The 277216-nt window shown below is 49.7% G+C and overlaps 13 protein-coding genes across 24 annotated transcripts in view; 2 read left to right on the top strand and 11 right to left on the bottom strand.

Moving 5' to 3' along the window:
* QSOX2 (quiescin sulfhydryl oxidase 2) overlaps window positions 1–20882 on the bottom strand; it is a 25031-nt gene extending 4149 nt beyond the window's left edge. Inside the window, exons 1-12 of the mRNA XM_054516986.1 lie at window positions 20863–20882; window positions 20116–20546; window positions 15144–15244; window positions 13922–13970; window positions 12723–12831; window positions 12426–12516; window positions 10967–11112; window positions 10300–10443; window positions 8417–8546; window positions 6436–6558; window positions 5221–5371; window positions 1555–1743 (exon numbers count right to left, since the gene is read on the bottom strand). Of these exons, the coding sequence (XP_054372961.1) occupies window positions 1555–1743; window positions 5221–5371; window positions 6436–6558; window positions 8417–8546; window positions 10300–10443; window positions 10967–11112; window positions 12426–12516; window positions 12723–12831; window positions 13922–13970; window positions 15144–15244; window positions 20116–20546; window positions 20863–20882 (1684 nt within the window). The remainder of the gene's footprint in view (window positions 1–1554; window positions 1744–5220; window positions 5372–6435; window positions 6559–8416; window positions 8547–10299; window positions 10444–10966; window positions 11113–12425; window positions 12517–12722; window positions 12832–13921; window positions 13971–15143; window positions 15245–20115; window positions 20547–20862) is intronic.
* A 1894-nt stretch (window positions 20883–22776) lies between these two features.
* Window positions 22777–28139, bottom strand: LOC118693263 (centrosome-associated protein 350-like). Its single transcript, XM_036393661.1, has 5 exons — window positions 25710–28139; window positions 25004–25345; window positions 24521–24664; window positions 23988–24113; window positions 22777–23701 (listed from the first exon to the last, which is right to left on the bottom strand). Exons 1-5 carry the CDS (start codon window positions 27165–27167, stop codon window positions 23516–23518), a joined length of 2256 nt encoding a protein of 751 aa, XP_036249554.1. The 5' UTR covers window positions 27168–28139; the 3' UTR covers window positions 22777–23515.
* A 442-nt stretch (window positions 28140–28581) lies between these two features.
* LOC118693264 (centrosome-associated protein 350-like) lies at window positions 28582–32496 on the bottom strand. The gene is made up of 5 exons (XM_036393662.1): window positions 32419–32496; window positions 31397–31484; window positions 30445–30659; window positions 29120–29303; window positions 28582–28933 (listed from the first exon to the last, which is right to left on the bottom strand). The coding sequence occupies exons 2-5, from the start codon at window positions 31442–31444 to the stop codon at window positions 28652–28654; spliced, it is 729 nt and encodes a 242-aa protein (XP_036249555.1). The 5' UTR covers window positions 31445–31484; window positions 32419–32496; the 3' UTR covers window positions 28582–28651.
* Window positions 32497–49905: 17409 nt separating this feature from the next.
* Window positions 49906–53625, bottom strand: LOC129046902 (uncharacterized). The gene is made up of 4 exons (XM_054516985.1): window positions 53515–53625; window positions 52811–52880; window positions 51779–52281; window positions 49906–50033 (listed from the first exon to the last, which is right to left on the bottom strand). The coding sequence occupies exons 1-4, from the start codon at window positions 53573–53575 to the stop codon at window positions 49906–49908; spliced, it is 762 nt and encodes a 253-aa protein (XP_054372960.1). The 5' UTR covers window positions 53576–53625.
* A 13928-nt stretch (window positions 53626–67553) lies between these two features.
* GPSM1 (G protein signaling modulator 1) lies at window positions 67554–134475 on the top strand. Of its 6 annotated transcripts, none has more exons than XM_036393929.1 (14): window positions 67554–67642; window positions 87240–87461; window positions 87895–88030; window positions 88727–88869; window positions 89980–90103; window positions 91627–91742; window positions 92555–92710; window positions 94926–95034; window positions 97448–97574; window positions 109290–109360; window positions 112080–112244; window positions 129901–130060; window positions 132216–132424; window positions 132517–134475. In XM_036393929.1, exons 1-14 carry the CDS (start codon window positions 67584–67586, stop codon window positions 132703–132705), a joined length of 1986 nt encoding a protein of 661 aa, XP_036249822.1. In that variant the 5' UTR covers window positions 67554–67583; the 3' UTR covers window positions 132706–134475. The 6 variants fall into 6 exon arrangements, with proteins under 6 accessions (XP_036249822.1, XP_036249821.1, XP_036249823.1 ...); XM_036393928.1 differs by having other exon boundaries at window positions 112074–112244; XM_036393930.2 differs by lacking the exon at window positions 67554–67642 and adding an exon at window positions 84628–84650 and having other exon boundaries at window positions 112074–112244.
* A 3037-nt stretch (window positions 134476–137512) lies between these two features.
* Window positions 137513–139446, bottom strand: DNLZ (DNL-type zinc finger). Its single transcript, XM_036393934.2, is given in 3 exon segments — window positions 137513–137833; window positions 138521–138660; window positions 139069–139446. Coding segments are annotated over 3 exon segments (690 nt in total). The 3' UTR covers window positions 137513–137661.
* Window positions 139447–139537: 91 nt separating this feature from the next.
* CARD9 (caspase recruitment domain family member 9) lies at window positions 139538–146063 on the bottom strand. Its single transcript, XM_036394014.1, has 13 exons — window positions 145754–146063; window positions 145253–145475; window positions 144771–144908; window positions 144107–144432; window positions 143557–143736; window positions 143240–143389; window positions 142837–142962; window positions 142558–142749; window positions 141989–142030; window positions 141357–141402; window positions 140666–140736; window positions 140082–140158; window positions 139538–139851 (listed from the first exon to the last, which is right to left on the bottom strand). Exons 2-13 carry the CDS (start codon window positions 145434–145436, stop codon window positions 139755–139757), a joined length of 1629 nt encoding a protein of 542 aa, XP_036249907.1. The 5' UTR covers window positions 145437–145475; window positions 145754–146063; the 3' UTR covers window positions 139538–139754.
* Window positions 146064–147633: 1570 nt separating this feature from the next.
* Window positions 147634–161067, bottom strand: SNAPC4 (small nuclear RNA activating complex polypeptide 4). Of its 2 annotated transcripts, none has more exons than XM_036394053.1 (23): window positions 160902–161067; window positions 160092–160138; window positions 159646–159813; window positions 159154–159279; window positions 158398–158476; window positions 157805–157886; window positions 157184–157288; window positions 156639–156711; window positions 156206–156370; window positions 155839–155986; window positions 155451–155557; window positions 155104–155198; window positions 154863–154957; window positions 154509–154594; window positions 153651–154049; window positions 153170–153259; window positions 152721–152952; window positions 152561–152631; window positions 152135–152233; window positions 151873–151900; window positions 149373–151444; window positions 148761–148890; window positions 147634–148126 (listed from the first exon to the last, which is right to left on the bottom strand). In XM_036394053.1, the coding sequence occupies exons 1-23, from the start codon at window positions 161065–161067 to the stop codon at window positions 148113–148115; spliced, it is 4677 nt and encodes a 1558-aa protein (XP_036249946.1). In that variant the 3' UTR covers window positions 147634–148112. The 2 variants fall into 2 exon arrangements, with proteins under 2 accessions (XP_036249946.1, XP_036249947.1); XM_036394054.1 differs by having other exon boundaries at window positions 153651–154046.
* A 574-nt stretch (window positions 161068–161641) lies between these two features.
* Window positions 161642–164612, bottom strand: ENTR1 (endosome associated trafficking regulator 1). 2 transcript variants are annotated; one of them, XM_036394276.1, is made up of 7 exons: window positions 164474–164612; window positions 164206–164397; window positions 163672–163745; window positions 163430–163541; window positions 162803–162865; window positions 162089–162316; window positions 161642–161803 (listed from the first exon to the last, which is right to left on the bottom strand). In XM_036394276.1, exons 1-7 carry the CDS (start codon window positions 164600–164602, stop codon window positions 161762–161764), a joined length of 840 nt encoding a protein of 279 aa, XP_036250169.1. In that variant the 5' UTR covers window positions 164603–164612; the 3' UTR covers window positions 161642–161761. The 2 variants fall into 2 exon arrangements, with proteins under 2 accessions (XP_036250169.1, XP_036250170.1); XM_036394277.1 differs by having other exon boundaries at window positions 162089–162225.
* Window positions 164613–164731: 119 nt separating this feature from the next.
* PMPCA (peptidase, mitochondrial processing subunit alpha) lies at window positions 164732–170534 on the top strand. The gene is made up of 13 exons (XM_036393895.1): window positions 164732–164784; window positions 164949–165151; window positions 165270–165349; window positions 165670–165752; window positions 165914–166008; window positions 166154–166254; window positions 166600–166863; window positions 167068–167160; window positions 167428–167546; window positions 167987–168077; window positions 168188–168250; window positions 168623–168767; window positions 169050–170534. Exons 1-13 carry the CDS (start codon window positions 164732–164734, stop codon window positions 169217–169219), a joined length of 1560 nt encoding a protein of 519 aa, XP_036249788.1. The 3' UTR covers window positions 169220–170534.
* Window positions 170535–170694: 160 nt separating this feature from the next.
* INPP5E (inositol polyphosphate-5-phosphatase E) lies at window positions 170695–180400 on the bottom strand. Its single transcript, XM_036393896.1, has 11 exons — window positions 180300–180400; window positions 178559–179614; window positions 176777–176900; window positions 176470–176567; window positions 175828–175952; window positions 175589–175708; window positions 175110–175217; window positions 174181–174342; window positions 173524–173639; window positions 173039–173175; window positions 170695–172060 (listed from the first exon to the last, which is right to left on the bottom strand). Exons 2-11 carry the CDS (start codon window positions 179401–179403, stop codon window positions 171928–171930), a joined length of 1968 nt encoding a protein of 655 aa, XP_036249789.1. The 5' UTR covers window positions 179404–179614; window positions 180300–180400; the 3' UTR covers window positions 170695–171927.
* A 552-nt stretch (window positions 180401–180952) lies between these two features.
* SEC16A (SEC16 homolog A, endoplasmic reticulum export factor) lies at window positions 180953–216899 on the bottom strand. 4 transcript variants are annotated; one of them, XM_036393695.2, is made up of 32 exons: window positions 216811–216899; window positions 209066–212829; window positions 208281–208423; window positions 205870–205955; window positions 205054–205183; window positions 203498–203696; window positions 202303–202468; window positions 201761–201903; window positions 201269–201330; window positions 200914–201052; window positions 200413–200655; window positions 200085–200182; window positions 199532–199613; window positions 199261–199378; window positions 198927–199038; window positions 198597–198702; window positions 198007–198147; window positions 197798–197911; window positions 197012–197213; window positions 196568–196807; window positions 195813–195901; window positions 195360–195421; window positions 186599–186695; window positions 186270–186347; window positions 185990–186046; window positions 185707–185818; window positions 185266–185403; window positions 185089–185189; window positions 184650–184724; window positions 183978–184037; window positions 183014–183088; window positions 180953–182612 (listed from the first exon to the last, which is right to left on the bottom strand). In XM_036393695.2, the coding sequence occupies exons 2-32, from the start codon at window positions 212756–212758 to the stop codon at window positions 182544–182546; spliced, it is 7230 nt and encodes a 2409-aa protein (XP_036249588.1). In that variant the 5' UTR covers window positions 212759–212829; window positions 216811–216899; the 3' UTR covers window positions 180953–182543. The 4 variants fall into 4 exon arrangements, with proteins under 4 accessions (XP_036249588.1, XP_036249590.1, XP_036249589.1 ...); XM_036393697.2 differs by having other exon boundaries at window positions 202303–202414; XM_036393696.2 differs by having other exon boundaries at window positions 209066–212832; window positions 216811–216895.
* A 4833-nt stretch (window positions 216900–221732) lies between these two features.
* NOTCH1 (notch receptor 1) lies at window positions 221733–264401 on the bottom strand. 2 transcript variants are annotated; one of them, XM_036394055.2, is made up of 34 exons: window positions 264308–264401; window positions 262546–262627; window positions 246124–246386; window positions 245256–245594; window positions 242270–242392; window positions 241907–242140; window positions 241649–241804; window positions 241374–241559; window positions 240847–240960; window positions 240097–240210; window positions 238894–239127; window positions 238429–238539; window positions 237576–237768; window positions 237198–237343; window positions 236562–236675; window positions 235567–235686; window positions 235162–235314; window positions 234527–234755; window positions 234209–234410; window positions 233953–234106; window positions 233527–233711; window positions 233221–233353; window positions 232657–232914; window positions 232444–232556; window positions 231261–231832; window positions 230119–230547; window positions 229174–229322; window positions 228322–228538; window positions 227917–228007; window positions 227532–227697; window positions 226546–226841; window positions 225695–225842; window positions 225475–225572; window positions 221733–225068 (listed from the first exon to the last, which is right to left on the bottom strand). In XM_036394055.2, exons 1-34 carry the CDS (start codon window positions 264363–264365, stop codon window positions 223593–223595), a joined length of 7656 nt encoding a protein of 2551 aa, XP_036249948.1. In that variant the 5' UTR covers window positions 264366–264401; the 3' UTR covers window positions 221733–223592. The 2 variants fall into 2 exon arrangements, with proteins under 2 accessions (XP_036249948.1, XP_054372933.1); XM_054516958.1 differs by having other exon boundaries at window positions 232657–232776.
* Between the last annotated feature and the right edge of the window lie 12815 nt (window positions 264402–277216).

Here is a 277216-nt window from a genome sequence, read left to right as displayed (position 1 = left end):
CCATGTTCATGTTTAAGATGTATTTTTCAGCTAAAAACCAAGTCTTTACATATGTAACACTGTCTTGAATTAGAGCTGATTTTAACATTTCAGATGCTCACAGCTCTGGCCACGTTTCTGAGCTGAACACTGCAGCTGGCCTCACACTTTGCTCTAAAAACCAATATTTTAAAATGTGAATGGAGAGAATTTTTAGAAAAAAAATCTCCACCTGGGAAAACCCCTGATTTATTAACCTGATTAATACACTAGCACTTAAAATATTTTAGAAATAATAATTTTGCACTTTATTCTCATTTTATTTTTTTATTCTTTTTAAAAGCAGGAAACTTCCCCGTGATTTTGGGTAAAATAGGGATTTAAAAGACATTTAAAATATGTGTCTCCTTGATATTTAAGAGCAAAAGAGCAAATTGGCTTTTTTATCCTAAAGATCACTCAGCAATCAATTTGTTTCAATAAAAAATGCAGAAACAAAATGTGTTACAGCAAGGTTACAAACAGAAAGCTCCCTGTACTTTGTGTTTTCCTGCCAAAGAGGGAAATGCTGTAAATCCTGTGCATTCCAAAGGAACAGGGAATAATTCAATAGGGCAGAGCCATACCCAGGCACCTCCTGACCCCCACCCCAAGGTGCTTTCATTGACCAAACATCATTTCTCACTCAGCACCACAAATACAGATGCAGCTTTTAAGGGTGAAAATACATCACTGTCCCACAGAGAAATTTTAGCAAACTGAAAAAGCATAATTTAACATTATTATTTATTCCAGTGTGTTTATAGTTCTTACTAAAAGGGTATTTTAGCCGGCTGCTGCATCACCTAAATCAATATCCATGTGAGTTTTCCAATACCTTAATGTTCTAAATAAGTGCATTGCTCCACCACTTGGCAACTCCAAGTCCACAGGAGTTGCCTGTTATAGGAACCAAAATTAGAGGATGCTTTTATTTAATCTCTTATTATTTACCTTTTTCCTCCTCAGAGAAAGGAGGCAAACTGTTTGTACTCACAACAGTATTTAATTCTTCATAAATCTTGGGAATGCAGCAGGAGTATAATATGAACACAATGTAGCATATTGAAATTGTAACTAATGCTGCATTACCCAGATCCATAACAGCAGACAGGGATTTAGTGCAAAGAGAAACCAATTTTCTTTAGTGCTTTAGTTACTTGATACCTCCATAACAGAATGGATTAAACACAACCAGTATTTTAACAGCACTTTCAAGTGAAAACACTGGGATCTGGAGGGGGCACAGGTTTCCTTTATACAGTGATTTTATTTTATTCAGCTACTGATCTGCCAAGAGTTGAGGCTCTTTTATCCTGAGGAAGCCTCTTCTTCAACTGCCATCATTTCCCAAACCAAAACAAAGGCTGCTTTTAACCCTAAACTGGTACAGAAAGAAATGCAATTTTTTTTTTTTTTTATCCACTGCTAAGCAGCTGAATTGCTCCTTTGATTTGGAAAGAGCCTCACCAAGCAACAGGTGGAACCTCAGAAGAAACCAGCTCTGAGAATGATGGTTTTCATTCTCTCCCCTACCTGCCAGCCTGTTGTTGACCACGTTGTGCCTCTCCCAGAGCCACAGAACAGCCTGCTCCAAGCTTTTCACAGAATCCATGGATTCTCTGGCCATCTCCTCAAAGTGCTGAGCACAAGCCTTGCACCCAAAGAAGTGCTGGATGTATCTCCTCATCACCTGCAGCACAATTTGGGGGTTGTCCTCAAGGCCTGCAAGACAAGGGACAGACACAGCTCCAGCAGCAGGGAAGTGAAGGGGGGAGAGATGGAAAGGAAAATTTGCTCCGTTGTTATTCAATAGAATTGACACCTGAGCTGAAATAAATCACTTTTGCAATTTAAAGTGGCTGTTTGTACCAACACCTACACACATTCAGCCTGTACAAATGAGCTCAAAGCTACCCTGAACACCACAACCAAATAAAAGTCAAGTGGTCTCTACAGAGGAATTTCTCCTTTCAGAGTATCTTGGGAGATATTTTAATTACAAAATTTCAGGGAAAAACCAAACTTAGTTAATGAAAACCAGACATTTTTATCAGAGAACCTTGTGAAATTGCTAAAATATGCAAAATTCCCACTTTCTGTATGTCACAACTCCTGTGGAATTGGAGACTTTCTCCAAGCTCTTGCCCAATATGTAAATTTAATAGAAATGTTTATATTATGCATTCACCTCTATATTCATGGCCAGGCACTGAAGTTATGGTGACTTTGCTACTGAAAAAATCAAGAGTCCAAGCCCCTCTGTGAGTCCTGCACAAGGTGCCTGTGAGGGCTGTTTGTTACTCCTCAGTTCTGAGGAATTAGAGAGCTCCACAATCTCATTAGAATTATTAATTCCATGGCTTTTTTGGCAGGCTCTGAATGCACAGAGCAGCTGCTGAGCAACACTTGGGAGAATAAATCAGGAATTCCTCCTAAAATAAACACAAACACGTGATTTTTGTAACATTTACACTTTCACACTAAAGATAATGCAAAAGAATCATGAATTCAGCAGGAAGATGAGGCCTGCACAGGCTGAGAACTTTGTGGCCTTTCTTGTGTCAGCAGGCAGCTCCTCACATCCCTAAGAGCCTTGAAAACCTGATATAATTTGTTGAAATCCTAATGGTTTCATCTCTGTCACACAGAATTTCTGATTCATGCTTAATTGACCCAGTAAATTATGTCAAAATGTATTTAAAAATGTCCTGTGTGTTACCACGAGCACACACTTGTCAAATTAAACACATTTTATGGTGCAGATTGATCAAATTACAGATTCCTGCTGCTGAGCACCACGAGTAATTTACTATTGCTTTGTTTTCTTGGGGGAAAAAAAAAAATCAACAAAACCTGCTCAAACTATCAGAGCACTCATCTGTTACAGATATGGGGAATATATAAAGATTGTCATCAACACCTTTATTTAGAACAACAACGGGATATTCTTAAACACAGCAGCAAAAAGAAGTCTTTAAAGAAATCCTAAAAAAAACCCCTGATTTCTCCTCAGCCATTCAATATCTGTGATTGAACAGACATGTATAAATAAAAGCTATGAGATTAAAGCAGATTAAATTACTGCATTAAAAGAAAGGCTGGAAAATTATTTTGGAAGTTAAAACAAATTTTGGCAGAACAGTTTTACCATTTATATTGAAATATGTATTTAGGAAAAACAATAAACACAACCAGAAAATTATCTCTTTGTGGAGAAACAAGAGATTCATCCACAAATTTAATTTCATCTGTTCTCCTGTGCAATGGTACACCCTTGAAAATTAATTTTGTGGAGAAATCTGTCAAATTTAGCACTAGATTTAAAAATGCCAGATCATTTATTATAAAATCCACAAGCCTGTCTTATTCACACCAAGACATCCTGTTACCTAAAACCACATTTCTTGCAACGAAGTGAGCTCAGGAAATGATTTCTACAATGATTTTACACATTCTTGGCTGTGAGCAGCTCTGTCCTGAGTCCCTTTGGATCCCTCCTGCTTCTCCCACTGCAGGTTCAGATTTCCCCACTCAGTATTATTAAAATGTATCAAACAGAACCAAGTAAAATAATTTTATCAAGAAAGCCAGAGGAGTTCACCCAGAGTGCCAGGCCCTCGAGCAGAGGGGACGATCAGGAGAAATCCATCTGCTTCAGAAAGCAAACAATTGCAAAATGGCTCATTTTGGTTGTTTTTCTTTTATCAGCCCCGAGATGAATCTTCTATTAACATCTGCCATGTATCATTGTGTAATCCTCCTTTTCTCTTTCCTCCCAAACTACTGCAATTCAGGGTAACCCTAATCTTTAAAGTGGACAAGAAGCATAAAACCCTACCTGTGGTGGGAAGGATTAGGGAGTACATCATGCTTTTTAGTAGATGGGATTTAAACAAGCAATAAGGAGAGGAAAACCTCCCAAGACATAATCCCACAGTCTCAGACTGACCCAATTCTTTCACCATAAGAAGTGATCATCACATATCTGGCCCGATTTACAGCCAGGGTTAACTGTGCCAAAGAGTTCTCAGGTCCTGCAATGTATTTTTAACTTCAGGCTCGTGCCTGAAACACACAATTTGAGGGGCAATTTTGTGTTGTTAAATATTAAGAATGAATAGATTTAATCAGAACACTTTGGGACTAAAAAGGGGAAATTTAAGTTATGCAGGATCCTGCTGAACAGCTCAAAATCATCCAGCACAAACCTCTCAAACTCACTGCACTAAATTGAAGAAATTCAATCTACTGCCCCATGAAAAAGAAACAAAAACAGAAACAAAAATCAACAACAGAATGATTTGCTATCAAAAAATGCCTGTTCTGCAGGAGAATTAGTCAGATTTGAAGGATTTTCACTCTGATGCAAATAGTGCTGGACAAATGTATGGATCTATAATGTGAAATAACAAAATCCTTTTTAACATACAATGAACAGCTGATAAATTGAAAAATTCTGAGTTTTATGATGTCCATGTAGAATTCTCATATTCCTTGGAAAAGACATTTAAAAGGCTTTAAAGGAAAACTAAATAGAATTGTAACCAAACAAAGCACTGTCCTGGCAATAATAAAAATCAAACTTTTAGAATTAGTGATTCTATTTTCATTGGGTGAGGAGAATAGATTTTAGAACCAGCATGTTTCTTAAACAGGAACCATCACCAGAATATTAACACTCAGCCTCACAAGATGCTGCAAGTCTAAAAATGAGCAATTTTACAGAGTGCTGGCAAAGTAGTAAATCACTGCAGGGATTAATGACAGGTACATTCAGCTGGAAAAAAAAAATAAACCAAAAAGTTGTAACATGCAGTATTTAAGAAATAATTTAAGAAATAACATTACAGAAGGATCAGCTAATGGCTGTACATCTTTTATAGCTACTAAACTGGATGGTAAAACCTCATTTTCCTCAAATTTCATTCTCAGTGCAACCTCAGGTAACCTGAATAATTTTCATCCCTTTTCAGGGAGCTCAACATTTATTTGTTTGAAATTCTCTTTTTCTTTTTTTTTTTTTTTTCCCTTTTTCTGCTTTATTACTCCCAGCTTTAGGGCCACACACTTTATTTAGCACATTTCCAAAGCTTCCTGCTGCAGCCAAGCTCTGACCCCTGCTGGTGCAGCCCTGCAGCCACTCTCCTCCACAAACTGATTCCTTGAGGATTTAAACACCAAAAACGATTTGCTGCTCACCTGTGTTTAGCAAAGCTTTTGGTCTCAGTGCAGCCTGAACAGTGAGGGTGTGGAACAGCTTCCAGAGGGAGCAGCTGTAGCCCCTGAGCTCTGGTCTGCTGCCCTGGCAGCCAACCCACTGCACTTTCCTGGGCAGAAATATGCCAGAAATCTGCAAAAAATAAAAGAGATTTATTTATTTAGGGGCCTAAATGTACCACTGAGTGTGGCAGCACTGCTGATCCCACATGGGATTGAGGTGATCCAGGGTAAAGAACAATAAATGACTTTCTGCACTTGATAATCAGTTCATGCTGCAGGCAAACAAAAATCCTCATGTCTCAGATACTCTGAAGCATCATCATAAAACTCATCCCTTTTGGACAAGATACAAATTGTTCAGTCATTGACATTAAACCTACTAAAATCAGTCTGACAGAGCACACAAAGTAGTTCAGCCTGTGAAGATTATTTTTTTTTGAGAACACAACACATGAAAATATTCCACGACACTGCCAGAGCTCCCCTGGGCACATCCAAAATCTAAAATTCCCTATTAGTCCACAAAGTTTACATGATTTACAGTGTAAAGCTTCACTGGCTGTAAAATTCCATATTATTTCTTCGTGGAACAAACCCACTCCTTATTCATTGCACCTGAAATGTAGCACAACATTTTAATTTCTGAGACTTTTCTCTCCTCTTCCTAAAACACACAGGAGGCTTTCAAATTTCAGACAGAAATAGGGAGGACATTGTGAAGTTCTGTGCAAAGACAACCCTGTGACAGGGCTTTGCCAAAGTGGGATGGAATTCCAGCAGGGAAATTGGAGAGTATTTGGGGAAACTCTTCAGGAATAATGCACATTTCAGTGGGTAAATTTCCCATCACTTAAACTCTGACCTTCAAGAGAATCCTGCTGACAGCAGGCACAGCAAAGTCAGAAATATCCTCTGGGAATCTTGCATCCCTGGGGATGACATTAGGGAACAAGTATTGCTTGCTCATTATAAAACCCGGCCAGGATTGGATATTTCAATTCTCTCATTTCAATTTCTTTGTGTGGATGTGGGTTGGTTTTTTTTTTTTTTTCTGTTAATGATTTCACTTTATATTCATTTTAACCTTCTTATAACTCCATTATGAGTGGGGGAGCAGCAGTAAATGATGTCTTTGATACAGAATCTTATCCTTTCCTAATGCCCTGTTTGATGCTGGGACTGGGAAGAGCTTACCCGCATTTTGTTGTTGACCAGATCCAGGATAGCATCATAAGGGATTTTGTCTAATGGAAGGCTCACCAGCCACTCCTGCAAGGTCTCTAACAACTTCACCACAGGCTGACGGCCAGGAAAAAGCTGAGAAAAATAAATAAAACCAAGAAGAAAACGTTTTCAAGCACAAATCTCATTAGCAACGAGCTTTTGGTTTTATCCAAGTGTTTTTGTCGTCTGTGAAATGCTTCATTTCGTTTTCTGATGAGCAAATTAATTACTTGTTCTGCTTGCAGTAAAAAGCCATCTCACACCAGCTTTTGCTCACAAAATTCAGCAAGTTTTTTTGTGCAAAATGTTAAAAATGTTTAAAATTTTAAAATTCTTAGCAGGCAGGAATGCTACAGAACAACTTGACATTATCTAGGATTTCACATTAAGGTAATTCAGTTCAGAATGTTGCTCAAAACAGAGTAAGACACCTCAGTGAAACAGAGAGGCTGAAATCCTTCGAATTTTTGGAAGACCAATCACAAAATTAGTTATTTTTAGTAAGATTTCTGTGAGTTTAGGAGTTGTTATCCAGAAGAACATTTTCATTTCATGTGTAACAGTGATTTCCAAAGTGATCTGGAACCAGGGACTTCCTTAACTCAGAACTTAGAGAGCCACAGCCTGGCAGAGGAGTGTGAGGACCTGAAAATCAGTGGTAAGGCCATTATTTTACAGCAGAAAGGCTATTTTGCTTTAATGAGGGTTGGAATTATTACAGAATTAAGTCAAGTATCTGCCATTCTTTAGGACCCTTCCAGAGGGAGCAGAATTTCAGTCATAAAAACTCCCCAGGCAGGGAATCAGAGATTTCTGTGCCTTTGGATTGACCATCACTATAAACAGGAGAAGAATATTAAAAAATTCCTAACAGAAACACCTGAAAATATGAACAAGAGAAACGAGGAAAGGGTTACATGGCAAAAAAAAGAGCAAATACAGGATAGCAACCCCTGGTGGGACAGGGCAGGGGGAGATGAGCAGGCACCTAAAAGAGAACATTCCCCATTCATCACAACAGCCAGGGAACCAAATGACATCAGCTGGCCATGGGGAAGAGCAGAGGGGATAATATGATGGAAAGATTACCACCACACTTTCTTAAAGAAATGAGGCCAGCTGCAGATTTCTGACCTCTGATGGCTGCAGGGGGGAGCTGGCTGGGTAAGGAACTGTCTGTCTGATTTTCAGATAAACCCAGATATTTGGAAGTGGTTCACATAGGACTTATTATTCCCTTAAGAGTTATTGATTCACTTGTTAAAAATAAAACATAGTGTTAGCTACACAGGGAGTAAAAATAAAGATATATTGGTCATTTCAGGAAGCTGGCATTGTAAAGCAAAATGATTTTAAGTTTTTTCAAGTCATATTGCATTAGGTTTTATGTATTTTCTTTTTATGCAAATGTAACACATAAGCATTTTTAATTTTTAAATACTCAATTATATTCAATAGCTCAGTTATTTTTGAATATCTATTTAATCAAAATCAGTACCTCAATTATATTCAAAATCCAGATAGAAGCTACTAACATCTCTAAATAGAACAGCATTTGCCAAGTATGCATTAATGAAATTCAAAAGTCAAGAATGAAAAACAAAGGTTGGTTTAATCCCACTGAGCAACAATAGCCACTTATCCTGAAAATCTGATAAATGGACTATATTTACAGTGTTTGTTCAATATGCTGCAGACTACTTAAGCTTTATTTAATTTTGAGCCCCCTAAGGTGAAATTAAATTGCATTTTAACCCTGTAAGTATGTCAGAACAGCAAACAATACCTCAAAAATAGTCTTTAAATAAACCCACCAGACTGCGTTTGAAGCTGCTGAGGATGCACACACTCCAACACTGAGCAAGACATTTTGAGAGACTTATGCCCCACAATAAATTTTCTGCTGGGGTCACTTCATCTTCACAAATAATCAGAGCCCAGAAGTGCCTACCTTGGCAGAGATGGTGACAAAGTCCTTGAAGGTTTTTAGCTCAGCTCCCTCGAGTGCCTTGTGCGTGGCCAGCTCCACCCGGAGCAGGAAATGCAATCCTGACTCAAGGTCAGCCATGTAGAGCCTGGACCTGGAACACACATCAATAATCCTCTTAATAATAAAAATAAATAAATAAATAAAAATAAAAATAATCCTGCAGGCTCTGGCAGCCTCCTGCACCCCTTCCCTCACCACTCACCAGGTTAATTGATGACAGGAGGTGTCATTAAAGCCCTCAGAGGCACAAGCAGAGTTTGGAAAATTGAGGCACAACCACACATGAGAAAGTTTTTTTTTAGATTTGACTGAACTTTTTGCTTCCCAGCCAGCTTTACCTTGAAATGAAATTACAGCCCTGGTGTAAGGAAATTACAGCTTCTCTGCCGGGCTGACCACAAACAGAAACAGGACATGCCCTGAACAACAGGGGATCCCACACAGGGCAGGGGTGCAAACAAGACTGGAAATGTCAGTGTTGGGAAGGACTCAATTAGAAATCCTCTCCCAAATGCAGCAGTTTTACTGCAGGTCTTTTACCTCCCAGTTAAAACACAGCAGCTCTAAAGACAAGAGTTCTGACAGGTGCAAGTAAACCATATAAACCAAATGAAACATTTTCCAAGGTCCTTCTCATAACCAAGTATCTTCATAACTAAACCTGGTTTACAAAGTACAAATGCAGCAGGCACACAGCCCCAGCTTTCAAAGCTTTTCAGGCAGTTTGAGACAGAGCAAAGGAACTGAACAAACAGAAGTTCAAGAGCTCACACTTCTTGAGGAGCTCAGCAGCACTGCTGTTGCTAAAATAACAGAATTAAAAAACAAGCATTGAAAAAACTGGCTGCTCCCACCTCCTAAATAACATGCAGGAAAGAACATATTAAAAGACAGAATCATCTACTATCATATATACTACATCTATAATTTAATTTAAGCCACAGACTTATTCTGAATTTATCTCCTTAATTAATAAAGTACTCACTTAAGTTATAAAACCCAGCAAAATTCTGCTTCAAGTTTCTTAAATAAAGAGACATCCACATGAATGCAGGAGGCTCTCCAAAAGGATCCTATTTAGAAGATACTTGGAGTGGAGATTCATGTCAAAAAGATTTTGCCTTGCTGGAAAGCAGCTCAATTTAACTAAGTTGTTTTGCTAACTGAATGTTCCATATAAAGTATTTTATAATAGTCACTGAAAGAAGATGACACGAATAGTGTCCATGAAAGGAAAATAAGTATTATATTAAAGCACTCAGCCCCACATCTTTTCCATCTAAAGATGCTGAGGGATTATCTCTCTGCACAGGCTTTGCATCCTTCTCTCAAAGAGGGAAAGAGGGTGAAGATAAACCTCAGGGGATTTGGGGTGATAAACATCTTTTACAGTGACTTTAGCATTTTCTATTGTACTTGCATTTGACAAGGCCTTTCCAGTGGCACTGTTTCACTACTGCACACACAGAGAATCTCCTACAGGAATGTTACAGCTTGGCATTTTACCATGAATTTTTTCAGGGTCACTGTTCACTTCTTTCAGGTAGTGGGTGATAAGTCCTTGGCATTTTCAAGGCAATTGAATATTTCACAACACTTCTGGTAAAAACATTCCTTCCAGAGCAGTGCAGACATTTGCTGCTAAAACCAGAATACCTCAGTAATTTCACCTGTGAATTGTTTGAAAAGTTGCTCACAATTGAACTGAAAGGAGTGAAAAGAAGTAAACTATGGAATTGCTCTAGGATTTTATAATAAATTACAGCACAGCTTCCCATATAGTAGGAAAAAGCTGCAGGTAATTTTTAATAACCAAATTTATAAAAATCAATGGCATCACTTACTTATCAAACTCTTTCCACACCTTGATTTCTGTGCTCTCCTCTTTATTTTCTGGAGCAGGCAGCTGCAGTGGCAAAAGGAGTTTTTTCCTTACACCTGGCAGTGACTTTAAATATGAAGAAAAGAAAGACCGTAGAGGCTTCAAACTGCAAAAGGACAAAGAGAGGTAATTTTAATCTCAGACTAAGTGAATGCCCAAAGCTAATAACTGCATTTATAAAATAAGCTATTCACTTTGATATATGTTTTACAGTCCTAGTGCAGCATGGCCTGTTTTGATACAAAATGAAAAGAAATAATGTTTAATTTATGAATAACAAATCACTTGGATTAGGAGTGTGAAATTCTGTTCAAAATAAGAACAAATAATGTTTATCCAAATGTCAGCTCACATTACACAAGAAATGGGTTTTCTTAAGAATTTTGATGCTTTATTTATTTTTTCCACTTTTATTCCAAAGATTTTTTTTTCATTTCAGAAGTATCACAGTAATAAATTGAAGCTCTAAATAGGCAACAGTGGTAATAAAGCAGTATTAGGTCTTTTATTGATAATATAGGGAACACACAAGTTCAGGCAGTGCAATGTATTGATGAGGTGTCAGAACATCAAATCCTGACATTTTTATAAGTTAAGTGAACATCCCCTTCTGACAGATAATTACTTACTTGCTAATTAATCCATGGCTGCCATTGGGCTGTATCAGGTAGCACGAGGGGACTGAGGTGACCCCCAGCTTCTCCAGGAAAGGTTTATCAAAATTCAGGGCTCTCCTCACCACGATGTTTTCATACTGGATCAAGTCTAAGATGACCTGGGGAATGAGAGGATGCCATGAATTATACATTGTTCAAGGAATAGCCAATCTTGCAGGACAAGACACATAAACAGGTGAAGTGCATCATCCTTTAAGGGCATCATTAAGCTGTTTGCAGGAAGTGCAGCTGTGGCTGCTCCATGCACATGAACAATTTCACTTAAAGAAGATTTACTCTTCTCTAGAAATTATTACTCCTATTTTGCTTTTTTTAATTTTATTTTTTCTTGGTCTGTTCTGTTCTTTTCCTCCTTCCTTCCATCAGTGATGACACATGGCCTCCTTTTCTTCAGCAGTATGGGAAGGTTTGTCCATTTTGTCTTGTGTTGTAAACATGAAAACAATGCCATTTTCTATTTCATTAAACTATTTTATAAAGCTCAAATACTACATAACACTAACAAACATTTTTTATCCTGCAAGCAGACTCCAATTTGTGTTAACCAAACGACTCTGTCTTCCCCTCTAACTGTAGATAATAAAAACAGTGTGATAAAAAGCTGAGGAACTTCATAACCTTCACACTTCTTCAGTAATGCCCACAGCAGCTCCCAGAGAACAAATGCCTGGAATCAGCCTGGTCCCAAAGTGATTCCCACTCTTGGCAGCACAACCTCCTCCACTCATGACACTGGGCCACCTCAGCATCAAATCTAATTAGAAACATTTTGCAGACACTGGATGTTTCCACACAGATTATGCTTGGGTAATTATGCAATTGTTTTTCTTCACTCATCCTTACCAGGAAGAGAAAAGTAGCAGTTGTCTGAGCTAACAACAGGCTCCTTAAGTGGGGAAATGGTGCCCAATCAAATATTTTATTGGGAAGCAGAACCTAAAGACTTCCACTTCCTCTGTGTTTCTGAACTGCTTTATGCTACCATCTTAATTTCCCCAAATTTATATGTGAAGAAAGGGAACTAGAGAGTTTAGATTATTACAAACAGTTGTCCAAAAGAATGAGTACTAAAAATGGTTCTCTAGTAGTAACAAAACAATAATGTAATCTGGCAATATTTTTGTTGTGTTCTTTCAAATTCTTGAAAGAAAATTGTGCTGAGAATGAAACTGATAAATTAACCTTCTACTGAAATAAGAATGGAAGAAGTTAACATGACATCACATTCTTCTGTAAGCAAGTTCCTCTGTGGGAGTGAACACTGCAGCCCTATAAAATCCCTGGGTTTTATGATGCCCCAAACACTGGTGCCCTGCTCTAGTGCTGCATTCAGGGAGCTGTTGCTCAAGTCCAGCTGGTTTATGGTGACCTCCATCCACAGACACTCAGTCCCTCACAGGTCCCACGTTACCTCTCGGCCCACGTAGGAGCTGTTGCTCTCAAACACAATGGCTGTGTAGTGGTGGCTGCTCTTGTCAAAAAGAGATGGGAGATCACTGGACCTTTGAGGAAAAGAAAAGCAATTTAGCACAGAATGCAATACACCCACTGTTACTCATGGAATTTCCTTTTACAATCTCATAGCACAACTGGTATTAAAAAAAAAAAAAAACAAAACAACAACTTTTAAAATATTTTTAATCTTCTACAGTTTATTTAATTGACTGAGTGAACAGAGAGCAGCTACATTTGAAAACAAGGAACTTACAGCACTGGATCCAGTGGTGGGCAAGCAGGAGGCCTCAGCTCCTGGGAATGGTTCTGCAGGAAGTCAATCATCATCTGACGCAGCGTCTGCAGCTCTCGATCTGCTCCTGCTGAGAACAGGTCCCAAAAAACCACACAACCCTTCAGAAAACTGGGAAAAAATGACTCCCATGAAGGTTTGCTATGCATGTGGCTTCTCATGCTTTTCTGGGTCAGGTTTTTGTTTTAAATTCAGACTTAAAACTCAGCATACTATTTGGCTGAAGAAAAGGATTTGGTTGTAGGATTTCATTTTAATGTTGCTGTGGGATCATATTTAAAAGCTGTCATCCCATCCTAAAATAAATAAAACCTCAAGACTTTTCCAAATGTATCCATCTGCCTGCCTTGCTGATTTTCTCTTCAAACAATTCTTGATTCTCAATGTGAACATTTACACAGTAGTTGCTGTGGGCAACTTCAGCAGGATAATAACCACAAATTAAAATCTGCCAAAATGTATCTTTCCTACCATTGGAGAGGCCACAAAGCCATGGCACAAGAGGAGGAAATAACTGAAGTGTGAGAGTATTTTATTTGCTTTAAAAGAACTACACTAAAAAGCAGAAAATACTTCAAATGCCCAAGAGGTAAAACCAAAGTTCCCTTGTACAGGAAGGGTTAATGGTGCAGGTGGTCTCTCCTCTGACCTCTGGCCTCTTAAATGTTCATCCATGGAAAGGGACAACATTACTTTTGTCCCAGACAAACCACCTCAAGCTGTGATCCTGACAAACCCTGGGCTAAGCCTATTTTCAGGGAGTCACCATCTGAATAGGGGCTCTCCCAGTGCAGCCCAGGATGCCTGGAAAATGGCTGAGGGATCAAAAGTCAGGATTGAGCAAATTGGATCTCATGCTGATGAGGAGTGTGGTGGGGAAAAAAGGGATTAGAAAAATTAACAAGCCATTTGTGGAAATTAAGAGCTACACTAAAAAAAAAAAAGAAATGTGATTCCTAAATTTCTTGGAGAAATATTTTGCCTGCCTAAAATTCTGATTAACACTTCATAGAGTACTTGAAATATTCTGTCTTAGAGAGCTATTTAGTGTCCACCCCATCCCTGCCCAAAGGAACTGACAGGATTTTGCTTGTTGTGTGACACAGCCCTGGCTGACAGGAAAACTGCTCTGGGAATTTCTCACAGTAAAATGTTCTTACCGTGGTAATTTTCTCCAGTTGTGAACTGCTTTGTAAATGCTTTGAAGTACTGTGTGGGAGAAAAGAAAAGTCACTGTATCAGACAAAAAAGCCCAGTTTAGGAATAAAAACTGCTTTCAAGAGTTTTTACTTTTACAGCTCTAACTGCAAAACATTTTTATTTATCTGCTCAGGAGACAGTGTTCCCTCTTAGCCTGTGAGTTCCAAAAACCTGAGAGCAAGAGGAAAAATCCCTTAATGCATAATTCAATGGTGTGTATTGATCCTGCACTGCAAACTTTAACCCAAACACAAATGAACTGATCACCAAATCTGTGCTACCAACTGTGTGTGTGCGCTTGGAACACTGTTCACATTTTTCCAACTCCCTCCAGTGGTTAAACAGGAGATCTAAGGGAGCTTGGCTGCCTTCTGCTACAAAAAAATAAAATGGAAAAGACTCCAGGTTTAATAAAGAGGATATCACAATTTACACCTAAAAATTTGGAGAGTAAAAGAAAAGAAAAATTGGTTTTACTATCAGGGTAAAAGATCACAAATCCTACACTGAAACGTCTCCTGTTCCCTCTCCTGTCATCACAAACAGTTTATTCAACCCTCTCCATCCACCACAATCTGCTCATACTTAATAATGTGATTAATTCAGACTGACTGAGAAGGTAAAAATTGCATAAAAATGAACAATGGCAGTTACTCTTGGCTAATGTGGGCATCCTCTTTAAAAGGCAGTTTAAGCATTTTATTATGAAAAATATGATTAAACTAATCACAAAAACAGTGAAGGATCTATCAAGAGTAAATTTTTAATTGGTCATGCAATAAGCTGTTTTCATGAGGCAATTTCAATGTGTTCCCTTTATTTTCACACACCAAAACTAAAAACATTATTAATAATCCTGTAACAGCTGAATTTGAAAAATATTTATACAAATGGTTATTATCTAATAAATCTATTGAAACTAGGGGTTATATACATGTGATAACATGATACTTTACAGAATCATACCTTCTGTCAATAAGAATTTTTCAGATTCAGAACTCAATTACTGCTCAAAACAGCTGCATCAGCTCTTGCATTCAGCAAAACCCCCTCAAATTAATCTTTTATCAGCTCTGCAGTTTTCTCAGCAAAGCAAAACTCCAGCTACAGAACAACGAGTTACCCAGTTTAATTACTAGAAAACATGCATAATTTGCCTAAGGCAGGATGTTCTGCACTTACCCTGAGGGTTGGGTAATAGTGAATCCCATATTCTTTGCACGTCTCATAGTTCCCTTCTTCCCCACAGTCCAGCACTCCAACTCTAATTGCAGATTCCCAGTCTGCAAACAAAGATATCTTTCAATTTTCAGCAGGAGTGACCATGGGTCCCAGCTGATGAATTACCTTGCTTCCCATGGAAACCAGCAACAGGACTCAGAGATTCCAGAGGCATAAAAATCCAGCCCTGGGTCGATTCTCATTCGCCATTCATTTCCATCCCCCAGTGTAATACAATCTACTGATTTTTAAAATAACTAAAACCTCCCTGTTTTTCTTGGCTGCATCAGTGCTTTCCATGCACCTGAACAAGAGGAATCCCAGCACACAATGCAGCAGCTCCAGGAGTGAATCCAGGAAGATGAAATCAGGGCCAGTCCAACACTTGCAAGGACCTGGATTGAATTCCTCAGCTTTTCCCATTAGCTGTGTTCATAAAATAGAGCATGCAGAATGAATATAACTGAATAAAATTCATCCAACAGTAACTCATCCACATGGCTGTCAATTCCAAACCCATAAATTTGATGCAACTTGTATTAGGGCTTTTTTAACAAGCTGCTTTTTCTCCAACTTACAGTTTTCTCAGAGGTCTCAGAATTACACACAATCCCAGCTCATGTAGTGTCTGCTGAAAGCTGCATTTATCTGGCAGTATTGTTCAGAAATACATTAGTTATACCCTCGAAAATACCTGAGTTTTAAGCAGAGTGTTCAATAGTTGAGTTTGAGCATCACTCTGACTTTATAGCAACAACCACGAGAGTTCAAGGATTTCCATAAATATGCTTATATAACTTCAATAAAAGCTTTCAACTAACTTACAGCTTTTTCCTTCTCTTTTTGCTGGGAATTTATCTTTTTGAGCCAGCCTCTGCTACAGCAATCACTTTAAGGAAGAACCACTCCAAGAGAATCCTTAGCTGCTTTTGAAAGTAAAGTTAAATCAAACCAGCCGTGGGCAGAATTTGAAGGTCCCCCATGATTCCCAATAAAATTTAAAAAGCACTAAAATTAAAGCTGCTTTTATGGCAAAGAGCATGAAAGCTTCATCAAGTTCAAGAGCTGATGGACAGTTCTGGTCTGTGAAATTTAGCTTGACCTTTGCTTGTGTTTGGAGGAGGCCAGGGCAGCTGATGGAGAGGTTTGTGCTGAACATGCCAAGAGCTGAGCGGGCACCAGGAGAGCAGATGGGCACCCATTCACAGCAGCACAAAGGACACAACAGCCCATTTCATCAAATAAAATGCAAAACACAAAAGAAAAGTTTGGCTTCTGGTTATCTCCTTCATTCAACTTTCACCACTCCTCCTCTTTTTTCCACCTGTCTGGATCCTCCTCCTCGCCATGAATGGGAGCTCTCTGAACTCAATGCAAATAACCCCGCACAACAAAGCAGCCCCACCCCAGCTGAACACCCGGGTTAAAGAGCACCAGCTGGGATGTGCTGCTTAACATTCCTGCTGCTGCTGAAAACGGAGCTTCTGCTTTCCAAGGGGTGCCAGAGCTGCTGGAGTGCACAGCTGACACTCTGGAGTTACTGCAGCGCTGTAGCCTGGGCTGGCTTTTCTCAAAATGCTGATTAATTTGAAATTAGCATTAGTGGTTGTGAAATACTCACTCACAAGCGATGGGAAAGAGGCAGATGAGGGATGCATTAACCAACACAATCTCTGTTTATGCTAAACAAGCTCCAGTGAATGACAGGGGTGCGTTGGACAAACTGGAATCCTGCAGGTGGGTTAAACCTGCCATGTGAGAAATGCCACAGAGCATCGACCAGAGAATGACAAGGAATTCACTTCCTTCCCATAAAGCTGGCTGGTTTCCAGCAGGAAGTTTCAGCCAGGGGGGTAAAAGCCTGATCACAGGCAGCTCTCTCTCACAGCTACTTGAGAGCTGCCCATTTTGACACTTGGCTGTTTCCTGAACAAGGTGACTGCAGCTCCCCACCAAATGTGTTCAAAGAACAGTTTCTAGCAGGAAATCATTATTATGGATTTGAAACAAAACCTGCTAAATTTAGACAGTTACCCCAAATCCTGAGGATTGGAAAACTGAGAATTGATTCTATGTCTAATGCATAAGTTGTCCTATGTGTGATTTCCAAGGGTTTGTTACTACACATAATTCCAGCCTGTATATATTTTGCTGATTAAACTTAATCATTTTTTAGACAGAAAAAGGATAATTAACTCTAATGGCCACTTTGGCCAATGCTGTAATAAAATGAAATGTGTGATTAGGAAAGCAGCAGCACTGACTGAGCTTAAAGCCTGTTCTGAGAGGGAGTATCAAAATAAAAACATTAATTACACAAAAGCAAGCACTGATCCTATTTTTCAGGAGGATTATGTTCTGTTGTGAAGTCTGCAATGGTAGTATTGCCAAGATTTAACAAATGAGAAACAAAATTAAAATTAGGTCTATTAGCACAGGCCTTTTTTTGGACAAAGCTGTTGCACCAATTTAACTGGATTTTGTTTGGACACCAAATAAGCAAACATAACCCCAGTGATCTAGGAGTTCTGCATCCTCGAGGATATCCTTTAATATCCTGGCAGATGAGTAAATATCTTTGAAAAAGAAATGCTGAGACAGATTAAGTGGGCAAAATGTTTTGGATTTGGTTTCTTTGATGAAGCTACCAATGAAAAGTGTGACTGTTCTCAGTCTCCTAAAATCCATTCATCCAGCTTGAAAATGGAAATATTTGGCAGACAAGTAACACCAAAAGCCAATAGCATTTGCTGGTTGTGCCAATGTCCACAAAAATTCAAAATCCACTTCCTAAATAAAAAGTTTTCATAAAATTCAATGGATTAACGGAGAGAGGCCTTTAATTGATTTCAGTGATACAAGTACATGACAGCATCTGCAGTTACCATGTCTGCTGGTGAGGAAGAAAATATGTATTTTAGGAAGTCTTTACAAGTTACAAAGGTATCACACTGCTGTAATCCTGTCTAAATCCCTGTCTTATTTTGACCAAACCTCTGGCCAGTTTGGGCTCTTCATGCTCTCCACTGCTGTGCTCAAAGACCTCCTTGTTACTTCAAAGAAGGAGAAAATCTAATATTATTTTGGCCACAAGCAGATTAAAGCAGGAGAGAGAATGTTACATAAACTTATGCAAATTAAACAGAAGAAAGTTGCTGGTTTACAAACAAACCCTTCATGCAAGTAAGGAGCATTTGAAGTGCTCTGAAAACCACGACAGTTCTGTGTTTCTCTGCTTTTGAGTTTTTGCTCACCACTCACAATTCCTCAGTGTGTGATACACCTATTTTAGGGTGGGTTTCCATGTCCAGAGATCTAAATGCACACCTAATACTTCACCCACATTTTGTGTGAGCTGTTAACGCTTTTCAGAGTGTCACAGAACAGCCAGAGCTCTTCAGTTCCTCTCAAAGTGAAACCATGATGCATTAAAAACTGCTGAATCCATCCTGGAAACCTCTCCTGGGTGAAATGTGAATTAAGAGTAGTTTAAAAGCCTTTTACACTGCTGTATTAAGCATAACATTTCCTACAAATCTGATCACACGTTTCCTCCCCAGCAGAAGTACTGAACTTTAATTGATACCTCAGGGGCCTGTTTCTTTCCTTACATCTACAAATAGAGTAAAACTCTTCAGCACCTGTCAAAAAAACTGAGCAGGCTGAGAGACAGCAAGGCAGGTCCCTCAGCATAAGCTGTAGATGCCACCATTACTTTTAAAGTCACTAATCGAGAAATCTGAAAACCTGGTTCTCACTTTGCTTGATTTTTGTGTTATTTTCTGGTGGTCCTTTCCCCTCTTTGAGCCCATCCACACTACATTGAATATGCCAGATATAAATCAAGTGTGTACACAGCCTCTCCAGTACCACAGTATTTTTTGCTTATCCTCTGAAACAAGCTGCTCTCTTGAGAAAACATTTAGAAGATAAACATCGTGCCTTCAAGAGTTCAGTGTAAACAAACCTTGGCTTCACAGGGACACTTACATGCAAACCACACTGCTGTGTGCATGCAAGGTAATGGTTTATGCCTGGATTCCTTCAAAACCTTTAATTTGGAGGTGTGCTTCCACCATGCACCCCTTGCTCTGTCCTATGTGCTATTTTGGCTGTGTGGCAGCACCTGAGGAGGGGATGAGGGTGATGCTTACACGCCAGAGCAGGGGATGAAGGTGATGTTTACACGCCAGAGCAGGGGATGAGGGTGATGCTCATATGCCAGAGCAGGGAATGAGGGTGATGCTCACACACCAGAGCAGGGGATGAAGATGATGCTCATACGCCAGAGCAGGGGATGAGGGTGATGCTCACACACCAGAGCAGGGGATGAGGGTGATGCTCACACGCCAGAGCAGGGGATGAGGGTGATGCTCACACACCAGAGCAGGGGATGAGGGTGATGCTCACACACCAGAGCAGGGGATGAGGGTGATGCTCATGTGCCAGAGCAGGGGATGAAGGTGATGCTCACACGCCAGAGCAGGGGATGAGGCTGATGCTCACACACCAGAGCAGGGGATGAAGGTGATGCTCACACGCCAGAGCAGGGGATGAGGGTGATGCTCACACACCAGAGCAGGGGATGAGGGTGATGCTCACACACCAGAGCAGGGGATGAAGGTGATGCTCACACACCAGAGAAGGGGATGAGGGTGATGCTCGCACACCAGAGCAGGGGATGAGGGTGATGCTCACACGCCAGAGCAGGGGATGAGGCTGATGCTCACACACCCCCAGGCACACGTGCCATGGCCCGCCGGTGACACAGTGACCGAGGCCCCGCGGTCCCCCAGCCCAGCGCGCCCCCGGGGCACCGCCAGGCACCGCCGCGGCCCTGCACCGGCTCCGGGCACCGCGGGAGGCCGCGAAGGGCCGCGGGACAGCGGCCGGGCCGGCGGGGCCGTGTGCGGTGACCCGGTCCGAGCCTCACCTTTGACGTCCCCCGCCAGCGCTCGCCAGGTGGGCGCGAAGGCGATGCAGTGGCCGCAGGACGAGCTGTAGAACTGCACCACCCAGGCGGCCGAGGAGTTGAGCAGCGCCGGCCGCACGGAGCTGGCCGTCAGCACGGTCAGCGGGTCGTGCCCGGGCCGGTACAGCCGCGCCGTGGCGGCGGCCGCCAGCAGCACCAGGAAGAGCGCCGGGAACGGCACCGCGAGCGGGACCGGGAGCGGGAGCAGCGCCCGCCGGCCCCCGCCCGCCGCCGCCATGTTGGGACGCGCGGAGAGGGGCGGGGCGGGGCCGCGCCATAGCAACGCGCCGGCCGTGGCGGCAGGGGCTGGGGGCAGCGCGGTCTGTCCCGCGTCTCTGAGGGGAACGGCGAGCGTCCCGTGTTCCTTGGAGGAGCCGGGATTGTCCGTGTTCCTGAGGGGACCGTCGCGTGTCCCCTGAGGGGATCGGGAATTGTCCCATGTCCCCTGAGGGGAGCGGGGACTGTCCGTGTCCCCCAGGGAAGCAGGAACCCCCCGGTACCCCCGAGGGGAGCAAGGACTCTCCGTGTCCCCTGAGCGCTACAAAATACGGAATTTATATTTTTTTATGAAAAAAGAATGTTCTTTGATGTTAGATTCAATCAGCGAAACAGAGAGCAACGAAGAAGCTCCAGGCGTTAGAGAAGCGCTCGTCACCGGTGGCCACGCACAGGAGCAGGTTGCCCAGGAGGGTTTGGAGTCTCCCTCACCAGAGATGTTCCAGAGCCATCGGGACACGATCCTGGCTCTGGGATAACCCTGCTGGGCCAGGAGCTCGCACTGCCGGACCCACTGTGGCCTTCTGAGATCACTCGGTGGCCAAATTTATGTGATAATTTATATAGAAAGAAAAGTTTGAGCTTCACGAGTCTTCTCGCTGAGCAGAGATGAAAGCAGGGCAGCCTGTGGGTCGAGAGCTCTTTCATCCCTAAGCACTTCTCTCGGCAGGGAAGAGCCTCTCCTCAGACTGAAGCTCTGATAAAAGGCTGTGTGTAGGTGGTTTGATAGAAGCTCTGTTCTTTCCATAAATTCAGGATGAGCACTAGTCATGGATTTTAGCACCTTTTCACTCTGGCCCACTATGGAAGTCTCCTTTCATTTCTAAATACAGGCTCAAGAATTTTCATTACCTTAATGAGAAGCAGAAACCCAACAACGTCCCCAGAGAAGCGTTTCAGAGGATTTTAAAACTCAGATAATGAAAGACTGAGGTCTCTGAAAAGATAATTCTTGCTTCTGTTGCTCACAAACACTTCTTTTAATCCTTGAAGAACAAGTAGGGAACAAAGGGGTTTAAATTCTTAATTCAGGCCCACTGGGGGAGTTCAGGGTTAGAACTTAATTAATCATTGTTTGTGGCCAACAACCCACAAACAGTACAAGAGTAAAATTCTGCTACTTCTGCTTTTTCCTGACCCTTTATTTTATTTGACCATTAAATCTAAAATGGTTCAAACACATCTTATGGTCCATATCCACAGCTACAACCTAAATGATTCTCATATCACAGCCCAGCTTTAGGCTTTTCTCTATTTTTTCTGGGTACAACAAGCAACAAAATAGATGGTTACAATAGCAGAACTACAACGGCTTCCAAGAATTGAAAAACCTTGTAGCAGCTGCTAATTAGGATTTTAAAAATCTGCAGTGCCTAAGATATTTTAGAGCACTTTTTATTTAGAAGAATTGTTTAATGTATGAAGATGAAAGAGATGGATTACAGGAGAATTAAATGTAGGGTTTAACTGAGAAATAATCATTTTCTATGAAAGATAATGACTCCTCTTGAGGCTAGTATCAAGATTTATTGACCCAGGAGGTTAATATTGATCAAACCCAAGGCAAACAAAATATTAGACCTTGAAGGAGAGTAATCTTGATATTGAAGCCTTGCCACTGAGTGAACAGGTCAATATATCTGGGTGCCAGAATCTCAGGTTTTGAACACAGAATGGTGGAGGATATTAAACATGTCTGACATGTTCTGTGTACACACTTTTTATTCTCATCAGCAGGAGGTACTTTATAGCTGTGTCCTTCCCTGCAGAGCACCGTGTGAGGGTTCAGGCTCCACTCACAACACTCACTGCAAATCTGATGGGTCTCTGCCTCAGCTGTAACATAAGGCTAAAATCAAACAAGTCCTTCGGCTATTTATTCATATCCAAGTGATATTTTTAATAGATTTCATTCCAAACACAGGGAGCCTGCTGCTGCAAAACCAGAGTGAGAATAGAAAGTAAAGCCAGAGTGCTGCAATTTATAGATTGGTCATTGTATGCAACACTTTAGGTCCAGGAGAAAAAAAATGGAGTTAAATTCTGCTAAAAACTGACAACAAGAAAACAAGTAACTTATGTGGATTAACTAATCAATGAGGATAAAGTCAGAGACAAGGAAATGTACCACTAGAGACATGAAATAGTTTATAGGGCAAGAACATCAGTTAAGGCACTGGGGGCAGAAGTTGCCTTTTTATTTCTGTTCATATGGCAACAAGCAAAGGAGGGTTTAATGTGCCCAGCAAAAATGCACCCATTCACTGCTGAGAAAAACAGTGTGCACAAGATAATCTGCAATTGTAACTGATTTCAGTACAAATAAATAAACAAAAAAGCCACTTGTATAATATTTTATTCAGAAAACAAGTACAAAAAACAACAATTAAGTCAACACTATTCAAAAATACAAACATAAAATGCCTTTCTATTTCCCCAAGCAGATTTTAAGTATTGTATTTTTAAATCTTAAGTTTATCTATAATTTATCGTTATTGATCCTGATTTTAATTTTATTGAAAGACACTCTGAATGAGTAGGATTGGAAAAAAGCTGATCTCTTTACAATCAATTATTCAATAATAAACAATTTCTGAATTCCAGTAAGAAATATTTGCACAGCATTTATTTTAAAAAGAACTAACAAAAATTTGATTTCCTCAGTACAAAATAAGTGGGACCACAGCAATTAGCACTGTGAACAATTACCATGCTGAGGAAATACTTCTATTTCCTTGTCAAAATCCTGATTTTTCCAGTTTTACCAATACAAAAAGAGTATTGATTTCCTCTCTTTTGTCTGTTAAAGTACATTCTCAGCACCCCACATTTAGATATTATAAAATTTCAATGGGCTCCTGTGAATTGCATGATAAATAACCCAATTACAGGCACTCATCTAATTGTTAGGAATTGAAGGTGCTGATAGAAAAATCTCCAATTTAAAGTGCATCACATCAGTATTTGCCTCATTTGCATAAAATTATAGACATTTAACCTGATTGTCTGGCTCCAGGTCCTGCCATTCCCTGTGCCAGCTCTCTGAAGCCATCTCCAAGCTCCTTTTAACCAGTTCCACAGTGGATTAAGAGAGAAAAGATGGTGCACAGTCACCTTTCAAACAGGCTTTTTTCAGGTAAATCTTATTAAGAACTCTGATTGTATCAAGGATCAAGCTATCAAATATGGCTTCAGTCATCCTCATCTTCACTCTTAATTCATCATCACCATAGGAAGTCCACTGAGATTCTTCTTTGCGAAGCTCCTGGATCTAAAATATAGCATGGAAACAAATTTTTACTTCAAAAAGAAGAGTTTCACAAAAATACTGAGACACTGCACATAATCTGACAACTTTACATCTGCATGATTTAATTTTTTTAATTTAAAATCACTCACAAGAGCTAGAAATACTGGATTATTAATTCAATTTTTTAAAAGGCAGTAATTTGAAGTTCTGAAGTTAATTTCAGTAAATGTGATTCTCACAACAGGATGAGAATTTCTAGTTTAAATCTAGAGGAAATGAACAAATCCCCATTGGAAATTCTGCTTACCAGAATAAGGTCCACTCTGTCTCTCTTACAGTTTCCATACTTGGTCATATTTAGGAATTTTCTTTTCATTTCTAAGTCATTCTTTTCCAGGTTCATTATTTTAATAATTTCACCCTGAACAAACGTCTACAAAATAAAGAAGGCTGAAAAGAACTCTCCTCATAAGAATTCTGGTGCTGTGAAGGTTCCAGATGAGTGACAGGTGAAGATCCAGAAACATCCCCAAGTTTAGGGGGACTGATCTAGAGGTAGCTGATCAATACTGGCCAGCCAACACATTTTAATCATAATATTAGACACAAAATAGTCATAATTAGGAGAGTTTAAAGGCCCATTCCCATTCTTAACTCTATGCATATGGAATATTTTTACTATTCAGCTCAGTCTGTATTTATTCAGGCATTTCAGGGTAATACTGTTTCTTCTCCCATCACCTCAGTTACATTGTCATATTCCTCCCAAAATTCACATTTCTTTTTGCAATCTCTGCTCTTTTCACTCTTGTTCCTGTACTTTACATTGCCAGAACATACCTTGACATCACTGACATCTGTCCTTCTGCAGAGATGCCTGGAACAGGGAGATCCCACATTTTTTTCCATCCATGGGAACATATTTGGCTTTGCAGTCACTTGATATTCTGCACACAGCAACTCATGGCTCAAATCAAATATAACCTGTAACAAACTCAGCAGGACACTGAAGTCAGGAAAACTGGATTCCAGTCCCCAGCTTCCCATGGAACTTGGCTTTCCCTGAACAGACCCAAACAGACACTGGGGCAGGTGTCCAAGGGCGCATGGTGGAACTCTGGCAAAACTCTGAAATCTCTGCAAGGACATTTATTCTACTGGAATTATTCTGCAGCAAATTGCAACATACTCCTGGTGGTACCTTTCAGTGTTCCTTTAGTTATATTTAGTGTTAGCTACTGGAATAACATTAAATATTAGCTAATATGATGCAGCCTCCAGAACACTACAAAAATTAATTAACAGTTAGTGCTTTAAAAATACCTGATTATACATCCTCTTGCTTTCTTTTTCCAAATCATTCCCTGGGAGATCACTATATTCCCAGTACTTTGGCACATTGATATTCCTGAAATTTGATTTTATGTTCTCTGGGGTCCATAATTCTTCCACAGCATATGCAGACAAATTTTTAACGGAAGAACTGTTATGTGGTATCACAAGAGGAACTTCCACAGTTTTCTTCCAAGGAGCTGAGTGCCACTGGTCTAATTTGTACAAGTGTTGCTTTTGTGTCTGTCTCACCAGCATGTTTTGGTCAGAATTAGGCTGATCAAAATCTTCAGAGCTTCCAAAAACACCAGCATCAAGGATTTTTAAAAGGAGCTTCAAGAGAGGAAAAGAAAAGACAGATATATTCCATCTTTTCAGAGGTATTGAGATTATTAGCAACTGGTCAAGCTTACACTTAAAACCATTCTATTCATGGGCTCCAAGAAAGCTTACTGATGTATTATTGAAGAATCCAATAAAGAACTCCCATTTTCTTTGTTTGGGCCATACATGTACTATCCAATGGATACTGAATAATTCCTGAAATAAGGAATGGGTCACATGAAGTGAGCAATCTACTTCCTAACATTGATATAATTTCTCTGGATGATGAAAAACTGGGCCACACAAATTCTTGCCTCTATAGACCCAGCTTCAGCACCAGCAATTGAAATAAAAACTTTCTCACTATACTTACAGGCAAAGTGGTTGGAGAAGTCTCTGGAGATAAATGAAGTATCTTGTCTGCTTTTGATCTGTGTTTTCTTTTAATCTTCTTATATTCTTTAACTGCATCATCTATAAATTTAGTTACAATTCTGTCTGTTACTGTGTGACAACCATGAATGCAAAGCGTATCAAAATCACCCAGTGAAACATCAGAAACCTTTGCTGATGGCTCAGATAAGGCAGCAACTGAATTTTCTTTGAGGGGAAATGGTTTCTGATTGTCTTCTTGCCTCAGGCCTTTGCCATAATTCATCATGTCTTTTTCAAAGGCACTTTTATATTTGTGTTGAGCTGTTTCAGAAAATGCAATTAAAATGTCAAACAGAAGTTTTTTACTGAGCTCACTTGCAATATCATCAGCAAGTTTAATTCTTTTCTGATCCTCTACCAAGCAACAAATATTTTTGCTTGTGTTTACCTCATCTGTCTTGTTTTTCTTTGGAAGAGCATCTGCAAATATTGTTTGTTTTATTTGTGCCAGTTCTGGTTTTTCTTTATCTGATCCCAAGCACATTAAGTTCTTTTGATAGAGGAATTCATTACAGTTACACTGGTTGGAATGGGGAAATTTTTGCCCTTTTCCACACAGCAAGGCACTCTGTAAACCAGACTGGTTTTCTTTCACTTCTGAACCTCCTGCACTGTTTGTATCTTCTTTCTCCTCTGCAAACCCCACTCTCTGCTCATCATCTTCAGAATATTTGCAGTCTCCGTTGAGGGAGTCATCATCATCATGGAAGGAGTCAGAGTCTTCACTCCCCATGTAACTGGAGCTGTTTTTGTTAACCCCAAACAGGTGTGAAATCTCATCAGGTCTGACAAAGACCCCGCAGTGCTGAGCGCACTCAAAATACTTCACCCCTTCATAAGTTCCAGCATTGTCACCTTCAGCTTTGTCCAGTGCAACACCAGCCCAGTGACCACTGCCAAAATGAGTCTGGCCTTTGAACATCAGAGTTCCAGGCTGGCTTTGCTTTACCAACACTCTGTCCCCAATTTCAAATGATGATAATGGATCATCATCACTGTCCTCATCAGCACTGGGCAGCTTTTCACACATTTTGCATTGTTTCATTGGGAATTCAGGACTTTTACTTCCACCAGAAGAATCTGTATTTGACACAGGCAGTAACTCCAAATGCTGCAAAGGCATCTCTTGCTCTCCATGCTGGTTTTCTGATAAACAGCTGGAAAGAGCTGTAATAGATTGCTCTGAGAGACAACCATCCTGAGTTGAAAAAGCACCACTAGTCTCTGTACTGAGCAGGGGAGATTCTTCAGGCATGGTGTTATCAGGTAATGGGGGTAATGCATCCATTTCCAGTGATACATCTTCATCCATGCCCTGAGCAGACTCTAAGCCTGTCATTTGTTCCAGTGGAGATGTGAAATCATCCATGCTGGAGGCAGGATCATCATTTTTCATTGCATCTGCACCTAAAGGGGGAGGAGGAAGATCTCACTTGGAAATGACAAATCCTTTCTGTTAGAGGATGGCAAGTCAGCACTTCCAGAGGACAATACTTCACCCACAGGACACAGCATTTCCAACAAGGTATCCTCATCAGTTGGAGGGAGACCCTTATTGCTACTCGAGGTTGCATCAGTGCATGAAGGGCTGGCAGCTGCATCATTTCCCAGTGTTGGGATCTCCTGAGAACAGGGCTTGTTTCTGCTGCAGTCACCCAGGTGTGGCTCATCCGCTCCCTCAGAAGGGTTTTCAGACTGGGAGCAATGTGCTGAGTCAGTTCTGGAGGCATTTGCTTTGTTTGCTGGGATGAAGGAAAGCAGGTGATCAGTGCAGCCATGACCCAACACATCTCCAGGGTATTTCTGGGAGAGCGATGAAGTCTCAGCTCTGTCAGCTTCAGGCAGCTCACATTCATTGTGTTTGTCACTAGGTGATGTTTCCTTTCCATTGCTTATTGCTATTGGCATCTCTTTTGAGATATTAGCAAACACATCACCACTGTCACAGACAAACTCTTCTGGGACACTGACATCTGTGTCCTCTCCATGCTTCAGCTCTAATTCTGGGTCTGAAATGGAACTTGTTGAGAAGCTGATCCAAGCTGCAGACACTTTCTGAAATTCCAAGTGAGAAGAGTCTGATTTGGCACTTTCACATTGCAAAAAGGAGTTGTTTGACTTGAACAATGATTCGGTGGAAGTTAATCCCTCAGAAAATGCTTTTAAATTTTGTTCATCAGAAGCTTCATGAGAAATATGGTCCAAATGGTTCAAACACTGACTGGCATCCACCTGATGGACCTCAGAAGGGACAGGCAGTTCCACTTCTTTAACTGGAACATTTAAAAGAAATTTTTTAAATCACTTAAAAGAAAAATATTTTATAGAAGAGCTTGCTCATAGATCATTTAGGACACTCAAATCTATCATGCTCCTCACTATGATTATCTAGGAGTAAATCAGGAGTTGGACTTTATGATCCTTGGGGGTCCCTTCCAAATCAGGATATTCTATGAAACACAGAAAGATGGTTCATTAGAAAAATGACAGAAATAGGAAATACTGCCACAATATGTAAATGTTTATATTACAGAAATTATGCATACCCACAACTATGTAAATGATATAACTGACTCATATATAAACAGACAGTTTTATTTTTCACCTGTCCTACTGAGAGTAAGAAATATGAGCTGAGGATAAAACCTGGAAACAAAAATAACTCCAGCATGTCCTGTCCAAGTCTATCTTCAACTGATCTATGTTCTTTTAAAAAGAACAGCCTTAAATTCTTGAAAAACTGTATCAAAAGAGAGCAAATTGTTAATGACACAATCAGAGTAAGTTATGATTTTGTTCTGGGGAAGCAGTATAATCATATCTCTTAATAAACCTCTGAGAGATCCCCACCATCTTGCCCAGCAGTGATTTATACATTGGCTATAGTGAGCAAGACACTCTGGTAATAAATGAGAAGATTGTCTCTCTTTCTGTCTGGATTAAAATTTGATTGAAGTAGTTGAAACAGATTGGACATAATAGCATTAAATGTGATTGACCTGTTCCTTCAAGAGTGTTTTCCTCCTGAAGCAGGCATAAGTTACACCAAGTAGGAAGCATCTCCAGGCCTTTCACTGGGTTCTTTCTGCCATATGGATTAATATCTTCATTGTCTTGAGGAGCAGGGTTTGAAAGAAGTGCCTTTTCCTCCAGCACAGATTCCTAGAATGTAAACATTTAGGAGACAGAGTTAATATCTTAACGAAAAGGTGCACGTAACCAACACACCTATTTTGACTTCATGTTCCTAAGTGCCAAATGAGTCCTGTGCTGGTCCTATTTTAAGGCAAATATAATCTGGGGCACCCTTTCTTTAGGCAATAAGGGAATTCCAGAGGTGGTCCTTACCAGAAATACACACTTCTGGCCTTTTCTTGTAACAAGTGTGGCTATAGGTTCCACTCCAGCTGAAGGTGTAGGTTCCAGAGGTAAGAAAACATCATCCTGAGCATTAAGGGACTGCTCCAAACCTGGCAACTCCTCCACCTGTTTCTGGTGTTGTACCAGTGATTCCTTGTTCTCAGTAGAAAAGCTGTAAAGAGTTAGACATGGAATGCTTTGTTCCTGATGAGTATAAAATATGAACATACCCATGCAGGTGGATAAATAGCATCTCACCACTCTGCATCCTATACAGGACAGAGATCTATGGACAAGCAGCCAGAATTTGGGTGCATTTGATTCCACCAGCCCCTGGCTGCTCCAGACTGACACCAATTTCACTGTTCTCCTACAAGCAGCCTTATCAGTGATAAGAAGTGAAAGCACAGCCAAGAAACCTTTTAAAGATTTCTCTGACTTGTAATCAATAATACCATGAATTATAGATCAGTTCCATGCAGGGATTTATTTGAAAGCCTTCCCCTGTGGGGACTTAAGTAAATGCACAAACCTGACTCACCACCCTGCTAAAGCTTTGGGTAACACTGAATGAAAGGAGGTTTTAATTCACATTGATAAATATATGTCTTTAACTGCTTTTACTCTTCCTGAAGCAAACTAGATTTTTGTTCTGAGCAGTGTGGATGCTGTGGGGTTCTCATTCACACTACTCAGCTCCTGCAGCCCAGCAGGAAGCAGACAAGGATGCTCCTGGGGAACAGCAGGATGGGGATTTCTCAGTCGGACTAAACTCCTGAATTATAGCTCACTGTAGGATTTTACATGACGCCTCTGTGCTTCAGTTTAAGCCTAAAATTTAGCCCTGTGTATTACAAAATCCTTCTCTGGTTAAATCCTCAGTGAAGCACAGAGCAGCTCTGAGGGGCTGAGTGATACAGAGGCTGAGAGCCAGAGGGTGACAAAGGAGTGAATTGCCCCAATTAAATCAATACATTTCTACTCATTCCAGATGGGTATTGTGAAGCCTAATTAATATATAGTTGCAAAGTGTTTGGGTTTGTAGTTAAAAGCCACCATGAAAGCATGAACTATCATTAGCAGTTGGGTGGCATCATTAAAGGTGCCCTGAGGAACTCACCATTTGGGACAGAATGATAAGCAGTGATCTTGATTTATCAACTGCTTGAACACAGAAGTTGGAAAAATTTATCATTATACACTCCCTCTTTGGAGTATCTAAGCTCACACAATTATCTAGGACATACCTGTCTCCATCTACTCCACTGGATTCAGTCTTACCTTCAGTAATCACTGAGAGAGATTTTACTTACCCCTCATATTTCTTGCTCTTTTTATGCTTTAGCTGGACACAGTTGTCTTTACTCCCCGACTTCACAACCTCCTGCTCTCCAGCCAAACTGTGCAGCTTTTCCTGGAGTTGTGCTGTTGACTGTTGCTTCATTAAGATTTCTCTCTGCTGTTTTAATAAAAGCTTCCTTTCCTGATGGGCTGCCCTGTGGATGTTTTTCAGATGCTGGATTTCTGCCTACACAAAGCAGAGAAAGAAAGGAACATAACAGAGTGAGGATAATGAAGAGCTATACTTAAAAATATGTATAATGTTTCTTCACAGAGGGCACTATTAATCCCAAAATACCCTGAAAATACAATAGTTTCCTTTGTTATAAAAAATTTGCAGTTTTATTTTTCAACAGGGCTTTCACCTGTGAAAACTGATGATGGGTAAAGGGATGTTTTTATGGGGTGCCAAGGGGTGAGACCTTTAAAAATTGTCTTTAGATCATTCAAAACTACAGGGTGCTTGTGGTTTGCACTAGGAATTCCTTTACTTAAATGAGAGGCTCACACTAAGTAAGGAGCAGGACAGAAATTTTCTGACTACCAAGTGTAATTATGAACCTAGCAAAGTGGAATAACCAAGACTATAAAATTAGCTGTCAGATTAATTTAATATATTTCAACATCACAAACATAAATCAATGGAAGCCTACATTATATGACCTGTTATGGCATAAATAGAAAAATCCACAATAACAGTGAGGTAGCAGAAGAGGAAAAAAAAAGATGTGTTCTTTTATGCAAGATTTACAGACTGCTGACTTTGGCACAAAAGCCACCTCACTGTGGGTATGTAGGAAATATGCAGAATAATGGATGCAAAGTGATTTTTTTTTTTAAACACAACTCCCACTTGCTCCAGCAACTCCAGACACCTCCCTGTGGATATGAAACGAATGCCAGCTCCTCTCACTGCAGCATTACCTGCTCCCATTTCAGGTCCATCAGGACTTCATGCTGCTTTGCTGCCATGGCAGAGGCTCCTGTACTATCCTGCAGGTTTTCCAGAACACTGGAGATCACAAGGATGAGAACCAGAGTCAGATCATTAAATGCCTTGAATTTATGGATGGAATGGGAGCAAATCCCCTCTCGAAGCAGCTATAGGTATGGAAGAGTCTGCAGAAAGTTACAATGGACTCAGAAGACATCTCACCACCTTGGGGCTGTGGTGGCTGGACCTCTCCTGAAGCAAATGGAGTCTCCTGAACACTGGGGGTTCCTTACAGTGTCTCAGTGGTCAGTGCTGAGGGATGCCCCTCACTGTCCATCCCTGAGGGCTCCTCATCCTGGTCAGTGCTGAGGGACATCCCTCACTGTCCCTGAGGAATCGTTATCCTCATCAGTGCTGAGGGACACCGGTCACCATCCATCCCTAAGGGCTCTTTATCCTCATCAGTGCTGAGGGATATCCTCACTGTCCATCCCTGAGAGCTCCTCAGCCCAGTCAATGCTGAGGAACAACCTTCACTGTCCCTGAGGGCTCGTTATCCTCATTGGCACTGAGGGACGCCCCTTGCCGTCCCTCCCTGAGGGCTCCTCAGCCCGGTCAGTGCTGAGGAACGCCCTTCACTGTCCCTGAGGGCTCGTTATCCTCATTAGCACTGAGGAACACCCCTCACTGTCCATCCCTGAGGGCTCCTCAGCCCGGTCAATGCTGAGGAACACCCTTCACTGTCCCTGAGGGCTCGTTATCCTCATTAGCGCTGAGGGACACCCCTCACCATCCATCCCTGAGGGCTCCTCTTCCAGCTGGTGCATCACACCATCACAGAGGAGGCTCCAATAGAAGCTCAACTCTGCTCTGGAGACACTAAAACCATGCAGACTCCTTTCCTCTCTTAATTTTTTACTTGCTTTCTAAGATGATTTTACATTTATTTTGTTCCCGTGAAAGGAGGAAAAGCACTCCTGGCCTAGCAGGCCTCCAGCGGCAGTGCCCTCACCGTCTGCGGTGGCCCAGCCAGGCCAGCTCGGCCCTGGCCCTCTCCTGCAGGGCTTTCCTCCGGAGCTGCAGCAGCACTGCCCGGTGCCGAGCCCGCAGCTCCTCTGCCCTCAGGCACTGCTCCACCACGGCCAGGCTGGAACCACGCAAGGTGCTGGAACATCCAAAGCGTGGAATGGCTGCGCTCCGCTGGGGACAGAGCAGAGTATCGGTGTCATCAGGTGAACAGTTTGATAGAGGGACTAAAACCAAAAAACCAACCAACCCATAGAGAGAAACACTCCTCAAACTGTTTTGAGAGCTGGTGTTACCTGGCTGTTGGAGCTGGCCTGGTCACTGCTGTCCTCAGAGCTGTCCCAGGTCTCCCCATGGGGCAGATTCACCCAAGGTGACAAGAGATCCGAGGTGTGATGGCTGTGCTGTGACTGCCTGTGATCTGCTGGCAGAGACCCCAAGGCAAAGAGTTAATGTTACCAAAAATAAAATATCTGAAAGGAAAAAATACAAAAAACAACTCCCCCAGTACAAGTTAACATCCGTTTCTGAACTCAAGGTGCCTTTGGCAAATACTTGTCTGCCAAGCCCATGCACTGCCCTCAGCAGGAGCTGGAGGGGTCATCCCTCAGCTGTACACTTCCAGGAGCAAGGAATGGACATCAACCTCCCTTATAAGCAAAATCATGGCAAACAGGTAAAAATAAAAAAAAAAGGGGCCCATCAATAGGATAAATAACTCTCAGCTCCCAACAAGATTGTCTTAGAAGGGCCAGGAGTACAAAGGAACGTGGCCATAGTTTAAATATGCATAATGAACATAAATATTCAGGTCAAAATTTTCAAAATTAGTTAGAAAACTGTTTCAGACCAGGTTGAATGGGGCATTTTCCCAATACCACTAAATCCTTTAACGTCATGTTCACCTCCTTGAAGCACTGGGCAATATGAACCTCCTTCTCCTAAAGGTTTTCTTTTTCCCAATATTTTGGGATCCACTGGATTGGGATCTCTTTCTATCTTCAATGCAGAGTGTCTCAGTGAACCCATCTCTTGATTACTGAAGGTAAGAGAAAGGAAGTATTTTCTTACTGCAGTCAGAAATATTATTTCAATTCCTTACTTTCACAGCCAAGTCCTCCATGGAGATTGAATCTTTTCAAACCAGAATGCTGCTCATTTTTATGTGGTACTGAAAGTTTTACCTCTGCAAAGGTGCCTTTCTGGTAATTGCATCCATAAGACCCTGGAAGCAATTCTCAAGTCTTTATGCCACTTTAAATGAACTTTAAAAATACACATACAATATTCTCATTTATATCAATAAATTATATCAAATTTATTTATAGTAAAGCCAAATGAAGAAAATGATACTTTTTTACACACATTTCAGAGGGGTTTCTACTTTTTTAAAAGTGCAAGATCTCCCACAACATTGGAAAGGTATTAATACCGTAGTTTGGGCATAAATCAGATTTAAAAACACTATATAGCAATTACTTTAGTGCCCCAAAATATTGATATAGGCAAACCACAGGCCAAATCCTTGGAGTGCTTCACTGTATCCTACCTCCTGTAGCTGCCAGCAGCAAGGTCACCTTCCAGCCAGTGTCCCCTCTGTGTCTGCTCTGCGTGGCCAGGTCTTGTCACAGGAGGATCACTGCCTTTGGAATTCCTGCTGTCCTGCACACACACAGATTGGCACACGCCTCAGTGATCTATTTGAAAAGCAAAACATTTAAACCTTTTTTCCTCATCTTCTTTGGAAAGCTCCTGGTTGTAGATAATGCTTTTCCTATGCCAACAATTGCTGAAGAGTTGATTAATTAATGGGGTGGGAGAAAGCTCTGTGGGCATGTGAGGGTGAGGTGCTACAGCAGCTCACGAATTGCTGTGTGTTTAGAACTGCTCTCATGAGAGCTGGGGCCTAGAGGTGTTAACCCAGGGTCTGAAACCATAACTTACCTCAGAACTGAGCTGCAGCAGGCCCCTCAAAAACCTGTGGCTTTCCTCAACCTCTTGCTTTGCCTTCTCCCTCAGCACCAAAAGCCAATGTTTCTGCTGCTGCTGCTGGAGCTGTGTTAGGAAGTGACACATTACAAATGGTATCTCTAACCAGGTGACACAACACCTGAGAGCTGGGGGGCAAAGGGCAGGACAGGAGCTCCACAGCCAGCTCCTGCCACATCCTGCTGCCCTGGGCAAGCACAGCAACACCCTCTTACCCACAAGAGCTACACTGAGGTCTCCAAACACAAATGAGGGCTGGCACCTCACCTTTATAGTCCATAGGGTTTATAAACCTGACTCAGAGCAGCTGATGCCAACTGATTATGGCCCAAGCACACCTGACTCTGGGGATAGGGAGCACCTTTTCCCCTGGGACAGCAGAACTGGAATTCCCTTTTCTCATTACACAGGTTTCCCACTGACCTTCAGTTTGTGAGCCAGTAGTAAGGAGGTTTGACTCAAAATGTCCAGGTGTCTCCCGTGTTTGTCCTCCAGCTCTCTGCCACCAAAATCTCCCTCACCTGCAGAAGTTTAGGGGATCATCACAAACAAATGTGTACATTGTTCCAACTGCATTTTCCTTTTGAATCCTCCCTGGGCCTATTTTTGGAAGCCTCCCAAATCTGACATCTGCCTTTATTACTGAAATAACTTCTCTGCATACATTTACCTCTTCCACCATAACTGTAGAAAGTAAATGTCAGTACCTACATCCTGTCAAGAAATGTTTGAGCATAAAGTCCTGCAAGTACTGGGGACTGTCAGGACTTAAGGAGAGAGGAATGAGGAACAATTCCTGTTCTAAGCCTGAATTTCAGAGTGTGGCTTATTGTGACTCTTGGTCCTGCTGCTCCTTTGCTGCACCAACAGGATCAGAGTCACTGGGTACAAAAGAAAAATGTCCCAACCTTGTGACAAGGTTTCCCAAGTGAAAAAAGGTCACTTTGGGAACTCGAGCAGCATCCTGCATGTCCCCTCCATCTGCATTGGGATGGGCAGGCTGCTTCCTCTCTCTTTTGTCACAGGGGGACACAAACCCCTGGAAAAAAAATCTTCCATTTTAAAGTGGGGAAGTTTCCCCTCTTGCTCCAGGTGCACCTTTTTCACTTCCTTACTGCACTTCCCCTGCCTGTGTGTGACAGTGCAGCTGATATTTTGTTTACCAGCGAAATGTTCTTGGCTGCTTGAGCTTCTCAGATGAATTGCTCAGCTTATGCAAACAGGTTGTGTGTTTATTCTGTGCTGTGCCACTGCCACAGCAACCAGAGTCATAAATGAATGGAAGTGTGGGTCATAAATAGCAATAGGTTTGATTTGGAAAGTTGAGATAAAATCTCTGTCTCTATCCAGGTCACCTGAATCCAAATTACCCCATGGTGCAGGATAAGCCCATGACATGCAGAGTTTGTTTTTGCTTTACAGACTGAAGGGTCTGTAACACACAAGGAGCAGAGATGTGGGCTTGTTTGCATGCCAGGATGGGTTGTGGGTGTGAGTGAAATAAAATATTAAAATTTTGAGCCTGGTGCAGATTTTCTATTAGAATGCTGCTCTGTTTTTATAAACAGCTTGATTGCAGATTTCACTTTCCTCCTACAGTGGAGGAGGAGGTTTCTCCTATAAAGCTTCTCTTAAGTGTCAACAGACTGGATGGAAATCTCATCCTTTCCTTTGGTAATGGGCCTTTCCTGGTTTTGGAGGGTGGTTTGGAAAGGCAAAATCATACTAAATTATCTAGACATGCCAAATTAAGAGTTCATCTTTTTAGAAAGAATGTTCATTTTAGCCAGTCTTTCTAATTTTGAGGACTGAGTCAGACTCCTTAATGCTGATAGTTAACTGGAGATGATTTTGTGCAATGACCTATTTAGGAAAATGGAGTGGATGAAAAAGCTGGGTTTTGTACAGGGAAGTTTTATTAGTGATTTTAAGCAATGCAATAGAAAAAAAGACAAGTGAACAATTCTTCAGTGGGTCTACAAGACAGCACTTTCAAAAGCTCCTTCAATGCTAACAAATAAGGTCATTCTACAAAAAAAGTTACAAGCTATATTTATGATGCTAAGTTGTCTGAGTAGCATTTAATACTAATATCCAGTCAGAAATATGATCATCTATTAGGATATAATTTAAAACCTGACAAATATTTTCAATTTGTGCCTCAAACTGAACAATTCTCTTGTTATTCCGACCAAAGCCCAACCAGTGGTATTGACCTCAAAGTGATTAAAAAGTTTGCTCTGATCTCTTTTCCTTTCTTTTGAATGTAATTTTCCTAATTGTGGCCATTTCCAGATGCATTTCTTGTGTTGCAACATCCTGCATTAAAGAAAATACCATCTGGCTAAACTTCACATCCTTTTAGGTGATGATGAATGGCATTTACTGCCTACCCAGATAGCTTCAATGTGCATACACTCAGCCTTGTGAAAAAAAAATGCTATTTATTAAATCACTTTCCGCTGCACCTGCAGAATCTCAGCAAAGCCCTGTAGAATCTCCCTGACATATAATTAAAAAAGCCAGGCTAAAAGTCTCATTTTTCTAATCACTTGAAGCAAGGCAGAAGCATTTACTGCTGCTTTACTCAAGGACAGCTTTTTCTCTTTCTGCCCATGTCAGCAATCAGACCAAAGCAGTTATTATAAAAAGACATAGTTGCAACTTTAACTGTAAGCACAACTTTGCCTGCATTATTGCCTGGAGGTGTAGGAATATGGGGTGTAAAGTGTCCTGAAATGCTGCTGTGCAGTGGACCAGCAGATCCAGAAGGAATTTCCCCATTAGACCCCATTTGGGCAGTCCTTCCCCTCTCCAAAATTACCATGTTAGCTCAATTGCTTTATTATTTCAGGGTGCTCTCCAGGTGAAATACTGCCCAGACTTCAGCACTCTCTGTGCAGGACAGGGCCTGTAGTGATGACAGCTAAAAGGGGAGGAAGAAAAGAGGTTTGGTAACATCTGATCACAGAGGGCAGTTTGGCCTTTCACGAGACCTGGGAGCCATGAGCAATCCCCAAACAAGAGACTCTCAGTGTGAAGGCTCTGCCTGTTCCCTCAGGAAATCCATGGGCTGAGCTGCACTCTGGGGTACCTTGGAGAATCTGTATTTCCACAGCTGCTGGATCAGGCCCTTCTCTCCTCTCTGAACATGTCTGGTATCCTGCTTGGCACTGGAGAGTGGCTGCTTACCAAACAAGGGGATTAATGTGGCCTGTGCTGCTCCTGTGCTCTGCATATTTTGTATTTATGTCTAAATCCTCTGGTGTGGAGGGCTGGCCTGAGTTCAGCTCCCAGCCAGATGTTGCAGCACATGGCAGTGCCTCTCCCTGCTGCTGTCCCTTGTCACAAGGAGCTGCAGGGCATCTCTTGGCTCAGGATAGCAACAGAGCTAGGCCTGAACCTGGACCTAACCAGAATCCTGAGTTTCTGTGGAATGGTCCTTGTGCTCCTCATCAGTTATTCTAAACTCTCTCAGTCACTGACAACATCATTGCAGACAACTCCAGAGGTGCTGAAGGCAGAGCCAGAGCTCACTGGAGCTGTGGGAAATACAAAACACAGCCAGGATTTGGGAGGGAACACAAAGAGCTGCCTCAGCTCCACACTCTCCATCAGAGCACAATTAGCTGAAGCCATGCTGATACATTTCTGTGCCAATTCCACTAATTTAATAATTTCTCCCTCTTCTAAAAGCAAGAAGGCAGCTCCCTCTACTGATACAAGAAAATACGTCAATTGCATTTTAGGAGAAAGATGATACATATAAATACATTTTTCTTGTAGTTCAGGTTAAAATTCTGCATTTCAAGAACAATGGAAAACATTCCATTTGCTTTCCTAATGCAAATTATTTTAAAGCACTAGCTATGATTAATCTTCAAAGTTCTTCTTCTCTAATCTTCAATACTTTATAAAGTATTGAAGTATTAAGGTACTTTATAAACAATTAATTTCAGCTTAAATGTTGATATCTCTCAAATACAAAAAAAAAGGAAACAAAAAGTCTGCTCTGATGAAATGAGATTTCTGGCTCATTCAGTCCAATCCATCTCAAAGGCCATTCCCTAGACTGTAGGAAGGCGCATGGGAGAAATGTTGGGGTTTTAAAAAAATCATATAGCTCTCTTATTTCATAGAAATACAGAAATGTGGATAGTGTGGGCTGTATTCAGAGGACATGCTGGAGTAGCAAGGAGAGTACAGCCCATCTCCTCAGCTCCCTGTGGGACAGCCCTGGTGGCTGGGCAGGAATGACAGAAAGATTTTACATGGTAGTGCAATATGCAAAGCCTTTCCTTATCAGCTCATTGCTTATAGCAAGTTTTGTGCCTAAACTGATGAGAAATTCATGCAAGTGCAATGTGAAATACTTCCCAACACTACCTGTGGAGACAATTTTTGCTCACCACAGCATGAGCTTATAGGATTTGCAATTCTGGGTTTTATACTGGCTGTGTTTAAAAAGAAAATTCAACAATTCAGGACAAGTTCACTGTCTTACCCCAGGCAGTAAGCAAATATCTTGTGAATATCATCTTCTCTCTGTTTTAAGATCTTTGAAATGAAATTTGTTGTTTTGCCAAGTGTGTTTACTACAGAAAATCTTTCCTTGGCACAGCAGTGGGTGGTCTGGTGACGTGTGTCCCTCTGAAAGGTAAATATTGCATTTGGCAGCAGTTGTAGAATTACACCTCATTATGTTGCATGTGCACGGTGACTCCTGTGTCCCATGAAAGGACAGAGCAACTGCTGGGTGATGCCTTGAGCAGACAATGCAGCCTCGAGTCTGAATGCCCCATCCCTGCTCTGGGGGGTGACAGAGCCACTTGTGACCCATATTTCAAAGCCACTTTGTGCTGAGCACGACAGTTCTGTGCCTCCTGTGCAGCAGCATGGCCATGGTGGGAGTGCTGCCTCCAGTCCAGCCTTGGGCTGGCAGCTCCTGCAAATGCTCAGGGAAGGGGAAGGTTTCTCCTGGCACAGACACGAGGCAGCAGCTCCTATTGTTCCTGTGGTGAATAGTGGATGGCTGGGCCTTGCAGAACTGGGGCCCTCAGTTATTAATAGTAAATAAATAGGTTGTCTTTCGTTTAGGGTAAAACACTTCAGACAACAGCCTTGCTGCCCAATCTCTAAGATGCCCTCCTGGTCCCTGGGGGGGAGGGAGAAGCAGAGTAAACAATACTGGCTTCTCCACCACCCCAAAATCCAATATGATGTATAAAATGTTGTGAGGAAAACAATGAAGAATCCTTAATAAGAGCAAAGGCTTTTTGTAAGTACCCTCTTTGAGGAAAGGTTATCTGATCTTGTTCTTTTGTCTCGGAAAAGCCCTTAAAACAATGCACCATCTGCTCCTGTTTGGTGGGAGCAGGCAGAGATCTCTTCAGACAGAGCGGTCTGCACGCTACTGGTTGGCTTTTAACCCTTTCAGCCACAAACTTTCCCTGTTTCTGTGCAAACCTCTGCTCCCAGCAGAAGTGGCCATGCCCTGCACCCTGGCCAGCCCTGGGCACCCTGCAGCACATCCCTCCATTCCCCCTGCACCCTGCCCATGTCCTGTGCCCTGATGTCTCTTGCTGTCCAAGCAGGACAATATCCCACACTGCTCAGACGGGGTAATTATGAAGAGTTAATTGTAAGGCTTCCAGAGACCTTCAGATGCAGCTGGAAATGTCTCTGAGCTAAATGGGGTTTGTTCCACCTGCAGCTGTCACTGTGAGCTGAATTCACACCTATGACAGCACAGCATGGAAAAGGCAAAGAGATTCTATGCATTTTATGCAATTTTAATAGTAATTCCATATAATCCCTTAGATTGTGCGTGAATGTTGAGAGGACAATTTTTCATGCACCCCTTTTTCACCTTTTAAATCTGGAGGAGAACCATCTACTTGAAATTCCCCCTCAGCCCAGAAGATTTTTCAACCCTAGCCAGAACCATCAGCAAGAATTCTTTTGCAATGAGGAACTGTTCATTCTATTGCCACATAAGAAATACTTTGGGAGGGCACCAAGTGACCCTCTGGGAGATGCCACCTTACCCAAGTGCTGTTCAAAGCTGCCAGTGCTCAGAGTGGCAGAGGGCTGGAAGCTCAGGCTGTCCCAGATCCTCAGGCTCTCTCCAGGAGATGGGTTGGCCATTTCCTCTTGGTTCTGAACTTTCAAAACAGTCTCACGTCCACATTGATCCCTCCGTGCCATGAGCTCTCCCTGTGGGCTGCGTCAAGGTAACAACAACAATTAACTATGTTTTTGAGATGTGTATAAAGCAATCTTTGAACTTAAAAAAAAAAGGTTATTTCATTTAAACAGAACTATTACATTTTGTCAAATGGAAACAAAAGGCTCCTTGAGAAGTCATACCTGGCAACGAACAAAATCTCCTGTCTTGCACCTTGATGCTGTCAGGAAAGCTAACAACACGCATTTTTACCTACTCTAATTGCTGCTCTGAAAGAGCTGGGTATTTTTCAACCTGGTGGCAAATACAAACAACAACCTTGCAGTGTGGAAGCTTAATTTATGGGTCTGCATTGTACAATCCGTGCCATTGTTGGGACTTGGTTGCACAATCCAGCTCTGAACCTTGGCAAAGAAATCTGTTTAGAAACACAAAGTCCTGAACTCTGTTCCAGTGTTTCTGGGACTTGTGCTGAGCATGGCTGTGGCCCAACGAAGATCTGGGAGTGATACATATACTTTCATATTTCAAAACATTGTCAGCACCAAGTCCTGCAGATGAAGACCTCAGCTAACTGATTTTACTTTGTTTTGGTCTGCAACTATCTGAGCTTAACTAAAAAGATTAAGAAAGAAGGTGTGAAAATGGGCATTTATTGATCAAGCCTCAGCTGAACCACACGCAGGGACACTGAGACACTGAAATGGTGACAGATGTTTTCTTTTTTATACAGAAAAATGAACGTGGAATTTTTTTTTTTTTATCAGCAATCAGCTTAGGGAAATCTTATTTCATTTTTCTCGTTAATAAGCTTTTCTTTGTTTTTCATGACCCAGAAACTGCTAAAACGATTAGGACAGCTTCCACTAACGCGTCTTGGATGTAGTCTTCAGAAAGTGGGAGCAAAGGTGCATGAGAGAGAAAGAACAGAAGAAACAGGGATTTCTTACAAAGCAGTTCTACTATTCATTGGTTAAATGTGCTGAGTTTTGTCTCTGCTGTTGTGTTGTGGTGGTTTTTTAGGCTCTGTTCTCTCTGGCTCTTGGGAAATGCCTACTCTGTTTGGGGAGACTGATGCCAAGGTTTGTGTCCTGGGAAGGGCATCAGTGGAAATCGATGCAGATTCTACGGAAAACACTGGGTTTCCACAGGAGGGGCCAGCATTGCCTGCCCTCCCAACACAGCCAGCTCTGCATAACCCACCACAACTCCCAGATGAGGCTCTTTGGGTTTGCACTGAAGAGAAAGCATTGCTGAGTCCACAGGAGGAGGCAGAGCTGTGATCCAACAGGTGACTCTCTAGTCACCACCCTCTGTCCCAGCCCCTGAATCCACCCAGAGCGCTTTCAAATCTGAACTTACAGCAAAAACAGGATGATTTTTTTTGACTCTTGAGAGTGTAACCACTTATAGAGGCAACAGAAACAAAATAAGATGGAATTGCCCACACATTTTCTGGCAGTTTGGAGAATTCCCATCAGTGATTCATTTGCATCAGCAACAAACCTCTGCGAGCCGCCCCTGCGGACGGGGGAGCAGCCGGGCATGAAATGAGAACATTGCTTATGGAAACAGGCACCTGCAGGATTTCCTGCATGAACACGAGCTGCTGTTTTCAGAGCTATAATTAAACATGTAAACAGCAAACTGTGCTGTTGAAACTGGCTGTGGAGAAGGTCATGCTCAAGAGCTCTGGGTTTGGAGCGCTGCATGTTTTGTATTTGTGATTGAGGCCAGCACACAGTCAGTTTTAACAGGTGGCTTTGTTCAGATGAGCTATTGGAGAGACAGAACTTGGCTGTTGTAGCCAAATGTGGACTCCTAACTCTTTAGCAGTGGAAGTCAGAGCACAGACACAACTCAGCTGCTTTTACCATCACATTTTCTAACCCAGCTCTAGCTACATCAATGAGAGCTCTGTAGAAACAGGTTTACAAGGCCCAGAACACAGCATGGACTCCTTCCGTTTAGCACAGCCTGTGAAGTTTGCGTGCAAGATAAGAGACAGGCTCCCTTCACTGCCTGCTGGCACTCCCCACAGAGAGTTCATGCACTCAAAGTGCAAATGTTCCTGGAGAAGGAGAAATTACGGCCCTGCAAAGTTCCTCAGTCACCTCCTTAGAGCACACTGGTGCTCCTTTATCTGGTGGCTTTCTGTCTGATTTGATCTGTAGTGAATCAGTTGATACCAGATCAACTTCAGGAATAACTTGATCACGGGAGCCTCACTCTGTGTGCCAAAGGACTCATCCACTTTTGCTTCCTGTGAGTGTGCAGATTTCAGGAGAGGTGCAAAATCAGACTCTAAATTATATACAAATAAAAGCTGAGGGCAAAATACAGGCTTGTACTCTGAGCATTTGTATTAATTATGTACTTTACCAGTAGCTAAGGAAGGGTTAGGCATGGGGTCCTCTTTCCTTTAGATTGTCCCCTCACTGTCACTGCTGCTGCATCACAGGCAGCCCTCAGCCCACCAGGAGATGAGTCTGGAGTCCTTCACAATACAGCCACACTTTCCACTTCTAATCTCTAAATAGAGTGATATTTTATCTGCAAGTAGCTCTCCTCATCTTTTGAAGCAGCACTTGCAAGAGGGTTGTGATTTATTGTCTGAGAGGTTTTATTGGTGGTTTTTTCGGTGATGCTCTGAGGACTTCTTGACTCTGGCTGCTTTGCTTTCTCAGTAATTGCATTGTTCAGCAGAACACTGCAATCCGTCTTATTTCTCCTTGGTTTGAGGCTTGTCCCTTACAGCTGGGGGCTGTTCCCAATGGGCCCAGGGGGTCCTGCACCTACCATCGTTCCTGTGAGTTTGGGTGGTGTCAGGACAAGAGTGACGGAGCCCACGGCTGCTGGGCTGTGCTCCCCAAGGTGCCGTGCAGACACAGCTCTGACTGTCTCCACTGCACACTCGCAGTGCCTGCTGCTCATGTTTTATACATTTGCCATCTTCTGTGACAGAACAGCTCCATAATCCTTGCAACCGATCTCTCGGAGCAGAGATCAGCCCAACCTTTGCGAGTGTTGTGGTGAGAAGGTGCTGTGTGCGAGCAAGTGTTGCTCCGCATGCACACAACCTACAGAACTGCACTGCTGGGAATCCTTCACCCGCTTTTGTAGCAAAACGAGTGAAAACAATCACTAGAAATTCATTTTTTTAATTAATCCCCGCCCGAAGGAGGCCGGGGCAGCTTTACCCAGGGGCTCGCTCCGTCCCGGTCCGCGCCCGCGGCTGCGGCGCCCTCCGGTGGCGAGAGAGCGTCATGGCAGCGCGGCCGGGATCCACCGGGCCTGGGACCCACCGGAGCCACCCGGGACCCACCGGAGCCACCCGGGACCCACCGACCGGAGCCACCCGGGATCGATCGGATCTACCCGGGATCCACCGACCGGAGCCACTCGGGACCCACCAGAGCCACCCGGGATCCACCGACCGGAGCCACCCGGGATCCACCGGATCCACCCGGGATCCACTGACCGGAGTCACCCGGGATTCATGGACCGAACCTGGGGACACACCACTCCCGGGAGATCCAGCAAGCCCTGGGATCCACCGATCCCCACCAGACCCGGGGATCCACCAACCCCTCCCAAGCATCCATAGCTCCTGGGGGACCCAGTGCTCTACGGGATTCACCCCTCCTGAGGAACCCACCGAACCTGGGATCCACCAACCCCTCCCGGGGATCCACTGCTCCCAGGAGTCCCCCAGCCCCAGGAACTCAGCATCCCTGCTATTTATTTTAAGTCTGTGTGGCCCATTCAGCAGAGGATAATACACCCAGCTTTGTTATCCCCAGATTTCCAACTGCATGGGCTCGGGTTTATATTTCCTTTCTTACTTCTGGAAAAGCCCGGGCAGCAGAAGGGGAAGTGATGTGTCCAAAATCCGTGGTGAAGCCACAGATGAAATTATGAAATGTCATTTCACAGAAGCAATAAGAGGAAAGTGAAGTCTAGGAGACCACTGCCCCGAGTCTGGCTCCATGCTGAATTGGTGCTCCTTATTTTAGATACATGCAAGGCACATTAAGCAGAGAATAAAATATCCAGCTTTGTTTACCTTCTAGTGAGGAATCTGTGAGCTGGAGAGGCTGAGTTGGTTATTGGCTTTTCATGCCATAGACTTATGTCCACCTTGGAGCCCTTATTCACAGGGAAACCTTTTAAAAAGACAAATGAAGACATTTAATAAATATGCTCTTCATAGAAATGAAATGGCCCAAGCTTTGGCATCTATTCACTGCCTACTTACGTGTGAGCACTTCACTCAATACAGCTCTTCTTATCCACAGGTTTTTAACTACAGGGGCTTAGGTTTATCATTCTTTTACTTCTGGGAAAGCCTAGGCACCAGAAAGTGACATGTCCAAAATTGGTGGCAAAGCCACAGATAAATTATAAGATGTAGTTTTACAGGTGCAAGGGGAGGGGAGGAAAGTAAAACCTGGGAGAGCCACTGCTCAGGGATTTTCCAAGGCACAACATTTCCAATAAATAGCCAAGGAGAGATGAAGTTTTGTAGCTTGTAGCTTTGAAAGACCTGGGCAGTGGCACCTGAGCATCCCTGCTGTGTCATGTGGAAAGGACTTACCTTGCAAGGTGTTGCTCAGCTCTCCTGCAGAGCTGAGGTGACTCTGTCCTGCACTATGAGTGATCCAGGGCAATTCCTCCCTCTCAGCATTCCCATCAGGCAGAGGAGCTGGCATTTCCCTCTGTGTGCCCAGCAGGCCAGTCCTGCCCAGTCCATGGCATCCCCTGTGGGATGTCACACAAAGCACTTCAGGATCTGTGTCCAGAGGCATTTGTGCAGTCATTGTCCTCTCTTGCCTATCCCTGGAAGTCTCAGGTTCTGGGGCAGGAGGAGGATCACTGTGCAGGTCCAGAGCTGTCTCTGTAGATTGTTTGTCAGCAGAGGCTTTAGCCCAGCTGGCTGCACTCAGCCTCTTCCTTGCCACGTCAATCTTTTCTGCAAGTTCCCTGGACAGAGTGTGAATGGCTCTCACTTGATCCTGTTTGCTTCTCTGTGGAGAAAGTCCAACAGATGCGTCCTTGGAGGAAGGTTTTGCATCTTTCTGAGGAACAGAAAAGCTCAGAGGAGGTGAATGCAGAGCTGGGGGAGAGCAGTGCCTCAAGTCTTCACATTTCAGAGGACTGAGAAACCAGCGTTCAGATTCCAGTGGTGCTGGAGGACCTGATTCTACTCCTTTTTTAGGTGATTGAGCTGTTTCTAGGAGTTGATTCCTGTTAAAAAAAAAAACAAGAGAGAGATGTCTGCAGTGTGAGCTGAGAAAGTGGCTTTCTAGGATGCCTTTTATGTCTGAGTACCTGCCTCTGTGATCTTCTGGTGATAAAGGAGAGGATGTTTCATCCACCCAGGCCATGAAACTCCTTTCCAGTACTCCCCCACTGGTTTGCCTCTGAAAGAGAAGAGCCCAGCAGTGTAAGCACTCAATAGTTGGCAACAGAAGGGCAATGTTTAGCTTTTATTCCACCTAATAATTTGCTCATGTAACACAGCAAACCTGTTCTTTTAGCTCAGGCACTGGAGATTTCCAGGTTTTTGGCCTGAAGTCGAGGGTTCCAGCCCTACCAATGAGCCCAGCCATTTATGCCATAATTATAAGTTAATTGCTCTGCTTTTCTAGATAAAACTTTTTCTCCCTCTCAAAGCATTTGTGTGAAGTGTTTCATGTCCTACACAGTGCTGCACTGAGATTGGAAGGGTTTCATTCTGCCACTCCTTAGGACTTACTTGCTCCAATTCACTCTGAGGATTTCCTTTGGCAGAACCCATTTTCCCAAGGGGTTTGTGCATCTCATCAGGACAGGATTTCTTCCCAATAGCTTCTTTTTGTTTCCTGTACAATTCTTGCAACCTCTTCTTCTTCATCTCCACAGCCTGTGCCAAAGACTTTTTCTCTTTGAGGAGTTTTCTCTTTCTCTCTGCCTTTTTCCGATACATAAATTCCCGAACACTTTCAGGGCTGTAGGGGTGAGGTTTTTTAAGGTTTGCCCTCCTCTTTGAAGGTTGCTTAAGGTTTTCTTTCTCAGACTCTTTCTGTCTCTGAGGTGATGCACTTCTTCCTCTGCTGCAGCTTCCTGAGGTGCTGGGCTTGGCTCCATCTTTCCCCAATGCAAGTCCAGGGGAAGGAGAATGGATCCTTTGGGGCTGGTGTTTCACATCCTCTCTGGGAACCCTGATATATCTGTGTTCCTCACAGGACTGCCTTTGCAAGAGGAGGCTCCTGAGGGCTTGCTTTGTGCCCTCTGTGGGTGCACTGCTGCCACTTGCAGCCTTGCTGGGAGCCACCACAGCGCTTTGGGCTCCAGGGCTCCTCCCCACAGCTTCACTTCCCTTCACTCTGGAGCTGTTTTCCATCGCTGGCATTGTCCCAAGTCCCCGACCTCCTTCCAAAGGTTCTGTGGGGAAGGTTTGGAAACAACAGTGATGTAATTATTTCAGAGAGTAACAATTCCTGTATCTATAGTGTGCATCTCCCAGCCTGCTTCCTAATGCAGCTCTGAGGATTATTTGCATTGTCTGTTGTAAAATCTGCGATATTCAAGGGAGAAGATAAACCTGTAAAGGTGGAATTTGAAGTTGCAGTGGCCAATTGTTATTGCAAGAGCCATTAAAGAAAGGACCTGGAAAGCTTTTATTTAGATTAGGTTTAATTTGTTTCAATTAGGTTTAATAAGCCTTTTTTTTTTTCTTTTTGGGTGTGCCAAAATAACCAGTGCTGTAGAGGGACAGCTGTACCAAAGGTCTTTGCTGTGCTCTGCTCTCCAGTTCTGCTCCTCGAATGTGGAAGTGGAGGACCCAGCAGCCTTCTAGCCAACTTCTGACCTTCTCTCCATGCTGAAACTCCAGGTAGATTCACACCTGAAACAGAGAGTTTGTATTTAATTATTGAAGCCCCACATGTTCTTTGAAAAACTATTTTAACTATCTTATTCAAATCTATTTAATGGTGATTTCCAGGAATCACACTCCAGGTGTGAAGAGATCTAAAAAGTTTCAGTTAGAGAAGGTTTAAAATAAAAAAAAAAAATCGGTGCTACTTTGATAACAAAATGTTTTTAAAGCACCCAAACTTCGGAGGCTGCCAGGGTCATGAATCAGATGAGTTCAGGAGTGTAAAATGTGAAGGTTCAGTGCTTTCCTAAGGCTTTACCATCAGCAAATATATAATTTAACACTCGAAGTGTGTTCACACAGTTCTTACAAATTTTACTCAGAAATCACTGACTCCCAGAGGCCTCAAGAACACTGAGAAAAGGTCAGGACTTCCTGGGTACCAGCACATTTGAGAACTGAAGGGAAGGGGATAACAAAATTATTATTTTCCTTCCTTTGAAGTGATTACTTCAAACTCACCAGAGAAAACGAATTCATTTTTAAACTGGTGAGAATCAGCAGGATGTGGTGTGGAAGAATCAATGGAGGATACAGGATGAGGGACAATGTCTAATGCAGAAATAAACCGTGCAGAATGCAACACAAACAAATTACTCTTGCTTAATAGGTGGTGTCACATAATAGACAACATTTATCACTGTTTTACTTCATAATTTCAGATTGCATTCACAGCATGCCAATACTGGCACAATTGTGTATTTATTGCAAACCCTTCTCCAGCACAAGGTGGCTGAGCAGGTACTTAGTTGGGTTTTGCATGGAAATTCTACTCCCCCACAATCTCCCCCAATTAAAATACTCAGTGTTTTTAATAACAGGAAAGATTTTACTCTGAAATGAGCCTCAGCTTGTGTGGTTCAGTGCTCAGCCAACGGGGCAGCCCCTCAGGGTCAGGGGAGCTGCTGGACACAAAGGACTCTCCAAGGACTCCCTGCTCAGATCCCCCTGTGCTTTGGGAACAGTGCAAGGCAACCTCTCCTCCTCTGTACCACTGAGGGGTCACAGCCAACAGCTTTTATTCCTCATTTGCAGCAGCCTCTGAGATGCTCTGCAGCTCCTGTGAATCGTGTCACAGGGAGAATGATGCTTTTCAAAGGAAGAGCTGCACTCCCTGTGGGTCTGAAGTCACTTCCTACAATCCCATGGACTTCCTTTGGAAGGAATTCTCACCAGATCTGTGCATGGTGTTCACAGCAGGAACACAGAGGGAATTGTCAGAATCTGCTGGGCTCAGGAGGGCTGGGGTCCATCCATGTCTTTAAGGAAACACCTTGTTGTGTCACTTCATTTTGTGTTTAGCAGTACTAAAAATGCATTTATTTTGTACCCTGTCTTAGCTCCTCTGAATGCACCAGACAAATTATTTTGTGGATCTAACAATCTTTGCCTCACCATGTTGTTTATTTCAATTAAATCTTCTTTTTATCTGTACTGTGTTCATTAACTACAGCAACTATGATGCTAAAGTTCATGAGCAGCCTGCATTCCTGATGAGAACAGCTGATAGAAGAAACTCTTTTGATTTAAATATTCTCCTGGGTTTTTTCCCTACCTACGAACAGATGAATATTTTATAGCCGTGGTGACTTAATTTTTTGTTAACTACAGCAAATTTATAATTCATCAAATTCCTGAGTACTCTGGCTCTGACCCCTGCCCCTCATTCATCTCTTTGTAGCCCTGCCTTGGCTCTTTCAGTGACAGAAACTAATAGCCAATAAAGACACCATGACACTGGCAGTTACAATGATGAATGCTTCACGTGGCATGCTCTTATTATGACCCACTCTCAGAGGAAGAGCAAGCCATTTTTCAAACAATCCATTAAAACAAAAAAAAAAAAAAAGGGAGGGAGAAGGAAATTATTACATATTTCATGCATTTTAAATCATACTTAGGGACTACAGCACACTATGCTGATAATTCTATCTGGATTAGAGAGTTTGGATTTTTAAATTTCTGTTTCACACAAGTGACTTGGGAACTTGGCTGGTGTAAAGTACAACCCACAGCACTTCCACTTCTTCCCCACAACATTTGAATGCAACCATTTCTATGCAAAGCTATAGCATTAAATGGGTAAAATGACACCAGGAGTTCCAACCTGCCCTTAGAAATACCTGTCAAATAAAACTGAGAACCAGCAACTGAGACTTGGATAATTCATCTGACTTTTCACTGCCTGCATTCAGTCCCTGCTTGGCAGGCCAGGAAATCCCTGCCTTTGGTGGCACCCTTAATTCATTAGGGAGACAGAGCTGAATAGGTGACAGACAGCTCTTCCCACTGCGGGTGTATGACTTATTTTTCCTTTCTGATGGATTGTAATCCTGGCAGCTCTGCAATTCAACTGCTGCAGGCAGTTCTGTCCATCAGGGATTGTAATTTCTCATGGTCTTACCTTTCCCTGCCACTGCTCTCTCCAGAGCACAGGACTTGGCTGAAAGCTGCCTCTGGTGTTCTGTTTGAATTCTCCACACTGAGTTTCTCTCTCTTTGCTCTTTAATAGGAGGTGAAAATAAAACACAGAAAAGAATTAGTGTAGCTAAAATCAAACTTGCTGAACCCAACAATCCAATCCCAGCCCCATTTCCTTGGAATGCAAAACCAGGAGTCTTTTAACTGAAACTGGTCACCAAACATGCAGCACTCCTTCTTTATTTAATTTCTGTTGTGTAGATGTCCCAGCAAAGGAAGCAGTGGCCTGGATCCATCCCTGAGGCTCTATCCATGACCCTGTCCACCCATACAACACAAGGAACAGCCCTGCCCTGACTGCTGCATCCTGTGGGAGCAGTGGGACACCTCCCCTTGGTGCCTCTGGAGATCCAGGCCAACCTTTCCATGCACAGCGAACACTGAATACTTGGGGAAGTTCCCAGTTTTGATACCTCATTGCTAACCTGGGATCTCTGGGGCTTTTTTATAATCCCTTCCTTGTCCAGGGATGGTAAATCCTTCTCTGCCTGGTATTCTATGCTCTTCATCAGGCAAGGAGAGAACAGAGCTGGGTTCAGAGCACTAAAACCCAGAAAAACAAGTGTTTGAGAGCCATTAGGCTACAAGGAGCTGTGCAGATGCTGGGATTGAATAGCTGAGCTCCTGCACGTGTGAAGGGCAGCACTGGGCTCCCGGGTGTCTGCAGAGGGAACACTTGGCAAAGCAGCTGTGACACTTCTGTCAGTAGCAGGGGACAGGCAGAGCAAGGGAACAAGATGCAGCTGAACTGAGTGTCTGGAGCTGTTGATGCCCAGCCTCAGTCTGTGTGTGTCCCACAGGTGGAACAGTTTGTCTGGCAGTTCCCGTGCTCAGTTACATACAATGGTCTGGGTTACAAACAAACTGAACAAGCCTTCCCTTGGGAATGTCCCAGGGAGGCTCAGCCTGGACTGTGGCTCTGCTTCTGGCTTTAGGAGGGGTAACATCAGGCACTGGTGACAGAAAGTGCTCCTGATGCAGCTGGGAAGGGACAGAGGCTGCCACACACCTGAGGGCAGCACCACAGCATCCCTGCAAAAGGTGGCAGGGAGCAAATCCAAGGGAATCAGCCCTGGAAGCTGGCAGGGTGTGCCAGGGATGCCCAGTGAATTAACACTAATGCTATTACAGCAATGAGATTTGTGAGGTGCAGCTTTGCAGCCCGGCTCCTCTGTAATCCCCCTTGGCTGGGGCTGCCCCAGGCACTCCCGACCCCAACCTTGCTCCCAGCAATCCCAGACCCTGAACCACACTAAACTGAACTGGCAGCTGTACATGGATGGTTCTCCAGCCCCAAATTTAGCAGCAAAGCAGGATAAGAAGGTCTAATAATATTTGCTTTCAGATCCACACTAGTTCCACTGAATGAACTGTTAAATCCGCTGTAATGCCTCTGAACTACACAATTCCTGATTTAAATACCTGTGGTGCCTCTCCTCACTACTGTACTGCCTCCTGTTCCATGTTTTATAAGTGGCAAAAGGAAGGATGTGGGAGGAAAGGGGAGATTTGCAGCAAATTCTTTACTGTTTTCAGGAAATTTATGTATTTGTGTGCTGAGGAGTAAATCCAGTGGACTCAGCGAGCAGGGTGGGATGTACAGCACAGGAAGGTTTAGACCTGCAGAAATAAATGGATTTATGGGTGATGTCCCCCAGATATCACAGGGAGGGGTGGAATCTGTGCTAAGTTATTCAGCTGTGCCAAAGCCCTGCTAGGGAATACCCAGTTCCAGCCTTTCTCCAGAGATTCCAGACCACCACTTACCTCTGTGAGCTGGAGCAGGAGGAGCAGAGGCCACTCTGCAAACCTTTCTTTTCATGGCTCTCTTTGGCAGGGGGTCCTTAGCAAAAACCAGGCGCTCCTGCTCCCAGGGTGCTGCTTGCTGCTTCCTCTTCTGCTCCTGGATCCTCTTCTTGAGTTGCTCTAATTTATTTTGGGGTGATTTTCCCCACAGCTCTTCCAGCCTCTGATCTCTGGCCTTGCTGGCTGCTGCCAGGAGGGATGTGGGGAGCAGGAGAGCCGTGGGCTCGGGAGTGCTGCTGCCACACGGGACAGAGCAGGGGCTGCTCCCTGCAGGGCAGCAAGGTGAGCCATGCAGGCAGCAGGGAGATTTCTCCTTCTGTGCTGGGAATCCTCTTGAATCTCTCAGCTCCCTGAAATTGTCCCTTCTTGGGCTGTCCAGGCTCTTTGCAGGTGCCCATGTCCCAGCTGAGCCTTTTCCATGCGCTGCACAATTCCTGGCAGGGCTGCAGTGCCCTGAGGCTGCCCTGGGGGACAGAGGGGACATTCTGGATGGACCAGAGATCACAGCAGGGCTCCCAGGCAAACAGGTCTGTGAGTGAGCAGGGGAGAGAACAGCAGAGCTCTTCTCTCTTTGGAAAAAGAGAAAGAAGGGCCAGTATGTAGGGTTAAAGATTATTACATTGGTCAATACACTGACAGGAGTGACTGCTGAGTTTGTTCATGTTCTGGTGGGACCTCAGCATCACCACAGAATCAGCACTTTGCCAGCCACCAGCAGTTTGGCAGATGAGGATGATGTTAGGGAAGTGCAGTGCAAATCGTGATCTGATATGAGAAATTATGAGCATGGGCAGAGAACTGATACCAGGCTCTGCCTTCCTCCACTGCCCTGTTGGTCACAGCTCAGGGAGGAATTGTTTGGTGACTCTTTTGATCCATTTTCCCCTAATAAACAATAAGGTGCTAAACTTTTTCTGAAGTCCTGCATCCCAAACTTTAAATCCCTTCACCAGCTCACCCCCCCAAGTGCTGTACACTCAGGTTATTATTTACCTTTGGGCTGGAGCAATCTCATTGCTCTTTTTCTCACTCAAAGCTGTTTCATCTTTGTTCCTCTCGCCATCTACAGCACATTAAAACTGTGTCAATGTCAAAATCTCAAAAATATTCCTCAACCATTCAATTCAAAGAGCAACTTTGACTGGGACTCTCCCCCCAAAAAACCTGGCTCATAAATATTAAATAAATATTAAAGGCTGGCAGCTGAAACTGCTCCCAGCCAATAAACCACCTCATAAACAAATATTTACCAGATGAAAAATAACAAGAGAAGTCTGTTCGTGTCATTAATTTGTAAGAACATTCTGGAACTGGGTTAAATTTCCTGCTTTTCCCTTCTCCCACTTCATCTTTTAGAAACTATTTTAAACACATTATGTATTTCCTGCCAAAGTTAGCAAACACAACGTTGCAATTACATCAGTTTATCCCTAGGGAAGGAACCCTCAGAGGAGAAGCACAGGGAGCTTTTCTGTGCTGTAGCTGGTGGGTGTTGATGCTGCAGCTTTTGCCTGAGCTCTCCCCAGCAAGGTGTCACTTCCTGTGCATTGTGATATTTTGCTGGGAACACACAGAAAGCTGATGAAAATACACACTTGCCTCAATAAAGAGAGTTTTCACTATCTCCTGTCACCTTCCCTTCCCTCCAGCACCAAAGCAGTCCCATCTCAGCAGTTTCCCAGTAACTCAGAACTCACCAAAGCTCTTTTCGTGCCAAAGCTTTCTTCTGGCTGCCTGTGATTTGGCACAGCTCCACATCTGATGACAAAATTTGTTTTCAATCCTTTGTAGCTGTGAAAAAGCAGATTTTTCTTTTGAAGGGAGACATATGTTTTGGGTTTTTTCTGGAGACGCTTTTTGCTGGCATCCGCTGCTTCTCTGATTAGTTTTGCAGCTCCTAGTTACTGAGTAAATACTGGCTTGTCTGAGCTTGTTCCATGTGCTATTTCCTACAGTTGGAAAGAATGCTATTGACTGGGAAGATAAGAGGTGAAATCACCTCTCTCCTTTATTTACTCTTTATGTGTGTGCCTCAGATTTTTACTGATGTTTTTAAAAACAGCTTAAGCTGGAGGTGACCCCAGCCAAGAGCAACTTCTCAGGTGAAGCTTTCCCCCCTTTGTGGGTATCACTTATTTTAAGCATCGCATTTTTTTAAGTGCAAGCGTTTGAAATCTGGGCTGTGACCATCCAGGTTCTGCAGGTTTTGGGTTATCCGGAGGGAACAGTCTGATAAGCCAACAGCAGAGGGCAAACGCAGCCTGCACACGCACTGGAGCTGCAGCACTCGGCGTTTGGAGCCTCCCGGCCCCAGCTTCTGCCGCGACAGCCCAGGGGAGGGGCAGGTGTCGCCTTGGACAAGGACAGCCTGGGCTGGGAAGCAGCAGCAAAACTCTCACAACAGCAACAATTCACTTTCCTTTTAGTTTTCATTCTTTTCATGGAGCATCTGATGGACTTCAGTGGGCTCTGATGTCCTGGACTGAGTCCTGACAGTGCATTTCTTACAACCCCTGAAAATTACCTCTGCAAAGCCATAAAACACATTTCTTCTTACCCCACTTACTGCTGTTGTGGGTTGAATTTCAGTGAGTACCCCAAGAAAAGGCTCTGTATCCTCTTCTCCCACCCCACTGCAGAGCAGAGCCAGCTGTGTGCTGTTCCATCAGCATTTTGGTTTATATTGAATCTGACTCCTTTTTTTCTGGTTTATATCTCCAATTATTCATTCATTCTTTATAACTCTACAAGATTTGCTTCTAGCAGCAATGTCAGGATTGTGAGTGTTGGTTATTCCTGGAAAGCACTCAGAGGGTGAGGTGAGACATTGGCACCACCTCCTTCCATGCTCACGGATCCCTGTGGTCTCTGAGAATTCCTCCTGAAGAAACAGACTCAGCCTAATCTAATAAATGTCCCTGCTCAGAGCCTCTGCTCTGACATCCCAGAATTTCAGCTTTTCAAGCCTAACCAAACAAGGAATTCCAGACTGGAGTCACAAAGTTCCCTTTTCAAGCTGTTCCAAGCCAGTGTTCTGGCCTGATTAGAGGTTTCAGTGCTGGGAATGCAGAGCCTGCCCAAGAGGAGCCACAGCTATTCTGGGTGCACGAGTGATAAGAGCCCTAATTGCAGACTCAGGGCTCAGGGGTGGAACCTCCAAGAGGGGAGAGAACACAATGTGCAGCCTCAGCAGTGAGAGGACAACGCTCAGGGAAGATTTGGGAAGATGGGGAGCTGTGAGAGCTGCCAGGAAAGCCCAGGGCTGGTCCCAGCCTGCTGGAATGGTGGGAGAGCCAAGTGGAGCAGGAATGTGTGTGCTGTGACAGGCAGAGCTCTCTGCAGGCAGTGATTCTGGGTCCCTCAGGTCGGACTGGTGCCTATTTTGGCTCTGTATTTTCTCAGCAAGCTGTTGGAGCTGACAAGAGCCAGGAGAGTGACAGATTGCCACTGTGTTATGCTGCACATCTTGGAGTGTTAGACCACAAATCTGCTGAGAGATGAAGTGAAACCTATCACTGGGCCAAATCCCACTTCTGCAGAGTGTGAAACTCCCAAGTGAGGGAGCTGAGGGTGAGCTGAGGCAAAGAGCAGCAAATCCATTAGGATTTGTATTTTAGATCTGCAGGAGCAACATGAGCCAGTCATGTACAGTTCTGTCCTGCTGACTCCACAGCTCCTGTCTCATGGAAACAAGGAAGGAAGAGGCCCTGGGTTTTTACTCCTAAAGCATTTTAGAGGCACTAGCCCCCAAAACATTGAATTCCCCCAACTGAGATAATCCAACTACAACCTACTCATTTCAGCAAATCAGACAACAGGCTATGACCTATTCAGAGCAGGTTTTACAAAGGAATTTTAGGGTTTTTTTCTGGCAAGGATATTGCAGAGTTTCTCATCTAAGAACCTGTTGAGAGAGGTGCTGCTGACCCCCCACATGGGGTTATCCCACCAGGAGCACATGGTCTGAGTTGGAGTCTTCTTTCTCCCTACCAGCACTTCCCCCTTGCACACACGGTGCTGAATGGGGCAAGAAGTGCCCAGCTCTGCCACACTGTGGCACTCAGAGCTCCAGTGTGGATTTCTGGTGGTTTTGCAAGGCAAAGGCAAGTGGCTTTGGTATTTACTCAGCCCTGTACGAGGCTGTTTGGACTCTGAAGCTTTGTTTGATACAGACTCACCTCCCAGAGGCTTCAGTTTCTGCTGCTGTGCACTGTCACTGTTTAGGAAATATTTCACCCAGTAACCCACAAGGTCTAGCAAAATTCAGGAAGTGCAGATGTATGTGGACCAAAACCAGAAATTCCTCCTAAGTCTCAGTGTTTTGAAATTTTTGCACCCTCCAGACGTGCTCCAAGAATCCTACAAACAGCCCACAGCTCTGGCAGCCACACCCCTTTATTCTCTTGCTGATGCCTGCCTTTGTGGGAGTATTGTGAATTCCAATTCTGGGAAACACATCCAGCTAAAGGAAAGAAAATTATATTTTTTTGTTGATTTTTTACAGTGCCTGACTAAGCAATTTTCATGGCAAACCATCTTCACAGCAATTCTCAGTTAGCAAACAATCGAAGCCCAAACGTAGACTTCGATTGCAAGCTGGATGTGACATGAATTTTGGAGTGAGCATATGGAGGGAAGAGACAGCTGGTAAAAACACCAAGTGCACTGCTCTGAAGTCTGACAGCCAAGGCCCCAGTCCTGCACCCCCTGGAATCTGTGACAAAACACCCCCTGAAGTTACAAGGGACAAAGATAAAGACACTTAATAAATTGGGATTTGATTTGAACCCGCAAGGAGCTTAGGGGACCCTAAGCTTTGAAGTCATTCTTAGCAGTACTTATCATCTCTCCAATCAGCTGCATTATAAGACTGAGACAAATGGGCTGCCCCATTAATGGTGCCATGTCACAGTTGCTGAGATAAGACACAAATTTCTTCCTCCACAGGTAATGATGTGAGATATCAGTGTTCATGTAAAACACTCAGAGACAGGGGAGGAGTCTGATTTTTTGCTGGTACCACCGATAACATTTCCTCTTTTTTGTTTTTGTCCTAGCAGACAAAATTCCTAATTCCTTAGGAAAAGGAAAAAGGAGCAGATCCTTTTCCCATGGGCTGTGCCATCCCCTCAGTGGCTGAGTTGCACTGAGTGCTGAGAACAGCTTGGATGCAGGTGGGAGGCTGCCACGAGGCTGCCCAAGCTCAGGGAAGGATTTGCTGCAACACAGACACACTGCTTTGGCTTGGCTGGCAGCCAGAAACACAAGGGAATATCAAGCTCGTATTTTCCTACTGATGTCCTAAAATAACAGGAGTAATGTGTGTCAGGATGGAACTAGACCTTCAGAATATCTGAATTTTATGCTGCCTGCCAAGTGGTGTCTGGCAAAGGGCAAGTGTTCTCTTGATGTGCTAAAATACAGATCCATCATCCAGTTATTGGGGGAAAGTGTGTTAAGATAGCAAATAGCTATCCATGGCCCATTTGGGTTTTTTTCCTATCAATAGGAGACTGTGTGAATGGAATCTGAAGTGAGAAGGGGGGGCTGCCTGCACGGTGCAGTGGAATGTGAGAGAGCACAGCATTGCCATGGAAACCTGCTGTAGTAAACGGGGCTCTCCAGCTGCAGGAGAGGATTTATAGTGCCAGGCCGGGAGTGGGCAATTTAAATCACCAATCTACAGGTAAAATGGCACATTTCCTTCCACCTTGTCTCCCTGCACTGCCAAGTGAGAAAGGAAGGGTACGTGGGTGGTGGGAATTACAGCACAGAGTGATGAGGTGTCTTAAAGCCTGACCTAAAACACTCAGGAGCTGATGCAAAGATCCTGGTGGATCTTGGTGGGGGCAGGAGCAGCTCTGTGTTCCCTGTGCCCCAAACCAGAGCAGCAGGCACAATCCCTGTGTCCAACAGCCTCAGAGGGATGAGAAGCAGGGTCCATTCCCTGCTTGCATAACCCACAGATTGGAGACCCCACAGCTCAGGGATGCTCCCAATCTGTTCTTTTAGTTTGGAGCTGGGGAAGATTCCATCTGGTAAAGCTCCCAAACCAGCCTGTTACACCTAAAAGTGAGACAAAATTTGCTGTGACCCCCAAGCCCTGCTCTTGAACAAGGGATCAGATAAATGGGAATGATTTACTGTGTTCAGATGCCCCAATTTATTGGCACTCAAGCACAGTGATCTATGCTGTGCTGTGAGACAGCAACAACATTATTTTTGCAGTGCTGCCTTCATCCCCATGTATTGCCAGGTCCTGAGTGCCTGAGTCCATAATTCCCTGGATCAGACACCACACACCTGTGTGCTCCCATTCCCAGCTAAGGGCAGTGGTTAAATCTGACTTATGTGGAACCACCATGGGGCCAGGGTTTAACCAATTTGCCTTTTCGTCCTATCCTGTAAACCTCAAAGTCTCCTGATTTACCATGGCTTAGAGTGCAGGTTGCTGCACACCTGGCTATATTTGTGTCACTAAATATAAGAAGGAAAATTCCTTTTGAGCCTGGAAATTCAGAGTCCCCGGTGGCAAAGTCTCAAAGCTCTGTGCACTCTGTGAGGGTGTTTTATTGTGCTCCACTGCTTTTTCTTCACAGGTTACTTTGTTCGGCTTCAACCTTTCAACAAGGCATCAAACAGCTACCCAGAATGGCCTGTTCCTTCAGCAGGAATGATGTGTTCAAAATCCAAACAGTCCAATCAGAATCTGGGAATTGGGTCCTCCTGTAACCTCTGCTGCTGCCTGTTTTGAGTCCTGCCCACACAGCAGATGCTGCCAGCCAGAGTTCCCCTTCCTTGCTGCATTTATTCCTCTCTGGAGTGCTCTCCTTGGGCCTTCAGCCTTCAAAATCCTTCCTTCTGCCTTTCAGCTCTTTCTATCTCCTCAGCAATTTGCAGGCCATCAATCTCAGCCCTGGCATCAGAGCTGCTCTGCCCAGTCCCAGCTGGGACATCAGCATGACTAGCAGAGGTTATGAGAGCAGAGGAGCTTTATAAACCCCCCTTGCTAAGAACAGCCCCTGGGGTCGCTGACCCTCTGCTCATAAATTCACCTGATTCCCCTGGATTATATTTGTTTCACCACTTAATGCCAATCCAAAGCAGTATCAATGGAGAAGCAGCAGGCTAAGCCAACACAACAGGCCCTCTCCTGCCTTGTTATGCTCTGTCAAGTCAGGTTGCCCTCAGATTTGCTGGAGTTTCATTCCTGCTGTCCCCTGGGATGCCAGGCAGCACAGTCATTTAACCCAAGATCATTTCTGACTGACTGGAATTTGTTTGTCTGGCTTAATTTTTATTTTTTTTTTCTCTCTGTCTCTTCAGATAATCATGTAAACCAACAAAAACATTACCTTAATATTGACAAAATGAATCTATATGGAGATAAGTGCAAAGGAAAACAGGTACCAGTGCCTGCCCATCTCCAATGGAAAATAAGCCCTGCTTATGTCAAAGGCTCAATTCCCTGCTGCTGTAAAGTGCTGCAGCAACCAGAGCTCTCCCAGTTTATGTAAGCAGGGAAGCTGACCCTGAGGAGTTTCTGTTTGCTTGCAGCAAAGGGTGGGTGTAGAGAAACAGCAGATCCTGGGCACCTGGAAATGGTGGTTATTTAGGGGGCAAGGAGTGCCAGCACTATGCAAGAATTTGGTAGGAAAACGAGAGCTCGATGAATTTTTCTGCTAGGAAGGAGTTGAGTTTGTAGAGACCAAGATGAGGAGAGGATAAATGTGCTGTCCTGTCACAGCCTGGACTGGAAGGGTTCCCACATGCCCCTTTTTGGTTCCTATGCCAACATCACTTCTGGAGTGAAAGTCACCAGCAGCAGCCAGGAGGGACAGACAGATGGACACTGCTCCGAGGGGCCGCTGTGTGGTATTTGCTGGGTCCCCAGGACAAAGGAGGAAATGATGAATCTGACTCCATGTTCTTAGAAGGCTAATTTATTATTTTAAGATATTATATATTATATTAAAGAATACTATACTAAAGAATAGAGAAAGGATACAGACAGAAGGCTACAAAATGATGATGAAAACTCATGATTGCCTCTAGAGTCCTGACACAGCTGATGGTGATTGGTCATTAAGTTAAAACAATTCACATCAGACCCATCAAACAACCACCTGTTGGACAAACAATCTCCAAACCACATTCCAATGCAGCAAAACACAGGAGAAGCAAATGAGATAATACTGTTTTCATTTTTCACTGAGGCTTCTCAGCTTCCTAGGAGAAAAAATCCTGGCGAAGGGATTTCTCAGAAAATATGACAGTGACACAGTTTGCTTTTGCTTTTCAAGGAAAAGAGGGGATGGAGATGGACAGACAAATGCTGCTTTGCCAGTCTGAACCTCTCCCTCAGAACCAGGGCTGTTCTTTCCTGCAAGGGGCACCAATGTTTGATCACAGTGGGCACTCGGAGCAAACGCTCCCATCCATTTCCCCCCGGGCCATGGGGGCTGTTAATCACCCGCGGGATCGATGCACCACAAACACGGCCAGGGAAAATCTCAAATATCCGTGGATAACCTGATCAATGGGAAAAACAAGAGGAGTGTTTTCACAGCTAACAGGGCAGATTGTCTAATTAAAGATCTGGGTTAATGCAAACACTGGGTGAACGCTGCAGCAGCCCCAGAACTCGGGTTTGAACTGCAGCATTTTTAGGCACCGTTCTTCCAGACCCCACCTAATGCAGGCTGCACTCTGCTCCTGAAAAGTTAATTGTGCCACTGTTTAATTACCTACAATTAAAAATCACCTCTTATTTCCAGGCTGAATTTGCCTCACTACAAGTTCTGGGTGTGCCACTTTCTCCTGGACTAAACCACTTTTTATTCCCAGAAAATTTCTTGTCTATAAAGCTAACTCTCACCTAAGATTAAGTCAGATTTTAAATGTCACTTAAGCAAACAGAACCAATTCACCTGCAAATTTTGCATGACTCCTGTAGGTGATATTCCCAGTTTTGGCTGCAATGGTGCTTTGATAAAATGCTGGATTGATAAAAGTGTTGGATAACACTGTAGCAAGAGTAAATCCTTTTGGACACACTAGAAATTCCTTCATCAGATAATTACTTTTTGATGCATGTTACTAATTTTTCCATCCTTTTAAAATAAGCTACATTGATTTTTTTTTCTTTTTTTTTTGAGTACTATTTTTAACAGAATGTCATGCAAGATCAAGTCATTTGCTTTGCAGAAGTCTAAATATATTATGTCAGCAGAATTATCTTTATTAACTGAAATGATATGAAAGATTGCTTCTTTGATGAACAGTTTTCTGGAGCAAGGGATTGACATTCCTCAGCCTTTCTCACTGCCTCCCATATTAGCATTGCACCAGTATTGGATTAATGAGGTACTTGGGTAATCCCACTTACTTTTATTCTAAGATATGTAATAAAATCCCAGAACCACAGATTGGTTTGGGTTGGAAAGGTCCTTAAAGCTCATCCAGGGACACCTTCCACTATCCCAGGCTACTCCAAGCCCTGTCCAGCCTGGCCTTGGACACTTCCAGGAATGGGGCAGCCACAGCTTCTCTGGCAGCCTGTGCCTGGGCATCTCCACCCTCACAGGGAAGGATTTTTTTGGGCCTTTGAAACTTTCCTTGTGTTCTGTGATTTGCTCAAAAATCAGCATTAATGGTGTCTGCCAGTTACCAGTCCTAAAATGAGAATTATTGTAACTTTTATAACTGATAAATATAAATGAAAATTATTACTTTTATGCTGCTTAATGCTGCTAAAATATTATCCTAATATTCGACTGGAATGCTAAGAACAGCCTTACCTTCAAATGCATGAAATGTAGGAAAATGTGGATAAACAGAGCAGAGCTGAGCTGTACATGGTGGTATTTTTGCACTGCCTTTCATTGCTGATTAGAAACTCGATGGGTTCAGACCTGAGCCTGTGGTTTGATGCAGTTTTGGTGATAACCAGAATGTACTTCCTGCCACCACGTGCTGGTTTGGGGACTGGAGGGGCTCTGCTGCAGGGGCCTTGGTGACCTTGTGGCTGGTGACAGAGTCACTTCAGCAGCAACTTCTGCTCTGCCTGCCTCTGGTTCACTGAACTGTTGGGAGCCACACAGAAACAAGTCCCACCCTGAGTGTTTGGAAAGCACTTGCAGAAGCTTGACTAAATAATGCAATTACACTGCAAATATTGACAGTCTGTTTAAAAACAAATGCAAACATGCTTGTAATTAATGTCAGTACCAACAGTTACAACTTAAAAGGAAATAAAGCCCCCTTCAAAGGTGAAAATGTTTATTTCCCCCTCTGGGCTTCAATTCTTAGCACAATATTACTCTTCATTTCAGTCAATGCCAACAGGAGGTTTTCCCAGACTTCCAGCAGAAGAAATTGGGGTTTGTCTGTTGACTCTTGGAAATTGAAGTTGGTTAAACAAATCCACTGCCAACATTGTAAATAGAAACTGATCATGACTGAGCTCTGGCATATTTGTCTGAGCAATAGATCTTTGATAAGGGGCCTCCAAGAAGAGCTCCCTGGTACTTCCATCAAGGCTTCCAAGATCAGAAAAATCCAGAATATTTCTGGTGAGCCCCAAGAGAGCCTCCCACCACCCCTGCTGGGTTCCTGGTTGAAGCTCTCTCGGAACAGGCACCACCAGGCTGTTGAATTCTGCTGCAGGAACAGAAGAGCTGCTCCCAGGCAGCGAGAAGGGGTGGGAATTCACCAAAGAATGAGAAAGAAGCAGAAATGTTCCTCCAGCATGTCCAGCTTGCTGCAGCCATCACTGGGTGCCAGCGCGAGCTGCGCCGGTGCCCCTTAGGAAACTGCACCAGAGAGGAGATGCTGGGGCACAGAGGCAGAACTGCCCAACATCAGCTCCTGTGCTCGAACCTTACTCAAAAGCCTTCCCAGGCACTCTGCAGAGTGACTCTGCTCCGAGGCAAAGAGCAGGATTTCAGTGGAGGAGGAGCTGCGGGGAGGTGGATCCAAGGGATCCATGACATGAGCACAGAGGCATCAGGACAGTCCCTTCTGGCCCTGCCTAAAACATCCCCATCTCCCCAGCAGGCCAGAGCCAGCCCACAGGGCTCCATCTCATCAAACTCTCCACGAGGCTGGGAGCAAGGGCACTTTGAGGGGCTCTTGCTATTTATTTAATGAAGCATTTGCAGTCAGGCTTGAAGGCTGGAGGAAGCGGATGAGCTCTGTTGCTTTGTTTGTCTCCTCTGAGACCCAGAGGAGCATTAATGAAAAGGAAATTCGGGGACATCAGAGACACAGGATGTATAAATATCCACAAAGCACAGGCCAGATCCTCAGGTGCACCCAAACACGAGGGGATGGAACTGGTGAGAATCACTGAGGTCTTGATGCGTGTTTGCAATGCTGGGCCAGCAGAGAGGGCTGGGCAGGAGGGTGCGGAAGGAAAGGAAGAGCCCCCTTAGCTGTGTCCCTGCCCAGGTTCTGGGAAGGGCTTGGATCCAGCTCACCCACCCCAAACTGGGCAGCTGAGCTCTCCTGAGCCCCTCTGTGCTCAGCACTTGGGGCTGGTTCAGGAGTGCCTGCACACAGCTGAATTATTCAGAGGAGCTCGTTACTCAGAGCTTTTCCTGAATGTCTGTGCTCCAAGAGGTTTTTAAAAGAGACAATCACAGTCAGCAAAACAACTCTTCACTCTCAGATGATCCTCTTTATTTCAGGTATGAATAATATTCCTGGCTGTGAGTCTCTATTACAGGTTATCTGCAGATTGTAATAACCTTTTGTGCTTCTGCTTTGGAGATAAAATAATGGTTCCTCACTGAGTCCTTCCCTCTGATCAGAGGAGTTTTGTTGCCTTAGGATCAGACTCAGTGCAAGGAAGGATTGTAAAAGCCCTTGAAAACTGTAATTTCTTTCCAGCTCCTGAAAAAGCAGCAGTGTGGCACAGCAGTTTTATTTAGACCTGTTCAATCTTTCAGCAGCATGGAGGCTTCTGTTCCCCAAGCACAGACATTGAACCTTGTTCTTAATTTGTTGTTTCAACGAAAGGAATAGCTACGCACTCCTGCTGAAACCCACCCCTGCTCCCTCCCCACTCTGGGCTCTTCTGGGGAGGATGTTGTTGCAACTCATGTAATTATGCTTTATGAAAAGCCCAAAGCCAAGGCAAATGTTCCTGTGTGTGGCCCCGATTTGCACAGCAGCCCTCAGACCCTCCAGAGGCATTTTTATTATTCCTTTTTTCTCTCACAAAGCCAGCTCCTCTCTTACCCATCTTCACACTGCTGTCAGGCTGATTCAAGCTCCTGTGCTCACAGCTCAGTGACACATTAGAGATCTCCAGCCATTGTTCTTTCCCCAGGAGAGATGGGTAGAATTATTTTGTTATCTCCACTTTACAAACTGGCATGAGGCAGCACCAACAGTGATGTTGCACGGGAAAGCAGCCCTGGCCAAGGCTGCACATCATCCCCTCCCCTCAGCTCTGTGTGCTGGGGAAGAGCTGGATCCAGCTGAAAAATACCCACTGTGAGCCCTCATGTCCTGCACACAAAGGAAGCTACATCCACTGGGATAGTTTGTTTTTAAAAAAGGTGCAAACTTCCTCCAAGATAAGTTTATCTCCATGTAAATTCACAGCTGTGAAACTGATATAAGCCAAGACAAAGTTTCTTCAGTTGTGTGGTTCTTTTTCTAGGCTGGTTTACCCCCAGAACTTCCTTGCAGGCTGTGTTGAGAGGGATTTAGGAAATGGAATGCAGGACAATAGCAAGGTGCTTTTGGAACCTGCTAGCTTGAAAAAAACAAGACTGTGCAAAGTCTGGTGATTAATCACAGCTGTTGCCAGAAAGAGAAGACAATTACAGTGCCAGTTCTGTAGTGATTTCAGCTGGGGTCTGTCAGCTTCGGAGCCTGAATTGCAGAGCTCTTTTTGCACACAAACCCCAGCAGAGGCCCCCAGCAATCCATTCCATGAGCTGCAGGAGAGCTGCCATGCTAATTAAGACAAATCTTTGTGTTTTGGAGGGAGTGCCTGGCTCTGGTGTGTCTGGATGATGAAGACATGGAGGCAGTGGAGGGATGTTCCTGTGTCCTGGCAATCCTTAACTGATGGGCAAAATTTACTGTTGTCCTCTGTCTCTCTGTCTTCCCTTGAGCTTTCTGTGCTTTCCTGCTCTCGAGGCTGTCTCTTCCAAGTGGAAGGAAATATGGCAATACTTGGAGCTCTTTCATCTTTTGTTGTGATAGCTTTGGGTATCAACTTATAAAAGAAATGTTAAAAATTGCCCAAGAAGTCTTAAGGATCCTGCAATCCTATTGCTTAGAGCTGGGATTCTGCCTGTTGGTAAGTGAAGGTGTAGAGACACTCAGGAAATGGGAGGAACAAGATTTTGAGCTTTAAGATTGCAGAACTAAAGATGTTGGAGGTGAAGGGGTGAGTAAGGTCAAAGGAAAATGAACCCTGCATTGCCTTTGCTGGATTCTGGCCCAGCCCTGTTGTACCCTGCCCTGTTCTTCAGGATCCACTCCTCCTTTTTTCCATTCTGCAGCAGCCCTTTTAACAGCTAAAGATTCCAGCTCCACTTCTTGATCTTATCTGCACTGAACAAATCAATTCTCATGCCTTTCTCTGGTAGGTCACACTTGTCACATTCATCTGGAGCCTCTCTAATTGCTCTGGGTCCTTCCCAGCACATGTGCACACAGTTCACCAGAGGAATTAGTGGCATTTCTGAACTACTGGGGTTTCTTTCTCTCTGTACTCTTATCATTTTCCTGTTTCATTGCAGCTGAGCAATGGATCTGAGTTGTGGCTGAGGTCCAAGTGCTTGCAGGGAGCTTCTTGGCATGAACATGTAGGGTTAACCAAACCCAACCCACAGCAAAGTAATTGAATTATTTCATCTAATGAATTCAAATCTATTGTGACCTATTTGCCACTTGTAGGAGAAGAAAGAGAAGCTGAGTTTGTCAGATGATAAATGATCCATTGCAAATTCATGAGTTTGAAGGCCAGAGGGGACCATTACACTCATCTCAGCCTGACCTCCTGCACACCCCAGGCCCTGGAATGTGCCCCAGCCATTCCTGTGTCATTACTGTGGGGGTGACCCCGCTTGCCCAGAGCTCTGTGGAACACCAGAGAACTGGCTGGAGCCCAAAATGGAAGCTGGCCTCCTCCCTCCTTTCCCCTGCTCTCCTTTCCAGCATTGTTTCTCCAAAGGGCAATTCCTCTGTCTTCCCACACTCGCTGAATGCCAGCCCAGCACTGGGCCCAGCTCAGCTTGGCATCCTCAGTGCCTGGGGCTGAGGAAGGGCAGCAGCAGCAGCAACACAGGCTGGGTTTCATCTTTTGCACTCATGTCCTTGCCTGGAAGAGGGAGAGGCAAGGACAAACACCCCCTCTGAAGTGCCAAAATCTCCTAGGCTGAGCAGTCCCGTGTTTCCATGGCTTGTGAAAAGCTGCTTTGCCCCAGGATGTTTGCTGCTGTCAGTGAAACCACAAACCTGGGTGAAAACTGGCTGGTAGGAGGCACAGTGTCCCTTCCTTCCAGTGGGGGTTCTGGGGCTGCTTACTCAAGGGGCTCCTTTTGTTGGGATAGTGAGGCACTCAGGACAGCACCACACCTCCATGGGTGAGGAGACAGCTCTCAGCAGGATGCTTTCAGCTTTCTCTGCTGTGGTTTATCTGTAGAATTGAGACTATTCCTAAGCTGAGACACAGACACAGGTTTGTTTATGAGGTTTTGTTTCAAATTTAAATGCCCAATCAATTAGCTCTTGGGAAAGAGGCTTTTGTGGTTTGCTAGTGGGGTGTTATTGATGATGTTCTTTCCTGAGCAGGATCTGGGTTTACTCCTGAGAGGGGTTTTGAGCAGGTCCCCAGGGTGAAAGAGGCAGTAAACATGCATGGCTCTGGATTCCCACCACAGAGGGTTCTGTGTGTGCAGAGCAAGCTGCTGGAACCCAGGGAAAGTCACAGTTTATAGCTGTCTTTATTTAGGGGTGGGTCTGTGCTGATAATGATGTTTAATTTGCTGTTGCTGGGTAAGTGGCCCTAACTTTCAGCCAGGTTTCTGCTGAGTGACCAACTCCCTAATTTTTCCAGGAGCATCTCAAGCCTTGAAGAACACAATGAGCTGGATGCAGTGTTTGAAGATGACCTACATCCATCTCCAGGTGTCTGGGTGGAAAGAAATACTTAAGGCCTCAAGTTCCAACAGGACATAGTTAACTGAAAGAAACTGCTGTGGGCTGGAGGGAAAATCCCTTTTCCTGGGGGATTCCTCGCTGCCAAAGAGAGCAGCCAGACTTTGCTCTGTGGCTGTGGCACAGCCCTGCCAGGTCCTGCCTGGTCCCAGCTGCTCATCCTGCCTGCCTCCAGGTGCAGACACTTTCGAAGACAAAAGGGCTGTGGCCAGGCCAAACCCGAGACTCATTACGGCTTTGCAGAGCTCCAGCTGGGCAGGAATCAGCGATGTTGCTCCGCCGTGATAACGCGCAGGTGAGGTGCCCGCTCCCAGGTGAGCGCTGAGGCACTGCCGGGGATGTCCCCATGGGATGTCCCGGGGGCACAGGGGGGCTCTGCCAGCCCGGGGGATGCCGTGCCCGGGGCTGCGCTCCCCGTCCCGCGGCGGGACCCGGCGTGCCGGGCGGGCGGCCGGGAGGGAGGGAGGCAGGCCGGGTGACATCAGCCGGAGGAGGGGCCTGCCCGCGAGTTTCTTTGCTCGGTGCATCACTTCCCGGCGCTGCCATACTCCGCTGCCCGCTCCCCGCCGCGGGGCCGGCGCCCATGGCGAGCCCGCCCGGCGGGGACAGCCCCGGCTCCGCCGCACGGCGCTTCCACTGCAGGTGAGCGGGGCCGGGACAGCCCGGAGCGGGGACAGCCCGGCCCCGAGCTGCGAGCCCGCCCAGCCCCGGGGACAGCCCAGCCCCGCAGCCGTGCCCAGCCTGAGCCCCGGGGACAGCCCGGTCCCCTTGGGGACAGCCCGGCCCCCTTGGGGACAGCCGGCCCCGCAGCCGTGCCCAGCCCGAGCCCCGGGGACAGCCCGGTCCCCTTGGGGACAGCCCGGCCCCCTTGGGGACAGCCGGCCCCGCAGCCGTGCCCAGCCCCGAGCCCCGGAGCGCGGCGGAGGGACGGGAGGAGGAGGAGGAGGAGGGAGCGCTCCTGCAGCGGGAGCCCGGAGCTGTTGCACGGGTGGGGATGCGGCCGGAGCGGAGCCGGGAAGGACGCGGCGCTCCCTCCGTGGGGCAGCCCCGGCCGGATCCGTGGCACCGGCCTGCCAAGGAGGAGAGCGGCTCCTCGGCTGGGCAGGGTGATGCTCGAAGCTCCTCGGTGCTGGGCATTGGCATGGGAGGCTCCTGATCGCACTGCAGAGACTTCGAGTCTCAGCTTTAGAACTGAACTGGTCGCTACAGAAATTTACACAGGGCTGGGGGGAAGAAAAACAGCTCCAGGCTGTTTGGCGTTCGTGGCAAGGCTCATTCTCTTCATTTAGATCAAAAGTGGAAAACGTTAACCCCAAAGAAGACTAAATGAGTGACTTTGAGGCCTTACAGCATTGTTCATGCTGTTCACCATGGTGTTTTATTTCTCCTCTAGCTGCCTGAAGTGGAGGTGATGCAGTGGCTGGACTAGAGGGCTAAAAAAGCCCAAGAATGCTTCAAGTGTATGGGATACAGTAGCTTCTCACCAATTCTCTTTGCAGGCTCTGCGGTAATTAGCACAGCAGCTAGTGGGTTGTCTGCTTTAATGAGTGTTGGTTCATTAGGGTGGGCAGCAGGTGTTTCTTGGTTATGTTCTGTTGTAGAGCAACTCCAGGGAAAAGGAGGCAGCAGAGTTAATATCATTGCTCTGCTTACTCTGGGCAAGCTAGAGCTGGGGAGAAACCTGCTGGATTTTAACCAGACTTGGCCTTCGTCTTTCTTTCTCTTTGTTTTTCATGGAAACTTCTTGGGGAGTGGATTTCGGTCACTTTTGCAAAGGAAATTTTAGTGGGAGACTGCTTATCACAAATGTTTGCCTGCACACCAGCTCTGCTCCCAGCTGCTGGGGAAGAGAAATGGGAAGCATTTTCCTGTGGCTTATCTGGGTGGCTCTGGCAGGGCATGTGGTTTTACAAGTCTCTGCTGTGCCTTTTAGGCCTTGAAAGCAAGTGCTGGTGGAGCCTCTGTTCCTACTGCTCTGCAAAATAAGTGGTAACTTAGTTTCTTCCTTAATTTCACTTCTATTGCAGTGCGGAAACTTGAGGGTGGGTTCAGTGGCTCAGTCTGGTGTGATGGGTGGAACCTCAGGTGACTGGGACTAAAAATCCAGTAACTGCTACTAAAATCTTAATATGTGGGGTTTTCTTTTTTGTGGGAGCATTGAGGTGCAAGAACTGCAGAAGGTACCTGTGCAGGCAGGAGAGCTGGGGAAGGATTTTCCTTCTAGGAAAAAGGGTGAGGTGGGGTAAAACATGCCAAAAATGAAAGTGTTTATTCATTTTATGACATCCTTTAGTGGTTCCCTAAATTCAACCCCTCCTAAACAAAGGCACATGCTCTGTTGTGCTGACAGCAAATAATCCAAGCGCTGACTGGGCCAAATATCTCTATTTACAAAGACTGCAGTCAAAACTTTTGCTACAGCAGTCCTACACCACAACCCAGAGTGTTTCTGCCCCTGTGCAGCTCTGTGTCTGCATTTGCTCACCTTTCTGATGCCATTTGTTACACAGAACTGTGGAGTTTCAGGCAGGACTTGCTGGAAGTCCAGGGCTGTGGAAGTTGTGGCTCTGTGGGGGTCACTGCTGGGGCTTGTTGGAATTGTCCAGTTCTGTGATTGTGCTCCTCAGATTTGAGCTGGCCAAGTTCTGTGTGAGCCTGAGTTAGTGCTTTACCTTCCATGGGCTGGTATAAATTCAAGTGCCTTAATTCAGCTGTGTGTAACCTCTGAGGACTTTGTTGGGCACAACAGGGCTTGTAGGAGCTGTGAAATACCTGCTGGCAGCAGGTGTCCTGCTCTCCTCCACTGCTGCAGGTGCTCTAACCTGCCCTTCTGTGCTGGCTGGCTGATTTTGAAGGTGTAGGAAGCACCAAATCCATCCAATGGCTCCCCTGGACTGTGGACAGTGACAAGCTCATGCTGGGGACACGTCCACCATTGCCCAGAGAGCTCCCCTGGATTTGGGCCCTTGTTTTAAAAGGCCACTCTGGAGATTTCTGGGTGTGGGAGGGAGTCATGGACATGTCCTGGGGAAACCCTCCCTGTCCTGCACTGACATCATGGAGATGTTATTGATCCCACACAGCAAGAACATTGATAGTGCTGTAATCAGTCCAGAAATGCATTAATCTGCCCTGAGAACTCAGAGAAAAGCACACCTTTCCCTTCCCTTGCTCTCTGCTCTCCTGCCAGCCTCTGTTTTCCAAAGCACTCCTGGCTTTTGTGATGTTTACAAACTTTCCTTGATTGTGTCACAAACAGTCCCCATCTCACTCATTAGTGTCACCAGGGTGAGGACCTGACCTGAATGTGCATCGGGCAATTAGAGAGTGCTCTGAGCACCACAGAGCTCGGGGAGAGGAGGCTCCTTCCTCCTCTTCTGATGGGAAAACTGGGGTGCAGAAATTGCTGGCCTTCTGACATGGGAGGCAGTGAGAGAGGGCACAACTCAGCCTGGTGGTTGAGGCAGAGTAAACTGGGGTTTGCAAAGCAAACTGGGGAGAAAATCCACTTTTGGGGTGGATTTGTTCTTTGTTTTGTGTGTAAGGGAGAACAATACCATGAAATACTTGGTATTTTCCCCAGTTCTTGTAAACTCACACAGCTTTTGAATCTGGACTTTATACAAGGCTAACAGCTATTTTCTTTCCAAGAGATGGTATTTAATTGTATCTGCCTGAGGTGAGAATTAGCACCAGCAGCAGTGCTGGCTTTGGCAATCAGCTTCCTCTGTGGGATTGGGGAAGGACTCAGGTGCACTACCAGAAGACTGGGAATGGCCATTTGGTATCTGTTTACTCTGTCGATTAAACTTGAAATTGCTTATTACATTTCTGAATGCTGGTTCGGAGGGTTTCTGAAAGATTCTGATTTTTCTTCTGTTTTGTCCCCAAATCCTGTGCCCTGTATGGGATGTTTGTGCCAGGCAGACCAGAAAGAGAATGTTGTGCCTTGGCCACGTGTTTGTGGTTATTCCAAGTTTGCCTCTGAGTCAGCTGAAGTCAAATCAGTTTGTGACTCGGCTGTGGCCTGAGGACACCCCTCACAGCAGTTTTCTGTGAGACAAATGTTAATAATCACACCAGAGCTGGGTCTGAAGCAGCTGTGCCCCTTCCCACCTGGAATGTTGGCTGTGGGGCAGGAGGGAGCTGTGCTGCCCAGAGCTCCATGCCTTTTGCTGCCTGTTGCATTGGTCACTGGCTGCTTCTCTCCTGGGAAGGTGTCTGCAGGGGCTCGTGGCCAGCAGGACAGGAGGGACATTGCAAAGGGTTCCCGTAAGCAGGAGGTTGGTGTTGGATTGTGGGGACTGGTGCAGCAGTTTTGGTCACTCCACGACTGGTGGGTCCTGTTCTGGCTCCAGGTCCTGTCAGAGCTCTGGCTGATTCCACAGCATGAGCTGCTCATGCCACAGGAAAATCCTGTGTGTGATTAATTCCCGTTTTCCTGGAGGATGTGGCCAATTAGAGATCTGCTGCCCCTTATTTTCAAAGTTAGGGGAAGCAGTGCCTGTTACACCAAAGGATGAAAACGTGTTATGAAAGCTGAGAAATTGATTTGTTATAGAAGAGTGATTTTTAAAATCCTTTTTGGCTCTTCCTCTCTTGAGCCAAATGCAGCTGGACCATGGTGATTGGGGACAGGAACAGGCTGCACAGCTCCCTTGGCATTCCCCTCCTCCAGCTCAGGGATGAGTGTCCCAGACACTGAGTTTTTTCCTGATATATTACATAAACCACAGGGGAAAGCCTTGCCTTCGTGGTGCCTTGAGGATGAGCAAAGTCATAGCCAGAAGCAGAAAGGCTTAAAATTGGAAATGCTGGTAAAAGTCTGGGTATCAACTTCTCACTGATGCAGGCCTCAGGCTTGGAGGGAGCATCCGTGGGAGGCAGATAGGAGAGGATGTTTTTAGGGACTGACAGTGACAGAATGGCTTTGTTTGTTTAAGGAAGTTCATCAGGATGGAAGATCTTGCCTGGGTTCAGCCCTGTGGAGTGTCTGTGTGTTCCTGTTAAAGCAGGAGGGCTCAGTGTGCCCTGGGGGGTGACATTCCCACCTCTGCTTCTCTGTGCTTGGAACTAGGGTGAGGCAGGGGGGTCCCTGCAGGACCACCCTGCTGCCACCTGCCCTGAGCCTGCCCTGTGTCCTGATGCAGGCCCCTCAAATGTGGCTCCCTTCATCTGTGCTGCTTTAGCACATCCCCAGGACACAACTTTGTCACTGCTCTCTTTGCTTTGAGCTCCCCACAGAGCCGATGCTGCTGTCTCAAGCCCCATCTCCCCATCTCTCAGGCTCCTGTGTTCCCCTCTTGCCTCCTCTCCAGCAGATCAGACTTTGGTGCTGGAGAACACAAACTGTATTTCTGTTGTGCTGTGTGGATTTCTTGCTGTCTCATGATTTTGCACTTGAGGTGGTGCCCAGACTTGCCTGAAGAACAGGTTTGAACTCTGTCAGGTCTTACTCTGCAAGAAGCCACAAGTAGCAAGTTTCTGAAAGTAGAGAGAGGGATTTTACTTAACTCTTGATGCTCTTCTGCTTGAAGAGCAATTTTATCTCCAAATTGCTCTCAGGCGTGTCTGGTGCTGTGTCCCATCCCTCCCATCCCAGTCCTGCTCTCTGTGCCCCTTTGATCAGCCAGCCCAGCTTCCAGAATTCCACTTCCCTCTTATAAAATCCTTTGCCAACCAAAGCCATGAAACCCAAATTCCTGCTGGTCTGGGCACACAGGCTGAGTATCCCAACCACAAAGTGAATTCTGGGCCTGGGCTATTTATATTGTCAGTGGGAAAGCTTTTCATTGACTGGGCTGCTCCCTCCCTAAAGATACTTTTAATTAAATGTTATTTGACGGATCTGACTTTCTAATTGGCTTAGATTTAACTGGTATAAATGGGATTTTTTTCCCACTGAAAGCTGAAGAAAGTAGGAATCGTTTTTTTGGAAGGCTCTTTGCATTCAGAGTCACATCCATCTGTTGTTTAATGTAATAAGCTAATAGAATGAAAAAAAAAAAAAAAGTATAAAACCCACCCCACAACCAGAAAGTCAACATCCCTGCCAGTGCCTGGTGAGGAGAGGGTGAAAGGGACACGGCTGCCTCAGCTTTGGAGCTCTCTAAACAATGCCCAGCAATGTTATGCAACTGCCTAGGGAAGGAAGTGAAAAATTATCATTACAGTGCAGTTTCAAGGGCAATATTAAATGAGCAATTTGCAGCGCAGCTCTGTACTTAAGTCACTTAACTCACTTCTCCTGAGATAAAATTAACAGGGCTGGTTGAGGACAATGGCCATGACCTCTGTTCTCTTAGGAGAGGGGTAGGGACAGGCTCTGTTTAGAACTGAATCTGAGGCATGGGACTGAGAGCCTTCCAAGTGGGCAGCCAAGCCCAAACCAATGTCATGGCCTGACCCTGGAAGTGCCTGAGGGATCCCTGTCCCACTGGAGCCTGGCAAAGGGGGGACAAGCATCTGCTGAAGCACCTCATTGATATCTGCTCTTCCCTATTTCAGTAGAAGGGATAAGGAGACCTGCAAGGCCCTGGACACTGGAGCAGCAACAAACCCCTGAATTGATGATTTGGCAAGCAGTGCTGCTGTCTGTTCAGTACCTTCAGGGTAGGAGTAAATAGCTTAAAAATCTATTCCCAGTTTGCTTTCAGTGAGAGGATTTTGCCCGAGGATGGCAGGCGCTGGAACCACAGGTGTTTCCTTTCTGACTCTGAGATTAAACAGGATCCATCCAAAGAAGCTTCACCTTCTGCTCTGAGCCATAGCTCTGTGCAGCTGCTACCCCTGGAGGGATTTTTGGAAGAGGAATATTGGATTGTCTTGGCTCCCCTCAAGCTTTTCTGTTACCCTTTGCTCTTCCACCCTCTGGAGCAGCCAGAGGGGCTCCTCACTGGGAGTTGGGGGCTAATGCAAGAGAAAGGCCAAGAAAAAGGACTTAAATGGGGAAGGAGCTAATAACACAGCTCAGTGTAAGAGCTGTTTCATGCTCCACCTGGGAGCAGATGTTTTGTCTTGGAAGCTGCTTTTAAAAATGCATGGGCAGGGCTGGGAGCTGTCAGTTCTGTCTGCAGCTGGCTCTGAGCTGCACAGGGTGACTGCTGGAGGCTGCTCTGAGCACCCAGGGGCTCACAGGGCTCCCTTCCTGCCCTGGGCACCCTGCTCTGCTCCCCTCACACTTTCTGGGAGCCCTTTCCTGGGTGCTGTGGCTGCAGGTCCAGCTGCTGATCTGTGATGGGATTTGGGACAGATTTCCTGATCTGCAGCCTCTCCCTGGGAGGATTGGCTTCTCTTATAGGATTGCAGCAGAGGAGATCAGCTTTGCCATAGGGCAGCACAAATAATTAAAGGTTGTGCTGAGTTCCTCAGGGGAAGCCCTACCCCACTGCTGGGACAGGGGTCCCTGTGTGTGGGGGAGTTTCTGCCCGCCTTGATGAGCAGAGCTGCACCAATGTGCATTTCCAGGTAGAACAGAGGGGTTTGCTGCACCAAGTGCCCTCCCAGTTCCGTTTCCAGGACTTTCCTGACACTCCTGTGGTTTTGCAGAGCACTGGGCTGTGTTTGCTCTGGGGGGTGTCACAGCAGGTGCCATCTGAGTGTTCACCTGTACCTGGTGCTGCTTCCTTGGGCACTTTGGTGTGAATTGCTGCTTTTTCCAGTGCTCTGGAGCAGCTTCAGCCCAAATTAGTTCCTTGTGGGAGAAGTTTCTTGTGTGATGCACGCTGCAGAGTTGAGGTGGCTCTTTGTGCACTCCATCTGTGGAATATCCATTCATGCCTGAGGAGAGCTGGGAAGTGCTGATGAATACTCATCTCTCTGGGGCTATTTGTTAATTACTGTTATTCATGGGTTGTGTGATGGTGCTGAGTGGATCCTGGTAGGGTTGCATCCGTTCCAGGGCTCCAGAGTGCATGGTAAACACCAGTGTTTTATTGCAGCTTTTCTGGGAAATACTGTTCCTGTTTTCAAGGGTGGGAGATTGTATAGCCATCGGGGTGAAAGAGAACAGAGGTGGTAAAACTGGGAGCTGAATGTCCTGACTCCCACTCCTTTCCTTCAGCACTTCCTTGCCCACGTCAGAGTGAGGGTAATTGTGCTAATTGTGAATTGGAGACCTTGGCTTTGTCCTTCACTGAGCCCTGCTGGGCACTGCAGCACTGGTGTCACACAAAATTACAGTGGCTCTGCTGTTCTAACAGGGAGCAGAAAGTTTAGGAGGAAGTTAGCAGCTGGTGAAGTAAATGCCAGCCTCTGCCTGTTTGCAAGGTGTCCCTAGCAAAGGGAGCACTGCAGACCACAGGAGAAGGAGCAGCCTGGGTGGCCCTGGGCTCTCTGGTCACTGAGAAGAGCCCAGAGCCAGGGCTTGAAGGAAGCAGAGCAGCCCTGAGTGCTCAGGCACCTGTCCCTCCACAAGTTCCCTGTCTCAGGCTTTGAGAAGAGAGCAGTTAATTGAAAAAGGACAGAGGGACACAGAGCAATGTTCCCTGTCAGAAAATCCTGCAAGTCCAATTATGGGAGAGACTGGAGCTGCCCTGCCTTGGGGGTGGTTGTCTTTTGGGGTATGGTGAAAGATGGAGGGAGAAAAGCACACATCTGCAGTTCCAGTTGGGCAGGAGGGATTTGGGGTGGGCAGGAGCTGCCAGGGCTTTGAGGAGGGTCCTGTCCTTACTGTCCTTGTGCACTCACCATATCCCAGCTGGTGCTGCAGCAGCAACAGCCCCTTTTTTTAGCAGCTGTCTGCAGAGATTTGTATGGAGGAAATGCTCTGGGGATTGGATTTTGCTGCAAAACACAGAGGCCATCAGATTGAGCTTGTTTATCAGCCAAGCCTGCTGCAGCATGAAGGCAGGAATACAAACCACCAGCAACCAGCACATGGAAATACCGAGCTTCCTAAGCCACTGGTGCCTCTCTTCTTCCCCTGACAAACAAGCCCTTGTGATTTCCAGCTTGGGAAGCCCGTGGGCCAACACCTCATGGTGCTTGAATGGAGACTTACACCCATAAAAGCAGCTGAATGTCCTGGAATTGTGATCCTCCACGTGCACCTCCAGGCATTTCCTGGCCTCCGAGTTCAGCTGAGTCTCTGAGCTCCTGCACAGGTCTAAATAATAAAACATATGAGTTCACTGCCATGTGCCCAGAATTTTAAGGCTCTGCAGCCCTTGGCCAGCTCTGGTATGAATTGCTTCCATCAGGGCAGTAATCCAGGAAACCCCGAGCATGAATTCTTGGCTGATGGAAGTCTGTGGTTTGGTGCCTTCCTGGGTAAAGCCAGGGGAGAAGGGAAAGCTGCTGTTTGCTGTCTGTACATCCCTCTGGTGTGTGTGCCCTGCTGGGAGGGCAGGCAGGGGCAGTTCCAGCAGGTACCACAGGCTCTGAGGAGATACTGGTCCACAGGGAGCTTCTGCAGTGTGCTCAGGTGTCTGGGGAGTTAATAATGAAATGACTGAAAATACCCACATCTTCCTCTGCTGTTCTGAAGAAAAGAAAAACTCACTCTGCTAGATGTTCTCTTCAATAGAACCATCCTTTGGCAGCAGTGGTTTTGGCAGAAGGTTGTCACCAGCTGTGCCAGTGACTGACCACTCTGCAGAGGGGACCAGCAGCACATCTGTCATGTAAGGATGAGGAGTGAGCAGAGAAAAATGTTGTGTTGTGTTCCCTGCCCTGAGCAAAGTGATTCTCCTGTGGTGGTGGAAATCCCTTCCTGAATGGCCCTGGGTGACTCAGGAATTCCCCTCAGGTTTTCTGGGGGCTCCAGCTCTGCTCTGTGGAGCTCCAAACCCAGAGGGCAGAGCTGAGCTGCCCAGGGCAGCTGTGTGAGCAGCAGCTCAGGAGGGAAGGGAAGGCAAGGCAGGAGATGCTTTGCAGCCCTGGCTGCAGACAGAACTGAGTCATTTGTCGAGGCTGACACTCTCAGAGCTGCTTGCCTGAGGCTGGCATGGCTCAGGCAGGGGAGTGAGGATGCAGCCATCCAGATACACACAGAGGAGAGAAAAGTAACAGCTCCCAAAATGTGACTGCAATGGAAGTGAAAAAAAACCCATCCCCAATTAAAGCCATGTGTGTTGGTGGATGGAACTGCTCCTGGAAGCTTCGTGGAGGCTGCTTGTGCAGCACAAATGCAGCAGCTCTGGAATGCCCTGGATCAGAACAGGCAGGCTCCTCCAGCACGTGAAATCCCTGTGGAAACAGAGCAGCTCCCCCAGCCCACCACCCTCAGGGGTTAAGGTAAGAGCTGCCTTGTCAGCTGTCTCCTCCTCCCCGTCCCTGCTCCTGGAGCACATTTTCCATGCAGCCTGGTGCTGTGCCATGTGTTTTTTTCACTGCTGGATGATGATGATGTCTCTGTGCTGGAGCAGAGATTTTCTTTTTCTGCAGACATGCATAATTCAGTTGTCAGGATAAATGGGCTCCCTGGATTTGGGCATGTGTGTGAGCCTGATGCTGGATCCTCCCTTCTCTCACCAGTGTGAGGCAGGAGGGGAGCAGGGAATTCTCCCAGAGCTCCAGCCTGTGGTCTGTAAACTCATTGCAGTACCTGTGGGATTGCAAGAAGGATCTAAATTAAACCCAAAATAGGCCTGTGGAGAGGAGCATTCTGGCTGGATTTGGGAAGGCTTTTCAAGAAACATGATGTTGGTACAAACTCCTCCTGTGAAAGAGCAGGACCAGAGCCCACTTCACACGTAGAGGATGTGATCTACATGACAAACTCTCCTCAAAATATGTGTTTGCTGCTGTTTACACCTGTGATTGAACTGCACAAATACCACAGTGTCAGAGCCAGACTGATGTGGTGTGTGGGGAGGAGCAGGAGCTGCCTCCCTGTGCTTGATCTGCACAGAAGCATTGCCAGGGTAGATGTTTTCCATGCTGGGACACAAGTGCTGAAAATCTGGGGGGGTGTGGTGGAGAACTCAGTGCCAGGGTGCTGTGGGAGCAGCTGGGAGGGTGCTGGAGGGATCCCTGAGAGGCAGCAGACACCCAGCACAGTGCCAGACAGCGGGGCTGCTCTCTGAGGAGAGAGGCTGACTGAAATTCTCACCTTGTGTGGGACCATGTGCCTTTCTGGGACTCCTGCCATGCTTGGATTTTTGGGGGCTTCCCACCTGGTGGGATGCACAGGTTTTTCCACAGTGTGCTCTGAAGTACTTTTGGTGCTGGTCTGCTGGGTTTGGGTCTGCACTGAGGAGCTGCAGGAGCAGTTTTAGAGATGCTGGCAAGGGTTGCAGTGGACACCTGGCTGATATCTGAGCTCCTGGGGTGCCTCTTCCCTTGTTTTTCAGACAGATGTGGAATTATCTTTACAAAATCTGGAGGGATGCCCTGTGGCTGTGTAAGAGCCAGGGGGAAGGGCAGTGTCCAGTGTGAGCTCTTGTTCTCTTGGCCTTCTAAACCCATGAGTGTCTCTGGGCTGATGCCTGATTTTTGGCACCCCCGGAATTTTCAGGGAGAGCACAACAATGCTTTAAACAGCCCTCTGAGCAGGAGACAGCTGCAGAAGAACAATGTCAAATTGGTGCAATCTGCTGTGCTGCAGCTTTGCCAGCAGCAATCTGTCCTGGTGGCTGGCAGTGCTTCAGGCCTGGCAGGAGCTCTGCCCATGTGCCCTGCGTGACCTGGGGGTGCCACCTTTGTCGGTCCCTCTGCTCTGGGCACTCAGGGCTCTCATCACTGAGGGAGGGACTAGCACAGCCTCTCCCTGGCTGGGTTTCACCCTCCACACAGGCTTTACCAGATGGTCATTTGAAAAAGAAGTTGCTGCACATTTGGATTCACTGGATTTGTCTGGTTCCTGCTGTTTGCTCTTCAGAGAGCTCTGCAGGAAGAACAAGGGCCAGGTTTGTGCTGGCTCTGTCACTGAGGTCCCATCCAAGCCCCTTTCAGGTGCTGCAGAGCATCCTTAGTGTTCTCAGGTGAGCTGGGAAGGCTCAGCCCCTCCCTGGCTCCCAGGCTCAGGGTGTGAATTCTCTGCTTGATCCCAAGGGCTCCTCTCTCTCTTGGCCTGGAACCCTTGGCTTGGGGCTGGTGGAAGCAGATGAGACAGGAAGGGAGCAGAACCAGATTGGCTGTGGGCTGCTGTGGAGTCAGTGGAAAAAGCTGTGGTGTGAACTTTGCCATGGTTTCCTTTTCTGCTGCATCACAGTGACGATCCCATGGCCGTGCCCCAGCCTGGCTGTGGTTTGCAGGGGCTGTGGGGCAGGAAGGAGGCACCACGTGGGGACTGTGGGCAGCCTCCAGCTGCTGCAGGAGCTTTGGGATGAGGTGAGACCTGGGACAGGCAGAGGTGGCTCCTTTGGCTGGCTGGGCTTGGCTCTAAGGCAGTCCCTGGTGTTTCTGGGGCTTGGCAGCACCTTTTCCATACACAGTTGTTTTGCTGCTGCAGGCAGGAGCAACTGGCAGGCTGGGAGAGGAAGGAGAAGTGGGGGCTGCAGCTGGAGGGGTTTCCAGGCAGCTTGAATGGAGAATAGGCTGGGGCCTGTGAGAAAACAAGCCTTGCTTTCACTCAAGGTTGTGCAGGAGAGGAAACCTCACACAGCCTGTGCAGCTGCCCAGAACAACTGGGACCATTGTGCTGGTGGCACTGGTGGGGCTGAGCCTGACCCTGCCAGCAGCTGGGGGAGCTGGGGTGGTCTCAGTCTCTGGTGCTGAGCTGCTCCCCTGCCCTCCTCTGGGATCCATGGGGACTCACCCCTGGCTCAGGAGCCCCTTCTCCCATCCCAGGACAGCATCCAGGCTGAGCCCCCACTGGGTGTCTGGGGCAGTTTTAGAGAGGAGATGTCTGTACATCTCTCATTTATGGTTCTTCTGAATTTGGAAAGAACCCCCCAAACTTGCCCATTTTCAGTATTAAGTTTGACCTGAATGAGCTCCTCTGTACTGGTGGGTGGTAGAAGCTGAATGGCATAAATAAAATAGGTAACAAATAAATCGATTATTTTCATTGTTTGGATGTGGATAAGGCAATCACTTAATTTTTCTAATGGATCTGGTAATTGTAACATGCTGGATTCTGCAGTATGTTTGTTTAAATCACAGCATATATTTATATATTTTAGTGAGAGATGTGTTGACCCAATTGCCAAAGTAAGTTTGTCCTGAAAAGCCTCTCAGCCTGCATGTCCTCTGCTGCTCTCTGGCTTCTGGAAGTGACTGAAGGAAACAGCTCTTCACTGCTGGTGAAACCATCCCCAGAGTGCTGTTTAATGGCACTGTGATGGATTAACCTCATTAAAGGTGCTGGTGTTGTTCAGGAAAGCAAAATACTCTTGGAAAACTCAGGAAGCTCCCTTGTTTGCTGAGCTCGTTCCTCCGTGACCAAATAGAAATGTCTAAAACCCCATCCTGTTTCAGGTGCTGCTTTGCTGGTGCTCTGCAGGGCACATTTCAGGGGTCAGGAGCAGCCCAAACTGCTGGGTTTGTGTTTCTGGGGAGGAAAGAGCATCCTCAGGCATCAGCATCGTGACTCCACTTGTGTTTGGCAGGCTGGTGCTCCTGGCCTCTACATTTATTTCTGTTGTTCTCACATGGCTGCTGGTGGCTGGGTGTATGCCCTGCTGATGAGCTGTGCAAAGAAATTGTGTTCCAGGCTCATTTCATTCTCACTCTTATTGAAAGTGAGTTCTCCTGCACAGTTCTCCTTCAGAAAATTTGATCAGTTCATACATTTGGTGGATTCATAATATTTTTTTTTCCCGTTTGGGAGTCAGAACATGTTTTAATGAATTAATTTTCAAATTGATATCTCCTTAATCATCACTTCCTCAGACCCTGCAAAGTATTTGCATCTTATAATTTAAGTGCTTTGAAACTGGCTATCAAGTGAAACTGTTAACCAGGCTGAGATGAAATTCACATTTGCACCTTAATCTCGTCTGAGCATTTTCAAGTGCTGGAAGTTAATTACATCCATGGTAGTTCTTTGATACTTGACTAATTTTGGAGCACAATGACTTAAATTTCTGCTCATTGCCTGTTAGAAATTTCACTCCTCAGCTGACACAGAAAAATTTCCTTTTTGCTCTCTGTTCTTCCTGTGCGTCCAGCTGGATTTGTGGGCAGCATTTGGGTCATGGATTCAGGATAATTCTGCCAGTGTATCATTCACTGAGAGCCCAAACCTCCCAGGTGTGGGGCAGGTTTCTGCAGGTCAGGGATCTCTTCAGCTCCTGGAGTTTTGAGGGCTTTTCTTTGGTTGTTTGGTGTGTGCTGAGCTGGGAGCATCCCTGCCTGGATGGATGGGAGGTGCTGCACCTCATTCTCCTCATTCCCCTTGGGAGGGAGGGCCTGGCAGAGGCTCTGGGAGCCAGGGCTCCTTTCCCTTCCCTGCAGCTGACTCACAACAAGGCATCATTTTCCCCCAGAGCCTCAGCTGCCTTTTTGAAAAATGGGGTAATTGCTGCCCTCGCACCTCTGCAAAATATTTTGGAGTCCTTAGGTTGAAGTTTCTGCACCTACCGACTCAGAGTCATAAAAAAACCAAGCAATAACTCTGAAAACAGCAAATAACTCTGAAAACAGCAAATAACTCCCATCTGTCCCCTGCTCCCCCATCCCCACAGATCAAAGCCACAGAGGTTGTGTAAGCAGGGGAGGGCTGGATGACTTTTGCTTTCCAGCAGGCAGTGGAGAGTTTGGATTTGGATTTCTGACAATGATGCAGCTTTTTGGAGCCATTCCCCATTGAAATGGGGTCTCATTCAGCACTGCTAATGAGAGGGTAAAGGCAGCTAAATACAGCTGTCTTCCTCAGTGGCATTTGGGATTTATTAGCAAATATGCAGTGGAATTGAATCCCTTGTAAGTACTCTGCAGCTAATGGTAGATAGCAATTAGCTGAAATGACTACTGTGGAGCACCGATGCTGCATCAGTGAGGGGACAGGAAATCTGCAGCCAGCACAGACCCAGCAGCTTCCAGAGCTCCCTGGAGTTTTTCCCTCTGGATTTTCTGTTTTGTGCCTTTAGCAAAAGCCTGCAGTGAAAATCGCTGGGTCTGGGCAATCCCCGGAGCTCCAGCTTGAGCAAACACTTCCCCAGCAGCAGGGAGAGTGTGGATGTTGTTATTTTCAGCTCAGGGGTCACTGAAAGGACTCACTGCAGTGTTCCTAGCAGTGGAAGTGTGTGCAGTGGGAACCTCCTCCCCTCCAGATGTGCAGGGTCTGGCCCAGATGCTTGGAACCAGTTCAGAAGTTGGGGAGGACTGGGTGCAGCACTCCTGGTTTCATCTCTGACCTTTTCCTCTCCCAGCTCAACAGGAGGTTTTGTTTCCTTCCCCTCACTGATGGGGTGAGGGGTAGGTCAGGGTGTCCCAGGGGTTCTGCCCTTTGGCTGCAGGGGAAGCAGCTCCTGTGTGCTGTTTCCAGCTTCCAAAAGTGATTTGAACCAGGCTCATTTCCTGTAAATCTTGGTTTGTCAGGAGGGGATCAGTGCTGGGAATGTGATGTGGGTGGGAAGTGAGGGGCTGTGCTGGCCAGATCTGGATTTGGGAGAGAGATAATTGAGGATTTTCATTATTCTCCTGCCAGGTTGCTGCTGGGTGTGCTGGTGATGGAGAGGAGCAGTGTGGATAGGAGGGACTGAATGATGGATGTGCTCTGGCAAGGAGATGGTATTTGAGGGGAGGAAGATGAAATCACCTGGATTTAGGAGCAAGGAGTGGGATTTTCTTAAAGATTGGAGCTCATTGGGAGCAAATGAGAGAGAGAGAGGCAGGTGTGGATGTGCTGGACCCTGCCTGGGGCAGAGTAAACAGGGAAAACTGCCTCAAACCCTTGGGAGAGTGCCCCAGCCAGAGAAGAGCAGTGCCTGAGGCTAAATGGGTATAAATTCATGTGAATAACTCAGCCTGTGCCTCAGGAGGGTCTGGAACAGCTTTCCTCAGGTTGGGAAGCAAAGGAAAATATTCAGGCCACTCGCCATGAGTGGAGGGGACACATCCCCAAGGGTCTGAGGCCACCTGGCCCTGGTGGTTCAGAGCCATCAGCTCCCTCTCAGCTACAGGAGCCATGCAGGGCTGGCTGAGGAAATTGCTGAAGGGGAATAATTCCCAGCTTGATTGACTGGCAGCACACCCTTAGAGAAAGTCATTATTTCAGTGCATATTTAGTTTGTTAAGGCAGTGAATATGCATTTACACTGAGCACCTGGTAAATGTGATCCTTTTTTGGTTCAGAAGAAATGTTTAATTGCCAGTCAGCAGCGCTCTGGAATTAGATTTATTTTTGTACAAAACCTAATCAGATTGCAAGTAAGATGCTAAAATCTGTTGCTTCGCTAACTCAAATTAATAGAAATACTAAGGGGGATTTTTTTACTACTCTTGGTGGTTTTGATGGATTTTTTCCTGCCTTACCTTCTGTCTAAAAGCCTGGAGTTTTGAACTACACGAGGTCTGATTGGGAATGAGCTCTGCAGTCGCCCCCACTAACATGAATCAAATATCTATAAATACCTTTCCTTTTCCTTTCTCTCCTTTTTTTAAAGGCAGTTTCACCTTGCAGGCAGGAAGGGTTTCTCTTGCCCTGTGATATTTGCAATATTTAAGGCAGCAGAGAGGTGACCCTAGGCTCTGTCTGGTGCCATGATAATTTTCTGTGTGCCCTGATGGAGTTGTTATCAGCAGTGACAGGTTGCTGTGAGTAAAGCAGCCCTGAGCAGGGTGTTGGGAGCTCTGGGTGTGTGGTGTTCCCACTCTGGGGACCTCTATGATCACCCAATTATAATATCCTAATTATAGTGTTTGACAGCAGTCATGGTGATCACTGATAATGGCACTGGTGGCACCTTGTGCTGTTCCCTTTGTTCCTCACAGTGTCCTTGGCTTCCCCAGCACTCCTGGGACTGTCTCTGCCTTCTCCAAATTGCTGAAAACATTTGATATGTGAGAATCTTTCTATTTTACCTTTTCCAGAGGCACATTTTTGCAGTGGAGTCCTTTGAACAAGCCTGCAGCAGGCAAAAGGCAACCTGTGCTCCAGCTCCTCGTTAGCACTGCCTGCCTGACAGTGATGGGTGACCCTGGGAATTCTTGCTCAAGGCTGCTCCTCCCGTTTTCCTCAGCTCTTTCTGCCTTCACATCAGTTATCCTTTAAAGAAAAACTGAAGGAGGAGGGAGGGAGGCCCTGCCCATGTTGGATTGGGCAGAGGTTTCCTCCTGTCACTGCACAGGAATGAGTGTGAGCAGTGACATCCCCTCCTGGGCTCAGGGGGACCCAGCATCTGCCACCCACTCATCCCCCTGGCAGAATTCTGGGCAGATTGCTGAGGGCATCAGTGGCCAAACTCTGCATTTATGTGTGGCCCAGCCCCACTGCTTCCTCCTGCCGGTGGCTTTGGAGCTGTGGGTGTACAGAGAATAATGCACAGACAGCAGGAGAGGTAGGGCAGGGCTTGCACCCTGCTGTCATTGACTGTTTGCCCTTCACTGCCTGGTTCAGGGTTGTCCTTTCAGCTGTGTTTTGTGGCTGGTTGAGCTGTGTGGGCTTTGGAAGCTTTTTAAAGTGGAATTTTAGTGCGTTTGAGTTTGTTCCTTGACCTGTAGTTGATTCCTCTGCCCTTGGCATTGTTTTCCTGTGTGCTTTTGAGGCTGAAGTGATTGAACTGCAGCAGAGGTGCTTCCCAAAAGCAGCTCTGGAGGGCAGGTGGGTTTTACAAGTGGGTTGTGTTCCTTTTTGCAATTGCAATCCCTGTTTGTTGTCCAAGGCAGAGAAGGTTTGGCAGAGCAGGATGCAGGGAAAAGCCTCCTGTGCCTTCCCCTTGTTTGCTCAGGTCCCAGGCTGAGCAGTGATGTTAATTAGAGAAGTCAGATACTCTGCAGAGCAGCCTGTTCAAGGACAAACAGATTTTAATTACGGGCTGTGTGCACTGGAAGGTCATGTCACTGCCTTGTGCCTGGGCAGTTACTATGGGAGCACCAGGACAGCACCCACAGAGTGTGAGAGTGTCCCAAAGTGGGCTCTGGGCACAAAATCCACTTTGGCCCCACCCCTGCAATGTATACCTGGGTTTTGTTGCTGTGGGAATGGGAACCTTCAGTTCAAGCTCTTAAAATCACCCCAAAAATTCCACACAAGCTGTACAGCAATGCCATGGATTTGGGAAATTGGTCTCCACCCCAGTTTTTTGGACTGTTTACAGCTGGTGAACTCAAATGTCTCAAAGACAACCTAGATATTGGAAAGAGTTTTGTTTGGGTTGAAATTCAAGCTCAGTTTGGGTTGAAATTCAAGTTCATATTAGTTTGTTTCTGTCTCTGCCACCTTCTAACTGAATCCAACATTAACTCTGGTGGTGGTGGCTCATGGCTGCGTTTCAGGTCCTCTCCAGATTCATCCCCACTAAGCTGCCTGAAGTTAATCCTGCTGCTTTGAGTACAAGCTGTTTCTTGCCTGCCTTCAGTCCCAAAGCTCCTTTTGCTTGGGATGTATCAGCAGAGACTTGTCAATACCTGAAGATGATGCAGGATCTACAAACCGTGGATGTACCTTGGGACTGATGAAATTTTGGTGGGATCCCCGGGTAGAAACTGATTCTTACTAATTTTTGTGTGGTCTAGCATGAGGATCAGCAGAGACAAGCTAAATGTTTTTAATCCTAATATTTTTATTCCTGCTATTGAACAGAAGCTGAGGCAAGGACAAATGCTGTGCTGGCAGCACAAGCAGCTTTCTTGTGTAAATAAAATAGCCACTCAAATGTGGGCTTTGCTTTGGAATGAAATGTTTGTGTGGGAGTTTGAGGTGGGAGCTCACAGGAGCTGCTTCACCACCCCCTTCTCCCTCTTGTGGCTTTGGGGACAGATGAACAGCGAGCCAGAAGAGGCCACAAGTGTGTTTGGAGGGAGAGTTTCAAACCAAGTCTTGTGCTATTTTTCTTTAGTTTGGCCAGTCCTTGTGGTTGTCCTGCTTTGGAGGATGCCAGGTGTTGTGTGTTTGGAGCCACAGGGAGCAGGGAGATCAGCAGGGAGATTGCCAGGGAAATGGGTTTGCATTTCAGGCAGCTCCTGAGCTGCTCCTGGAGGGGCTGCCTTTGTTTCCTGGCCTGGGGCAGCAGGAGCTGTGTCCTGGGGCTGCTGTGTGCAGGGTGGGTTGTCCTTGCTCTGCAGAGCCCCTGATGGCTGGGCTGGGGCTCCTGGGTGGCTCTGGGGAAGCATCTCCCAGGGCTCAGCAGGAAACTGCTGCAGGAGGAGTCAGCTGGGCGAGTTGTGCTCTTGGGCTGGGTACCACAAGCTTCTCCAAGTGCTCAGAACAGACCAGAAACCACCTGTGGGCATTTATTATCTTCTGACAGAGCCTTGCTGTTCTGCCTCTGGACAAGGGAGCTCTGTATTTTTCTCAGCAGATGTCCACCTTTGACCTAGATAGTTTTGACTTTTCAGGATAAATTGAGCAGAAAAAGAGCAAAGAGAAGCATCAGGATGGAGGAGCAGGAACATGCTGTGTCCATCCCCCTTGGGAAGGGGCTGGCTTTGCAGCAGGCAGGACATCTCCAGTGAAAGCTTGGGATAGGCATGGTCTAACAGGGACAGCTGTGGCTTAGGGAGGGCTTGGGGCACTCAGAGGGGAGTGTTTTCTGTCTCTGGAAGCAGTGTCACTGCTCACAGTGCTCTCTCTGACAGCATGCAGTGTGCCAGAGGCGTCAGAAAAGGCAGGGGAGGAAAGCTGCCCTGGAGGGAAATGTGCTGAGTGCCTGTGGAAAACCTGACAGCAGCAGAGTTAATGGAAAGCAGACACTGAGCTAGGAGCTGCTCAGCCAAGAAAATCTGCACAGTCCAGGCTTTTCTCTGGTATCCAGGAAAAACCTGTTACTATTTGGCTTCCCTCTCTGTTACCCCAGGGAAAATGGTCCAGGTATAAATTCCTGGGTGTATAATTCTGCAGCACCTGGAGGAGAACAGGTGTTAGTGCTGAGATGATTCCATGTCTTGGAGCCAGGAGCCCTGGGCTTCTTGTCCAGATTCCTGCTGGGAGCCCAGGGGCTGCCTTTGGCTGCTTGCAGATGTGGTCTGTAAATCAGAGAATCTTAGAATGGTTTGGGTTGGAAAGGACCTTACAGACCCTCTCATCCCAAACCCCTGCCATGGGCTGGGGCACTTCCATTGGAAGCTGGAGTCTGGATGCTCCAGGGGAAAATTTAAAGGTGTGCAGTGAACAAGCCCTGTAAGCACCTCAGGGCAGAGTGGGAGCACTGCAGCCACACTCCTCTAGGAACAATTCCCTTGTTTTTGGCAGGATGGAGGCGTCCTGCCTGGAGCTGGCCCTGGAAGGAGAGCGCTTGTGCAAGGCTGGGGACTTCAAAGCTGGGGCAGCTTTCTTTGAAGCAGCAGTGCAGGTGGGGACAGAGGACCTGAAGACTCTCAGTGCCATCTACAGCCAGCTGGGCAATGCCTATTTCTACCTGAAGGAGTATTCCAAGGCCCTGCTGTACCACAAACACGACCTTACCCTGGCCAGGTGAGTGTGTCAGCTCTGCTTCATCCTCATCAGGCACAGCCCTGAGTGAGGGCAGGTTCTGTGGGGTGTAAACCCAGAAATACACATCCCAAACTGACTGGGATTGTCCTGTGGAGAACCTGGGACTCACCAAGGATGGGACAGCTGCCTTCAGAGCAGGGAGGTGGAGGAAGGGATGTGGATGTGGGGAGGGTGCCTGGAGCAAGAGCAGGGTCCACTTCTGTCCCCAGCACTCCCTACAATGACCTGCAGTCATTAGAGCAGTTCTGAAACAGCAAATTGGGAGCAAGGATCTGCCTTCAGAATTGTGGAGCCTGTGGGAAGCTCTCCAGCCAGGTGTCTGTGCGAAGCTGCAGCTTAAATCTGCCTCCAGCAGGTAATTTTTATTTGGTGAATTAAAGTCTCTGAGCTCTTTAACATCTTCATCTTGTAGAACCATTGGGGACCGAATTGGAGAAGCCAAGGCAAGTGGCAACCTTGGGAACACCCTGAAAATCCTGGGGCAGTTTGATGAAGCTGTGGTTTGCTGCCAGAGACACCTGGACATTTCTCGGGAGCAGGGGGACAAGGTGATGCTTCCAGCAGGGAATATTTCCTGCCTTTAAAAATAACCTGTCTGCAGGTCAGTAAATGTGACCTGGTGAAGGTGGGCTTTGGGAGGAGCTGCAGGGGGAAGCTCTCCCTTCTGTCTGCCATCACACACCTGCTGCTGCTGTGAGGGTGAAGATGGGAAAGGACAATGTGGGCTTGTGGATCTGAAAAATGGGAAAGGACAATGTGGGCTCATGGTTCTGAGATGGGGGAGGACAATGTGGGCTTGTGGATCTGAAAAATGGGAAAGGACAATGTGGGCTCATGGTTCTGAGATGGGGGAGGACAATGTGGGCTTGTGGATCTGAAAAATGGGAAAGGACAATGTGGGCTCATGGCTCTGAGAGATGGGGAAGGACAATGTGGGCTCATGGTTCTGAGAGATGGGGAAGGACAATGTGGGCTCGTGGTTCTGAGAGATGGGGAAGGACAATGTGGGCTCGTGGTTCTGAGAGATGGGGAAGGACAATGTGGGCTCGTGGTTCTGAGAGATGGGGAAGGACAATGTGGGCTCATGGTTCTGAGATGGGGAAGGACAATGTGGGCTCATGGTTCTGAGATGGGGAAGGACAATGTGGGCTCATGGTTCTGGCCATCTCTGCCCAGCAGTGCAGAGGTCCATGCTGGGATGTGAAGTGTGACACTTTGCTGTTTCCTGTTCTTCCTCCCTGTAGGTAGGTGAGGCCAGAGCTCTCTATAATATAGGGAATGTTTACCATGCAAAAGGAAAGCATTTATCCTGGAACACAGCCCAGGACCCGGGCTACCTGCCTCAGGAAGTCAAGGACACACTACAGAAAGCTTCAGAATATTATGAGTGAGTATCCAAGCTTGGCCAGCCCCTTCTCCTGCAGGGAACAGGGCCACTGGCTGAGAATTTGCAGGTTGTAATAGATTAGGAATATTTCTCTGTGATGCCAAGCTGTGTTGGCAAATTAGTCTCAAGGAAGGTGAGGAAAGATCTTTTATAAAATCTGAGCTGAAATTCACGCTGGCATTGGCTTCGTGAAACTCCCTGTGGGTTGAATTGTGATCATGCAATGAAGTGCAGCACTCTGCTGCTGGCCAGAGCTGGGTTGGGAAGCTGAGCTCCCAGCTCCTGTGGCCCCTGCTGCTCTCTGCTGGCCTCTGTGAGGATGGATCCCTGGGTGTCTCCATCCCCCTCACCCCAGGGAGGAGGCACTTTGGAGTCCTGGTTCTTGTGGAGGATCTGCACTTTGTCTCACCTGTCACAACCTTCCTTTTCCCAAATCATTTCAAAGATCAGTGATGTGCCACACGGGAAGGTCAGCACCAGAATTTGGGGCTTGTGTTTTCTCCCTGTGCTTCAGAGTTTTGCTTTCATGATGCAGTTTTTAAATAGGCTTTTTAAGTGAAGAGAGTGATAAGATCTTTTATCCCTTCCCTGATATCTGAGGATGTGATAGGGTGGTGAGCTGTTCTTAGGCACTTTCTCCAAGGAGTGGTGCATGTGGCATAGCCAAGGGCTGAATTTGTGCCAGTGATGAGTGCTCCACCATTCTCTGTGTGCTGTGTAAAGGGTAAAAACAAGATAAAGAAATGCCAGGAGGCTCCCAGAGCAGAGCCCTGGCATGGCACTGTGGATTTTGCCTCTCTCCCTGCAGCAGGACAGGGAAATCATCTTCCTGTGGCCCTGGTGCTGCAGTGAGGCCATTTCTGGTGTGATGTGGATGGATCAGAGCAGGTGTGTGAGCACAGGTGTGATTCTGCACAGAGCCACCCACTGCCTGAGGGGACACAGCAGCAGGACCTGCACCCCTGGCTTGGCTTGAGCTGCCAGGGCTGTCCAGCACAGGTCACCAGCCTGTCACCTGTGCCTGGGGGGGAAATGCCTTCTCCAGGGCTGCCTCTCCTTCCTTTCTGTGCAGGGCTGTGCCTCATGGATGCTCTGCCTGCTTTCTTTCAGGAGGAACCTGTCCCTGGTGAAGGAGCTGGGCGACAGAGCTGCACAGGGCCGTGCTTATGGCAACCTTGGCAACACCCAGTACCTCCTGGGCAACTTCAGTGAGGCCATTGCCTTCCACAAGGAGGTAGGAGACGCCTCTGCTCCTTCCCTGGGCCTGGCAGCAGCTTTCCTTCTCACCCCAGCCCAGCAAGCACAGGGAGAGGTTTCCCCCAGCTGTTCTCCTCCTCCTCCTGTGGGGACCCCAGGGTCTGTCCTGTTGTACCAACTCACTCTGAGCAAACTCTGCCCTCTTGTACCAACTCACTCTGAGCAAACTCTGCCCTGTTGTACCAACTCACTCTGAGCAAATCTTCCTCCAGTCCCATCAGCACCTCGTGAGCAGCTTGAGGGAAGGGTGCTGTTGGCTTGGAAACCAAAGGAGGGATCCAAGGGCAAATTGCAGCTGGGTCTAGCAAGGAGGTTTTTTTTCTGCTCTTAATTTGTCTCAGTCTAGATTTTAATAAATGCAAGCCATGAATTTAATTAAGCTGCTGAAAGAGCTGTTGATCAAGAATAAATGCTGCTTGTAGAACATAATAACTTTCTGCAAAGCTTTACAGGGAGGTGAGGTGACAAAGTCCCTGCCCCAATTCAAATGCAATTTAGCTTCTGTTGCAGAGTGTGTACCAGTTCCCATGCAGGGAAGGTGGAGATTCACTGCTCCTCTGGTTTTTAAATGCTGGGGGGGACAGCACTGGGGTACTGTATTTGCTGGGTGCCTTGTGGCAGGAAGGAATGATGAATTTGACTCCATGTTCTTAGAAGGCCAATTTATTATTTTATGATACTATATTATATTAAAAAATACTATACTAAAATATACTAAAAAACCAGAAAATGTATTTACAGAAGGTTTAAAAGATACTAATGAAAACTTGTGACTCTTTCCAGGGCCTCAACACAGCTTGGCTGTAATTGGTGAAAGCACTCACATCAAAAACCAATTAAGCAACTACCTGTTAGATAAATAATCTCTAAACACATTCTACATGAGCAAAACAGAAGAGAAGCAACTGAAATAAGAATTTGTTTTCCTTTTTCTCTGAAGCTTCTCAGCTTCCCAGGAGCAAAATCCTGGGTGAAAAGATGTTTCAGAAAATATAACTGTGACACTGGGGTGCAGCATCACTCCCACTTTTCCAAGAGCCTTTCCTGATGCTGAGCTGCAGAAGAGAGAGAGGTTTCCTGCTGCAGCCACCCTGCCAGGCAGGTTCAGCTCTGGCTGGGTGGGAGCTTTGCAGCCCTGGGAGCTGATCCCCAGGGAAGATTGTCACTGTCATATTTTCTGAAAAATCCCTTTGCCAGGATTTCTTCTCCTGGGAAGTTGAGAAGCCTCGGAGAACAATGTAAATAATAATAAACTGATTGGCTTCTCCTGTGTTTAGCAGCTTTGGAATGTGGTCTGGAGATTGTTTACCAGCAGGTGCATGTTTGATTGGTTTCACCTGAATTGTTTTAACTTAATGACCAACCACCATCAGCTGTGTCGGACTCTGAGGAGTCAGATTCTCCATTCCTCCTGGGGACCTCGCGAATCTGCCACAAGGTCAGCAGCTGTGGGGCAGAGGGGTCAGCGCTGACAGAGCTGTGTGTGCTGTGTCTCTGCAGCGCCTGGCCATCGCCAAGGAGTTTGGGGACAAGGCCGCCGAGCGCCGCGCCTACAGCAACCTGGGCAATGCCCACATCTTCCTGGGCAGGTTTGACATCTCTGCTGACTACTACAGGTGAGTGCCAGGGGCTGCTCCTGCGGATCCTGAGCTGCCACAGCCGCCCCTCAGCCCCGGGGGCTGTGACAAGGGACCTGGGGTGGCAGGGCCACTGTGGCGGCAACGCAGCGCTGTTGGGAAGGATGAAAATTTGACAAGGAAGTCTCACAGATATGTGTGCTTAGCAGAAAGATTTTTGAATGTAGAGTGTGATGAAGGAATAGAGATGGAAGCAAGTTTTGATATAGAAGAAAAGAATTGCTGAGCCAGTGTCACTGGATAACCAAGGAGGCAGAGGGTGTGTTGGTTAGAAGGGGTTTTTATGGCTTAGAGCAAAGGATAAACCCACCCCAAACAAGAAGATGTTTTTACCAAGCAGAAAGATAGCACAGGCAAACAAGGCAGCAAATGGTGCAGGTAGAAAAAAGGTCTCAGAATTTTCCACTGCAAGAAAACTGAAAAACAACTTCTAGCTTAAACTGTAATGTACTGGCTTTTAGTGATTGGAGAACAGTAACATGAATATGGCAATTATAGCAGTTATGACAGGCTATAGATAAAAGTTAAGGTATAGATTGGTCCTACTGTATTGAGATGCTCAGCAAAGAAAAGTCTATAATGCATTGTAACCAAAACCAAAGGGTCTCCAGGCCTGCCTGCAGCTGGAGCTGGCAGCTGTAGGCACAGCTCTGTCACCCACGACCCTGGACTGCTGTAACACCTTGGATACAATAAACTGCATTTTGGAGAGCTGCCTGGAGTCCCACATCTCTCATCTAGGCTCTTACACAGGCTGTTGCTCCAAGGGATGATTTCCCTGTTCCCTGCAGGAAAACGCTCCAGCTCTCCAGACAGCTCAAGGACCAAGCAGTAGAAGCCCAGGCTTGCTACAGCCTGGGGAACACGTGCACACTGCTTCAAGACTATGAGAAAGCCATTGAGTACCACCTGAGGCACCTGGTGATAGCACAGGAGCTGGGGGACAGGTAAGGGAGTGCCTCAGGTGAGGGTGGAGAGCCCTGACCCTTCTCTGACTTCTGTTCTCTCTTGCTGGGGTTGAGCACCAGTGGTGTGTGTGCTCGAGAGGCATTAGAAATCTCTGAGCAGTCAGTCCTTAGTCCAATCATCTGTCAAAAACTTGACCTGATTCACCTTTCTCGTGTCACTCAAACCTGAGATTGTGCCCTCAATGCAGTGTCTGTGTGGGCTGAGTGAGATTTCTAATGAGAGGTGCTTCAAAAATTGCATCGTGCTCAGTGCCTTGCCTGTGCTGCTGCTGTGTTGTCCCAGGAGGGCCTCTAGAGAGCTCTCTTATGTTCCCAAAAGTTGTATTTCCCTTAAAAGCTGTGTGTTTAGGGCACACAAGATGTGCCACTTTGCCCCATTGCTCTGGGTTGATGCTGGAAACCTCCATGTACAGATGATATTGCATAGAGAGCGTGCAGATGATGTATCTTGGTCTTGCTCCTCATTCTTTAGAAGGCCTGGCTTTCTAATTTTCCTTAAATTTTAATTTTTTTTTTGAGAGGTTGGTTCCTTTTTCCTGGGTGTTCTGCTCCTGAGCCCTCTGGCAGCTGCAGTGACTTTGCAGCCAGCTCGTTGAGCACGGTGCTGAATTCCCTGGGAGCCCGGGTGTCTTCCACTAGATGGAGCAGGGACATCAGGATGGGAGAGCTGTGCCACCACCCGGGCAGCCTCTGCTCGGGGCAGGCACAATCCCACCCAAGGGTGAATCATGCTGTGGGGGTGCAGGCCTGTGGGCTCCTGCGTTTCTGGGAACACACCCTGTGAGCAGAAGGTATTGAACAGGGTGACAAGAAAAACGGTGAAATGCTGATCAACCCGCCCAAACCTCTGAAAAGGGAGTTGCAGTCATGCTGAACCTCCCCCTGCGCCCCCAGGTGCTTTTTTTATCCCTTCTCCCCCCACATCTGCTCGTTTGCAGAGCTCAGGAGGCTCTGCCTGCTCCTGCAAACAGCTGCTGGAGCTCCAGAGAGCCGGGCTGGGGGTCTGGGCTGCCCAGGGCAGGCTCCACACTCCCCTGCTCTCCCTGGCTCCTGGAAACCAGCAGCAGGGCCCTGTGGCAGGCTGTGCCTGTGCTCTGCTGGGTGCAGTTTCGTGCTCTGAGTTCACCCTGGTGATGCAGTGCTGGAGCTGCTGCCTGCCTGCCTGCAGTGTTCTCTCCCTGCTGGGTCAGCTCTGGGCTGCTGATGAAGCAGAGCTGGGTGTTGCATTCAGTCCTGGTTTAGGGCAAATTTGGGAGAAAACCTCCAAAAGGGGTCCCCTCCAGAAAGCAAACCCACACTGCCCCTCCCCACTACTGGTTCGGGAAGGGTTCCTTGGAGAGAAGTGGAAAGAACCTGTTTATTTACCAGGCACAGCACCCCCAGCACACAGAATGAACAATACTGGGTGACACCACTCTGTCACTGCTCTGAAAAAGGTGACAAATTCAGAAAGTCTCTCTGGGGGTGGCCGCTCTGTTCTCAGTCCCTCCTGTGCTGGGGCAGCTGCTGCAGCCACAAGGGGCAAACTCTGGGTGCTCCCAGGTCCCAGCCTGGAGCAGGTTCGAGTTGGTCCAAAAAGGGAAAGGAGAAACAGTCCAGGGAAAATTTGGACTGTTTAGCTAAACTAGCTAATGAGCAGAAGCAAGAGCAAGCAGAAACAAGAGTGAGAGCAAAGCAAAAAGCAAAAGCAGCACCATGCACTGCCCTGTCTGTGTGTCCTGCCAGCTGTGGGGGAGCAGCTGATAACAAAACCAAAACAAAACTTTCACCCTTCAGAGCCAGTCTTGAAGGCACAGAACATGATATCCAGCATCAACAGAACTCACAAATGGGGATACAAGCATCATAACCTCACCCTAGGACACGTTCTCTCTCTGCAGCTCTGAGAGGAGCCCTGGTTGTGTGAGGTGGGAGCTGGGCAGGGGCTCTGGCTTCTCCTCTCAGGCTGGGGCTCACCAGTGAAGCCAAAGCATGCTGGCCCTTGCTTGCAGTTTGTCCTGTGGGTGCAGTCCTGCTTCCCCTGCTGTTCATCCCCAGTGTAAGAAGAGTTGACGATGTCCAGCTCTCTTCATTTTCAGTGTAGAAGCTCTGTGGAGCTGGAAGCAGAGCAGGGAGCCTGGCAGTCAGTGCTCTCCAAGAGGCCCTGCTGGCTTTGCCCAGCATTTCTGTGCTTTGACAGTTTGCTGTCCTGCAGGGTGGGAGAAGGAAGAGCCTGCTGGAGCCTGGGAAATGCCTACGTGTCCCTGGGGAGCCACGAGCAGGCTTTGCACTTTGCAAGGAAACACCTTGAAATCTCCCAAGAGGTAAGAGAGGCTGGTGCAAACCAGAGGGAGCCTGTGACCCCTGCTGAGAGCAGGGCTGTTCTATGCCAATGAGATATATTGGTGCTCTGCCTGCTCTGGAAAGCCCTTCTCTCTGTGCTGGTTCAGTTCTTGGGAACTGCAGAGCTTGGCTGGAAAACACTCTCTTGATGGGAGGCTCCCAGCCTTGCCCCTGATTACAGCAAGTGTGTGAGCTGCACTTTGCTCTTAACCAAAGTTCTGGGTGAGAAAGGACCTGGGGACTCATGCACTGGCTGGCCAAGGTGCTGTGCAGTGCCCAGTGTGTAAGATCCCACTTTGCTGAGCCCGGGAAGATTCCAGCTGAGCTGGAGCTGCAGTGGATGCTGTCCCTGGGTGCACACAGCCTGCAGCCAGCCCTGTGCCACTGCCACCCCTCTGTGTGCAGCTGCTCTGCTTTCACCTTGGCCTGGCCCAGCTCTCTGCAGCTTTCCTGCCATTTTCAGGTGGCTCAGAAGTGCAGAAAGCCAGAATTCCACTGTTTGCTCTTTTCAGTGTGTTGAGGAAATCGGCTGTGGCCTCTTTAGTCTTCCCCAGATGAAGAAATTGCCCTCTTGAAGCACTAGTTGAAATCACCATCTGTAAGTGTGCTGGGTGTTCTCCTGCCTGTCTCTTAGGGTGGCTAAATCTCTGAGTAGGGCTGACACAGCAGCCTAATTGCAGATTTAATTATACTTATCAGGCACACAGAAATTCTGTTCTTTGGCCCTGCACATTCTAGGACTTTCCCAGCTCTGCTCAGGCTGGGGCTGAGTTCTCAGAGCCAGGCATCAGCTGGGGGGCCCTGGGAGGATCAGCCCTGGTGGTCCTGGGCCTTTGGGGATGGAGGGGAGACCCAGCAGGGTGGGGGTCCCAGTGTTGTCATTGCAGGGTGCTGGCTGTGGCTCCAGCTGTGCCAGCAGTGGGTTCCTCAGGGCAGGTGGCTGATGAAGTCCCCCCCCCATCATGAATTATGAGAGACTGTCCCTTTGACAAGCAGCAGGATTTTGGCCAGGAGAAACCTTGTGGAATTCAACCCTTTCAGGCTGATGTTCATAACTCACTTCCCATCACCCTTCTTCCCAACAAAAATCTAATGGTGGCATTTGAATCCAAATGAAACCAGCTCAGGGTAACCACATGGAAACTGCTGCAGATTGATCAGAAGTTACTCACAAAATCCCACTGGAATAAAGGATATTTACCTAAAAACCCTGGAAGCTGCCACTGCTCTGGAATACTTTTGTCACCTCAGAGTGCAGCTCCTGGGAGGCTGGGGGCAGGAACCAGGGCTCTGCTCTGTGTGTGTGTGTGTGTGTGTGTGGCAGGTCCTGCCCGGGGTCATTGTCCTGCCTGTCTGTTCCTGGTTGTTAATGGGGCTTTGGAGATGATCTGAACTGAGTGGAAGTCAGGGAAGCACTTAACAAATGAGCATCAAGGACTGTAAGACCTAACATGGGCATAGTCATTTCTCTGGAGATGATGTCAACAGCAAATCTCCTGTAATTGGCAGGGGGATTTATGCCTGGTGATAAGCTCTTTGATCTGCCTCCCTTTACTGGAGCTTGGGGCTTTGTCATAAATAATGTGGGGATTTATGGGTTTGTTCCATGCTGCAGACTATGGCAGGGGACACAAAGGAGCTGTTGCCAGGCATTTAACAGGAGTTGGCCTCTCCAGGGGAACAGCCAAGGTCTTCCTCTGTCACACAGGCTGCTCCTCCTCTGAAGATTAGAGGCTGTTTCTGGGTGACCTCTGTGGTGTGCAGCACAGCCATTCTCTGCTTGGCTTAAACTTTGAGGAGGATCCAGTGATGTGTCCCACAACTCCTCATTTTAAGATCTCTGTCCAAACATGTAACATCAGCTTCCTTGGCCTCAGGCCAGCAAGAGGTGGGAATTGGGGGAAATGTGGACTTTTGAAGGGATTTTTGGAGCATTGTGTGGGTGGATCACTAGGAACAACTCGGAGTTGTATGGCTGTGAGCCAGGAGAGAAGGGCTCCCAGGGCCCTGGTGTGCCCACGTGGCTGACGGCAGCGTGGTGTCTGTGCTCAGTAACTATGGAAATCCTTGGGGAAGGGGCCTGGGAGTTCCAGGGCTCTCTGCCAAGCTCTGTGTGCCTACAGGACAGCCCAGATGAGCCCTTTTAGGCTCAGTCCTGTGGCAGTGGGCGAGCTGAGCCCTCTCAGTCCTTGCACTGAGCTGTTTGAGCTGCAGCACGGCGAGCCCAGACCCTCTCCCAAATTATCCCTGGGGAATAGTTCTGGAGAGCTGTGTGGCCTCTCAGGTGTCTCTGTGTTGGATTTTGGGGTGGCACTGCCAAACCCTGGGCTGGGGGCTGTGTGTTTGGAGCAGCCCAAGCCTTTAACCAGAGCCCTGTTGGTTTTCCTGCTGCAGATCGGGGACAGGAGCGGGGAGCTGACGGCGCAGCTGAACGTGGCCCAGCTCAGGGCAGCCCTGGGCTTGGGCCCTGGCCAGGAGGACCTGGCTGCAGCTCATCCCTACCCTGGCTACGAGGCACAAGGTGAGTTCCTGGCATTTTGGTGGCCTTGGGAAGTCAGGAATTAGGTGGTGTGGGGAGGGGAAGGCGTTTGCAAGTGGGCAAGAAATGGAAATGCTAGAGCAGAATAAGGCTGTGGAGTGAGGGCCTTCACCCCAAAGGGATGTTTGCCCTGTGCTTTCCACAAGCTGCAAAGGCAGGAAATGGTCCCCAAAAAATGGTACAGAAGGAGTTAATGGAATTAATCTGCATTGGGAATGGAATTCCACGTGCCATGCAGCAAACCAGCTTTTGTATCTTTTAAAGCTCTGCAGGGCTCTTTTCTCTGATTTGACTGATACCTGAGGCTTTCAGGAGTGATTGGCAGGGATTTTTGGCTGCTCTTGTTCTGCTCTTGTTCTGGTGAGCAGCCAGTAACCAGCTCAGGGCAGGGGCTGGAGGCAGGCTGGGACCATCAGCACACACTGGGTGACAGGAACACCTGCAGCAGTGCTGAACGTGGAAAGAAGATGTGGCAACACTTGGTCACAGCAGCCAGAGTGGCTTTACTGGGCTCTGGGTCACTGCCTGTGCTGCCAGGGGGCAGGGTGGCACAGACAGGTCCCCACAGTGCTGCCAGGACTGTCCTGGACTGCCCACTGCCCACGGGTGGTGCCTGGCACTGCCAGCTGGCAGCTCCGTGCTGGGGCAGAGTTATTAATGCACACCCTGCATCCCAGGAGGTGTCACTGATTAAATGTGACCTTGTGGCACGGGCACGCTGCCCTGTGGGTAGCACTGACGTGGAGGGGATGATGCTGGGGCTGAGGCACTGTGCCCTGGAGGGGAAGGGGAGGCTGGCTGTGTGTGTGTGTGCCTGTATTGATCTCACATTGATAACCTCAATTGATCTCACATTGATAACCTGCTGCCTCACTGCTGGAGCTTCTCCTGGCAAGGGGAGGGAGCCAGCATGTCCTGCCATGCCCCACTGGAGCTGAGCTGTTGCCTCAAATGCTGTGGGGGCCACAGCAGCCCCACAGCTCCCTGTGCACCTCTTCTCCTCTTGTAACTCCTGCAGAACTCGTGCCTGGCATCTCCTCAGGGGCTTCCTTCTGGCAGCTGACTCTGCTGTGAAAGGGGAGAGGAAATGAGCCTCAGTGCTGGGGCTGTGTCTGGATCACAGGAGGTGTGGATGTGGCCCACGGGCTGCTCAGTGCCCTCTGCAGATCCAGATGTGCTGTGTTAACATCTGGAGCCAGCAGTGATGTTTCTGCCAGAGGCAGAGCTGAGCAGGTCTGTGGGATCCCTGGAGGATGGGAAGGGGCTGAGCAGCTGCAGGCAGAGCTCTGGAGGCTGCAGTGACCCCGTTAATCCGTGGTGCTCTCGCTCGCATTCCCAAGGCTGGGGCTGTTTGTTGAGAGAAGGACAAAGTGTTCTTGGGAGGAGGAACACCAGCAAACAACTGGGATTTGCAGTGCAGGGGGGAGAAGGATCTGGAGAGCTGATTTCCCCTCTCCAGGTCCTGGGAATCTGCTGGGGATGTAAAAATCAGCTCTGTGTGTTGGGCTGGGGCCACGGGGAGGGAGTGTGAGGTCACACCTGGCTGAGCTCTCTGTGCTCTACAGGTGGGGACGGGGCTGGCCCTGTCACAGGAGGCACAGCCTGCAGAGAGGAGCCTGACTCCTTGATTTCTCCTTAGCTTTTATCCTTTTCAGCTCTCTTATTCCAAACTTCACTGGAGGATGAGAGGCCACCAATGTGTCTCTGAGCCCTTGAGGGGAGGGAGATGTATTTTATGACTGCCAGAAATTTTGGTACCCTCCTGTGCACCTATTAAATGATTAGAAGAGCATAATTTTTTATATTATTAATAGCAGCAATTTCCAGCCAGAGGAACATCTGTTTCTGTAATAGGAAGCAGGTGAGGGAGTTGAGATTGGAGTTGGCTCCTGAACCAGCAGTGCCTTTTGATGTTGACAAATCTCATGGTGAGGAGAGCTTTCCACCTTTTTATTCCATTCCGATTCTTTTTCCTGCTTAAGGTTACAAAATGGCTGCACATTCCTAAGGATGCTAAAACCCTCTGATTAGGCAAACGTGATTAAACACATCAGTTTCATCAGGCAGGTACAGTAAAGCTTCCTAGCAGAGGCTGGGCCAGGTTTTCACTGTGGTGTCCTTCACAGGTTCCTTCTTGGTCATTGCCCTTCCCTGGGCTCTGGGGGTGGAAGGAGTGCCTGATGTTTCTCTCTGCTCTTCTGGCTCCCCTTGCTGAGCTCTTGATGATTTTAATTAATATTCTGAGAGTATTTGGATGTCAGAAGACAAAGCTGGAGGCTGGGGAAGTGGGGCAGGGCTGCAGAAGTCTTGTGAAAGCAGCGACCTTGTTGAGAAAGGAAAACACAGAGAGCTTAAAGCAACAAACTGAGGGAGGCTGGAGAGGAGCTGGAACACCAAGTAAATAAACAGGGGCTGGGTTTGCTTCTCCAAACAACCAAAAATGTGGCCCTGAATAAATCTCCTTCTCTTTCACACACTGCAGGCTGAGAGTTGAGTACTGGTAGGTTTTGCCTTTGGAGAGAATGAAGGACTTTTCTGTGGCTCCATGGGGTTGTTTTTAGGGGTGAAGGCAGCCAGGGTGAGAATCAGCACTGGGGGATGTCCTGGGGTGCAGACAGACAGACAGACAGCACTGGTGCCCTTTTGCAGATGAGGTGAAGCTGCAGATCTGCTCTGTGAGGAGCAGAGTTCCCACCATGGACTGGGAGCTCTGAGCTGTCCCTGGTCCCAGCCTGGGAGGGGAATCAGGGCTGGGGCTGCTGCCCTGATCCTCTGGGGGATCCTGCCCAGCTGGGAGGGGGCACAGGGACAGGGATCCCCCGTGGGCTGGGGGCACACAGCAGCCCTGGCCCCCTCAGTGCCTCTCCACAGGGAGAAATAGCTCTGGGCTGCTTTTTCCTGCTCTCCTCAGCCTCAGCCATCCCTGCTGGCAGCAGCAGAGGCAGGAGACACCAAACAACCTCTGCTGGCAGCTGGCAGTGGGTGGGGAGGCTGCAGGTGTTCAGGAGGCGCTGGCATGGGGATGATGCTGGCTCTGGCAGGGTTTCTGTGCTGTTTGCAGAGCACAGACCCCTCTGCCCTGCTGGGAGCAAACTCAGTGCAGGGCTGTGGTACAAGGTGGTCTCACAGCTCTGAGGCATTGCTGGGATGTTGGGCACATCTTTGGTTTTGATTTTGGTTTCCCCATGCACATGCAATGGGCATCAGCTTTTCTGTTTTTAGGAGTGAAGGCAGCCAGGGTGAGAATCAGCACTGGGGGATGTCCTGGGGTGCAGACAGACAGACAGCCAGCATTGGTGCCCTTTTGCAGATGAGGTGAAGCTGCAGACCTGCTCTGTGAGGAGCTGCCTGTGCCCAGCATGGACTGGGAGCACTGAGCTGACCCTGCCTGGCCAAGGCTGGAATAAGGCTGACTTACAGGTAAAGCCTGGTCAGTTTGTGTCAAAGAAGGAGCCTGACTCCCCTCTCTGCTGATCTCCTGCACGAGGCTGCCCTGCCTGTCTGGTGCTCCATGCTGGGATTGCTCATCCTGTGTGTTCTGCAGCGGGCACAGCACCCCACTCCTTCCTGAGCAGTGCTCAGCTCTGTGGGGCTTTGATTGTGGGGCTCTGCATCCTCAGTGCAGTTTGGAGCTCATCTCTTCACAGGAATCTTTGAACCCTTGGATCAATCAGACTGGAATAGAAAAAAAATCTGCTTTTATGTTTCCAGCCTGTTTGTCTTTGTTTGCTCGCTTTAAATATCTTTGAAGTACCTAGAAAGTGTTTAGGGCTGATAAACCAGGCAGGATTGACCATCCCTGTGCTGATGCAAGCAGGGAGGGGGTGATGCTGCCCAGCCACAGGGATGTTCCTTCCCTGTAGTTTGCTCCATCTTCCTGCAGAAAACTGTCAGCTGGGAGCTGTGGCAGTGTGAGAGCAGCATCTTGCTGACAGCGGGCCAGCCCTGCTCCCTCAGGCTGTGATTTCACTGTCTGGGAAGCATTTGCCTTCCCTGGGGCAGGGTTGGGGTCACATCCCCAGCATGGAACCTGCCCAGTGCCCTCCAGTCACACTGAGCAAGGGCAGCAACGTAAAGTGCTTCATGTTAAATCTCCTCAGCTGGATTTGATTTTTCCCAGGAGCTGCTGGGCTGCATCTCAGCCCTTTTTTTTTTTCATTGTGAAAAGGAGAGCCTGAGGCTGTGCTGGCTAATTGTACCTGCTGAGGCGGGGGTGATGGATGGATGAGGTGCTGCAGGAGCAGAGTGGCTTTTGGCCAAGGGGAAGGGAGGGTTGGTGGGCTGGTGGCTTTGCTGTGCTCCAGCAGGGGCTCTCAGGGAGAAAATGCCCTCCATCCCTCCATCTTCCATCCTTCCCCTTCTGCAGTATCTGGAAATAGGAGTGTTTCTGAACACTTTTGGGGGGCCAAAATACCTGTCAGTGTGGCCCCTCAGGGAGCAGGGCAGGAGAGCTGCTTCCACAGGGCTTCTGCAGTGAAGATTCAGGATTCTCAAGGATGCCTCCTCTTTATAATGAGGTTTTTTTCTAAATCTTCTGCTGTTACAGCTGTGAAGTCATTCCAGCAGCACTGGTGGGGGGATGAACCTCTGAGTCATTTGGATTTTAAACTCAGTAATTTAGCACTCACTTCAGACTGCCCCAGTATTGGCTTTAGGAAGTTTTAAGATGCTCTTCCTGATTATTTAACGTTCCTCTCTCATCCTGCTGTGTCCATGAGCCTCCTTCCCAGCACTGGTGTCAAATACAGCAGGAGTTCTTGGCTCACAGCAGAGGAAATGCTCCAGGACAGGAGAAGGTGATGTTGTGCTACTGAAATTTGTTTTATCTTGATGCCAGGGGAGATGGCAAGAGCTGGAAAAGAGGATGAGGAGCAGGCCAGTTGTTGAAGCCTGTGGCAGGGAAGGCACAACGTGGCTTGTGGCAAAGCCATGCATCCAATCAAGATTAAATCTCTTGTTGTGGGGAGGGAGAACTTCTTGGAAACCATTGGTTCTGGGAAGGCTGAAGTTCCCTTTGGCTGCAGTTCCAGACTCCAGCAGCACTCCCAGCTCTGCTGTGCTGTCTGGTTCCTTCCCAGACAGTTTTCCCTGGAAGCTGCTGGGTAGGAAATGCCCTGGCTGTGATGCTGCTCTGGCCTAGAGCACAGCTCTGCCCTTAGGAACAAGATTCCTCTGCTTGCTGTGCCTTTTATGCAGCACAGAGCAAGGAAAGAGAAGGAGGAAGTTCTCTTTCTTGCCCAGCTAGAATTTCTTTTTCTCTCCTAAAGCTTTCTGTGTGGATGGCCACGGTGTGCTGTGAGCAGGGCCAGGCCAGACCCTCAGCACTGAGTCCCTGTCATCCCTGGGGTGGCCTCAGGACCATTCCCTGGCAGGGACAAACCCTTGGACAGCCAACCTTGGCTTAGCAAAACCCCTGGCAGAGCTCAGGAGCCCAGTCCAGCGTGGGCAGCGTGTTCTGGGAGCTGCTGGCTGATCACAGGAGGAGGGATCGAGTCCATCCCCCCTCTTTTTTTGAGGATTTTCCTGTGGGTGTTTGATGGCTGCTAAGCTGACACGTGGCTGCTCCTTCTGTGCCCTCCCTGAGTCAGTCTGGAGGACAGGAACGTGTCCTTGGGCTTGTCTGGCTGCTGGAGATGTTGCTCCTGTTAATTATTGCGTGTCACTTTTAGCTGAACCCTGCTTTTGATCTCTGCTTGCTCGACACCGGCTGATAATGGCTGGTGGGAGGTCATGAGGCTCTGCTGCATCCTGGAGGGAAAATTCCTGCCCTCAAAACCAGCCAGGTGCTGCTGCCAAGGCCATCTCCCCTCTGCTGGATGAGCCCTGGGGCTCTGAGCCTGCTCCCAGCCTGCCCCACCCCGCTCAGCTGCTGCTCCCCAGAGGATCCCTCTGTCCCCACAGGCTCCTCTCTGCAGCAGGGATTGATTGCCTGCCAGGGGTTTGGTTACAGGAGACTCTGCCTGCACTGCCCAACCTCCCCACAGCCTCCAGGCTTGACTTTCTCAAGGGTTTCAGGGTTGGGCGCTCGGTGTTTTCTGCAAATACCCCTCCTAAATATTGCATTCTTTGACCCAAATTGACAATGTTTTATTTGCAGATCACCCTTGGTTAGAGAAAAGCTGATGCCTGTTGCACATTTGGGGGAAAACTGAAATCAAAGATGTGCCCAACACCACAGCAGTTACTCAAGAGTTTTAAGACTACAAATAAGATCCCCTTGTATTCCAAGACTGCAGCTTCCCTACCCTCAGTTTACTCCTACTGGGGGAAATAAATAACAAATAAGAAAAAAAGTGGCTCCCTTGTGCCATTTCTACCTGCAAGGAGGATTCTTTTCCCAGGTTTTACCTCTTCCATGTGACTGTCAGGGCTCTTTGGCCAGTGGTCCAGAGCATCTCCTCATTCCGTCTCCCCATCCGAGGAGCCTCTGTGCCAGCTGCTCACCCTGAGTGCAGCCAGGAAATGCCCCAGGGCTCTGGGTGCTGTGTGGATGTGCAGCACTGCTGTTATTGCTGTTATTTCTATTATTTCTGTTCTTTTCAGCCCATTGCTCAGCTGTCAGGCTGGATTGTGGAGATGCAGAGCTGGGGTGACACAAACACAGAGCATCATCTTCTGCCAGTCAGCCAGACAAGCACCTTGATGCAAAGGGAATTTCTCTTTACTGCCACAATATTGTGTGCAGCTTTTGGAAAGGAGCAGTTTTGCCACAGAGGAGAAAACTGCAGGATTCTTGTTCTGGAGCAGGGCTGTGTTGTGCTCAGGGCCTGTTGGGAGGTTGAGATTTGCTTGTGCTCTGGACAGAGCTCATCAGTGCCTCCCAGCAGAGCAGGGATCAATCCTGTCCTTGTGGTTCTGTGTCCTCAGGCACAGAAGGGGCCAGAGCTGCTGGGATTCCCTGGTCCTTCCCTGCCTGCAGGAGCAGGGTGAGCAGATGGCCCTTCCATGGATGGGCACACAACAGCCTGGCACCAGCATTTTATGGCCCAGTCGTTGTAAATAACTGATATTATTTGCTTTCTCTATTTGGAGAAAAGTATTGTTCTACCCCAGTAGCAACTGGGAAAACAAATGCCACCATTTATCAGGCGAGTGCTGACAATAATAGAGGTCAAGTGGATTTATAGTGCCAGAACCCATTATGTGTTTGAAGACTAATTAAAGCCTTAAATGAGATGCTTGTCCTACTGGAGGATGCTTTTTTTTTTTTTTTTCCTTCTTTCTTTTCCTGCTGCTGTGCTCGTTCTCCCCCTCCCCCTTGCCTCTGTGAGAGCTTTGCTGTAATAAAGGAGCACGAGGCTGCCAGAGCTGCCCTGATGAGATGTCAGCAGAGGGTGGCTGGAGATGCTCTGGGGGCACTGGACCCTATCCCCACTGTCACCTGGGGGCTGGGAAGGGTTTCCAGACCAGCATTCCACCCCACACAATGGGCTTGGCTGCTCTGATGCAATTATCCTGGGCAATATTTAGAGTTGTCTGCCAGGATCAAGGTTTGGGTCTGTGCAGAGAGGGGAGGTGCTGTCCAGGGCTGACAGAACTCACCCAAAAGCCAAGTCACTCTCTTGGCTAATACAGGCACAGGGGGAAATGACCTTTTCATGAGAATACAGCAAGTCCTGATGTGTTTGGGGTGCCCAGCCTGTGCTCTGTGGGGCTGCTCACCCAGCAGGGCTGCAGGGGGGCTGATGCTGGCTCCACAACCTTTCCCTGCTGCTTTTCCTTGGAGTCCCTTGTCAGGTTGAATTCTGGCTGCTCTGGCACAGCCCCCCCGAGGGATCCAGCCTGTTCCAGCTGTAAATACAGAACTGGGGCCGTGTCTGGGTGGGGGGGCCCTGCTCTGCTGCTCTTGGAGCTGCAGGAGAGGGGGCAGAGCTGGGGCTCATCAAAGCTCATGTCAGCCTGATGAGAGCTCCTGCCAGGGCTCCCTGAGTCCCTGCCACACATGTTCAGCCTGATCTTATCAGCTGCTCTCTCTACACATGTTCAGCCTGATCTTATCAAATGCAATCTCTACACATGTTCAGCCTGATCTTGTCAAGTGCAATCTCTGGGAGAGGGAGCCTGTCCATGCAGGAACAAAGCTCTGTCTGCCCAGCTTGTCCTAGTGCTCCTTTCCCTGAGATGATCCCATCACCATCCTTGATAAACCTTCTGTGTGTTCTCTGTGGCTGCAGATTAAAGACAAGAATGTGAAATCCGTTAAACTCACCTCAGCAGCCAAATTGCAGAAGCAAAAAGTTGAAAAAAAAAAAAAATTCAAAAATCCCCTTGGTTCATGGTGCTGTTGAGATCATAGATGGGGAGGAGGAAGAGATTTTGAAAAAAAAATATTTAAAAAAGGAGCAACACCCCTGAAAAGAGCAACAGCCCAGGAGCTCCAGGAAAACAGGGCATGAATGCAGCCAGTCAGGAGCCTTGCTCAGCTGATGTTCACAAGAAGGTTTCAACTTGCTCTCTTTGAGACCTCAGTAAACCTCCAAGACAGAGAGAGCATTTAGAAAGGCCCCTGAGGTTTTTCCATTTCTCTGCAGCAGGCTTGGTAAACATGCCAATAAATGCTGGAGAGAGAGAGAGAGAGAGAGAGGGGAAAAAAAACCTTCCAGAGGAGCAGACCTGGGTTTTGAGCTGCTCAATCCTTCACATCCCCACTGCTGCTGTGGAGCAGCCCTGGGGAGAAGGAGGCAGAGCTCAGCTTTGGCTGAGCATGAAGTGGTGCTGCAGGTATTTCTGGGCAAAATAAGTTGGGAGAGGCTGAAAGTTACATCTGGAGCCATCTGAGGGAATGGAGACAGAAAGTTAGAGGGACGCCTCCTGCCATCCATCCATCCTGTGGGATGCTTGTGAGTATGGAAAGCTCTGCTCTCCTGGAAGGTGCATGAGGATGTGTGGGATGAGAAGGGGAGAAGCTCCCACATGTCTGGTGGGATTTGCTGCTGGTGTGGATCCAGTTTCTTGTAGCCCTGGGTGATAGGGACCCTCCTAATGCTGCTTGTTTTAGGGGTGGTGAGTGGAGACAGTGCCCCCAGCACTGGCTGGGATTTCTGGGAGAAACAGCTGAGTTGGATGAAGTTTATTTGTAATTCTGAACTTCTTCCTCTCTCAGCTCCAGTGTGTGCAAACCCCACACAGTCACAAACAGCCACCAGCATCAGAGCAAGAGAAGATGAGTTGTTGTGCTGGGGTAGGCTCAGCTGCCTGTGTGTATTAAATTAACAGCAGGCAGGTTTTCTCTGCTCGCAGATTAATGGCTGCTGGCCAGCAGTTCAGTGCTCTGGGAACACACAAAAGCACCTGGGGATGGAGGTGTGTAATTAATGACTCTTTAGACAGCTGGAAATGATGTGTGTTTATCTAACTGGGCACACTTTGCTGCTTTCTTGCTTTCCTGGAAGTGGCTGTTAAAGGGAGCGTTGACGCACGCTCACTTCCAGGGCTGGGCTCACCTCTGGAACCCAGATGTGCCTCTCATCAGGTGTTTGGAGGTGACTTTTCTTCCAGATCCACCTTTGCTGCTGTGGGTTGTTCTGAGGGAAGCCACGAGCAGCTGTGGCAGTGTCCAGAGGGTGTAACTGGGAACGGCCCAGCCCTGCTGTCCCCTCCTGCCCGAGCAACGTGGCAGCACCCAAAGGTCCTTCAGCCAGGCCTGACAGCACCCAAAGGTCCTTCAGCCATCTCACAGCCATCTCCTCCCTCTGAGGGTGGTGGGAATGTGGTGGAGCAAGTGGAGTTTTCTGCAGGGATGGGGTTGTTGGGCTGCCCAGGCAGTCGCCACCCCTGGAGGTGTTCAGGGAGTGGCTGGATGTGGCACTCAGTGCTCTGATCTGGGTGACAGGGTGGGAATTGGTTGGATTTGAGGTCTTTGAGGCCTTTTCCGACACAAATGTTCTGAGCTGCTGGCAGGTGGGCCCCTGGCTTTGTGTGCAGGGGATGAGTTTGGTGGGAGCTCTGCCTGCTCCTCGTGACGTGTGTTCAGTGCCTGTTCCCCACCTCCAGCCCTGATGTCAGTCCCCTGAACTCAAAGCCTGGTAATGAATCACCTTAAAACAAAGCTGGAGCTGGTGTGCTTTTTGGAGGAGAGAGGCAGAAATGTGCAGAAATGTTTTGCTGATTGGAGTCTTTATGGCTGCAAGCAGCAAATCCCTTCATGGTGGTGGGGCACAGACATCAACTTCAGGTCCCTTTTGGCTGAACTGTGATGTGAATTTGTGACCCTTTATTTATTATTTAAATAATAAATAAATTTGCTATTTATTTCCCCCAGAAGGAGCAAACTCAGGGTAGGAAAGATGCAGTCTTGGAATACAAGGGGATCTTATTTGTACAATAAGATTACAACTCCTGAGTAATTGCTGTGGTGTTGGGCACATCTTTGATTTCAGATTTCCCTCAAATGTGCACCAGCTTTTCTCTAACCAAGGGTGATTTGCAGATAAAAGACCCAGCTGGTCTGAGCTTGTGTCTTGTGAAGCTGAGCTTCTCAAAGCAGAGCTGTCCTTGGAGTTGGTGCAGTTTAGATCCAGCTGTGGTGGCATCTGGAGCCCTGGGTGTGCTGGTGGAGGATTCCCTGGAGCCTTTTTCCATTTAATCCCCATGCTCTGCTTTCAGCCAGCCTTGATCTGTGAATTTTGTGCTTTTTCTCTGCTGTGCTTGCCCAGTGAGCAGCTGTGTGGCCCCTGAGCTCAGAGGGGCACTGGGCTGGGCTGGGGGAGCTGAGCTGGGGTTTGGGGACGTGGCTGCTGCAGGAACCACCCAGAGCTCTGTGGTTTCTGTTCTCAGGGCTCAGCACAGGGATCCTCCCTGCCCAGGATTTCCCCTTCAGCCTGGAAGGTGTCACAGGACCCCGAGTGCAGAGTTTTGGGCTCTGCCCTGTGTGGGGTTGATGCAGTGGGGTGTCACATGGGGATCAGCTCAGCTGAGCCTTCAGGAGCCTTCAGGGAAGGGCAGGAGCTTTCCCAGGTGTGGTGAAAGCATCCCAGGGCCGTTTGGTACATCCTGGCTGTTTGTCAGCAGGGCGGGAGCAGCTGGAAGGAGACTGGAGGTAAAGAGGGTTTGGAAACCAGGAGTGAACTGTGTTTCACCCACTCTGTTGTTGTTGGAATCAAACATCAAAATCTTATGAAATCTCAAATAAATATCATAAATCCTGCCAAGTTTTGATTCCTCTTTCAGGTTCAAGGCAAGATTTTGTTCCCCTTAAGGCTGGGCCTATGGTAGAACACATTTGCTCCTTCACTTAGTTTTCCAGCCTCTGTGACTGTAGAGAAAAGCTCAAAGTTGAGTCCCAGAAACATTCTTTCAGCTATAAACATGATGATAAAGCAGAAAATCCACAGATGTATTGAATTGTCTCTTTGTTATGATTTTTCTCAATGCCAGTCCCATGGCTTTTGTGGTTTAGGGTGAGGTTTGTAACTCCTGAATTCCAGAGACCTTGTCTGAGATCAGGGTCGTGGTGTGACCTGGCTGCAGCTCAATGGCCAGAGGCTCACACTGCCCTGTGACAGAGCTTTAAAAACACCCAAAACAAAAGGAAAAAAAAAACCCCAAATTTGAATCTCAAGGCCAGCACAGCTGCATCATCCCACCCCTTTGACTTTTAGCTAACCAGAGCAGGGGATCTGCCGTGGTTTGGGTTCTCTCTGTGTGACATTTGTGTGTTGGTGACACCCCCCCTGATGTGAGAGTGTTGTTTTGCAGGAGCCAGGCCAAAGAGGCTCCAGAGGAACAGCATGGACAGCCTAGACCTCCTCAAGTTCCCTTCTGGAAAGGTAAGCAAAGATGCCTGGCCTCAGAGATTTTCAGTGGGAATCTGTGCACAGATTCCAGTTGTTTGTTGTTGCCTGGCTTCATTTGCAGGGAAATATGCAATTAGCAGATATCACTGGAGTCAATGGGAATAACCAAAGAGGGTTTCTAGAGAGCTTGGAGGAGAGGAACAGCTGGTCTGACTCAAAATGCACTTAACACTCAGAGCTGGAAAGTCACTTCTGGGCTTTTTTTGAACAAGCAGCCCTTGATTGGAAGGATCATGGTGAGCAGCTTAGCCCTGAGTGCTGCCAGTGCCTGTCACCCCAGTGGAGTGGCACAGAGGGAGATGGAGCCCTGCAGGAGCAGAGGGTTTGTTCCAGGGTTTGTTCCAGGGTTTGTTCCAGGGGTTGCTTTGCTCCTGGGAGTGTCAGATCTGAGCAGATCAGAGTTTCCTCTGTGTCCCCAGGGCTGCTCCTGCAGCAGCTGGAGGCTCTGAGCCCTTCCAGCCCCAGGGATCATTTCAGCCTCTCAGGAAATGCTGCTGCTGCTGCCCAGGGTCAGCCCTGCCCCTGCAGCCATGCTGCCTTTTTGGAATGATTTTGGCACAAATCATCCCCATTCACCCAGTGCTTTCCAGGCACAGCATTTCCAGAACTCACAGAGAGGAGAAGCTCACCCAAGCCGCAGGTGGGTGCAGGTGGTCAATGGGACACAACCTTGAGAAACCATTTAGGTACCTAAAAATCCCAGCAAACACTGGGAAGGCCAGGCAAAAGCTCCTCCCCGAATCAACTCTCTTTGGAAAATAAATTCCAAATGTCCTGATGTATTTTGATCAATTCTCCCAGTGCCCCTTGGCCATTTTGGCTTTTGCTGCTCTCACCAACGTGACTCCATCTCCGGGGTGTCGATGGCAGGGACAGCAGTGCCCAAGGTCAGGGGACATGGGCTGGTGTCCCCATGGAGCAGCAGAGCCCTGAGGGCTGGCCAGGGGCTGGGCTGCTGTGTGGCTGGCTGTTCATGCTGCTGGTTCCTGCTCTCGGCTGTAAATGCTGAGCATCACTCACCAGCTCAGGCAGGGTCAGGGATTTCAGGGGTTCTGTGGGAGGATGCAGCAGGCAGGAGCTGTGGGGTCAGTGTGAGCACTCCTGTCCCCCTGCAGTGTCCTTGGCAGGCTGTGAGGTCACCTCTCCCTCAGAGTGCTCTGGGTGCAGTTCCTCTGCTCTGTCCCACTGGGTACAGCCCTGGGGGAGCTCCTGTGTGACCGTGCCCACGGGGGATCTTGGATGAGGGGAGAGATGAGCATCTCACTCCATGGTTCAGAAAGCTGATTTATTATTTTATGATATATATTACATTAAAACTATACTAAAAGAATAGAAGAAAACGTTTCATCAGAAGGCTGGCTAAGAATAGAATAGAAAGGAATGATAACAAAAGCTTCTGTCTCGGACAGAGTCCAAGCCAGCTGGGCTGTGATTGGCCATTAATTAGAAACAACCACATGAGCCCAATCCCAGATGCACCTGTTGCATTCCACAGCAGCAGATAACCATTGGTTACATTTTGTTCCTGAGGCCTCTCCGCTTCTCAGGAGGAAAAAAATCCTAAGGAAAGGATTTTCCATAAAAGATGTCTGCGACACTGCTGTGCTTTGTGCTGTGGTGGGAGTGAGAAGGAGCAAGGAGTGAACCCATGGGGTGAACCCTGACCTCTCCAGCATCCTCTGGGTGTTGTCTCTACCAGAAATGCCTTCTCTTTCTTCTCACAGGAACCCACCTTGGTTCTGAGCTCCAGCACACTGCAGGACACTGCTCCCTGCTCACCCTGTGTCTCTCACTCCTGCATTTCATCTCCTCTGGTTTTGTCTCCCAGCCTCTTGTTTATTCCTTTGTGTACCAGACTAAAATCCCTTTCTCACACTCTGGGTTTCACCCTGAAGGTGCCCACGTGCTGCAATTGAGTCATCTCTCCTGTTGTCATGCACTGAGCGCTGGGAGGGCTCCAACCAAGGCACTGCAAGGCACTCTCCAGCTCTGATTTATGTTCCTGTGGCTGCTTTTTAAGATGTGGGCACTGGCCTGGCTGTGCCATCAACGTGGCAATGAATCTCTCCTTCCTTCTCAGTGTTCCTGTTTGGGATCTCTGTCACCTGTGTTTCCCCATACCTGGGGTGTCAATCCTGGGTTTCAATCCTGTATTTCAGTCTTGTGTTTCCACCCTGAGTTTCAATCCAGTGTTTCAATCCTGTGTTTCCATCCTGAGTTTTAATCCAGTGTTCCAATCCTATGTTTCCATCCTGTGTTTCCATCCTGTACTTCAATCCTGTTTCCATCTGTGTTTCCATCCTGTGTTTCAATCCTATACTTCAATCCTGTGTTCCAATCCTGTATTTCAGTCCTGTGTCCCAATCCTGTGTCCCAATCCTATGTTTCCATCCTGTATTCCAATCCTGTGTTTCAATCCTGTATTTCAGTCCTGTATTTCAGTCCTGTATTCCAATCCTGTATTTCAATCCTGTGTTCCCATCCTGCATTTCCATCCTGTGTTTCAATCTTCTATTCCAATCCTGTGTCCCATCCTCTGTTCCCATCCTGTGTTTCTGTGTCTGTGGGATCCCTGAGCACGAGCCCCACGTTACCTGTGCTCCTGTGCCTCTCCTGCTCTGTGGGTAGAGCTCCCCCAAACCCTGAGGCAGGCCTTGCTGCAGTGACTGTTTCTTGCTTTCCCAAGGAGCAGAATGGGGACAGCCACCACGTGGGAGAGCTGAAGATCTCAGGGAAGGAGTTCTTGTCGTTACCTGCCAGAACGAGGAGGCACCGGGAGCACCAGGCCAGCTCGGAGAGGAGACCCCAGGGATCCCCTCTGGATGCTGGGGAGCTCAGGGTGCAGGTGCCACAGTCGGTAGGAAGATGATTTTAATCTCCAGTGGGATGATTTTACTCTCCAGTGCTGATCTGGGAGTTCCTCATCTTTGTTCTTACCTCATTTCCAGCCAGGTGTGGGGGTGGCAGGGGGGGACTTCTGGCTGGAAAGGAGATTCTGAAGTTGTGCTGTTTGTTGGCTCTGGGGGCAGCTGTGGGCAAATCCTTTTGTCTTTTTGAGCATCACTGTCCTTTTGGCAGAGCAGTGGAACCAGTCTCCATCACAAACTGTGTCTCAGTGGTGACATTTAAACCTTCTCTTGAGGGACAGGAGCCTGGAGCTGAGCTTAGCTGAGTTTAGGATTGTCAGGATGTGATGCCTTGGATTGCAGGAAAGCACAGCAGTTTGGGTGCTTTGTGGAGCTTGGATTGACCAGCTCCTGGGGCCCATGAGTGGGATTGGTGCCTTCCAAAGGCAGAGCCCTTCCCAGGATTTTGACACACAACCAGAGGTGCTGGTTTGCTGGTTGCCTCTGCCAGATGTGGGACTGTAGAAGTTCTGCCTCATGTTCTGATCACACCGATGGTCAATGTGCAGAGTGGTCTCTTAGAATCCATCAGAGATGGTAGAAATCATCATCCAGGAGCTTTTCTTTGGGAGCAGCACAGATGGAGCTCATTTCCTCAAGAGCTGGCCCTGGTGTTGGTGATTTCCAGGTTCCTGCTCTGATCAGTCTGGGCTCAGCTCCCTGGGGGATGGTGAGGATCCATGTCCTGGGCAGCTCCCCAGATGCCTTTTTGCTGTTTTTAACCCGAGAGTTCTGCTGAATTTGGGCCCTTCCCTTGGCTGGTGTTGGTGTTTGTGGCGACACATGGCAAACACAAAGACTGGGGAGCTTCCCTGCAGCTGTGCTGGGTTTGTTCCCAGCCCTGGAAGCAGAGCTCACTCCCACAGTGATGGCACCTTCCTGCATGGTGGGAGGGGGCTTGGAGGTGTTTGAGCTCAGTGATCTCAGGTGAGAAAGCCCCAAACCCTCAGCTTGTTGCCAGGAGAGACAAAGCATGAATGATCAGTGATCTCATGGGTGCTGGAAGTATTCAGGTTTTTGCTTTGCACTGGGTCTCTAACACACTGTCACAGTTCTGTGATCATGCAGAGATTCCAGATGGAAGAAATCCAAGCCAGAAAAGATAGGCCTAGGTTTTGTTTTTCCTTGGCATTTAAGAAAAAGAGAAATTAAATATTTTCATGCTGGCTAAGAAAGAGTCAGAGCTGCAGAGCTTGGGATGAAGCCGTGGCTGTAGAGTGGGAATGCTTGAAGGGAATTCTGGCTCTGAGTCCTTTGTTCCTCAGCTGTGGATCATGGGGAGAACACATCCTGCTGTACCTGTGTGCATGAGTGTGTGGGCACATCCTTTTTTTACCACAGACATTCCTGACTTTCAGTTCTCTGGCCACTGGAGACCCAATTTTTACACTAACTGGAGTTTTAAAATTTTTTTTTAGACTTCTCTGAGCTCATTCTTCATTCCCAACAGTGCTCATGGAAATGGTCTGCTGGGAAAAACATTTCCTGCAGCTCACAGGTGCAAACATGATCAGTGAGAAGGAAAACAAAGCTCATCTGAGCCAGAGAGGAGCCAGCAGCATGGGGGCACACAAGGCAATATAAAGAGAGAAAAAAAACCCACTTCTGCCAGAAATAGCCCTGTATTTTTAACTCAGACATTCAGCCAGAGACCAAACAAGAGCCACGCTCCATCAGGAGCTGGGGAAGGCATTCCTGAGGAGTGGAGCTGGGGGTCCATGGGCTGTGGCTGACAATGGCCCTGTGGGGCTTTGCCAGCCACTGGTGACCCCTTGGCAGCACATGGGGGGTTGAGAGAGGCCAGAGGGCTCTGGGGTGGCTCTGGGGTCACTTCAGGGCAGCTTTGCTGTGTTGGAGCTCCCAGCTCGGCCAGGCTGGACCTCAGGGTGTTCAAAGTCAGCGTTGTCCTGTGGGTTTTGCCATGAGCAAAGCAACCCCTCTGTGCTCTGCTGTCACTGTTGGAAAGCTGCAGTTCCATCCATGGGAGCCTTTGCAGGCAAAGGGAGCAAACCCCACCCCAGTGGGAGAGAAGCTTTTCCTGGTCAGGCTGTTCAGGCAACAACTCCCCCAGATTCCTCATTTTGCAAGGAACAAAGCAAAAATTCTCTTTAATCCGCTGGTAAACTGTGAGTCCTTAGTTAGGGATGATCTCTGCAGGTTGATCTGAGGCTTTTCTGGGGTGCCACAAAAAACCCAGACTGTGAGCAGGGAAAAAAATTAACCCAGGTCCAGTGATGTGACCTGTGGGTGAGCCCTGAGCTCCATCCCAGGGCAGATCCAGCCCTGAGCTCCATCCCAGGGCAGATCCAGCCCTGAGCTCCATCCCAGGGGCAGATCCAGCCCTGAGCTCCATCCCAGGGCAGATCCAGCCCTGAGCTCCATCCCAGGGGCAGATCCAGCCCTGAGCTCCATCCAAGGTCAGATCCAGCCCTGAGCTCCATCCCAGGGCAGATCCAGCCCTGCCCTGAGCTCCATCCCAGGGCACATCCAGCCCTGAGCTCCATCCCAGGGCAGATCCAGCCCTGAGCTCCATCCCAGGGCAGATCCAGCCCTGAGCTCCATCCCAGGGCAGATCCAGCCCTGAGCTCCATCCAAGGGCAGATCCAGCCCTGAGCTCCATCCAAGGGCAGATCCAGCCCTGAGCTCCATCCCAGGGCAGACCCAGCCTGGGGAGGTGCTGGGGATGAGGTGCCTGACTCAGAGCTCCTGCACTCAGCCCCCATCCATCCCTGCCTGTTGTTTCCCTCCCTCTCCCCCTGCTGTGCTGGGGTAATGCTGCTCTCCTGCCTCCCCCGGGGAGGTTCCAGGGGCGTGCTGATGGCTGTGAAGTTGTTGGAGCCTGGCATGGCAGGAGCCCTGGTGGCTGTCATTAGCGCTGGTGATGATGCTGCTAATTACCGAGTGCTGGGAAACTCCCCTTGGGAGGAGGCGGAGGGGAGGCAGGGAACGGGGCATGGAGAGGAGCCTGTCCCTCCTGGCGGCTCCGTGGGGCCCTGAGAGGAGGGCTCAGCCCGCAGGAGAAGCCGTGGGGATGCTGGCATGGATGGGAGCAGCCATGGCCCAGCTGCTGAGGAAGGTAGGAGAGCGTGGCAGGGCCCCTGTGCCTCACACCCGCCTGCCACCCTCTGCAGGAGGCTGCTGCTGAATGTGGTGCCCATGCAGGAGGCTCCTGACCCTCCTTACCCTGCCCAGAGTGGGAGATTTCCCAGCCATGGCTGGTGGCACTTGCAGGAGAAGGAGCAGCCCTGCAGGGTGTGGGGATGAGCAAGGACAGGCCCTGTTCACCTGGAGCCCAGGTGTGCAGCTCCCCTGGGGATGCTCAGGGCTGTCAGTGCCCTGAGGAGGATTTGGGGTGGGAGAAGATGATGAGGGTGAGGTGCTTTTGGTCACGTTTTTGCTCTGGTGCTGCAGAGCCCTGAGCAGGAGTGGCTGCATTAAAGCTCTGTCCCTGTGGCTGTGGGCAGCCAGATCCAAGTCCCTCCAAATCCCTCCCTGGGACTCGTGCAGTGCACACCTTTCCGAGTTCCCTCTCTTTTCAAAGGAACATCAAAGCAGGGGTTTTGTACTACATGAAACTTGCAGACATCAAAGGCTTGCTCATAAATTTAACCCCTCTCTCCACTGTGCTGAAGGTCAGAATGCTCCAGCTTGGGTTTGACTCGGTAGCAGATGTTTTTTAGGCGGTTATTAGAAGGTTACTGGAAGGATGGGATTTTTCTAACACTTCAGAAATCTCAGAGATTGTGTCCCTCACCCTCCTCTGTGCAGAATGGAGAGGGCCCATGGAGGAAAGGGGCTGTGTGTTCTGGAAAAGACTTCCTGGGGACCTGCCCCAGTTCTGGGGCTGTGTTTGAGGTCAATGGCACTGAGCATCAGCCAGAGCTCAAGGGCCAAACCAATTTATTGTGTCAAGGTCCAGCAGCTGGAACTAAACCCATGGAGCAAGGTAAGGATCAAACCCACCCCTGTCTGGATCTGTGCTCTGGAAATTCCTGGTCCTCAGGACTCTCCCCTTCCAGGCAGTGGCTCCTCACCCTCCAGAGCTGTCCCCCAGCCTGTCTCAGCCAGGCCCATTTATAGGCAGGGGGAAGAGGAGCTGTGTGTGACTGCAGTGATGACTTGCAGGGATGGCTGCTGATGTATTTAGACACTGAACGATTTTCAAGCACTCTGCATCTCCAAACATTCCCTGGGACAAATGTTTTTATAAGGCCTTTTTTATGATGACAGTGAGAGGCAGCCATAAAAGAAAGGAATTTTTTTGTAGGTCATACATCCCCACCCCACAGGCAGGCTGCCAGAGTTGTTTTGGTGGCTTTCTGCCTCAGGATTTATTGGGGGATTGTTGGTTGCAGGACGCTCGTGGTTGACGCTCCGAGGGTCAGCCCTGAGGGTGCTGGCAGAGGGAGCAGATCTGGAGGGTTCTGCCTGTCCCTGCTGAATCAGGGCTCGTCCAGGCAGCTCTTGGCTGTCAGGTGTCCCCATCCCTCCCCTGTGACTTCACTGGGAGCTGCAGAATGGGCTGGGTGGGTGCAGGGATGTGTCAGCCTAGGGGGCTGCGGGCCCCACTGCCTCCTTTCCCTGGTTGCCTTGTGCTGTTTGAGGGGAGATTGGCACTTCCCCAGTTCCCTCTGGAGCTGGGATGAGGGGTTTACAGCAGGCAGCCTTCACTGCATCCTCCCTGTTTGAACATCAGCTTGGTCCCTGCTTCCTCTCCCTGTGTGTGAATGCCACAGCACAGGGGCAGTGCAGATCACACCCTCCCTCACCCCACAGCTCACTTTGCTCAGCTGCAGGGCTGTAATTATGCCATTAGTGCTGGTCAGACTTTCTGCTGTGAACGTGCTCTGAGAGGAAGGGAGAAGCCAGAGCCAGGCAGAGAGGAAAGGCAGCTGCTGCTAAATTTAAGACTGTTCCTATGACACCTGGAGGCTGCTGTGGTGGTGTCAGTCCTCTTGGAAGTGAGCAGGTAAACACAGAGCCTTGTTCTCAGAGTGCTTTATCTGCCTGTTCAGCTGCTGGGACCTTCCAAAGTGCTCGGGGCAGGGAGGCTGTGCTGGTTCCTGGATGTGCAGGAAAACCTGGAGAGCTCCAGCCTGACAGGTATGGGGAGGCTGTGCCAGGGATTTGGGCTCTTGGGAGAAGCAGTCAGGGGCGTCTCCCCAGAGTCATCTTGGATTGTCTGACCTGTCTTTCTCTCTGAGTCTCTCTGTTGAGCTGTAGGGTTCTCTCATCTCCTGTTCTCTGGCTCAGGTGGGCTCCTTGCACAAGCCAGGAGAGGTGTAAGAACTGCTCCCCCAAATCTGGAGCTGCAACACAGCCAGAGCTCTCAGGAGTTCTGCAGAACCCTGACAGCAATTCTTCTGTGGGACTTTGGTCATGGGAGGCAGGGAAATAAACGTGGGGATGGAAAAGCTCTGCAAAAAGTGGCTGCAGGAGAAGGTGGGGGGAGGCAGCAGCGTTTTCTGGCTTCTGCTGCCTCTGCTGCATTCGTTGCCTCAGAGGCAAATTATCAGTTTCTTCCTTGAATATGAACAGCTGCCAGGTAATGAATTCCCCCTCTCTGTTTTATAATGGCATTAAAATTGGGATTTGCCTTAGTTTTCTCTGTAATTATCCAATGAGCCTGTGTGAGTGAGAGGGAGGCAGGGCAGAGCTGGCTCTGCTGCAGGCGAGTGTCGTGCCTGGGGGATGGAGCTTGGGAATGGCCCTTCCTGAGGGGCAGATCCAAGATTTGAATTCCAGGGATTGAATTTAGGAATGGCCCTTCCTGAGGGGCAGATCCAGGATTTGAATTCCAGGGATTGAATTTGGGAATGGCCCTTCCTGAGGGGCAGATCCAAGATTTGAATTCCAGGGATTGAATTAAGGAATGGTCCTTCCTGAGGGGCAGATCCAAGGGATTGAATTCCAGGGATTGAATTTAGGAATGGTCCTTCCTGAGGGGCAGATCCAAGGGACTGAATTCCAGGGATTGAATTTAGGAATGGTCCTTCCTGAGGGGCAGATCCAAGGGACTGAATTCCAGGGATTGAATTTAGGAATGGCCCTTCCTGAGGGGCAGATCCAAGATTTGAATTCCAGGGATTGAATTTAGGAATGGCCCTTCCTGAGGGGCAGATCCAGGATTTGAATTCCAGGGACTGAATTTAGGAATGGTCCTTCCTGAGGAGGCAGATCCAAGGGATTGAATTCCAGGGATTGAATTTGGGAATGGCCCTTCCTGAGGGGCAGATCCAGATTTGAATTCCAGGGATTGAATTAAGGAATGGCCCTTCCTGAGGGGCAGATCCAAGGGACTGAATTCCAGGGATTGAATTTAGGAATGGCCCTTCCTGAGGGGCAGATCCAAGGATTGAATTCTAGGGATTGAATTAGGAATGGTCCCTTCCTGAGGGGCAGATCCAGATTTGAATTCCAGGGATTGAATTTAGGAATGGCCCTTCCTGAGGAGGAGATCCAAGGGATTGAATTCCAGGGACTGAATTTAGGAATGGCCCTTCCTGAGGGGCAGATCCAAGGGATTGAATTTAGGATTGACCCTTCCTGAGAAGGCAGGAAGCTTCCACGTGCTCCCTGGGGCAGGGCTGGTGTTGGCAGTGTCTGTTTGGGCTGCAGGGATCAGTGTCCCTGCTCTCCCCAGTTCTTTGGGATATTTCTGTTTCTTGCACTCCCTCTTTCTGTGTTTTCCCTCCTCCCAAGGCTGAGGTCAGGGAGGGGAATGGGAGACAGGATTTGCACAAGCCTGTGCCTGTGCCTCAGCCGCACTCAGGGCACAGAGCCAGGGCTGTGCCACCTGCAGGAGGGTGAACAAGCCCTGGCATCTGCAGGGGTGGCACCAAGGACACCCAGGGTCTGGGTGCTTCTCTGCTTCAGCATCAGGGACTTCATATTCCATCCTAAACTGGCTCCATGTGGAGGCCAGCTCTGGGGCTAGAGAACTGTGAGGAAAAAGCCTCTTAGCAGAGGAATCTGCCCTGGGAAGGAGGTAAAAGCTGAGCTGGTTGTCCAAGGCCACCCAGCAGACTCGTGCTGGAGGTCTGAAGGTCGATGAGCCAGGCTGGGGGTGACAAACCAAGCTCCCCAAATCCATTCTTGACTCACTGTAACTGAGTTTGCAGTTATTGGCACTTTGAAACCCTAATTGAGGTCTGCTTTCCTCCTTGCACAACCTTTTCTCCCGGCAAACTGTCAGCCATCAAGTGGGATGAGACAGTAAAAGAGATGTTACACTCACCATTTCCTAGAAACTGTCACTTTAAAGGGAACAGCACAGGGAAAAAAGGATGAATTGAAGCCAAACCCAGAGCGATAAGCCTCCAAATGTTTGATTTCCCTCAAAATCTGGAACCTTTCATTCCTTTCTTGGGTCTCTGCTGTGCCTGGGGCACCTTGTACCTTCACACTTCTGGCCTCTGGCATTTATTAAACTTCACATGGCGGAAGAGCTTAAAAAATATCATAGCCCAGGTTCTCTTTGGATGTAAATCAGGCCTAATTGGGCTTGAATCCCTGGAGCTGGGGTGACACCAGATGACAAGGGGGCCTCTGGTGACTCGGGGCTGTGTTTGATTTTCTTGCACAACCATCCCTGAGCTCCCAGCTGTGGCTGGGGGGGTCTGGCATGGATGGATCCAGCAGGTCCCTGTGCTGGCAGGGCTCATGGTCTGGCTGTGCTTGCTGGGGCTACCTAAAGAATGCTTTCTGTACCAATAACTTGTGTTTCTCCTTCTGTGAATTCTATTGAAACCCAGGAAATGCTGCTGCTGTTGTTTCCTGGGTTTCACTGGAGGACAGGGCTGTACAACCAGACCAGCTCTGTCTGAGCCTTATCTTTGATTGTGGCTGTTTTCAGTTCCTGAGCAGTGGAGGCTCCCCCAGAGGACACAACCACAGCACAGCCTTGGGGCAGGTTTGGGTTTTTTCTGTCATTGCTCAGTTTTGGGGAGGGCAGATCAGCCCCAGAGAGCAGCCAGTGGGGCCTCCTGCCCAGAGGCCACCCTGCTGCCTTCCCTGGCACCAGGCAGCTCCATCCCTGCAGCTTGTGGGCAAGAGGAGGCTCAAGGAGGCAGTGACCTCCTCAGGGGACAGGTTATTCCTTAAGTCACTGCTTTAGGATAGACCCTGTCCCATCAATGCAATCCTCTCCTCTGGATTTAGGGTGGCCTTGGGGCGAGCAGAGGCTTTGGGGTCTCTCTGAGCTGTCCTTGCATCTGTACTTGGACAGGGTGCAGGAAACTGAGGCTGCCTGGGAGCTGGCTGAGGGTCCTCCATGGCTGCAGGAGAAGGATGGGAATCCATGAATCACAGGAGGGTTTGGGGGCTGTATCTTGGAGCTCTCCTGATAAAACCTGCAGTGACAGCAGAGAGGTTCCTTTGTCCCCCACAGATGGGTGTGAAGGCAGCTGAGGGGGCAGAATTAGAGGTGCAGGCAGCAATTCCCAGCTGGACAGAAGGTGTCCCTGGACAGCTGGACAGAAGGTGTCCCTGGTTTGGGCACTGGCTGCAGGCTGGGCACAGCCTGTGTCAGGTTAACGTGGCCTCTGCTCACACCTCACCTTCAGCATCCACATGTTCCATTAGCCGTGCTATTTTTAAGCCTCCCTAGGCAGTTTACACCAATTAATCTAAAAAGCCCTAGAATGGTTTTTCAGAGCCCCTGGCTCCTTCCCCTTCCCCGGGTGGCCCCCGGAGCCCTGGCAGAGCTGAGCCCAGTGAGGGCTCTGAGTGCAGGGGTGGCTGGAGAGGCTCCCCTTGGGAGATGTGCGATCAGAGCAGGCCCCAAACCATCCCATGGATCCCACTTTTCCAGCCTGGATCGTGCTGTTTGTGCCACAGGGGAAGTTCCAGCTCCCTGCAGTGCTCGTTGCAGGGCAGTCAATGCAGCCCTGTCTGGGAGCCAGCAGAGCCAGGCCCTGCCTGTGCCTGGGTGCAGGAGGTGCCACTCCCTGGGACCTGCAGGAAAGTCCCAGGAGGGTTTTTTGCCTGTGTCTAAAGCCACGTGAATCCCAGTGTTCCCTGGAGCAAACCCCAAACAGGGTGTAGTTCCATCCTGCCCTTTGCAGCAGCAGGTACCAGAGCAGGAGATGCTTTTGCCTGATAGGAGAAGCTGCTCCTGCCTTTGCATGTGATTTTTGTCTTGCCTGTTTCAACTCTCCTGAGCAGGTCAGACAGACCATGGCTGCAGTGGCAAACCCACAGGTAGCAGCCCCAGCAGGGCCAGGATTTCGTGTTTTGTGGGGTGCCTTGCACAACAAAGCCTTGATCTGGAACGCGGCCTTCAGGCGTTTCTGGGCTGGGAGTAAATAATAATTAACATCTGGGTGTGTGCTGAGCAGGGGTGTTTATGTGCAGGCTGGATGTGTTATGGGTGCTGATGTGGATGGGTGTGCACAGCTCCACTTCCCCCATCCCCACCACCCCTGAGGAAGGTGCTGCATCTGCTCAGCTCCTTCTGAAAACCTCGCTGTGCTCAGAGCAAGTAGGTGTCTAAATAAAAGTCTGATTCAAGGAAGCAGCACAGTTTTGGCAATCCAGAGACGTGCACGCTTTCTTTGCAAAGCATTTTCAAAGCAAACTGTCAGGAGGTTCCAATGTGAGGGGCAGGGAGTGCAAGGGATGGGGAGAGCAGCTGGAGCATGGATTGTCTCCATCACTGAAGAGGAGCTCACCTGCCCTGCTCCGTGGGGCTTGGAGTGGGGAGGTGGATAGAGAAAGTGCTCTATATATTAACCTTGTGCTAATTAACCAGGAATATGGGTTATACCCTTTCAAGCAACGGAGTTATTTCAGTTTAGCAAATTAGTGCTGCTCTGCTGAGACTCCACGGCTGAGCATGGTCCTGGTTCCCCCCTCTCCAGGTGCAGGGTCAGTCACTGCAGTGAGTTGTAGCCAAAACCCTGTGTTTTACTGCTTTGGGTGTGTGCTGGTGTGCACAGCCAGGTACCACAGCCCTGGGTGAGAGCTACACCCCAAAAACTTTCTGCTTGTTGTCATCCACCTCCAGCCTGAGCTGTTCCAAGCAGTAGCTCAGGTTCACTCCCAGTTTTGGTGTTTAAGGTTTTTGATGGGCCATTCTGACCTCTCTGGCCACTCATCTTCTCCAGGGACTGACCTGGAGTGAGAATGCTCCTACCTTGTGTCTCTGGTTAGTAAAACAAGCTCCAGGTGCTAAATCCAGGCTGGTGTGTTTGTGTTAAATAGTGCCAGGGAAACCCAGCCTGGCGTGGTAAATGCTGTCAAAATCCACATGGAAAAGTTGCTACATTAACTGCAGAGGATTGTGTGAATACACAGAAGAGAAACCAGAAGTAATTCCTCCATGTCTCAGCAGTGAGGGCTGGACTGGCCTGTGATCTCAGGACAGGTTGTTGTGCAGCTGAGGAAAAAGAGAAAATCCCATTTTTGTGTGGCTGTGGCACAAAGTGGCCCAATCTGGTCACGGTGGCAGTGGCTTCCAGACAGATCAGAGGTGTCAGTAACACCTGAGGCTGACACCCCCGGGGCTCCCTCCAAATGCAATCAGCAGTGATATTGTCACCTGCAGTGAGGCACAGCCCTGTGCTTGAGCCTGTGTGGCAGCAGGGCATGGTCCCAACAGGTCAGCACTGACTGCATTTCGGAAGGAGGCAGCGTGGGTGAGTTATTTTGATTTTGTTTGGAACAATAAAACCCGAGTTATTTGAAATCTTAACAACAGAACCAGCTTTTAGCACCGGCGTTTATAGGGATGAGTGGGCGAGTTGTTTAAAGGGAAAAAAATCTTTGAAAAGCGTCCAAGTGAGGGTGATAATTTCATGCTCCGAGGGAAGCGTGTGCACGTCCTGGGGCCGGGCAGGGTGTGGATGGGCTGTGCCAGGGGCTGGGCACAGTGCAGGGCACACGTGTGCCCGGGGCACGCTCAGCTCCTGAGCTCCAGCCTGACGTGGTAGGTGGTGTCTCTGCAGATCACAGATGTCTCGCTCGTTATTCTTTGCTGCATCCTAAACTCAGAGGGAAAATGTCATTTCCTCATGTTGTTCCAAGTACCTCTCCCCCTCTGTTATCCCCCTTTTCTGCCTTTCCCCCTGTTCCAGCTGCAGATTCCCTCTTTCAGAGCTCTCCAAAGGCAGCTCAGCTCTTCGGATCAGGGGCAGAGTCCCCATCTTGGTTCATTCTCCTGTTGCCCTCTCTGTCTGTGGATCCCTGATCTCAGCCCCAGTGGGAACAGGGCTGCAGCACCAGCACTGAGCTCACAGGAGCTGTGGCTGTGCCCTGCCTTCCCTCACCTTTCTCTTCTTCTTCAGTCAGGGCCAGGTACCGAGCCAGGCATCCTGATCTCAGGTCCCAGACAGATTCCATCTTTCTCTGGAAAATACTGGATAGCTCCTGGAAATGAATTTACTGGTGTGGAACAGCATGGGCAGGTCCCCAAAGCTGTTCAGGTTAAAGTGATTTCCTACTTTTGCAGTGAAAAATGAGAATGAAGGACAAGTGTGGACAGAGAGCCGAGAGTGCCAGTGGGGCTCTGTCCCCATTTTGCCCCTTTGGAAAAGTGATTTTCCTCCCAGTGCCCCATTTCTCTGTCAGTAATTCCATCTCACAAACGTGAGAGCAGCTCTTTGGCTGCTGTGTGGCATTTCCATCTTTCCCTGTTTAAAACCCTGTTGCAATTAGAAATTTCCCTCTGTCGAGCAGTGTTACATTTAAATCAAGAGATGCTTATGGCTGAGCAGCCTAGGCTCTTGCAGTAAGACAAAAAAACCACACATATCTAATAATATGAAGAGCAGGAGGACTATCAGGAGCTAAAAATGGTCCTTCAGTATTTTGGTGCTTTAAATCCAAGCGATCAGAGTGTGTCTGTGTGTGCACAGAGCGTGTGCTGCCTGTGCCCGCGGAGCCGAGCGTGTTTGCAGATGTAGTTTGGGAGAATCGATCCCGATCTATTTTTAAGGTGAAGTGAGTGTGGCGGGTGGGAGGTGAGGAGGTGGAAGGGAAGCTAAATATTCACGTAGCTGCACTGTGTGTTTAAGAGCATCATCTAATAACGGGAGGATCGTGGCAGCGAGGTGAGGGAGCCGGGAGCGATCTCTGGAGCCTCCCCATCGTGCCAGGGCTCCGGGGGGAGGTGGCAGCGGGGCTGTCGCTTTAAACCTCGGCTCGCACCCAGCGGGTCCCTGCAGCCGGCGACGCTCTTCATTCACATCGCTGGGCACAGAAACCCTGCTCGGCACAGAAACCCTGCTCGGCACAGAAACCCCGCTGGGCACAAAAACCCCGCTCGGCACAGAAACCCCGCTCGGCACAAACCCGGCAGAGCCTCGGAGCATCCAGCGCTGCTGCCCGCGGACATGTGAGAGCCGGAGCCGCCTGCTGAGGTCAGTGAGGGAAACGGGGGTTTGTCTGTCCGTGTGTCCGTCTTCCTCTGAAATGAGAGCATCGGGAGGAGGAGGTGGGTGCGGAGACACGGAGGATTCGCTCGGGCCGGGATGTGCCGTGTGTGCGCTCGGGGGTTTGAAGTTTTCAGGTAGCTCCGGTGTGAACTTTTTATTGTTAATATTGCCGGTGGGGCTCAGGCTGCTCGGTGGGCTGTGTGTCACGGCACAGGGGGGGCGGAGGGTCCCTGAGCCCGGCCGTGCTCGGGGGGACACACGGGGAGTCTGTCTGTCTGTCCGTCTGTCACCCGCGGGGGATTGGCACGGAAAGGGAAGCGCTGTCCTGAGCAAAGACCGAGGAGTTTTACAGCTCTGCTGCCTGTCCTGAGCAGACTGGGAGCATTTTACAGCTCTGCTGCCTGTCCTGAGCAGACTGGGAGCATTTTACAGCTCTGCCTCTGGGCATTTACAGCTCTGCTGCCCTGAGCTGAGAGGAGTGGGGACTCCAGCCCGGGAGCTGGTGGCTGGGACAGGGACAGCCCCGCTCGGGAGCACAGGGACGCTTCTCCAGGCATTTCAGCTCCTGCTTTTTAAAACAGGCTGTGGATTCCAGCCAGGGATTTCCTTCCACTCCTCTCCTCCAGCCCCCGCTTGCCTCTCTGCAAACCTCCCCCTCAGAGCCTTTCTCCAGGTGAGGCTGGGAAGTTCAGTGCCTGATGGTTTTGGGGTTTGAGGCTGTGGCTGTGCCAGAGGTGCAGCCCCCACGGTGAGTTCTGTGGATTGAGGTGTGGGGTGGTGCAGGATAAAGAAAAGCTGGGGAGTGCAGGGGACTGCCAGACTGACAGACAGCCCTGGATGAGGTGCTCCTGGCACTGGTGGTCACCAGCAGCACCAGCCCTGCTCCTGCCTGGAGATTTTGAGGTCGGCTGCCCTGAAAAGAGCAGAGGTAAGGAGTGGTGACATGTGTGGCTCACAGGGGAGAGGCAGATAGGGCAGGGCATGTGGGCACAGAGGTGTGGGAATGGAGAACTGCCAGGGCAGGTAAGCGCCTGCTTGGGCAAGGGCATGGATCTCCAAGGACTGTCCACAGGGGAGAACTTGGTCCTGGGGGCTGCTTGCTGGCTCTGTTACTGTGGGACATGGTCAGGTCACTTCATCTCCAGGCTGTGTCCTCCTGAGATAAGGTGGAATTGTGGTGGCCACGTTTGAATGCCGAGGCAGCGCGCTCCGAGCGGGGGACAGTGACAAATGCTGAACCCTCCTCGCTCGTCCCTGACCTGGGCACTCAACAGGCACCTTCAGGGAGCAGCTCCTGAGCTGGATCTGCTGTACCAGACCCACCAGGGTCCATCCACCTCTGGGATCTGCAAATCCCAACCAGCTGTCCCAGGGAGGGCTGGACAAAGCCGGAGTGAGCAGCCCTCGAACCTGACGGCTCCATCCTGCACTGGGTCAGGGCTGCAAGAAGCTGAGCCTGGAGGAGAGGAGGGGAACCAAAGGCAGGTCAGTGCCCTGGGGACACCAGCTGTGAGAGAAGCTGGTCTGACAGAGGGACAAGGTTTGGCCCTTTGGGTGGCTCTTGGGTGTCTGTGGTTTGGTTTGGTTTGGTGGGCGAAGCTCCCTTCAAAGGGGATGTCCCACCCGTGTTTGGGTGACCATGGAGTCGCTGAGGGATGTGCCATGACCTGACCAGCACAGAAATACTTTTGTGGTCCTTGGGGACCTCTGGGGCACTGTCCCAGAGCAGATCTGACAGGCTTTGGTGGGGCTGAGCGGCGCTGTGGGCAGAGCTGCATCCCGAGCTGCTGTGGGGGCAGCAGGAAGCTGTGGGAGAAGCCACCACCAGTGTTGGGTTGAAGGATCTCTGGCAGCAGATGTTGGTGTGGTGGGGGCACAGCTGGGCTGGCTGGGGGTCTGCGTGGCTCAGAGAGATTGGGACAGGTGCTGATCCCAGCACTGGCAGTGGGAACGTGTTCTCTGCAGGGTCACGGGTGGGCAGCGGGTCCAAGGTGGGAGCCCTGCAGGGCATTTTTGGGCTGTGCCTTCAGGTGTTGGGAGCTGGGAGGTGGTTTAGCTCTTGCAGGGAGGCTTTCTGCCTTTGTTGGATGGCTTTCCTGAATCCCAGTGAAAATGGCCAAGGGGGGGTGAGGCTCAGGAGTCAGTTCTGACTTTGTTTTGCCTCGCCTGGGATGGCTCCAGCCTTGGCTTCACCTGCACATCTGGAGTGCTCAGACTGAGGGATTTCCACAGGAGATGCTGCTCCATGTCCTGCACCTCTGGGGCAGAGCTGGGCAGCCCAGGACCGTCTCACCCCAAAACTGTGACAGGTGTTAATGTGGTGTGAGAATTTATCAGAAAGGAAAATGGGTGGATTTGTGCTTCTCCACGGGGTGTGATGACCTTGGCTTGGGGCTCCTGAGGGAGCTGGTGGTCCCAGCCTGCAGGGAGAGGGGACAGAGGCAGAGCAGGCTCCTGTCACACTCTGCAGCTGCTTTTTGCTGCCTTTCCAACACCTCGGCTGTGGTTTTACACATCCTGAATCCACCCAGGCAGGTTCAACAGCCTGTTCCTCCAGCAAGGGAATGTGTGCAAAAGCCTGGATGCTTTCCAGTGACCTGTGTGAGGAGAGGGAGTCCTGCTCCCTGCTACTCTCAGAAAATGTGAACAAAGCTCTGACCCCCACGAGTGGGACCCCAACCTGCCTGGGATGGTGCCATCCCTGTCCTGCCCGAGGTCAGGGAGCAGGAGCAGAGGCTCCACACTTGTCCTTGTCCCTGTGTGGGCAGAGGTGGGAGTGTCTCTGTGCCCGTGCCAAGGACAAGTGTGTTTGCAGCCAGATCTGCCCTGGGGTGATCTCTGCAGTGCCAGCAGCCCCCGGGTCCCTCTGCACCATTGGTTTTACTCCTTGTGACAGTCTGGCTGCCACAGGAAGGTGACAGTTGGCAGAATTTGGGCAGTTGCAGCGCTGGAGGCAGAGGATGGGGGATGAGGCCAGACAGGGACACCGGCCACGAGGTGAGAAGTGGTTTGAGGGCTGGACCCTGAGGCTGGTGCCCAGGAGCATTTGGGGATGTGGCTGTGTGTCTGTGCTGTGGCAGGGCATTGCTCAGCCCCACGAGGGATGCCCTGGCTCTCGGGAAGCCTCCTGACCCTGGCTGTGCCAAGCCCTGGGTGAGCACAGCTCGGAGCAGATGGAGAGCCCCAGGGTGGGATCACAGCTCCATCTGCCCTCCCAGCTCCTGCCTCGGGGCTGGGAGCAGCCTGGCAGGGAAGGAGCTCAGAGCTCCCTGCCTTGTCACATTTGGGCATTTTAATTAGAGAGGTTCAGGCCTGGGGCAGGGTTTGGCTGGAGGGAGCCTGGTGCCCTGGGGCTGGCACAGCCCTGTCAGCACTAACATGGCCCATGGGCACTGACGTGCTGCCCCTCGGGTGCCACTGGAGGTACCAGGCACACAGCCAGCCCTGCCCCACACCTCCGTGCTCTGGCTGCTCTTCCTACTCATTCAGAGCATCCTTTGCTCTGCCAGGTGCATTGGGAGCAGGATCCCCAAACTGCAGGGTCTGCAGGAGGTGCTGTGGGGGGATCTGTGGAGGGGAGCTCTGAGCTGGGGGCTCTGCCATGCACTGCCAGGCTGCTCCTGCAAGCTGGAGCTTCCCCCTGGAGCAGGACTGCTCTGCTTTACTCCATGCAGTCGTGGAACAGCAGGAGGGAGGCTCGGTGTGAATGAACAGGTTTCCTCCTCTACCCTGAAATTTGGGTCACACAACCCAGCACAGCAGAGCTGTGAGAGATGAAGTTCACCCTCAGTTCAAGCCCAAGCCTGCTTTGATTTCTGAGGTGCAACTGTTGGTGGTTCAGAGGGTCCACTGGGGCTGTGGCTCCATTAGATCAGCACGTGGCAGGCAGGAGGTGAGAGGGGTTTTTCCCCTCCCTGATCAGCTCCCACATTGCCAATGTTCCTCTCTGGCCTGCTGCTAATTTTGACGCTGCCCTAAATAGAAGCTGAGTGCATCTCATCTGCTTCGCTTAGCATACAGGAAAATTGTTTTCCTTCATCTACCCAATCCAACTTGTGGCTTTAACCCTGTCAGCACAAGTCTCTCCCCACTGCAGAGCTCCCCTGAAGGGCTTTGCCTGCCCCTTCCATGGGGAAGAGCTCTGGTGGGAGCAGCTTTGTTTGTGGTGGGATTGGGAGGGCTCCCAGGCTGCCCAGAGTGGCCACCAGCAGAGCTGGGAGAGGGAATTTGTTTCACCAGCAGCCCAGGGAATCCCTTGCTCTACTGTAAAGTCTGGCTCTGCCCTCTCCATCTTGCTGGTGGAATGTGCAGCCCCTCAGGAAGGGCCCAGTGCCTCTGATTGACCTCTGGCTAGAAAAAAGCTCAGACCCAGTTCTAAGAGGTTTTGGTTGCTTTCTGTTGTGGCTTTTTTCCCAGCAACTGGTGGGACCAGCTCAGTGTGTAGGGAATATCCCCAAGCCTGGCAGATCAGATCAAGCCCCTCTAATCACTGGCTAATTTTATTTCCTATTCCAAGTGACTCTTTGGAAGGATCTGTGGTTCCTGCTGCTCTGTCTGCTCCAGATCAGGACACACAGCCCCTCTCCCTGCTGGCAGTGGCTTGGAGAGGCTGCCTCCAACGCCAGCCTCCTGCAGCACAACTTAAATATATCCCTGTCTAGTGCAAGGTGCTCATTTGGGGCTCTTGTGCAAGGGCTGTTGTCCTGAAAATCTGTAATTTTGTGGCATTTTCAGCTGGGTGACTGCTACAAGTGCTGTGCTGAGGAAACAGGCACCGAGGGAAGTGTTGGGGTGTGAGGGGCAGTGGCCTGGAAAGGTTGGATTTAGCTGGTGGAAAAAGCAATCCCTGAGCTTGGGCTGAGCCCTGGGCACAGGGCAGCATTTCAGCCAGGGTGGCTGCACGGCTCCCCTTGTCCTGCTCTGACCCAGCCCTGTCCAGCCCAGGAGCTCCCCTTGGAGCAGTGCCAGGGTAAATTCTGTCTCCTTTTCCCTCTTTCCCATTCAGCCTCCAGGTTCCTCTGGCTGCTCTGCAGTGACAGCAGCTGCACGAGGCTCATCCATGCACGGATTTGGGCTGTGGCAGTGCCTGGAGCCTCTGGGATCAGAGGAGCAGAGACCCCAGCAGGCTCCAGCCAGGAGCCAGCCCTGCACACAGCAGAGAGGGCACGGCTGTTCCTGAGACTCAGGGATTTGTTCAGGGTGCTCTGACTCTGACTCTCCTCTCTCTTCCCAGAAAATCAACCGGACCCCTTCGGACGAGGAATGCTTCTTTGACCTGTTGAGCAAGTTCCAGAGCAACCGGATGGATGATCAGCGCTGCCCGCTGGAGGAGTGCCCGGCCGAGGCTGCGGAGGGAGCGGCCACGCGGGTCCCTGCCCTGGGAGAGCGGCTGTGTGAGCACCCGAGCGTTCCCAAATCCCCGTTCCTGCTCCTGTGGGAGTGACGCTGCTCCCGCGGCGTGCCCAGCTGTTGTGGTTTGCCGTGCATCCCGTGATGTTTTCATTCAGCTCTCTGAACTTTAGCAGTTCCTTGGCAATCTCCGTCATTATTTAAGGAAGGAAAAAACATTCTTATGTAAATGGTTGCCGAGGGAAAGGCTGGAGAATGTGAGCTAAGGTTTGGGGAGTGAATTAGCGACAGAAATGCAGAATACACTTGGATTTTTTTCAGTGTGGGTCTTTAGGTCTTGGATTCTGAACAAGGAGGTTGGCACAGGACTTGTGCCTCTTCCAGTACCTCCAGGAGGAAGATGATGATGGTCATTGCTGAAGGAGCTTTGTGAGAACCTGGGGTCTGGGACGTGCAGGGGCCGGGTCAGGCTTTCTCAGGCAAGTTAAAATATTGCCAGTTTTTGTAATAGCGTTGCCATGGAGGAAAAACTTCTGGATTTTGTACAGTTCTTGGATACGGCGGTGATAGGTGCTGTGTGAGGACAGAGGAGCCAGGAGGATGGATAAACAGTGGGAACTGCTCAGGCAAACAGCTCAGCCCTAGGAAGGACAGGGATAAATTGAGGAAGGCGCCTGACAAATAGGGCAGGAAAGGCAGGGCTGTGTTTGCACTTGGGTTTCGTGGCTTTTTCAGTGTTCAGGGCCTTTGTTTAACCCAAGCTGGGGAGAAGCTCTAAAATGCACGATCACCCTCACATGCTTAATCACCAGCACAGAGGGCTCAAACCAGTTATTTAACCTGATGGATTTGTTCATCATCAGTTTCCAAATGAATATGAAGTGCAAACAGCAGAGGGGCCCCCTGACGCTGCTCCCAGAGCCGCAGCACAAGGAGCGTGTGCCAGGGCAGGGGCTGAAGCAGAGGTCAGGCTGTGGTAAGAAGGCAGGTTGGCTCTGAGGTGAGAGGGTATTTATTGTCTAAAAATAAGGTGGAAATGAGCATTGTTTTGTCAAGAGATGCATTTCTGACACACAAGTGCATTTGGCTGTAACAGCTGTGTAATTTAGGAGATGGGGTTGAAAATGTGGAGCTTTATAAAGAATGCACGAGCGGCCCCACATTTTGTTCGGCTCTTTTGGGCTCTGAGCCTTTTGGACGTGTTATTTTTGAGGATTCTTTGTGAGCTGAAGGGGAGGAAACTCATCCCTGCGTCAGCACTGAGATTTTCTTGTGTTTCTGCAGCTCCATGAGCTGGGGCTCTAAGGACTTGTGTCGGGAGGCTCAGAGCTCTGCTCCAATGCTTTGTGCTCAGGGAAAGTAACCCCACTTGGGCTGGATTTCTGAGTTTTTTCTGAGTTTTCCCTTGCTGATCTGTTGTTTGGGAGCATCTCCCTACCCAGCAGCTGCAGGAGCCAACAGGCCCTTTCCAGGGAGCACAGCCCAGAGGTGTTTCCAAAGGGTCAGTGGTGGATAGATGAATGTACTGGCTCTGGACTGGGACCCCCAGCACCAGCACAGCCCAGGCTCTGCTCTGTGGGATGAGAAGCAGCAGAGCCCAGGAGTGTTTTAGTGTTTTGCTCATGCTGACCAGGTCCTGCAGCCCATGATGGCCAGACTCACCTCAGCAGTGCCTCTCCTTGGGCAAACAGCCTGGATTTCTGGGGGCTCTGGGAAGGTGCTGCCAGGTGAGAGGCTCAGCCAGGCCTGGGCTTTGCTGATGGCCTGTCTGCAATTATTCCCAGCAGTTGGGACTCTGTGGGTGCCTGTTACAGCCACAGGGGCCACCAGGAACTCTGTGCTCGCCTGCCATTGCCAGCTCTGCCTGTGCCTCTTGGTCCAGGTGGAAGGCAGAGTGGAAGTGGCGGTGCAGGGATCACATGCAGGCTGTGGTTCAGCCCGGGGGCACTGGATCTCCTGGGCCGAGGTAGCACTTTGGTGGCCTCCAGGAGCTGGCCAAGCACAGGCAGGGAGCCCTGCAGGGGCCCCAGCCGTGCAAGGTGGGTGTGTGAGGTTCTGCTTTATCAAGGCACCCGATTCCCCCGCTGCTGCCTGCTGGGTTTGTGTGGGTTGGAGAGGAGTTTGGAGAGGGGGTTTGGGCTCTGCAGCTCAAGCAGGGCAGGCAGAGCGGTGACCCTGTCCTGTGCTCCTCTCCCCCAGCACAGTCCACCCTGATGGCATCTCCACAGACAGAGGAGTTCTTCGACCTCATTGCCAGCTCGCAGAGCAGGCGCCTGGATGACCAACGAGCCAACGTGGGCAACCTGCCCGGCCTGCGGATAACCCACAACAACCTGGGCCACCTGCGCGTGGAGGGGGACGCCCAGGAGCCCGGGGACGAGTTCTTCAACATGCTCATGAAGTGTCAGGTACGGGCACAGGGCTGGGGAGCTCTGGCACCTCTGCTCCAGCCCCTTCCTCCCCGCCCTGTGCTAATGCTGAGCCCCTGTGTCCCCTGCAGTCCTCCAGGATCGATGACCAGCGCTGTGCCCCCCCAGACTCCATCCCCCGTGGCCCCACCATGCCTGATGAAGACTTTTTCAGCCTCATCCAGCGTGTCCAGGCCAAACGCATGGACGAGCAGCGTGTGGATTTGGCCTCAGCCCAGGAGGAGGCCGAGGAGGAGCAGCAGAGGCCTGGTTCCAGCTAAGAACTGGGCTTTGGTCTGGGGGGGTTGTTTCAGCTTTATTTTGTTTTTTAAAAAGGAAGAACAGAGTAGGTGGTTTCAAGCCCGAGTGCTCCTGTGCTCCCAGTCTTGCACCTCCATCGTGTTCCTATGGGAGAGCCCAATGGATGGGGGACAGTTTTTAAATAAGGGAGTTTTTTTTAGGACACTCGGCCACTGTAACTCTGGGCACAGCACCTGGAAGACTTTAGCAGCCCCTTGCTGATCACCTAAAACCCCAGGAACTTGGAGGAGCCCACAGGGGGTAGCTAACTCCATCCTTGATTTCTTTTATTTCCACAACACTTTTATTTAAACAGGGAAAGGGAAGAACACCTTTTCCATTTTGAAGTCCTCCTGTCTTCCCTGACACAAATGGCTCTGGATCCTTCTCTGGAACATCTTGTTCAGCTTTGTTCCTTCTACAGGAGAAAAAGAGCCTGAATCCTTTAAACCTTTTCCACCCCAACTGCATCGTGGTCCCACACACCTGAGTGTATTTTAGGTTTGCTGAGGACTCTCTGGAGAGCCCTGGACATTCTCTGCTTCCAGCTGCAACCCTGCAGGACCTCCTGAGCAGGGGAAAAGCCTCTCTGACCCTAAGCTTTAGTGGGATTTGTTACCTCTGCAGCCCCATGGCAGGGGCTGTTCCTGGGCAGAGGGGAGGAGGAAAGAGGTCTCTGCCCAAGTGTTCAGCCCACAGCAATCAGGGACAGCTCCTGGTGCCACTGAGCCGATGTGAAGGTGTCCAAGACAGAACCTGTGTGTGCCAGGGCCCTGCTTCAACAGCCAGCAAAGCTTTCTGCCCATGGCTCATCCCTCCTTTTTTCTGTGTCCAACAGCAGCTCGGGCCAGTGGCCCTTCCCTCCTCTTGTTTCTCCCCAAACCAGCACTGAGGTGCTCCCAGTGAGACTCTCTGGTTCTGTCCACCTGTCTCCAGCCCCTGGAGCCTCAGGAGAGCCCCAGCCTGGGGGGGCTGGCTGGGAACTCACATTTACTGACATTCCTTCCCCTTTTGGAACAGCTGGAAAAGCTGGAGGAGGGCAGCAGGGCCCTGACTTGAGGAGGTGCAGTATTTTTCCTGTGCTTGACCAGAGACTGTGCTGGACTTCAGCAGCTCCAGCGTTCTGCCGAAGCAGCGCCGCTCCTGCAGAGACTAACTCAGCACTTTGGATTGGAAATGCATTTGATGGAAACATTCCCAGCCAGCAGGGAGGTGTTCTTAGACCAGTGATGCTGCTCATGGGGCATTTCCCCTGCCTGCACTGACCATGTGGAGAGGTAGCTGCAGTTTACCTGGACCTGGAGCACTCACCTGCTGCTTGGCCAAGGCTGGGCCTCCTTCCTGGGGCTGGGCAGAGCTCTGGAGAGGGGAGAGGAGGAGCTGCCCATCCCTACCTACCAGCCAGGCTGGCATTTGTAAAAGAGAAAAACATTGAGGATGATGATGACCTGACCAGCTGCAGGCTCAGGCCTGTGCAGCTCTCAGCCAGGTGGTGAACTGGAACCTGACCATTAAGCTTTCAGAGGTATTATTGAGGTATTATTTGCCATATACTTGAATGTATGAGCTTATTTATTTTTTACATGTGCATTTGCTAATGTCATTTTAATGGGGAATTTCCAACCCACAGGTACTTGTTTTTTTTTCTAAAAAATAATCTGCCAAATGGATTAATATATTAGAAATGAATACAGCTCAAGGGGAAGGGGTGGGGGGAATTGTGCTTAATAAATATTTGTGTCTAAGCTTCAGTGCAAATACTCATTTCCATTATTTCCTGGCTCACAGCAGGGCTAATCCTGGCCCTTTGGAATAAGGATGGGGGTGAATGGAGGGAGGGGGGGGTCTCTGGTAACAGACACCAGCACATGTGCTAAGAAAAGTGTTGTGCACCCACCTCCACATCACTTTACTCTGTGAGCACGTGGGGCTCATGGCAGCCACCACCATCCCAGCTCTGCCAGTCTGCCAGCATGGAGTGGCTGTGGAGGGAAGGTACAAAGCCCTGAGAATTCCCTGCCCAGAAGTTTCCAGGACGACAGGGCAGACAGAGCAGCCCTGCATGGCTGAGAAAGGGCCACTGGAAAAGGCTGAGGAGAGGCTGAGCTGTTCCTTTCAGGCCCTGCCCGGTCTCGGTGCCGCCCCGGCGCCTGGCCCAAAGCTGGGTTGTTCCCCAGAGCCAGGGGACAAGGGAAGGGAGTGCTGGGCACAGCCTGGAGTAGACACAAAGCAGCAGCACCAGCTCATTCCAGCACAGCAGGCATGAGCAGGCTCTTGGACTGGGCTGGAAGGCAGCCTGGGAACAGCAGTTTGGATCCTGAACCCTCTGAGGATAAAGCCAAGTCACAGCTGGGCTTCCCGTGCCTGGCTCATTTGTGCTGGCCACTGCCAGCCCTGATCAAAGATAATTAAACAGCTACCAGCTTGTTCCCATCAGGTGTTCTCACACCTCAGGGTGCCTGGGCACAGCAGCTCTGAGTGTGACCTGGGGCCAGAACTGTGCCCACAGGTGTGCAGAGGCTCAGATTCCCCAGGAGCAGGTGATCCCTGGGAGAGAGTGATGGTGTCTCACCTCCTGTCTGCCCATCCTGAGCAGCACAGGCTCCTTCTGAGCTCCTGCTGTGTGAATCCTCCTCTCTCCCACGCTGCCAGGCTCGTTCCCACGTCGGGAAGAGCTCTCTGATGCTGACATCCGCTGGAGAGGCGCGGGACTGCCGGCCCTGAGTGCTGCTGCTGCTGCAGCTGTGCAGTGTGAGCTGCTGGAGCAGGGCTGTCCCCCGTGCAGGGCACGTCCTCTTCACAAAGAACCCTAAAAATCCAGCAGAAACACGAGATCCTGCCCTCTCCTACCCAGCTGTACACAAGCACCAGAGGGACTCGCAGGACAGGGCTGATGGAGAAAGGCACTCAGGAGAAAAGCTGCTTCTCCTCCCTCCTGCCTTTGGCTACAGCAAGCCCGTGTGCTGACCTGTGTCCCCTTTCCAGAGCAAACCCACTGCCCTATGACACAACATTTTGCAGAAAAAAACAGCTTCAAAAGGGAGGAAAAAATCGGGTTTTTAGCTGCAATGTCTTAGCAGCAAATCTTTTTGTATTATGTGTAAATTCCCTCCCCTTATGTTAACCTGAATGTTCAGAGCAGCAGCAAGAACTGCCACCCACCATGCTCAGAGGGCCTCTGTCTCTGTCCTACCCCAAAGGGCACCTGGTGACAAAGGACACTGGCACAAGGAAACACTAAAATCTAGGAACAGCCAACAAAGATTTTGCTACTTTTTTTACTAAAACATAGCAAAAATTTGCACCACCTTCCTGGGACCTAGTAACAGGTAAGAAAGGTAAGGAAAACAGTATAAAAAAGCCAGATTGTAAATGAGTTGTTTCCAAGGCAACACGGATCCTGCAACAGCTGCTCTGTTCCACCCCATCAAAGGCATCAGCACCATGGAAGCAGAATGCTGATTTTCAGATTAAAGGTAATAAAACAAACACTTTTCCAGCAGTGCTAATAGGTGCCAGCAGCCCAGCTCAGGGGGAGAACACAGCAGTGCTCTGAATGCAAATTCCTGTTTGTCAATCCTGGGTCACTCCAGCAGCTGGCTGTGTCAGGGGGAGCTGCATCTCACAGGATCTGAGCACAGACGAGCTGGCTGATGAAGTTCCTGCCCCTGTTTCATCACTCTGCACTGACACACCCACAGGAACATGACAACTTTCCTGGTGCTCTGACCCAACACCCACAATGCAACACAAAACTGTTATGAACACTCCAGATGAAGGAAACTCATGAATGCCTGCAGTAATACTCACTGAATCTGTGGCTGATGAAGCACCACAAGCAGCTGGGGATGCCTGGCTGAGAGAATTGGGTTTGCTCAGCCCAAGGCACAAAGGCTGAGAGAGGTTTTACTGCTTTATGTGCCTCAGTGATGAGGGGGATCCATAGAGGTTGTGATTCAAGATCCTGAATATCTCCTCTGACAAGCAGATTGGACTGGAATCCTCCAGAAGGCTCTTCCAAACTGAATTAGTCTTTGATTGCAAGCTCAAAACCCTAAGAAAGCAGGTGGGAACTGTGCAGAGGGAACAAACCCTAACAAAGCACAGCATCATCATCTCAGTGCCTGATCCACCACTACCCCAGAGCTGCATGCTGACAAACTCCCACATCTGTCATTTATTTCTTTTTAAATTTCTAACTAATCTTAACATACTGCAGTAGCAGTAATAAGCCCCTCAATATCTGCCAAGACAACTTTCTGGGTCCTCTTCTTCTCTCCAGCACTAGTAATTTTGCCTTCACACCCACACTCCCCCTCACCAACAAGGAGTGGTAAAACCCCCATGCTGGAGCTCGAGTGGGATCAAAATACAAAACTTTCAGCCCTGACATGAGGGACACAGAAAAAAAAAAAACTCTGGAAGAAGTCAAAAGAACAGATAAAAGCAGCCCTTGACTGCATTAAGAGCAGGTGATCTGACCCTCCTGCAGGGTTATTGTGGCTTTAGAATTCTGGGACCCATCTCCTCAGGTGGAATCAATTGCCCCCTCTGCTGATTTGCCACACCTGAGCATCCCTAAAACCTCCAGCTCCAGCTGCACCTCACTAGGTCAAACACACATAGAGAATTTCTGAGCACAGAACAAAGCCAGGCATGGGACACTGCTGGGGTACTGAAAATTGCCTGAAAGTCAGCAAAACAAGAACCAGGAAAGACACCAACACATCTCTAAAGACATCAGCTTGATCAAAGGCAAAACTACACAAGGCAAAGACACAAAACAGAGAGAACCCAACACCCGAGTTTATTTTAGAAACAGTTAAAATCAGGGAATGAAGGTGAAGAGTCCAAGCAGAATGTCCCAAATCCCACGTGGCAGGCCTGTCCAAGAGGCCACAATGTCACATGTGTCCCACAGGCCACAGTCCCTCGTGTCAGGTGTGTCCCTTGCTGCCAGGATCTGGGGGGGCTTCCCCGTTGTCCCCCTGTGCCAGCTGAGCCTGGGGCCCGGGCTCTGCAGGGCTCTCCAGCAGCAGCTCCAGTGCTTCCTCCCCAGCCACACGTCTCACCTGCTCCCCTCTGGCTGCCAGGATCTCCTCGATATTCCTGCACAGGGATTTGAGAACCAGCAGTGACACCACAGCAAATGCCCTCAGCACTGACACCATGCAGGGAATCACATCACCAGGAAAACCAGCCAAAATTAACCACAGAAAACCACCCGAACCTTCTGGGACTGCTCTCATCCACCAGGATCAATGATTTAGCAATTACAGAAGCTTTTAAAGTTATCTTGGGAATTTAGAAATCACTGGAATTCCACAGACCAAGCTACACACTTGAAACATCCAAGGAAAGCCAGCAGTGAAGGGATAAAGCCTGAGGGGAACAGCAAATCACCCGCTGGCACCACTAAGGATCCCTGTGAAGTTTCTACTGCAGCTTCACACCAATTTATTTAGATCCTAGACAGCAACAGTCAAATTATAATGACTGAAAACAGTCTGTGTGTTTTAATGAACTGGATGAAACTTTAGTTTTAGTATGAGCCACATTAGAAAAAAAAAAATCACAAAAATAAGGCATCAGTTCAGGAAGCTGCAGGTGGGAGCAGGGTGAGAGGAGGATGCTGCTGGCATCCCTGGGAACAGGGTGTGAAGAGGATGCTGCTGGCACCCCTGGGAGCAGGGTGAGAGGAGGATGCTGCTGGCACCCCTGGGAGCAGGGTGAGAGGAGGATGCTGCTGGCACCCCTGGGAACAGGGTGTGACAAGGATGCTGCTGGCACACTCACCTCTTTCCCTCCAGGTCAGAGAACCAGCCCAGGTTGTCGGCAATGACGTGGTGGTTCCCGCAGCCAGGACAGGTCACGATCACCACCCCTCGGTGGTAGGCAGCCTTAGAGATGGATTTGGCTGAGCGGGTCTGGCACACCTGAAAAACAAAGTGGGTTTCATGAGCACCGTAACTGCAGCTCCTGGGACTTTTAAGACAAAAATACTTTTGACATTAAAAGAGTCCTCCCTCCCTCACTTCGAACTATCCCAAGTCGGCTCCATCATGTTAGGATGTCGTGAGTTCAACCCGGGACACGAAGGCCGAGAGAGGTTTTACGGCTTTCCGTGGCTCCCTAATGAGGAGGATCCATGGAGGCTGTGGGATCTCCACCCTCAGAGACACTCACAAGACCCCGAACATCCTTCTCCAAGACGGAGCTTGGATTTGAAATCTCTAGAGGGCTCTTCCACTCTGAATTAGTCTTTGCAAGTTTAAAACTAAGAAAACAGCTACACCACGAACCCCAGCGGCAGTGCCCTCAGAGCGCCCCGGCCGCACGCCCACCTTGCAGGTGTACACCAGGCGATAGTGCGTGGCCGGCGGCGGCCCGGGGGCGGTGCAGAGCGGGCGGGCCGGGCCCCAGCGCTGTCCCTGGCCGGTGCAGAGCGGGCGGGCCGGGCCCCAGCGCTGTCCCTGGCCAGTGCAGAGCGGGCGGGCCGGGCCCCAGCGCTGTCCCTGGCCGGTGCAGAGCGGGCGGGCAGGCTCGCAGAGAAGCCCCGGGGCGGTGCGGGCCGAGACCCTCAGGCCGGGCGGGGGGCGGCGGGGCCGCCATGGCGGCGGCTCCCGGAGCAGCGCCCTCAGCGCGCGCTGCATGGCACCGCGCATGCGCCCTCAGCGCGCCCTGAGGCAGCGGCGGCCATGTTGGGTGCGGGCAGCCGCCATGGCGGTGTCGGGCAATGCCCTTCATTAATTGACCCGTAATTAACCAGCTCAGCCCGGCCCTGTGTCACACGCAGGAATTTAAACCTGTTTATTGACCGAGGGGCCGTCAGAGCCATACAATAGTGTCACTGCAGCGCTTTTCATAAATTGGTGTTTGGATGGTTTTAGAACCTAAACAGTCCGTTGTGAGTGAAATGGAGAGGCACAGGCACCCTGTAGAAGCTGCTGTTTCCCTCAGAGATTGGCTCCTGGGGAGCCTGTGGTGGCCGTGGTGTCCCTTTCCAAGGGATTTTGGCGCTGTCCCTCTCTCAGGAGCCCTCGGTGTCGGTGTTGTCACTGCCAGAGGTGTTCTCCCAATCCGCCTCATGGTGCCGGTCTTTGGGCACCCTTCTCATTGCTCTTTTTCTGCAAACAACACCAGACATACAACTTTCAGAAGGTGTTTCTGCAAACAAGAGGCATTTCATGCCCTTAGTGTGTGTATCAGTCCCCTTTGTGGCTCATTTAATGCCCTCCATTGATCAAGCTTGGGGACAGGAAAGGGGAAATACAAATACATGGATATACAAAAACATGGATATACAAATACAAATCATGGATATTGCCAGGTTAGCCCTGCTTACTGCAGCCCAGACCTTCGGTAACGCTCAAAGCAGTCCTTCATCCTCCTCCTCTCCTTTTCTGCCAGTTCCTCGTTGGCCAAGCCACACTCCTTGAAATAAAAAAAAAAAAAAAAAATTAAAAAACCCTAAAAACATACAAATTTATTCTTGATCAGATTGGTGTTAACACCAGGTTGCTTCCTGCATCTGCAGAATCAAGTACCAGCAGGTTCCTTATTGTGTGTCCAGGATGGTAATGCTGCTGTTTCACACAGTTTTACTTCATTTATTCCCTCTACATCTGTAATTCTGGGAGTCTGTTTTCTGCAGCAACAGTAATTCTGCAGTAATTACACTGGAAAACGTCCCCACCCAGAGATGAAGGGCAGAAAGTAATTAGAAGTTTTTATATACAGATGGAGAAATGTCCACTGTAAATGTTTTGCTGTTCAGAGTTCGCCCTTTTTGGAGGGTGGATTCTGCACTAAGTGCTCAGAGTTTAGAAAAGCAGGGGCTGCTGCCATGCTTCTCCAAGCTGGTAAATCCATCATTAATGAGAATATTAAAGATCACAAATCCCAGTCATCATAAAGAAGAGCCCAGAAAGATTATCTTACACTTGGTGATTTTGGGGGCAGATGGCTCTGTTGAGGGCTGAGTTCCTGGTTTTGTACTTCCAGGCAATCTTCTGAAAGATAAAAAAAAAAAAAATCACAGCTTTAGTCAGAGTTGCCATTGCAAAGTAACTTCTCCCTCCAGCAGTTCTTCCAACAGAAGAGCTGTGATGTGACTGCACAGAGTCCACAGCAGAACTGAAACCAAGCCCAAAGCACTCAGAACTCCATCCTGTCATCAATCACAAGTCACTTCTCATTTTAACTGAGCACTGAATCTTCCCCGGGATGGTGGGGTTCCCCACCTCCCTCAGAAAGAGACAGAGCTTTCCACTTCCAGCTTCAGCAGGAGCAAAACAAACCTTTTCCAAGCAGCTCCTCTGAGGCCACTGTGAGAAATGTATTAATCATTATTTTATCCACCATTTGTCCCTGCTCCCCAAGTTGTGAATATCATGGCACTTCACACCAGACCCTATTTTGGTGAAGCACCTTCTGTAGTGACCAGGAATTACAATATATATTTTTGAACTGAGTAAGGTAGAATAATAATTAAAGCCTTTTTGGATCAGTGCTGTTTAGTTTTAGTGAAAATTCTCCCATCTCAATGGATGAAAAGATCATTTAGATCTTCCAGGAGAGCAAAACAGAATGAACCATCCTCTCCAGAGCTCTACTCAGTGTTTTCCCTTACTTTTAGCTGTCTGTGTATCTTCATCCAGGTGACTGTGAAGAACAAGCTGTGGGGCAGAAAACAGAGCAAGAACTTCAGAACTGTCCCTCAGTCTGTAGGAACAGAAAAAGGAACATAAAATCCAGGACAGGCTAGAACCAACCTCTCTCTCCCTGTTGCTGCCAGCAAACAGCAGACAGCCAGGAGTTACAGATTTACTCATGGATTTCTCCTCCATTAATAGATCCAGCTTCCTTTGGCCTCATTTATACTCTTGGCCTCCAGACAATGTGACAATCACTCCCTCACTGAAGTTATGAACTAAGTGAAACTCTTTACTACAGGTAGCTCCAGGGTAAGACTTATTTTTGCCTGTTCTCACACAAGAGAGACAATTAAAAGCAATTAAAAATAATTAAATTCCCTGATTTGCTTAGACTCAACACATCTTGCTGACTAATGTCATAACTGTGTCCTGCATTTAGAACTTCAGGACACAGGGAGGTTCTGTCACTGTCTTGCTGCCTCTGGACTTTTTGACTGAAATGAACCTGAGCCACTGCAAACTGCTGATACTTGGGGAGCTGAGCACAGGCGAGGAACATGAAACCATCCCAGAAGAAAGGGAAAGGTAAACAAGGAACTCTACTCACTTCCTGGGAATCTCTGGAGGAGGAGTCATCCAGGTCAGAGGTCTGAAACAAAACCAGTATAGATTGATCATTCCTCATGAGCAAGGGAGGGAACATACAGGAGACTTAATGCTCCACAAAACACAGAACTCCTACACTCCTGTCTGGCCACTCTAGAAAGTACACAAGATGCCATATTAATTAAAATATATCTAATTTATTTCCAGAAAACTTAGCTCCCCATTTCATCCAAATGGCTCACACCCAGTCTCTAAATAGAGTCACTCTGTGGTGGATGAGGAACCCTCACCACCTTTGGAAATGCTCCAAACACAAACACAGGTGGCCTGAGCTTGCATCTGTCCAGCTTTTCCATGCCTGAAACCAGGGTGGGGTGATAGAGACCATCACACCTTTCATTTTCTAAACTCAGCATTTGCATGGCAATGGTTTTAATTAATTTTGGTGGTGGCTCAGGGAAGTGTTCACTGCCCAATGAGCTGGAGCTGCTCAGGCGCCAAGGCCTGGGAACAGCCGCAGTGTGACCCCATCCTCAGCTTCCCAATCCTTCCAGGGGAGGAGAGCTATACCAGAGTGGGCAGCTCCAGCTGCAGCCTTTTCAGCTTGGCCTCAGTGGCCAGGAGCTGGCTCTCCTTCTGGAAGAGCTGCAGCTGCATCTCGTCACATCTCTCGCCCAGCTCCCGGATCTGCTTGCGGTAGGCGTCTCTCTCCACCAGGTTCTTGCAGTACTGCATGTGGAACTGCTCTCTGGTCAGGAGAGCCTGTGCAGGGGGACATGGGGCAGTCACACAACAGCATACACAGGCTGGCACTGTCTGCCCAAAAAGCAGTGAGGGATATTTTATCACCTGGTCTCTCTCCGAAGCCACTTCCTCCATCTGCTGCAGGACAGCCTCAATCCTTTTTTTGTACATCTGGGAGTCCTTCCTCAGAGATGTGCACTGTAGCTCCAGCACCTCTTTCTCCTCTGCACACTGCTGAGACAAGGTCAAAAGCACCTGCCTGTGGGCAGAGCCTGAGCCAGACTGTCCCCACTCCTGCTCTGTGCCACAGATTGCTCTGGCCAGAGCTCCATGGGTGTCTGAGCTGTCAGCTGCCACACACGGAGTGCTGAAATACAGGTACTACAGCAGGAGCAGCAGGGATTGCTCCTGAGCAGCTGCTCTGCTCCACAGGCAGGACACTGCAGGTGCTTCACCTGCCTCCTGTCTGATCCAGAGCCTCAGCAGGGACTGGAACAGCAGCACCTACTTTGTCCTGGAGCACCTTGGCTCGGCGCAGCTCCTTGCGCAGGCTGTAAATGGTGTTCACCAGCTCCCGGCGTTCTTCCACAGTCTGGCTGCAGTCATTCTCCAGAGTTTCCCTGGAGAGGCTCTTCTCCAAGTTCTGCTCCCTGGCAACCTGCAGGACAAAGGCAGAAGTGAGACAGGGCCACCATCTAAGTCCATATCAATTCTCTCCCCTCAGGGCTCTTGGGTAACAGCTGATCCCCACAATCTTCACCGCAGCATCGCTGCCCTGGCTGCTACAAATAATCCCTTCAGTCCATACTCAACCACCCCACCAACCTGGAGAGTGTTTTCCAGCTCCTGGTTCTTGGCCAAGAGCAGCTCCTTCTCCTGCTGGATCTCCCACACCACCTCGTGGCTGGGGCGCTGCTCTATGGCGTGTTTCAGCTTCATGGTGTGCTTCCTCTCCAGCTTGCAGTCATCCTCAGCCTTCATGAGGCTGTGCTTCAGCTGATCGATCTACGAGAAGGTTCAGAGCTCAGCAGGAGCAAGGAGAGAGCTCTGGCCTGCAAAACCAGTTCTCTGTTCCCCAGCCAAATACAGGGCAAGTTTCTCCCCAGCTGTTTTCCTCAAAGTTTTGTGCCCTGGGGCCAGAGTCCTGCCTGTGTGCTAACAGGTGCATGTTCCTGTGCTGCCTTTGTGAGAGCAGCTTTGAGTGAGGGCAAGTCTGGTCATCATTCACAGCACAACTTGTAAAATTCAGGCCTACAGGGCTGAGCTGGGGACCACAAAGACACGTGCTAGAAAAGATGTTGGACTGGAGCATCCACGGCAAAGACGAGGTGCTCAGCCCAGGTAAGAGAGGGAAGCTGGAGAAGCCGTGCCTGACCTCTAGCAGCAGGTCCCTGTTCTTCATGAGGGCCGCGCTCTTCTCCTCGCTCTGCTTGGCGTAGCTCAGGGCCAGGCTGTAGTTCTCGTCCTTGCACTTGCGCAGCTCCTTGCTCAGGCTGTCCCTCTCCTCCTTCATCCTCTGGGCGCGCTCCTGGTGCTTGCGGAGCAGGCTGTCCCTGACCCACATCTCCCTGAGCGTGTCCTCCTTGGAGTGCAGCCACCCCGCCAGCTCCTGCGCCTTGCGCCGCTCCTCCTGCACCGCGCTCTGCAGCTTCATGATCTCGTTCATCAGCACCTGGCTCAGGCCAGACTCGCCAGCCGTGTCTGTTTGGGGCACAGGGGTCACGCTCTGCTCTCCTGGCTGCTGCCAAGGCACACACAGAGGTCAGCTTCCCCTCCATGTCACTGCAGCCAACCCTGGCGGTGTCTGACCAAATTATCCCCGCTGTGCCTCTCTGCTCTGTGCCTTCCTGCACCACACAACAGGCAGAAGGAAGAATTCATCCTTCTGCTTCCCCTTCCCCCTCCCCAGTCCAGCCCGTGACACCAGGGCTGTTCTTCCCAGAACTCTTCCCAAGCACACATGGAGCAAGGCAGGGAATGCTCCTGGCTCTGCTCAGCAGCACCAAAGGAAAAGCTGTTGTTGAGAACACAAATATTACCTATAATCATGGAGAAAACCCTGCTGGGCTCTTTGCCAGTTATTTTCTTATACAGCTGGGGATAATAAAGCTCAAGACTCTCCATAAATGCCTCAAAGCCCTTGTGCCCCGTTCGCTGAAGGATGTCCAGGAGAACACCTGAAATCATGGCAACAGGATATTCTATTCAGTTATTTCTCTCTTCACCTGTTCTTAACGTAAGAAAAAATAGCTTCACTTCCTCCACATACAAAAGTCCCTGGGATCCACTCACAGAATAAATTAGGTTGGAAAAGACCTCTGGGATCATTAAGTCCATCCTGTGACTGAACCACCTTGGCAACCAGACCATGGCACCAAGTGCCACATCCAGGCTTTGTTTAAACACCTCCAGGGTGGGTGACACCAGCACCTCCCTGGGCAGCCCTTCCAGCGTCTGACTCCCCAGACAATCCCAAACCAATGTCCTGGAAACTCCCCAGAAGGATTTGAAGTGCTCCCACCTGCCTTCCTCTTGCGCATGACCAGGCTGGGGTCGTTGAGCACCTGCTCCTCATCGTCAGGGCTGAGCACTTTGCACTGCCGCAGGTACGGGGTGATCCGGGAGGGCTCGATCACCGAGATCAGCTTCACACGGAAGCTCTCCAGCTTATTCCAACAGATCTCATCGTTATCCTCTTCCAGCATGTCAGCAGTGAGGGCAATCAGTGAGCAGCGTTGTCTTGTCTGGAAAAAAAAACACCAAAAAATCCCCAAGCAGCCCCTGAGGCTCTTGGAGCAGTGTGGCAGTGGTGGTGAAACCAAGGACGTCAAGACTGAGAATGCAGAAGTGTCCTAATGAGCTGTTGCCTCTGCTTTACGAGCAGCTCACTCTTCCTTCTCCACCTCCCAGCATGGGAGATCCCTGTGTTCTGTCTGACCACACAGACACCAAATCTATCACCCACAGAGCTGTGAAATAAACTTTAATTCCCTGTTAATATCAGCCGTTCTGTATCACCAACCTTCACCTCTGCAGTCACAAAAGCTTCCTTGATTCTCCTCTTGTGTCCTGGCTCTGAGAAAATCTATCTTGGATGCAGCCTCCCTCTGTATTCTGAGTAGAAAAAAGATAACTCCAGGAACAAAACTGGTTTGAGAAAAAGGAGAAACTACTCAGCTATACCCTAAGACAGGAAAGGGAAGGAAAAGAAAAAGAGAGATAAATAAAAAAAGCAGAAGCCAGAATGGATGTTGGGGGAGGAGAAGGATGGTAGTGGCATTGTGAGTCAGCAGCAACACATAAGCAGTGATTTTAGATTAATTCTGGTTTTGTTTTCTAATCTGTCCCACTGAAGGACCTCCTGGGCTCCAGAAAGTTTCCTTGTGCAGTGGGTCAGAAAGACTAAAAAGAATGAAAGCCACAGCCATAGAGGTGTGTGCAGCTGATTGCAGGGGACAAAACAAGCCACAAAATAAGAAGGAAGAGGCTCTTCAAAGGCTTTCCAGCTGTTAACATCTTCTCCAGGAAAACAGGTGGCAGCAAGAACTCACCCTTCTTTTAGACAGAAGTCTCTTGAGCTGAAAAGGGTGATTTCTATATTGATGCCTCTCATTTTGGATTAAGCTTCCAGCATAATTATGACAAGAAAGGGAATGAAGTCCTGGCAAAGCAAGGAACGTCACCCCTGATTCCCAAATGGCAGCCTGTGGCCATGGGTTATGTGATAATGCTGATAATGCTGATAATGCCATTGTGATGATGCTGAGCATCACCAGAAGACCCGAGCCCGCCTCCCCCCCTTGCCACAGCCCTGGCACTGAACTCAGAACTCACTCAGTGTTTTTTAAAGAAAGCCTGGAGAGCACACAGGCTCTGATGCCATGGCAGCATGACACATGTTCCCGTTAGCTTCCCACTCCCCTCTTTGTTCTGCTTTCTAAGTTTATGGAGAGTTTTTCCATCTTATCATTAGGAGTAGGGCAGAGATGCTCAGAGATTCTTCCAGCCTGTGTTTCTTGTCATGAAATTAGCTTTACACTAAAAAAAGATGCAGTACCTGTGTCAGCTGTGCCCTCGCTGGAGGTAATCAGTGTGTCTGTTTGTTAATTGACCAGTTTAGCCTGGGGAGGTGTTATTCTAGTGACAAATCAATTTCATCTTGAAAAAGGACAAAGCCAGCTGCTGCTCACGCAGTTTCCCCACAAATAAATGACAAGGGCATCTTTTCAGCAGCATTTGCAAAGGCCAACAATCATTTAGAGCCCAGCTCACCTTTCCCAGCAGTGTCTCACTGTAACAGCCTGGGCACAGCACCCACAACTCTGCCACAGCTGAATTTCCTGGAAAACTGCTATCTGTAGTGGCTTATGGAAAACAGAGTACACTGCAAGAGGAGAGCCTTCCACAGTCATTCCTTTTGCTCCATAAAGTCTGGACACCAAATTACAGCAACACTGGCAGCCAGTGCCCCTCTGCCCCCAGCTCTGCCTGAAGAGCCCTGGTGGAAAAGCTCAAACTCCCAACTCCCCACCGCGTTCAGGGGAGTTCAGTCAGTGCAGTGGAATGAAGCTTTCACAGCACTTTCCCTCTAGATTTTATCAGCTTTGCCTCAGCTAACCTTGCACCTCTCTGTGAGACAGAAAATGCTGGGTTATAAATGAAGAAACAAGTTTTTTTAAAGTGATTTGTGATGTCTGTACAGGGCAGGCTGTGGAAGAATCAAGGAAGAATCCTAATTCAATCCTGCAGTTTTAGGCACATGAATATTCATTTCCCCTATTTTCCCTGGTTTTCATGCAGCCTGAAAACTTCATTTTTCTCATTAGCAATCACTCTCATACACACATTATTAAAAGCACTATTTACCAGGAAAAAAAAAAAAACCCACACAGAACACATCAGTAATTTTTAAGTGTGAAAAATAAAACATCTGTATTTCAACAAATACTTAAGAGTCATTTTGATACAAAATTAATCTGCTGCTTATTCCACAGTATTCAGTCAGTTACCAAGCAAAGCCACTGTCACAGCACTAAAAACCACCCAATTAACATATTCTGAACATGGATAAGCATTCACATAAACAACACAAGAAGGAAATAAATAACCACCATTGCTTGTTTCCCCACATTTCCAGCAATATTCCCTCTCAGAATCTATGGCAGGTGGGAGTTTGAAAGAGCAGGAGTCTGTGCCTGAAAGATTTCCCTCCAGCCAGTTTCCATCATTTTTAAACCTTGCCTACAGATGCGGATTTTGTTGAGGGATGGGAAAATCAATCCAGCATTTTCCTCTTCCCCAGGTCCATCCAGTCAGCATTGGAAGTGGTAAAGGTGAACAGTGCAAAGATTATCTCCTCCTGCCATGCAGGAAGGCAGAGCTCATTCCATGACCCCTGTAACAAAGCACAAACAGCTCCTATCAGTCACACATTTTTACAGGGAACTTGCCCTTTTGGAGTTCCTAAAATGAATTTTCAAGGAAAAAAAAAAATCTCCAACCAGTCTCATCTGACAACCATGTGAATCAAACACTGCTCATGTTCATTCCATCCAGTGCACCAAAAGCCTCAGCAGGCATCAGGACATCACCCATTTGTACCCTGCAGAAGGTGATCTGTTAGAACTGCATAGAAATGAAGCCAAATGGGGGAAATAAACCCCAAACTCCACCAAGCTGCTCAAAAATGAAGTATTAAAGAAAAACTATGCTGTCGAGCCTGTAGAGTGCTACCAACCAGGTGCATACTAAGTAGGGCTCAGGGCATGAACTAAAAGGCTGCCAAATGTTTGAATTTCATGAGTTTATATATAATTTTATTGTAGAGACATCAACTTTCCCTCTGCCCCAAATATTATCAGCCTTAGGCTGTGCTTGATGGTGACTGCAGAACTCTGTGTCCTCAGGGAACAAGAGCAGAGATCATTTCAGTCCTTTCCTGGGGTCATGAGTCACTGCCTGAGCTGAACCACAGACAAACGTGGTTCAGCTTCTCAGCAAGATGTGCAAACCACTGAGGAGCTACTAACACATCTCCTTCTCTGTCCTCCTCCTCTTCCTGAAGCGGGCACTTCTCCTGCTTTGGGGAGCTCTGGCATCAGCCCCATCAGTGCAGGAGCCCAAGGCAGCCTGAGCAGGGCCCTCCTCAGCCCCCATGTCCTGCAACAGAAGCAGAAGATGATCAACACCATGAGAATTACAAACAACCCCTTCAGCCACCTTCCTGATTTAGGGAGCTCAGCAAGATTTCTAGAACAATCTTGCATGATGCATGGGACAACATTCCATTACCAGTGACAACATTCCATTACCAGAGAAGGCACAAAACGTCAGTTTACAGAGTAAAAACAAAGGCCTGACTTCAAAAAGGCAAGAGCAGATTATAAACAGAAAGGGAAAAGGAGTTTGATACCCAATTCTGGGAACTGTCATGGCAAGTTTAAGGTGCTACATAAACCATGGGATTTTACCCTCCCAGCTGAGCTGCAGAGCTTTTCTTTTCAGCAGCTGCAGAACTGTGTTTATTCAAAAAGACCAAATTTCTGCTACACTTAAGAACAGTGGGGGCCTCCCCCTGGATTCCAGTGCAATATTTATCTGGCAGTAATTTTCTGCTTTTTGCCCCTGGAATCTGTTTTTACCTGATTTAGTAAATCAGCATCTTCATCTCCAGGCTCATCCCCAAGTCTCCAGTCCTCCTGTACTCCTGTTAATTCATTCCCACAGCTCTCTTCCTTACACACTTGGTTCTCACTCTGCCACTCCTCCTCATCACTCTCCTCCAGTTGCTTCCCGGCTGACACAGTTGTTGTCACTCTGGGAGGAGACAGAGTTGCCAGGACAGCTGGGAGTGTGAAGGCTGCCAGGAATCTGGCTTTCAGCAGGAGGTAAGCAGGGTTATCACCCAGTTTCTGCTGCACCAGTTCTCCAATAGCGTGGAAAAGATCCCCAGTGCCCCCATCGCCGCTGGCCTCAGAGGCCAGGAGAGAGGCTGCTTGCACCTCCAGAGCTGTTTTCTGCAGAAGGAGCCTTGAGAGGGTTTTTATGCTGCAGAGGAAAGGTGGCAGATAAGGCAGCCTGGTCTGCAGTGGTGGCACCTGAACCCCTTGTTTCCCACTCAGCCACTCCTTCACCAGCCCCTGGTCCTCCAGGGAGATCAGGCTGAAGTCAAGGAGATTCTTCTGTGCATGGGAGGTGCTTGGCTGGGGGGGGACATCAGTGCTTGGTGGTTTGGAGGCAATGGGTCTGTTCCTCATGGCCTGGGCACCAGAGCAGGCAGAGCTTCCTGGGACACTGCTGTGAGGAGCTGCAGCTCCTGGTGAGAGCACAGCCCCTCTCCTGCTGCTGCCTGGGTTGGAGGATGATCCGTTTGGTGCGATGGAGTCACTGCTCCTTCCCAAGCTGGTGAGACTGGGCACAGGCTGGGTGTCAGAGCCCTGAGTGCTGGCAGGGGGCTGTGTCTGGGGCAGCAGCATGGCCCACAGGGCTGGGCTGGCAGCTGGAGGGGCAGCTGGAGCTGCAGAGGAGTCTGGAGCCGTGGAGGAGCCATCTGAACACGCAGGGGTTACAGCAGAAACGCTGCATGTGGTGCATCCAGCACCCACTGAGGTCACAGGTAAGAGATTTGTGCACTGGCCAGCTGCCTTTGCCAAAGGAACTCCTGCCAGCTGGGAACTCAGCCCTTTTGGCTCTGCACTGCTGGGCTGAGGTGGATTTGCTTCAGCTGGTACAGGAGTCCCTCCCAAGGCAGAGACACTGCCATTGGAAGTCACAGCTGTCTGACCCAGGCATCCCCCAGGAGCAGCTGGCATTCCCTGGGGAACACCCACCACAGCCTGCACAGTGCTGGGGAGCAGACCCTGGGGGGTTACAACCCACCTGAAGGGCAGGATGCTGCTGGGAATGACGGGAGAAGCAGCTTGTGGAGTGACCAGAGCAGGCAGCAGGCTGACTGGCCTCTGCTGGGGCCCATTACTCTCCAGCTCACTGGTGACTGGTGAGGAAAGGGACAATTTATTGGTGCCAGACTCCAGGCCAAGAGCCACCACTGTGATCTGGTGAGGCACAAAAGCCTGGTTTGGCAACACTGCTGAAGCTGAGCTACTGGCTGTGACCTGACCATTGCACCCTCCCTGGTCTGGGGCCTTCTCTGCTGCAGCTGGACTCACACCTGGAGAAACCCTTCCTTCAGAGCTGCTTCCCAGAGCTTCCTTTTTTAGGTCCTTACTTGACTGTAGATCTGTCCCCTGTGAGCAGCCAGGGCTCTCCCCAGTTTCTGGCACTGCAGAGGAATGGTTTTCAGGCACAGGAGCAGAACCTGCAGCAGAAGTCCTTGGTGAACCCTGTACTTGGCTGTCTGTCCCAGCAGCTGCTGCAGGTGTGCTCTCTGCTTGTGCAGAGGGAATGATTTGCTGTGCTGGGTGCTGGATTATCAAAGGCCCTGAAACCAGCACCTGTGGGGCAACCAGCACCGTCCTCTGCATGGCTGCCTTGGCCTGGGACTTCCTCCAACGCTTCTCTTGCAGCAATTCTGAGACAGTTTTCACCCTCTGCCTTTGGCCCTGGGCTGGGGGAGCTCCCTGCACAGCTGGGGCACAGCTCTCCAAGGCACCAGCGGGGCTGGCCCGTGCTCTCAAGGCAGGAGATCTCCTGACAGCACTCTTGGGGATGCCCTGTTGGGAATTCCTCTGAGAACAAGCCTGGGATGAGTTGCCTGCAGAGGATAAAATGACAATGAATGAACAGTATTTCCAATAGCCATTTCTCATTAAACATCAAGGAATGTGGCAAAATTCCTGTTTGTGAGAATTCCTACAACACTACAGTCCTGATTTAATCCAGCCACATCCCAACAACTGAACAAGGGGTAACTGCCCCCAGAAATCAGAGATGGGCCAGGAATGCACCCTAACACCCCACTGAACTGGTCCAGAGCCACTGGTTCCCCAGCACTCCAGAGTTTTTTCCAGTCCTTACCAAAGGGGAACATGCTTAAAGATCAATGAGCTAGCAAAAATGAGCATGACAATGCAGGTTTGTCCCCCAAAGTTCTCCTTCAGTTAAACTGGTTATTAATGTAACAGCGATGAATTATGTGAAAGTTCTCTTGTACATCACAAAAATAAATGTTCTGGTAGGTACCTGAAGAAGTCTCTGTATTTTGGGAAGCCTGTAAAAAAAAAAGCATAATAAATTATACTTCTGATAGATTTAAAGATGGTTGAAACAGCACAGATGTGAATCAAACCCACATCTGCCACCTCCTGAACAAATGGCCATACAGCCAGCATTTTATTCTGCCTCTGAACCAAAACAGCTAACACACACATAAACTGTGTGGCCACACAATTAAAGTGCTTATTTTAGTCAAGATTTCATTGGGGAAAGCTTAAAACCACAATACCTGCTGAGGGCTCTTTGCATTAGCCTTAGGCAGCTCCAAGTGCCTCAGGTTCCTCTCCTTAATAATCCTCATACAGCCCTTGGTATCAATCTGGAGGAGCTGCAAGGTGAGAGCTTCATTAACATTCAAATGAGAACAAAAATGTATTGGTGGGGCCAGTGACAAAGCAAGATAGATGGGACATGCTCCACATGCAAGACTCTGGGGATATTTTACACTTATAGGAAAAGCCCTGGCAGGACCAGACTTTGGATGCAGGACTTATTTAAGAAACTTCTTATGCAAACCATGATGGCAGATTAGTGCAATAATTAGATTATTTGTTTAAGAAACAAAGTTAAACCACTTATTTAAGCCTCAAATACTGAGAAATAAAGACTCCCCCTGTTTGAAAGCAGGTAATGTTATTAAGACAGTAAAACTTACCTGAATGAGCAGTGCAAACAGGGGAGTGCTGGTGAGACTCACTGACTTAATCTTCTCGTGAATAGCAGCAGCTGGCAAGAAATCCAACATCAAAATCAGCTGGGAAATCACTCAGAAGACATCAGAAAATAGGGACAAAGGCAGGATGGGTCCCCAGTACCTTTTGTGTGGTGGAAAGCCATCCTGCCAGCCCGCAGGGTGCGGGGCAGCAGCACATTGCCCACCCAAGGGGTCACTGCCATCAGCAGCTTCCTGTCCAGGTTCAGCCTCCTCCAGTGCTCCCTGTTCCAGCGCCAAGCTCTCCTGGGCAGCTCCTGCAGCCCCTGGGCATCCTGGCCAACAGCTGCAGCCTCTCCAGGGGGCATGGCTAAAAGCCTGGCAGGTCTCAGCATCTTGAATTGCCGTGCATGAAAAAATACACAATTAAGAGTTCCCCTTAGGAAGGTTCTGCCATTAGTCCCAGGACAAACCATTCACAGGGCAGGCAGGACAAAAAGCTGTGAGCTTTTCCTCTTGGGATTACAGTGATTATATAAAAATAAATTCCTACTAAGCACAGCCTGGCAGTGCTCATGTCACAAGAGCAGACAAGACACAAGAGGCACTCACCAGTTTCCTCTGGAAGCTCGTGTTGTTCTTCAATATTGTCCTCACCTCCTCCAGGCTAACCCGCAGCACGTGTTTCCCACACTGGGAAGCCTGAAAATGAAAGAACACAAGAAAATACAGAAGGGAAAGTCCCTCAAAAAAATGATTTGCACTGGATCTGCACAGCAGGTACAAGTTCTCAACATTGCTGCTGTTGAAGGTATCTTACTAAATGAAATCAACTCTGGAGACCTTCCCTTTTAATCCTTGTGCATCATCACAACATCATTTCTGTGAAATGCCTATTGCACAGAAGCTTTTGTGTGAGGGATCTACCAAAAACCCCAAAACCAGAATTTACTGGGTAATTATCTTCACATTTTTTGACTTAACACCACAAGGGAATGAACAGCAAGATGTTATCTGCTCAGCACATCCTGCCCTTACTGCAGCAGCTGCACTTCCCTTCCAACTTCTGATCCAAGCCCCCATCCCAGCTCACCTTGGCCATCACTTCTGCTGGATTCTTCACCAGCACATCTGTGGAACAGGCATTTGCAATGCCCATGAGCACGGTGTTCAGCTCAGATGATTCATCAGCAGCTCTGTCTCCATCACACCCTGCCCTTGGAACCTCACTGCAGCTGCTCCCTGTGCCAGCCCTGGCAGCAGAGAGGAGGGACTGGATCTGGTTTCTCTCTCTGGTTGCCTCCTGTTTGTCTGTCCCTGTTGGTATCCACAGGTCAATGCTGGGGACTGCAAACTTCTCCTTTCTCGTGGTCACCTTCTCCTCCTCTGAGTTGTTTGCCAGCTCCAGCTCCAGCTCCTCCTCACTGCTGCTCTCTGAGGGGCTGGAGCTCTCCTCAGCGTGGCGCCGTTTGGTTGCCCCAGATCTTTTCTTCTTGATCAAAAAAAAAGCACACACAAGTTTTAGTCAGTGTTCACCCCTGGCTTGCAACTGTCTCAAATCAGGAAGTTTCCTTTTTCAAAGGAAACAAGATTTTGGAAACAAGGCCATCTTCAAAATGGTCGTAAGCAGTCAGAATTTCTTGAGTGCCTGGGACCAAAACTGGCAACTCATGAGGTACAGACATGAAAACCTACATATATCCCATTCTTACAGGCATTTCAAGGCAGGAAAGGATTCTGGATAATATATAAATATACAGCAAATTAACTTCAGCCCTTCAGAACAAAGGCTGCTTTACCCACCAAAGATTAAACTCTGAAATCCACAACAAAAACCTTGATTGTGTGAAATCAATGTCAATTTTTAATTGATTTCACAGGATTCCACTTTTAGTTTAGAGAAACTTAATTGAAGAGATGGGGCTGTGACATGGCAGGATTCCCACAGTACCTTAGAGCCAATCATGACTGTCCACTTGCTCAGGCATTGGGCACCAGTCCGATGGGGCAGCTCTGAAGCTATTTTACTCCAGCGACCTGAAAAGGATGCAGAGGATGCAGAACATTTTTATTTGTGCCACAAAATGAGCAACAGGCCTTTCAATGCAGCCATTCCACACGTGTTATACATTTCCCTGGATAAGAGACAGAGTTATTGAATGAATGGATCTCATACCCACAACACACAATAGAGAGAAGCTGCAATCATCACTACAAAGCAGAGCCTGCAGGGCTTACAATGAAAGAAGAGAAAACCTCAATGACACCTCTAAATTTCTATAGATCAAGCCACAGAAACACCTACCCAGGCCATGCTTTTGAACCAGTTCAATCAGCTGCTCCTCTTCCTCCAAGCTCCACTTGCCTTTCTTTACATCCCAGTGCAATGCTTTTAAATACCTTCCAAATGAAAACATTACAGTCAGGATCATTCAATCCTGCTTGTAAAACTCAGACCATCCCTGCACTCCAAGGCTGATCAAACCCAGCATTCCCAGTCAGAGCTCTCCCTAGTTTAGGGAAAATGTTCCCTGGCCTGAACTCACCGGTCCCGGCACTGGGCGTCGCTCCTGCCCGGCACTTCCCTCCGGATTTTGTACCAGTCCTTCTCCTTGTACTTCTTAACTGCAGCCATCAGCATCTGTGTGCAGGCAAAGCCAGAGCTGAAATCCTCACCAGGATCAACCCTAACAGGCCTGTGACAGCAGCAGTTCTGTTTGTTTCCTGTGCAAATCTCTGGACAAAACTGTTTAGGAGCTTCTAAGTGCTCTTGAGCTGTGGAGTGCCCATTTGGTCTGTGTCACACTCCTCAAACTCAGATTTACAGCCATGCCACACCTCAGCACTCCAACATTCCCACCCTGCAATTCCAGGCCCAGAGAATGGAGCTTACAGCATCTTCCTCTGGTGTCCAGGGTCCTTTCTTCAAGCTGGGATCCACACTCTTCGTCCAGCGGTAAATCAGCTGAGCAGAATCTCTTCCTTCCATGTAATAAGCAACTGGAAATCAAAAGGTTTATTTAAATCTGTTGTAATTAATGCTTCTTCCTTTATCTGCACAACAATTGCAAGCAGTGATTGCCATAAGCAGCACTTTCATGTCTTTAAAAATGGTGCTCTGCCAGTTTCAGCCAAATTTCCAGTATGGATAAAGGTTCCAAGAGATATGAAGTCCTTGCTGATATAATGAAACAGGAAAGGCAGAGATCACCAAGGAAAAGAGACTGGGAGAGTGAAGCATTCCAGGTGAAGGAAAGGTTTGTCACTTGTGTGCCACTTACTTTTCTTGTATGGGATATGGCTTCCCACTCTCATCTCCTGAACAAGCTCTAAAAGCATCTGATCCTCCTCCTTGGTCCATTCTTTCCTTTTTAAATCTTTGTTATAGAGTTGGTATTTCTGCAAGCACTGGAAAGGTGTCCTGTTTGTCTTAAATACAGGGAAAACAGAGAGAAGCAGGTAATTAGTCATTTATGAAGACAAAAAGCAAGAGGGAAAAGCTAAAGCACCAAACCTTCTTGGTACTGTTCTGGGACACTCCTCAGAAAACACTAATTAACACTGAATTAGTATTAACATTGTTTTTTAAACCTGACAAGAGGCAAAGTAAAGCCAGAATGAACCAAGTTCAGCCAGCTCAGCCCTTACCCCCAGCTCCTGGGCAATGCTCTGCCAGTCCAGGCAGTCGTGCTCAGCAGCTATCTGCTTCAGCCTGTCCAGCTCCTCCTCAGTCCATTCCTCTTTGTTGATGCTTGGATGTTCCCAGTTTTGCCAAAACTTCCTCAGTTCTTCTGAGCTACGTTGTCCATCAAACTAAAAAAAAAACCAACAAAAATATGTTTAGTCTCATAGCTGGGATTAAGACACCTGGACAAACAGGAAAATCAGTATTTTGCATTCCAGATATGTCTTACTGCCAAGTTTTCCAGAATTAAATCACCAAATTTAACAAGTTGAGATCACTTAACAGTCAGCTTGGAGAAATGCAAGATGGAGACATTGGATGCAAACCAGATCAGAGATTCTCAAGAGGAAGGACCCAGATATCAGAAGCAATGAAACAGCTGATCCCCCAACTCACATGGATGTTTGAAATTTTGTCCCAGTCATGCTCATCGAATCTGCTTCCTATTAAGTCACTTTCTGGGAGTTGGCTACAGCAGAAGGTACAAAGAGGAAGAAAGAATCTTATTAAACGGTTAATGAAACACTTTGTCTTCTTGATCCTGCCTCATCTCATTCCTCCCACCTGTTCCTGATTTCCACAAGAACTGAACACTCAGATTAGCAGGAGAAACAATTAATGCCATATCCAAACATGTTGCTTGATATTTGTTCATGAGCAAAAGCTCAAAACTATGGAAAAATCAGAGCTTTGCTCCTTTGTTGCTAAAGAACCATTTAAAGCAGCACCTCTCTACACTGGGTGCAGGCACTTTGTGTATCAAGACCCAAACACATTTCTTAGTAAAGAACAGTGGAGATGAGAGAGCTGCAGAGCCACAACAGCACCTAATTTTTTACAACCCAACACCAATGACCCATCTAGAAGTAGAAGGAGGGAACTTTTAGAGCTAAACTCTAAGACATTTCATTTTTCCCCAAGAACATAGAAAGACTTCTTACTTAATTGCCTCTATTTCTTGCTCCAAGTCTTTGATTTGCTTTTCCAAGGTCTCTTTTTCTGTTTCAGTCTTGATTTTCTCCAGTTTCTGATTCCAATAACTCAACCTGTTCAAAGACATTTTTATCACTACTTAAGAGGACAGATGGGAATGAGGTCAATGGCATCAGGAGATGTACAGCAGAGACACCTTCCCCATCAGTTTCATTCCTCCCTTCAGGTTTATTTCCACACCAAACTGTTCCCCCAGGGTTTCCCACAAGGCACACTCACTGCCATATTTTTGCCCCTTCAGTGCAAACCCTGACCCACAGCAGGTTTCAGATAAACCATTTTGGTGTTTACAAAGAGAACCAATGGTTGCTGCAACAGCCATATAGACTGTGCCAGCTCCAGCACAGAAATCCACACCTTTGGGCCTCATATCACAATTTCAGCTCCAAGCCCTGCAAAGTATTTTAAGTTACACCACAGTGCCAAGGGGAAGAAGTAGATGGCTGTAAAATTCCAAACACAAGCAACACAGGAACTTGCTGGAGGAAGGGGAAATCTGTACATGTCCCTTCTCCTTTGCCATGCAATGTTCTCAGCAGGAGAAGAGGGGATTTGGGGGCTGAACTCACTTGAGCAGCTTTGGCTGGAGCAGGCGCTGCAGGCGGTCGCTCACCACGGATTTCTGCAGCAGTGTCTTCTCTGCAGCTTTCCCTAAAGCAGACAGGGAGCAGCCAGGATCAGTGCAGAACCACTGCCAGGAGACAGCCAGTGCTGCCAGGGAATGCCCTGCAGCTCTGCAGTGAGAGCTCCCTGCATAAATCACCCACGTGGTGTCAGCCCTGGGCAAGGCACAGCCTCTGGCTCGGTTCTACTGGGATCCCCAAAGAGACCCCAATAAAGGAATCACCCTGTGAGCATCTGGAGCTGCAGGTGTCCCCTGAACTGCCCTCATCTGGGCACCTTGCACCACCTTACTTGGTTTAGGAGTGCTCACAGGAGCTGAGCAGCAGAACAAATGGAAAAGAAGTCCTTAATGACTCACTGAAATAATCTACAGAGCACCCCATTCCCTTCTAACAACTTTTTGTGAGTCAGGCAGAGGTGTTGATGTTTAACTGCAAACAGGAACACACACAAACAATATGAATATATACATTTGTTATATAAATATATACATGTTACAGGTGTTCCAGAGCACTGAACAACACCCAGACTTACTTACACTTGGCTGAATGCAGCTGTTCAAAGGATTTTATGCCCTGAGCTGCCTTTTCCTTGGCCTCTTCATTGGGAGGAGGGCCCTGATGAGGATTAGAAGGGTTAGATACACTCAGAGTCAGACAAAATTACCGTTTCTTCTTAAAACTCCAGCATGAACTGCTACAACGATAACTGGAAACCCAAACTTGTGCAAACTGTCACAATCACACTGCTTAGCTACCTTTGTTAGCAAGAGCTCACAGGTTTCATTTAATTAAACAGAAATTACCAGTAATTGCTGGAATATATTAATATATGGATGATGATAGTTGACATCTTGGCTACCACAAAAAGCCAAGATCTCCTTTTGATGATGGCCTTTTAAAAACACATTAAAAAAGTACTACTGATTGTTCCAGAAAATAGAAAAAAATACAGAAAATCTCAGGAACTGAGAAAACTCAGTTTCCCAGACAAACAGATCAGATTTCAGTGAGGGCTTTAAAGAGCAGCATAGAACTGGGTCATGGAAACTAAGACAATTAAAGTTAAGTTAAAGTCAAGAACATTCAAGCCCCTGGTGGCTGCAATTCCACTCCTCAGACCTCACAGGGCTGAACAAACATTTCCAAAAGAGGGAGAGTGACAAGTGAGAGGGAAAAGGTTTCAAGCTGAGGAGTGACAGTTACACCCCTGAAATGAGAACAGTTCAAACACATTACAGTGCACAACCATCACTGAAGACACACCAGTGTGCAAGCTGCTTTTATTTACTTACAATTCCTGTTATTTTATCCTTGAAGTATGGCTTCATAAAATGACCCAAAAACACATTTGCGGGCAGATTTCTGCCATCTCCTGCCTTGGTTGTTTTTGAAGCATCACGCTCACCCATGATTTCCTTCTGCAATACAAGAGTGAATTGAACAGCATCAGTGTCTCCCCCAAAGTGCTGATTTCAGAGAGCTGAGCCCTCACAAACACCCCAGGGCTCAAACCTGCAGCACCAGATTCAAAATCAGTGTAGGACTCAAAGGCAGCATTTGGAACTTGCTGAGCTTGCACTGTGCAGATGATTATAAGCTTAATAAAATACTAACTTGCCACAACAAGCTAAAAAATAACATGTAAAATACCCTTTTTATTGTAAGAAAGCATAGAATCATCAGTTAAATAAACCACCTCAGTCCTGGGCTTGAGGGGAAGGAAGGAAGGCAAATGGCAACCCAGAAAAGCACAGAAATGAGCATTTCACTGCTGCTGTGCTCACCTGCTGTGCTCTGTTCTGTGCAATGAGCAGCTCCACCTCCTCAATCTTTTCCTTGATAACATCCTGGTACACATGGTTCATCTGCAGGCAGGTTTCTGGATCCTGGGGCAAACTTTCAATATCATCATCATCATCATCATCACTGCTGTCTTCTTCCACTTCCACTTCCTGCAGGCAAAGAAGGCATTTAGAGAGAAAAGTGACAAAAGCAGGTCTGTACCAACCAGTGCTGTAACTCAGCTCTTCCTCAGCTGAAGCTGCTGTGTTCTCACAGCTTGAGGGGTTTGCAGGGAGGCCTCTGAGCCTGAATAACAACGTCCTGGGCAGGAACACCCCAAATCCAGGTTTTCCTGAGCACAAAGCCAAGGCAACTGCCTGGATTTCCCCAGAGCAGGGTGAGGTTTCCCTTCAAAACTGGAAATACATACTTAAAAAAAACCAGTTACCATTTCAGCATAAGAATCTTCATCATCATCATCTTCATCATCACCATCTGTTAGACAAACAAAACACAAAAATGCTGATTGCAGTGGAATAAAAGAAAAGCTTTACACCCAAATCTTTTCAATTAAAGCATAGAGGAAAAAGCACCAGAGAGAGCTCAGACGTGACCATCAGTGGGTTTGGATACTGACAACGTTGTCATGTAAAAAGTGCATTGTTACAGTCCATTTATGCTTTTTTTTTGTTTGTGTGTTGTTGTTCTGGAGAACAGTTCTGGGTAAGCACAGCAAAGCTGAACGGTGCTGCTGCACTGGAGAGGCTCCCGGGTGAGAGCCCAGGGACAGCTCCAAGGCAAGACAGCACAGCCTTGGCACCAGCAGCGCCCGCAGGACCGGGGGTGGCACAGGCTGCGGGCGGGGGTCCCGGAGCCGCAGCGCCCGCAGGACCGGGAGTGGCACAGGCTGCGGGCGGGGTCCCGGAGCCGCAGCGCCCGCAGGACCGGGGGTGGCACAGGCTGCGGGCGGGGTCCCGGAGCCGCAGCGCCCGGCAGGACCGGGGGTGGCACAGGCTGCGGGCGGGGGTCCCGGAGCCGCAGCGCCCGCAGGACCGGGGGTGCAGCCGCTCGGGCAGCGCCGCTCCCGCTGGCACCGACCGCTCCGCTCCGCACACCGCACTGGTCACGCTGGGCATGCTACGGCTCACACAGCGCTGGGTGAGGCTGCCTCGGCCCCGCCATTGCACTACTGCCGGTCCTGGGGGCAGAGGGAACGCGCAAAGCGCCGGGGAGCGCCCCGAGCCCCCCGGAGCCGTACCGGAGCTGAGGCTGGAGTCGGACAGGGCCAGCTGGATGTCGGCCCCGCCGGGCTGCAGGCTGCGCTCCAGCTGCTCGATCTCGCGGCGGATCTTCTCCCGCTCCGCATCGAGGTCCAGGCCCTGAGGAGAGCGCAGGGGCCCGGCCGGGCCCGGCCCGCGGGACATGGCGGCACCGCCGCTCCCGGGGCTGCGCCGGCCCCGCCCACGCCCCCGCCCCCCCGCCCCGCCAATCGCTGCTGCGAGCGCGGGTCAGCTGATCCGGCACGTGACACTGCTCAGCCAATCGGGACGGGGCTTGGCGCACGTGCACGGCCGGGGGGCGGCCCCGGGACCCGCAGAGATCGGCCCGGGACGGGACCGCGGCACCGGGACAGGGCCATCAATGACACCGGGCAACACGGCCTTCAGTGGCACCAGGACACGGCATTCAATGGCACCGGGACACCGCAACACGGCCTTCAATGGTACCAGGACACGGCCATCAATGGCACCGGGACGCCCCCACCTCCGGCCGACCCACGGGCCTTTCCCCCTCCGCAGCCCGAGCACCGAAGGGCAACGGGAGCCGCAGCCAAAGCCGCAGGGCTCGCCGAGCGCGGCCTGGGGGATGGCGGTGCCCGGGGAAGAGGGACCGCGCTCCTGGCTCCGCAGGAGCTGCTCCCTTCCCGGGTCAGGGATCTCTTAGGAAGGGATGGAGAAGCCAGGTCTGCAGTTTGACGCGTCAAAATGAGGCCAAGTATTAAAAAAAATCACTTTTTAGTAATAGTTTCCATATGAAAACAAAGTGCTCCGTGCTGTGTGAGTCACTCAGTGTCTGTCCTCTGACACCTCAGAGATTCTGTCTATGGATTTCAGGAGATCAGCCACGAGCTGCAGGGATTCTGCTCCAGACAGCAGCTGCCTGGAGTGGGAGAGATGCAGGGTTACACGTGGGGACAGGCAGCCAGGCAGCTTTGGGAGAGCTTCCCCACATTCTGTGATTTATCAAGCAGCATTATATCAGGACTGGAAACTCCCACTTCCCACTTATTTTTACACTTGGAGGAAAACACATAGCAGGTAATAACACAGAGCAGCTCCTCTGGCACAGAACACAAACCCCTGAATTTTAACCCTAAAAACCCACTGAGGAGGTTTATCTGTGAGCCCAGGAGGGTGTCGGGAGGGCTGTCCCAGCGCAGCTGACCTGATGGATGCTCGGGAGCTGGCTGTGACCTGCAGCAGCTGCTGCAGCGCCGCCTCCGCGTTCTGCTTGGCCGCGGCCAATCCCGCCTGCCCCGCCCGCAGCTCCTCCTTCTCCAGCCTGGAATTCCTCAGCTCCGCCTGGGGCGAGGGGCAGAATCCATGAGAAACAACCCCGGAACCGCAGCAGATACTCTACAGCTAATGGTGCATTCCCACAGCAGCTGATGGGCTGGAATGTAATCATTGACTGACACAAGGGAATACAATAAACACTGCAATAAACACTGCAATAAACAGGACTGGAGCCCAGAACCAGCTGCCTGCAGGGAGTGTCTGCCCAGAATCATTAGGGTTGGAAAGACCTCTGGATGTATCCAGCCCAACCCTGCCAAGGCAGTGTCACCTGGAGCAGGTGACAGGAACAATTCCAGGTGGGTTTGGATGTCTCCAGAGAGGGACATTCCCTGAATTCCCTGGGCAGTTTGCTCCAGGGCTCTGCCACCCTCCATGGAAGGAAATTCTTCCTCATTTCAGTTTCTGGCCATTGCTCCTCACCACTGAAGAGTCTGGCACCATCCAGGCCCTCCCAGCCTCTGCCAGGACACAACTCCCACACCCAGCATTTTCCTCAGAGCCTGCAAAACCCTTGGAATATCCTTTGCACTGGCTCAACTCTGAGACGTGTCCCTGCAGCCCCAGCAGTGCTGCTGTGTACCTGCAGCTGTGCATTCTCCTGCCTCAGTTTGGCAGCACTGTTCTCAGCCTTGGCAGCCCTTTTCTGCAACAGAATAGAGATTATTGAAATAGTAATAATAAATTGGTTCCTTAAATAATAATAATAATAATAATAATAATAATAATAATAATAATAATAATATATAACAATATATAATATATAATAATTGTATAACAATAGTGTTAATAATAATCAAACTTGATTATTGAAAATAATAATATATTTATTATATAATAGTATTATATATTATTGTATATAATAATAAAATAGAATATTATTATATATAAAAATATTATACAGTAATGCTACAATGAAGATCACATTTATTCTTGAAATTAATATTAATAATAAAAATTAAATTATAACAGAAATAGTAATAATAATAACCCAGGCAGCTTGAGCCACATGGGAATGAGTGATTCTAGCACAGAATTTGGAGGGACAGGGTTTGTGTTACACCACGCTGTGTTCTGAATGTTTTAGGAGGTAGGAACAGCTCCCTCCTTCCCTCCTCACTGCTTCTTTCTGGGATCTGCAGAACCTCCCTACCCTCACAGGGGAGAATTTCTTCCTGACATCTGAGCCCAATCTAAAGCCAACACTTACAGTCATCAGCTGCAGATTCTGCTCCACATGCTGCACCATTGCTTCCAAATCCCGTGCTTCCTTTTCTTCTTTGATTTTGTTTTCCTCAAGCTTCTTCTCAAGCTTCCTCATCCTTCAAAAATAAGAAAAAAAAAGAGATGGCACACAGTAAGCACTTGTACCATTAAATGCTTTAGGAGGGAAATTCTGGGAAAGGATCAAGAATCGCATGGTTTTGTGGAAAATGAATTCTTCTCACGCACTTGTCTGCTTGAGTTTCAGACAGAATCTGAAGCTTATTGATCTTGTTTCTCAAAATAGCATTCTCTTCTTTTAGCTAAAAAAAAAAAAAATTCTTATTAGGACTGAAGTGCATTTTCACAACAATACCAACAATCCAAGATCAATAGCAGAATATTTGGCTTTAATGCTGGAAATCCTTTTGCTTTCTAATACATTCAAGCTGAATTTTACCTTCAGTTTACCCATCTGGAAACCACTGTGGGGCACAGGAACGTGGCACTGAAGCACCAGTGTAAACGTGACTAATTAATGCCGCCAACTCTAAATGACCATGACCCCAAAGGCAGGAGCACGAGGAAGTCACCCGGGTCATGTGCAGGGCAGCAGGACAGGGAAAGAACCGGACCTGGCCCTGCTGAAACGCACATTTCCAGAGCTCATTCTCCTCCCCAGCGGCTCTCGGTGGGGGCAGGCGGTGCCCAGGCCGGGCTCTGGAGCACGCCGGGCTCGGGGCTGCTCTCACGGAGCGGTACCGGGGGGCGGGCAGCGCTCACCTGTTCGTAGCTCGGCTGCCCAGGGGGAACCCGGCCCGGCCCCGGCGCGGCTCCGGCGCTGCCCAGGTGTTCCTGCTCCACGGCCAGCGGCCGGTAGCTCTCGCTCCATTCCTCCTCCTCGTCCTCCTGCTCGTCCCCCGACTCTGAAGGCACTGCGGGCAGCGGGGGCACGGCGGGCGCAGCCCAAGCCGCCTGCGGAGGGGACAGCGGGCTGAGGTGGGCGGCGTAACGGGGCGGATCCCGGCCGCGCTGCTGCGCACGGCCTTACCTGTGTGTCAGCGCCCGCGCCACCCCCGCCGCGGGCCTTGGAGCGGACGAACTCGCGGAAGGAGAAGGGGTTGGGCTCGGCCGGGCCCCCCGGCAGCGGCTCCGCCACCGGCAGCGCCGGCGCCGCCATGGCCGCCTGAGGGCGGGGCGGGGCGGGACCTCCCCTTCGGAGCGGACCAATGAGCGCGCGCTCTCCGCCGCCGCGCCCACCCGCGGCCCCGCCCCCGCCCCTTGACCCCACGCTCCCGGTGGCGGCAAGATGGCGGCGGCCATGGCGTGGCTGCGGCGCGGCGCCTGCGGCCAGGCCCGACGGTGAGCGCGGCCCGGCACCGCGCGGGGAGGGCACGGTGGTGGGGACAGCGAGGGGACAGCGGGGGGACGGGCGGCACCCGCTCTGGGGGGGGAATCAGCGCTCGGTACCGGCCTCGGCGGAGCGGCGCGCCCGCAGCCCTGACGGTGTGCCCGGTGTCCCGCAGGTGCGGGCTGGCGGCCGGCCGGAGCTACAGCGGCGGCGGCGCCTACCCCAGCGTGTCGCTGACGTGCCCGCTGCCCGGCGTGCCCAAGGCCGTGTTCGCGGCGGCCGAGAGCCGGGAGCGCTTCGAGACGCGGGTGACGGTGCTGGAGAACGGGCTCCGCGTCGCCTCCCAGAACAAGTTCGGGCAGTTCTGCACCGTGGGCGGTGAGTGCCGGCGGGGCCGGGGGCAGCCGGGGTCACCCCAGCTCCCCCCCGAGCCGGGGGTGGGTGTGAGGAGCGCGGGTGTCAAAGTCACGCTGGTTTGTTCTTTTCTTTGCTGCAGTTCTGGTGAATTCAGGATCGAGACACGAAGCGAAATATCTCAGTGGTATCTCGCACTTCTTGGAGAAACTGGCGTTCTCTGTGAGTACTGCCCTGGGTCCCCAAATCTGCACAGAGCAGCTAAGGAGGACTGAGCCACAGGGCTCTCTGCACCTCAGCTGTTAAACAGTGATGCCAGCATCTACAGAGTCACAGAATCTTAATTGCTTATTAATTAGCATGATTGTAATTACATTTTAAAAGTCTTTATGGTTTTACCTCCAAGGCTTGCATGTAGTGATTGGGCTGAAAGAATGTCAGAGATGCTCCGGTTACGCTGAAGGGTTATAAACAGTTATTGCTTTACTAATTAATAACACTGGTATCTTGGTACTTGGTAATAACACTGGTATCTTCCTTAGTCCACAGCTCAGTTTGGCAGCAAAGATGAAATTCTCCTCACCTTGGAGAAGCATGGAGGCATTTGTGACTGCCAGGCATCGAGGTGGGCTGCTCCTTCTGCTCTTACCTGGGTGGTGCAGCACTGACAGCACTTTGAATATTTTAATGATTAGGACAGTTTCATCTGTGATTTCCTGATGCTGAGATGACACTGAGTGACCCCAGAAGTGATGTCTCAGTGCAGGACCTGGTTGTGTGTTGCAGGGACACCATCATGTACGCAGTGTCTGCTGATGCCAGAGGCCTGGACACCGTGGTCAACTTGCTGGCTGATGTAACCCTGCAGCCCAGGTTATCAGGTCTGGCAGCACAATCCTTTATCTCAAAAAAACCATTTCCATCTCATGGCTTGCTCCTGAGAGCTCAGAATTCTCTCAGAGGTGACCTTGCAGCAGCTGGGGGTTTTCTTTAGGGGTTGCCATCCCTTGTTTTATCTCATTGCAGATGAAGAAATTGAGATGACCCGAATGGCCATAAGGTTTGAGCTGGAGGATCTGAACATGAGACCTGACCCAGAGCCTCTCCTGACAGAAATGATCCATGCGGTAACACACTGGCATTTCCACCCTGCTGCATTCCTCCTGTGTTTTGGCAGCTTCAGGGTTTATTTTAGACTGTTCCAAAACCAGATTTTCTGTTATTCAGTTTCTGTGATGAGAGAATTTGGCTGTCCCTTCCCTTTGAAATCCAGCATTCTCCACACATGGAAGATTCTAACCCAAACTGAAAAATAATTCTATTTGTAACTTCCCTTTGTTGATGTGGGTGACAAAACGTTACTGAGTTGAAATACTCTCAGCTTTTCCTCTCTCAGATGGGGGCTTAATTCCAAAGCAAAATGAGATTGAGAGAAAAATTTTTGTGACTTCAATGTGTCTGTTCCCCTTTAGGCAGCCTTTAGAGACAACACAGTGGGACTGAACAGGTTCTGCCCCGTGGAGAACACGGACAAAATCGACCGGGCCGTGCTGCACTCCTACCTGAGCAGTTACTACACCCCAGACAGGATGGTGCTGGCTGGGGTGGGCATTGAGCACGAGCACCTGGTGGAGTGTGCCAGGAAATACCTGCTGGGGGTGGAGCCCGTGTGGGGCTCGGGGCAGGGCAGGGCTGTGGACAGATCCGTGGCTCAGTACACCGGAGGCATCATCAAGGTACGTGGTGGAGGTGGCAGCTTGCTGGGATTTGCTGATTTCTCTACAGGATTTTGCTTTTCTTGAGTTGCATTTCATGAGTATGAGCCTCAAACTGGCCATGACTGCTGTTAATTGGGTGGTATGGTGATTGTATGAAATGTATCAAAGTGGGTACAAGAGCTGTGAAAATTGGTGTTAATGATCTGTCTGCCCTTGCCACAGGTTGAAAAAGACATGTCAGATGTGAGTCTGGGCCCTACTCCCATCCCAGAGCTCACCCACATCATGATTGGGTTAGAAAGCTGCTCGTTTTTAGTAAGTATTAACCTGAAATCCTTCATTTTACGTGCCCTGTACTTGGAGTACATATTCCTGTTCCTTGGAGAATCCCAGGAACACTCACTCATCCCACAAACATTGACATTTTTGCTGCTGCACATAAAAACAAGCAGCATTTCCCACTACACTTTGCTGAAGGTTTTGCCCTTCCCACTGCTCTTGTGCTGTGTTTTTTCCCTCCCCTTTACTCACCCCAGACCCTCAAGAGCTCTGCCATGACCTGAGTTTGTTGTTCCAATGCAGGAGGACGATTTCATTCCTTTTGCTGTGCTGAACATGATGATGGGAGGTGGTGGCTCTTTTTCAGCTGGAGGGCCTGGCAAGGGCATGTTCACCCGGCTCTACCTCAATGTGCTCAACAGGTGGGTTTGTCTTGCTGTTTATGGGGTGCCAGAAACAATCCTGTAGCAGGTTTACATGGAAAAAAGCAAATCCCACCAGGATTTTTTATATCAGTTCATTCTGCTTGGAACATGGGACTGGTGTGTCAGTTGGCATTTTGAGAGGGTGAAAGTAAAGGGCAGAAGTGACCAGGAATTGTGTTTTCTTCTTTTAGCCCTGTCCATGCTTTGATCAGGGAATATTAACAGGATTGGCTCTGTATTTTCCTGGATTCAAGGATTGAAATGGAGAGAAGGGAGTAGATGCCACATGCACAAATTGTCAGAGGCAGGGATTGACAATTCTCACTGCACTGCTGAGAACCCTGAGAACGCACTGGGAGGGTGCTCACTGTCCATGTTTAATTTTCACATTGTAAATTCTGGGTTTTACATTTTAAAAGACTGTTTTATACTCACAGGCACCACTGGATGTACAATGCCACCTCTTACCACCACAGCTATGAGGACACAGGTCTGCTGTGCATCCATGCCAGTGCAGATCCAAAACAGGTACAGAGTCCTGTACTCAGGGACAGGAGTCCTTAACCACATCAGTACCAGGGTTCTGTGGACACAAGAAGCATTGCTCTGATCTTCTCTCCATCATCTGTTTTCCCCAGGTTCGGGAGATGGTGGAAATCATCACCAGGGAATTCATCCTCATGGCAGGAGCAGTGGGAGAGGTCAGCAGCACATTTGAGTTTGCAGATGGTCTTTGAGCTGAAATAATCCCTGGAAGTGTCCAAGGCCAGGCTGGACAGATCTTGGAGCACCCTGGGATAGTGGAAGGTGTCCCTGCCCATGGCAGGGGGTGGCACTGGATGGGCTTTAAGGTCCCTTCCAACCCAAACCATTCTGGGATTCTGTGAATGCATTGCATTGACTGTGCTAGAATGGATTTTTAGAGATAATTTTGTTATATATTTCTGTAAAAGAATACAGCAACATTAGCAATGCATCCACAAAGAGAGAGGTGTCTGCAGAACTCTCCCATGTTACCTTGTACTACAGAGCAGCAACAAGATTTTTTTTTTTAATTTCCTGCTCATTTACAGGTAGAACTTGAGAGAGCAAAGACACAGCTCAAGTCCATGCTCATGATGAACCTGGAGTCTCGGCCAGTGATCTTTGAAGATGTGGGGAGGCAGGTTTTGGCAACAAACACAAGGAAGCTACCTCATGAGCTCTGTGACCTCATCAGTGAGTAGCCAATGCTTTGCCCTACCTTGAGGGAACTCTAGGTACAGTTAAAATATTCTTGTAGCACTGATGAGTTACCTCTGAAAATACTACAGGAATACATTTCAAACTGAGCTTAATTGCTTTCACAATTCCAGCACAGGGCTTATTTTAGTCAGAAGGAAGGGAAAAGAGGAATCATGCTAGAGAAGATACGGAGTTGGTTTTCTGAGCACGGGCCCAAATCTGCTTTGTGCTGTTCACAATGGAGGTGTCACAGCTCTGCCTTTCTTCTGCCTGCAGGTCAGGTGAAACCCAGTGATATCAAGAGGGTGGTGACTAAGATGCTGCACAAGAAGCCAGCAGTGGCTGCCCTGGGTGACCTGACAGACCTGCCCACGTACGAGCACATCCAGGCCGCCCTCTCCAGCAAGGACGGGCGGCTCCCGCGGCTCTACCGCCTCTTCCGATAGAGCAGCACCTCCTGCCCGGCCTCAAATCCCTTCTTTTTTAATGGTTTTTTTTCTCATTCTCATGTTGCTGTACCAGCCTCCCTCCCCCCAATGCTCCCAGGCATTCTGTGCAACCGTGGAGCTGAGCAAAGCTGCTTTGGAGCATTGGACTGTGAAGAGCTCGTGTAAGGAGCCAGCACTGCCCCTGGAGGAGGAGTTTGACCCTCTGAGTAGGTTACAAGGGAAGATGGGTGTTGACACCCTTCTCTTGGCTTTGGGGAGAACAGAGCAAGCCAAAATGTTCATCACTACAGTGAAAGCACATCTCTGAGCAGTCAGTCACTGCCTCTTCATCACCCCAGCAGTGGAAGTGGGGCTGTCACATGAGGCCCCACTGTGCCCTTCCTGAGGAATGTGTGGCACGTTAAACAGCTTGGCTTCCATGTCTGAATTCAGAGAATATTAATAACTGTTACCAAGGTGAACTAAGACTTGGTCAAACTGAATTAGGAGAATAATAGTTACTGTCCTTGTGAAGTTAGCCAAAAAGTTTCCTGCAAATCCAGATTTTGTTACAAATCATGGATCCATTCACCATCTGACAAGGAATCACCCACCTGGGAATAACTTCATCGTCTTGCTATAGTTCCAAGGAAAGCAGCCCCATGACAGAACCAATTTTCTGTGGAGTTCCTCTGCAGAGGTATTGTACATAAAGGACACTTACTTGAGAATGAGGTTGATCCTGTTCTTTAGGTTTTTCACTTGGACATGAACTGTGCTAAAGAATAAAAGTTCTTTTCCTCCAGAGTTGCTTTACAAACAGTTATTAAAGGAGTTGCTGCTGCTGCACCTTAAACTCGTGCCTCATTTCCTCAGTGTCACCCAGATGGACTTAAGGCCTTGCAAAAGGAAGACACAATCAGTCTCACAGCAGAGATGTGGCTCAGCTGGAAGTCAAGATAACAAAATCATAACATTTAGAAACACAATCTTGACTGACACCACGTCACAGAAAGCCAAGTGCCACATGTGTGACATGCTAAAGAAATGGAGACTCAGCAGAGGAATAAAACACTGGATTTATATAAACCCCTAATACATGGGTTTAAAAATACAAGACAGCTGCACTGCAGCTCTTCACTGCTAGATGTGTTTGGTAAGGAGCAATGCAGCTGGGAGCAGAGCACTGTGAGGCTGCTGTTACCTGCTTTACCCCATCCTTTCCTCATGCAACTCAAACGTTGCATTGCTTCCTGCAGAGCCCGCAGTGTGCAAGTCCCGTTCAGTTGTTGTGTTTGCTTGTGAGGAAATAAAGAGACCTCTGAACAACTGAGCAAGTAGTAAGAGTTCTGAAATTCATCTGCCAAGGGTTTCCTGAGCTGGCCAGTGGAGCATGCTCTGTTCAATGCAAACAATTAGAGAAATCTGTCCCACCCCTCCAGCTGAAGACATGGCCCAGGTCACCCAAACACACACCACACAAAGAACTCTGGTTCTCACTTAAGGTATTGCATTAATTTATTTTTATTCCTTTAAAAAGAAAGGAAATCCAAATACCTGATGGCTACAGACAGGTCAGTGCCATAAATGTACCGCAGAACAGGAGCCTGTCTTGGACAGGTTGCATAGTCAGCAGCACTTCCTCCAAGGTGTTTGCATGATGTTTTAGGTCCTAAGGTGATTAATGATCCCATCTGTGCCCATGAGTTCTTAATTATTAGCTGTACTTAACATTTTACCAGTGCCATACTGGTCCTTGTAGTATATATAGCCTTAAGACAACACTACCTCAGAAATAGCAAGTTATTCACAGTTTACTGATCTGGAAAAATAAAACCAAAAGGAATTGACCGTGATTGGAGGTAATGGAGCTGTGTGGAGCTGAGTGGCTGCAGTTGCTCTGCAAACCTCCCTGGTGCACTCACTTGCATCACTTTGGTGAAGCATCACACAGTGCCTGTTCTCAGATAAATTCCAGCTCCTGCTGCTGAAGGCAGGTAGTGCTTAATCAGCCCTGGGGAGGACAAGTGAGTTCAGGAAGGGATGGCTTCAAGCAGTCTCAGCAGACAAATATATGGCCTGAGAGTTTGATATTTACCCCCTTAGTAACAGAAGGCCTAAAGAACAATTATTGAAAGGCAATGTTTCTACACTTCAATGTACAGGAGTACATTCACAAACAATTTGCTGTAGAGGACCCAAAAAGCCCAACACAGGAGCACCATCCATACACACAACTGCCATGAACTGGTCCCTGTTACTCCCTGTACAGAATAGCAACACTTGGCTACAGAGAAGGAGCAAACCCAACCCCACACTGGATGGAAGTTAACCTGACCAAACCAAAGAGACAAACAAAGAATTCACCTTTCTGCAGGCTTTTCTCAGGTGCCCTCTGGGTGATGCCAGTTCCAGCAGCTGTGCCCCTACATGGAGGGGAACCAAGGGTCTGCACCCAGTGGCTTCCTAGGATAGTCTGGTTAAAAATAAATCAATTATACCAGTTGGGATGGATGTCTTAAAGAACTGACTCCTTTTCTTAGGCAGAAGCACTTGAGCTACATGGATTAGCTCATGCAAATGAATCCAAGATGAGGTTTAAGACATTCTTCACAAGCCACAACAACTGCCAGAGGTGCTTATGCTGACAATTCCCTGCAGAGTTTGCCATGGTCTGAAATCCTCTTTCAGGGCACCTCTACCACAAGCACTGCAGAGCTTTCAGCTCAAGAAATGCTACATATGCTGCTGGATCTTTGGTCCTTTTGTTCCCGGCGCCTCAGAAGCTCCCTCGTGGCCCGCCTCCTTATTCCGATTAAATACAGATCTCTGTCAAACAGCCCTGCAGCCAGGGGGATGCTGCAACAGGAACACAAGCCAGCAGGTCAGGGCATAAACAGGTTCTTGTTTGCCCAGAATTTCCCTACTACTTCATACAACAAAGGCCACAAATCTGATTTTTACTTTCTTAAGGCATTCAGTGACTGCTGTGGGCGAAACAAGTGTTGTTCTTCCACAGCAACAAGTTAAGGTTTTTCACAATACTTTAAGTGCTGGTTGTAAAAGGGAAATGTACTTTAAATTTTAGTATGAACTCACCTCCTTTTATATATAAAGGACTTTCTTAATGACTCTGAATTAAAACCTACTCATTTGAAAAGCTACACCAGGTTACTGCTAACTTGGTGTACTCACTGGTGTGGTTCATCTCAACTATTCTTACCTTGGTCTTTTAGAGAGGAAACCTGAGCAGCCCATCACACACTATTTAATGGGTATTTAATACCCAGAAACAAAAATTCCCATTGCAATTGCACTGCTGATCGAATACTTTGAGAAATCACTTTTTTAGATATTCAGGTCTTGAAATCCCTGACCATGTTACTCACAAAAAAGAGAATAATTCCAAACCAAATATCTTAAGGAGTTCTACTAATACAACAGGACATTAGGAACCTGGAGGATCTCAAAATACTCCACTGACATCCAGCTGTGCTGAACTGCAGCCACCACTGGGGAGGGAAAACAGAACTGATCCTAAACAGGGGAAAAGGAAGAGAAGAGGAAAGCTGCTCATGCTGATAGGGAAAACAAAGAGCTGCATCTCAGATAAAGCACAGATTTACATTCAATTCCAGTGGGCTCTGTTTATCCCTCTCAGAAGGGTTAAGAGACCTGGCAGCAGGGATTTCAGCTGTCAGGGCAAGGTTTAAGCTCTTTCTGCTCTGGCCACCAGCATATACTGGGTAAAACCCAACCAGGCTGCAGGGATAGACACAGGAGGATATCCTCGGGTCATGGAGCAATCAATCACGTGGAGCTGCAGGAGGTACTCACTTGTCTCTGCCAGGCCTCACTTTGACACGAAACAAGGCAAACACAGGTCGGTGGTCTGAGGTTTTGATGACAGGACAAGAGGAGTACTTGACAGCCTGGATGTCGTCCTTGTAGCGGCTGCGGAACACGACCCGGTCCTGGAGGCAGGGGGAGAGGGGACAGGGAGGGTGACTCCCTCTGCACATCACCCACCCTGGAGAGCAGCACTGCTTCACAAGAGACAAATCCATTCATTCATCACCCTCCACTTGGTGGAATTAACGTGGCCTTGGCTGGGGATCCATTCATTGTCTGATCCCAACAGTTCTGTGCCAGCTCTGAGCCCACTCAGGATGTAAGGCAGGGAAAATAAAGTTAACAGCCTGTGCCAAGCTCTCCCTGTGCTCACAGATTCTACAGTCCTTTCTTCCACAAGTCCCAGATATCCTTAAGCAACAAATCTCAGCACAACTGAACCCCCTTTGACTTCTGAAATCATCCCTTACTGTGTAGGAGGGAGTCCTTTGCTTGGAGGTGGTGTCATAGCTGTCCTTTCCTATGTCAAACTTGTAGGAAGGACGGAAATGGATATCAGCCTCTTGGAATCCTTTGAAAATAGACCCTGTAAGGGAAGGGGAGAATGGCATGAACAAACTCCTCCCTCCTTAGAACTGTGTCTACTAATGCTGGCTAGAAACAACAGCCATGTACGGCCCAGAAAAAACTGGGCTTGGGCTCCAGAAAGGGAGCAAGCTCCAATCCTGACATGGAGAGGATAAAAAATAACCAGTGGCTGTTTAGTCAGTGGTCAGTTAAACAAAGAAGAACTGGTCCATGCACTTCCCCTTCCACTGAAAGCTTGTGCTGCTTTTGCAAATGCTGTTCAAATCTAAATTCCCTGGACACTGGGACAAAGATGCCCAGGTTATGGAGGAGTCAGATGAAACAGCAGCAAATGGCTTGGGAGGTTACATTAAACAGAACAAAGTACTACAGCAACAGGTCCCTTGACACACTGCCACTGTATTTGACAGCTGCTGACTCCCTTCTTCAGGGAACTTCACCAAAAAAAGCCCCCAGGAAATGGGGACTGGGCTGACATTACTCCTGTGTGCAGGTATCTTTGTTTCTGGAGAGGAGGGAGAGGAACAGCTGCCCCTTACCCCGACTCATCTCGCTGGTCAGCTGGTCATACACCAAGAGCTTGGACACGTCTGTGTCCGGGTTCTGGCTCAGGATGGAATCCACCGTCTCCCGATCCTTGTTCAGCCGGAAGTTGAAGTCCCCAAACCAGAAAACTTCATCGAACCGAGTTGTGACATCACCTGCAAATTCACAACACAAGAGTTTAAGAGATGCTGCTGAATGTGTTAGTGGAAGAAATTCTTTCTTTTCACTACCTGGAGATGTGATATTGAGTATGTTTTCTACCTGTGATCCCCAATGAATATGGGAATTAACAACCCAGGAGAAAACAGAACAGAAATGTTAAAAACCATAGAAAAAGCTGTAAGGAGACCAAACTATCTACAGGACCTAACACCAGAGGGAACACAAAAAGCTAATGCTACATTGCAGATAGAGAGTATATTAAATTTCCTTGGACAAGGACCTAATTATCTATCTAGGTATCAAGTTGTCAGCACAGTATTAGGAAATGATAATGGACTTTGGCAAACAATGCTCTGACCTGTGTACATGCAAAGTGACATAAGGTTTATTCTCTTAAATTTGAAATAAAGTAATTCCTAATTGTTCTAGAAAACACCTGGAAAGTGAAACACATCTGTAATATTAATAATAATTAAACCAAAATTATCATATTTCTAAAAAAATACATAATGTAAAAGTTCCCTTTTGAATTTTCTCTGTCCCATTTTCTCTCCCATTTCAAATTTTTTTCTCAAATTCCCAATTTCAAGGAAAAAAAAAATCATGGGAGTAATAACCATTCTCAGACAAAAAGAGCTGTAGTTTCTTTTCACACAGTCTCAAATGATCACTCTTCTTGTCTCTTTCCCAGTGCAGACTGAGAGACAATGCCCAGACCCTGCTGAGCTGGGCTCCCCCACGCTCATGGTTTCACACTTACTGGAACTGGATCGATATGGATTTGTGTCTGGAACATTCTTGGGAAGTGTAAGGGCTTGAATGGTTTTATTGTAGTCCAGTTTCCTCTCATTCACTTTACTGTCCCCAGCTGCAAGACAGAAACCCCATTACTGCCAACAGTGAATCATTTTCATGCAATGATGATTTTTGGTTAAACCAGGTGCTTCCAAACGGTATCAGACATTTTCCACATATAAAATGTGACACTCTGGGAGTGTCTGCACTGAATAACGATGACAGAAAGTGTGGAAAAAGGGACACAATGATGCAGAGTTCGTTTCTGTTTCCATAAACACAGTTCTTTCGTAAGTTTGTTACCAAACAAACCTCCTCCCTTATCCTTCTCAGCTCAGCAATCCTGAGCTTTGGCTCCAGCCTGAGCTGCTTTTTCACCTCTTTACAGCTCCTTCCCCTCCTCCCTCAACCAGGACACTTGTAGCAAGATTGCAAATATCTCACATGTGAAGTGGGAGGTGATGAAGAGAAAGGAGGTCCCAAAAAAGGTGAAGCTGATTCCCAGAGCCCCCTTGGTTTTGATCTGAGACACGATCCGAGTTGTCACCGTGGCATACTCCACTTCTGGAAGGAGGGAAAAAAAGATGCTGTTACTGAAACGCTTCTGACAGCGAGCAGGGAGGTTAGGAGAGGGAGAAAGGGCAGGGCACAGGCTGGCAGCGTGCCCTCAGCTCCCCACACACCCGAGCAGAACCAGATGAGGTCCCTGCGGATGAAGACGGACATGTAGAGCACGCCGTGCGCAGCCGAGTGCAGCAGGACGTAGTGCGGGCCCAGCGTCTCCTGCAGGCGGATCTCCCACTCCCTCCTGCAGGACAGAACGACAGCTGCACCACACAGCCAGCACAGGACACAGCAACAGCCAGGAGAGCAGATCAGCCTCGTGCACACACAGCCGTCCCTCTCACACACAGCATCAAGGCATAAGCTAAACCTCCCTGCACTCAACTGAGGTGCCACAGAAATCAGCAGGGTTTTGCCATCGGGGTGAAATTCTGTATGCACAGAGAAGCTGCTCCATCCCAGCTGCTCCCAAGGCCAGGGCTAGTGCAAGGTGTCCCTGCCCATGGCAGAGGATGGCACTGGATGGGCTTTAATGTCCTTTCCATCCCAAACCATTCTGGGATTTTATGATTTACAGATCTCCGTGACTTTTTCCTCTAAATCCCATTTCCTTTGGTGTTCATGCAATAGAATTCAGTCTTGTTAAAGGGGTTGATTATTGAAAATATTAGGAATACAATGGAGACTATTTCTAGTCTAATTCAAAGCAAAATGATTAGTTAACAATAAAAGAAGATGGTTCATTACATTGTTTTTGCTACCTGTCTGGACAGCCTTCTTGAACCCCAATGACATACATGTCCTGGGCAAAGTCTGGATCTGTTGGCAATAAGAAGTCATCCAGATTCACTGGAAGTTCCTATTACACAAGAAATTGAAAACAAACAGGAAGAAAAGAAAAGCAGTATTAGTTATGCGAGTATTTACTAGAAAAATACCTTGTAATTTGACAAAGATGACTGACAAGGAACATAGTCTTGAACGGAAAAACATCACCCCAGTCCTCTCAGTAGAGCTGGGGTAACTTTACTGCTTCCAAAGGACCTGTGCAGACCTCTGTGCACTCACCTTCTGCCCCTGCATGTTCCAGGTGGCCACAAAGATTCCCATATTCCGATTAGGGAAATATCTGCTGAGTTCTTCTGCTCCCATTAAGGCACCACTTGCCAGAAGGCTGCCTTCCAAATAGCTCCTGTGGACAAAAGACCCAAAAAAGAGCATCTAAGGAAAGGGCAGGGCAGCTGGGATATTGATGTGTAATGTTTGAATCCTGAAGGAATCAAGAATATGCCTTTATGAAGAAGGAATTGAATATTTATAAATTGTTCTGCTTGCCTGAAGTTCCTTCCAAAGTCAGGACACAAGGGTGAACTGTGGTGAGAAGACTGAAGCCATCCAAAGTCTTCAGCCCCACTAAACTCATCCAGACACAGAACAAAGACATTGGTTTGATAACCTCAGGGTGCCCAGAGGAGCTGTGGCTGCCCCTGGCAGTGCCCAAGGCCAGGCTGGACAGATCTTGGAGCAGCCTGGGACAGTGGAAGGTGTCCCTGCCATGGCAGGGGTGGCACTGGATGGGCTTTGAGGTCCCTTCCACCCAAACCATTTCTGTGACTCCATAACATTTGAGTACCTTGAAGCAGCTCAGTTTACTTCAAACAGAAAAACAGCTCCACCATTCCCAGTGTTCTGGCATCAGGTTTCTCCTAACCAAAAACTCAAACTCACATCCTTCCTTCAATTCCGCTCATCAAATCAGCCTCAAGAAAATAATTTATTGAGCCTGAGGTCCCAAAATATCCCCTTTGGGAAGGAGAGATGCATCCCACAGCACCTGCCTCTCTGAAGGACATGCTTACAGAGGTGAGGGATGCTGGCACAGGGACTGCATGTTGAATAAGCATTTTTAATCTTGCTTAAGCTCTGCAAATAATGATGAGAGAATAATGTCAGAGAGTTCTGGGCAACCCAGCTGGCTCCAGCTGCTTTAGGGAGGAATGGGAAAGAAAACCCTCACGGCAAACAAGTAACAATCTATCTTTGGGGCTTTTTTACCAGCTAGTAACACTTTAATTTATCTCAGAATTCTTTCCCCTCTACTACTGACTCCCACGCTTTGGATCAATGATTAGGCTTTTCCCTCCTGCAGAGGAGCTCCTGTGGGATACTGGAGTAGCTCCCAGCACAAAAATTTGTTCCTGACAGAAACCAAACAAGTGCAACCTCTGCTCAGCACCTCACAGGACTGTGATAATGCTGCATGACAATCTCAATTTAAAATATCTGGTGCTATTTTTTTTCCTGTAATTTATCATTTTAGTTCAAGCCCAATGTACTTTTAGATTTTTCTGAAAAAGTTTTCCTGACTGCTGGCATGCACAGCCACCACTTCTTAATTCTCAAACCAGATTATGTTAATATTACAAGCAAACTGACAGCAGACCAGACTCATATGTATTTATGAGAATAAATAGATAAAAAGCATATAATATTTATACATTTATATAATATAGAAATGTATTATATGTATATATTTGTGAGAATATTATATATTTATGATAATGGATATATGAATATTTATAGTTATATTTATATGTCTTTAAATATATTTATATATTTATATATATTTATATAAAATATATGAAAATACTCATATGTATTAATGAAAATACTCAGCTAAAAGGAGCAAACGAAGAGTATTTGTGCTGATCTCTTAATTTTCCAACTCTCTTCACAGCAGGTAAAATAACACAGAATGGCTTTTGAGCTCAGAAGCTCCCTGCCCCTGCCCAGAGGGATTCTCCTCCCTGCTGGCACCCCAAAAGCAGGAGAAACCTGGGGGAGCCCTACCTGCTTCGAACATCCTTGGCTCGGATGGGGGTGAGCACGCTGAAGGTGGATTTCATGGAGTCTGTGGAGCAGCTGTCATAGAGAGTCCCATTGCCCTGCAGCCGGGAGTCGCTGAGGCTGCTGCTCACCCTCCCAAACTTGTGCTGGGAATGATGTCGGTAATCCAGACAATCCGAGTCGATCCTATTAGCTGTCCTCAGCGAGTGCGAGGCCACGTTGAGCTCCATGGGGGGCAGGGGCCGGGCCGGCATGATTTGGGACAGCCGGGGTTTGCCCCCCGCGAACCCCTTGCCCCGCAGGAGCCCCCCAAAGGCACTGGAGATCTCGGAGGCTCGTTTGCCCAGGTCCGAGGCGCCTCCCCCCCTGCTCTTCCCCCCGGGGCTGGCTTCCAAGGCGTCTGGTGAAGTGTGCAAGGATTCCTGCTGGCAGCAGGGATTGCAGGGGCTGGCCCTGCCCCTGCTGGGCGGGCTGGGCGACGCTTCCTGCAGGGAACCGTTGGAGGAGCTCGTCTCGTTGGGGTCAGTCAGACTTTCCTGGCTTGTCCTAAATCGTCTCCACTTCCTCCAGCTCTTTTCATCCAGGGATGCAGCACGTTCCAGCCGGGGCTTCCGAGGGGGCCTTGGAGTGATCGATTTAATTTTCATATTAGCTTTGAGCTCTTCTGGCAGAAGCTTTAAGGTCTCACTTATAGGAGTGCCTATTTTCGGAGGTGCCCCATCACCCCCAGCCTCCTTTTTGGCTGCTTTTCCAGCTTTTTTTGCCTGCAGGTCCTGTACCGCTCCACCCTCCATGCTCCGAGTAAGACACACCCTTGAGTGCTGCGGAAACCCATTTGGAGTACTCATGGTCCCCCAGGTACCAGCTGTGGATGCTGCTCCAGATGAAAAATTCCTCAAAGCATAATTTCCTTCCCTTTACCACCCTGTGGGTTTCACAGGGCTCTACTCAGCCAGCAAGGCATGGGAATTGCAGACAGCTCAGCCTTTAGCTGGGAATGCAGGGCAGGTGAATGTGCAGGCAGAGGCATTGTCTGCAAAATTCCAAGACGTGGGGTACCTGGATTCCCCCAAGAGAAAGATGTAAGAATGAAAAGTTATCGAGCTGCAAACTGTACTCCCCGATCAGAAAGCATCTCCTTGCAGCACCTCCCTCTAGCACAACTCACACCTTAACGTGACCTTGTTAGAAAATCACTGTTCTTTCCCGTTTTTTTACCCCAAAAGCAGAGCAGAGACCTCCTGTACGGCTGTGTACACGCTTCTTTAGGGAAAGGCAGCGTGCCCTGTTAGCACGAGAGGGAATTTAAGCTGCATAGAAACCACAGCTCGTTGTCCTTGCTGTACACAGGCGTCACCAGCACGACCAGCCCGCAGCCCGAGGCCAGGAAATTTCCAGCGATCCCACAGGCACGGGGAAATCGCTGTCGCCTTTCCCTGCCCTGCACCAACCCCGCTCAACAAGAAAACGCCCCAGGGGTGGCTCTGGGGTACGGGACCGGGCTCCGAGTGCATTTCTCCACGAGGGAAGCACCTCGTCATTCTGCGGCTCCCGCGGACCAGCCTCCCCCGGCCCCGGGAGGGCACCACGCGGTGACCGCAGCCCCGAGCTGGGGTTCGGCACCGAGGGGCCGCCGCCCGCATCCCCCGGCCGGGCGGGAGGGCCCCGGCCCCGGCCCTCACAACGGCCTCGCCCCCCGCCCGCCGGGGCCGCCCCTTCCCCGCCGCTGCAGCCCGGGCCTTACCGGTTCCTCAGGCTCCCCGCCGGTACCCGTGGCCGCAGAGTCGCTGCCGGTGCCCGATTCGGTCTCGGCGTCGGTGCCGGTCCCGCTGCGGCCGCCCCGGCCCGGCCGTGGCGACGGGGGCAGCGCTGGGCCCGCCCCGCCCGCAGCGCCCCCCGGCGGCCGGAGGAGCGCCCGGCAGCGCCCGCGGGGAGTCGCGGCTGTCGCGACACGGGATGAAGGTGGCGTTTAAAAAACAGCTTAAAAATAAACGTGTCGCACTCGAAGAAGTATAAAAGTTGCCTATATTAAGGCTGAAGATTCAATTTTGAACGTTTCAGTACAAACACTGATCACTGGGGGTGGTAGGGACATTGAGCATCACCCTGTTTGCAGCCTTTGCCAAGGGTACAGACACCTTCCATAGGCTCCGAACCCTGTCCAGCCTGACCCTGGACACTTCCAGGAATGGGACAGCCACAGCTTCCCTGGGCAACTGTGCCAGAGCCTCTTCACCCTCATGGGGAAGGATTTCTTCCCAATATTGCATCAAAACCTGCACCGATGAAGCTGTTCAAACACCAAAAATTTCATTTTCCTCAGATCATTCCCAGAAAAAACAGGAAAGGTCCCTTCACCCACCTAATTAGAGCAATAACCACAAGAAGAAAGTGAAATGTGAAAGTGCTCCAGAGCGCAAAATATTTTATTTAAGAATTTACAGTGTCAAATCTTACACTTAGGAAAGACAGCTGCTCCCAGCTCAGGGGGAGCCTCCTTGAATGAAGTTGTTTGGCAGTCTCTACTGAAAGGAGAAAATAATCAGCAGCCTGGCTGGACTAGAGGAAAGCCAAGTGCCTGATTAGGTTTCAATTATAGAAAAGTAAACCACACTGACTGCTGCTGTCCATGTCAGGAATTGAGAATGGACCAGCACACAAAGGTTTCTAATCCCCCCAAATAGTGTTTTACTTGGGCTCCATACAAACTTTTTGGGACATAGATAAGGCTATCACAATCTTAGAAAAGTGGTGTTACTCAGGAAAAGAAAAGAAAAACAAAACAAAACAAAACAACTGGGGACAAATACTGGCAATTTCACATTCGTATTACTTCTACTCCTGGGCAGAAATTCAAGTAAAATCAAATAGTTTGGTGGCAAGTTCTAAATAAAATATGGCCTAGTGATTTAATAAATATTTAAAGTTTATTTCTCTCTTTGCAGATAATTCAGATTCTTCAGTGAATATAAATGCTGCATACCATGGTTTTCAAGATTTCCTATATTAAACCTAAAGATTTTGAAGTCCATCTGTAGAGGTCTAATCCATCTACTTTTAGTATGAAATTTAGCAGTTAGCTATTTAAGACCTTGGTTATTTTAGTAAGGGAGATTCAAGAACGGATTATTACACTGATTCTGGCACTCCCAAAAGGAAGAAATAAACAACTTTCAAGCTGTTACCCCCAGCTGCAGAGTGCCAGCAGTTTGAGAGAAAGCAAAGTAACCGTATTGCACTTAAACAAACACTCACTTGTCAAGAGAACAGCGTTGGCTATGATACAGAGCTCCTTCCCACTATACACTTGGCTTTACAGGTAGTCTAAACCACAAACTACATACAGACTAGGAAAGATCCAAATCAAATCAGGATTAGATTACAGTCACAGTTTTCATTCAATCGAAGTTGATTTATTTGGATGAGTTGTGGCCCCCTCCCGCCTCCCAAAAGCCAAACCAGCAGGAGGCAGCTCCTGGGTGAGCCTCTCCCAGGGGAACACCTCTGGTTCCACACTCTGGCTGATTGTGCATGGTCCTCTTAAGGCCACAGTGTCATCTTACAATGTGGACATGTTTGTGGTTTTTTTTTTAACCCCCTGCTGGGAGGGAAGCATCCTTCAGAAATCAAGGAATCCCTGAAACTATGTCTCGGAAGGTCACGCTAGTAAGGTTTAAAATAAATTCAAGGAATAAATTGCCTATATGCAATTTACAAACAGGTTTTGTAACAGACAGCAACTATTTCCTCTCTTGTGCCTATTCTTTATCACAGCAAAGCTATTTCTAGCCAGGTTTTGAAAAGGAAAAGTTACATATATTTCATGTTTGGTAATGGTTTGCGTAGATGAGGTGCAAGCATGAAAAAGATCACCCATCATCAGATTTCTGTCCTGTCAACTGCAGCTGATAGCACGTGCCATAAGGCTGGAGAGTTCTGTGCATACTCAGAACGTGAGTAAGGACTCCAAATACAAAGCCATTGTATTCTACTTCAATGTTGGATACTTCCTCTGTCCAATTCTTCCCAGTCTTGAACTTCCAGTGGCTGCAGGAGACTGAAAAAAGAACAGGGATAAATAAAATGTTCTGTAAAAGGGTTATACTGGAGACAAAAATTCAAGAAAACTGGAAGAAAGTTTGGAATGGGAACAGGTGCCAGACTGATCTTTGTGCACATTTAACACCCTGTGCAACAACCCAGATTAAACTGATAAAGCACAAAATCATGTTTTGTTCAAAGCATAGGATCAGACTGGCTTGGGTCAGAAGGGACATTAAAGCCCCACTACATTCCACCCCCTGCCATGGGCAGGGACAACTTCTGCTGTCCCAGACTGCTCCAAACCCTGCCCAGCCTGGCCTTGGACCCTGCCAGGGATCCAGGGGCAGCCACAGCTTCTCTGGGAAATGTTGGATAACAAGGATAAGGAAAAGGAAAGCCGGGGCCTTCACTCACTTGTGCAAATTGAGAGGGGTTGTAGAACGGTACCGCCCCTGCTGAAGGTGCCCCCGAGGGTGGAACAGCAGCAGGCTGGGAAGAGAAAACACTGAAGTTAGACAAGAGCAGAGAGGAACTCCAGTGCCTCTCAAATGTGGTCTGCTAAGTTATACAGAGCAAATATTCACAGGAATAATGCCAACAACATGGAGAGCGCAGCCTATTGGAACAACTCCAGAGTGCTGGTACAGTTTGCATCCAGATCTAGAACAGGGCTGGCTTAATGTAGGAATTGGCCAAACAGTGGCACATGCATCAACTGCAAATAGCTCTGCAGGTCCAAAGCATGCAAAACCAACACAAGACACCAGTGCAACTCCACTCAATTAGTACCTTCTGCCTTTGTTAGTACACACCTCAGGACTTGCCCCAAAATAAACATTCTATGTCAGGTTTTGCTTTATTAAGAAATATCAGAAAGGTTTGTGTCACCCCTTTGTGGTGACCCCACAGCTCTGGAACTTCCAGCAGAGATGAAGCATTCCTTTAATTCCTACAGGGACTTTTGCAAATGGTTTATTACCAGTTTGAGACTGGCAGCAGCAGAACGACCAAGTTTTGCTTGTATTGAGACTTTTTAGGAGGTTGGTTTGGTTTTGTTGGAGGATGTTTGTTTTTTTTTTGTTTAAAATCAACTGATTTCTTTAGTATCCCAGAAATAAAACGATGAAATTATGTGAATCTCAGGAACATAAATAAAAAGCATGCCTGGATTACATGCACTCCCATAAATACACAAAACTGAAGACCCTGTTTGAGTGTAAAAAGGAACACTACATCATGATCTACTTTTAATGACAATTCTGTGAAATGAGGGGGAAATGACTAAAAGTAGCATTAGTATTTGAGCAAATGCAAAATAAAGAGGGGAAAGGGGTAAGTAAATAAGTTAACATAAATGAGAATGGCCAGCCACATGTACCTGATTAAAATGCTGGCTTACTTCACGTGATAATGAACTCATTGAACTAGAGCGCGAAAGCTACAAAACAGCAAGAACACACAAATACAAAAAAACACAAATAAAAAAAGTCGTCATGCATGTCACTGCCTCAAGCTTTCAGTTGTTTTATTTCATTGTCAAAGTCTCACTGCCAAAGGTTAAACCAACTTCAAGTTAAAAAAACAAAAAACAAAAAACAAACGTAAAGCCAGAAGTTAGTTTAAATCAAAAGGACTTCTTAAAGCACAAAATTATGTAGGTATAGAAAACATTTAGTAGGAACAAAGGTCACGTTACTCTGCCTGGCACACAGCACTTGCTCTCCTTGTCTTGCATTTAATATTAGTGAAATTATATGCATGCAGGGAGGCAAGAAGAGACCCTTCAACTGCTACTGATATTTTACTCTTTACTTTTAAAAAGGCTTTTAAAAGTACTTATATAGGAAAAGGAGATCACAGAATGTAGGACACGGAGGCTGAACTTCTCATATGGGCTTAGAGGTCTTTTCTGTACAATTCTGAAGGCAGTCATATCACATCTTGCCTACTTATCAGCAACTGAATCAGTTACTGCTTGTTTTAAATGGCCCATTGTAAGACCACTACAATTAACTGTAAAAGTCATTAATTAAATTGCATCAAGCCTTACCTCGCCTGACTGGGAGCCATCAGGGTTAGGAACAGGAAGTCCAGATCCAGGAGGAAGGGCTGCAGGGTTTAAGTACTGAAGGAAAACAAGGCACTTCTGTTTATCATCATTACTACGAGGCTATTCCACATTTCCCTTAGAGATCCCACCGGGGCAGAACAATGTTACAGCAAATCAGGCATTTGTAACCTGCAGTGAAAGGCTCTTCCCATGTTCTCAGCCCCTTTCCTGCACCCATGGAAGCTGCAGCCCTGTCAAATTAGGAAATGCAACCTCCCACCTCCATTTTCACTTGTATTTCTCTTCTGTTCTTTAGGTACAACGTTAAACCACAAACATCATGCTTCATGGACTGTGGCTGTCAAACTGCTGCTCAGAATCCTGAGGGGTTTGAATCAGAACTTTGGGTTCTGCCTACAAGATACTCCTTGGAACCCACCTCTGGTTCCACAGCTGCATCAGGGTCTGTGTTGGTTTGGTTTGCAGCTGCTGTGTGCTCTGCTGCTCCACTCCCCTCCACGGGCTGGGATTCCCCTGGAACTACAGAGAAAATGGGATTTAACCAAACACACCCCATAAATAGCCATAAAACCTCCCCACAATCCTATGCACACACCTGAGTTTGGAACAAAGACGTTGGCAGGAATGGGCATGGGTGCCAGGGGGGCAAACAGGTCTGATGGTGCAGGAACAGCACCACTTGCCTTGGTTCCTCCTGGATTCAGGACATCCACATAACGGGCTCTGCTTCCAGCTAAACCACAAACATGCAGAAAAACAGAAAGAACCCTTGTGTTTATCATGCCTGTGTCTACTCTGAACAGCTGGCTGGTTAAAGCATCCTTCAGGATCAGGAAATAACACCCCAGGGATACAAACAGTAATACTCAAGTCATGGTGCTGTGACAGCAGTGCAGGAGCTGGGCACGAGCAAAGCCAGCAATAGCCACAGCTCCACTGAGCTGCCAATGTTCCCAAACAAGCCAGGGAATGTCAGAACTTCTGCCTTCATATTTTATGCAGGAGAAAGTCTTCAAATATCAGTGCTGGCTGTTACCTGCTCTCCTGGAGAACACATTGACAGAGGCACCAGGTGGGCCTCCAGGCCCAGGGGGAGCAGCCTGAGCAGCTTTAGGAAATCCTGTTGGAGGTGGTGGAGGAGGTTTACTCTGCAAGGAGACAAAAAAATTCCAATCACATCATTGTCTGATGTAGCAGATTTTAATCCAGATTCAGTAAAAAGCAGCTCTTAAGAGACAATCACAGACTAAAGAAAGTTGTGTGCCAAGTACAAATTTTTGTTTTCCACTTGGAGAAATCATGAGAACTCAGATTTTTACCTCTTCTTCTGGTTCATCCAGATTAACCCAACGTTGTTTCTGCTCATCCCAAACAATCTAAAAGAAAATCACAGTCAAAAACAAAGAGCTCAAAGCAAGCTGCTAAAGAAGTTTAAAATAACTGTAACTTTTTTTTTTTAAAGCTGGTCTTAGAATAAGAGTAATCCTCAAAGTTTTACAATCATCTGTTACTCATCAAAACAATGTTAATTTGTCATCCAGGAGAACATTAGGGACAAATTCAAGTATATAAAGGTTTTTGTGACTCTTGGGGCCTTACTGATTTATTCTTGTCATCTGGCAGGTGAGCCTCATTCTTTCCTTTTCCCATCAGCCAGCGAAACCAGGTGCCACCAGTCTAAAAACAAATCAAATCTTCTTAGTTAATTCTCTCCCTCTCGGTCAATTCTTGTCTCACTTTACAGGCAAGTTAAAACAAACTTTCATGCAACAACACATTTTCTGTCAGGGACTTCAACTCTGAGCCCAGAGTTGCAACGAATAAGTAGAAATAATTTAGTCAGGATTTCTTAACTACAGAGAACCAGGAGTTACCACATTTACTAACAAATCTCCTCCAGCTGTAGGTACCTTTCTAACAAAGTTTACCTTTCTGGGTGCTGCCTCCTTTTTTGTTTCTTTTTTAGTGTCTTTCCCTGCAGGAGCAGAGGGGGGAGGAGAGGGTTGCTTTGCTGCAGAGTTGGATTGTAGTAAACCCCATAGATTTAGGAAAAGCACCATGGAGGATATGAACAATAGGAATGCTGAAACAGCAAAAGAAAATTCCTGTTTTCTTGTCCTCCACCCCTTAACCTACCTCTGTAACCCTATAAGGCAATGTCATGTTAACCCCTTACCCATTGGTCAAGCTTGGATCCTTTCCAACCCTATAAAAGAAGCATACTGTACCCCATTAGTTGAGAAAGAAGAAGAGCAGAGACCCTTCACGGACCTCCCCAAATAAAGCCATCTTCGTGGAACAGCCTGCGCCTTCTCCTTCTCCTCTCTCTCCGTCTGCTGCAGCCTCAAGCCCAGGGCACCACTACCTAGCAAGCAGAGCTGAAATCCTGAGAGCTTGCAATCACTATAGAGCTGATAATCACCATGCTTGCTAGATGGTAGCCCTGTGGTCTTGGCATGAGCGAGCGAGCTTCGGGCACCCGGTCCCTACCCAGGGACTGAGCTCCTGAGCCCTAGTGCTCTGCATTATGATAAGGCCAAATAAGAGGCTTTATTAAAGTGGCAGCCCAACGACTTCGGATTCGGACCCCCCCCCAGAGGCGATATCCGTCGGTTGAGCAACGAAGCCCCCCTGGGGTTTTCTGTGATTGCCTGTTCGGGAAGCCGCTCCTTCTGTGAAGGGACTTTTCGTTTTAGAAAATCCTTTCCCCAGGAGGGTCAGTTCGACACTCAAAACTTACATCTGAACGACAGAAAGTTCCGAGGAGAACTGACGCAGCAGACCCCTTCCACAGATCTTGGACCCCAGGAATTGTAAGTATTAGCTAATATTGCGCGCATAACTTTGGGGCTCTAAAACTTTTTTTTTCGGGTTTTTTTTCTTTTTTTTTTTCACGTTTTTTCTGCTGGAAGGGCTAACCATTAACATGGGTAAAATTTTTAGTACTTTAAAACTAAGTAAAACTGAGAGAGAGATATATTCAACTATTTTAGAAATCTTATCTGCTAACAACTTCTCCTTTTCTAAAGGCAAGCTCTCAAAAACTAATCTTAAAAAATTTGTAACTTGGATTATTTCGCAATACCCTGATACTGATAAGAAAGCAGTCATTGAAAATTCGTTTTGGGATATGATCGGGAACACAATATATATCTCCCAAACAAACCAGGATTTCTCTGTAACTAACTATTTGCCTTTATTCCATATAATAACTAAAACCGTTGAAAGATTTAACAGAGAAAAAATCTTGCAGGGCTTAACAGATACTTCCTCTTCAAATAGTAACAAGATCGATAAGGACTCAGAGGAATGTCACTTGCATATCTCACACCACCCCTTCGGTCCTAAAGTCCCTCTCGCCTCCGTTACTCCTAAAGCAGAGGTTACGCTGCCCACCCCAGTTCCCCCCCCCACATCCTCCACCCTTGCGGGACCTGCGCTGCCCAACTCCGCGAATCCTATCTTATCTGTAACTCCACACATCCCCCCTACCCCTGGCTCGGCTTCCTCCTTGCTTCCGGTCCCGGGGGTCCCTTTTCCTGCCTCTGCCGCCCCCTCCACCCCTGCGTCGGCTCTTCCCCCCGCTGCTGGGTACCCCCCCACCCCTGCGCTGATGTCCCCCACCATCCCTCCCGCCGCCGCGCCCGCCGCCCCCGCTCCCCCCGCCCCAGCTCCGACCGGCCCGGCCCCTCCCGTGGGCTCCCCGAGCCACACCCTCACCGCTCCCGAGGCCTTGTCCATCCCCGCCCCCTCCCCCTGCTCCCTGCCTGCCACAGCAGGGACACCTCACACAAGCACAGTCCCAGACACCCCCCACGGTGCTACCCCCCCCCACCCGGTCCTGTGCGTGCTGTGCTGCCATCCCAGCTCCAGTGGCACCTCCCCCCAGCCAGGTCATGCCATGTCTCCCCCCCCAGCCATTGAAACCTTTGAAAAACGCTTCTAAACGAAAAAAGCGCAAGTCACGGATAGCAACCCTCCCTCAGTCCTCCTCAGAGGACCAGAGCTCTTGCAGTGAATCTGATTCTGATACGATCCACACGGATCCATGGGCTCGTATTAAAGTAGAAGCGACAAAGGCTGGAGACTGGGAGCTGGCACAGAAGATTAATGCTTTCCCAGTAGAATATAAGCAAGGACGGAATGGTGGTGAGTCCGCTATAAAGACGTGGAAAGCTAACTCCAATAAGGAACTAGTGCAATTAAGAAATATAGCCAAAGAACATGGGCGAAGCTCACATATTTTTAGAAATTTCTTAGAAGCCATGTTCTCAGCACATGTCTTACTTCCCCACGATGTAAAAAATATTTCACACTGCCTCCTGTCCCCAGCAGAATATTTGTTATGGGACAGGCATTGGAAAAGACATTTAAAAACGCTATCAGATTCATATTCTGCGGATGCTAATAAGACGAATTTTACAGTAGCCCAACTAGCTGGTGAAGGTGACTTACAGAAACCAGCAGACCAATTGGAAACCTTGAATAAAGAGGCACTGCAGGACATCGCTCTTGCAGCAAAAAACCTCTTTACTTCTCGTGCATGATGAGTCAATGCCAACAATGCATTTTTCTGCTATTAAACAAGGGACAGATGAAAGTTTTATCAAATTTGTGGACAGACTTAGAGATGCTTTGGAGAAACAGATCGAGAGCACAGAGGCAAAGAAGGAACTCTTATGTAAACTTGCCTTGTGTAACTCTAATGAAAAATGCAAAGCCATTTTGAGGTCTCTACCCATGGATACAGACCCCACCATAGAGCAAATGCTGGAATGCTGTACACGTCACACGTCCACGGAAAATACAGTGGCCCAAGCAGTTGCTAAAGGTATTGCTGAAGGAGTTTCTGGTGCATATGCAGTAATAGCTTCTAAAGACCAACCTAAATGCTATCACTGTGGAGATCTTGGACATTATATAAAGGACTGCCCAGAGAGATCACACCCCCGATACCACCGTAACAATTACCAAAGACCCCAGAATCAGCAGCGCTACCAGCAGCATTCGGGAAACTTCTTGCCCCGCCCGGTCGAGCCCCGGGCGCTGACAACAAATCAAAGGCCACCCAGACCCAACCCCGCACCAGCCCAGGATGTTCCGGACCACAAGAAGAGGATCCAACCCACGGGGCAACCCAGATGGGAACCTGCCGTCAACTGGTAACTGCTTTGTCCATTGACTTTAATAACGAGAATGTTCACCGTGTTCCCACAGGCAAATATGCGCCAAAAGGTGGTCCTTCGCATATTTTAATTATAGGTGACTCTCTTAATAGCCCAAAGGAGATCTTCGTTGTTCCAGAAGTGCTGACAGTGCAGCCAGGACAAGAGATTCTCGTCCAGGTATGCTGCATAGACTCACCATTTTTTCTTTCAAAGGGAACTCCAATAGCACAAGCCTTTTTACTCCCAAAGGATCACAGGGAACAGATTCCTCTCAACCCTACAGCTATGTGGGCACAAGTTGTGGGACCATCCAAGCCTACCATCGAGTGCGGCCTCACCTGCAAAGGCGAGAAGACCCACCTACCAGGGATGCTGGACACTGGTGCTGATGTGACCATCATTGCCCGCTCAGAATGGCCAGCACACTGGGATCTACAACCTGTTGCAGGCATGATTTCAGGGATTGGTGGAGCCACAGTGTCCATGAGAAGCAAGAACAACATCCTTGTGGAAGGGCCTGAAGGCAAGCTGGCAACCATTCGTCCATTTGTAGTAAGGGCCCCCATCACCCTTTGGGGCAGAGACGTTCTATCCCAGTGGGGAGCTTCCCTACGTATTCCCACTCAGGATTTCTAATTGGGGTCACTGAAGTAAGCGCGCTGCCAGAAACACCTCGTCTCACCTGGAAAAGTCACAAGCCACTCTGGATTGAACAGTGGCCCCTCAATAAAGTCAAACTGCGCGCCCTAAACACCCTCGTGGAAGAACAGCTCGCAAAAGGCCACATAGTGGAGTCCAACAGCCCTTGGAACTCTCCAGTCTTCGTTCTACCAAAGCCTGGGACAAACAGGTGGAGGCTCCTCCACGACCTTCGCAGAATCAACGAGGCCATCGAGGACATGGGCCCCCTCCAGCCTGGCCTGCCCTCCCCATCGATGCTGCCTAGAGACTGGATACTTGCTATCATAGACATTAAGGACTGTTTCTTCAGCATTCCTCTGCACCCTGAGGATGCTCCACGGTTTGCTTTTTCCGTTCCCTCTCTTAACAAGGAGGCCCCGCTCAAAAGATATCATTGGCGTTATCTTCCTCAAGGACTAAAAAACAGCCCCACTATTTGCCAGTGGTACGTGGCTCACATCCTGTCTCCCATTCGGAAATCATTCCCCGATGCTATCATCCATCACTACATGGATGACATCCTGGTGTGTGCTTCAGACAAAGCTTACTTGGACAATACAGTTAAAAAGACTATTGAAACCATAGAAAAGGCAGGAATGGAGATTCGTGAGGATAAAATCCAGTACACCAAGCCATGGACTTACCTTGGAGTCCAGATCCGGGAAAGGACCATCGTACCTCAGCAGCTCACCATAAATGACGACCCAAAAACCCTCAGGGACTTACACAGCCTGTGTGGATCCATCAACTGGGTACGTCCACTGCTAGGAATTACAACAGAGGACCTTGCTCCCTTGTTCAACCTTCTTCGCGGACCTAAGGACCTGGACTCTCCCTGCACTCTCACAGAAGAAGCCAGAGGTGCCATCACTAAAGTCCAGGAAGCCCTGTCTTCATGCAAAGCCCATCGCTTCGAGCCCAGTCTGCCTTTCAAGTTCATCATCCTGGGAAAAGCACCTCGATTCCATGGACTGATATTCCAATGGGACTCACAGCTTCGAGACCCTTTGTTGATACTGGAATGGATCTTTACAAATAGCCAGCCCACAAAGACACTTACCACCTACCAGGAGGTCATAGCACATTTAATAAAAAAGGCAAGGACTCGCCTTCGATCTCTTTCAGGTTGTGAGTTCGAATGCATATACTTACCAATAACTCTTACAGACTTTGAGGATTTGATCCAGACCAATGAAAGCCTCCAGTTTGCCCTGGATAGCTACACGGGCCAAATTTCAGTTAAGATCCCAAAACACAAACTCTTTAACCCTGATGTAACCTTCCATTTGATTCCAAAACAAATCCAAAGTAGAAAACCTCTCAAGGCTCTAACACTCTTTACAGATGGCTCAGGGTCTTCCCACAAGTCGGTGGTTACATGGAGAGACCCCCAAACACAAGATTGGCACTCTGACATACAGATAGTGGAGGGATCTCCACAGATCGCAGAATTAGCAGCCATTGTCAGAGCCTTTGAAAAGTTTGAAAATGAGCCTTTCAATCTGGTTACAGATTCAGCTTATGTCGCTGGGATAGCGATGAGAGCAGAACATGCTCTTCTCAAAGAGGTCTCTAATCCAAAGTTGTACCAACTGCTCTCTAAATTAATATCCCTAATCTCCCACAGAAAGCAACCTTACCATATAATGCATGTGAGGTCACACACAGACCTCCCAGGTTTTGTTGCAGAAGGCAACAGAAAAGCGGATGCATTAGCAATGGCAGCAGAAACTGCTAATGTTCCTAACATCTTTGCCCAGGCAAAGTTGTCACACGCGTTTTTTCATCAAAATATACCTGCCCTTATGAGAATGTTTAAGCTCTCAAAGGATCAGGCAAAGGCTATCGTGGCTACGTGTCCGAACTGTCAGAACTATCAGATACCATCCATGGGGATGGGAGTCAATCCCCGAGGTCTGAATAGCTGCCAGCTGTGGCAGACAGATGTAACTCACTTCGCACCTTTTGGAAGATCAAAATACGTGCATGTATCGGTCGACACGTTTTCAGGAGCAGTATTTGCATCATCACATGCAGGAGAAAATACCATGCACACAATAAAACACTTTCTCCTTGCTTTTGCCGCCCTGGGTGTACCAAAAGAGATTAAAACAGATAATGGACCAGCCTACACTTCCTGCAAGTTAAAGGAGTTCTTCAGTGAATGGGGAATAGCACACAAGACCGGCATACCTGTAAACCCCACAGGACAATCCATCGTGGAAAGGACACATCAAACCCTCAAAAGAGTCCTTGATCAACAAAACAGAGACATGAGAATCACATCTCCAGTGGAAAGACTTTGCAAGGCTCTCTACGTCATCAACTTCCTGAACTGTACAGCATCAGAGCCTGACCCACCAATACTTCGCCACTTTGCAAATACCACCCAAGCAAAGCTCACTGAGAAACCACCTGTGCTCGTGAAGGACCCTGAAACACACCAAATTTCTGGGCCTCACCAGTTGATTACCTGGGGTAGAGGATATGCGTGCGTGCTACTACCATCCGGTCCGAGGTGGTACCCCGGAAAAAACATAAAGCCATACCTAGGCACTGAGAACACTACTCCTGCAAACGGGGACAAGAACGCTCCAGAGGCAAACACAAGACCACCTCAAAACCAAACCAGCTCTGCCTGGAGACGAAGACGTCGCCGAATACCCACAAACACAAGAACAGACCACCCCATTACAAGACAGCAGACAAAACTGAAAAGCTAAACAACAGTCTGCTGCATCAGACCATAGATAGCCTTAACACAAAAGTGTTCTCTGAACTATATGTTGTTACACTGGGTTTTTTTTGTATTTAAAGAAAGAAAAAAGAAAAAAAAAAAAAAAAAGAAACACCGTTATTCCCCATCCCTAATCTTTTAAAACCCCTTAACCTTCTACCCACTCCTCCTCCCATAGTGTAGCTTAGAAATTAAAAGAAAAAGGGGGGGAGGAGGGGAACAAGAAAAGAACAAGGCAGAAAACCCTCTCATCATAAAGATAACAAATTCTGCTTATATTCCCTATCAGAAGCCCTATTCCTGCCCAAAGATGAAAAATATCTCCGTTGCTGCTGTCCTCATTGCTGCCTGGATGTTCTTCACCGTACCGCATGCCTTCGGCTGGATTAGCCCACAGCCTAGCCATAATGTTTGGGTAACCTTAGCAAAAACATTAAAACAGGACAACATGTGCTTGTCCATGGGAAGCATTGATAACCCACTTTCCACATGTCTAGTAGGAATTCCCTTTGTAGCAGATGACTGGCCTGTCTATAACTCAGAGATTCTCCGCACCACAGGTAAGAGACCCAATGTGGTTGATACTTGGGACGAGTGGACAAAAATTCTGCCAGATGCTCGAGAGGAACCCCAAGAATTAGATCTGTTGGGGTCCTCCAAGGCCACATACTGCGTCAAATTTTACTTTAGACGTCCAAAAAACAATTGGCCAGAAATTGACCAGAACAAAAACACATATCGAAAAGAGATATCACCAATTAACAAAGCCTATAACTCTCACGATTAGTGCAATTACACGGCTCGTGTGATTTCTGTGTCCTCTCTCCATCCCAAAGTATTACCCAAGGGAATGTTTCTCATCTGTGGTGACAGAGTATGGGCTGGGATCCCCTCCCGACTCCAGGGAGGTCCCTGTACCCTTGGAAAACTTTCTACCCTTACACCAAACATCACCCTGTTACATAATTGGAAAAAAGAAAGCGAATCAAAACGACAAAAAAGGTCCTATACTGAATTTGATGAAAATTGTGATCCTAAATTATACGATTGGAACAAACCAAAAAAGATTGCTGTCTCCCTGTTTTTACCCTGGGTAGCTGCAGCTAAAGCCCTCGGTGAAATCAATCACCTTGGGTGCTGGCTCAGTAAACAAGCTAACGCTACATCTGCAGCCTTGAGTGATCTCTTAAAGGAAGAAGAAACCACAAGACAGGCTTCGCTCCAAAATCGAGCAGCAATCGACTTCCTGCTGCTTGCCCATGGACACGGCTGTGAAGACTTCGAAGGGATGTGCTGCTTCAACCTCTCTTCACGCTCGGAATCCATCCATGCGAACATCCAGAAACTGAAAGATCTCGTGAAGGACTTGAAAGTAGAAAGAATCCCAGACTGGGTCAATGAACTTTTTGGGCAATGGGGATTAACAGGATGGGCTGCATCCTTGATTAAGGGAATGTTGTTGATTCTCCTTGTAGTTGTTATTGTGTTAGCTATGTTCTCGTGCCTTGTTCACTGTTTCAAAAGAACTATAGCGAATGCCTTTTTTGTAAAAACAGAAAGTGGAGTTGTAGTAAACCCCATAGATTTAGGAAAAGCACCATGGAGGATATGAACAATAGGAATGCTGAAACAGCAAAAGAAAATTCCTGTTTTCTTGTCCTCCACCCCTTAACCTACCTCTGTAACCCTATAAGGCAATGTCATGTTAACCCCTTACCCATTGGTCAAGCTTGGATCCTTTCCAACCCTATAAAAGAAGCATACTGTACCCCATTAGTTGAGAAAGAAGAAGAGCAGAGACCCTTCACGGACCTCCCCAAATAAAGCCATCTTCGTGGAACAGCCTGCGCCTTCTCCTTCTCCTCTCTCTCCGTCTGCTGCAGCCTCAAGCCCAGGGCACCACTACCTAGCAAGCAGAGCTGAAATCCTGAGAGCTTGCAATCACTATAGAGCTGATAATCACCATGCTTGCTAGATGGTAGCCCTGTGGTCTTGGCATGAGCGAGCGAGCTTCGGGCACCCGGTCCCTACCCAGGGACTGAGCTCCTGAGCCCTAGTGCTCTGCATTATGATAAGGCCAAATAAGAGGCTTTATTATTGGATCTCTCTCGTCCCACAGAATGAGCAGAGGACTCCGAGGTTGTTCGGGACCTTCGCCCGTAGCCCTGGGTGACAAATACACAGGAAAGCAAAAGTTGTCACTGCTGCAGTGATGGATCACATTCCACCTTGCTAAAAGACAACCCTTCTTTGAAAAATCCATAAACAGAACAGACCTAAAAGTTCATACAAAATAAACCTAAAGATGGATCTTTGTCCTGCTGCCTGGTTGGATATAAAGCCAGGACATCAATGCATAATAAACAAGCAGATAAATATCTGACACAGCATTAATTTTTTATCAAGATTTTGCACACAAAGACATTTAATCTGGTTCTTTGGGGACATCTAAAAAGCAAGCTTCAAGTCTTGCTGAAGAGCAATACACAGTCCCAAATCCTCTTGTGTTTGCACTGTGCTGCAATGCAGCTGAAGAAATGTGTGAAATAACAATACCATGTTAGCCATCCTGCCATAGAAATCATCCTCTCTCTGCTCAGGGAAGGAGTTTTGTGAAGGAGACTCTGGGGCAATTCTCTGCATTCCTTAAAAAAAATAATTATATTATGTTAGCAGGGACACACCAACCAAAAAACCAAAATAAACACCAAAACCCCCAAACCCCACAATAGTTTTAAGGCAAAAGTTTTCACAGTTATGAGTTTTGTGCTAGGGAGAACATGGTTTCTTAAAGAATGAGAGCTGCAATTGCTGTGATTTTTTTTCTCTTGTCTGGGTTTGTGTTTGTTCTAAACAGGCCAGAGCAGGCTGAGGGACTTAACCATCAGGATGGAGCAATTAGAAGTTCCTCACATCTCCAACTCTAAACAAACTTAAGTTTCCTTTACTCCACATGTGTCAGGCTCTACTGCCACAGAGTTAAAACTTATCAGGGTCCTAGAAAGTCATGTCCAGAGGCAGAAATCCCTGATATCCCTTGGAAACAGAACTGCCAATCTCACTGCACTCAGGGATCACCTGTCAAGGTCTAAATCATCACCTGCTGAGTCTGAGCTCTCTTTTAAAGTAGGCCAACAAAGCAGGATGAAGACTACAACTTTCTACAGATGTTTCCATACCATTACATGGTGCTTTTAAATTTCATTACCCAAAACATGACTATTTTTAAAATACTGAGGTATTTTGAATTATTCCCTGAAACACTTCATTCCCTTTCTAAGGAAGGAAAGCTGTTTATTAAGATCCCAGACCTGTTTCCAGGTTTGTCTGCTCTTCTGGCTGTGGTTCCATTTCTTGTGGTGGCCCTCCTGGGGGTAGTGTTGTCCCTAAATATAGTGGGGATGGTTCAGTTCCATATGGATTTGAAAACCCTTGAGGTGCAAAGCCAGGTCCTGGGCCAAGAGGCTGAGGAGCCACTGGGTAGAAGGGGACACTTCCCTGGTCACCAGGAGGAATCATGGCAGCTGAGCCATCAAGGACAGCCTGAGGTACTGCAGCATGAAAAAACAAACAAACAAACCAGAATTAAAATTAGGCAGAAATTCCAGTGTGAACCTTTTACCCTATGAATGATACAATGCAGAAGTGAAATCTCCCTGCTCCAACCAGCCCCTTAAGTGGTTTCTTGTATCAGAAACCCAAACCCTTTGTTTTCTCCCTCTCTCTCTCTCTCATAAAGGATATGAAACACCAACCTGAAGGCATCAGCTGCACGCTCTGCATCTGTTGAGCCATATTGGGTAACAAGGATGCCAGCAAAGGATTTTCAGCACCTGGCCCCACGTCACGGCCTCCTCCCCCATCACACTGACTGGCACGGTCCAGCTCAGAGCTGGGAGTGCTGCATTCATAGGGAGGGGGGGTGGACCTGTCTGTGTTATAGGCTATTGCACCCTCCTGCAGGAAAAAACAAGATATTGTTAACTCATCTCTACCAGACAATCAGTTCAGAAGCAAGGGAACACAAAGCAAAGGAAATCTTAGGTGTGAAAACGGTTTTTTAGTGTTCAGTCAAAGAAAAACGAGTTGTCAGTCATTTATAAGCCAAGATCAAGCAATAATCTAAAGGGTTGAAACACAGTTCATTAGCTCAGGGTTCCAATTTCTAACACATCTCTTTAAACAGACAATAACTATTTCCAGTGTTATAATCTAGCAACACCAATCCACACATGAGATATTTTCATGGCAAGCAGATCCCCTTATTACTGCAGCCTAATGAGTTTTGCAGTTCTCCTTGCATTATGGTATTAAGAAAAACCTGTCTCTCATAACTTTCATTATTCTGTATTGAATCTCAGGGCACTGAAGTGTGGTAAATTCACTTGGTTTACACCATAGCATTTGCCATTTAGGACATTAATATATTAGGTCACTTCCCATGTTTCTGTGATTAGCAGTGTAAACAAAAGCATTTAAAAAACTGGATTTACACTAATCCTTTATACAGAATAATTCATGCTGAAAAGCACACACCATACCTTGATCTGTCCATCCACATGTCGAAGCGTCACCAACCAGGGGGGTTCAATAAAAGATTCCTGTTCTGGCTTTTCTTTGATCTGAGGGTCAAACAGGCGCAGCTGGGAGGACATCTGTGGAAAGGAACCATTGCCAAGTGTGAGTTCATCAGCCACAGCTTCCCACCTACAATATCCAGCCACAAACACTTCATTCTTCCTCATGTTACCTGGATTAGCTGGCCAATCAGCACAGGGGAATAGTAATGTGGATCTTTGAGGACAGTTCTGGAAATCACTTCACAGTAGTGGAAAGCCTGGGCAGCAAGGCCCATCTCAGCCAGCCGACAGGCATAGATGAACTTGAAAACCTGGGGAGGCAACAGGACAAATAAAACAAGTGATCGCAACACTCTGGGTGGTAACAAATAAAAGGCAGTCTGACATTTCAGCTGAAAGCTCAGATATTTCATTATCCCATCCAAAATTAAAGGAAAAAGCATTCAATTCATTTCTTCCACCTAATGAATCCATTGGAAGTTGCCTATTTATCTACAGCTAGTGCCAGCATATTCTGCTGGACTTTTCTTCTGGAATACAGAATTACAATTTATTGTTAAAATTCAGAAGTTCAGGATGTAGAGATGAAAAAAATGAAAATGAAATGACTACAGGAAAACAGCTATATGGCATTACTATCCATGAACATTTCATGTTAAAACAGAGAAAATATTTGCCCCACTGACTACAGAACATGAGAGATTAAAAGCATGACATCTGCCAAAAAAGAAACCAAACCAAAACAGGAACTGCTCCTCACCTGGAAATTGGGCAAGCAGCCAGGCTGACTTCCTAGTGACTGTGCATACTCATAGGCTTCTGTTCTTTGAATGGCTTCATTGGTGGCAAACTTTAAAAATGGCAAGCTGTTTCAAACAGGAGAAGAAAAATATAATTTGAGCTGACAAACACAGAACTGTCACTGTCAGACACACAGCTCTGTTAGACACAAAATAACTTCTGCAAGACAGGACACCAAACAGTTATCTCAACACCAGCTAGTGAGGATAAGGGGAACAGTGCAATTCAGTCTTTCAAACTTTCATTTTTGCATTGAGAAAGTTGGGCTTTAAAAAAAAGAAAGTCAAACCTGTGATTTGATCCAATTAGGACAAGCTTTGTTGTCTTCCTTGTGTAAACTCCAAACCCAACTTGGGCCATAAGGTAACAAAAATGAGCAGCATCCAGCAGGCCTTTAGAAGCTGTAGAGAAATAATGGACAGAGCTCAGGATATTCCAGTGGCAAATTCAGTGTCCTTCCTGTATTGTTTGGCTTTGCATTCAAATGCCTTCACAATAGAGACAAGCCCATATAGAACTGCTCCACTTTATATTTTATAAAGAAATTGCCTGTTTTCAAAAAAATAGGCTGAGCAATCAAAGTTTTTCCTTCAGTCACCACCCTTCATTTCCCCAAGAGTTACCAAGAGTGTCTCCCATGGTCGCAATGGTCCTGGATTCCAAGTCCACATTATTGGTCAAGTTGGATAACACCATTGCTAGATGAGGCCTCCAGTCTCCCCATTTCTCATCTCCACAGCACTAAAATTAGAAGAATTTAGTCAAATCAGTGACTGGAGCTCTGCATGGTTAAAGTGTTTCAACCTTAAAAGGACCAGACCAACTTCTCTGACATTCTGGGAAGGATTTCTGTTGGGAACTCCACTCCTCCCTACAGCTCCCAGTGAATCTTACCGTGGATGCAGCTGGCATCCTCCCAGACATGAGCTGGTAAACAGTCTGCAGAGGGTCATTAATTGGGAGACTGTTGGCAAATCTACAGAGACGTTGCAGAGAAAAACAAAACACAGACGTGGGGTAAGCAGTTAAAATGTACTTCAACTCTCAGTGGCAATTAATCTAACCTAGCCCAAGAGAAGGAAGTGCTGTGTGAAAATACTGCACTGAAGAGGAAATTACCCAGTGGGTGATGTTCAAAAGTAAAATGTTATCAGTAAAATATTAACAAAATTGACAGTTGAGTTTTTGCAGTTTTTTTCCAAGCAAGGCCACAGATGACATTGTTCAAATACTCCTTAAATGGATCAAGTGGCAGAGAACAACTTCTCAGGTCTAAATTTATACCCAGAAGATCCCAGAATAAAAAGTAATAATTAACAAATAAATACAGGTAAAATTAAAGCACACATCTTGCATTAACTACTATGGATAACCCATGATTTTGAATTCTCCACCTCATTAGCAGAACAGGCAGCCAAATTTCACTAATCAAAAAGCAACCCAGTACCTGGTCATCACTCTTGCATGTGTCCTGCTGTCCATTTTGCTGGCAAGGAGCAGAGCATGACCCCACAAGCCATGCTTCATGGCAGACTCCAAAGCATCCTAATAAACACACAAATTAGTTTCCTGGGAATAGCTTCACATATTACTCATAAAAACCAGTTTTACAGTAGTGATTTGTGATCAAATCAAAGTATGTTTAGATAAAAGCTAACACACTGTAATTTTGCTTTAGATTATGAGCTGTAGGGTATAAATTTCTGTATCAGAGTAATACAGTGCCATGAAATATTGCATGCACTACAAAAATAAGTAGCAGCACAGGCACTCACTTTCTTACGGCCATAAAGCAGCAACTCCCTGAATCTCTCAGTCTCCTTCTCAAAACTGTCAACGGTGGTTACAAGGTTATCAGTGAGAAAAGAGAGCTGGGCTTCACCAGATTCCTCTTCCACTTGTTCCAAAGCCTCATTATTGAAATCAATCAAATTTGCCTCATTAGGGGACTTCCCAGGAAGCCACACTGTTTTGTGATCTCGGAGCAGAAGTTCAGCCAGGTCTGTTCCCACAACGGTCTGTGTGTGTGGAGAGGAAACAAAAATTGAGAAATTTGTTATTTCAACACTGCCTGCATTTTATTTGGCACTTCAACAGCAATATCTGAACATCAGCACCTCTGAGCAGCTGAGGGTGAGTGCCCAGTTTACACATTCCTTCAGTCTGTGACATATCCCAAGATCAATGACTAGAACACAAATTCCAGATCTCTGCACAAAAACTATTTGTGTACAACACACTTTAGGACAGATAAAAACTCCAGCAGTGAGACATACCCCATTCTGCCTGCACAACAGTACAATAAAGTCCCAAAGAAGACTTGCAGATTCTTTGTCAATTAAATTTTCATTCTTAAAGCATTGTGCAGCTTTACTTTGTGCAAAATTAATAACATCCACTTTATGGGTCTCATCCCTGGAAAAAAAAAAAAGAAAAAAGTTTTTAATGAGACAAATGTAAACATTCAGGTCATTATTTGTAATTACTCTGAGGAATAATTTTAAAGCTCATGTATTATTTAGGCAGGTGAAAAGCCACAAATATTTCAAGTCAGTTTAAATCCTGTAATTTGCAATGAAGAAATAATTTCTGAAAGTAGGAAAATTATTTTTGAAAACTGTAGGGACATACTTAGCAAGTGGACCAGGAAAGGCTCTCATCTCTTCTTGCTCTGGAGAATGTTGTAACATAGTCTGAAACACAAATATAATCCATAAGAAATTCTTGTAACTCTAAATTTTGCTTTTTACTGATAAAACCCCCAGAGCTGAACATGACCCATCATGTAATTAAGCCCCTTAAGCAAAATTTAAAGGGTGATTTTGTCACAACCTGCATAAGGACGATGAATTATGAAATCTACTTTAATGCAATTACTCTGTACATCGTCCTGAACAAAATTATAAGGAGCTGGATGATCTCATCATGACTAAGTCATCTCTCAGAGGAAAGGAACTTTTAAATTTACTGTTTTACTTATGATTACAGCCCAAACATACAAAGATACATGCACTGACATAAAAAGAAGAGAAATCAGGAAGTTATAGATTCAAGTTCCCTATTTCCCTTCCAAAAAAAAAGACCTTTATTCCATTACTTCCCATTTTTCCTTCTAAACTTTACCTCCATGCTGTGGATTTCAACCAGAGCTGGCTGACCCTCAGAAGGCAGGTTTGGCAGTGCTTTTATTAAGAAGCCCCCAGGCCCAAACCTGGCACAGATATGAGGCACTGAAAATTTCTCAGGTGTTGAGGGCCTTAAAGGTGCTGAAACGGGGAGAAAAGATAAAATAAGAACAGGTAACCTGCCCTGCAGCTACGCAAACTTGCTGATGCATTTTACCCAATTCAATAATCCTGCAGTGTTAGTGGAAAACACCCTGTTACTGAATTTGCCTGAACTTTCTAAGAAACAATCAGTTCCTTTATAATCCCAAAGTCCCAAACCTGAAGATTTGCAATAACTAAACCCCAGAACTTTAAAATCTTGTTATTTTTTTTCAGTGCAGGGGTTTTGATAGTATCAGACACATTCCTGTCATCTCTGTACAAACACATAACACATCTTCAAAGAGCCAAACAGACATCACCACCTTGGCAAAGCTTTTCCAGAGGAAGTGTTTTGTATCTCTAGCAAGGTTTTCCCTCCCTCCCCTTGCTCCATACCTTGTTCCACAGCTGACCAGGCTGTTTCAGCAGGGTAGCCATAGTCTGGGAAGGGCTGCTGTCCATCAAAGCTGGGCTCATACCCTCCGTAGGGATAATCTGCGTGCACTGCCTGTGCAGGGGGTTCGTAGGCAGTGAGATCGTGATTGCTCCTGTACAGCTGGCTCTAGGCAGGGCACATCAGCCAGGTTAGCTGGGGTTACACTCAGCAAGCAGCACTGCACACACACAGCCTTGCAGAAAGCCCCCCTGTGTGACCCTTCTGTGATAATTAATCATTTTGTCTTCTCCCCCAATGTTTTTACCATCGTTTGATCTGTTCACATCCAAGCATGTTCAGTTCTCTCACAACAGAATTTCTACGTGCTCGTGTGAAAAGTTAAGATTACAGCACCAGTTCTGTTACCAACAACTGTGGGCCAGAATGAATGCTCACCTCTGCTGTAACAGACAGAAAATCCCAACTGAAAAACCCCAACAAATGTCAAATGACAGCAGGTGCCTAAAGATTAATGCCCAAATGATTTCCAATACTGCTTCAAACACTACTGAATTAATTGGAATTTGGACTGGAAAAGTACCTAAACTTCCAAGTAACATGATGAACCAAGTACAGGTGAAATGACCCATTACATGAGCAAAAACTGTACCTCAAAAATTAGCCAAATATTTTCTGAGCTTTTCATGTATCTGTATTTGTGGTGTAAGTAGATGAGTAGTCAGTTAGCTTTGGTTTTTGCTTTTAAAGTCAAAATAACATCATATTAATATGAGTTAGTCCTTTAATACATCCCAAGTTCAGTAACACAGCCAAACTTGTGATGAGAAAAATGACATGACTCAAAGCCAGGCAAAGTGTCCACTACAGCCAAGCACAGGGAAGGCAATGTTCTCACAAACAGCATATGGATTCAGTAGAGGAAATTTTCCATTTCTGTGTGTGTGTGTGGGGCAACTTGCACAGCTGAGTGCTGAAACCTCTCTTTGCAGGAGAACTCCTGCAAAGTTCTCCTAAGAGCTGTGACAAGCATTAAGTTCAAAACTACATCACAAAACAGCCTCTGCTTATGAACGTTTTCAAAAAAACCAAAATTTTCATTCCCCGTGCTAAGCCCTGAAATATTTTCTTATTAGGAAACAAGAAAGCCACCCGCAGCAGAGCAGGTGGCGGGCTGTGTGTGCAGCTGGAGCTCACCTGCTGGGAGCGGGAGCTGAAGCTGCTGCGGTGGCTGTGCACGCTGCGGGAGCTGCGCAGGCTGTGGCCCGAGTGCTCGCTGTGCACGCTGCGCCGCTCAAACTCGTCCCCGTACGGATCCCGCGCCGGCTCCGCCTCGTCGTCAAAGCTCCCGGTGAAACGGGGGTCGTACCTCCAGTTGTCCTCGTATCGCTCGTTCCTGAGGGACACACACACACAGCAGGAGTGAGCTCAGGCACCCTCGGGGCTGAGGCAGGAAAGCTGGACTGTCGCTGACATCGTTTATGGCAAATCCTTTCCTTAGGATTTTTCCTCCCGAGAAGCTGAGAGGCCTCAGGAACAAAATGTAACCAATGGTTATCTGCTGCTGTGGGATGCAACAGGTGCATCTGGGATTGGGCTCATGTGGTTGTTTTTAATTAATGGCCAATCACAGTCTGCTGGCCTTTGTTACCATTCTTTCTTTTTCTATTCTTAGCTAGCCTTCCGATGAAATCCTTTCTTCTATTCCTTTAGTATAGTTTTAATGTAGTATATATCATAAAATAATAAATCAAGCCTTCTGAAACATGGAGTCAGATCCTCGTCTCTTCCCTCATCCTCGGACCCCTGTGAACACGGTCACACTGGACTTTGGTGCAGTTTGTGTGGGGGATCCCCGGGGAGCCCCCTAAGCTGTGTGCTCACTGGTAGCAGCAGGCAGGCAAGGAGACTCCACACAGCTTCTGGAGGAGCTGATTAGATGAGGGTTTATTGGAGGTCCCACCCCCGGTGGGACCATCCTCATATCCACATACAGAAACAACCAATGGCCCTCAACCTTCATAAAAAACAGCAAATTCTGAAAATCATCACGACGCCCTAATCGATCTCCCAGCACCATCAAATATCTCCAGATGATGAAATTTCGGATCTCTATCAGGGGTTTGCTTGGTTTCTGAGAGAGAAGGGGGAGAGAGGGAGAGCCTAGGGAGAAAAGGGCCAAGAGAGGTTTGGTCTCCCCAGCACAGCCTAACAGGGAGATTCAAAGTGGGTGCAGAATGAGACTTGGGCCAATGGGATTACAGATCCATGATCCTCCCCCTGCAGTATCACAGGCTTGGAATAAACCCTACATTTTCGAGGGGTGAGACAGAGAACACCATTTAACTAAAATGTAACACCACAGGACCTGCTCCAGAAGGGCTCTTAAATCTGCCTACACAGAGGTTGTTGTTACAGTAAACAAACTGACATTCCTTCACGGAGTTCATCCAGATTATTCAAGATCAAGACCAACATTATACTCAGAGTGTGTTTTGAAAACCCACAGAATGTTAAGCTGGTTTAAAAACAAATGCTGCTACCTTCAATCCCTCTGTCAGAGTGATGTGACAGCTCATCTGGTTTTCCCTCAACGACCTATGTTAAAGCTACAGAAAGAACTAGCAACACACACACACTAGAAACTACACTGTGAAATATGTGTAACACTGCATTTTAACAGCCTGCTCCAGAGAATCTGCTGCCCCAGCTCTGGAAAGAGCACTGGGAGAACGTGGATAGACTGGACAAACCTGCTGCCATATGGATATGCTTCTCTCTTCTGGTAAGGGTTGTGTTCAGCATCATACCAGTACCTCTGGTCATAACTCCTGGGGTCTCTGTACCTGGGGTCATAAGGGTATCGTTCCCAGCGACTTGGATCTTTGGAAAAGATAAAGAAATGGTTCAGATATTGGTAGGTTTTGTCTGTAATCTTTTTCTGCTCCTTTCTCTTTAATTACAAGTTGGTTTGGTCCTAAAGCACAGAGCAAACCCAAAGCAATGCACTTAATGCAACATAAATATGCCCACTCTTTTTACTTTAAAAAAAGTTTAAAAAATCAATTTCACACCTTTCAGAGAAACATGGCTGTTAGAGTTAGTTACTCCTGAGGGGTCAGTGTTTGCCATCAGATCTTTTCTAACATCTTTAAACCTCAATTCTATTATTTGTTATGACATTCACAGAATCTCTGTGATCAGTCTGCAGAGTGCCAAGCAAAACATCTCAGGATGTGGACAGATGTTGCTTAAAACCCTCCCAGGCACTACACAAGCAATTACCTCCAGACTCCCAACGCCAGCATGTCTCAGTGAGCACTTAGATAATGATGGACAAAACCAAAATCCAGTTGTGAGTCAACTTTACACCCACCTAAAATTGACTTTACAGGTTTGCCTTCAGGTCACACACCAAGGACACACCCCAGTGAAAGGCAGCCTTGAAACACGTGGAACAAAACTGTTCTGTACCCTTACAATGGAGGGTTTGCACAAAGGAAAGGCAAACTGAAGGGTGAAGTGAGGAAAATCTATGGAAAAAAAATCAGAGTTCTTTTGGACCTTACCTCCATAATCATAGGAGTTTGGGTAATAGCCTGAATAGTAATCACTCCATCCACCTTTTCCATAATAATCTTCTGTATACCCTTGCCTGAAAGAAAGCAAAAATGTATAAAAAAAGTCGTTATTCCTCCTTAATCTCTTCTAAATTCAGCGGGAGGTAGGAAAAACTCTATGCCCCAATTGATTAGACAGAGTTGCATAGTTAAAATAATGCATTTCCAAGAAACCAAGGAGTCCCAAAATTAAGACTTTACAACCCAATATACCACTAAATTGTTGTGCGCCATTGAAAGCTGACAGCCCTTAGCATACAATAATTTAGTGGCTTTATAAACTGTTTTGGTGATAAGTTTAATTACTTACAGACAATTATTCACAGAAACTACTGCTATAATTAGCATCCTTTGAACTGTCTCAACAGAGAAGTCGATAATTTAACAATTCATTAAGAAATAATAGCTCCCCTAAATTTAACAGTGTTTTATTATACAGCTCATGATGAAGAAAATACTCATTTACAGAGCTGATTGTCCAAACAAGCACAAAAACCTGGCTAAAACCAAGACAGCAAAGTAAGAGTCAGTGCATACAAAAAGATCATTTCTTCTGATGAAAAAAAGAAAGATGTGGTCATTATTTTAAATATCATGAGCCTTTATTATACAACATTTTCAAATCATCCTAGAATTTCTGAAAAAAGCCAGAGGATGAATGTTAGATGAAAAATGCAGTGTCTACATGTATGTGCACACACATAAATGTATATATATGTATACATCCACGTCTGTTTGTACCAACACAGGTGCATGAACCTCACAAACACACCTGGGCACACACACAGCAGGTGAAGGTATTTAATGCCAGTTGGGAGTGATGGAAACTTCCACCTTTCCCTACAACTGGTCCTACAACCCAGAGTGCAAACTCCAAAGCGGCGCAGCGAGTCCAGGAGTGTGGGAAGCCTGCTAACACAGCACTCACTCTGCACAGGAGCTCTGATCTTATCACATCAGGTTGAGCCACCCAACCAGTCTCCCCAGTCTCCTCCAGAGAGATCTCATTCCTTTCTGCAAGCAGAGTTTACAAAGCTGCTGTGCCATCACTGCGCATTCAGGGCAGTTTCACACACACACAGCTCTGCTGCCCTGCAGCTCCACACCACAGTCCCTGTCTGTCTGCACTGGCACTCACACAGCAGCCCTGACACAGCCACTTCTAACAGGCTTTGATCTGCCCACTGCCACGTACAGAAACTTCAACCCCTTCTAAAAATAGCACCTCAGGAGAGGACACAGCAGGAAGTGCTGCTAGAGGTTATCATCTCATTTCAAGAGCTCACAGCGCACTTAAATTCACTTAAGAAAATGGTAAAAGTTATCACATGGAGCTACAGCCATTGTTTTGTTCTCCTCAAGACCAAAATACATCTATAATCTTCTGGAGATGGTAAATAAAATGTGATATTTGTAATTTGATCACTGCTCCATGAGTGAACTACCAACAACAGACAAACATTACAAAGGGTTTAATCATTTCCAGACAGGTAACTGGAGTTTCTCTGTTAGAAACTGCAAACTCCTCAGCAGGTAACAGTAACATTTTGTCATTAATTTGAAGTTCATACAAATAACTTACACAATTATCATCAGAAAGCAGCAATCTCTTCAAGGTAATTTGCTGCTTCTTGCTTGAGTTAGAGATTTAATCCTGCTTTTATTTGATATTTTCAAGTAGCATCTGAACACATTGTTCCTCCTCTCTCAAATGTCTTTATTTTGTATTAATCAGACAGATCAAGGCTTTTAAGTTTCCCTAATAGTGAAATGAGTGGGTGGGACATGCCCACACAGCACCTCTGCCATCCAGACCACACTCTGGGAGCTCTGTGAGGAAAGCTTATCCACAGCTGAGGGAATTGTACACAAATGGACCTGACACAGCACCAGGATGCTGTCACCTGACTCACCACTCTCTTCTGAGCACCTGAACCACTGTGTATCCATGGTGCTGCAAGGCAAATTTCACCCAATGTGCAAAACTGCCATTCATTAACAGACCAGGGGGCCCCTGCTTAAGTGCAAGGCAGAAAATAAATGAGTATTGATTAATAACCCCATGACCTGCACTGCTCTTTCACAGCAAACATCAGCACTGAGGCTATCACAGTGACTTCCTGCCTGGCAGAAACACCAACAACCTCCAAAGAACTGAATGAAAGGAACAACAAGCAAGAGGAAAGGCTGGGGAATTGTATCCTTCCCAGACATGGCATTTGATACCATCCATCCCTGAGGCAGCACACAAAGAGGTTTTGAATTCCTCCCTGTGGTTTATGCTGCAAAACTTCAACAGGCACCACTACCCTCCCTGCTTTGGGGTACCCAAATCTTGGCTCAGCTGAGCAATCACACACCTGGAGGCAGGTCTGTCAGAGCAGTGGCTGGCCCTGGAGCTGGGCCGCTCGGGCTCGGGGTAGCGGTAACTGCCGGGCTCCATGTAGGCAGCACCGCCCTCGTAGTGCCGGTACCGGGGGTCGTACTGCCCGTAGCTGTCCTCCTGCAAGAGCACAGGCAAGGGAAAAGGCTTCACACCTCCACAATGAACAGTTCAAACCAAACACATCACCATTCACACCACAGCAGTGAGCCATAGCTGTCCTCCTGCAAGAGCACAGGCAAGGGAAAAGGCTTCACACCTCCACAATGAACAGTTCAAACCAAACACATCACCATTCACACCACAGCAGTGACACCTGAAGAAATGGAGGTTAATAAACTACAGCTTAGCTTTGATTACTTTTTGTGGCAGGAGTTATAGTCAAGTTATTAATATCCTAAACTTAAGAAAAAAAAATTATGTCTAGGCTTAAGTCATTTCAACCATTCTACTAAGCCATCAATAATTCAGGCAGCAGATAGGAACCAAGTTTGAGCAACTGGACTGCCAACTTTTTCCAAACAAATTGCTATGAGCTGACATCTGTACCAACTGGAATTGGTATCAGCAACCATTTAAGTTCCCATAATCTTTGCAATGTCAATTTTGTTACTGCTGCCCAGATTTTCCCTACACTTAAACACTTAACGTGAATGCTCTGCTGAATGTTGATCGTGACACGACTGCTTAAATTCATAACTCAAAAATGAAAATGAATAATACATACTAAGGGGGGAAAAAAAAGGAAAAATAGAAACTTACCATGTAATAAAGGTGAGCTGCTGTCCTGGGGTCTGCAGGAGGATAAGGTGGTGGATATGGAGCCTGGTAAGCATCGTAAGGATGTCTGTAGTAGTAGTAAGGGTTCTGGGGTGGACCAAAGGCTTCCTGAGGGGTCTGAGGAGGGGGTGGACGCTGCAGGTCTTGCTGCCCGTTGGGTGGCACTGCCTGAGCAGTGGTGGCAGGAGGGGCAGTGGCAGCTGGAGCACCTGGAGGCTGTTCTGACACCGGCTGCTTGCTGGGACTCGTCTGCTCGTACCTTGGCTGGGCTGAACCTGCCTCCTGGGGCCCCCCAGGCTGGGGACGGTTACCCAGCACCTGGCTGTCCCCCTGCTGCATGGCCTTAGCCCCTGTGGAAATCTGGGAGTCTGCAGGAACTGAGGGCTGCCCAGATGTTGGTGGCTGCATTTGAGCTGCTTGCATTTGTGGCTGTGCAGCTCGGTCTGCTGCAGCCTGGTGCTGCACATCTTTTGTCACCTGTTGGTAGAAATGTTGTTTGTCAGGCACCTCGGGACGCACCTGACCAGCACCAGCTGCCTGTTGGACTGGAGCACCAGAGGGTGACTGATTGTGCACCTGGACAGAATTACTTGTGCTGCTTTTCTCCAACGTCCGTGGCACTGTGAAGTCCAGCACTCCAGCAGCTTCTTTGCTACTTGATTGATTTGCAGAATTATTAGCCTGTGCTATGGAATTAACAGGGGGGACCAGGCCACTTGCACTTCCACTGGGAAGATTTGTCCCAGGAGAAACAGATGAGTTAGACCCTGGCTTGCTAGCAAATTCAGGAACAAGGCCTTCCACATTAACATTCTTTTGCCCTTCTGGAGTCAAATTAAGAGGAGTTTTCATAAGCAAGTTTGCAGGCTGATTAGAAGCAGCATCAGAAGAATTAACAGGACTTTGTAATAAATTATGTTTTAACAGATTAGTATTTGGAAGTGCATTAACTAAGAGAGATCCAACTTGCATCACAGGTAATGGCATGTTTTCCCCACCAGCATGTGAACTTTGGGGACCCATCGCAGGCTTGTCCCCAACTCCAGAGTCCTTCATTGGCTGATTGTTTTCATTGTTGCTTAGCTGATTAGATAGAGAAATAGAAAAATTAATTGGCTGAGCCAAGTTATAGCTTTGATTAGGCTGAGCAATCAGGATAGGCTGATTTTGCAAAGACTCTGTAGGTGGAGAAGACAATAAACTTGCATAACCAGAACTTGCCTGAGACTGAAGTGCTTCCTCCTCTCCCATTTTGGGAGGATTCTCAAGATTTTCAAAAGCTATATTTCCATCCTGGGAGTGCTGCACAGCAATAGTCCCTGGTTTACATGGCTGCTGATGAGACAGGCCTTCTTCTGGTGGCTGAATGACTTCCACAGTCTGTTTGGCAGGTACATACACTGCAGGAGCAGCAGGAGCTAGGAGAACATTTCCCCCAAAATTTGGTAACTCATTGTGAGCCCATAAAGTTGTTGCTGGGCTATCACACTTCTTAACTGCTCCCTGAGCTCTGGTTGAGGAGCGTCTCTCAGATACTGATTGTATATTTTCCACAACAGGTCCAGAGTGCAGCGTGTTTCCAGCCTCCCCAGCGCCTGCAAGAGGCCCTGGGTGTACCTGAGGCATATAAATTGTTTCCAGATTATCTGGTGGCTGTTCAAGATTGCCAGGGGATGCAGCAGGCACTGCTGTGTTCTTCTTGATATTCTTTTGGTTTGAGTGGTTCTCTCTTAATTCAACCACCATCTTTGCTTGGTCGATCTCTGCAGGTTTTATACCAACTCCATGGGACCTCACAGGTTCAAAAGAACTATTTGCACTTGTCTGAAACACTCCTGTAGGCTTAGGAGGACTTGGAGTGGGCGGCTGGGATAGATTGCTGTGGTAGCTCTTGCTGAGGTTCAGTTCTCCTGAATCACCTCCCAGAGGAGAGGAGTCAATCTGTTTGAAGAAGCTGGCAGAGGATTCCTCATCAGGCTTCCCAATTTCCTGCTGGATAAATGTACCTACTTGCTCCGGGGGCCGTGCAGAGCTGGAAGTGCTCCTGTGGCTGATGCTGCTGTAGTTGGAAGAGCCGCTGTCTGGTCGGCCAGGGTGAGGTAAGGAGTCAGGTGCCTCCAGGTTTGGTCCTCCTTCAGCATGGCTCACAGCATTCTTGGGAAGCACCTGACCCGGGAAGGATCCGTACCTGTACGGATCAGGACCAGCAGCAGGGGATGGAGCGTTGATGCTCTGGGGTTCACTTGGCAGCACCTCCTGATTCTGAATGCACTCCAGGTTCTCCACGTTTTCATACTGGGACCCAGCAGCTGGGTCACCTATCTGTGCCTTGTCATCACCAGCAAACAGAGAGTGCTTAGCAGCCTGTGCCTCCTGGTGGCTGACAAGTTTAGGGAAGTACTGGGCATCCATTCCTTTCTGTACCATTTCACCAGCTGTACCCAGCTGTGCCTGAGAGAGAATATTGGCTGCTACCTGCTGAGGATGCACAGGCTGGTGATACAGGGAGGCCGGATTTTGCTGGCAGGCATCAAACTCTGTTTTCTCCATTACATATTTTTTTTCAGATGAAAGTATTTCTTCATTTTCTGCTTCATCCCCTTTGAAGAACATAGAGAGAGTTCCTGAATCTCGATCCGTGGGAATAGATCTATTTGATGTTTCAGACATAGCTGGAGACTGGTTTTTGGGGTTGTTTTCCTGAGCTGTGGGAAGGACAAAACCGGAGTCTTGCAAAAGTGGCTGTGGGTAAAACTGTTCCTGGTAAGGTTGGTTTGACCAAGGGTTGGTCATGTCTGTGTTCTGCCTAAACACATTTCCAGGCTGGATGCTGTTCATGTGATGACTGCTGTTTGCAGGGCCATTTTTGCCATTCTTCTCACAACTAGCGGGTAAAGGCGCTTGCACGATGTTTTGTGGAATTCCTTGGTGCCCAGGACCCTGTGGGACATTTGTGTGTGGAGGAGGGTGAGAAGTGCTGACGGAAGGCTGAGAAATGTTATGAACGTCAGTCTGAGGAGACGGCTCAGGATAGGGCACAAAATTCCGAACTGGAGACTGCAGATTCCCTGGGACAGGCCTCCACTGGGGCCCAGGCTGCTGGGGAGGTGGTGGGAAGAGCGCTGCTGTGCTGGGTGCTGAAGCTGCATCATTTGGATCTCTGCCAACATCCTGTCTAGCTCCAGGTTTGTTCGCTGCAGACACCACTCCAGGATGCACACTGAAAGAATTTTCCACTGCTGCTCCTGGGTTATAATGCAAGGGCGCTGCAGGCCCGCGGAGTCCAACATCAGCATTGGGATGCCCTTCTGCAGCACTATTTATAACAAACCCCGGGGACGGAGAAGGAACTGGAACACTGGGAAAGCTACTGGTGCCTATCCCCGCCTGAGCCACAGGAGCTGGCAGAGAGGTGTGTGGTCCATGCGGGCTGTCCCCGGCGCGGGCGGGCTGCGGGAACGCTGCCGCAGCGCTGCCCTTGGGTGGGTGATCCGAGGGGGAGCCCTGCGGGGTTTGCCTGCCGAAGGCAAACGGGTCTGTCACGGGCTGCACCGGCGCGGCCGCGGCGTTTGCCCGCCTGCCGAGGGGGCTGTTCCTCCAGTACATGTTGCGAGCCACGCCGGCGGGAGGAGGAGGAGCCGCCCCCGCAGGGACAGGCTGCGGTGGCTGCTGCATGGTGGCCTCCTGGCAGGGTCACACGGTGACAAACCACCTGCGGAGGCAGCGCAGAGGCTTCTTCTTCTGGCCTGCTGAGACAACACAGGTACGAGTCAGTTCTCTGTCTCACAATACATGCAGCACTCAAGCAAGTTTTATTCTAGAAACAAAATCACTCGAAGAATTTGAAGTGGAAAATATCTCCCTTTTCTTCAGAATGCATAAGGAACTGACAGACTCCATTGTATTTCTAAATCCAGTCCAGCATTAATGAAGTGTAAGGCTGTGTGGTATCAATGCACATTATTTAACAATTCTATTAAATAGATCCAAGTAAGACTAATGACACACAGTTCAGACCCATACTAGTGTCAAACCCTCCAGTGGCATCCCACTGTTACATTTCCCAGAAATATGCATCACAGACAGGACAGCAACCAGGCTGGAACACAGCCTGCAGCACCATGCCCTGCTCAATTTAATTATGAAGAGTTGAGAAGTCATTATCTAATTCTAATTCTGTTAGAGATGATCTTCAGCCCTGCTGCACTGGCACTCCATGTGACTGGACCTTTTCACAGGTAAGATGAGAAGCATCCCTAGAAGGAATTCATCAGATGTTATCACCCTTAAACTTTTGGTTTAACCAGGAAAACATGGTGTGACACAGTATTGTTATTTATTGTGAGAAAGGCAAGAGCATCTTCATCACAAATATTCTCTCTTCTAGATGAATGCTGCATAGCAAATGTGCACTTAAGGACAGAAAAACAATCATCAATGTTTTTTGATGCTATCAATGAGCATTCTCACTTTAACACCACTGGGACTCTGGCACAGTATCAGGGTTACAGCTGCACCTCAGGGTGGAAAGGACACGCTCGGAAGTAATCCAACCCCAGCTCCAAACAATACCAGGCAGGAATCTGGTACACAGGAAGCTCAGTAAATTCATCAGGGTGTCTTTTTCAATTTTATCACCGGTTAACAATCTGGGGAGGATGGAGGCTGACAAACCAGAGAAATTCATCAGTTTCCAGTGGAGCTCAGTGAAGCCTTAGCAGCACATGATAATCCTGTTTTCTCATAGTACACAACAAATATTGCTTACAATATGCAGAGTGAAGTACCCACAGTAATTGCTCCACACCAGATGCATTTCTGCTTATAAAAGAAAAAAGCTGTGCAATTCTTATTTGGAGTTCTTATAAGATTCAGCATCTTGTCAGTAAGAGTAATAAAATGGGAAGCCAGAAAAGTCAGATGTTTGTAATCAGGACAAAGCTGTAATAGTTACAGAGAAGTTCAAATGCAAAGCACTTGGGGTTTCTTGTTATCAAAAACACTACATGTATTTCATAGAGATTTACAGCTAAAAAATTCCAATAAAAAGCACACTGAAGTACCACCACACTCAGCCTTTACTGGGCAGCAACCTCTCCTAAAGAAAAATGCCTCCAACAGCCTGTGTATAACCCAGGTCCCTCTTTCAGGGTTAACAGAGATCCTCAATTTCTCCCTCATATCCATATATCCATATATCCCACAGCAATATCTAGAGTTAAGACTCCATAAATCTGTGTTTTATTAAGATGGGAAGGACAACAAAACAGATTTCAACAGAGGCATTAGAGCTCCATCACTGTCATGCATTACTTGCGTGTGCCTTCACCGTTCTTTTCAAAGCACAGCTGCTGAATTCCATCAAGGAATGCTTACAAAAATGTTTCAGGACTTTGCAATCTTTTCTCCTGCTCCAATCCTGAGGTGAAGCTTTTCCAGCTGGCCATGCTTACCAGCCTTGCTGCCAGTCACGTTTCCAGGAAATCCTGCCTGAACACCCACCCCAGTTTCCACATGCTGAAGGAACCTCTGGCTGCTCTGGGCATCTCCATTTCTTCTCCATCGTGTTCTTTGTTGTATTATCCAGATTTCAAAAACTCCTCTCTCCCCTCCAAATAAACACATGGGTTTATGGAGCATACTTTGGGTTGGGGAAAAGCTAATTAAACCATCTGCCAAGGCATTTATGTCCTGGAAAGCACAAACTTCACTGACCAAAATATTGGTATCTACTAAATAGCTCTGTTTTTCATAGAAAAGTTGTTTCTAAAATACAGCTGAGCACAAAAGCCAACTCAAATACCCACTTCCAAATGTCTAATGTGGACTTTATTCCTTGCAGTGTCTTATTTTAAAATAAAGTCTTAATACTTTACCATATTTTTGTAACAGCCAGCACTAGTAATTAGCTAATAAGAATATTAAGTGTAAAGTCCTACTTTAAGTCCTATTTTTTACTTGCCATTCCTCTGACAGGATCTTTGATGGTGCATGACAGAGGTTCAATATGAGGGATCAGCTTCCTCAGAAGCAAAGTTAATATTAACAGACTGCACATAGTAAAAGCAAGCAAGATTTGAGGAACTGAGTCCAAACAAAATGAACGTGTCCATGTCAGGTAATTTAAACAGAAGATAACTCAGTGCTACTGACCCTCCCTTGTGCCTTATCCAGGATTAACAGAAATGCTGATTTTAAGGGATTTAGAAATAACTACACAAGTTAAGAGCAATCCACCTCTGCTTTGTATAGTTTGGAAATTCTCATATTTCAGCTGGTTTATTAATTGATAAAGCAGAGCAGCCTGCTAAACATGAGTCACCAGGAGTAACAATTGCAGAAGGTGTTTCCAGGCACACCAAAAAAACATTGCCAAAGAGGAAAAAAAGATTAAAACCCTCCAGACAAGGCCATAAAATTAAGTTCATCTGATGAGCTCTATAGCTTCATCTATTAAGAAATAATTCCTTTGGGGGCAAATTTGATTTAAACCTATCTAAATAAATTACTCTTAAACAGAATAACCATGCCCATAAAGCAGGTGAGAGAGGACTAATATTAACTCTCATCCTCACACATGAAGCAAACAATAAATAACATATTCACATACACAGATTCCTAGTAAAAACAAATTGACCAACAAAACAAAAATAGAAACAAAAAACAACCCACTGCAATCTCAAATACAGGAACAGCTGGAAAAATGAGATTTGCAGCTTTAAAATCAGCAAGTACTTTTTCAGTTTTATCTCATGTAGACAGCTGCACATCTGCACACATGTGGGTGACAGACTGAACACATTCTGCATCATTCACTCTCCTGACAGATTCCTACCAGGCTTTTCCTCAACAGCAACCAGAGCTACAAATGTTTTCCTGTTAAAATGTAGCGACAGGACAGCTTTGAACAGGCACAGGACAAGTTTAATGAGATCTCAGGGAAAGAAATCCTTCCCTGTGAGGGTGGGAATGCCCATAGCAGCTGTGGCTGCCCCTGGATCCCTGGAAGTGTCCCGGGACAGGGCTTGGAGCACGCTGGGCCAGTGGAAGGTGCCCCTGCCATGGCAGGGGGTGGAATTTGATGATTTTTAAGGTCCCTTCCAACGCAAACCAGCCCGTCACGCCATCAAAACAGCTCTTTGGGACTCAAAAGCCCAGAAGCAGCAGAAAGCGTTCCCGTTTATTCCGAAAGGAGCCTGGCTCACAGTTCTCCAGCCCAGCGGTGCCGAGGCTCTCCGGGAGCCGCACTCCTGAGTCAGCACCAGTTGCGCCGACCTGGGGCACCTGAGAGCCTCAAAACCAGCCCTGACCCGGGCCCGGCACTGTCGGAGGGGACACACGATAGCCAGCATCAGTCTGAACCTTCTCCCCGCCGCACCCCAGGGAAAAACCTTCGGAGCCCCGCGGATCGTCCCTGTCCCGCCGCCCCGCTCGAAACCGCCCGGAGCACCTCAAATCCTGCGGGGAAAGCCCCGGGCAGCGCGGCCCGCGACTGCGGCAGCGCCTTCGCCCCTCCTTGCAGCACCACAGCCCGCCCCAGCCGGGCCGGGGGCCGAGCCCGGGGCTGCGGGACCCGCCGGCTCCCGGCGCTGCGACAGTCCCGAGGCCCTCGCTGAGGCACGGCGGGGTGGGCACCGGGGACACTGGGGCCCGCACCTCAAGCCCGGCGCTGCTCGCGCAGCCCACCCGGGACCCGCGGCCCTCCCTCCGGCCGCGCCCCGCGGTACCTGGCAGGCCCTGCCGGCCGCGGCCCCTCAGCAGCGGGCACGGGCGCCGCCGCCCCGCACGGCCCCAACGCCGGCGGCCGCCATCTTGGCACATCCGGCTTGGGCTTCCGCCGCCGCCGCCGACGTGTCACGGCGCGGCGCGTGATGACGTCACGGCGGCGCGCGCAGCCGGCGGTGTTGCTGTTCGGCGGCGGGAGGGGCCGCGGGTTCGAGTCCCGGCTGGGGCGGCTGCGGGATGGAAGGTCACGGTTCGAGCCCCATTCGGGCGCCTCGTCCCGGTGCCTCCCCTGTGCCGTCGCGATCTCGCCCCCAGGCCGGGGAGTGGTGGAGCGCGGCCCCGTGAGGGTTCCGTGCGGGCCCCGGTGCCCCCGGTTGGCCGGTGCGGGTGCAGTGGCGCGGGTGGCCGCCAGGGCGGGACAGAGCTCCGCCGCTCCGGGGCCGCTCCCGGGGGAGCCGCTGCCCATCGCGGAGCTGAGAAATCCGAGTTTATAGACACGGGGAATGAGATTCTGCCTCACAGAGCGAAGCTGTGGCTCGCTGCACAGCGAGGTCCTGTCCTGCACGTCCGTAGGGGCCTAATTAGGAAAGGCATATTAATTGGGGAAGGCTGGGGTGCACGTGTCCAACAGCAGCAGAATCAGGAATGAATCCCAGAATCCTTAAAGCTGAAAAATCCCTCCAAGATTACCAAGTACCACATTCACCACTAAACCCTGTCCCCTATTACCGCATCCGTGTGCCCTTTGGAACACTCCAGGGATGATGGTTCCAGAACTGTTCCAAGGCTTAGCCACCCTTTCTATGGGTGAATGGGAAAATGAAATTTTCCCAAATAGCCAAGCTAAGCCTCCCCTGGCACAGCTGGAGGCCATTTCCTGGCCATTTCCTCTCACCCTGTTCCTTGTGTCCATCCTCCTGTTGGGGAGCTGTGCCCAGGGACAATGAGATGATGGACAGGATGCAACGAGATGATCTTGAAGGTCCCTTCCAACCCACACCAGTCTGTGACTCCATGAAAACGGCTCTTTGGGAATCAAAAGCCCAGAAGCAGCACAAAACATTCCCTCCTGAGCCTCCTTTTCTCCAGGCTGAGCCCCCCAGCTCCCCCAGCCACCCCTGGTGCTCCAGACCCTTCATCAGCTTCGCTCTGTGAATTGCAGCTTTATTTTACACAAACACAAAGCTTTTTTAGGGGGGGTGAACCCCCGTTCCAGCCACCAGAAGAATATCTGTCATTCCCGGTGCTGACACTGTCCACCCTGCACTCAACAAGCCTTGGAGAGGAAAACACAAGGAGCTAAACAAACATCTTAATCAAGGGTCGTTATCAGTGCAGAGCTGTTCCTGCACTCCCATCATTAAAGCAGGGGAATATCCTTAAAGCCCCAGCCAGGCAGGGGAAGCAGCACTTTGATGCTGGTGTGGGAACCAGAGGCAGCGCTGTGATTTTTAAGTGCCTTTCATCTCCCTCTTTTGTAGGAACATTCTTATAAACCAGCTTGTCAAATACAATTTCCCTGCGCAGGCATGAGTTGCAGATAAAGCCCTGGTTCTCCCTTGATACTTCCCCCAACAGGTGTAATCTGAGGAAACATGGTTTTAATTAGCCTGATTGGCTTTTTTGTGTGCTAAATAGCATCAATAGCTCTCACATCTGTGTCTATAGTTAGATATTTATGTTACATATTTAACCCCCTTATACAGGGGTACACAATGCAAACATCAACAGTGGGATCTCACCTTTGCTGTTCTCTTGATATGTATGTGATTATAAAGAATTTCCACATTAAAGCATGCAATCCCTTTTTAACCTGAAGTTTTCTAGCTGGTTTGCTGTACTCAGCAGTAGTTCTGGACTTGACTGACCCATTATAAATGAAAACCTTTGCCAGTGAGGACAGCGTGTGTCCTTCTCTCCTGAGTCACAGAATCACAGAATGGTTTGAGAAGGACCTTAAAAATCATCCAATTCCACCCTCTGCCATGGCAGGGACACCTTCCTCTATTCCAGGGTGCTCCAAGCCCTGTCCAGCCGGGCCTTGGGCACTTCCAGGGATCCAGGGGCAGCCCCAGCTGCTCTGTTCCTCAGCTCACCTGGGGTACAACACAAACGACTCTGGCCTTTTTCTGGTAATTTATTCAGTCTTCAGGTTGCACACAACCAGAAACACAACCTTGCCCCACAGGCTTGCTATGAAAAGGATCATTCTTTGAGTTTAGAAACATTGAAAATGCTAAAGGAGAGTATCCCTTACCAGTATTCTGCACGGTGTTGGCCAACCGGACAACCCGAGTTTTATTTATTTACTCATTCAGTTGCTGTGATTATTCAGGCTACCCCAGCCACATTAACCCCTGTGTGATTTGAGCGAGGCTAAACCCGAGATGAATTTGGCTCCTTTTGCACCTTCTCTAAGGGCTGATTTCAGCTGCAGCAGCAATTCCTCAATCGGGGCTGGAGCAGCTGCGAGCAACTTTGTGAGCAAACACCAATACAGCCTGGAGGGAGAGGCAATACAGAGTAGCAGTTTCTAAATGTCTAAATGTCCCATCTAATTGAGCAGGAATAATGAAAACAAAGAGTGGGAAAAAAAAAAAAAAACAAGCCCTCCAGCATGTAAACAAATAGTTCAGGTGCAGGGATTCCTCAGAGCACCAGCATACCTGCCATGGCAATAGCTGCTAATCTTGTTTTCAGCGCTCCTGAACCCTTCTTCCCTCGGGTATGTGAGGATGAGATTTTGGTGCTTCTCAGCCTTTTTCACCTGGAATGCTGAGACAGCTGTGCTTGCCATGATCCATCACTCCTCGGCATCTTCTGGTGCTGGGAGAGCTTGAGGCTCAGCTCCCAAAAATCTTCATCCACACCAGGTGAAGATGAGCTTGTGGTGGGTTGGTTGGTGTGGGAAGAAGCCTTAAAGAGTTTGAAACTTGGGCTATATTTCTCATTTATCCTCTAACTTAGCCTCCATTCCATCTGGATCTGTGACACCACATTTGCCCACAGGTTGTTTGGTCACCAGATGCTTTCATAAATCAAAGCAATTTGGGGCTAAGCACTTAAAACCTAAATTTCTCCTCTACTCCTTAAAAACCTTAACTGACTTCTAGTTTGAATTACCTTGAGGACACTTAATTAGTATCTGTCCCTTTGCTTCTTTCCATGGTATTTAGCCCTCTCTTTCCTCATCCTGTCCCTCTAACCTTCCTCATGGAAAATCCCCTGCTTTGCAGCCCCTCTTGTTAAACAAGCCCACATGTGTTGCCTCTTGCAATGTCACATTGTTTTCCACATCCTCATAAACCCTTTTTTTTTTTTTTTCATCTATTCCAGGCCAAATTCCTGCCTTGCCCATGAGTGACTTGGTTTTACTGTGGACCAGGCAGGAGAGAGGATTCTTCTAATGCCTCCTCCCTTTGGGATGGGTCTGTCCCAGCCCCATGGCAGCACTGGGGCTGTGCTGGGATGGGATTTGGGATGGGACTTTGGGATGGGATTTGGGATGGGACTTTGGGATGGGTCTGTCCCAGCCCCATGGCAGCACTGGGGCTGTGCTGGGATGGGATTTGGGATGGGACTTTGGGATGGGATTTGGGATGGGACTTTGGGATGGGTCTGTCCCAGCCCCATGGCAGCACTGGGGCTGTGCTGGGATGGGATTTGGGATGGGACTTTGGGATGGGATTTGGGATGGGACTTTGGGATGGGACTTTGGGATGGGCCTGTCCCGGCCCCATGGCAGCACTGGGGCTGTGCTGGGATGGGATTTGGGATGGGACTTTGGGATGGGATTTGGGATGGGATTTGGGATGGGTCTGTCCCAGCCCCATGGCAGCACTGGGGCTGTTTCTGGGATGGGACTTTGGGATGGGATTTTGGGGTGAGCCTGTCCCAGTGCCGTGCTGGGCTGGTTCTGGGATGTGGGAGAAGCCTGGCAGGCTGGGATTCCTGAGCAGCTCATGTGTGAGTCACTCTGGAGGCAGACAAACTCCATTTTGTGCATTCCAGATGGGATGCAGCCACAGGCAGGGGGTGACACATCCTGGCAAGCCCAGCTCCCTCCAGGATGTCCCTCTGGCTGCTGAGATCCTCGCCGGTGACCCATCCTGCAGGGGGAAGAGGGGTGGTTTGTTCTACCTTAAAATACCCCTTTCCATGGAGTTTGAGGCTCCCTTTCCTGGAATGTCACCCACCCTGACCCGTGAAGGTGCATTTCACTGCTGAGGGTGGCACATAAACGCCACTGTCACAGCAGCAGGAGCTGCCCAGCTGTACAGCAGCTGTTTGGTGGCCCTGGATGTGTCTGGGGCTGGACACCAGGCCCCTGCACACACAGAGCCTCTCCCTCCCCAGCCACGGAGTGGAAAATACCAGCATTCCAGGCTTATGTGATTTGGGAGGAGGTCAATGGCTCTGCTATTTATATCCAGTTATTTGGGGACTTTGCAGCTGCATTTGCACTACAGAGCCCCTGTGGGGTAGAGAAAGAATGAAATTAAATTAAATTACCTTGAAAATCTTGAGCACAGCAAGGACAGCAAACATTTCTGGGCGGCACAAGTAAAACTGTCCCTCTGGTGCTGCTGTTCCTGGCTTTTTTTGAAGATGCATGAGGGACATTCTTTAGACAATTTTTCCATGTTTCCCCTTTTAGATCTTGACCCGATGGCCTGAGGATATCAGAGCACCCCCAGCAGATAAAAAACCACCCGGGCAGAGCCCCTCCTGCCTTGCTCAGGTGTCTCAGGTCAGTGAGAGTTTAGCAGAAGTTAAAGAGAAATCTTCATTGTCCGAAGCTCTTCTCTGAGTTTTCACACAGAGAACAAGATGCTGAGGAAGTTCCAGCCCTCTGTGCAAGGAGCAGCTCTGAAAGAAAGGTGTCAAATCCAGAATTCAACTGACCCATAACAAAAACACCAAGTTCCAGTTTTAGTAAAATCTAGATGCCCAGAAGCATCATTTATTGCAAATCAGTTAACCAAAAAAAATACATCATTTTTGCAAACTACAACTTTGCATGTAGATAACTTTATTACAGAAGATATCTTTTCTTAAACTACACTCTAGTTTATAAAACATAGGAAGATTCAACACCACGTGATGTTTTTATCACTCATATTAGGCGTGTCACAATAACAATGGTCTGAAATGTTAACTAAGATGAGTGCTCAGCAAGGCACTGTGCCTTGAGAAATATCCATTTTATTTGGTGTTCTAATAGAAAGGAATGAGGAAAAGGAACCCTTTTCTTAGGTTTTCTTGATTAACTGCTCTCTATCTGCCTGTCCCATGCACATTATCTAGTCTTAGGGTGTCTGCTTGCTTTTGCACCCGAGTGAGTGATATTCCAACACCTCTATAAGGTGATATATTTATGATATATTTAAGACTTGCTCATTTAGATTTTTGAAACAAAATCCACCTTTTCTTGAAAAAAAAAAAAAAAAACAAACCAAAAAAAACCAAAACCGAAAAACCCCCATATTTACAAACATTAAATCTGCCACAGGCTTATACTATATTTTACATGATACACAGAAAGAGTGCACATCAATATAAAAAAGATGCATCACTCCAGGCTAACGTCACAGAACAAAATGTCAACATTTCACAGCACAGCTGTGCTGGCCCCTCGCCCTCCAGTTTGGCCAGTCCAGCCTCCCACCAAAACCAGCAGCACATCCCACTGGGCACCCAGTGAGGGCTCTGCCAGAGGAGCACGTGGGGGTGGCAGTGTGATAATGCTTTGTAATCTCACTCAGGGTGTCTGCACTGCCAGACACACCTTCTTCTAAAAAATAGGCAGGCCATCCTTAAAATAAGGATGTGGTTTACAAAGTTTATATTGGCATTTGTTTCTTAAAACAGTTACTCAAACACGAAAACAAAACAAAAAATCAGTAAAGATATTCAAAGTAAAATTAAGTCTCTTTTGTGTATATACTCCATAGTTATGGGCTTGCTCTCTTGGAAGTTTGGTAAATACATTTCTTTTTGATGGGGGACAGTATTCATGTTTTGTAGGGTTTTTTTAGCTTAGAAACTGTTCTTACAGGCCTATAATCCTGATTTTCTTTTTCTTTTTTTTTAGATCATAAAAATCATTTAAATATATATATTTTTATATATATAAAAACAAGAGAGAACAAAAATTTCTATTATCAAGGCAAATGTACAACTATATAATACTGAAATTTAAACAAAGATTCATGACTGGTACCATAAAATGTCCTCTCATATAATTGCAAAGGAAACATTTTAAAGTACATTTAAAAAATTTGTCCATACTTAATTTTTTTCCCCTTAAGGAGTGGTACTTTGTCAATTTTTCCTTCCCCTCTTCTTTCTCACCTCTCTTTCTGAGTTGAAAGAGAAAAAAAATAAATTAATGGCATTTCAGAATCACAAATCGTTGCTTATAGCTTTACATAAACATTTCCTCTCAAATCAAACACAATGAACCCCCCCAAACAAAAGAGAACATCCTATAAAAACCTAATTTGTTGATTTCTCGAAACACAACTGGTGTCCCACACTGAGTTCTTAACAATAGAACATATAAATAAAAAGGCAGTGTTCTCATGTAAAATAAAAAGTACATAAATAAATACTAAAAAAAAAAAAGAATTAAGTCGTCTTTTTCTTGTCTTTTTTTTTTCTTTTTTTATAAAAACATATTTAAAAAGGATCCTTTAATAAAAGCATCCGATGGTCCTTTTAGAAAAGATCTCCCTCGAGCTTCTGGCTCGCAGCGAGCGTCTCTAAAACCTCTTTTTTGTTTTTACTTGAAGGCCTCGGGGATGTGTCCCATCTGTGACTGCATACTCGTGGGAGGGCTGGAGATGCCCTCGGACCAGTCGGACACGTTGGAGTGAGGAGAGGAGCTGGACCACTGGTCCGGAGACTCCGGCGACGGCGTCAGGAAAGGGTGGTCGGGCACCTGCAGCTGGTGGCTGGGGGTGTTGTCCAAGGGGGAGGAATAACTGTGCTGGGAAGGAGGGGTCAGGAACTGCGTGGTGGTCATGGGCTGGGCGAGGGAGGAGGGCAGGGAGGTGGGCAGCAGCTGGGAATCCTGCGGCAGGATGGTGTGCACGGCCATGGCGCCGCCGCTCACCGGCTGCAGCTCGGGCTGGCTCAGCTCCGTACCGAGGAAATTCTGGCCCAGGTTGGAGCCGTTGGGGTTGTGGTGCTGCTGCGGCTGCTGCGGCGCCTGCTGGGGCTGCTGGGGCTGCTGCTGCTGCTGCGGGGGCTGCAGGTTGGGCTGCTGGAGCTGCTGCTGCTGCTGCTGCTGCTGCATCTGCTGGAGCTGCTGGCTCTGCATCAGGTGGGGCTGGGACGCCAGCCGGGTGTTAGGCATGGCCTGGTAGCTCATCATCTGCGACAAGCTGGTGGTGGGCAGCCCGTTGTGCAGCGAGGTCATCATGCCGTGCTGCAGGTTTTGGGGCTGCTGGTGAGCCCCGGGCTGCAGGTTGCCCCTCAGGGGGTTGTACTGGCTCTGCACCATCCCGTTCTGCAGCCGGGTGAGCCAGTCACACTGCCCGTTCAGGCTGGCCCCGCTGCCCACCGAGAAGCTCATGGGGGCACTGCTCATCGCCGTGCTGGGGCTGGACACCGGCAGGTGGGACAGGCGCGGGGGCACCGAGTCGAAGCCCATCCTGCTGGAGCTGCCCATGGCCATATCCTGCTTGCCCGCCATGTTGAGGTGGTTGATGCTCAGGTGGGCGTCGGGCATGCCTGGCAGGTGGTTCAGAGGCATGGAAGGGGACTGCTGGAACGGAGAGGTCATCAGCGGCGGAGAGGCCACGTCCGAGAGGTACCCGTGCGGCGACTCCAGGGAGTCCACGGGCGACAGCACCCCGGAGTTGTCAAGCAGACACCCTTTTCCATCCTGTGACTTTTTCCTCCGCGCTTTGAGGTCTTTGGCGTCCTTGCCGTTGCAGCTCAGCCCCTTGGTGCTCGGCTTCCTGGCCTTCTTGCCCTGCACGGCGGGTTTGAGGTTGCCGATGTAGCTGCTGGGGGAGCAGAGCGGGGGGGACAGGGTGGGAGCCCCCAGGGGCCCGTTGTGCAGCGTGGGGCTCCGCACCAGGTTGTACTCGTCCAGCAGGCGGACGATGTCGTGGTGCATGCGCTCCTGGGCGATGTCCCGCGGCAGCCGGTCCATGTGGTCCGTGATGTCCCGGTTGGCAAAATGGTCCAGCAGGACCTTGGCGGTCTCGTAGCTGCCTTCTCTGGCTGCCAGGAACAGTGGGGTCTCCTCCTGCAAAGCCAGCAAGGTTTGGTTAGGGTTGAGTTCATAGATTCTCCTGGCTACAGCTGCTCTAGGCTCCACACCCATGTTGTTGGGTGGCCACCATCTCTGCTCTGGGAAGGGTTTGCTCCTTCTTTTTCCTACCCTGCAGAGCCATGTCCTTGTACTGGTATCAAGTCAGGAACCCTATGAGTGGCCCCAAAGACACTGCTCACCAGGCACTGCATGGCCCCTCAACACCACCCCTACAACCAAATCCCACAGTGCTCCTTTGAGCTAAATCCAACTTCATTCACAGTAGAACATTCAAATCAGAGTCTTCAGTGCCAGACATTTGTATTTTAGCCAGAAATTACTCTTTAACAGACTCCCCAATTGGTTCTTCACTTGCATATATCAGCCTAGGACATCCTACCTTATTATTCTGCATGTCCTTATTGGCACCATTCTTCAGGAGCACCATTGCAGCTTCCACATTATTCACAGCAGCTGCCCAGTGCAGAGCTGACTTGCCTGGAGAGGAAAACCACGAAATACAACACACATTAGAGAGTGCTGAGGTCCACAGCAAGCAGCCCTTTTGTCCCATGTCTGGGACAAAACACCAGTTCATGGTGTTTTAGCTGCCTCAGTACCTAAATCATCCACGGCGTTGACGTCAGCATGGCAGTTGATGAGGTCATCCAGCATCCCCTCCACAGCCAAACGAGCAGCCAGGATCAGGGGAGTGGTGCCGTCGTGCATTCGGGCATCCAGGTCTGTCGCCCTGTTCCTAATCAGGATCTGCCACAAGCAGGGCCAAAGCAGAGGGAACACAAACGTTAGGAGGGGCAGACAGCAGGGCACCCCAGGTATCTGAGGACCTGCAATGCCCTTTCCAAAGGTTCATCCCTCCATTTCTGCTCCCAGTCCAGGGCTGCTGCCATGGTGCTGCTCCCCAATATAGCAGTGCTGAGAAGGCCCCAACGAAGGAGGAATGATGAGGAGGACTCCATCTTATCAGAAGGCTAACTAATTACTTTATTATACTATTTATTCTATACTATATTACATCCCTATTACATTACATCTAAACTGAATCTGCCCAGCACTCAACCCTGCACACACTGCACTCCAACTGCCCAGAATCTCGTGACTGTCAGCCCACAGTCCCGACACACACACACACACCTGGCCCTGACAGGCCAAGGAAACAAAACACCACGACTTTGGGCAAACAATCTCCATATCGCATTCTACTTCTGCACAAGCACAGGTGCAGAAATGATAAGAATATTCTTGGGAAGAACTGCGCCTTGCTTTTCTCTCTGAAGAGAAACGTGTGGCTACACCCAGAGACAACAGGGGGGCTTCATTTTTTTATGACTGCCACCCCACACCTTGCTCAGGCGAGCAGGACACCCTGCGATAAAACCCTTCTTGTAGCACCACGATTTCCCCCAAAAAACCCCCAAACTAGCGGGGTATTCTTTTAATCACAGCTTACCTGGAAGACTCCTTGTGCGTCGGCAGAGACGGCGGCGTGCAGCGGCGTGCGGCCCATGTTGTCCTGGATGTTGGCATCAGCGCTGGCCTCCAGCAGGCGCTTGGCAGCGTCCGAGCGCGAGTACCTGGCGGCCAGGTGCAGGGCGGTCTCGCCCGTGCGGTCGGTCTGGTTGTGCAGGCTGGCCCCCTGGTAGATGAAGTCGGAGATGACGGCGGGAGCGTCGTCCTCCTCCTCGCTGTTGCCGGTCTCCAGCCCTCCGCCGCTGCACGAGGCGATCATGAGGGGGGTGAAGCCGTCTGAAAGCACAGGGGAGCCCAGGATGAAAAAGGATTGTTACCCTTGTAATGCAACAGGGCTCTGGCAGATGCTCTGCCTGAGATAGATGCTTATTCTCCTGGGTGCACCGAGACTGAGTTCCTGACTAGTTCTGAACATCAAACAGGAATATGCTTCCTCTGATATGGATCTGAAATTCCTTAGTGGTATCTCACTGCTTTTCCTATTTCATCTGCACCATGTAAGGTGCAGTTTGTAAGGAAGGCTGCTCAAAGCAAATAGAGTATGGTAAATACCTTCATTATTTCAGAGGACAGTTTCACAGACATGGGGAAGACCAAGTGTTTGTAAGAATTTAAAAAGCTACTAACCATTGTAAAAAACCTTAATGGAAGGCTGTGAAATGAACAGGTTGAGTGGGAGGAGAAGAATATAGGAGCAGCAGACAGATAACCTGGGTGACAGTTAACTAGGTACTTCTGTAATTTCCACCTCAGTTACTGAACAAAAGAGCTCTCATGGAAAGCAAAATGTGTCAGGGTCCCTCTCTAAATCACACACAACAGCAACCCTGTGGTGCAGAGCTTGTAGCGATGACTCTGCACCAGCAAGGGACAGGGGGGGCTGTGGGGCTGCTCCTCTCTCTGCAGGGGCTCAGGGAGGGTTCCACATGAGCTGCCAGCCAGTGCAGAAGTGCAAGGGGTGCTTACCCGGCCCTCTGACGTTGACATCCATGCAGTCAGCATCGATTTCCCCCTGTGGAGGCGTCGGGGCCATGGAGGAAATGCGCAGGTCAGCGGCGTCCAGGTGCTGCTGTGTCCACTGCCTGTGATCCGTCTGGTCATCCGTGTCCGGCAGCATTGCCTGCTCCTCATACTGAGGGAAACAGCAGGGAGTGAGCCCCCAGGAAAGCACCTGGGCTGAGCTCCAGCCTGGGAGGCTCTGCAAGGCTCCAAGGTGTGTGTTTGTCACAGGCAGGTTTGCAAAGGAGCCGAGAGCAGCAATGAGGGGCCCTGAGTGTCCCTCTCCTCCTTCTGTGACAAACCCAGGAGTGACTGCCTGTAGCACAGGCAGGGAACGTGGCAGAGGGCTTACCCTGAACTTCTTGGTGTCCAAGGTCTCCTCATCACCCCACTCATTCTGGTTGTCATCCATCAGCGTGCCATCCGAAGCATTTTTGAGGGGTCTTTAAAAATAAAACCACATAAAAAGTTACCTCCTCTGCAGGAACTGTTTGTGATGTTTGTACAGGCACAAACTGAAAGAAGAATCAACGAATTTCCAGGAGGTTCCCCTCAGGCTGCATTTCATTTTTTACCGAGTGCAAAAAAGATTAAAAAGCACAGACCATACAGAACACTGCTTTTTTCCTTCATGCAGAACTTTAAGACCTGCGATTCTTCTCCTCCCTGCCACACCACTACAACACACAAAACTCCAGCAGGCTCTCCCAGCAGAGCCCTGCCCCGTGCCCATCGTCTCAGCAAGCAAATTACTCACTTCAGTCCAACAGAATCCTCCCCGAGGGGCTCCCGTCTCTTCTTCTTGCTGGACTCTGTCACTTTGAAGCCCTCTGGGAACCAGAGCTGCCCATGCTCCCTGCGGCGCTTGCGGTTCACCAGCACTCCCAGCCCGATGAAGGCCAGCAGGACCAGCGCGGCCACCACCACGTACATGGGATACAGCTGGGAGTTCTTCGTGGGCTCTGCTGTTTCACCTACACAACAGTGGGGCACAGAGAGATGCTGAGACATTAAGCTGCATAGCAAACCAGGGACGGAGTGGAAATGAAGGAAAATTTGTTAATAGAGGTACCTTAAGTCTGATCTAAATCAGCAGCCCCCCCCCCCCCCCACCAAAATAAGGTCATTTTATACGCTATTAATCAGAATTGCAAACTATCGGCAAATTCTCGGCTGCACAAGGCAGCCTGCACCAGGAGACAGCTTCACTTTTTTCTCCTTTAAGGAAAAGGATTAGCAAACTTCAAATCATTGCGCTTGCATTGAGCTGTTAAGACAAAAGGATTTAGGGGGGATTTTCAAGATACAAACTTCAACTCCTTGCATGTCACTGATTGATTGGAGCTGCTTGGGTTTTCTTTTTCTTTTCTTTTTTTTTTTTAATAACTTTTAGAGTGATAATGATTTTGAAATAAAACCTGGAATAAGCAAAAATAATAAAGTGGGCTGGCAATTTTTTTAAAGAAAAGACTTAAAGGAAAAAAATATATATATGTGAGGTTATTAAAACCAGACTGTGCTCAGTGCAGCCAATTGACAGATAACTAAACTCAGGGAAGGCTGGAAAGTTTTGGCTGTCTCTCCTCCTCAAGTGACCAGCTGTACTTACTTTTGACAGCTTCTATTTTGTAGGGTATGTTCAGGTTGCCAAGGGAGGCCAAGGCTCCCAGGAATGCTGCCACATCAGTGGCACTCTGGAAGCACTGGGAAGATGACTGGATGCACTGACGGTTATCAATTTCCAAGTAGACAATGGATCTGTGAGAGAGAAGAGTCAATAAGGAACAGGGAGAGATGACCACACTGAGGACACGGCCAAGCCCTGTCTCCTTTCCCTCTTTAACCCCCATCAGTGGGAATTAGAAGTGGGAACCCATCTCCTTGCTCCCCTGTGGCTCAAAGCCTGCAGCTCACACTCATGGTCTGTTGGATTTGCCTCAGTGAATGCTGTAAAATCCAGTTCTTTATCTACAGGAATGGAAGGGAGTCTCTGCTTCACAATGTTTTATAATTACCCAGACACTACAGTATCTTAAATAATGCTGTTTGGGAGCCTTCAGATGTTCTCATATCAGTTTCCCTGCTCTAACTCCTTTGCTTTCAGGGGTTTTTGATTGAGTCCGTGGAGAGGGAGCAGGTTAGATGTGTATGTTTACACCAAAGATCTCCAAACACAGATTGCAGTAATTGAGTTTTACAACAAAGCTCTAGAAAGCATTTCCCAGGGAGAAAATGAGCCTTAACTTAATGACTTCCTGAAGTCAGACAGTCAGCCAGGCCAACCTCTGCTTCCAGGTCCCACCCAGCCCAGCCCTGGCTCCCAACAATGCCCAGGACTCCTTCAATCGTGAGAGTCAGGCAGGATTGTATCAGGGACTCCTGAATGATCACTCCATTTTCCCACATGAGAGCAAAATCTGGTTTCTGTTCACACAGAAAGCAACATCTAAATACAATTATCTGGCCTACATCCTTCCCTTCCTAGCGTGTTACTATTATCAACACACAGAGAACACACTCTGAGTGCTGCTCAGAGAAAATGGAACCCTCTTACCCTCTGATGTCCATCTGATCGAGCTCCCTCTTCTGCCTCCTGCCAGCCCTGGAGTAGAGGCTGCTCTTCACTTTGTTGATGACAGCACTGGACATATCTGACCAGTCCTCTGTGGACCTCTTGATGTAGTGTTTTTTCAGCTCCTCCTCGTTGCCATAGTATGGGAAGATCATATACTCCCCCTTGGGGTTCTTCTTGAAGACCACGTTGGTGTGCAGCACGCGGCTCAGCTCCCTCAGGAAGTTGAAGGAGTTGTTCTTCAGGTTCTCGGGGGTGATGAGGACCACCACCACCAGCGTGCCATCTGCCAGCTTCTCTGGCATGTTGTTTGCACAGTCCAGACCATCCCACTCGCACTCAAAATTGTTGCAGCCCTGGTCGCAGTGCCCATCTGAGAAGTGATCTTTGCAGTACTGGTCATACAGAGGGCTGGGTGGAGGAAGAAGCAAGGCAGAAGAAAGAATTAGACCAAGTAGTGCAAATAACACCTATCTGCTGAGAAAAGCAGTGGTGGTCTCTCTTTTGTATAAATGTTCTTCACCCTGACAGACACTAAACCAGTTTACATAGAAAGCAGCTGTTTCATGCAGCGCTGTGAAGCATTCACCGCTGCAGGTGAGAGAGAGAGCAGCTGTTAAATTATAAAAGAAAAAGGGACAAATTGCTGTGAGTCAGAGAAGGCATGGGGACACAGAATAGTTACTAAGACCACAGTTGGTCCAGGAATCTGGGACTAAGTTCCTACTGTTGCCAAAGACAATGTTTGGGAAATGCTTGGATGTTAACATCATCGTGTTTCCTGGCTGCTTTTCCATCTGGGGTCTCCCTGCCTTGAAACTGACTGTGTTACTGCTGTGAGTTGGAGAAATCACTTCTGTGGAGTGATACAAGAAAGGACAGGGAAGCCATCTGCAATGAGTCAAACCCAGAGAGCTTCCAAGTGGATGTAAACTTAGAAGGACCACAGGGAGATGTGATTGCTTGAGCTGCTGCCCCACAGGCAGCAGAACAAAATGTTGGGAATGAACAGCAGGCCTGAGTCTAGGAGCTTTACCAGATACAATCAGAACAACCAGGGGGTCACCAGAGATGCTGACCCTGATGGGCCTCAAAAACAAGAAGGTGTTAAAGAAGCCACTTACTTGCACTGCCCCTCGTACTTCTGGCAGTCAAACCCATCGTAGAGGCAGCCAGCATTATTGCACTGAGAGTCACACTTGCCATCATTGAAATACTTCCAGCACTGCAGGGACTGGGAGCAGTTCTTCCAGGGGTCGTTGAAGTTGAGGGAGCAGTCGCCCCCGTCCCAGCCGCAGGCGTGGTTGTTGCATTTCCCGTCGCAGATCTTGTTGCCGGCGTAGCCCGCGCACACGGCGATCTCGCACTTCTCCTCGATCTTGGGGGGGATGATGTCCTGCCCGATGCCCCCCTGGAAGTCGAAGTCCAGGATGTGGCAGTTGAGGCCGTTGAAGTTGGCGGGGCAGTTGCAGCGGTAGTAGGGGGAGGCGTCGCTGAAGAACTCGCAGGTGCCCCCGTTGTAGCAGGGGTTGGAGGTGCAGGGGCTGCTGGCCGGGTACTGGCACTCGGGGCCCGTGAAGGCTGGAGTGCACATGCACTTGGAGCTCTTGTGGATGGAGATGCAGGTGCCACCGTTCAGGCAGTGCAGGTTCCCGCAGGTGCGGGAGTCGTTCTCGCAGGTGGCGCCCACGAATCCCTGGGGAGGGCACAGCAAGGAGGGAGTCAGAGCCATGGATGCTGTGCTATGAGCAGCATTAACACATGTGTGCTCTGGGAAACTAAAACCAGCATTAACACATGTGTGTCCTGGGAAACTAAAACCAGCATTAACACGTGTGCTCTGGGAAACTAAAACCAGCATTAACACATGTGTGCTCTGGGAAACTAAAACCAGCATTAACACATGTGTGCTCTGGGAAACTAAAACCAGCATTAACGCATGTGTGTTCTGGGAAATTAAACTCACCCTCTAAAACTGGTGATGGGCAAGAATAATCTTGACTGTAAAGCCCCTTAGAGCATCCCCTCAAAGTGAAGGGAGTTCTTCTCCATAGCTGCCTGTCCCACTTTGTGTGGTGCAAATAACATTCAGCCTGTTCTACCTTCAGGCCTGAGCCATCTTCTCCTTAACTCTATTCCAGCATCCTTGCAAGCATGGAGGGTGCACCTTTATGGATGCACCCACAGCAAAGCATCCTCCCATTCACGCCTATCCCAGCTGGGGAAGCCTCAGGGACTAAACTGGCCTCTTGACCACCCCTCATGCCCACGCTCATTCCCTCCTCCTGGGGAGGAGCAGGCACCTACCGGGGGGCACTTGCAGATGAAGCCACGGCCAGTGTTGCTGGCAACAGCACAGGTTCCCCCATTCCTGCAAGGTTTGCCCTTGCAGCCGTCCACCACAGTGTCACAGCGACGGCCTGCGAGGGAGAGGAGCGTGTGAGGAGCAGAGGAAGGCAGGCCTGGGGGGACTGGGGGCTGCAGGCTGGGCCCTGGGAGCAGAGGGGATGCAGTGCTCACCTGCATAGCCAGGTCTGCACTCGCATTTGTAGTCGTTGACCCGCTGCACGCAGTTCTGGGTGCCGCGGGCGTCGCAGGGGTTGGACAGGCACTCGTTGACATCTCCCTCGCAGCGCTCCCCTACAAAGCCAGGGGGGCAGATGCAGCTGTAGCCACCTACCCGATCCTTGCACTTGCCATTGTTAAAGCACTTGGGCCCCAGGGTGACAGGATCAAAGAAAGGGCTGCAGTCATCCACATTGATCTCACAGTGCACCCCTAGAGAGAGGGGGGAACAACCCACACAGCTCATCAAACAGTATCGGGGGGCCCGCTGCTCCCTTGTGTCAGCCTGCCCTGCCCAGGGGCTGAGCCTGACCACGTCAGTGGCAGCCTGAGCCACCTCTGGGGCAGGAGGGACATGGCACCACGTGGCCAAGGCCCGTGGCCTTGATGGCTAAGCCCACGAGCAAACACAAACCTCGCCCGCTGCGTTTGCTGCCGCCAGCCCGAGCAGCTAATGAGCAGAATCCAAGGATATCTGCACTCAACCCACTAATGCCCCAGCCTGGGGAATTAATTTACCTTGAGTTCCTCTGGGGCAGGAGCATTTGTAGGTATTGATGAGATCGATGCAAGTTCCTCCATTCTGGCATGGGTGGGACAAGCATTCATTGATCTCCTCTGAGCAGTTAATTCCATGATAACCAGCCACACACTGCAAGGAGGAAAGAGAGGAACTATCAGAGAGGTTCCTTCCATTCCCATACAGCCCTAGAAGCATAGCCAGCACCCGAATCTCCAACTTGGTAAAGGGGCATCATGCAAGGGCAGCAGAAAAGCAGTAACTGAGGCTTTTCCCCTGGGAATTCCTGCCCCCCAGGCACCCACCTCGCAGGAGTAGCCTCCCAGGTAATCTGTGCAGGTGGCTCCGTTCTGGCAGGGGTTGGGGGAGCATTCATCCACCTGCTCCTCGCAGTAGCTGCCGGTGTAGCCGGCTTGGCAGCGGCAGAAATGAGTGTTACCAGTGTCAACACAGAGCCCCGAGTTCCTGCAGAGGTGTGCTACTTCAATACCTGTCAGGGAGAGCAGAGTGAGATGCAGGGACCTTGGTGACACCCACACACCACAGGGCCATGTCCTGGCCACACACATCCCACAGGGAATCACAGCCTTGGGCGTGCATTGCTAGAGCAATCCTTGAGATCGCTGTCCCAGAGATTCCCACCAAGAGAACCGGCCACATCCCCGCTCAGTGCCCAGCACAGGGGACACCTGGGACCCCAGCCTGGCCCTGTACACAGGGCAGGGCCTTACCTTGCTGCTTAGCAGCCACCTCGCAGGACACGCTGGGGACGTCGCAGTAGAGCCCTGTCCAGCCGCTGTTGCACTCGCAGTGGTACAGGTTGCTGGTCTGCCAGCACTTGCCTCCGTTTTTGCAGGGCGAGGAGTCACACCAACGCACCAGGTTCTGGGGGAGCAGTGCAAGGGAGGAGGGTGAGGACCCAGCAGGGAGTGGAGACCGCAGTGACCCCCAGATCCCCACAGCAGTATCCACCCCAGGCTCCCGTACCTGGCAGTTGAGGCCGGTGTAGCCCTGGGGACAGGTGCACTTGTACGTGCCATAGCTGTCCTGACACGTGCCGCCATTGAGGCACGGCTTGGAGTCACACTCGTTGATGTTGTGCTCGCAGTAGCTGCCCGTGAAGCCGGGCAGGCAGACACAGGTGAAGGTGTTGATGCCATCCACGCATGTGCCACCGTTGAAGCAGGAGCTGGGGACACAGACACCACGCCCCAGTGAGCCACAGCTCGTCGTGCCCCACACACCAACCCAGGCTGTGGGGCAGCACAGGGACCTCAGCCCCGTGTCCCAGCTCCAGGACTGTACCTCTCTGTGCAGTCAGGGGTGTTGTTCTCACAGTGGATGCCGCTGAAGCCGGAGGGGCAGGTGCAGGTGTAGCTGTTGACGCAGTCGGTGCAGTTGGCCCCGTTCTTGCAGGGGTTGCTGGCACACTCATTGATGTCCTCCTCGCACTTGGGCCCACGGAAACCAGCCAGGCACTCACAGAAGAAGGTGCCAATGCCATCGGAGCAGGAGCCACCATTGTGGCACGGATCTGGAGAGGAGGGACGTGCAGGTGAAGATGTGATGGTCCAGCAGTGGTGCTGCAGCCCTGCCCAGGAGCTCCCCCACAGCACTGTCCCCGTACACATCCCCTGGCCATGTGGAGATATGGGATGGGACTGAGCCCATGGACTGGGCAGAAGCCACACCAACCCCTCCAGGAGACTGGGCACAAGGAGAACCCATGGCACACACTGTCCCCCAGCCTCCTTCCTCCTGCCTTAGGCTGACACAGCTCAACAGCGACATGCCTGAAGTGGCCCAAAAGCCAACAGGGCTCGCAGCACAGCCCAGGCCACAGTGGCAGCCATGGGCTGGTCCATGCATGGGGAGGAGAATCCCAGCCCCAGGAAGGGTGATGAGGCCCAGGGTGGGCTGGGTGCAGCCCCTGCTCTTACTGGGCTTGCAGTCGTCGATGTCGGTGTCGCAGTTGCGGCCGGAGAAGCCGGTCCGGCAGGCGCAGCGGTAGCTCCCGTTGGTGTTCTGGCACGTGGCCCCATTCCTGCAGGGGCTCTTCACACACTCATTGATGTCAATCTCACAGGTCTGACCTGGGGACACAGCAGGACAGGGATTGTGGGGGCTGGGGATGCTGCTGAAAGCCCCAGGGGTGACAATAACATCCTGGGCACCTGCTCACACCAGGGCAGAAGGCAAGGGATGCAGGCAATGGTTGTCTCTCATCCACCCAGCTGAGCCACGGGGCAGGTCAGGACCCTCCCCAAGGCCTGGCTCCCTCCCCTGTGCCTTTCCCTCCCTGAGGGGAGCGGGGGGTTCTAACCCCAAAAGGGCCATGTCCATACCTTGCCAGCCAGGGGGGCAACTGCAGGAGAAGCTCTTGTAGTCCTCTGACTCCTGGCACTCGCCACCGTTCTTGCAGGGGCTGCCAGCACAGGGGGCCAGCACGTCCTCACAGGTGGCTCCTGCACAGGCACAAGCACCCGCTGACACCCTCCACAAGGACAGGGGACTCAAGACCCTGCTATCCCTGTCCCCTGCCCTGGGCTGCTGCCAGTCTGGGGAAGGCTCTGCACTTCCCCAGCACCCCAGGGCAGCCCAGATGGGGCTGTCTCCTCCATTCCAGATCACCCATGACCCTGAACTCCCCAAACCTTTAAGCCCTGGCTATCTGGGCTGCATGACAGCACTGCACACTTCCTTTGGCAGGGAAGTGCTGCTCGGGGTGTCTTTTCCCCCTTGCTCTCCCTCCCCCCTTCCCTCTCTGCTGCTTTTCCTGTTTACGTCCAGCCAAGGGACACGTTCCCTCCGAACCCTTATCTTCCCTGTCAGCCAATATCTCCTGAACTGGCCTTCGCTATTTTCCAGAGCCTTCCCCTCCCCTGCCTGCCCAGTCCCCGTCCCCCCCAGGGGTTTCTATGGCCACTGGAGAGGGCAGGAAACAGCTCACGGCTTCCTGCGATTGTGCTGGGCTGGCGGGCGGAAGCGCGGGGCCGGCAAACAGGAATCGGCTCAGCAGAATCCCCCGGCCCCGCATCGCCCCTTCCAGCACAGGCACCACGGCTGGGCAATGTCAGTGGGGCAGCCCCTGGGTGCTGCTGCCCCCGAGCCACCCTCCAGAAGGAGGAGGAGGAGGAGGAAGAGGAGGGAAGGAGGAAGCTCCTGTAAATTTCCTCCGGCTGCACCGTGGAGAGGTGGAGCCGTGGCTGCGGGCAGGGCAAAGTGAGGGAAGCCTTCATGCTCAGTGCCAGCTCACTGCATGTGCTGGGGACCAGTTTGGTGTCACACGTGAAGCAGAAACTCCACAGAGCTGTGCTGGGGCACGGGGTGCTCCCCTCACCTGTGTAGGGCAGGAGGCAGTTGCAGGTGTAGCCAGCAACGTCATCAATGCACGTGCCCTGGTTCAGGCAGGGGTTGGAAGCACATTCGTTGATATTGGTCTGGCAGTTGGGGCCTGTGTTGAGAAAAATAGGCAGAAGTGGCTGTGATGGAGGTGTGCTGGTGGCAGGGGGCTGAGGGCACAGTGGAGACACGGTGGCAGTGACAACAGCACACCCATTGCCCTGGGAAAGCTTCCTGTGCTCAGCTCCAGCCCTGAACTCCAGGAGGGCTGCACTGCCACAGCTCCCAGCCACACCTGGGGCTCCACTGTCCCCAAAATGAAGCCTCCAGCCCACCCGGCATCATGGAACACCCACCCACAGCTCCCACCCAGGCCTCATTGTGGGGGAATGTGGCAGCATCCTTGGCTGCACCCTGAGAATCATGGAACCACACACTTGCTAATGCTGGAAAAGCCCTCTAAGATCACCAAGTCCAACCATTAACCCAGCATCACTATGTTCCACATCCACACCCCTTTTGAACACTTTCAATCATGGTGACTCCACCACTTCCCTAGGCAGCTTGTTCCAGTGCCTGACCACCATTTCTAGGAAGAAATTTTTCAGAATATCCAAGCTAACCCCCCACTTACCACTGAAGCCCTCCCTGCAGGTGCAGATGTAGCCACTGGTCATGTCCTTGCAGGTGCCACCGTTCATGCAGGGGTTGGATTCACACTCGTTGTTGTTAATGTCACAGTTTGTCCCACTCCAGCCAGGGTCACAGTCACACTTGTAGCTTTGGGAAAAAATTGGGGCATAAAGAGCTGATCCATCCCAGCCCTCTAGGCTGCATCAGCCAGGATTTATCCAGCAAATCCTGTCCCTTCAGAGAAATATCCCATGGCACTGGCTCAGAGCATGGACAAGCACCAGCTCAGGGGACAGATGCTCGCCCTCCTCTAACCCTGACTTTGTGGGGATCCTTGGTCCCTGCAGCCCCCCAGCAGCCCCAGCACACTCCAGCCTACCCATTCAATCCATCGTGGCATTTCCCATGGATGCAGGGGTTGCTGTTGCACTCATTCACTTCAGACAGGCACTTGGGGTCGTGGAAGCCCTCGGGGCAGAGGCAGGTGAAGCCATTGATGCCATCCTTGCAGGTGCCCCCATTGTGGCAAGGGTTGCTGGCACACTCGTCAATGTTGATGTTGCACATGCGCCCTGGCAAAGGGGGAGCAAGGAGCAGTTACCCCATGAGCATGAACAGCACGGGGTGGGGAGTGCACCCACCAGGCATTCCCCCCTCCTGCCACCCAGGGAGGGTCTGCTGGATGCTGGGATCTCAGGACACACTCTGCTGGCTGCCCTGCAGGCAGGGTGACTTCACACCCTGCATCGCCCGCCTGCCTTCACTAAATGGGACTGGGAAGAGGCCGTGCCCTGGGCTGCTCTGGCCCAGGAGGGAACGCCGAAGGGAGGAGGTTTCAGCCTGTAACCCTACCTGCCATGGCTGACAAAGCCAGGCTTTATTTCAGCTCCCGGCGGGCCTGGGGACAAGGGGCCGCGCGAGCGGGGAGCGGTGGGGGCTGCTCCCATCAAAGCCCTCCACCATTTCCAGCAGCCATCAAACAAACCAGTTGGACAAGGCAGCAACCTGATACCCATGGGAGTGGGCGCAGCAGGAGTCGAATTCGCAGCACCAGACACCCCTTTGATTTCGGACTGAGCCGGGGTCACCCTCCTGAACAAGCAGGAGTGCTGGAGGGTGTAAAACCTCCTACGAGCGGGATGGCAGCATCCCCCCTCCCTGTTCCACCCTTGTCCTGGTTTTGTGAGGCACCAGCAGCTGCAGGTCCCCAGGGTGTGAGGCCCTGCTCTCACCTGTGTACCCCGGCTCGCAGGTGCACTCATAGCCATTGATCTTGTCGATGCACTTGCCGTAGTCACAGGGGTTGCTGGCACAATCATCCAGGTTGATCTCACAGTTGGAGCCTGGGGAGGAGAGGGGGGTTGTAAGGGGGTCCCCAAGAGGAGAGGAGTGTCATTAGGAGGTCCCCAGACTCGTCAAAGCAGTAAAATGAACCCCGTTGGCACCAACTGCCACTGCCGCCCCACAACAAAGCGCCTCCGCCATGGGCAGCTCCCGGCTGGGGTGCGGCTCCTGCCTGAGCCGGGCACCAAACTGGGAGAACTCGCCCTCATCCGGGATGCCCCAGGCCGGCCCTGGCACCAGGGTGGCTGCTGGTGGTGGCCCAGGGCCAACCTGCCCGAGGAAGAGGACGGGAGTGGGATGCTGCACCGGCACTGCCGACCCGTGTGGAGCCACAGGGGTTCCCTCCTGCTCACCCGTGGTCCCTTTGAGGCAGATGCAGTTGTAGGCGTTGTTCCTGTCCTGGCAGGTGCCCCCATTTTTGCAGGGCTGGCTCTGGCACTCGTTGATGTTGATGTCACAGCGGTGGCCGGTGTAGCCGGGCTGGCAGAGGCAGGTGAAGGAGGCGATGCCGTCCTTGCAGGTCCCGTAGTGGCACGGGTCAGGGTCACACTCATCGATGTCAATCTCGCAGTGAGCACCTGTGAAACCTGCCAGCAGCAGGAGAGACACAGGGTGAGGGTGGGGGACACGGGGTGGGGGACAAGGGGTGGGGATGGGGGACACTCCTTCCCACCCTCTCCAGGTGTGAGGCAGCGTGCTGTGGTGCCTTTACCTGCCCTGCTGTGATCTCTGGGACCCCCAGGAGTGGGGTGCAGGAAGGGAGCACCCCGATGTGCTGGTGGGGGGGCTGCTCAGACCCCAGCCCGGGGGCTTTGTCCCGGGGTGCACAATGCCCTGCATTAAAGCAGCCTGGGCTGCAAGCGGGGCCCCGCGCTCGTCCTGGCGCGCTCGGGGGGGGCTGGCTGCAAGCACCCCCCAATAATAACCCCCCCGGCAGCTCCTATTCTCCTGGCCAGCTCCCTCCCCGCCGGGTTTGGGGGTGGAGAGCCGAGGACAAAGTACAGCTTTGACTAGACCCCGCCAAGCCCACATAGCAGCTTTTCATCGGGGCTTGGCATTAGCAAGACACTAATTAGAGGCCATTCAGCTGGAAGATTTCTGGCGGGAGCTGCTCCACAAAAGAGCCACTGTTTGCCACCAGGGCTCAAGTCATCATTTTGTGCAACTGCTCCTTGGGTTTCGGTCGGCCAGCCCCCACGGCCCTGCACCTTGCATGCCCATAGAGGCAGCTTTATTCCTTCCTTCCTGCCTTCCCCCTCGCTGCGGGCGGGAGCACGGTGGGACGGCTGCTGCGGGGCCACACCTAAGGAGTGCCAGGCTCCACACACCTGGCTCCGGGGCCAGCAGGCTCCAGAGCTCGACTTGTTCTGCCACCCCCAGGTAAAGAGACATCCTGCCCTGCTGTCACATCAGCAGGGACCAGCCTCACTGATGGATGGCTCGGGGACACCTGCCACAGCGGGTGCTCGCAGAGGTGGGCACTAAATGATTTGTCAATGTGGTTTTATAGCACATCACGGGGCTATAACCCCCGTAGCCCCCCAGCATCCCCTCACCTTCAGTGCACTCGCAGCTGTAGGTGTTGGGGCCATCCACGCACTTGGCACCGTTCTTGCAGGGGGTGCTGGCACACTCATCGATGTCAAACTGGCACAGGTGCCCGTTGAAGCCTGGAACGGAGGGAGAAATCACATCCCTGCACACGGCTGGACCTGCCAGCCTCCCCTCCCGGCCGGGCTCCCCTCCCCACCAGCCTCCCCTCCCTGCCCGCCCCGCTCCCGCCGGCCCCGCATCCCGGCCGGGGCGCCGCGTTTCCATGGGGACGGCTGCTGGGGGCCCTGAATGCGGGGCTGCGACCCACCATTGAGAGCATCTTATTTACATCTCTAGAGGAGCAAAGTCTCTGAACTTCAAAACCTCCTTTCACAGATTAACCGTCTCCCCATTCTCTGCTCCACCCCGTGACTTTGACACCGCATTCAAAGCCGCTGGTGCGGCCCCCCCCAGCCCCCAGCCCTCCTTCCCAAAGAGGGGCCTTTTCAAGTGCAAAGCCGTGGGGTTTAATCCTCCTTCCCCTCTCCCATGGGCGGGAGCTGGAGCAGCATGGCCTGCACGGGGCTCAGCCCCTCATCCCAATTGGAGAAGCTCCCTCCAAAGCATCAAGAGGTGCTTGCTACGCTCTCCCCATTTCGGAGGGCTATGAAATTTAAGGAGCCCATTCTTGGCTCGAGCCAGGATGCATCCTGGCCTTGTTTCCACCACGGTGGCAGTGGGATGGCTGCTGGCAGTGGGAGGGTGCCCCGTACCAGTGGGGCACTCGCAGTGGAACTCGTTGATCTTGTCCAGGCAGTTGCCGTTGTGCAGGCAGGGGCTGCTGGCGCACTCGTCCGTGTTGATCTCGCAGTAAACCCCCTCGTACCCTGCCGAGAGACCCAGCACTGTCAGCACCCTGGCACGGGGCTGGCACAGCCCCACTATGGGTTCCTAATCCCCGGGCACACCTGGATCCTCTGTCTTTAAAAGGCAGCTCAGGAGCTGTTCTACACATGGTGGGATTTGATGCATAAGCTGCTCCTGGGATCAACAGGTTTTGGCTCAATCCAAGCCGAGGTTGGCAAGAGGAGGAGCTCAGTGTAGGGCTGATGGTGCCCAAATCTCACTTCTTGTGCCCCCACCACACAACCTTTACTGAGCTCTTTCTTTTCAGTGCTGTCCCCAGTCACACAGGAGACGTTGACCCAACCCCACGCTGAGCTGAAGCTCAGGGCCACTCAAAGCCCACCCACTTCCCACCCCCAGCACCAAGGCTGAGTCCACAGGGCTGCCCACACACCAGGCATGCAGATGCACTGAAACTCCCCAATCTGGTCCAGGCAGGTGGCATCATTCTGGCAGGGGTTGGAGAGGCACTCATTGACATCAATCTCACAGCGAGGGCCTGAGTAGCCCTGCAGACACTGGCACTGGAAGGACCCTTGAGTGTTGATGCACTTTCCTGCGTGCTCACACGGGTTGGCTCCTGTAAAACACAAGCACAGCTCTCAGGACTCGCTCCTGGCTGTGCCAGAGCCCTCCCCAGCCACGCTGCTGTCCCCCATGTGAGCTCACCCAGCGAGCACTCGTCCACGTCCTGGTTGCAGGCCGGCCCCATGTACCCCGAAGGACACGTGCAGATGGCTTTGCCATTGACGGGGTTGGTGTCACAGTTGGAGCCCTCGTTGCAGGGGTTGCTGATGCAGGCATCATCCAGGTGGCACAGCAAACCTGGGCACCCAAAGGCACGTCAAGGACGATGGGCACACGAGCCATTGCACCGAGGAGCCAGGGGACATGCAGGGCAGGGGACAAGGTGGGGCAGGGCCTGACCTGTGCGGCCGTGGGGGCACTCGCAGTAGAAGGAGGCCACGCGGTCGTGGCAGGTGGCCCCGTGGAAGCAGGCGGCCATGGCGCAGTCGTCGATGTTCTCGCTGCAGTCCTCGCCCGTCCAGCCGTTGACACAGACGCAGTTGTAGCCGCCGTGGTTGTTGTGGCAGGTGCCACCGTTCTGGCAGGCGTTGGGCATCAGCTGGCACTCGTCCACGTCCTCAGTGCAGTACTGACCTGCCAGGGGACAGGGCACCTGCTTGGAGCTGGCACTGACCACTCCTGATGTGAAGCAGGATGGCTCTGCCCACACTGCGCCCATCAACTCCCAGCCCAGCCCTGTGCCACCATCATTCCTGGCATTACCTGTCCACTCAGGTGGGCACTGGCAGTTGTAGGTGTTGACGCCATCCACGCAGGTGCCCCCATTCTTGCAGTTGTTGCCCGGGCAGTCGTTGATGTTCTCCTCACAGTTCTGACCCGTGAACCCTGCACAGAGGAGACACCTGCCATGATGCCAACTCACCCACTGGCTGCATCACCACCGTGCCCCTCACCACCCCCCACCTCCAGCAGGTTCATTACCAGGTGCTGAGCGTGTGCCAGGTGGCTTTGAAGCAGCTGCCTGGTTTGATCTTCATCCCCATTCTGCCTCTGCACAGGGCAGGCTGGCCCTGCTGCCAGAGCCTCCAGCCCCGGAGACGCCTGCCTCGAGCAGTGGAGGATCTGACTCCACACAAGCCAGAACGAAGCAGGGCTGCTCCCACGAAGGCTTGTGGCACCCAGTGCTGAATCACCAGTGTTTCATTTCACTTGTAAAGAGCCTCAGCAGCAGTGCTTGCCCCTGAGGGGGATCCAAGTCCCTGCCAGAGCAAGCCAACGTCCCACAGGGCGCTGGGCTCATCCCAGCCCACCTCCTGCTTGGGTTTGTTATCACCTCCAGCTGATAGCATGGAAACCCTGCCGCCCCCAGCCTCTGCAGCAGGAGCACAGCAGCCAGGCCCTCCTCAGGACATCTGCCAAGCCACCTCCGACTGACATTTGTGCTAAAAGCTGCATTTACTGTACGACCCTCAAAGCTCTCAACCCAGCTGCTTGGGGTTTGGGATGGCAATGCCAGCCCACAGTGCCAGTGTCCAGCTGCAGCTCCCTCAAGCTCCCCAGGGCATTCTGCAGGTCCAGATCAGGCTGCTCCCCACCCAGGCACCGAAAAAGGTCACCTGCACAGGTAAGGACCAGGTGCCCAGACTCATCCTCTGTGGGACCCCAGACCCTGGCCCAGCTGGGAGGTTTCCCCTCACTCTCTCCATGTTTTCCTCTCCCCATCTCCAACACATGGGGAGCAGCCACAGCTTTTTATGACTGCAGATAACATTGATTTGCACCTCATTTTTAAGCAGTGGGGCTGAGCCTGAGCAGCCATAGCTCACAGTGCCCTAGATACCAGGATTAACTCATTTTGAACCATCCAAATGAATAATTAGCACGGCAATTACTTTAAACTCAGGGTTACATTCTGCAGCGATGGCACGATAAAACAGCCAAGATTAGTTTAACTTGAAGAAACCCGGTACAGCCAGGCCTCTCCAGGAATGAAAAGGGGACATTGTTCCACGTTTGCTGTGCCACATACCAGCATATCAATCACCCCCTTATCATGAGCAGCAGCCCCCTGTCCCTCTGCTGCCTGCAGCCCCTGCATTGTGTGCCATGGAGGAGCTGCTGAGGGACCCCCAGTTCCCTGGGGCAGGGGCTGTGCCAGCCCACGGGAGGTGAAGCAGCTCCTGCAGGATGCAAATCTCCTGGAAGCAGCCCACGGAGCCGCAGCTGGGTGTGACAGCGCCGGGCTCTGCCCCGGGCTGTGCCTCACCCCACCGTGCTCAGTGAAAGTGCCTCAGTCAGCAGAAGGGCAGGGCAGGGCCAGCACAGCTCCTCCTGCACCTCCTCCTGCCCATCCCTGCGGGACAGGGCTCCCAGGTGCTCCAAAGGAGCATCGCTCCCGGGGCTCGTCCTGGAAGGAACTGAACAGTTCCTTCCTGGCACTGCTGGCTCAGTCAGCCCCACACCTCCCTGTCCCTAAGGACAGGAGCTCTGCTCCAGCCTGGGTGAGGCGGGAGATCCTGCAGGGCTCTGTCTGCCCTGGATGGTTGATGAGATTGATTGCTGAGGTACTGCAGCCAAGAGCTTCGGGAAAGGGGTGGAACCTCTGAACCTGTGTCAGACATCCAGACAAGATCCCCCAGACAGCTCACAGGGATCACTCATCTGCCCTAACCCAGGCTGGGCTGCCAGCAGGGTGTGGGTGTCTGTGCCATCTGGGAGACCCCATGCCCACCCTGATGCCACGTCCCCAGCAGGGATGGGGCAGGAGCTACAGGAGGGAGGCTGGAGCTCCCCATGGCAATGCCCAGCCCTGCCTGGGGTGCAGAGCAGAGAAGCCACCCAAGCCTCACCCTGCTCTGGCCACTGCTGGGCTATGGGTGACCAGAGGATCAAACCAACCCCACAAGAGGCTCCTCAGGCACCACAGTGCTGCCCACAGCTTCCTGCCCAGGGACAGGGCGGGTGCATCCCCTCCACATGTGCCACAGCTGGCCAGTGTGGCTGGCTGGGGTGAGGACAGCACTCAGCCCAGGAAACACAACCTGGTCTGAGCATGGCTCTGAGCTGAAACTCCAGTTTCATTTCTCCAGCTGACCCAGGGACAGGGGGAACTTCTCAGTCCCTTCTGCTCCCTGCCCTTACTGCACTGCAGACCCACTGTCTGAGGGCAGAAGTGAAAGGGCTTGCTGGGGTCAGGGAAACCTTTCACAGCTGCTGTTCTTCTCTGGGGTTTGCAGGGTGCCAAGCTCCTTTCCAGGGTGCTAAGATTCCTTCCCGGGCGCTGAGCTCCCAGGACAGTGCCCACCAGGCCCCTCCACAGGAGCTCCCCATGCCAGAGGCTGCAATCCTGCTCCAGAGTTTGCCAGAGGGAGCAGCAGCGAGCACAGAGAGGGTCTTCCTTCCCCAGCTCCATTAGCACTCGGAAACTTTCCAAAATAGCCATTCCGGGCTAATTATTCCATTCTGGAAGTGGATTGAGCTAAAGCGGAAAAAGGCACTCTTATTCTGGAATATGAGCATCCGCACAGGGGCCTCTGCTCAAACAGTTGTTTTGGAAGAGCTATTTTGGTGGAGCACAAAGTATATAAAGCCCCCAGATGAACTCTCCTCCTCGGGCATCGCTGCCCAACGTCTTCCCTAAAGCACAACCAGCCCACAGCCAGAGGGTTCTGCCTCTCCCAGACGGGAAATTCAGGCACCACTCATTTAGGGTGGACTAAGGTGCTGCCCCATGCCCTCCCCTCCTTACCTGGCAGGCAGGTGCAGTCGTAGGTGGTGTCCCCGATCTGGCGGCAGGTGCCCCCGTTCTGGCAGGGTGAGGGGTTGCAGGGCACGTAGAGGTGCTCGCAGTTCTGCCCCGTGTAGGCTGGCTTGCAGGAGCACTGGTAGGTGCCCACCTCGTTGGTGCAGCTGCCCCCGTTCTTGCAGACGGGCGGGGAGATGTTGCACTCGTTGACGTCCTGCTTGCAGTTGGCGCCGTGGAAGCCGGCGGTGCAGCGGCAGATGTAGTGGGCTTCGAAGGGCACGCACTGGCCCCCGTTGGCACAGGGGTTGGAGGCACAGGGGTCGGCCTGCTGGCAGGTTTTACCTGGGGAGGGCAGGGAGGGAGGGTGAGGATGCAAACAGCAGCTCAGCTCTTGGTGGCAGTTACCTACACTGAGGTGCAGACCTGCATCTGGGACTGGCTGTACCTGATCCCCGCACTGTGCAGTAGGGTCGCAGTTCCCTCAGCTGCCATCCACCCACCCCTAACCAGCTTTGCAGAGCACCCTCCCCACCTCCCCAAAGCCAAAATCACAGGCAGCTCTCCACCCCTGTGGCAGCTCTTGGTGCCAGGGATCTACACCAGGGTGCAGACCTGGATCTGGGATTCGTTGTGCCTGATCCCCCTACCTCAAACCACCACCCCCCAGATCTGGGACTGGTTGTACCTGATCCCCCCCACCTCAAACCCCCACTGTGCAGTAGGCTCGCAGTTCCCTCAGCTGCTATCCACCCCTAACCAGCTTTGCAGTCCACCCTCCCCAGAGCCAAACTCAGGGGCAGCTCTCCACCCCTCCCCTGGGGTGGCAGCCCATCCCTCCCTGCCCGGCCGTGCCCCCAGGTGCCCCCCTCACCTGACCAGCCGGGCGGGCAGCGGCATTTGTACTCGCTGAGCGTCAGCAGGTCGCAGGTGCCGCCGTTGCGGCAGGGGTTGCTGAGGCAGGCGTTGTCGCGGGGCGTCAGGCACAGCTCGTCGGTGAAGCCCAGGCGGCAGGCGCAGCTGTAATCCACCGTGCTGCCGCGCACCAGCGCCGTGCAGGTGCCCGCGTTCTTGCAGGGGGAGCTCAGGCAGGGGTTGGGCAGCTGGCACCGCTCGCCCACGTAGGCACCGCTACACCTGGCAGGGGTGAGGCGTAGAGACACCGTCAGCGGGATGGCCCCAAGCGGCCCGAGGGCACCGTGAGCCCCGGGGACCGGCCCAGCCCCATCCAGGCTCTGCCCTGGCTGCTCCAGGCTGGGAAGGGGAGGATGAAAGGTGCTGGGAACAAAGGCGGCCCCCGTGGAGGGGCCTGTGCTGACTTGCAGAACCGCAGCCGCGGCACTGACATCCTGCGTCTCATCTCCCTCCCCTCCCTGCTGAACGGAGAAATCGAGGCACAAAGGACAAGAGGAGCATCCCCAAACCCACACCAAATCCACAGGGCCAACCCTGCTCCCTGCCCACGCTGGAGTCTCTGCTGCACCAGGGTTATTTTTATCCTCCCTCCCTCCTAAATCACTCAAACACAATTAAGCAGGGGCTCAGCACTGGCTGGCAACAGGTGGGACAAGTTCCTGCTCCTCCAAGTCAGCTGAGAGCTTCCCCAAAGGAAAACCCTGCATGAGGAGGGTGAGTGGCTCTGGCTGCTGCATCCCTCTGCGTGGGGGCCCTGAGAAAAGAACCAGTGATGCCACCACCAGCTTCACCATCTGTCACCACTGACCACCTGGGCTGGAGCTGGCACCAGAGATATGCCCTGAGGGCAAACCCCACCAGCTGTCCTGGTGGGCTTGGGCAGGATGTGTGGCTGGCAGGACTCTGCAGAGGGGGCAGGATGAGGATGGAGCAAAGCTGTGCACCTGACACAAAAAAATCCCAGGGATGAGGCACAAACCCCCCCGCTTGGGGGTAAGGCAACCTCAGCTGGAGGTGATGGGTGGGGAAGGTGACAGCACCTGGGGGTCCCCAGGGTGCTGTGGCAGGTCAGGCTCAGGGCACCACAAGCTCACACCTGTTGCCATCAGATCTGGTGGGACATCGCATTCCTGAGCCTCCTGCACGCCTCCAAGGCTCCTGTGGCAAGGGGACGGGCGGGGGGGGGGGTCCCAGAGGATGCTGCAGAGCACAGCAGTCACCTGCAACCCCCAAAACAAGCCCGTGGGGCTCCTCTGGTGAAGCACAACCAGCAAACGCCACCCTCAGCCACTCCAGCCCGGAGCCACAGCGCTCTGCCGGCAGCAAGACCACGTTTCAGCCCAGCTCCCCCTCTCCTCCTACTTTTTTTTTTTTCCTCCCTTTTTTTTTTTTTTTTTTTAACCCAATTCTGATTTCATTGTTGGGGATTGTGTGAGAATTTGTCAGGATTCGGAGACATTTTGAGTTAATGAGACGGCATTATCCAGGCCAAATGAAAAAGAAAATGTGTATAATAATAAATCAGGGCATCTGCTCGGCACACAAAGGGCGGCGGGGAGCAGGTGTGCATCCTAATGAGGCCCAGCAGCTGCCGGCGCCCGCGGACGGACGGTGCCCGGCTCGCCGGCGGCTCCGAGCCCCGGGCGCCGCGGCCGCTTCTGGGTGGCTGCGCGGGGGAATGCGGAGCTTTGGGGCCGCCTGAGAAGGGCTCTTTGTGCGGGGCCGGGCACGGGCACAGGGACGGGGAGAGGAGCAGGCACGGGCACGCCGCTGGGCCGGGCAGTCATCTGGCAACAGCCCCGATCTGCCGCACCGCACACGCTTTTTTTCTTAAAACAATCCGCCCGCGATGCGCGGGGCTGGGGGAGAGCGGAGCGTCACGGGAGGGTGCGATGGGAGGGAAAGGAAGGGGAAAAATGGGGAAGGAGGAGAGGGGGAAAAAGAGGAATGAGGAGAGGGGGGAATAAAGGAGGGGAATGAGAGGGGGAAAAAAAGGGGAATGAGGAGAGGAGGAAGAAAAGGGGGAGATGGGGAGAGGGGGAAAAAAAGAGGGAATGAGGAGAGGGGGAAGAAATGAGGGGAATGAGGAGAGGGGGAAGAAAAGAAGGGAATGAGGAGAGGGGAAAGAAAAGAGGGGAATGAGGAGAGGGGAAAGAAAAGAGGGGAATGAGGAGAGGGGGAAGAAAAGGGGGGAATGAGGAGAGGGGGAAAAAAGAGGGGAATGAGGAGAGGGGGAAGAAATGAGGGGAATGAGGAGAGGGGAAAGAAAAGAGGGGAATGAGGAGAGGGGGAAGAAAAGTTTCTGCTGGACAAAGAGGCGCGGTGGCAGCGCGGGAAGCGCTGGGCGCGGTGGTGCCACCACGGGACAGGGACACGGTGATGCTGCGGGACCAGAGGGGATGCTCAGCACCCCAGGACAAGGCTGGAGGCCAGGAGGGCTCTCTGGAATTGGGGTTCCTGCACTGTGAGGTCGGCGAGAGGGGCACACAGCCCAATGCCCTCCCACTGAATTAATTTTCAGACTGATTCCGATTCCAACGCAGGCAAGTGGGGTTTGAACATATGGATGGGAAACCTAAGTAAATCCCAGCCTGAATTTGGGCGTGGTTATTAGCCAGGAGGTTAATTAGTGATGGGAAGAACCCTGAGAAACAGGAAAGCCCCTGCCTGAAGGCACAGGGCGGGTTGGGGACAGTGGCAGTGCCCGGGCTGGGGACAGTGGCAGTGCCCGGGCTGGGGACAGTGACACTGCCCAGGATGGGGGCTGCCCCACACCTGGCTAGGCTGCTCAGGGGCTTTCCAGGCTTGTGCTTCAGGAAACCCCTCAAAATTTCATGGAGTTCATAGATTATTTTAAAATTAACTTCTATTTGTTTAAGAGCTTATTCATGGTCACAATCAGCTCAGAAGTGGGGAGAGTGCAGCAGATGGCAGGGAAGAGTTCAGCCTGGAAGGGCTGAGATGGGCACAGCTGGGCCATCAAGTCCAGGGTACACTCATGCTCCACATTTCTCCTCCCAAAAGGGGCATTCCCAGCAAATCTTCAGGAAAAAAGCACCACAGCACAGGCACCCTTCCAATCCCGCAGTCACTGCTCTAACCCAGGGAGGAGTTTCTGTCATTGCACATGGGGCTGTGCAGCACAGACCCTCTGACGTGCCCAGCAACTCCCAGCCTCACACACCCACTGCACACACAGCTCCCAGCACGGGGAACCTCCCAAATCTTTCCGTGGTTTCTGAATCATCTTGGTTTCTTTGTGCCCAGGACATCCTCCTCCCTCTCCACTCTGCTCGTGCATCTTCTGCAGATGCCTCAGCAGAGAACGGGGCTGTTCCTGCCCTCTCTGCAGCAGCAGGTCTGGGACAAGCAGGGGAGAGCGCATTCCCAGCTGTGGATGGAGCCACAGGATAAATTTCACTGTTCCCTCCCCTCACGGGTCCCAGGGCTCACTCACAGACAGCCTGGAGCTGCATTTCAAAGCCCAGCGACCTCAGCAGATTCAGGGAGTCCTGGCTGCAGAGGAAAGCCTGGAGACAAGTCTCACATGCAAAGCAAGAGATCAAAAACCAGGTGAAGAACCAGGGCAATACAAGTTGTAGTTATTTTCCAACTTCTCCAGGTCTGGAAAGGCGGGATTCAGCAGAGCTAAGTTCAACTCCCAGCTATGCTACAACCTCACCACGCAGCCACCTGTTTCTCCAGGGACTAAAAACCTCTCCTAAAGCTCAGCCCAAGGAGCTGAGCTTTATTTTCTGTAAAAAACATGAGGTGGTGTCAGGTGAGCAGACGGGGAGGATGCGACGTCCCCGCGGGCTCAGCCAGGTGAAGATCACCCTGTGGTTTTTCCTTTGGCATTTCCCAAGCCAGGGCTACCCAAACCAAACCCCAAGCAGCTCATGGAAATTAGCATAGGAGACATTAAAGCTCGGCTTTAATTACAGATGTACCTGTTGGCAGAGGACAGGGCGGGTGCTGCAGGATCAAAACAGCTCGGGAGGGCCATTAGAAAGCAGCTTGGAGGCACTGAAATGTGGCCAAGCTGCCTGGGGTCCTGAGGAGCCTCTGTGAAAGCCTCAGTTAGGCTGGTGTGGTCACAGTCCCAGCTCCAGGCATGACAAGCACCCTGTTCCCAAACCAGGCAGGAATGGCTAAAAATACCCCTGTGTCTCCCTCATTGTTTCCATTCACTCATTAACGTGCTGAGAAGGCATCAAGTGCTCCATTTTAGCCACTGATGGAGGTGATGGCATCCCCATCCCAATCCCCATCCCCGTGATGGCCAAGCCCTGCTCCAACACACAATTCCCCCTCTCCCAGCACCATTCCAGCAGAAAATCTCACACCTCTGCACTTCTGGGGTGTGTTCCACCACGGGGGCAGGCAGGACAGGGGACAGCAGCCAGTCCCCACCCCTGTGCATGCATGAGGGTGCTCCTTGCAGGGGTGAGCACGCTGATTTACACTCCCCTGGGTGTCTGGGGCTGGCCACCCCAGTGGCTTTTTTTGTTTCTGGGGGTCAGGCAGAGGCTGGGAGCTGGATTCCCACAGCACCAGGCTGGGATGTGTCTTCCCCCTCGGAATGAGCATCCGAGTGCAAACTGTGGTGAGGGGGGACAAGATTAATAACGCACTGAGCTGCCGGCCATAAATCTGCATGATTCATGGCCAGTGTGAAGGGTGATGGAGAAGGCCTTGTCCAAGGTCAGACAGCAGTCCCTGGGGACGGCCTGGGAACAGCAACAGCAGCCCTGAATTCCCACTCTGCTCCCAGCACCAAGCCTGGGCCAAATCTGGATCTGCTCAGCACGGGCACGTGCATTTGTTGTGTCTGCTGCACATCCTTGAGGAGTTACAACCAGAGGCCCAACGCTGCAGCTATTCCAGCAAGGCTCCAGGAGAGCTCAGCAGATCAGAAAGTCAACAGCATGAATGAGCTGCAGGAGCATCAGAGCCAGCTGCTGCCTCAGCTCTGCTCCACACCTCTGCTTGCTGGGCTGCCACAGCTTCCAGCACCTCTGGCAGAGGTGCCGGAGCTGGGGTGCCCATCCCAGCGCCCCCAGCCTTGGTTTCTGCTCTGGGTGCTCCCTGTGCGTGGCTCTGGTGCTGCCAGCCCTTTGCTGGCTCTGTGGTGCACAAGGCTTTTGCTCCAAGCCACCAGCAACAGGTTTTGTCCCTGCGCAGCAATGCGGGCACTGAAAGCATCCCGAGGCAGATGTTTCTGTGACCTCTGACCCAAGACTAATGTTTTCCTCTCTGCACTGAGCTGCCATCTGCCACAGCCAGCACAGATGACACCCAGCCAGCACAGCTCCTGCACGGCAGCACGGGGGCTTTGTTTAAATTCAGGATGCACAGCCCTGCACAAGCACAGCCCAGGCCGTGTCCCAGGGGTGTCCTGGATGTGGCATCACCCTCAGCTCACACCACCACTGCCCTCCTGCCAGGCCACAGCCTGTCTTCCCAAGGAATGCTGAGACTGTGGCAGGGCTGGAGGTAAAACCCACTCTGGGCTTAAAATGTACAAAAAAGCCCCAACAAGCAAAGTGGAAACCAGGTGTAAACTGGAGCACGTGCACGGGCTGTCCCCCATGCCCATCCTTTGGAGGGGCAGGTTCAAGGGACAGCCCCACACTGCAGGAGGGGCAGGGGGCTGGTGGGGACCCCCATCCTGGCCCCTGGCCCCACATCCAGGCTCCCTCTTATCTGCTCTGCTATCACCCAACCTCTTCCTCACCCTCAGCTGCTGGAAGCATCAACGGCCGTGGTTGTTTTCCCCAAGGTCTGAGCAGCGTGGGAAAGATGAGCAGGGCAGGCTCAGGTGCTTTACTGAAGCACCATTTTGGGGGCACTTGAGACCAATGGGACCAGGACACTCCCTGGTGCTGGGTGCAGGGTCTCCCAGCATGGGGAGAGGCTCCCACCCCGACAGGCTGGGCTGGGGGATGCCATTCTCTGCTCCTGTGGCTCACAACAGCCACCTCAGATGAGCCCCAGAGTCTCAGGCAGAGCCACCCCAGCACAGAGAAGGTTCAGGAGCACAACTGTGACCTTGAGTGGTGCAGAGGGTCCCCCCTCGGGACCTTCACACCCCCAGAGCCCCGTGCAGCAGCAAATGTGCTGTGTGACCTGTGGGTGGCTGTGCCAGCGTGGTCAGGACCCCATGGAGCGAAGCAGAGCAGGACACTCAGATTTCACATGTTTGCTGGCAACAGCTGAGGGAAGGAGAACCAGCCCTCAGGAGGGCCTCCCTTGGCTGCACAGGAGCCCAGAGGCAGAGCAGGCTGCTCCAGGTGCAGAGCAGTGACACAGCCCTGCACCTCTCGGGGTAACCGTCACCCCCGGGCTGGCAATGGCAACCACAGCCCCACAGCTTCCCCTGTGCCCCAGCAGCTGCACAGCCCAGGCAGCAGGGCCCCTGCTTTCCAGCAGGCTGCCACACACAGGAGTCACCTTTCCAGTTGTGCCAGTGGCTCCCTGCCTGGCACGGCCTGGGAGCAGCACCCCAGCTCTCCCCTGAAGTCACACCCTTTCCTGTAAGACACGCTTGCTCACTGCCAGCCCAGGGAACCCTGAGCTCCCCTGGCTGTAATCTGACCAGAGAAAAGGCCAGTGCTTGGGGATATGTCTCCCTGAGAGAAGAAACCTGCTTCTTACTCCAGCTTATTAATTCTTGTTCCACTGCCTCCCCAAGGATCCCTCCCGTGATGCATGGAGCAACAGGTGCATACTGTGGTCTGCAGGATGGCTTCCTGCCCTGGAAACATCCTGCTGGCACAGGAGCACGCTCTGGAGCCAGGGAGGTCTGGAAAACAATCCTGCTGGGGAATCAGAGCTCAGGACCTTGGTCTCTGCCCCAACCTCCTTGCCTGGTATCACCAAGAGCACTCAGAAGGAAATCGGTGCAGGGAGACAAGGAATACATTTGGGTGCTGCCCTGATCTCCCTGGAGCACGTGGGGCTGTGGATACTCCCTGTTCCCAGGGGCTGGGGGGCTGCTTGAGCCTCCTCTGGCTCCACACCTCACCTGCAGCTTTGCTCGGTGGTTCCTGGCATGTGGGGCTGTTAACAACCCAAAGGCTTCACCACAGCTGCCAGGAGAGCCATGGCATGAAGGCAGAGCTGCCCTCACCCATGTGGGGCTGTTAACAACCCAAAGGCTTCACCACAGCTGCCAGGAGAGCCATGGCACGAGGGCAGAGCTGCCCTCACCCATGTGGGGCTGTTAACAAACCAAAGGCTTCACCACAGCTGCCAGGAAAGCCATGGCATGAAGGCAGAGCTGCCCTCACCCATGTGGGGCACCCTGACTGGGTGAGGCACCCTAAAGCTGCCCCGGTGCCAGCCGAGCCCCACAGAAACCTCCAGCAGCCACGACGGAGCTCCCAGTACCAAAACCCAGCTCAAGACCTAAGTGGTGGTTTTTTAAGAAGTCTCATCCAGGTCCTGCTTTATTAAACACTCTGGGACACCAGCCTGGGAAAAAAGCAGAGTTTCACACAGGGAGGTGGTTGGCAAAGCAGCAGGTTACTCCAAGTGACATCAGGTTAATAAAGCAAGAGCAGATCTCCATTCTTGTTTAATTAAAAAAGCAAACTGCAATCCCAAGTCTTTGATGTGTTTTTTTTTTTTCTCTTGTTCCATTTCATTTTTTGACCTAGCCCAAGTCATCTAATTGAGATTTTAAGATCCAGACTTTCATCTGGAGAGAAACTAAAGGAATTCCCAAAGCTGGATATACTCGTGGACAGGAGTGGGGAAAAAACATGCTAGAGCCCTGTTCCTCCTATGAAGGAAAAAAATGCCTTTGTTTCTTAAGCAGACATTAGTCAGGACAGTTTGGGAATCAAAGTTCCCATTGTAATGAAAAACAATATAATCCCATTACTAGGCAGAGTGGCCAGGCTATTCAGGGGTGGTATCTGGCTACCTGGGAAGGAGCTGCCTTTCAATGCAGCTTCATTCACAACAAACATGAAAGATGTCGAAGGAAGAGCCCAAGACAAAACTCGCCCCATTCCCACCCTCAACAATGGCTGCTATGAAATATTTGTTTTCCCCAGTGGATGTTTTTTATATCCTCTGCCAGTGCAAAGCTGCACAGCCCCATTGTTTGTGGGAGCCCAGCTCACTCTGCTCACCCTGGCCCCTGCTCCTGCTCTTGCATTTATGAGGTGACCATGAAGGATGGATCCCCAGGGAACACAGCCTGGGCTGGGGCTGGCACATGGTCCCATCACCCACCTGTGTCACATTCCCGGGGCAGGTCCCCCAAGGAGCACCCACAGTGCCCATCAGACACTGGAACAGCACCCAGCCCCTGTGGCATCTGAGAACACCCCCTGTGCAATTGCTCCCTGCTTTTGCCCTCTAAAAATCTGATGTTCTTTAAGCCAGCAGAAGAAAAAGTCAGAATTTGGGGCAGATAAGGAGTTTCTGCCTCCACAGGCTGCCTGCCAGCCCAGCATTGCCTGAGCTCGCTCCTCCCTCACCACCCTTTTTGGGGTAACTGCTGGTTTTACCCCGCTCTGGACCCAGCACTTGCTGCCCATGCAGGTTGAATTCACTCTGCTGTGCTCTCAGAGCTCTGGCACACACACAGCCCCAGCGTCACCATCTCACTCAGTGATGATGGACTCGCTCTTTTTTCCCCTTTCCCCCTCAAACCAAGTTTTGGCTAAACATCACACTGCCCCAGAGCCAAATATGGAAAACTCCCACTCGTGACCCCACCATCCCACTCGTCTAATCCCAAACTTCAAACCTACGATTAGGATCTGAACAGCCACCAAAAGTTTAAACAAGCTAAATTTAGCCCTGATATTTATAAACAAGGAGGAGAGGGGGGTTTTGCAGAGCGCACGGGTGCCCCGTGGCACAAAGCCAACCCAAAGCCAAAGAAATTCCTGCTGGGGACATTTCAGTGGGATGGGGAGCGGGCAGAGGTGGCAATGGCCAGACAGGGATGGCTCCAGCTCCCCTCAACCTCACAGCCATGGAGCTGCTGGTCTCCCTTTGCAAGCAAAAGCCCCAGAAATAGTTACCAGCAACAAAACTCTTGCCCACTTGGAAACCATGTGCTTAAGGAGCCGAGAGCGGACGGGCATCAGCTCCTGGGATCTGCACCCTGGGATTTCTGCTGCTGCCGAGTTTAACCAAGGAAACAGCAGAGAGGGAGGGAAGCCTGTGCCTCCTCTGACACCTTTTGCCGGCAGAAATCCCTGTGTCAACATGACGTCCTCGCCGAGGGAGCAGGACAATGGTGGCGGCTCTGCCCTCCGGCCGCAGCCCGCATTCCTGCCCCCCTCCCCTGGAAACCCCCCTTTTGTGGGGAGCAGCAGGCCCTGTGAAAGGGCCGTCTGTCGCCCTGCCTTTTGACTTGGAGGTCTGTGTCTAACATTTTAATAGGGGCTGGGGGCCGGGGACAGCCCCTCCTCTGTCCCTGCTGCTCCCCCGTGGGGTCACTCTCCCAGCCCGCCCCAAAGCATCCCAGAGGACAGGCACATTCCTCCACCTGCTCCAGAGGAGCCAGCCCATGGCTTCACCAGCCAGGAGAGCCTTTGGGAGGGTCTCATCCTGTTCCACTCAAGCAGGGATGCTCCAGCAGGGTGGGAGCGCTGGGGACATGCTCTCCTCCATGGCTGCAGAAAATTCCTTAAAATAAACCACAGGTCACTCACAAATGCTCAATCCCCAGGCAGTGATGCCAGCAGGGAGTGTGTGGCCCTTGAGGTCCCCATCACCCTGCTGACAAAGCCAAAAGCCACAGTGCCAAAGGCTCCGTGCCCTGCTCCTCTTGGGGACAGGTGTGACAGGCACAGGTAGCATCACATCACATCACAGAGGATGAGGAGGGACTGGCAGCAGGATGCCAAACTCAGGCCTGACAACAGATCCTGCACAGCCCAGAGGGTAAAGCAAAGCTGGCACTGCCACTCTCAGCCATGGTGAGTTTAAACCAAGCCCAAAGGCACAGGTTGCCCACCCCTGGGTGCCCCTGTGGCACCCAGCCCTCCCAGCCCACTTGCCTGCAGGGTGCCCCTTCTATTAAATAAGGGCAACATTATAGCATCATTAAAACTTAATAAATCCATTTCCCATATAAATACCATTAAATCCAGGTTTTGGGGAAGGGAATTAGGGTGAAAACTTGTTAAAAGAAAATTACTTCGGCGCAAATAAATTTTTGCAACTTGACTGAGCATGAAAGTTTCCCATTAAAATGCGACTCGGCTCCCTTTGCTGGAAATGTGCAAGAGCCTAATAACCATGGCCTAAACATTAACTGTTTAACTGGCTTTTCCAATATTAACTCCAGGCTGCCACGGGGGGAAGGGGAGGACGTGACGGGTGAGGGCTTAAAGCAGACATTAATTACTGCAGTGTGAGGGAGGCACACCCTGAGCTCACCAGCATCCTGCTCCCATGGCACACACACTGGCATTTTGGGTTTGTTCTGTGCAGGGCCAAGAGTTGGACTCAATGATCCTTGTGGGTCCTTTCCAGCTCAGGGTGTGCTGGGATTCCCAACAGAGCTGGTTTTGGGTATGGCTGGCTTGAAGCACAGCATGAATTCTGCTGCATGTGAGCTGGTAGGCATGAGTTGGACTCAGTGATCATTGTAGGCTCCTTCCAACTGAAAATATTCTTTTTGGAGGCAGAGCTCCCCATATAGCCCAGCCAAACATCTCTCCCCCATCACCAGCACCTCACAGAGGTTTTATTCCTGCATCTCTCACACCTAGCACTGCATTTACCAGTGGGAACCTCCAGCACCATCGGGGTGCCCAGAGCAGCTGTGGCTGCCCCCGGATCCCTGGAAGTGTCCCAGGCCAGCTTGGGCAGGGTTTGGAGCAACCTGGGCTAGTGAAAGGTGTCCTGGCCCATGGCAGGGGTGGAACAAGATCTTTAAGGTCCTTTCCAACCCAAACTATTCCACAGTTCCATGATCACCCTCTTAACCACCAGCAAATTGCTTGAGATATCTGGAACCCCAACACCATCCTGTACCACAGACCTGCCCATGGGGAGGTGACAGGAGAGGACCTGACCCACCAGATGTGCCCGAGAGGAAGGCAGAGTCCAGGTGTGGGTGTCCAGGTGTGAACAGGCACCATCACACCTGGCCAGATGATCAGGAGTGGAAGCAGCACTGAGCTGCTCTGCCAGCACAAGGTGTTAAACCCTGGGGAGTTCCCAGGTGGGCACCTCTAACCTCCAGCCATGGTCTGGAGTCACTGGGACCAGCAGGGTGCTGCAAAGACCTCCCCACATCACACACAGGAGCTCTGCTATAAAATCCAGTCAGCAGGGCCTGACCCTCACACCTCTCTGCTCCTGGGTGCCTCCACACTCAGACACCCAAGAAATCCAAAATCCAGCCTTTCCCTTTGACACCAGAGCAGCATTTCTGTCCTTATTCCAGAACTCTGGCTGCAGCAAATCCGGGCTCATGAGGGCACCCTGCAGCAAGGCAGCATCAGGGACCGATGGGATTTGGGCACAGCTGCTGGGATGGGGGAGATGCAGCACCACCCTTCAGGCTCAGCACCACGTGCCAGGGGCATGTAATGAGATTAAGACACCATTTGGGGAGAAACTGGAACCATCCCAAACCATCGCTTCTCCAGACTGCTGGTCACAAAGCAGAGCTGCAGGGTAGCCCAGCTTGGGGAGTGGTGAGTGAGCACCCCAAGTGCCCCTTGGTGCTGCCCCATCCCGGGCAGCAGAAGGAGCCTGGCAGGTCCTCAAGGATGCCTGCACACAGCCCTGAGTGCAGCAGGGGACCCTGAGTACCTTCTTGGCCACTGGGAAGAAGGCAGGACTCAACTAAGACCCTACAGCAGGTCTGCTTTCCCAGGGGGCTTTAAGTTATATCCCAGAGGCTCTTCCCCTCTGCAGCCCCAACAGATGGTGCAAAACCTTCACCTGGCAGCATGTTAACCACAGAGAGGTCTCCATCCAGATCCAGAGCTCACCAGCTCTCCCTAAGTGCACCCTGGGGCTACTCCCTCGTTAAACACGCCGATGCTCTATAAAATTCACATTCCACTCATGTACACACGCTGCCACCACTTGGGACACCAACCAACACGAGCAAAACAAGGGTCACCACACCTCCAGGCCTGGAAAAAGCAGGTTAATTTCCAAACAATGTTATTTTAAAACTTGCTAACTGCCTCCTGATGATGTTGTCCGAGCCCTTAATTGGTGAATAGCCTGGTGTAGCAGTGACTTATACGTGTCACCCTCATGCTACATACAATAAACCATAATAGCCTGGGAGGTGAGGCCAGGTGTGAGGTATCAGCTGGAACAAATGGACGTGTTGGGGCTGCCAGCAGAAAGGAGGACAGCGAGTCAGGTGTTGAGATGGAAGAGATTTTGGTGGAATAAAACATAGCCATACCATGGAGTGAGTGACCTGCAGCCCCAGGGAGCAGAGCCCCGTGCGCTGCTTCACACCACGAGACCATGGAACCTGAAGATGCCCCTGCTCACTGCAGAGGACCTTTAAAGGTCCTTTCTGACCCAAACCACTCTGTGAGCACACAGCTTGAGTCCCTGCTGGGGAATAGCCCCACTCATGTGAGGTGATGAGCACCACTGTGAGTTCCTGACCCCCCTCTGCATCACCCCATCTCTCCTGCTCATCTCTGTGCTGTGGGACCTGCTGAGATATCTCCTCTCAAACACTTCCCATGCAGGACAACCCTCTGGCCACCACAGAGACAAACCAAGCAAAAAACCTCAAGGACACAGAGCAGAAGTGAGTGGGACCACCTGAGACAACTGACAACCACCGAGACACTTCGCAGAGACCAGAGACACAAAGAGATTCTCTCAGACAAGAGCTAAAACCCCCACTGCTGTTCCAATGACCTCAGCAGCTGGGCTTCAGTTTCTATTCCACTGGAATCCACAACAGGTGACACTTTGGTATTTTTAATCTCCCCTCTTACCCATTTCCACCTTGTTCTTTCCGAGAATGAGATCAGACTCCAAAGAGCCAACAAGAGTTCTCAACATGGCTGAATCACTGCTCCTCTACTTCTTTAAGAGCTTCCTCTGGTTGATTGTTCAACACTCCACCCTCTTCCTCTCCAGCACCGAGACTGCATTTTTTCTTTGTTATTATTTCATGGAAATAACGTTGGGTTAAAGCACATGAGAAAAACCAAACCAGAAGGAAACTTCCGCCCTTTACAATGAGATAACAATGACTGAGCAGTTGAATAACTTGAAGGGCACAGAAACTCACAGGGCTCACATCACTCCTCTGCCTTCCTGGTTGTCTCCTGAAAGAGTTTTGAGCTAAAATAATCTCCTCTTCCCGCTATGGCCCCCTTCAGAATGTTTCTTCCCATGTTTCTGGCCCGCTGCCCGTGGAAGCTGGTGGTGGCAATGGGCACCAGCTCAGGAGCCACTGCCCTGGCTGAACGACAAGGCTGTGCTGATTCATAAACAGAGGAAGTACTTTAGCAAACTGACTTTTCCCCCTTTTCAGCACAAGCCCAGTGATTAATTTAACTTATTCTCTCCCTCTTCCATCTCTTTTGCTTCTCTGAGCAAAAGGAGAACCCAGGCACGACTCCTCTGGCTTTAATGGTGAGAGGCTGGTGGGGCAGGGCTGGAAGCTCAGCCCTCTTTCAATGCCATCTGCTTTTAACTAGCAGAGCAAGGGAGGTCCTGGGAATAAATGTCACATGGCACAGGGAGCTAAAATCAGCCCGACTCATTTGCAGGGATGCCAGTCAAAACTAGGGTTATCCAACAGTCTAATTAGGAGCTATCACTAGAAGTCAAAAATGACCTCTTGGAAAAACCTTCTCATTTAGTCTGGGAAAATGCCTTAGTCCAAGGCAAGGGCCTTTTCTGGAATGCCACAGCTCCCCAGCACCACAGAACCTCACGCCAAGCCCTGCAGCAGCCACCAACTCCAGCCTGGACCTTTTAAAGTTCCAGCTCTGGGGCAAAAACACCCAGAGCCTTCAGCTGGGGTCTGTGCAAGACCCACAAACCTGCTGCTGCTCTTCCTGCACTGAAAGACCCAGACAATACCCTGCCAAGATGGAAAGCAGCTCCAAAGGAGCCTAATTAGGGTGCTTCTGTCTCAAGCCCTCCAATCCAACACTTGGTCCCTCCATTCAATTAAAGCCCTGCGTGCCCTGCACCGCCTGGCAAAGGGACAAGCAAGATAAGGCACCTGGAACTTTACAAACTATCTCTGTAAAATAATAAAGAGCTGAGAAAGCTCCTGGTCTTGCACTGGCAGTTTCCTTTCCGTAGCAGGGCTGATAACCTGGGCTTGGAGTTATCAGAGTCGGCTCCACGTAACCCAACGAGCTCTGTCCCGCCACAAGTGCTGGGACACTCTTCCTCTGGAGCAGCATCCCCCTCGTACACTATTTATTTCACTCCACTTTCTAATTGGATTTGTGGGGGCAGCACAAAGGGGCTTTATGGCCAAACTTTGTTAAGTGCCAGGCCGAGCACAGATGTGGCCAGCAGCCAAAATGGTGCATTTCACGCAGGCGCCAAAGGGCAGTGCCAAGCTTTTCTGTGTCTGCTATCTTGTGCTCTTGGCTCTGCTTTGTTTAAGAAGCTTGCAAGCAAAGCTCCTCGTCAAGAGATATTCAAACAAAGTGAAAAACCAGGATTTTGCGAGTTGCTATCAGGTAATTTGGGAAGTTGCACCTCCTTCAGTCTGGCTGTACCTCCAGTATCTGCCCCCATCGCCCTGCACGGGACAAGAGCTTTCACACAGCCAGAGCACACACCTTGTGCTCCTGCAAAAATAACTCACACACGCTCACAAGGCATCTGCAGCCAAGAGAAAAGTGGTTATTCACAGCCAGCAACCAAGAACTTCTTTAAAGTTAACTTTTTCTCTTAAAAAAAAACCCAACCCACCCTGAGCCTACTTTGGAGGCTTCTCCAAATAGAGCTCGCACACATCAGATCTAATTAGATTCCATCACCATCTGCACATGAAATGTAAATCAGGAGTTGCAGAGACTTAAGAAAAAAAGGAAAGAATGACCACAAGGAAAAGGAGGGGTGTAAGGTTGGGGAGGGGGTGGAGGGTTGGGCATTCTGGGAAGCCATACATGATTAGTCACACAGCATTAATCTGCCTCCCTTAACAATAGCTGCCGAATTTCGACCGAATCCCAGCTGTCGCTCTTTGAATGAAAGAAAACAAGATTTAGAGCGTCAAGCGTTGGTAAGGGCTTCTGTGCAAAAAAAAGTGGCGTGCATTCATTAGTGCCTCACAAAGGGACCCAGCCTTTGTCCATTAAATTGCTCATGTGCCTGATTGATTTGCTGATTTATTTGCACCAAAGGGTTGGGGGGCTCAGCTTGGAGAAGGGGGCGGGAGGTGCCCGGCTACTGGGCAGAGTAACGGCACCCAGGCGGATTTGCAAAAAAGCAACACACATTGTCAAGGGAAACTGCCATTCAACAGGTTGGGATTGGAAATGCCTTCAGGTTCCTCCGCCGAGGACTTCCTATTTGGAAATTTGGGGTGGGTGGGAACGTCTCCCCGCCTGCTCGCAGCTCAGGCCGCGTTCAACAGGCAGAGGGGAAATCTGGCCGGAAAACAGAGCCTTGCCCATTCACATTTCTTTTATGGAATAGTTTTAAAAAGGGAGCTGGAGTCTTATTCATTTCTCTTGGTTATTGTTCCCTGGGAGCCTGGAGTGAATCGGCCATCGCTGCGGTGGGTCGGTTGGTCCTTCAAAGAGTCCCAACGCTTTACACATCCGTTTCCCCACAATCAGCTTGGAGAAAGACCCAGTCTGGGTGCCAGGTCCCACCAGGAACGCCAGCCTAGACCACAGCTTGGCACCAGCACTGGCAGGGCTGCAGGAGGAGGTGCCCTGCTCCCCTGGCGATGCCTCATCGGCCCACGGACACCACTGGGGCAGCTCCAGCAGCCAGAGCCGTGCCGTGGAACCTCTCCTGAGTGTTTATTGGAGGTGTACCTGTCACCCTTGTGTGCAAGGGACTGAAAGGCAATGCTTCAGGGCCAGGAGGGAGTAGCTGGAAAACAGACAGACAGACAGCCTCCCTCCCCGCCTGACGGTCCAAGGAGCGCCGCAGGCTGGCCCTACCTCCTGCTCCATCAGCAGGGCAGTCTGCATAGGCTAACACCAGCAAAACATGGCCCTTTGCCCATGTTTTTCCACCCAGCCAGGAACAAAGCCCGATCCTGCCAAACTCGCGGTGACTCCTACACAAGCAGGTTATTCTTGCCACTCAAGGAAAGAAAACGCATCTTGCCCTATTAAATCCAGAGCCTTCAAAGCAAAGTCAACATGAATGTCAATAACTTTGGTCGGGGGAGATGAAAATCCTCTGGCTGTTCCATACTTACTGGCACACCTCCGTCCCGTTGGGAAAAGTTTCACACTTGCCCCCGTTGAGGCAGGATTCAGCAAGCTGCGAGCACCGTAAACCTGCAAACAGAGGGACAGCATTAGCCACAGCTCAGGGCCCTGGTGGCAGCAGGGGGGCTGCATCCCCTGGTGTCACCTGGGCTGGGGACAGGCTCGCTGAGACCCCCAGACCCCCTGTGCCTGCACAGCCTGGTGAGGTGGGGTCCAGCATCCGGCAGCCCTCGCCCGCAGGGTGATGGACGGGGCAGGGACTGTGTGGCCCCTGCGCTGAGAGGCTCGCCTAAAAATAAACCCAGGCTGGGTTTGAGGGTAGGCTGTGCCTGCTCCTCCAGCAGGAGGACTGACAGAGAGAAGCCCCAGATCAGGCCCTTGACTGACAAATGCCATTTGGGAAAAAACATCCAGCCCGGGGCCCATTAGTTACCATAAGCTCGGTAACGAAATTAGTTGCCCGTCATAACTTGCTATGAGTAAAGGTTTCATTGTCTGGCCCTCAGAACCAAATTCTGCAGAGTTACCACAGCAACTCGCTGAAAGTACCAGAATCGCTTCCGATTTCCACCCCGGCTCGCTCTTCCCCTTCTCTGCCCGCTCGCTCTTCACGGTAACTGGTTCTGCGACACGCGTGTGCAGCCGGGCCAGTTTCACATTGAGCGACTGCAGCTCGGCACCACCACCGCCACAACCCAGATCCTGCCCTGCACGGGTGCCGAGCCCACCGGGTCACCCTGCTGGGGCTCCGTGTCCCACGGCACACGGGCTGGGGTGCTGGGCACCGCTCCGGCCGGGCGCAACTTTCTGCAAACTTCGCCTCTCACGGCTCCCAGCCCTGCTGTGGGAGCAGCACCGCTGCCTTCGCTCCCCAAAATCCTCTCAGGGCACTCCGGAGGGGGCTACCAGCTCGGTCCCGGGGCAGGGGGGCACTGCAGGGTCCGGACCCCCTGGGATGGGCTGCTCCCCGCTCCGTCCCACACTCCCGGCCGCTTTAGGGGCTCTTTTCCCGTGCCCCGACCCGCTGCCCCCGACGGTCGCGCAGCGCTTTGCGGCGAAGCACCCGGACCCGCCCCGGAGGGGGGGGCCCGGGGGGCCCCGACTTTCAAGAAACAGGAAACCGAGAAAAATTTGCAAAACGGTCAAAAGCTGTCGCAGAACAGCAGCAGGAGCGCGGCCGCCCTGCGCGCCCCTCCGCCGGGCCGAGCCCCGGCTGCCCCGGCACCGAGCTCCGCTCCCCCCGACGGCAGCGAGCGCCGCTCCCCCGGCAGCTCCGGGCACCGAGCTCCGGCTCCCGGTGGCCCCGAGCGCCTCCTTCGGGACACCGAGCCCCGGCCCCGCCGCGCTCCCCCGCGCCGTCCCGGCCCCGGCTCCCCCGAGCTCCGGCCACCCCCGCGGGGCTCAGCCCCGCTCTCCCAGCCCGGTTCCGGTCCCGGTTGTCCCGCTGGCAACGAGCTCCGGTTCTCCCGCAAGAGCCGAGCCCAGTCCCGGCGCATCCCGCGGCACCGAGCCCCGGTTCCCACGCGGACCCCGCGCCCGGACCCCCCCGAGGGCGCCGCGCTCCGGTCCCGCCGCAGAAGCCGAGTCCCGGTTCCCACGGGAACCTCCCGGCCCGGACCCCCCGACGGCGCCGGGCTCCGGTGCCCGCCGTGCCCCGCTGCGCTCCGGTGCCCGCCGCTCCCGGCCCCGCTCCCGGCAAACTTCCTGCGGGGCGGCCGGTGCGGGGCCCGCGGCGGCGGCGGCCCTCACCTCGCGTCAGGGCGGGCAGCAGGAGCACCAGGAGGCCGGGCGCCAGGAGCCGCTCCATCCCGCTCTGCTCCCGCCGCTCACAGCCGCATAGATCCGCGGGGCCTCGGCCGAGCCGAGCCGAGCCGAGCCGGTGCCGGTGCGGGTCCGCGCCGCCCCGCCGGGAGCCCCAAACACAGCGCGCCCGAGAGCAGCGACTCCGAACGCGGCGCCTCCCGCGGCTGCTCAGCCCCGGCGGGCCGGGCCGGGCGGCGGGGGGCGGGACGGGACGGTGCGGGGCGGGCCGGGCGCCGCGGGACGGGAGGGGATGGGACGGGACGGGCGAGACGCTCCTCCCTGCCCAGCCCGGGGGCCGCCGCCGGGAACCCCCTTCCCGCCACGGAGGGTCCCCGAGTGGGACGCGAGTGGGGCTGCGGGGTCCGCGCAGACCCTACGGGCAGCCCCGGGGCAGCCGCGTCCCTCTGTGCAGCCACCGGACACCCCCGGTGCAGCCCCCCGAATGCAGACACGGATGCACCGGGTGCAGCTCCTTCTCTCCGTGCAGCCTCCCCCTGCAGTCCTCCAAACCCCGCAGGGCAGCCCCCCATTCCCAGGGCAGCTCCAGCACAGCTCTCACGTGCAGCCACTACAGAGCCCCAGCACAGCTCTGCACGCCTGCATGCAGCCCCCACAAGCAGCCCCACATTTACCCAGTGCAGCTCTGGACACCCCCGGTTCAGCCCCCACCCCAGTATTGATGCAGCCCTCACCCGTGCACACCGTGCATAATCCCAGTGTAGCTCCTCCATGGTCCCAGGGCAGTTCCTGCACAGCTTCCCCAGTGCAGCCCCCCAGTCCCTGCACAGCTTCCCCAGTGCAGCCCCCCAGTCCCTGTACAGCTTCCCCAGTGCAGCCCCCCCAGTCCCTGCACAGCTTCCCCAGTGCAGCCCCCCAGTCCCTGCACAGCTTCCCCAGTGCAGCCCCCCCAGTCCCTGTACAGCTTCCCCAGTGCAGCCCCCCCAGTTCCTGCACAGCTTCCCCAGTGCAGCCCCCCAGTCCCTGCACAGCCCCTGGGGCCGCAGTAGCCACTGAGTGAGCACAGGAGACCCCAGGCCAGCCTGACCCACGGTGTGTCCGTGCAAGGACCTGGGGCACACAAACCACGGGAATGGGGTGGCTGTGCTGGGGGACCAGGACATGGACTGACCATCCCCTGAGTGCTGGGGAGTGCAGTGTGGGGTTCCCCTTCTGACCCCACCGGGACTCAGGTGTGTGCAGGTATGCGGAGCCGTTTCCCACCCAGCTCCCCCGCAGGTGCCGGCAGCTGGGTCGGATGTTGTTTGTTTTGTGCTGTGAACTCATGAACTCCCAGGCAGAGCCTGGCCAGCCCCGTGTGCTGCCGCATCCACAAATAAACAAACACTCTGGGAGAAACGGGGAAGCCAAACCCAGGGGCAGCCCCACAACCCCCACGTGTGTGCAGGTTCCTCTTGGAGCAGTGGTGACAGGGGGTCCTTGTGCCCTCATCCCCAGAGCCCCACTCCTGCCCCAGCTGCCGTAGGCCACAGTCAAGTTTGAAAAAAAAAAAAAATAAAAGCCAAGCTGGAATGCTCCACCTGAAATCCATCCAGGCCTTGAGCCCAGGGCAGGTTGAAGCCCTTAACAAGTGTTTGTGGGTGTCTCGTGCAAGCAGTGGCTGCAGGGGGTGCTCAGGGCTGTACCCACAGAGCACCACTGATGGGAACAGCCTGCGTGAGGGTGCTTAAAAATGATGGTTCCTCATGAGCCCTGCTCAGCGAGGCTGCAGTACCTGCAAAAGTGGGGAGCAAAAACTCAGTGTGGAGAATTTGGGATACCAGCTCTTCCAGGGATGTGGGTAAAAATCCCATTGGACTCCTGTGTCTACCTCAAGACCTGTTGGAGTCTACTGGATGGTTCTTTTACAGCTCCCAAACATGAGGACGTGAAGGGATGGCTGCCAGCCTCTGGCTGAAAGCTTGGGAAAGAGGAAGGAGAAGGAGGATCAGCAATGGGTTAATGGGAAGGAGGTGACACTGTGGTCATCTGTGTCTCTCATCTCAGGGTACCTCTCCACCAGCCCCCGGGCTCATCCCATCCCATCCCATCCCATCCCATCCCATGCCAGCCCTGCTGTTATCCCACTGCTTCCTGTTGTAAACTATTTCCAGAGCAAGTGTGAAACAATTAAACAAACCGAAGGGCAGAGTCTGCTCACCAGATCAAAGGCGTGAGCCCTGCAGCGGTGCCTCGCTCCCGCGGCTCCCTCCTTCCCTGCTCCTCCTGCCTTCCCCACTCTGGCCTCTAAAGCAGTGCCCTGACTGGGGCTGGGGAGCCAGGGCCCTGTGTGGAGCTCGGTGCCACTCAGGGTCCAGGTGCCACTCAGGGTCCAGGTGGCACTGGTAGCTCGAGCCCTGAACAATTCCGGAATGTGGGTGCTGCCTGTTTGATCCTCCCTGCAGACACAAGTATGGTGACAACAACTGGGCAGTGGGATGTGACCCCAGCTGTGCCACCACAACCTTGTCACCATCCTCAGCCTCATCTGGAGGTGTGAGGACAGCCTGAGGTTCCTCCACTTGGGCATCCTTGGAGATGGAGACTCTGTGCTCTTTCTCCATCTCCCCCCTTTCCCCCTCTCTGTCAGAGCCCCCGGAGCAGGGAGCATCTCAGCTCCACTGCCTGGAAATACCGGCCAAAGCTTTGCCCGGGCTTGTTCTCCATGTGCAGAAAGCACCGTGCACTCAGCTCAGCTGTGCTCTGGGACTTGATCCCTGAGACTTGGGAGAGCCCCCCTGCCCCTCCGAGCCATCATGGGCATGCCTGGGGACACGGGGCTGTCAGGGTGCCCTGCCTGTGCCACCTGGGGATGCAGAGGTGGTGATGCTGAGGGCTGTGCAGGGTGCTGGAGACACTGCACAACCCTGTGTCCCAGGCTGCTCCTGGAGGTGCTGGACTGGAAGGGCACATGGGAAGGCAGGGGTGAGCCCTGGCCCTGGGTTTGCTCCGTGGCTGGAAGGGTCTGTGTGGTGTCCACAGCATAAACACAGCCAGACCGGGCGTGCGGCCGCGCAGCCGCGTCGCCTCGTCCCCCGAGCACAGCAGGTCAAATACATCTATTTATTGCCATCACCACGGGGCTCTGTGACCCCGCAGCTCTGGGGCTCTGCTTGGGGAAAAGGCTCTGCTGGGAGGGAGCCAAAAGGGTCCTCTGTGGTTTCCCATGGAAGCCTGAACACGAGGATGGCTCCTCCAGCCAGGCGCTGCTGCGAGATGTCCCGATTTAATCTGGTACCATCCTTCCCCTGGTACTGAGGGATCTGCTGTGAGATCCTCGTGGGGAACCTCCTAAAGTTTCCTTCTCCCAGATGCCTCCTCCAGAGACTCCTACCAGCAAAAGTAAAAAAGGGAGGAAGGCAGAAGTCAGCGTCCAGCATAAATCTTTTTGCAATAAGAGGTGAATAAGACATAAATCCAAAGAAACTTTTTCTTTTGAGCGGTCTTCAGGGGTTAAAAATAATGGGATTTTAGGTCCTTTTAAAAATAGTGTTTGTAAAAGGCTTTAATAGAAACCTTGGCGACTGTCCATGTGATTAGTGATTTAAAAACATGAAACCTCCACACATGTTTAAAAGTTTTAATAAGTTAAAATTAAATGAGTGAAACTCTGGGAATATTTTTTTGTTACTGCAAGCTAAGAAAATCATGTCCGTTAAGCAAAACTTAATACAAATATAAACAGGTAATGCACATCTGTAAATTATTTTCATGTCTCCAGGGGCTGGAAAAAAACCTAAGTGAGACCAGCATTCTTATATATATTTTGCCTTGACAGCTCAGGAAAAAATTTGCCAAAAACCAGAGTTAGAGCACTGGGCTGGCGTGGGAAAGTTGGTTTAGTGAGAAATTTGCCCGAGGCTATTTAAATAAAAACAGGCGTTTTTCTTTAATGGCAAATGCCTGTTAAATACAACCAAGGCGGCTTCCAATCGCCTGAGTAACTTGTGTGCCTATTCCTTCTTGACACTTTCATCTCTTTATCATCACAATCAATATTTTGCTCTTATACCTTCGGTGCAATAAAAATAAGACTGATAAGGCAGACATCAAACTGGATCTCTCCTGCTTCCCCCACCGTTCTTGGCTTGGCATTGCTCTGCCTCCTGGATTTTGGAGTAGCACGGAGGGTTAGCCCTCCTCATGCTGGTACATGCACCCCCACCCTCCCTCATGCTCTGAAAAAACCTAATTTTTAGTAATTAAGTGTGAATCAAAGCAGGTAGAGCATCCTGGAAAGTCTGAGCAGATAAAAACGCACTGGTCACGGAGTCTGCGAGGTAAAACTATCCCCAAACTTCTCCATAACGGGATTAAGGCATGATTCTCTGGGGCACCAGAGATAAGAGGCTGGATTTGCAAGAATTGCCGAAATCCTGATTTGTTTTTATCTTACCTTTCTTAAAGAGCTGAGTGGTGTGCCTGAACAGTCACAGGTTAAATCACACCGAGTGCCATCCCTCTGCCACAGTGCTCTGGCATCACATGCTCATGGAGGACGACTTTCCTACTTTCCTCCCGCCAGTGCAGTGGGATTTGGTCCCATCAGGATGTCCAGGGCTGGGATGGGACAAAGGACAATCAGTCCTTGCTGCCATGGGCAGAGATTGGTGCCATGTGTGTCCCTGCCCTGGCACAGCTCCTGCACTGGGCTTGGCACCCGCTGAGTTTTCCTCCTCACAGGCTGCTGAAACTGGTTTTAATTGCAGGGTTGCTCCTGGCCATCATTTCTCAGTGTGTAAAGTCAGCTCAGGAACTCTCACCCAGGGATTAGAGACAGGCGGGAAGACGTCCCCGAGGAGCAGCTTTGCCTGCACCGTTTGTACCTGGGTGAAAGGTGCTGCTGGGGAATTGCGCTATAAAATCTGTGTCATATTTAAAATAAAATGTCTTTATGGGCTGTGAGGGGAGAGCAGGTGCTGGGCAGGCATTGCTCAGCCTGGCCCTGGCCCCTTGGTCCCTGTGCTGTTCCTATCCACCTCCATAAAACAACTGAAACATTCTCTGTTGTGTAAACAGAGCCTGCTGGGGTTTATGGGGCTGCGAGTGACAATGTGCTTGTCCCCAGGCCCGTCCCAACCACATGGGCTGCTGGAAATGCAGCTCTCTCTGTCCCTGTTCCCTCCATGCTTGTTCATGCCTTTGTCTGCACCCTGGTGCTGCAGACCCTGCGTGTCCCCCTCCTGTCCCTCGGTTCCTCAGGGTGTCACAGGCACCCAGCTCGGGGATGGGGACAGCTCTGCACACCACAGAGGAGATGCAGGGGGTGACCCTGACTCTCTGGAGTGCAGACCCCAGTCCAGCTTTGTCCTGGTGCTGGGGACATGTGGGACATATTCGTATTTCATGTGCATCTTCCTTCAAGGCCATCCATTCTTTGCTTTTTCTTCCATTCCCCCTTTTCCTGCCGAGGCAGTTTTCATCACCTCAGCAAGTAAATTGCTCGCCGGAGTGTGTGGAAGGGCCAGGATCAAACCTCCTCATATATCTCCATTAAATAATCGAAAACCATCGCTCACAGCAGTGAAAACCCAAGCGTGATTCTCTGTGCACAAGCCCGGGCATGAACCTGATACTGGATTTCTGGACCGTGGTGCAATGCCAAGCTCATCCAAGTCACGCTGGCATCCCCACAGTTTCACCCTCTCTGTGCTGCTGGGATTTGCCTCTCCCGGGGCTCATGCTCAAGAAAAACGTCATGCCATGTGGACACTCGCCCCGCAGAGGTTTCGGGCAGGTTTTCTGGGAGACATCACTCACAGAGATCTGGGCGTGCCCCTTCTCGCTGTGCTGCCCCGGGGGGCTGCGCTGCAGGGTCCTGGGACGCCACTGATACCAGCAGGGAGTTTCAGGGGTAGTTCAGTGCCAGCTCTGTTCTCACAGCTCTGGGATTTGGGACTCCTGTGCCGGGATGAAGACAGCTGAAATTCTTAAGCGGTTACAAAATGAGAGTAAAAAAGGATTTTCTGCACCGCAGCCTTTGCTGATGCTCCATTCACGGGCACTCCCACCCGCCGCCCCCTCTTTCCTTCCTCATGGAAACGGGAAGGCTGGGAGATGTTTCACTTTCCAGAAGGGCTGCAAAGCAGTCCTTTGCCCCCTGAAACACACACAGGGAGGACCACACATCCTCTGCACTGATGCAGGGTGTGCTGGCTGCTGCACTCTCAATGGCAGCCCTGTGCTGGGGTGCTGGGGGTGCTCCTTTGTCCCCCCCTGCCATGGCTGGGCACATGTGTGAGCGCTGCTGTCGGGGAACGCTTCCCACCCAGCTCTGACCTTGGTGCCTCCCAGCAAAAACACCTCCTGGAGAGGGGCCAAACACAATAGCCAGTTCCTTCTACTCCCTTCCTTCCCAGGCAGCCACATTATCACAGGGCTCGGCCGCGAATCAAAGCCAGGCACACGAAGACGGGAACCAGGAGAAATCAGCCCAAAGATGCCATTTCCTCTTGGAGAGCGGTGGCTGCGGGGCACAGGGTGTCCCACCACAGCCTGACAGGGAGGGAGAACCCCTACAAACCATTCTTGGGGTACCCAGGAGCTGCAGGAACCCCCTGTCATGCCCAGTACACCCCCTGGGCTGGGGCACTGGGGATCCCCTGCCCTGTGCTGGCTGTGGGGTTTGGTGATGCCACAGCTGGTTCCAAAGGGTTTGGAGGAGCCTCAGAGCCCATTCCCAGACCTCTGCTCACAGGCAGCTCTACGTGAGAGATTTCTTTGCCAGAAAATCTTGGTGGGTTTTCACAGAATCACAGAGTATGCTGAGTGGGAAGGGACCCGTCAGGATCATGGAGCTCAGTTCTGGAGCCTGTACACGATTCTGTGAAAGATGGTATCAAAAGCTTTGCTGAAGTTCACAATGATTACATCTACTGGCTTTCCTAGGTAACTATTGTTTTTCTTTAGCTTTAGGCTGAAAAATAAATCTAACTACAAGTCCCTGCGATGCCAGAATCCTTTGTCTCCCCTTCACAGGGAGAGGTCACTGCTGTTTGGTGAGGCTGCTGCCTTTCAGGGGATGGGGGCTCGGGGTTCTCTGGCTCTTCCTCCTCTCAGGGGATGGGGGCTCGGGGTTCCCTGGCTCTTCCTCCTCTCAGGGGATGGGGGCTCGGGGGTTCCCTGGCTGTTCTCCCTCTCAGGGGATGGGGGCTCGGGGTTCCCTGGCTCTTCCCCCATGCACAAGGACGGGGTGTTTGCTGCGGGCACAGCCCGGTGGCACGGGCCGGCCGTGTGCCGTTCCACCCCCGGCAGCACCTCCGCCTGCGGGTGGCGGGCTGGGAACCGGCCGGCCGGGAGATGCCAGCAAGGTGTGATCCCTCCTCTGCCGCCCCGAGCCGCCGACTTCAAAGCCCGGTGACCTTTCAAATGCAGCAGCTCCCGCGCAGGGCGGGGAGATTCCCAGCCGGGGAGGAAGCAGGGACTGTAAGAGGGAAAGAAACCACACACACCTGGAGCCCAGGATGGATGGGACCGCCCCCCTGTCCCAACACACGGGGACGAGGTGATGCTGCCTGGTGGGACCCACGTGCCACCACCAGCTCCCCACTCCTGGCAGGATTTGATGCCTTTGCAGTCTGCTCCTGGCACAGCTGGGCTGGGCTGGTGCTGTCACCTGGACTTTGGAGTGCAGAGGCTGCCGAGGGTGGTGGTGTCCTGCTCTGGCAGCCTGGCTGAGCTGTGCCCCTGTGGCACTTGGGTTCTGCCAAGGCCTGGATGGAGCCATGGCCCTGCCCCACGGAGCAGGGAGCTGCAGAAGCTGCAGGACCGTGCTCCCACGGATGTCCAGCAGCATAAACACATCAAAGCGTGTCCTGATGGCAGCGAGTAAACAGGAAGGGACAGAAACACAAACACGGCTCCTCGCAACTGGCGGGGGAGAAAAACAACTCTCTCTCCAGGCGGGAGAAGCTTTGCTGCCCGCTCAGCTGTGACCCCGTGGAGAAATGAGCCAAATGAGCCAAATGAGCCAAATGGGCCAAACGGGCCAAAAGGGCTCGGGGCCACCTGCTCCAAATGCTGTTGGGTGGGTGGGTGGCTGTGGGGGGCTGAACCCTGCCAGGGGGGCTGCAGGGGTTGTGGATGCCCGTGTGCCCCTCGCTGCCCGTGCATACCAGGGCATTGTGCTCCGTGCTCTGAGCAGAGTGGATTTGGGAGAACTGGTGGAGACGGGGCTGAGCGGGATGGCGGCAGCACGGGGTGTTGCAGGCTGCTGCCTCAGCCGCTGCCTCCCCGGAGCCCAGGCCGGTTCCCGGGCTGCCCCACAGGGCTGCGCCAGGATCCCTAATGGGATTAAGAGCCTCCTTGCCGGTCATCCCATCCTAATCCCGCTGGGAGGCGAAAAGTCAGGCTGGGACAAAAGGCATTAGCTGTCTGTGCCTGGCCGTGGCTGCTGACTCCTGTGCAGTGGCGGGGCCGGGGCAGCAGCCACAGACCCCTCACTGCTGCCACGTGGGTGGTCACAGCCACTGACCTGGACACTGCCGGGGACACTGCTGGGGACACTGTTGGGGACACATGGGGACCCCAGCCATGCCAGCCCTGGGCGTGGGAGCGCGGCGCTGGCACGGCTCCGCTGGGCGTCAGTGGGACGAGCTGATTCACTGCCCAGGAGCAGCTGCTGTCCAGCAAAGTTCCTGTTTTTCAGTGAAATCCCTAACTCCATGCCTGGAACAAACAAATGAGAGCGGAGCAGGTGCCTGGCCCTGTGCAGGGTGGCTGCAAGGGCACAGCCTTGGCTGGCTGTTGAAAACACAAACTCTGGAGCTGGACTGGTGCACAGTCAGAAACTGAGGAAACAACTCAAAAAAATCCCCTCTCCAAAGAAACCCCAGATTCAGGGGTTTGGGATGGAGTCAAACCCTCCTGCTTTGGGGCACGAGACAAAGTGAAAAGGTGAGAAAATAAAAACTAAATTTTCCCTGAGGAGGGATTCTGCCTCCCCTCCATCTCATCCCTGCTGTCCCCCAGGCAGCCCAGCAGGTCCCTGTCCCTGCAGAGTCCTGGGCAGTCTGGCCAAAACCACCTCTGCACCCATGGGAGATGACTCTAAGGATCAGACCTGGGCTGTGCCAAGTGTTCATGGCTTTTAAATGAAAACATTATTTAAATGAAAACATTAATGTGTTTCTCTCTCAAGCACAGCAATGCAGGAGCAACAAGCGGTGCTCAGGGAAGGGGAGCTCATCCCATTCACTGCACTCCCTGGGGAGAGCCCAAGGTGCCTCCAGCAAAGGGAACACGAGGGTGAGGGGCCCATCCAGGCTATCCCTGCCCCCCCAAACCACAACCATCCGGGGGTGACACCCAGCACAGCCGCAGGGGCAGCGGGCGGGCAGGGGGGCAGCGCTCCCCCATGAGAGCAGCCTGGCTTGGGTTTGCCGAGCGGGATGTTTTCAAACCTGCTCTTGAGGGAGGAGGTTTGCCAACGGAAATATGTAACTGACTGTAAATAATGGCTTTTATCTGCAGTGAAATGAATAAGCTCCCAGCAGCAGCAGCAGGGCAGAGCCAGCGGGGCTGTGCAGGTGACAGCGCAGGGTGTTGGGTTACGGGCTCCCCATCACCACCAGAGCCCCCCGATGGCTTGTGACAGGTTCATAAGCTGAGAAATGTGATGCTTTGCAAGGTTCAGTAAATATTAGGACTACTCCTCCCTCTTTCTGGTGCAGGTTTAATTGTGAGGATAATTCATGAGAGCACAAGGAGGGGGAAAAAAAAAAGAAACCCAACAACTGGGAAAATCGGACCTGTTAAATAGAATCCACTAATAACGAAATGATTGTTCCTCTGCATGTGATTCAGACAGCTGCCTAATTGTTAATTACCTCGATGTGAGAATAACAGGTAATTACGGGGCTGCATCACGAGGAGCTGACTTTTTTTCCCCTTCTTTCTTTTCTCTCGGTGAATGCCGGAGCCGGAGCGTGCCCCAGCAGGTCACACCAGGACTCGGAGCAGAGGCACTCCCCAGGCAGGGCTGCTCCTGAGGTGGAAGCTCTGGGTTCCAGCCACGTCCTGAAGCTATTCCTGCTCTTGGACAGGGATCTCAAGGCACACAGCTTTTCCTCAGGGTGCTGGGGACCAGACACCCCCCTCAGCCATGGGGCCCTGCCCAGGCAGAGCCCAGCCCTGGCTCCACACTGAGCAAACAAGGACCAAAAGTCATTGGTGACCTTGGCTGTCAAATTCCCCAAGATTACTTGATTTAAGAGACATTCTTGAAATATTTCATTCCCATTTGTCTGTTGCAGAATGTGCTTTCTACACACACACAAACACACTCAAACCCAGAGGCACACACACAGGTCACAGGTAGGTACTGAGCAAGCATCTGGCAAAGACAGGACTCTGCTTTAAGTTTTTCTGCGCCAAGAAACATTTCTGGGTCCCAGTTTCCAGAGGTGAGAAGATGCAGAGACAGACAGGCACTGCTGGGGGGAGGTGATAACATCTGTGCAATTAATGACGCTGCTGCTGGGGATTTGCCATTGATGGTTCCTGGTTCCCTGCAATTTTTGCCTTTGGCTTCTTCCAGGGAAGTGGTGCCAGCCAAGACACAGCTGAGCAAGGAGGCAGTCAGGACACAGAGAGCTATCTGAGATCTGATCAGAGGAGGAGGCAGCCCCAGTGGTGCCTCCCACCCTGGCTGGGCTTCCCAGGCCTCATCCAGTGCTGGTGTTCCCCATGCAAGAGGAGCAGGACATCACCAGATCTCCGTGGGGTGTGGAGCTGATTTCAGTCCTGCAGAAGGCAACACATCTGTTCTGTTATCTGCCCAACCAGAGGGTGTTGGGGAGCATGACAGGGTCCAGTGGCTCTGGGGTCACTCACCACAGGCTCTATCCCAGCCATTCCCAGCACCTGGAGATGATGGGAAGCAGCCCCTCTGCCAGAGGCAGTCCTGGCCCTGGGCACGTCCCACTGTCAGCAACGTGCTGGGGAGGGAGGGAGGGATGCTCTCCTCCTCATCCCAGCTTCCTGAGGCAAAAATAGCCCTGGGTTCCTGTGCATGTGGTGTATTTATAGTGTGAGAGGCTCGGGAGTGCTGCCCTTCTGGCTCTCACCTGTGTTTCAGGGAGGAAACACCATCTCCCTGCCATGTGTTCATGCACGGCTTCCACACCAGAGAGGCCCCAGAGCTTCCCATGGGCACAGCACAAAGCAGATCCCACCAATGGGACCTTTGTGACTGTGTCCCTGCTGAGGGGACAGTGCTGGGCCCAGCTGGGATGCCAGGGGGGATAACCCACGGCACAGGGATGTGGTGCTGCCCTCAACACCTGCACAGCGAGGGCACAGGCTGTGGGATGGGTGGCAAGATCCTTCTGAGGAGCAGAAGAGAAGGAAGCCTGGAATCCAGCTCCCAGTTGTGCTGTCCAAGAGATCCAGGGCTCAGGACTGCAGCTGTGAGGTGGGCGATGCCTCCCAGCCCTGGCAAGGGCAGGGCTGGCACAAATCACCACCCACAACAGTGACAGGAGCTTATTTTTCTAAGCATATCACCAAAGAAGCTAAATATACATTTTCCATTCAATTACCCAAAGCAGCGATAGCCCAGAGCCTAAAAATAAATCCCTTTGGATTGTGCCTGGGCCAGAATTAGACTGCCTTCAGACCAAACCCTGCTCAGCTTCATCTCAGCCTGAGCCTCTTCTCTGCCCCTGGGCTCCAGTGGCACAGGACAGGGTGGCTCTGTGTGCCCCCACCTCCTCCAGCTCCAGCCCAGAGGCTCTGTGGTGGCACATCCCAAGGAGTGGTGGTGAGCAGAAGATTCCCAGCGGCTGCTGCCTGTTGCAAGACTGATCTGCTGGAAAAATTCATGTTTTGCAAGGCTTTTCCCAGCCCAGGGTATGCCAAGTGTTGGCCCAAACCCCAGTGTGTTCCCCAACCCACCAACCTCTCCCCTGGCTGCTGCCTCAGCATCAGTTGCCCTTGGCTCACATCCCCACTTCCAGCCCCTCTCCAGCCCTAATTTTAGCCCCTCTCCACCCCCACAGGTTTTTCCTACACCCAAATATGCAAGTGGGGTCACACATCTGCTCCTGCATGTGATGCATGCCCACTTTGGAGAGCCCTGGGGACACAGGGGGCCCGGCACTGATCCCTTGGCCACCCCAGCCAGACCCATCTCATCCTTCCCTACACTGTGTAACTCACAACCACTGCTCCAACTCAGTGAAATAACACATTTGAAAGAAACAGGGAGAAAAAAAAAATACCCCAAACCCTGTAAAACTGAAATTGTAGTTCTCCCGGGATGCAGAGTCTGAAATATTCCCACAACCTTTGCATAATGCATTGCTCATGTCAGACCTCGGGAGACAGAAATTAATAGCTAACAGCAAGCAGGCATGGCACACACGTGGGCTTCCCTTCGTTCCCTGCTCCCAGGGGCTCCCTGCTTGGGGGATGCTTTTCCTTTACATTCAACTCAAATAATTCTCATTTAAAGACCCGAGAAGAAAAAGGCTGTAGAGGACTCGCAGAGAATTTGTGCCAAACAGGAAATATTCAATAAATGTTTTTCCTCTCGCACAATGGTGGGGTTTCAAAAGTTTTCTGTGGATGAGATTTAAGGCTGGAGGGGTGGAAGGGCTCTTCCTCCCCCTCCGGGCTCTGGATGAGAGACAGATGAGTTTGGGTTCTGCCTGTGGCACCAAATTCCTTGTCTGGGCAGCTGCTCCTGCTGATGGAAGTGGGATCTGGACTGTGCTGTCCCACTAATTGCCTTGAGTTAAAGGATTTAACTCCTGGGGCAGGAGGCAGAGTTCGCTGTCAGCCAGGACACTGCCCCGGTGGGATGCTCCGTGCCTCAGTTTCCCTGCCAAGCCCTCCATTCCGTGCAGAAACGGGGCC

Source organism: Molothrus ater, chromosome 20 (assembly GCF_012460135.2).
Source record: "Molothrus ater isolate BHLD 08-10-18 breed brown headed cowbird chromosome 20, BPBGC_Mater_1.1, whole genome shotgun sequence".
In the NCBI taxonomy this organism is placed as follows: domain Eukaryota; kingdom Metazoa; phylum Chordata; class Aves; order Passeriformes; family Icteridae; genus Molothrus; species Molothrus ater.
The sequence above is the reverse complement of the archived record's forward strand: the minus strand, read 5'-3'. Positions and strand labels throughout refer to the sequence as shown.

Bases quoted from the DNA above. Each gene is read 5' to 3' on its own strand.
- PMPCA (XM_036393895.1), top strand. From the start codon at position 164,732: ATGGCGGCGGCCATGGCGTGGCTGCGGCGCGGCGCCTGCGGCCAGGCC. The intron at 165,152-165,269 runs GTGAGTGCCGGC...TCTTTGCTGCAG, and splicing joins GCAGTTCTGCACCGTGGGCG to TTCTGGTGAATTCAGGATCG. The intron at 167,547-167,986 runs GTGGGTTTGTCT...TTATACTCACAG, and splicing joins TACCTCAATGTGCTCAACAG to GCACCACTGGATGTACAATG.
- ENTR1 (XM_036394276.1), bottom strand. From the start codon at position 164,602: ATGGCGGCGCCGGCGCTGCCGGTGGCGGAGCCGCTGCCGGGGGGCCCG. The intron at 163,746-164,205 runs GTGAGCGCTGCC...TTTTTTTTTTAG, and splicing joins GGCAGCCGAGCTACGAACAG to CTAAAAGAAGAGAATGCTAT. The intron at 162,866-163,429 runs GTAAGTGTTGGC...ATTCTGTTGCAG, and splicing joins AGAATCTGCAGCTGATGACT to AAAAGGGCTGCCAAGGCTGA.
- GPSM1 (XM_036393928.1), top strand. From the start codon at position 67,584: ATGGCGAGCCCGCCCGGCGGGGACAGCCCCGGCTCCGCCGCACGGCGC. The intron at 67,643-87,239 runs GTGAGCGGGGCC...TGTTTTTGGCAG, and splicing joins GCACGGCGCTTCCACTGCAG to GATGGAGGCGTCCTGCCTGG. The intron at 88,870-89,979 runs GTGAGTATCCAA...GCTTTCTTTCAG, and splicing joins AAAGCTTCAGAATATTATGA to GAGGAACCTGTCCCTGGTGA.
- LOC118693264 (XM_036393662.1), bottom strand. From the start codon at position 31,444: ATGGCAGCAAAGCAGCATGAAGTCCTGATGGACCTGAAATGGGAGCAG. The intron at 30,660-31,396 runs GTAATGCTGCAG...TGCTTTGTGTAG, and splicing joins TGGACCTGAAATGGGAGCAG to GCAGAAATCCAGCATCTGAA. The intron at 28,934-29,119 runs GTAAGGACCACC...TTTACATTCTAG, and splicing joins GCCAGAAGTGTGTATTTCTG to GAATCTGTGCTGGAGGAAAA.
- INPP5E (XM_036393896.1), bottom strand. From the start codon at position 179,403: ATGAGTACTCCAAATGGGTTTCCGCAGCACTCAAGGGTGTGTCTTACT. The intron at 176,568-176,776 runs GTGAGTGCACAG...CTTGTGTAATAG, and splicing joins GGAACATGCAGGGGCAGAAG to GAACTTCCAGTGAATCTGGA. The intron at 175,953-176,469 runs GTAGCAAAAACA...TCTGTCCTGCAG, and splicing joins CAAGAAGGCTGTCCAGACAG to GAGGGAGTGGGAGATCCGCC.
- CARD9 (XM_036394014.1), bottom strand. From the start codon at position 145,436: ATGCTGGAAGAGGATAACGATGAGATCTGTTGGAATAAGCTGGAGAGC. The intron at 142,963-143,239 runs GTAGGTGCTGCT...TTGTCTCAGCAG, and splicing joins CCAAGGTGCTCCAGGACAAA to TGTGCAGAGGAGAAAGAGGT. The intron at 142,031-142,557 runs GTATAGCTCTCC...GTTTTGTTTCAG, and splicing joins AGCTGGAGCTGCCCACTCTG to ACCTCTGACCTGGATGACTC.
- SEC16A (XM_036393695.2), bottom strand. From the start codon at position 212,758: ATGCAGCAGCCACCGCAGCCTGTCCCTGCGGGGGCGGCTCCTCCTCCT. The intron at 186,348-186,598 runs GTAAACTTTGTT...ATTTGTTTTTAG, and splicing joins AGGAGGCAGCACCCAGAAAG to ACTGGTGGCACCTGGTTTCG. The intron at 184,725-185,088 runs GTGGGTTCCAAG...GTTTTCCTTCAG, and splicing joins ATGCAGCTGTGGAACCAGAG to TACTTAAACCCTGCAGCCCT.
- SNAPC4 (XM_036394053.1), bottom strand. From the start codon at position 161,067: ATGTCCCGCGGGCCGGGCCCGGCCGGGCCCCTGCGCTCTCCTCAGGGC. The intron at 158,477-159,153 runs GTAAGTAAATAA...AATCCTCATCAG, and splicing joins AGGATAAAATAACAGGAATT to GGCCCTCCTCCCAATGAAGA. The intron at 151,445-151,872 runs GTACCTACCAGA...TATCCTCTGCAG, and splicing joins AAATACAGAGACTTCTTCAG to GCAACTCATCCCAGGCTTGT.
- NOTCH1 (XM_036394055.2), bottom strand. From the start codon at position 264,365: ATGGAGCGGCTCCTGGCGCCCGGCCTCCTGGTGCTCCTGCTGCCCGCC. The intron at 245,595-246,123 runs GTGAGGGGGGCA...TGCCCTCCCCAG, and splicing joins CTGCCCGCCCGGCTGGTCAG to GTAAAACCTGCCAGCAGGCC. The intron at 235,687-236,561 runs GTGAGGGGAGCA...GTGCCTGTGCAG, and splicing joins CTGCCTCCTGCCCTACACAG to GAGCCACCTGTGAGGACGTG.
- LOC129046902 (XM_054516985.1), bottom strand. From the start codon at position 53,575: ATGTGGAGCTGTGCCAAATCACAGGCAGCCAGAAGAAAGCTTTGGCAC. The intron at 52,282-52,810 runs GTAAATAATAAC...TCTGTCCCCCAG, and splicing joins GAGATTGCTCCAGCCCAAAG to GGCAGCCTCAGGGCACTGCA. The intron at 50,034-51,778 runs GTAAGTGGTGGT...CTCCTATTAAAG, and splicing joins TCCTGCTCCAGCTCACAGAG to AGCAAAGAGAGAGAAACTCA.
- LOC118693263 (XM_036393661.1), bottom strand. From the start codon at position 27,167: ATGAAAAATGATGATCCTGCCTCCAGCATGGATGATTTCACATCTCCA. The intron at 25,346-25,709 runs GTAAGTATAGTG...CCTCTCTTGAAG, and splicing joins CTTCTCCAACCACTTTGCCT to CTCCTTTTAAAAATCCTTGA. The intron at 24,665-25,003 runs GTATTTTTAAAG...AGTTTGTTACAG, and splicing joins GCAAGAGGATGTATAATCAG to GTTATATTTGATTTGAGCCA.